We start from the raw sequence: 214785 nt of genomic DNA, 5'->3' as shown, positions 1-214785 counted from the left end.
CATATGCTGATGAGCAGCCTCAGGTTCGAATCCTAACTTTGCCTCTTTACCTGATGCCTGGGGGGGGGGGGGGGGCATCAATGGAGAGCTCAGCCATCCTAATGGGAGGAAAGTGCAAGCCATAGCTCTGTCCAAGGTGCTGAAGATGCAAATATGCATTTGACCCCTCCGTGGGGGGGAAAAAGCTGTAAGCCCCAGACAGCTGTGGTGGGGGCTGAACAGAGGGCACTTAGTAGGATCCCTGAATTCTGCCTTTGAGGCTCAGATGAGCCAGGGCATGAGTGGCAGATCACCTGCCTGCGTGCGTACGGAGGCCATCGGGTGGCCGCCTGCATAGCACACAACCCAACCCCTGAAGGGCATCCTCTTTGCTTATCTGGATTAAGCAATTAGGGCTCCCCTCCCCCCATCCCTAGTTCTCTAGAGAAATGCACAGCACAGGTGAGGGGACCAGATGATGTTAGGCTCCTAACATCAAAATGTGTTTACCATAGAATTTTAGACTCACAAGTGCTTTTATTTAATAATAAACAATTTTGTAAGTTACACAAGTATATGGCTAAAAATAAGTATAAAGGGTATTATGTGAAAAGACTTCTCATCACTGGTCCCGTTACTCTTCATAGAGGCTGCCACTTGGTCATTCTTTAAGAGACATTCCACACACAGTGTGCCCCTGCTCCCCATAAATAGTAGCATTGTTCTGCTTGCTACCATTTCTTTAATAATATATATGCACAGAGAGCTAGCTCTTTCTTTTTAAAGGTTACATGGCACACTACACGTTAGTAAGGCACTTAATTAGCCAGGCCTGTCTGGATGGACCTTTCGGCTGTTTTCAATCTTTTATTAATGCAAACAATGCTTCAATGAACATTTTGTTCATCGTCTTTGCACATGGACAAGGGAATTCCTAAAAGCAGGATTGCTGAGTCCAAGGGTATGTGGACTGTAAGTTCTGAGAGCCATTGCAGTTTTATTCATTTTGTTATATGGATGTAACATACAGAGTGGGGCAAAAGTAGGTTTATAGTTGTAAGTACTCGAAACATAGTTTATTCTTGTATTATTATTTATTTTTGTACTAGAGGGCCGGCGCACAAAATTTGTGTGTGGGTACAGTCCATAGGCCTGGCCTGCAATCAGGGCCATTTTCCCCAGCTGCCCACAGCCAGCTCCATCCCCCGCCCCCAACCCTCTCACCCCCAGTTCCCCGTTTGCCATCAGGTGATCGGTGCCTGACGGCCGGGGGAAGGGACCAAGAGGTCAGCTGTTCCCACCCGCTTGCTGGCCCTGCCCCCACTGCGGATGACCATCAGGCGATTGGACCCTGCCAGCCAGGGAAAGGGACCAAGAGGTGGTCAGTGTGCCTCATAGTGACTGGTCCAGCGGTCGTTCTGTTGTTAGGGTCAATTTGCATATCACCCTTTTATTATATAGAATAGAGGCCTGGTGCATGGGTGGGGGGACCCTGCTGGGGGTGGGGCCAGCCTGGGTGAGGGACCGCTGGCAGTTTGCAGGCTGGCTATGCCCCTGGCTTTGTCAGAAAGGACGTCTGGTCTATCTGGTCTAATTAGCATGTTACCCTTTTATTAGTATAGATTATTTTCCAAACAATCAACTGTAAACCTACTTTTTCCCCACCCTGTAGTTCATTTAACCAGACCATCCCTCCTCACTCCCAACACCTTCTGCAGCTTTCTTTTAAATTCCATATTTACTTTTAGGAAATAGTCAACAGTAACATTTATGACTGCTGATGTCCATTCTTCAGTAGAGAATTTCTGAGTTGGGAGATGGGACAGTGTGGGGAGGGTTTCAGCCTCATCTGGGTGCATGTCTAAGTCCTATGATGAGGTTATTTCCTACCTTTTGCTTCCAGTCTCTTGAGGTATTAATGCATAGACTGGGCATTCAATATTTGTGAGTTTCTGTAAAAAACAATGTTGCAGTGAATTGCCCATGTGTGTGATCTTAGTGCATGCGTGCGTACTAAATTCTTAGAGGCAGAATTGCTGGTGGGAAGGCTTGCACATTTAAATTTGATAGTTACTGCCAACTGACCTCTAAGGACCTTGTACCGATTTACACACCCATTTCCCCACATATTTGCCAACACTATAATTCAATCAGATGTTTAAGGGGGTGGAACGTGCTGGGAGACTATTTGTTCAAACCCGTCCCCTAGCAGACAGGGAAACGGGCTGAGGAGGGGGAGGAAGTGCCCAAGGTCATGTGTGAGCCGAGGCGCAGTTTGGTTCCCACACCTGGCTTCCCGGCCTCTTCCAGGGAACTGAGCAGTGTCCTGAGTGAGATGTGTGAGCTAGCACTGGGCGGGTCCATAAGGGGAGACAGGATGCGAAGGTGGGATGAAGGGGAGGTGGGGTACCCTGAGGTCTGTCTACTCTGCACCTCTGCCTTGGGGAATGCAACCTGTTTCACTTCTTTTTAAAAAAATATATATATTTTTATTGATTTCAGAGAAGAAGGGAGAGGGAGAGATAGAAACATCAATGATGACAGAGAATCACTGATCGCCTGCCTCCTGCATGCACCCTACTGGGGATCGAGCCCGCAACCCAGGCATGTGCCCTAGACCAGAATCGAACCTGGGACCCTTCAGTCCACAGGCCCATGCTCTGTCCACTGAGCCAAACTGGCTAGGGCAACATGTTTCATTTCAAGAAGAAAACTTCTGACTCTTCTCCATTACTGGCCCCTCCCCCACCCCCTCCGACATCCTTTCCCTTGGAAACGGCCTCAGAGATTCTGAAAGGTCCTTCCTTTCCTTCCGTCTGAGCCCGCCTGTGTGGGAGGAGGCTGAGGACGTGAGGGTACTGATTGAGAGAGCAGGTTGAGACCCAGGAGCTGTTGTGCAAGAAGAATGGCAAATTATATAAGGAAGGAGACGGGAATGGGGTGGCGGAGGCAGCCATTCATCAGTGCTTTTTAACCCTTTCCGGCCCCTGAGGCTGCCGTGAGAGACGTTTTCATAAATGGTTTATGCTGAAGGCTTTGAAGGGAGGACACACTGCTCCCTCCTGCCCTTTGCAGACGGGCTTTGTACTCTGGGTAAAACTGTCGGAAAAGGTGGAACAGCTCCTAATCTAGGAGATGATTCCTGTGGGAAATCAGGCTGCTTTTCAGGCGTAATTTGAAAAGCTGCTGCCTCCAAACTTCAGAGGTGGGGGGAGCGGGGGCGCAGGGAGAAGAATGCCATTTATAAAGCAATCAGCGCTTCCAGAGTCAGCCGCCACTCAGAATTATTTTCTGAAATTTGGCCTCTTCCTCGCCCTGGAGGAAAGGCAGTGTGGGCACTTTGCTTCCAATCAAGTCCGCCCCAGGCTGGGGTAAGTCACACAAAGGCAGGGCCCCCCCGCGCTGCGCACCACCTGCTGGAGCTGCGAAAAATTATTTCCAGGGCCTCTCCACGCTCCGCCTCGAGCCAGAGGAAGCCTCATCAGAGGTTCCATTCATCTCACTTCTTACTTTTAAACTTTAAAGAACATATTTATGTGCCTCAAGTTGCCCATGAACCACGGCATGTCAAACAGTTTGGGGTTGATGGAAGAGGTACATTTTCTCGTCCTGGGACTTTCGGAAACACATTTCCATCGCCAGTCTCTCTCCCTTCCAATTTCTCCGGTATGCAGTCACGAGATGAATATTCTTAAAACGCGGCTTTCAGTACTTGACTCATCTGCTCAAGAACCTTCCAAGGCCACGCCCTGGTCTCCTCAGGCCGGGACCCCCAGACAGGCAGTTGAGGCCCTCAGTGAATGTGGCCTCTAACCTCTAACACACACCCTCCCAGTCTGCCAGGCCACCTCCCCTGTCTCGCCCCATAAATTTCGGGGGGTGGGTGGGTGCCTGTCATGTTTGCCCCTCCCTACCCTGCATCTCTGTTCCTGGTAACCAAACGCAGCGCTACCTCTTGGGGGAAGCCACTCCCCCACCCAGCTCTTTCTCCTTATGGTTTGGGTGAGCTGACCTGCCCATCTGCCCCCAGGCCAGCCTATGAGAATGCTCTAGATCAGGGGTCCCTCAAAACTAAGGCAAAAAATGCCATCCTGCCCTTAGGCTAAAAATAATTTTTCTTTTTTTAAATATTGGAAAAAAATCAAAGAAGAACATGCCAGACAGACCCTCTGGCCTGCAAAGCCTAAAGTATTCGCCAGCTGGCCGTCTCCGGAGAAAGTGTGCAGGCAGCGCACAACGCTTGGTGCAGGGCGGGCAGAGAACCAGCCGCGCTGCGGAGAGCGGGTCCCGGGACCTGAGCTGGAGCTGTCCGAGGGACGCGCACACCCTCCTCGGTTGTTAACGGAAAGAACAGAAGCCTGGAACCAGGGTGGCCATCTCTGACACTCACAGAGGCAGGCTGGGAGAGGAGACAGCCAATTCTGGGGAAAGCAGAATCAAAAGACGGAGATGGCTGTGGGGCCTGGAGGCTTTGGGGCCTTTTGGTTATGAGGCCAAGACATTTCTTTTTGCTCAAGCCAGTTTGAGTTGGGTCTCTAGTCAGTTGCAACTGAAGCAGTTATGATGAGCACAGATACTGGCAGGTATGCCCGGGGGGCCTCTGGGCATGCTATTTTCCGCGTCTGGAATACCCTATAGCCTATACCTTCTCTGCCTACCGAAGTCTGCTTGTCCTACCGCGATCTCACCTCCTCCTCTGCTGTGCTTCCCCCTCCCCCCCTTTGTTCCTGGGTAGTTTTGAGACTTAATCATCCACTTCCACAGCTGTAACTGTCTGGAGGCGTGTGCATTGCATCCCCAACAAAGCCATGAGCAGTGGGATCGGAGGGAGGAAAAAATACACGTGATCAGAGCCCCAGGCACTTTGCTAGAGACTCTACAGACACCACCGCGCTATTCCTCCCGGGGCAGCCACCACAAGGGGCAGAGGCAGCAACTCCTCTTAAGAGATGGAAAATGAAGTAAAGGGAGTCAGTCGCCCAAGGTCACACCATCAGAAGTCAGCTCCAGTCGGATGAATTCTAGCTCACCTTCCACCACAGGGGGCCTCCTGAGGACCACACCCAGCCCTTCACAGGACGCCTGTACCAGCTCCACTTCCCTGGATCCTCCAGATCCACTGCCTGCGGGTCAGACCTCAACCCCCCAACCCGAAATTCAAGGCCCTTCAGTACCTCTCAATCCCTCACCTATTAACCCTCCTCCGGCCAAACCAAGGCTCGAAAACCTGAGTGAAGGAGAACCCCTCACCGCACCAGCAGGCTTTAACAGGGGGAAGCGACCACTTTGCGAGGCCTCCGTTAACGAGGACGGCGCTGCATCAGCTGGACAGGTTTGAAATTAAAGTTGCCTGAATATAATAACCGGAGAGGCACTCTAATTAGGTTTTTTTAATCAAGTGCAACAATCTGCCTGCAGGAGTCCAAATGCGACTCAGGATGTCTTAACTCCGAGGAAGAGATGGGTTTCTGGAACGGCACGCAAACCCTCCCACGCGGATTCTCTCCTGGAGAGCTTCCTGGCCCAGTGCCACCGAGGCACAGGACGCGTGTGCACGTCCCCTGCCTCTCGGTGCACGTCCCCTGCCTCTCGGTGCACGCCCGCCGCCACACCCAGGCGCCTGGGAAGGCAGCTGCTTTAATCCCATGGGAGCGAAGGCGCCCCCTCTGACCCATCTGCGCATCTGCAAGGATCTAGTGACTGAATGAGCGATCACTGTGGCCCGGGGAATTAGGAACAATGCTGAGGATCCCTTTACAGTCTCAATTAGAGGGCATTTCCCCCTCTTCCAAAGGAAAACACATCCCAGGATTTTGAAACTGGGAGAATGGTCATCTCTCTTTCAGGGGTTCTTAACTTGGGGTCCCCCGGTGTCATTCATGAAGTCTCTGGAATTGTACTAGGGTTTTGTGAGGTCAGCTAAACAGACCCAGGAGATGAGGAGATGGTGCGTGACTGCAGCTCGGGGGATGCGGTGCCCTTCTGGGAGTGACAGGACGAGGAACGTTTCTGCAGAGTGGGTCCTCACATTTCACCAGCTTCCTGGAGGGGCCCAGAATCCCAAAAGATTAATTGGTCTCCCTCGGGTTCAGTTCCTCTTTGCAGGAGGGAGAAGTGAGATGCAAAGAGAGGGAGGGTCCCCCAGACCAGAAGCCGGGCTGCTGCCCCCTGGACCCAAGCTGGACATCCCACTGCCCTAGAAGGAAATGAGGCGGCCTCTCTGGGACTGGCTGGGGATCCTCGCTCCTGTATGTCCCTATGCTAACCCCTTTCTGGGTTTTTAGGGCTGGGGGATTACCCAAGTTACTGGGGAAGTCAGTCAGGCGGTTCCTCACATGCATCTGGTGAGGAAGCATTTATCACCCTGGGACCCTTCAGCACATGTGTGTGCGTGACCTATGTGTTTCAAATCACCCAGGTAGAAACTCAAGTATTTATCCTGCCTTTTTTTACACAAACTCCCTCAAGGTTACGGCTGCTGGAGGAAGGGAAGGTTCCCTTACACAAGCACTCCCTAAAAGCAAGCTGTGGTGGGCGGACTGTGCAATCCCTAAAGAATGCGGGGACCTAGGCGAGGATCACCACGGGCTGCTAATGTCACAGGAAGAGATCAGACATCATATGCCACCTGATGGAAGTGAATCCCACCACCTATGAGGGAGAGGTGCCCAATAGCAAAAACAAAAAACCCAAACCTGATCCAGCCCGCTGCTGTGCTTCACTCACAGGAAATACAGGTGCAGGAGGAGCCTGTGCCGTGCCCCCTACAGGATGCAACAGTAAACCCAGACTGTGGGGATGCTGGGGCTGGAGGACCCTGTTTCCTCACCATCAAACCTCCAAGGAAAGGAAGAGGTGGGGGGGAATCTATGAATGAAGAGCAGTGCATTAGGGGACATTTTAATAACAGCAGCGTACATACCTGATGTGGATCCCGATTCCCTCACACTGGGAAATTGAACACTGGATACACTAAAGGACCACTGCTAATTTTGGTAGGTGTGATAATGCTATGTGATTACATGTTTAAGAAAAGGCTTGGATACGACATCTGGGATTGGCTTGAAAATAATCCAGGGGCTGGTGGGGTGGGAGGTAAATGGGCAGGGAACGCTGAAGCGAGGCTGGCCATGGGGGCAGCTGCGTTATGGGTACCTGGGGCATCAGTATACTAGTATCCACAATCAAAGGTTAAAATAATTAATCTCCTACTTAAAAAAAAAAAAAAAAAGTCGCCCTAACCAGTTTGGCTCAGTGGATGGAGCGTCGGCCTGTGGTGACTCAAGGGTCCCAGGTTCCATTCTGGTCAAGGGCATGTACCTTGGTTGCGGGCACATCCCCAGTAGGGGATGTGCGGGTAGTAGGGGTTGTGCAGGAGGCAGCTGATCGATGTTTCTCTCTCATCGATGTTTCTAACTCTCTATCCCTCTCCCTTCCTCTCTGTAAAAAAAAAAAAAAAAATCAATAAAATATATATATTTTTTAAAAAGTCATGAGCGTTTGCTTTTGGGGAGAAAAACCAGATGACTGGGGAATGGGAGATGACTTTTCACTGTCCCATTTTGTGCTGCTTGGATTTTTATGCCATGGCTCTGGATGATCCATTCAAGAACATTCACCCATTTTTAAAAAATCACCCAATTTAAATAGAAAACTTCAAAGTGAGCTCTTGATCATACTTTTCATCCAACAAGTGTCTTTACTTCATTTTCTTCCAAAGAACAGGTTAGGTGCAGTGAGTTAGTTCCATCTCATTATTCGAGGTGAGGGTGTGTGTCTGTGACACGGGGCTGTGTTCTGAAGACCCCTGGTGAGTGATCCCTCCTCCTGGTCCTCAGACACTCAGAGGACACACAGTGCAGCACGCAGTGCAGGCCTCTGCCCACGTGTCTGTCAGCTCGCCGGTGTGTGTCTGTGTGTGTGTGTGTCTTTGTGTGTGTGTGGGGGGCGGTCTGTGAGGCAGCTGGGGTCTTGGACAGCGTAAGCTAAGGAGTTAAGCCCTTAAGAGCTGCCAGACAATGTCATCGGAAAACAGCAGGTATGAAATATAAGTAACAGTCAGCTACTTTCGTTCAATCCAATTTCTAAGCAGTTGTGTGATCGATCAATTTATAAATCGATCGGCTGTCTAATCCACCTTGCTGTCTTCTCTGCGGCTGCCATGGCCTCCGGCCAGGGTGGGGTCACCCCATCGCAGGCAGGGGGGCGCTCACTGCAGCTCCCGCAGCAGGAGGAGCACGTTGGCCGTGTACGGGTTCTGCTGCCCCGTGGCCCCCCGCAGCTGCACAGGGTGGAGGGCAGGATGGGGGGGTAGGAGCTGCTCAGGGCAGTAAAGTTCGTTCAGGAGGAACCAGGTGCAGTCCGGATCGACCTTCATCAAGTGGAAGAAAACCCTGTGGAGAGAGGGACAGCAGTGAGGGGAATGGTGGCTGGGGCACAGGGGGGGAACCTGCTGGTGTTCTACCAAGAGGCGACTTCCTGGCTATTTGAGAAAACACTGACAAAACAGCAAATCACCTGAATAGCAGGACAAACCACCTCATTCACAAGACAGGGCCACATGGATGGTCTCAAAGACTAACAGAAACAGAGGTAAAGAGTTTCCTATCCCTTGACATACAGAAGAAAAGTAATTAGTCTGAGCAGAACAATATTGACATCAGACAAGATCTTGGCAAAGAAATTGGTTAAGTTCTGACACGCAAAGCAAGACTTTTCAGAAGGAAGAAAATGGACAGGCCCACCCTCATGCCAGGCTCTTCTCGCTCACAGGGCAAGCCCCAGGGCAGGGCTCCCAGTCCTGCCTGCGGAGCTTGGGCAAGCCCTCAGCTTCTGAGTCTGCAGGCCCTCACTCTGGCCCCCAGCTCACTGCTGAGCCCTGAAGCTGGCCCTTTCTGGCCTCGGAGAGCCATGGATTCTTGGTGGGCTGGACAAGCCTATAGGGATCAGATCTTCTCCTGGGATAGGACCGCTGAGCCCTGTCCCATGACCTTTGGCAGAGGCAGGGTACTGGTGTCCCACGCACACACAGACAGCTGAAAAGCCTGGACCAGGTGACACCAGAGGCCCACCAGGTCTGAAAAGGTGTCACAACCCTTTTCTCCTACCTGCTCATATCCCATTCAGTCATGCGCCCAGGGCCACTGCACTGGGCAGTCCAATGTAAACCTCACCCGCTGACTCAGTGATCCAGGGTCTGGCTTTTCCACCCCAGGAAGGATGAGCCCTTCTCTAGCTGGGCAGCTCTCTCGGCCACCTGCCCCTCAGCTCACACATCACCTGCTCAGAGAGGTCGGCTTCCCGGACCATTGTGTCTGGGTGGTCACCCCTTATCTGTTTATTGTTTTACAGGACACCCTTCCCAGCACTTATCAAGTGCTCATCTATGGGCCATCTCCCTTCTTCACAATGGGGGCAGGGAGCATGTCTGCTTGGCTCACTCTGCGCCCCAGACACCTGGTGAACGCAGCCAGCACTGCCTGAACAGGTCCTCACGGTGAACGAGGACTTCCTGGCTTGCACCCCGATGACTGAAGGTGCCGTCTGTTTCTGGAAGGTTTCCGCTCTATAGGAGGTTTCCGTAAAGGAGAGGCCACTGCTCAGCACCAAGGAAGGACGAGAGAGCTTTAGCAGGATTCACGTGGCCATAGACACCACTAGTCAAGTGGCTGTGGAAGATTATTCACCTTGTCTCGGCCTCGGTTTCCTCACGTCTAAGAATGGGGCTGCATTCCCTCAGGCTCTGCAGAGGCCCAGCCACAGAGCACAGCTCCAGCCCACACAGGGCCTCACGGTGGCCCTTCTCTGCCGACGGATGGAATGGATGGGGTCTATTTGATGGACCCTTTTCATTCTTAGCCACCATTTCTAGGAACCTCTCCCTTACAGCTGGGCATCAAATAGGAGTTTAAATGCTTGCTAAACGGAGCTAAATTCTGGTTTTTAATTAGGTTAATCTGAAAAGCCTGTGCACTTTTGCTTTCTTCCTAGGGTTTAATATTCATATGCTAAGGAGGCAAAGGAGATAGGTGGAGGGGGACACTCTGAAAATGTTCTGGCCTGTTTTGTGCCTAAACAATCTAAGTTTTCTTTACTTAGGATAATCTTGTGTTTGTAACCTCAGCAGTAGATGCCGGAGAAGCGATTAGAATATTCCAATTCATCGTTTCCACTTCACTGCAGAAAGGAGATGGGGCCTGCGTGGAAGACAATTTTTGTTTAAAAACAAGTATCTTTAATAATTAGAGTGGCAAGGGAAATTATGAAAAAACACACCAAAAATGGGAAGCAGATTTCTATTTACACGTGACACAGTTGACAGTTTTCCCTGGTGCCAAAGACTGTTAGAATGCAAATGGTTTCACTTGATTTTTTTTCCCTTCCAAGGACTGGAACAATCTCTCACACTGCAGCACAGCACACTCGCAGCTCCAAGGAATATTTCGATCTGGGCAACACCCAGCAAAGTGTCACCACGGCTCAGTTCAGTCACAGCTCTGCTCCGATTTACACGGCACGGAAACGCTGCAATGTTCATTTTCCGAGTCCTTTTAAATGTGCTAAATGCGAATATCGTCTTCGCTGGCAGGAAAGGAAAAGCCACTCTCTTTGCCCGGTGAGATCTCTAAATAAAATGTTAACTGGGAGGCAAAGCAAAAATGTGTACAAAGTTCACCTTTTTATTAAGCAAGAGCCAAACTCTTGGAAGAATGATTTTGGGTCTCATTTCTTAGCGCTTAAAGGCGAGTCTGTAGAGTGACAGGCAGCAACGAGGTTCCTTCTCCCACCTCTGGGGCTCAGAGCAAATTATTTTGCCTCCATAAACCTGTTTCTTCTTTCTCTGACGGAAGATGATCGCACCTGTCCCACCCTTCTCACGGGTTTGTTCAAAGGCTCTAAGGAGATGAGGTGCAGGAAAACACTTTGAAGTGTATAATGAAAACACTGTTCCGTCCAGAGAAAGGGTGCGTGTGCCTCAGGGATAATTATCGCTACCAACCCCAGCTCACTGCCATGCCATGGAAACTTCTCAGACACTCGGAAAAGGGCAAAACATCTGTCTTTTGTTTCACTCATAACGTCCTTCACACTGACTTGGTTGGTGGGGATCCCAATTCTCAGCCAAGTGGGTTATAATTTTGCCTTCAATTTTAAGGAAGAAATGAATGCAATATTCTCTGTCATTCGCAGGCCTGAGGTCAGGAGCAAAGGCCGTGCTGTGCAACCAGGCCTGGTTGCTGCGTAGCTGTGCTCTTGCTTGGCAAAAGGTATGCAACCCGCTGAACTCTAAACACTGACAAATTCTGAACCTGGATTCTCGTTCATTTTAAGCTCCTGGGAGCTGAGCCTGAGACCCAGGAGATCTTATTTGAGTGCTCATGGCCCAGCCTTGCTCCAAACTCTGCTACCACTTGGTCCTGGGCCCAGTCCCTGCCCATCCTGGGCCCCCTGGAGAGTGGAGAGCAGAAAGCTGAAGACCTCAAAAGCCCTTTCTGCATAATCAACAGCCAGAAGACAAAGACAGGACCTCTGCTTTGAACTGATTGCAGCAACTGCCAGGAAAATGTTCCCCGTCCATCTTGAGACACGGCAGAGATGGCTGCTGAACATGCCAAATGGCCAGCTCCATCTTTGTTTCAATCCCAAAGAGAAACACTTTTAAAAAATATGTATGTATACGATCTAACTTCTGAACAAAAATTCCTTTCTCTTTCCCCTGGGCCCAAATCGGTGGCTCCAGGGAGCACAGTTATCAAGAGATTATCTGGTCCCCAGAGTTTGGGGAGGCGCTGAGCTGTGCCTCGTGCCCCCCAGTGTCCTGAGGCGAGTGATTATCTCTCAATAACCTGTAGGGCCGTGTAGCTTAAATGATAACTTGACTTTAAAAAATTTAGAACTCGCTGTTAGGCAGTTTCTAAGCAACCTCTGTTTCCATGGCAAAGAAGCCTGGTGTTTATACTGATTTTTCACTTAAAATGCGGTTTTATTGAATTTCACTTCATGCAGGCAGCCATTTCCCTGCATTTCAGCCCTATCTGCAGCTGACGGCTCTCCGTAAGTACCTAATAAACTCTAGACGCCAAACCAACAGAAGCAGCTCATTCCTGTATGATCAATATCAGGGTACTCGGGATGACAAAGCTAGGGGTGAGGTGGCCTCGGGGGGTAGGAAATGTGCTAACCGGATCTGGTCGGCTGAGTTTGGGTCCCATCTCTTCATGGTTTACCAAGTGTGTCCTAGCACCGGTGTCCGGCCAGGCACTGTGCCAGGCGTGTGCGATACGAAGATGGGTGGATGGACAAAAAGACTCTGGCCTCAGGCTCCCTGACTGCGAGGGAGGGCAGATTAATCACAGAGGCCCCGGTGCGACCTGGAGAGGGCCATGCTGGCAGTCACACGTGGGCTGCAGCCAGGATGGAGGGGAACAGGTGAGTTTCTTTCTTCTCTGTAAAGATGGGGGAGCATCAGATGAGTTCTAAGGCACCCCTAGCTCCAACAGTCCACAGCATGGGCGCTGGATCACAGGCCCTTCCCCCGAAATGTGGCCAAACCGAAAAGAAACTCCTCTGTTGCAGATGCAAATAGCACAGAGCGTGTCCTCACCCTCTCAGTCTAGACAACATCTGCTCACAGGGAGCTCTAGAAAACCACCAGCCAATCACGGCCCCGTAAGCTAAATAAACTGTAACCGAAATTCAGAGCTTCCAGCTCTCCTGGGCGACAGGCTATTCTTTCTCTGTCAATTACTTGCTTGAGGGATCTGCTGCTGCTTGTCTCTCTCTGGATGTATAAAGTGCTCCCATGAGCTGCCTGTGTAAATGCCAGTGGTAAAGAACTTGGGGCTTTGTGATCTATTTGTTTATTTATTTATTAATTTAGGGCTTCTAAAGCCGTTCTTCGGGGGCATCTCCTTAGGAACATGTACAGGCTGTCTCTACATGGGGTGACTAAATGCAATCGGAAAATCAACTCACTTGTTGGAAAGCAAGCAGATTCACAAAGTTTCAGCTTTGGTGTTATTCCTTCTCTGGCAGAACAGCCTCCACCTCTGGCCATTTCTTGTCCTGTGACTCCATACATGATGCTACGCATGAGGCTGCGTGCTTCCTTTTAAACAAATGGATGCTCAGGGTGTCGACATGTCCTAGCCAGTGAGCAGTGGGCCGATGTTTCCATACTCGGTAATTTACTCTAGTGGGTCTTGGTTCATTGGTTAACCAGTATTTCAAGCCTGTCCTTTCTTGCTATTCAATTTAGCTATCTTCCCCTGAATGGAGGTCTTTTTTTGTTTCTAAATGCTGAAAATGGACGATTATGACTTGAAGCAACAATTTACTCTCTAAATAAATATGTACTACCAGTTACCTTTCTAGCTATATATTCTCGTTAGATTTAACTATATCCTGTTTGAGACCATTCATCTTTCAATCTAATTCTAACCCACATACTCATAGCAAGACTGATATTAAAAATATTTAAGTGCAACGGGGACAGGATTTAAAAGCATAAACACCAGTAGAAGCTTATGATGCTAATCGTGCCCCTAAAGTACCACAAGACAAAGTATCATAAATGCAGTGGAATGACTCCACTGCTCTGTGCATATTTAAAAAGACACGGCACTGAGAGGACCAATCTGTCACAGCAACTCAAAAATAAAACAGAACCTAGAAGGGTTTTAAATCCCACTGGGGCAGGATTTAAAAGCAGACCCTTCCATCTGGTCAGCTCTCCTACCCCCAGGCCTCCCGCAGGCCTAGATCCCACAACAACCACAATGCTGCTAGGCAGAGATTTCTCAAAGTGGCCCTGTGCCAAGCACAGAGGCCACTGGCTTGGGCCTTGGCCCCGGCTGGCTGCACTCTCAGGCCACATGCAGAGTTTCCTGTTCCTCCCTGGAAGATTCGTACCCTTGAAGATAAAGACATCTCCGTAGCAGGCTACCTACTTGCCCCCCTTCCCCCTGAACTGCTTCCCTGGAACCCACGCTCTGGCACTAAGCCAGCGGCCTCCGCTGATGGCTGTCGTAAGAAACAGCTCTAGGAAATGTATTGTATTTACTGCAAGGGTGTTAGGGATATTAGTCACAACAACACTCAGTGCTGCTCTAAGACGACCTAGGGAGAAATTTTCTTAGGGTTCAGTACCAAGGAGAGCTATGCTTCTTTCTGAAAAGCTTTCTCTTCTTATCCAGTAATGACCAGAACTGCACAACAGACGCAGTTCCCTCTTTGCTCTGTCTGGTAGGAAGCTCAGAGCCACACTGAAGGCTCATCTCTACTAAGGGGTACAGAGCTCCAAGCCTGCATTTTCTATATGAACCTCAACCCTGATTCCACCCTCTTTTCCTTTTAAGAAATCTGTTCACTTCCTATTTTTCTTGTTGCATACACTTAATTTGTAAGATGTCCTAGATTTCTTTGGGAATAAGGAGGAAGTTTAAGTAATGATAACTACTACTTATTGACTTTTCACTCTGTGCTGATGTTTTGTGCTAAAGAATAATCTATATAACTTTACCGAATCCTTGTAGTAACTGTATGAGGTGGAAAATAATACATGTGCTTATTCTAGTTTTGTCGATGAGGAAACAGACTTTGAGAAGTAAATTAACTTGCCCAAGGTTACACTGCAACTGAGCAGCAAGGTGAGACCAACTCCAACCTGGCATTCATCTTTGAAATCTTTCAGCTCTCAACACCGTACCTGGCTCACCCCCCAAAAGCTTTTAAATAAACACACGTCATGAGACAATCGAGGCCAGTTTCCTGACTGCTTTACTAGGTCCTGAGATCATCACATTCACTCTCAGGTGTTCAGGACACACTGCAGGCCCTGCGGTGATGACATGGCTACCCGTGGTCTGCCACACCTTGTGCTACCCGAAGTCCACCTTGTGCAGGCGGTCCAGCTACCAGGAGCACCAAGAACACCCTTGTTCTTGACCCAGCACGGTACGTACACGCACATGCACATGCACATGCACATGCACATGCACATGCACAGCCCAGGTCTGCCTTTCCCACTTTGTGGTGAAATGGTCAGCCCTGGCAGACTATCTATCACATGGCAACGCCGAGGAAGCAGGGAAAGGGTGGGTAGCATCTGATTTAAGTAGCACAGAGGCCCCTGCCTTCAGATCTGAAACCCAGCAACCCGCTTTGTTTGTCATCTGCATGGCAGATGTCTCTTATCTCTGACACCAGGAAATCATGCCTATATATGCACAGTGAACAGCTTCAGATCTGAGTGTATTTTTAGAACAATGAGCCTGGAAAAGAAAAGCAACAATGCCTGTCAAAAGATGGATAATGGGAAAGCTAACTACTTGGGTCTGGATTTGTCAACTATTAATCAAATGTCGAAAGGAAAAATATTAGGAGCGCCCGCATTTCCATGTTGGGTACAGTCCAAGGGGGAAGCGGCTCTGCAGCCCAAGCTCAAACACACTGCCCACACCATTTACGGGGATGAGCTACTAATTTCAAGCTCAGCTGAACTAACGGATCACCTCCGTGGCTCCTGATCCGTTCAAATATAATAGGCCCAGGTGTGCGTAGAGAGAGGCACTGGGGCTCTGACAGGGATGAAATGAACGAGCCTGTGCCAGTCTGTTCGTCCAGAGTTTGAAGGCACCGGCTGGTTCTTTGATGGGCTGAATCCTACTGCTAGAAAGAAAGTAGGGAAGTCAGTCAGTAAATGAACCTTCAAATCTGGTCCAGATTTCTCAAAAAATGGGCGGTAGGGAGAGGCGGCACAATTAACATGAAAAAGATCATTCCGAGTCAAAAACTGGTTCCGATTTCAGTCAAGATGAAGCAACAAAAAATAGCATGGCCAAGTGTATATGCCTGTGTGTATATACATCATCCATCTTATATTTGGAAAATTTATAGATATATTTCCCACAAAGGTGTGTATACACACATAAATATATGCCTGAAACATAAGCACCGTAGGGCAGGGCCGCCTCTCTCTTGCTCCCTGCCATTTTCAGTGCCTAGAACAGTGCCTGACACAGCAACAACTCAGCTAATCAGGAGAATGAATGAATGCTGGGTGAACTCCCTCCCATATTCATGCAATTCATCTCCACAGTGACTCTAGGAGAAAGGTTACCACCACCCCAAGTTTACAGAGGAAGGAAATGAGGGGAAAGGCAACTAAGTCATTTGCTCAAGGTCACAGAGCCAGTAAGATTTGAACTGAGATTTCTCCACCTCCAAGCCTGGTGCCCTTTGCCCTCATATACAATGGCCAGGCAGAGGATGCTCTGAGGGCACCCCCACTACCCGGCACAACCAGAGGGTGATCCGCTGGTCACTACTTGCTAGCACCTTGCCTCCCCACTGGCAGAGGTGGGATTGGGGTGAAGACCAAGTGGCCTAAAAGCATTGTTCCTTCAACATGAGTCTTGTTGGGCATGAACTTTATCTTTTAAAAATAGGTACTGCCCTGTTTATTCCTTATAGCCCTGAGGTGGACGACTCATTCAGTGGTTCTCAACCTTCTGGCCCTTTAAATACAGTTCCTCATGTTGTGACCCAACCATAAAATTATTTTCGTTGCTACTTCATAACTGTAATGTTGCTACTGTTATGAATCGTAATGTAAATATCTGATATGCAAGATGGTCTTAGGCGACCCCTGTGAAAGGGTCGTTCGACCGCCAAAGGGGTCGCGACCCACAGGCTGAGAACCGCTGCATTAGATGATTTAAGACCCCACTGCAAAAGACAGGGAGCCCCAGAGGAGTATGGCTTTAACGGAGCTGAATTGAACCAGGCTGAGAGCATGTACTGGCTTGAAGGAAAAACACAGAAATCTGGGGTATGTGCTCACATCTCAAATTCCTTTCATGTTTGGGAAGGAAACGCTCTATGGCCAGAAAGGCACTGCACTGTGGAGGCCCACTGCATGCTGGGAGATAACTCAGAGGCTTCCGGGGCCACTTGGGAATTTAAATCAGCTAAGTTAGCCTATGCCCAGGTTGAGAAGGTGGCGCGACTGATATGACCTGTTATTCTGCAATCCAATGCTTACCCTCAGGGACGCTGCCTTATTTACAGCTTGTGGTATGCTGACCCCTCCTCCCCACCCCAAGCATGATTTCCTCATTTGTCATCCATTGAAGTTATTTAACTAGATGTACTTTGGGGGAGCTGGTATTTTTCTTGCACAGCCAGTTAACAGTGACACCTGGTGGTAACAGACAGCAAGGCTATACCCTGCCCTCTATCCCCTTCCCTCTCCCAAGTTGCAAGATTTATGCTCCTCCTCACAAGGCACATTCGCTAGATAAAAGCATTAAACTGGAATGGCATCTCCGTTCTTAGCATTTACAGCCTTGGTTATATCAACCACCCCCTGATCAATTTCCATTTCTAGAATTTACAGCCTGGTGTAAAAGCCTGCCACAAAGGCTATATTTAATACGACAAATTAAAAAAGCAAATACAGGCTTGGTCATTCTTTGGAGCCCGGAAAAGCAAACAGAAGGAAGGAAAAACCCAAGTGTAATGCACACAAACAGGAATTTTTATGGAGCTGCCGAGTTTGCCTCCATTTCCACTCCAAGGAGGCTGCTCCTCAGAGGTCCCGACAGTCCCACGCAGACCCACCTCCTTTCAGAGCAGCCGCCCCTCACAGGTTTTTTACCAGCCCTGCCAGACAGACACAGCGGCTACTTCCAAAGCAAGCGGGTCACCTGCCCGGTGCAGAAGCTCACTGCCCCTGAGGGAGCGGGCTTCTGACAGCTCTGGCTACACTGGTTCTGAGCACTGAGCGGAGACTGGTTTGCACCCTCTGGCTACAGGGCTCCCCACGGGGCCCTGGCACCCAGCACAACAGCCTTCTCTTCTCCCATGAGTGGGCGGGGGCGTCCCAGACGGCTGTGTGGGGAGGCGAGGGGGAAGCAGGGGGCCGGGAAGGCTTCTGCAGTCTTTCAGGTAAGAGATGAGGGTGGCCTGGCCTGACCTGGAGGCTGGGAGGTAAAGAGAAGCCGACAGTTTGAAAGGAGATTCTGTAAGTTCGGTAGACAGGCTTTCACTTTCGAATGGATGTGGGGTGTGAAGGAAAGAAGAATAAGGACAAAGAATGGATGGATGGTGCGGCCATTTGCCGACCTTGCTCCTCAGTCCCTGTAGCTAGGGCTGTTTCGGTGCTAATCGGCCCGCCCACCTCCCTCACCACATGGTAATGAGCTCACAAAGCAACCAAGCTTCCCATTGTCTCAGGCTTCCTCTCCCTTTAGAGAGCTTATTAATTTTTGAATCAGGATGCCAAATCAGCTCCGGATCGAGGCCACACTGACGTTTTCTCCCGACTTCAAAATAAGTGTGCAGATGATGTATTTGTGAAGCAATCAACCCTGCACTTCCTCCCTGCCCAGCACGGCCAGAGGGAGGTCATCTGGCTCAACCCCGAAAAGAATGAGCGCCAAGGAGCAAACAAAGGCTCTGCACTCAAGTGGTCTGGCTGCATTCCCCTCCTCCCAGGCACCTTGAACACCAACTCCAGATGCAGCAAGGCCCAATTCTGGGTTTAACTGGTTTTCATGGCAAAAAAGAAAAAAAGGAAAACAGAAAGATAATGAATTTTGAATATTAGTTTGTTTGATGGGTCTAGTATGGATGGGTGTAGGAAAAGGAGAATGGGACAGGGGCTGTGAAAATCAGATCTTTGTAACTCTTGGTTGTAACAGGCACACAAAAGCATTTACTCCGTTATCTTCTTGAACTGTACTCTAAATCATAGTACGTCGGCGTCAGGGACACTGCCCAGGGGAGGACCATTTTCACCCTAAGTCGGTTCTTTAAGGAACAGAATGACTGGGGATGAGAAGCTGGCTAGGAGGCACCCGTGCTGGAGAAAGCATGACTGATGCTGGCCCTAGGGGATGTGATGGGAAAGAGACAGAAAGAAAAAAGGGAACTGGAGAAATCATGAGCAAAAAATTGCAAAGGACAATAAATCAATTCAAAAAGGTCTTTCCATCACTCCCAGGGAGTGCAAGGTTTGTAAGGGAGCAAGTAGGCTTTCCCATTTCACAGTCAGAGCGGCCTTCAGCCCCCCGGGGACCGAGACTACTCCTACCCCACCCAGGAAGACCAGGGACAGGATTCCAGAAGCCCTGGGAGTGGGAGGGGCAGTTTCTTTGCCCCAGCATATGGAGCTGCAGGGACAGTGTGCCAGGCCACACAGCCAGCTTTTGCCCCAGCAGCTGGCATCCCGGGGATGGCAGTCCCAGGGCGCAGGCTGCTCCCAGCTGAGAGGAAAGCTGGAGAAAGGGGGCCAGAGTGCATTTTGGATCCCAAGTCTGGGGAACGCTGCTGTGCTCAGAGTTTTAGCTTTTGAGAAAAACCCTTTAGGACTCCAGGAACCAGATATAGCTTCCTCCATCAGAGGTGGCACAGCTATTCTCGAGGAAGCAAAACTTTTGGAAATGAGAGTCACGCAATTTCAGAGTTGGGAAAAGCCCTTTAAGCCATTAACCCAGTGGCTCTTAACATGTCTTGGTTCACAGACTCCAACAGTAAGGACACCATCTGGAGCAGTGGTTCTCAGCCTTGGCTGCACATTAGAATCACCTGGGAATCTTTTTAAAATCCTGGTTTCTGGGCCTCATCCTCCGGAAATTCTGTTTCTTTGTTACTAATGTTGTGGCCCCACCCCATAACAAAGAGACAGAATTTCCGGAGGATGAGGCCCAAAAATCAGGATTTTAAAAAGAGTCCCAGTGATTCTAATGTGCAGCCAAGGTTGAGAACCACTGATCTAGAGAAAGACTGGTACATGTCTGCTTGCACACACCCAATTTTGCGTATAATTTGTGAGGATTTATGACACCTGATGCCCATTAAGATGCGCCCTGGAGTCAAATTATGCCAGATCAGTAACCCATCCTTTCACTTTGTAGATGAGGGAGCTGAGGCCCAGAGAGGTGCCAGGGTCACCTGATCACAGACAAGCAGGCCTAGAAGCAGATCTCCCTCCAGCCAGGAGAGCTCTGCCCCTCCAGCACACCACCTTCCTGCTCTCCACCCTGCAGCACTGGCGCTGACGCTGCAGCAGAGGTAAAGGTTACTTGCAGAGAGGAATGCGTCTAGTAAAAATACCATCTCTAGAGGTGGCACAGCTGAAGAAATCACCTTCACCTACAAGCAGACAGAAGAGGAAAGCGCAGAGATGCCTCCACTCTGCTTGCCATTAGCAAATCATATATAATTTAGGACAAACGTAAAGAGATGCGGATGATCAAGCAGACGTACCTCCTGGCAGCCTCTTGTAATTTCACGGGCTGTTTGGCGCTGAGGTAAATCAGGCAGGCATCAGCCACTTTATTCAGGTCACCCTCACCTGCAGAGAGGAAAAACAAAACAAGTGCTGGCCCTCGGACTTCATTTGGGACAAGCAGTAACCAACTGCTGTCTGGGGAAACTGGGAAAGCGGGCCAAGAGGATATGGGCTCTTTACCTCACAAACGAAAAACAACATCAGAGTAAGTGGACAAATGAGGTCAAAGTGAGATCGAAGCATGTACACATGAAGGGAGAGGAGGGGAGTATGGTCAAGTGGACAGTGCAAGGGTGGGTGTGGGACAGAATGCAGTGTGTCCAGGTGAGCCTGGCTGGTACCTACCTAGGTCTAGTCTCTCGCAGAGAGGGCCCAGGCCCTGCAAAACGGCCAGCTGCAACTTGAAGGCCAGTGTGTGGGTGTAAACTGGTCCAGCCCTGGCACTGACAGGAGCCTGGGCGACTAAGGAGCCAGCCAGCTTTGGTAGGACATCTTTGCAGAACCGGCTTCGGAGAAAATCACCACACTTGCCTCCCAGGGTACGCAAAACCTGCAGAAACAGCCCCCAAGCTGGTGTCTGAACATCGCCAGGGCAGCAAGAGAGCTAAAGAGTGCTCTCTCAGTTTCATCTAGGTCTATGCTTGGGGGGAAGGAATTACTGCTGTTAATTCCTTGCCCATGGTTTGTGATTCTGACAGTTACGAATTCAGAGGTCTCTGCTCCCAAGGTATGGCTGCTTCTATTCATAAATACAGATTACACAGAGAGTATTTTATAGGAATCTTGGGTTGGATGAATATGATTAATCCCTTGATTTTCCTCCCTCTTTTGTTAAAGAAAGAAAAAGAAGAAAGAAAAAAGAAGGCCGTTATCATACATCATCCCTTGAATCTTCCTAACATCTCTGGAGAAAAGACTTGTGTCTTTAACTGTAACTGGCTGAACAAATACAAACACCGAGGCTAGCTGCTGCCATGTGTGGGCATCAGGAGGGCAGTGGCTGGCTGAGGGTCCTCTGGTGAGTAAGGTCAGAGTCCCAGAGGTCAGAGCTGAGTTGGAGTTCCTTCTGTTCCACAGCATAATCTCTTATGTACATCACCCTCATTCCATCTTTCACAACAGGCAGTTTCTCTGCATGTCTCATTTTAAACTTTCCCTAGCAGAACATATTGAAACGTTTTGCCCTGCTGCACAAGACTGAGTATACAGGATAACAGGCATTTCTTTAAAAATTGGTAAGCAAGGCATAACCAGCACAGAGAGTGTTTGCCGACTTTGCAGAGAATAAGGTGCTATTTCAGGTCCCTCGGCTGGGCTGCACAAGGCCTGACAGACCTCGGGTATCATCGGCGTGTCTGGCAGTGGAAAAGCAGCCTCTGTTACAGCACACAGGTCTTTATGTTTTTTCATTTTTCTACCCTTGCTGTCATTTCAGATAACCTATTAATTTTCATAAAGGAAAGCAGCACACCTGAATCAGATTTAGCAAGCTCTCCCCGCCCCTTGCTTTCTCTTGCTCTCTCTCTCTACACACACACACACGTCATTTCGTGTTTTATTTTTGAAAAAAATATTAGCAATTTTATATGTTTTAAATGTAGGCTTGGGTTTGATCTGGCATATGCTAAAGCATCTTACAGAAAGCCAAATTACCTTTGCCAAGTATCTTAGTTGTGTTCCTGGCTTCATTTTTATATCCCTTGTCTTGCTCACCTACCTCTAATTTATATTACCTTGCCATGGTAAATGTATCTCTGTAGGTTGCCTTAAGTGCTTTTTAGAACAAGAAAGAATATACATAAATCAGCTAAAATATGTGAGCTAATGCAAGTCACACTAAGTCAGGGAGAACAATACCTTACATATATGTAGGGCTTTAAATTTTTCAAAGCATTTCACCCAGCAGCCCCATTTTATCCTTGACAATAGCACTATGAGGAAGACGGGACAGGTGTTCCTAAGCCCAACCTGAAAATGGGTGGTCACTGGCTTTGCCAAAGTCACTCGGCTGGCAGAGGATGCCCATTACTAGAACTAGATCCCTTCATCTTGACTCTTGTGCAGTGCAAAGAACATGGGCGTGAACTCAAAGGTTTGGGTTCTAGCACTTACTAGCTGTGTGACCTTGAGAAAATTTCTTAGCTTCTCTGAGCTTGTTTCCTCCTCTGTCAAACATGGGGATGATAATATCTACATTACAAGGTTGTTATAAGGAGATGAGCTCATATATGGGCAAGTACCAAGCACACTCTATGACACACAGTAGGTGCTCAATAAATATTGGTGGCCCTATCATCCACTAGTTCCTCCTGTTTCAAATTCAGAAGGAAACTGACTTTTATTTTCTTCTTTGTGCTTTTATGGTTTCTTTATGTTTTCTTCCAGGGATATTACACTGCAATCAGATACAAAGAGAACCAATCCCAAAAGACACTGGTGAGCTCTGTGCTTACTCCCCTCTGTCCCCACGACAACAGGGGGCCACCAGGGTAGTACCTTGAAGGCTCTGAGCACTGCCAGCGGGTCATCGTTTGTGAGTCGGCGTACGAGCGGGGGCCAGGCCCGGTGAGCCAAAGGGAGGAGCTGGTTCTGGTGGGACTGCAGAACGACCACACACAGATCCAGCACATCTAGGACCTGGAAGGAAAGAGGGCATGGCTTCAGGAGGGAGGACAGGCTTGAAACCAGGGCAATCAAGTCCCCATTTTAAAAGAATAACATTTAGAACTCATTAATTGGATAAATATTTACTGAGTCCTAATAGTATGCCAAACATGGCTAGGTACTGGGTGGGGACACTCAGGGACAAAATACGTATGCTTTCGTGGGGCCTTGGTCCACTGCAGAAAGATAACACCCAAGTAAAGGGTGATCACCAACTGCGACAAGTGTGAGGAACAAACTCGTAAAAGGAGACACACAGGATGAGTAGCAGTTAGTCACGTGCACAGAGTGCACCAGTGTTCCTAGAACCGGAAATAGTGACGAGGGAGACCCTGAGGTGGGGGAGCTTGCGGAGCGTAGGAGCTGAGGCAGCGCAGGGTGGAGCACAAGAGGACGGGTAAGATGGGGATGGATAACCTATTAATGACACAGGTGTCATGTTAAGAATTTTTCATTTTGTACTAAGGGCAGTGGGGAGCCATCAGAATGCCTTAAGCAGGAAAGGGGCATGATACAATTCATGTTTTAAAAAGGTCATTCTGGCTGCTGGGTTGAGAAGGGACTTGAAGTGGGAGAGAGAAGTAAGGAGGCCCGTGAGGAACCATGGCACATGTCACGAGAGGAGGAAAGTGAGGTGGCCATGTAATAGTGGCTGCAAACTTATCTGTTTTGGAGATGAATGGTTTAAATTGCTGGAAGACCCGATACTGGGGAGATGAAGAGAGGGATCGAAGAGCTGTTTGGGTTCAGACTTAGCAACTGAAGAGATGCAAGTGCTGCTTAATGAGACAGGAACAGTGGAGGAGTGAAATTGAGAGGTGAGGCGAGATCAAGGCCTGTTATTCCTAATGGAGAGGTCAAGCAGGCAGCGGAGATACAGTCAATCTTAGAAGAAAGGTTTGGGGGAGCCTAGATGTAAATCGCATTTTTCACCTTCCTGATCTCTCATCTCTCCCAGCTCACTGAAAGCAGGCGGTCAGCTTCAGTCCCATGGGAGTGGTCAGCCCACAGGGCGGGGCCGCCTCCACAGGGCCGGTGAGCGTGCATGTCTGAGTCAGAAAGACAGTGTTGATGCTCTGAGTAACGATGGTGTGTACACAACTGTTACAATGTCTCCCGGAAGGGGAAGATGGCTGGATCAAGCAGACAACGCCTTGCATGCAGCGGACACTGGAAAAGCGCCTCCTGAACAGAACAACAGATGCATGCTAGGAAGTGCCTCTGGGAAGACTCCACAGATTCCACAAAACGCGGAGGCCGAGGTTTGAGAGAACCCGTGGAGCAGGGTTCCCAGCCCACACCCCTGCGCAGGGCACGTGCTCTCATCACTCCCAGTAATTCATCGAGGCGGCTGCTTCTCACTCCTGCTGTGGGTGGGGAGGAGTGGGCCAGGCTGTGTTGTTTTCCTTTAGATATTGAGATCTTCCCTCAAATGACTCTGAAAGCTCTGTCCCCAGTGCCCACCCCTCTGCACCCCACTGTGCTGTTGTTGGAGTCACAACCGCACAGTTTAAGTCCTTGCTGACGCGACGCTGCTTGGGAAGCTGCCAGCAAAGGAAGATGTAAGATTAAGAACAGCGTTGGTGTTTTTCCTGGGATGAAAATAGAAACAGAATAGAGATAAGGGCTAGTGTCAGGCTTGGAAGAATGACCATTACTTTAAAGTTCTGAAACCTACATCTTTCATGAAGTCAGCTCAGAAAATGACATCTTTTCCAAAGCATATGCCTTTCTTCCCCTTGGAAATTCAATGACTCTCCAAAACTTTGTGGTTTTTAATTCCACAAAGGGGACTTAGCTCCTTTTGGCATCTGAGCCGATACAGAAAGCTAAGAATGTCATCCCACAGATACATTCCTCTTGATGGCTTCTCTTGGCCACCACACATGGACCAGGAGATAAGGGCAGCTACTTGCTCATCCCTATAGTCGATGCCAACCACACCGCTTTACTGACCTTCAAGCGGATTTTCAGGTTTTTATCTGACAACAAGTGGATGCAGCGCTCCATCACGTCTGTGGCTATTTGGATCTGCAATGGCAGTGGGGGCTCCACGTGGGGACCGGTGTCATTCTCGTCCACTTTGGGAGGGTCTGACTGCTCCTCTGGAAAAAGACAGTATTTTTATGAGCAATGCCCAACTTACCTTGATCTCCCAACCTCAGATCAGGAACAGGACTTAGGAGGGAAAATGTCTAGAAACTGATCCTAAGGAAACCATGTTAACTTTGGGTCAAGACATGAGTTAAGATATTCACCAAAGCATTAACTGTAACAGCTAAAAACGGGGGAAATACTCCATGTCCACGCAGGGAGGATGGCTTTATAAATCCTGGGACAGCCAGAGAATAACATGTTATGAAGGCCCTAAAATTGGTGTTTACCAAGGGCTTTAAAGACAAAGGAAAGTGCTTATGAAATAACATTGTGTTAAAAAGAGAAAAGCAGGATACAAAATTGCACACATTGTGAGCACTGTTACAGAAATTTTTATATAAAGTTGGAAGTACAACAAAATATGAACAGAGATGGGTCATGAGATCATAGATGAGCTTTATTTTTTCCTATACCTCTGGTCTTCTCTAAATTTCCACAAGTAAATATTTATAGCAAAAACCTAAGAGAGCAAGGCTCTGATATGGAGCCCCTAGGCTGCACCATTCCCTGGGTGGCCTTTGGTCCTTTCCTCTTGGTTCGTCCTTTGACCAAAGCGGGTATATGTCTGTCTTCGCCACCAGCCTTTAAAATCCTTTGATCTTCTCAACAAAAAGACTCAAGAGCTTCCTGAAAACCTGGTCAAAATCCCTACCCTGAAAAAGTTTCCTGTTTACTTACAGCCTCCAGCCTCCCCCCCATGACCAGCTGTGCTCATCTCCATTAAAGCTGAGCATGGCTCTCTTTACTTTTCCCCATTTTAGTTTCCTCTACTGGAAAACAGAAGCGTATCGTAGAGGCCACACCTGTCTCTAACAGATGCTGAAGAGATCAATGAAAATGCATCTGTACAATGCATGGAGTTCTTGGAGAAAGGGACCTCAGAAACACACGGTGCTTTTATTGTGGTTAAAACAAAAAACGCATGTCAAACCGCCACAAGCCAAACATTCTTCACGATGCCAAGTGTGTGGTGTGTCCTTGATGAATGATAATTATAAGGACGATAAGGCTGTGCTTTTCTTCCCAGAGTAGGCTTTGTTGTTTGAAATTCACCGATTGCAGAATGTTACTGGAGGGATGCGAATGTTTCTGTTACTGGAAGGAAGGTTTGATTCATTCAGTGTATTCCTAGTGAACATCAACTAGACCCAGAAGATCCTAATCATGAAAGAATGGATTCACTGACACTGCTAGGATTTAAAACAAGAATGGCAAATCCAAATTACGAGGGATCAAGCTGCCTCCCCTTCTTCGGGTTTGAGCGAGGGGTGCAGTTCAGGGAAAGAAGGATTGGGTTGGCTCAAGAAACAAAACTGAGAAGAAAAACTGATAGATTTCTGATTAGAAAACTCTGTCCTTGGGGAAGCCAATGACTCAACTCTGCATAAATCATTACTTGGGCCCTGTGATGCTGCCCTGTTATTTAGTAGGAATTTGTTGCTGGCTTCAGTTCATCAGAGCCTCAGAGTAGAAATCGCAAAAAAAGAAAGAAATCTGCTTGATTCCACCCTAACAAACTATTTGGGACTCAGCTCGATTTAGGATAGTTCTGAGACCACCAAGCTCATTATAACTTGGCATTTTATAGTTGCAGAGGAGATTCTAATAATTTATTAATCCTTTTGTGACCTGAAGCTCCAGATTGGGCTTGTGAATAAAACAACAGGCCAGAGCTTCAGCTAGCCTAAACTCCGTTCTTTATCATATAAATTGGTAAGAAAAACATTGAACCTTCCTCCCGCCAATAAATAAATGGACAAGCATATAAATAGACAATTTATAAGTAAAAGAAAAGAAATTGTCAGGAAAGAAGCATAGAGAAAGATGTTCAACCTTTCCACTAATCAGAGAATGCAAAGTAAAATAACAAGAACCATTTTAATTTAGCAAGAAGTAAAACTGGTGCTAGCCAATGTTGGCAAGGTTGTGGTGAAACCGGTATTAATACTGCACTGCTGAAGGGAAGGTGTAAATTGATACAACCTTTCTGGAAGGCAATTTGGCAAGCATAAAATGATGTTCATATCCTTGACCCAGAAATCCCACTTCTGGGATTTACAAAGAAATTTGCAAAAGGAAGGAAAAGGTCACATGCACAGAATCATCTGCTGTAGCCCTATTTATTAGAGTGAAAAGCTAGAAGCAGCCTAAACTTCCCACAGGGAAATGGATACTTGGTGGCAGCTATTAAAATATTAATTATTAAAACTCTACAGCAACATGGAGACTTCCTTATTATAAAACTAAATGCAAAAAGGGCATACTGCATTTAAACAGGCTGCAACCATATAAAAATGGGTTTGCAACAAAAAAGAATGGAAAAAGATTACACAAAAAGCAAGAAAGCCTACGTTAGCATGGTGGTGTTATGAGTGATTTTTTTTTTCTTCCAAACCTTCTATAATGACCTTTCACTGTTTTCACAATAATCTGCTTCAAACAGAAAAGTAACAGCTGAGCCCAAATAAATTATACTTACCTTCCTCATCAAACTCTGAGACATTTCCATCTGCCACATCCTTTTCCTTGAGGTAGTTCAGCAAAAACTGTTCAATATCTTCGGCTGTGGTGATGTTCTCAAGTCTGTCCTGAAGAGTTGTTGATCTTTGGCTCAAATGACTTCCCTCCTCCCCTATAATTTGTTCTTGGAGTTGCCCAAGATCACTTGTGTCCGGGAACCACTGGGCTGTAAATAAAGTGTTAGAATGATCACCTTGGTCATTGACAATAGTCATTAATACTTATAAGGAGGACTAGAGGCCCCGTGCACGAATTCGTGCATGGGTGGTGTCCAGCCGGCCCATCCTGATTGGGGCCGATGGGGCTGGAGGGAGGGGATGCAGGAGGTTGGCCAATTGGCCCTGCCCCCGTGTCGAACTCTCGGTTGAGGGGACAATTTGCATATTAGCCTTTTATTATATAGGATAAGCTCTTTGCCATGGTCTGCATGGCCCCTGCATGATCCAGGCCCTACCCTGTCTCTCTAACCTCATCTTCTAACCACTCCCAGTTGCTGTACCATCTTCCAGTTCTCCAATGTGCCATGTGTTTTCCTATCTTAGGACTTTTGAATATACTGTTCTTGCTGTCTGGAATATTTCGCTCCCATGCCAACTCACTTTTCATGTTTTGATACAAATATAACTTGGCCACAAACGCCATCCCTTGACCCCCACAATCTAACGTAGGTCCCCTCTATGTTGTCTTATGTAGCACCATGTTCTTTGCTTTCAAATCAATTCATCATGATTTATAATTATATTTATATTTATTTGTGTGTACTGTTAATACCTGAATCTCCCATTAGACTCTATGACCCATTGATCACAAATGGAAACCCAACCTGCCCAGCATAGAATGGGTACTCGAAAATATATGCTGAATGAATAAATACACTAGATTGGTGAACATGTACAAGTGACAAAATTCTGAGTACAGGAGACACCACTCATTAGCAAAAGACAGGCTCTATGGAGCCTTGCGAATGAATACAGGCTCACATCTGTATTTCTGACATAAAATGCTTCCAAAGGCTGCCATTTCTTTCTACAGCTTTTCCTTCTTCAGTGATGCTTCCATACTTCTGATGTGTCATCAGAGAATAAGCCTTAAACATCACTGAACCAGTGATTTTCAAACTGTGCTCTGCATACATATCTCTGGGTCACAACAGGGAGGTCAAGAGATAGCAGGCTAACCAGGGTGGGCCCAGGGTTTCTAGCCCTTCTTTAACCAGAGCAACTCAAATTTCAACCCTGGGACTTCATTTCAAAAAGGCTCTTAATACTTACTAGTAAAGAGTGAAAGAACAACTAAGAAAAGCCTTTAGCCTGAATTTTCACTGTCCTTGTGCAAGCAGCAGGGAAGAAGTCTCTGATAACCTTTAGCACTTGCTAATCTGCTCTCCATCAAGGAGCATCTGCACAGAGCAGAGCAAACAGCAGGTGGAGGTGCCAGGTCAGGCAACTGGGAGGAGCAGAGAGCAAATGCTGGAGATGAGAGCCTTCGATCTGTAGGTCCCTATATGCAGGGGCCAATCACGACATTTCTTCAATGTCTCATCCCCAGGCACAAACCAGGCCCATGATGTACCCTAGGGGATTGCATTCCCAACGAGTTAAGCCCCAGCATTCACAATGCTAAAAGCAGACCGGCTATGAAGATTATTTCCTCGATTTAAGTCGAGTGCCAGACATTAAAAAGTCTTTGCTCACAAATGGCTTTTCAACATATGAAATGAAACTCAACCTCACTCTTAATGCAAAGTGAACTATAATAAGGTGCTATTTTTCTCCTATTAGATTAGCAAAGATCAAAAAGCTGGGTAATATATAGTGTGGGTGAGGGCGTGGAAAGTTGGCACTCATACATCGCTGATGGGTTTAAATTTGCAGGAACTCTTTGGAGAGTAATTTGATACTCTATTCAAAATTTAAATGTAATACTCTAAGCCAGCATTTGTCTTAGGAAGCTCACCCTACTGATATACTTACCCATGTTCAAACATGACCTATGAAGATATTCATTGCAGCATTTTTTTTGTGGAGGCAAAAGATTGGAAACAACCAAAATGTACACCAAGAAAGAATGCTTAAATAATGGCGCAGCCATCCAACAGAATACCATGCAACCGTCAGAACAGCGCGGCAGCTCTGCATGTACAGATGTGGCAGATCTCCAAGTGCTGAGGCATGTGACCTGGATGCTTTCACAGCCTTGTTTTGTTACGAATAAAGAACCAGCCAACCAATAGCTGGTGCTCAGGAGCAGTTTAACTGATGACGGATCTTGCTCTCCCTGTGGTACCTAATGCTTTTTTTAGTTGATGCTTATGAAACACTGTGTTTATGGTAACTCAGTTTCCTAAAAAATGTCCTTGTTTCTTTTAGGACCTTTTGGAAGTTCCTTGCGACCGCACTTCCACTCCCATCTTAAAAGAGTACCCATCGGTTAGACAACTGAATGACAACACAGAAATGCCAGCATCTAGTGCTACTCTGATATGTGTGTGACTGATCAATTCCACCTCAGTACTGCTTACTGTTCAGAATGCAAGTGTACTCTGGGTTATCTCAAAAGTTTCAGAAAGGCTAGCCCCAATTGTGATTCTTTTACTAAGATGCTCTCAAGTCAACCTTACCTACACTGATTTTCCTCTCTGCAATGGAGACCCCCTCCTCCTCTAGTTCAATTAAAAAAAAAAATTGCTATACAGAATTCCTCCCTGAGATGACCAAAGACATTAGCACTCCAAGGCAATTCCACTTTCAAGGTCCAAATTGAGATAGCTCCTGAGAGGATAGATTTAATAGGTCTTTTCTTAATATATTTTTTAAATCTCAAATTAATATGTAGTAGAGTTCCCCAAAGTACTAACGGGTGAAGTCTGAAGTGTATTTGGACCATGGAAGTCAGCCACAGTCTAAAATGTACAAGCAGTTGGCTAGTCTTCGTAGTTTCCAGGAGGGCAGGGACTAGGTTCTTCTTGGTCACTACTGGCAGCCCAGGGACTAGTCCAGTACACAGGCTTTCGAGTGGATGCAAAATAAAATCTCAACTCCTTCCCTGGGTCCACAAGGCCCTACAGGATTTGTCCTTGCCCACCTTTCTAATTTCACCTTCTCAGTCTCTCCACCATGACCTCTTCTAGTCTCCAAAGATTCCAAACCCTTTCTTCTTTCCAGGCCTTTCCACCCGCTGTTCCCTTTGCCTGAATATTCTTAAAAACAATAAAAAACATGTACTGGTGGGTCCTTCTCAGTCTTCAGGTCTCAGCTTTAGTGTCACTTCCTCAGAGAGGCCCTCTTTGAACACTTACTTTTACCCAAAGAGCATTTATCTACGTAAAGTAGCCCGTCCCTGTTTCTCTCTTGATTTAAGTTGTCTGTTTCTTCACAGGGCTTATAAGATTTTAAACGAGTTTAGTGATCTGTTTACTTGTTTATCATCTCTCCTGAAGCAGGAGGAAAGCTCCACGAGTTTATTCATCTTGTTCACTGCTGTATCCTGATTACTTAGCACAGTGCCTGACATATGGCAGACATTCCTTACTGAATGAATGAATAAAAGAACATTTACACTACATATGAATGTTCATGAATGAATGAATGAACATTGGAAATGGTATTAGCTTTAGGCCAGAGGACTGTCCTTATTTCCCTCACCTTCTGGGAGAAACTTTCTTACATGGTCTTGACTTTCTCAGCTGATGAGGTCAGTGACCTTTCCATCTACTTTGGAGGCTATTAGCAGTGCTGAATTAAACACTGGAGCCATGCTCTTTGGATAAAAGGGACTCAGGTATATGGCTCATTTTTAAAAAAATTTGTTTCTCATTCAAAGATGGACTATTCAGTTGAGGAATTCTTTTTTTCGTATAATCCAAACACTTTACCATTTTAATTATGGCTAACACCTCTGGTAGACAACCAACAGGATCAAAGGGAAGGAGAGAATCTCAAACCACCTCGTACAATTAAAATGTCAAAAGAAAGTTTCTAGACCTCCTCTGTCCAATATGGCAGTCATTAGCTACATGTGGCTATTGCATAGATACTGCTCACTCTTAAGTATTGCTAGGAGCAGCTTGGTATATTGAAAAGAAAAAAAAAATCACAAATCCTAACTTTTCTCATTATTAACTGTGTGACCCTGGCTAAGTAGGATCTCACTGAGCCTTAGCTCTTATCTGCAAAACAAAAATAATATTTACATTTAGTCTGCAGGGTTCATGTCCCCGGCACAGAGCAGGAGCTCAATAGAAGGTAGAGATTATTAAAAGTATGTGACCATAACATGTGAAACTGGGCAAATTCAAATAATACTTAAATAATGTCCTCCACAGCATAACAACAAAGAAAACAATAAGGTTAAGCAAATAAGGATTCCAGTTCCCCCCAACCACCTCCTCCCCCCCCCCCCCCCAAAAAAAAAAAAACAGCATTAAAAAGGGCTCTCGCCCTGACCAGACTGGCTCAGTAGATAGAGCGTCAACCTGCGGACTGAAGGGTCCCAGATTAGATTCTGGTCAAGGGCACAAAAAAAAAAAAAAAAAAAAAGGGCTCTCAATGTACCTAATGCTGCCAGCAAGGCGTGCAGAACACTGACAAAGGACGTAGCCCTCTTATCATAAAATTGGTCCAGGGTGGCCAAGACATCTTGAACCACATCTGCCACCAAAGGAAGCAGGCTAGCATCAGAGTTCCTCAGCATGACTTCCAAGACCTTTGGGGTATGGGGGTGCAGAGACAGATGACGCAGATTTAAAGAGATCCCATTCACCAAATAGTCTGAATTTTGGTTGATCAGTTGCTGTAGGGAGTCGTAGCCACAAGCATGGCAAATGTCCATCATGGCACTGGTAGCGGCCTGACTAATGAGCAGGGTTTGGTCTCCAGCCTTCTCCAGGACTGGATAGAGGGCTGACATCAAGAGCAAACGGAAGTCTGTTCCTAGTGCATATGCAAAGTGGCCGATCCCTTCCAACTGGATGCATATTTGCCAGATGTTGCTGTTCATGGAGCAGATAGTGGGACCTGGCTTTGAGAAGGCTGGAAAAGATGGAACTTGGCAGGTGTGTGCACCAGATGTGATGGCCTGGAGGCCTGACTGCTTCATAGTTAGCTCCTCTCCCATTTCTTCAGCTTCAATACAAGTGGCCAAATACCAGTTTTCTTGGCTCGTGTATTCGTCAAGGAGAGATGTCACGATCTCTCTCAGTTCCTCTGGGCTTGTTTTAATATGCTTTTCATGAAGATTTTCCACTTCCAGCCCAGCAGCTCCTGCAACCAGTTCATTAAGGATCATGGCAGCTTGCTTTCGGTAAACCACGGACTCATGGTACAGGTCCATAAAGTGATCCACAAGCAAATGGAGGTTCCCATAAAAACCAAGAAGCTGACAGACCTGCTGCAGGAGCAGGAAAATCCTCTCATCGGTAAAGAAGCGGAAGTATCTCCTCTGAGTTTGACTCCACGGCCGTGTGGCTGTCTTTGGAGAAGCACTCAGGTGATCAGAATTCCAACGCCGCTCTTCAACAATTTTGATGTCAGCCACGTCTAATTCTAGAACTTGGATAAGTGCTTTGGAAAGGCGCTGGAGGTGGGCCACAGAGTTGAGGACAAAGTTCACTTTGGGGCCCAAGAGTTTCAGATAACCGAGAAGTAAGGAGAGAGTAGAGAATTTGCCCTGATCATCTTGGGAGTTCATTAGGCGGGGAAGAGAGGTGGCAAGGGAATGAAGGTTTTCTGACAAGATGTCAGCAAAGGCTCTGCTGCCCACCACTACTTTCTGATCTGCAAAATGTCTCAGAACTTTATTGCACTGGGCTTGGACTTCAGGACTCTCATCATTTAAAAGACCCACCAAAGCCTTCAGAAGGGGTCCAGCCGATTCGACCAGTGACTGACTACACTTCCGAAGAAGGGCCTCAACAAGTTCTATCAGCTCCAGCCTCACCTTCCAGTGTGGGTGAACTGAAGCACACTCAATTATCTTCTTAATAAGGATAGTCAACTTGTCGCCAGTATTTTTTATCCAATCGGCTTCCCTGTGAACCATCAGCTTTGCTACTCTGTGCTCCACCATAGGCTTTGCTTGGACCTCTGAGGTTCTTCTGAGCTGTTCGTCAGCCATGATAAAGCCCACTGTCTTGTAAAAGATCTTTAGGGAAGATACGACAATGCTGTGCCCTTGTTTAAAGTCTCCTGTGATAACCCTGGTCAGTGCCGTTGAGATTCCAGGTAAAAAGGAAGCAAACAAGTCTCCCAGCTGCTTTTGCTCAAGCTCACCCAAGGACCTCGGATGGTCATCACAATCACACTGCAAGAGTAGAACCTGCAAACATTTTAAGGCAGCGATTTTAATTTGCTTTGACTTCTCCTGTTCTGCTAGGCCTAACAGCAAAGATACAGCAAATCCTAAACGAGGCAGAATGGAGGGCTCATAAAAGGTCAGAATGATGTCCCCATAGGCCGAGTGCATTAATGTGCTGAGGCCCTGGATCACAGCCAATTTCAACTCCTCTGACACAGCGGCGGGTTTTTGGGAGCTGGGGGAATAGAGACAAGTGGAGAGCTCTGAAAAGAGTTCCTGGAGAAGGTCCTGTTCCTTCACACATGTTGAGGAGAGGACAAAGGTGAGGCACTCCACCACGCTTTGGATCAAGCGCTCCCTTTTGGGACCTGGGGTCTTCAGGGTAAACCGCAAAGGGAAGAGGATGTACTGCTGAAGCTGCTGGAGGGCCGAGTCACCCACAGTCCGTAACTGTGCCTGCAGCTGCTCCACGTGCTCCACCGTCTGGGTCTTTGTCAGCTGAACACAGAGGGGACGTAAGATGCCAAAGGCCTCCTCGGGAGAATCAAAAACTGCCATCGTGCACTTTCTCTCACAGAGGCAGCATTCTGCAGGCTGGAGGAAGGAAGCAAATACAAAGTAAGCTTGCATTCATTCACTCAGCAGACGGGTAGGGGAGTCTACTAGTATGTGCCCATCGCTACACAGGCACTAGGGGAACAGTGGAACTGAAGAGACGGTTCCTATTTTTAGGGAGCCCCCAGCCTAGTGAGGGAAGTAGATGGGCAGTTACAACACAGTCTGTTAAGAATTAGGATAGGCCTATGCTGACAGCCCTAAGTGAATGCGGAAGACCCATGTGTCATAACCCTGGGGAAGTCAGGATGGGGTTCACAGGAAGATGCTTGAGCCAAGAGTTGAGGAAGGAATGAAAAAAAAAAAATCTGTGGGCTAGTCTAAGGAGTTTGGATTTTAACCTGTCATCATAATGGAGAACCACTGAAAGTTTGTGTGTGTGTTTAACTTGAGGCATAACATACACAGAGTACAATACTCTAGTCTTAATGTACAGCTCAGTGAATGTTTATGTATGTAGAGACCCATGTAACCACTACCCAAAACAAGATATAGACTATTTCCAGCACCCCAGAAAGCTCCCATTTCCCATTTCCCCTGCTCAGAGCTACCACTATTCTGACTTCTATCACTATGGATTAGTTTTGCCTATTCTTGTCACAGCGAGGTTTTAAGGAGGGGGTGATATGATCAACTTCATGCAGTGAAAAGATGCCCTGGCAGCCAGCAGTAATTTGGGAGAAGAATCAGAATTAGGTGAGACTGAACACAAAAGCAAAATGAAAGAGTGGCCAGAGAAAAGGAAAAACCAGGAGTGCACATGATCACAGAAGTCATGGGAGAAAGAGGCTCAAGCAGGATGGAAAGATGGACGGCAGGCAGGCAGGCAGGCAGGCAATGAAAGGAGGCAGGCTTAAGAGTGAGCGGAGGGAGCTGAGCAACTTAATATGAGAGTCTCTTTTCTCTGTGAGGAGAAATTCAAAGTCATGGGCTGACAGTGACCGAGAAGGAGGGTAAGCAGAGGGCTTGAGGAGAGAAATAAAAGTCTCAAATATTCCCTTTGGGGAAGCAGAGCATGCTGGGAAGACATAAAAGTGTGGCCTAAGGGTACTGAGGACTGAGCTGAAACTGGAGACCATAAATGCGTAGAACTGTAAAATGCTGGCATTGGACGAAAGCTTAGAGACCATCTAGTCTGGTGGTGTCTCTCTCACTCTTTATTTACTTATCTATTTTTTGGGTCTACTTGCTAGGGGGTTCTGAACAGATGATGACAATAAAGTGTCTCTGCTGCCTCTCCCCATCTCCAATCCTGTGAACTCTATTGAGCTCCAGTGACTAGGACTGACAGGCAAGTGATGCTTAGTGGCTGTGGGCAAGACCTGCTCAGCCCAGAGAGCTGGTGCTGAACTGTCCCCCTGGGTCAGGAGAGGGCTCCAAGGCAACAATCAGGCTTTAATACCCTGGAGAGAGCATGGTCCACAGAGCTCCATGGACCCCTGGGAGGAAGGGTGATGCTGGTCTCTGCGAGGCTTCTTGGGAGTATATCTTCTGGTCTCTGTGACCCACCAACAAGCCAGGGGAGGGAAGAAGCTGATATATTCCCTATCCCAGGCTAGGAAAATGCCAGATGTGGATGCCAGAAAGCTTGGCCAGGGACTACAGACATCTCATTGGCACCGGCTCACAGACTGATGACCCAGAGGCTGTTCTGTCCTTCCCTGCCTGAAACATGGGTAGTTGAAATAGTAGAAGAAAAGGAAGATAACCACTTAATGGGATCTGTCAGAAGTAGGAAAAGGAAATAATAGCACCCTGAGGTGGTGAATCTCAGATTAACTGAACCACTAAAGGAGACAGACAAAAATTTGAAAAATAATAAGACCAAAAAGGAAGTTCAATTACAAGACAAAAGATAATTCTTAGAGTTTCCAAAACATGATTTTACACACTACACACACACACACACACACACCGCAATTGATGTGGGAAATAAAAAAGATGGCTAATTGCTGAGACCCAATTAGTGGCCAGGAAGATCAAGCAGTTATCTTAAAACTCTGAGCAGAAATACGTAGAGATGAAAATTGTGAGACCTAGAAAACAGATCTGGGAGAACTAACATGTAAATAGCTGGGAATTCTGGAAGGGAACAAAGGAACAGATGGAGGAGCTAAAACAAACAAATAATAGAAACATTTCTCTGAGCTACAAAAAAAAAAAAAAAAAAGATTTATATGGAGACGGAAAAGACAGAAGGATAAACACCTAGTCACATTCTGGTAAAATTCCTGTACACTAAAAAATAAAAGAAAATAATATATGCTTCCAGGAGGAAACAACAAATAGCATGGGCTTTGAATTTCTCATTTACATCAATGGACACTAGAAGACAGTAGAACTGCAAATGAAGGATTGTGCCCCTCCCTCACCCCCATAAACAGGCAAGATATTCACCAGGGAAGGTGAAAGAACAATATGTAAGGGTTGAGAGAGGATTATCACCTGTATACCGACAGAGGAAGAGACCTAAAATGGGAAGATGAATGAAAAAGGGAATATTGCTCAAAAACTTTTTTTCTTTTGGCATAGGAAACTTTCTTCAAATAAAATGTTTAAATGGAAGCTCAGCATGTAAAACAGATAAAATCAGAGGGTCTAGTTAAAGCAGGGTGAAGGCAATGGCCTGGGCTCTGCATCGCTCCTATTCATCTCAGGAGTTTCAAGAAGATAACCTTGGGTGCCCTGAATTATGTTCTTGGATTATATGACAAAAACTGTAAAAGTGCTACTGGAGTGGGAACACACAATATGTTTAAAACTACTGCTCTTTCTCCTGTATTCTCTTTATGATTGATGGTCCTCACCTGAGCTAGAAACCTTAGGCTTTCTGCTTTCTTAATTCCACTATTCCCTTAAGTTTCATCAATTCTACCCTTTCAACATCCTTCAAATCTCTTGATGATCATCATTTATTTAATGTTGGACTACCATAGTGGTTTCCTTTCTGGCTCCCTGCCTTGCGTGCCTCTCTTTCTTGAGCCCACATTTCATGATGACATGTAAGTAATCATTCTAAACAAAAATCTGATCACCTTTCTCCATGCTTAAAATTCTTCAACTGCTCTCCGTAGCCTGCCAAAAGTAAAAACACTTATTTACCATGGCACACAGGTCCCTACCTATCTCACTGACTCCATCTCTATTGCTTCACCCATTAAATTTGAAACTGTAACCATGTAAAATTATAAAACTTGCAATTTCCCACACATTTGCCTCCTTTGTTCTAACACTGTAAGCACCGTTATTATAGTATAGCATGCTGTATTATTCTCTATATGTCTGTCTTACCTACTTTAGACTGGACAAACCTATACCTACAGCCTAGAAGGAAATCTGGCACCTGACAAGCATTCAAGAAGAACTGTACATATTCTGCACTCAAACAGGAGATATTAGGAAGTGGCAGGCCAATATTCCTGTTGACAACTAGAAAAAATGCCAGATAAATTCCAAAAATCATTTCCTAAAGCATCAAATAGTTGTGGAAGCAACATGATGGACTAATACTCTAGTTGAGGGAAATGTTCGGAGTCAGTCAATAATCAGGAGCTACTCCCCTCCACCCCCCACCCCACATGGTGCATTTGCTGATCCTGGACATGAGCTCAGGATTATGGCGTGGCTCAGTGGAGGGACAAAACTGCAGTCTTCAGGGATCTCAAAATATATGACTTCTAGGGGAAAGCTGGGGGAGAAATGACTGAGAAACGTTAAAACAAATGAAAGAGATCAACCCACAGATTCAAGAAGCTCAGCAAACCTCAAGTTGATAATACAATGAGAAAGAAATACACATAGCTACCTCACAGTCAAAATGCTGAAAACCAAAAATAAAGAGAAAACTCTTAAAAGTAATGGAGCAATAAATCAACAGACAACTTCTCAACAGAAATAATAAAATCCAAAAGACAATGGAATGACATCTTTAAAGTGCTGAAATAACTACAAACCTTGAGTTTTATATCCTATAAAACATCGTTCAAAACTGAAAAAGATGTTTTAGACAAAAATGTAGTGAATTCTTGTTATCAGGTCCACACTAAAGGAAAAGTTAAGGGAGAAAATGAGCCTAAAGAGAAATATGGATATGTAGGAGGGAATGAAGAACAATATAATAGATCGATATAAGAGAATATTTACTGTATGAAACAGTAATTATTATGTCTTTTGTAATATATCTATTTATATAAAAGCCTAAGTGACCTGCCAACCGTCTGGTAGCTATGATGTGCACTGACCACCAGGGGGAAGATGCTCAACACAGGAGCTGCCGAGTGACAGCAACTTTGCAGGGCGCCCTCTCACACTCCAGGACTCCTTGGGGGGATGTCAGACTGCCGGTTTTGGCCCAATCCCTGCAGGCCAGGCCAAGGGACCCCACTGGTGCATGAATCTGTGCACTGGGATACTAGTGTGTGTGTGTGTGTGTGTGTGTGTGTGTGTGTATACATATATCTATCTACCTATCTCCCAAATGCAAGACAATAATGCACAAAAGGGGTATGGGGAGTATATAAGAAATTAAGCCTATTAAGAATCTAGCAGTATCAGGAAGTGGTAAAATAATTTGTATTAGACTATAACGTGTCAGAAATGCATGATAAAATCTGTAGAATAAGCTCCAAAAAAAACCCCAAACCTGTAAAATATATGCCTAGCAACCTAAGAGATCAGTAAAAATGAGTTAAACAAATACTATTAATTTATCCCCACCAAAAAGGGTAAAAAAAAAAAAAACCCACCAAAAAACCAAACAGAAGCAAAACTAGTGGGTCAAACAGAAAACAAGTAGTAAGATGGTAGGCAGGAACTCTAACGAAACAGTGATATTAATTCAATTTCTCCACAGAGGCACTATTGAATTGACATTTGGGGATGGATAATTATTTGTTGGTGGAGGGTTGTCCTATCCATTGGCCTCTGTCCCTCCAGGGGTGACATCCAAAAATGTCTCCAGACACTGCCAAATGTCCTATGGAGGGCAAAAGTCACCCCTGGATGAGAATCATTGGTGTAGAGCAAGCATGTCAAACTCAAAGGCTAACACAGGCCAAATAAACAAGGTTTAAGTTTATGTGGGCCACAAAAAAAACAAAAGCTTCAATTTTCATAGAAACGTAGGTTTATTTCGATAGAGACATGCTGAATACAAAGGGCTGAAATAAATGAGTAATTGTTAACATAAAATAATAGAACATTTTAATAAAAATTAATATTTTTTCTTGAACATTAACTTAGCAGATACTGAATAACTGCACAAATTAATAAGTGTAAAGCAAATAAACCTATTTTTCTTGTTCTCCAGAAAGAGAAATATTTCCTGTTGTGCACACCAAACAAGTCAGTCCAAGACTAATGACGTGGCAATAGGCTGCTAAAATATTTGCTGCTAGTATTAGTGGAGAGAAATTAGTGATGCGCCTGCACGTAAGGGAAATGAATGCAACAGGATTATAGTAATCAGTCATTAGTGAACGATGTAGTTCATTATTAACAATTATGCATAACAGGATATTGTAAAAATTAAGCTACGAAATTTTTATTAAAACGTTTCTTACATACAGTTATATTGCCTAGGCCGCAAAAATATTCATTGTGGGCCACATGTGGCCTGTGGGCTGCGAGTTAGACATGCTTGGTGTAGAATCAACATAACTCCAATCAAAAGCCCAGCAGGATTTTTGTACAAAATAACCAGGTGATTCTCAAATTTATATGGGAATGCAAAGCATCTAAAATAGCAATGGCAATCTTGAAAAAAAAAAAAAAAGAATTAAATTGGTAAGCTGTGGTAGTGTAAGTTCTGATACCATCTGACTTCAAGATTTACTGTAAAGGTATACAATAATTAAAGACAGTATAGTGCAGCCGTGGGCAAACTACGGCCCGCGGGCCGGATCCGGCCCATTTGAAATGAATAAAACAAAACAAAACAAAACAAAAAGACTGTACCCTTTTATGTAATGATGTTTACTTTGAATTTATAGTTCACACAAACACTCCCATCCATGCTTTTGTTCCGGCCCTCTGGTCCAGTTTAAGAACCCATTGTGGCCCTCGAGTCAAAAAGTTTGCCCACCCCTGGTATAGTGTGTTATTGGCATAAAGAAAGACAAACAGATTAGTTGAACAGAAAAGGGTCCAGAAATAGCCCCCAAATATAAACTAGAGTCCATATATTCACATACCTGATGCAGATGATACTAAAATGAAGTGGGGGAAAATAATGGTCTTTTAAATTAAAGGTGCTGTGTCACTTGGCGGTCCACATGAAAAAATATATTATGTCTTGATTTCATCTCACACCAAATTTAAATGTAAAATATAAAACAATAAAGCTTTCCAAAGAAAACAGAAAAAATATCTTTGTGATCTTGGAGTAGGCAAAGATTTTTTAAACAGGATACAGAAAAGTGCTGACCCTTAAAAAAAAAAAGGATAAATTTGACTACATTAAAATTAAGAACTCGTGTTCATCAAAAGACACCAAGAGAGGGAAAAGACCCATACAGAGAGTCAAGATATTTCCTAGATTTCTGACAAAACATTCATATTTATAATATAAAATATTTTTTCTAAATATATAATATTTAAAAAATAAATCATTACGAAAAAGGGCATCCAGTGCTTTCTTCCCCTTCTCTTAAAAACCTCCCCACCACCCCCAACACACACACACACCCACACCAAAAACCAAACAAAAAAAGAAAGAAGAAAAAGACAGTCCAACATGGAAAAGGACTTGAACCAACCTATCACAAAAGAGGATATTCAAAATGGCAAATGAAACATATGAAAAGACATTCAACATCATTAGTTGGAAAACACAATTTAAAACCACAATAAAATACCATTATATACCTGCCAGAAGGGCTAAGCAAAAAAAAAAAAAAAAAAACGGGGGTGGGGGTGGGGGTGTGGGCGGATAAAAAGAAAAAGAAAATACACCCAGAACACTCATTCAGTACTGGTAGGAGGGTATCTGTTCTTCTAAAGGAACATATGTAAGCTCTATGATCTAGTAATTCCAGTTACTCACATATACCCAATAGAAATGCATGCATACATGTATCAAAAGATATGTCCTGGAATACACTACCCACAACTACCCAAATGCTAATCTATGATGGATAAATTGTGGATGTAGTAGATAAATTGTGGTATATTTTCTCAATGGAACACTATACAGATGAAGATTTACCACAACCGAAAATCTTCAAAAGAACGGATTACAGGCTCGGAAATATATAAAAGAGATTTCTGTGAGGAAGACAGTATAACAAATTGCTACTTTGACATGACTATAAAAGGCAATCATATACCTTTATGGGATGGCCATGAAATCACACTTGTGTGACAATATGTCAATTACAGAAGGTATTGTTTAGAGATTTAAAGCCTTAGGAGTCCTAGACTCTATTCCTATAAAATACAGCTCTGATTATTCAAAGTGGTACTGCAAAGTTTGATGCTGATATAACTGACAGCAACAGGGGCAGTCTGGCCCAGAAAGTGATAGTGAGATGAGGCATTCAGAATAAGCTGATTCTCCAGGAGAGCAGAGAAAACAAACCAGAGCCTGAACACACAGTTCTTAATTGCTGGTGGCCATCGAAACCTTTCCTAGTTTAGTGTTCTAGTGTGGTCGTGGAAAGTAGTCCCAGGAGAGGTGAGGGAATCATAGAGCATGAGTGAAACCATTCCCCCTGGCGGCCTTATCCCCTCCTCCCCTCTTTCTGCCTCTTCGCAGGGATTGGCTATGTAAGATCCCTGAGCCGCGGTGCTGGTGGGGAAGACAAATGGGGCAATGTGTACAGATTGCTATCTTTACAGGCACTTAGAGGATAGCATGGTAGATCACAAGATACTTATTATATCATACAATCAAGACGTTTAAAAGGGAGGGAAAAAAAGAATTTGGATAAGAGAATCTGTGTTGGGGTTGGGAGACTAAACACTCAGGGCTGTATGGGAAGACTGCTCAAGGTAAAATACCTGTCAGAAGCAAAGGCCAGAAGGAAGAAAAGTCCTAGCACCTAATAAGCCAAAGAGACAAACAGAGGTGCCATCATGGCAAATGAGCCACAACTCACCCAGGAGTGACGGCTGATCACTTGCTCTGGGCCTTTGCTCAAATGTGAATTCTGAGCAAAACCTTCTCTGATCACCCTTATTTAAAACGGCAACCTACCCTCACTCCTCCCCACTCTGACACTTCCTATCTCCTTTCCCTGCCCTTAAAATTTTCTCCATAGCACTTAATACCATCCGTCAAAACAGATGATCTACCAATTTATTTATTGTCTCTCGTCCCTCACTAGAATACAGGCTCTATGAAAGCAGTGATGTTTGACAGGTCTGTTTATTGCTTCTGGCACATAGCAGGTATTCAGTAAATGCTTGTTGAACCAATAGCCATAGTTTAAGGTCTGATTCTCTCATTGGTAGAGCTTTAATATCAGCTATGTCTGAACCAGATTCTGGGTAAAAATATTCTGCACTCTTTTTCTGTTGGATTCCATAGGTAGTTGATCTGATCCACTATGGGAAGATCTTACTAGATGCATTCTCAGAGGGGCAATAGCTCTAGATTTTGGCTATACCCAGCCCACTCCTAGGCTGTCTCCAGGACAGGGAGGGAATGAGTATAAGAAAACGAATCTGATGATCTGGGTTCTAGTCCTCACTCTTTTAGTGCCTGGCTGTGTGATTTTTATCAATTTTAGTTTCTCCATCTTAAAATAAACTTGGTGGAGAAGTTGATCTCCAAACCTTCTAGCTTTGATTAACTAGCATATGGATGGGAAGGCTGGGTTTAGATCTCAGAGACAGGAGTTCAGATATGAGAATCTCCAATATAAGTTCTTGAGTAGAAGGAAGAAAATTAATACTTGTTGAAAACACCCACCATATGCCATGCAATGCACATAAAATCTTATGTATTTTTTACACACGTAATTTTTTTGTATGTAAATTCCTCACCCACAAATTGAGTAACAGAAGACTCAGGGAGGCTAAGTGATGCCCATAAGCACACAATAAGCAGTGTCAGACCTGGAATTCAATTCAAGCCTGTGTGATGCCAAAGGCTGTGTGCACTCTTTCCACAATACCAGAAGCTCCCACTCCAACTGTTTATCAGAATCAAGGGGGAACAATGTACAGATTCCTGAGCCTTACACCAGATCTCCTGAATCAGAATCTATACTGGGGCTGAGGGTGAGGGTGGTGGCTGGCAAGTATGTTTGGGAATCTATTTTAAAAGTTCAGGTCAATCTGATGATCAACCAGGTGTGTGAAGTCTGCACTGTATACATTCTACACATACTGGGTGTCTTCAAAGAACAGAAGTGATGACAGAGGTACTTGTGCAATAATCCATCTGGCAGGAGTGCTCATTGTACACTGGAGGACTACTGCCTTGGGTTAAAATGATTGGCTTATTTGTGTGCCTCTCCAACAGGATGGTATGCTTTTTTAGTGTTGCGGCTTTACTATGGTTTTCCCAGCATCTGGTGTAATGCCTGCCAAGCAGTTCCGACTCACTGTTTGTTTAATAAATGAGTGAAAGCTAGATAAACATTAAATCTCTAGCATACCCTGAAGTTTTGTAGCTTCTTACCCATCCTTCCTTCTACCTAGAAATACTTCCTTAGCATACACTACATGCCATACACTGTGCTAAGCTCTTGAAGAGGGAACGAAGACACAAAGTTAACTGGAGGGTCTAGCCCTGCCATGGGGGAGGGGATGTACTGCAGAACATTAAGTACATGCCTGGCTGATGCGGCTCATTGGTTGAGCATAGACCTATGAATCAGGAGGTCATGGTTTGATTCCCAGCCAGGGCACAGGCCCAGGTTGTGGGCTCAATCCCCAGTGAGGGGTGTGCAGGAGGCAGCTGATTGATGATGTTTCTCTTTCATTGATGTTTCTGTCTCTCTCTCCCTTCCTTTCTCTCTAAAAATCAATAAAAACATATTTTAAAAATAACAACCATAAGTACACAAAATAGAAGGTGGAAGAGGGGAATCAAGGAGCCTTCCCATAAATCCTTCCACAAATTACTCCAGACTCACTTAGTACTTTGTTTATAGATGTTCTCTACAGAACACCTGTGAAACAGTGCCCCGTGTTAGACTAATAATATGTGCAAAGCAAAAACGGGTAAGACTGAAAGTATAGGTGATCACAAGTATAGGTGATGACTTCAACTTTCTTCTCTCAACAATGAGACAGAAAATCAGCAAGGATAACAACTCAATACTATCAACATTTACGGGATACTTCAACCCACAACAGCAGAATACATATTCTTTTCAAGTGCCCACAGAACATATATCAAGATAGATCATATTCTGGACCATAAAACATACCTCAACAAATTTAAAAGAATTAAAATCATACCAAGTATGTTCTCTAACCATGATGGAATCAAATGAGAAATCACTACCAGGGAGATAACAGGAAAATGTCCGAACACTTGGAAACAAAATAATACATGTCTAAATAATCCATGAATCAAAAAGGAAATCTTAAGGAAATAAAAACAACAACATAGAAACCAATGACAATGAAAATACAACATATCAAAATTTGTGGGGCACAACTATACCCAGGGGCAGAGGGAAATTTATAGTACTAAATACATATATTATAAAAGTGGAAAGGTCTCAAATCAATAATCTAAACGTTCACCTCAAGAACCTGGAAGAAAACAAGCAAGATAAAACCAAAGCAAGCAAAAGAAAGTGATAAAAATCGAAACAGAAATCAATGAAATTGAAAACAGAAAACAATAGATGAAAACTCAATGATATGAGGAATAGCATCGCCACAAGCAGCCCACTCCCATTCAAGGAGCAGTTGCCGCCCGAGCAGCCTCCCCAAGTCCGAGGGGCAGCAGCCACACGAGCAGATCACCCACGTCTGAGGAGCAGCAGCCCTGTGCAGTCCACAGTGGTCCGAGGAGCAGCAGACACACGCAACCTGCACCTGTCCGACGAGCAGCAGCTGGGAGAGCGGCCTGCCCCCATCCGAGGAGCAGCAGACACACGTGCAGCTCGCTCCCACCAGAAGAGAAGCAGCCACGCAAGTAGCCCATCCCCCATCTGAGGAGCAGCAGCTACGCAAGCAGACAGCCCCTGTACGAGAAGCAGCAGCCGCACGTGCAGCTTGCCCCTGTATGAGGAGTAGCAGTCACACGAACAGATAGACCGACCACATCTGAGGAGTGGCAGCCCTGCGCAGCCCACACTGGTCCAAGGAGCAGCAGCCTCACGCAGCCTGCACCTGTCCGACGAGCAACAGCTGGGTGAGCATCCCGCCCCCATCTGAGGAGCAGCAGCCACACGCGCAGCTCACTCCCGCCCAAGGAGCAGTAGCCACGCAAGCAGCCCGTCCCCCATCTGAGGAGCAGCAGCTGCATGAGCAGCCCGCACCCGTACGAGGAGCAGTAGCCCTGTAAGCAACCTGCCCCTGTCCAAAAAGCGGCAGCCTCACGAGCAGCCCGCCCCATCTGGGGAACAGCAGCAGCGTGCATCCAGCCCGATCCAAGGAGCAGCAGCCACGTGAGCAGTCTGCGCCCAACCAAGGAGCAGAAGCCATGTGAACGGCCCGCTCCTCTCCAAGGAGCAGCAGCTGCACTCAGCCCACCCCCACCTGAAGAGCAGCAGCCTCATGATCAGCCCACCCCTGTCCAAGGAACAGCAGTGGGGTGAGCAGCCTCACCTACCAGCCAGAGGAGACAACACTGCTGCAAACAGCACCCACCAGAGGAGCCGCTGCCAACTGAGGAGCAGCCACTACTGCGACCACTTGAGGGGAAACTGCAGCCCGAGGAACAACTACCATTCAAGGAGCAGCCCCTGCACAACTCGACATCTAGATCAGTTGGTGAGACTAAAAATGGGTAGACAAAAAAAAAAAACAACCCCAAAGGAAAGAAAAGGATGAATAGCCAGAAAAGCGGCTAAGTGAAACAGTGGCATGCAATATGTCAGAAAAAGAATTCAGAATACGGGTCCTAGAGTGTATAAACCGGATGAAGGAAAAAATCAACAACTTCTGCAAGAATCAAGAAGAAATGAAGAGTGATATAGCTGCAATAAAAAACACCATGGAAAGTTTCAAAAGTAGACTAGGAGAAGCGGAGGACCGGATTAGCGAATTAGAAGACAGGGAAGCAAAACACACCCAAACTGAACTGCAATTGGAGAAAAAATTAAAAGACAGGAGGAAAGCCTAAGGGAGCTATGGAACAACATGAAACGAAGCACCATACAAATGTGCCAGAACAACAGGAAGAGGAACAAGGATTAGAAAACCTATTTGAAGAAATATTGTCCGAAAACTTCCCTGCTGTGGGGAAGAAAAAAGTCACACAAGCACAGAGAGTCCCAAACAAGATGAACCCGAAAAGACCCACGCCAAGACACATCATAATTACGATGGCAAATGTTCAGGACAAAGAGAGAATCTTAAAGGCTGCAAGAGAGAGATGGAAAGTTACATACAAGGGATCTCCCATTAGATTATCAAATGATTTCTCAACAGAAACACATCAGGTCAGAAAAGAATGGATGGAAATTTACAAAGTGATGCAAAGCAAGGGACTGAATCCAAGAATACTCTATCCAGCAAGGCTATTATTCAAAATTGAAGGGGAAATAAGAAGCTTAACAGACAAAAGAAGGCTTAGGGAGTTTATCACCACCAAGTCAGCAATGCAAGAAATGCTAAAGGGACTGGTGTAAAGAGAAGAAATAAAAAGCTAAGAAAGAGCACAGGCACAAAAAATAAAAGTGGCTACAAACAAGTACTTTTCAATAATAACTTTAAACATAAATGGACTAAATGCTCCAATCAAAAGACATCGAGTGGCTGAGTGAATAAAAAAACATGACCCATACATTTGCTGTCTACAAGAGACCCACCTCAGAAGAAGGGACTCACACAGACTGAAAGTGAAGGGATGGAAAAATATCTTTCAGGCAAATGGAAATGAAAAAAAAAGCTGGGGTAGCAATACTTATATCTGACAAAACAGACCTCAAAGTGAAGGCCATAACAAGAGATAAGGAAGGCCACTTCATAGTATTAAAGGGATAGATACAACAAGAGGATATAACCCTAATAAACATATATGCACCCAATGTAGGAGCACCCAAATACATAAAAAAAACCTGGAAGATATCAAGGGAGAGATCGACAACAATACAATCATAGTAGGGGACTTTAATACACCACTGACATCACTGGATAAATCCTCTAGACAAAAAAATCAGCAAAGAAACAGCAATCCTAAATGACTCACTAGATCAGATGGACTTAATTGACATCTTCAGAACATTTCACCTCAAAGCCGCAGAATATACGTTCTTCTCAAATGCACATGGACATTTTCAAAAATAGACCACATATTGGGTCACAAGCAAAGTCCCCCCAAATTCAAGAAGATTGAAATCATACCAAGAATCTTCTCAGACCACAATGGCATAATATTAGAAATAAACTACAATAAAAACAATCCAAAACACTCAAACACTTGGAAGCTGAATAGCATGTTATTAAATATTGATTTGGTTACCAATGCGATCAAAGAAGAAATTAAAAACATCCTGGAAACTAATGACAATGAAAACACAACAATCCAAAACCTATGGGACACAATGAAAGCAGTCCTGAGAGGGAAGTTTATAGCTCTACAGGCCTACCTCAAAAGGCAAGAAAAAGTGGTAGTAAATCATCTAACTCTACAACTCAAAGAATTAGAAAGAGAGCAACAAGAAAAGCCCAGAGTGAGCAGAAGGAAGGAGATAATAAAGATCAGAGCAGAAATAAATGACATAGAGACCAAAAAGAAATAATACATAAGATCAATGAAACCAAGAGCTGGTTCTTTGAAAGGATAAACAAGATTGACAAACCTCTAGCCAGGCTCACTAAGAAGCAAAGAGAGAGGACCCAAATAAACAAAATCAGAAATGATAGAGACGAAATAACAACAGACCCCACAGAAATACAAATGATTGTTAAAAAATACTATGGACAGCTCTACTCCAACACACTAGACAACCTGGAGGAAATGGACAAATTCCTAGAAAAATACAACATTCCAACACTCAATCAGGAAGAATCTAAAAATCTCAACAGGCCAATAACTATGGAAGAAATTGAAGCAGTCATCAAAAAGCTTCCAGCAAACAAAAGCCCAGGGCCAGACGGCTTCACAGGGGAGTTTTACCAAACATTCAAGGAAGAACTAAAACCTATCCTCCTCAGACTTTTCAAAAAAATTCAAGAGGAAGGAACACTTCCAAGCTCATTCTATGAAGCCAGCATCACCCTAATACCAAAACCAGGTAAAGACAACACAATGAAAGAGAATTACAGGCCAATATTTCGCATGAACATAGATGCCAAAATCCTCAACAAAATCTTAGCAAATCAGATCCAGCAGCACATCAGAAAGATCATACACCATGACCAAGTAGGATTTATCCCAGGGATGCAAGGATGGTACAGTATCTGCAAATCAATAAAGTGATACATCACATAAACAAGTTGAGAGAAAAAACCCACATAGTCATATCAATTGATGCAGAAAAAGCATTTGACAAAATCCAACACCCATTTTTGATAAAAACTCTCAGCAAGGTGGGAATAGAAGGATCATACCTCAACATAATAAAAGCCATATATGACAAACCCACAGCCAACATCATACTCGATGGGCAAAAACTAAAACCATTTCCCTTAAGAACAGGAACAAGACAGGGATGTCCACTCTCACACTCCTGTTCAACATAGTACTGGAAGTATTAGCCATTGCAATTAGACAAGAAGAAGAAATAAAAGGCATCCAAATTGGAAAAGAAGAAGTGAAACTGTCCTTATTTGCAGATGACATGATATTGTACATAAAAAACCCTAAAGACTCCATCAAAAAACTATTAGACTTGATAAATGAATTTGGCAATGTAGCAGGATACAAAATTAACACCAAGAAATCTATGGCATTTCTATACACCAATAGTGAACTTACAGAAAAAGAGACTTAAAAAGCAATCCCATTTACCATCACACCAAAAAAAATTAAGATATCTAGGAATAAACTTAACTAAAGAGGCAAAAGACCTCTACTCAGAAAACTACAGGACGTTGAAAAAAGAGATAGAGGAAGACATAAACAGATGGAAGAACACACCATGTTCATGGATTGGTAGAATCAACATCATTAAAATGTCCATACTATCCAAAGCAATCTATAAATTCAACTCACTTCCCATTAAAATACCAACGGCATATTTCACAGACCTAGAACGAACGCTCCAAAAATTCATCTGGAATAAAAAAAGACCCCGAATAGCTGCAGCGATCTTGAGAAAGAAGAACAAAGTAGATGGGATCTCAATACCAGATATCAAGCTGTATTACAAAGCCACTGTTCTCAAAACTGCCTGGTACTGGCACAAGAACAGACATATAGATCAATGGAATAGAATAGAGAACTCAGAAATCGACCCGAACCAATATGCTCAATTAATATTTGACAAGGGAGGCAAGAACATACAATGGAGTCAAGACAGTCTCTTCAATAAATGGTGTTGGGAAAATTGGACAGATACATGCAAAAAAATTAAACTAGACCACCAACTTACACCATACACAAAAATAAACTCAAAATGGATAAAGGACTTAAATGTAAGATGGGAAATCACAAAAATACTAGAAGAATCCAAAGGCAACAAAATCTCAGACATATGCCGAAGCAATTTCTTCACTGATACTGCTCCCAGGGCAATGAAAACTAAAGAGAAAATAAACAAGTGGGACTACATCAAAATAAAAAACTTCTGCACAGCAAAAGAAACCATTAACAAAACAACAAGAAAGCCCACTGCATGGGAGAACATATTTGCCAATGTTATCACCGATAAGGGTTTAATCTCCAACATTTATAGGGAACTCATACAACTTAACAAAAGGAAGATAAACAATTCAATCAAAAAATGGGCAAAGGACCTAAATAGACACTTTTCAAAAGAGGACATTCAGAAAGCCAAGAGACATATGAAAACATGCTCAAAGTCACTAATCATCCGAGAAATGCAAATCAAAACAACAATGAGGTACCATCTCACACCTGTCAGAATGGCTATCATCAACAAATCAACAAACGACAAGTGCTGGAGAGGATGCGGAGAAAAGGGAACACTCGTGCACTGCTGGTGGGAATGCAGACTGGTGCAGCCACTATGGAAGACAGTATGGAGTCGCCTCAAAAAGTTAAAAATGGAACTCCCATTTGACCCAGTGACCCCACTTCTAGGAATATATCCCAAGAAACCAGAAACACCAATCAGAAAGGATATATGCACCCCTATGTTCATAGCAGCACAATTTACCATAACGAAGATCTGGAAACAGCCTAAGTGCCCATCAGCAGATGAATGGATTAGAAAACTGTGGTACATCTACACAATGGAATACTATGCTGCTGTGAAAAAGAAGGGGTTCTTACCATTTGCAACAGCATGGATGGAACTGGAGAGCATTATGCTAAGTGAAATAAGCCAGTCAATGAAAGAAAAATACCACATGATCTCACTCATTTATGGATAATAAAGACCATTATAAACTGATGAACAAAAATAGATACAGGGGTAGAGCAGCATCGAACAGACTGTCAAACTACAGCGGGAAGGCTGGGGAGGGTTGGGGGACAGGAGGAGGGGGTAAGAGATCAACCGAAGGACTTATATGCATACATATAAGCATATCTAATGGACATAAGACACTGGGGGATAGGGGAGGCCGGGGAATGTCAAGAAGGGGAAAAAAAGGAGACATATATAATACTCTGTGTAATACTTTAAGCAATAAAACAAAATTTAAAATAAATAAATAATGAAAGTAAAAAACCAAAAAAAACTCAATGAAACAAATAACTGGTTCTTTGAAAAGATCAATTAAATTGACAAACTTCTGGAAAGATGTGTGAGAGAGACTAGCATTATCAATAATAAAATGAGACAGCACTACAAACCTTGTAGACATCAAAGAATAACACAAGACTACCACAAATAACTTTACACTCAAAATTTAATTTGTTATTTACAAACTAAAAAAAAAGAAGAGAGGAAAAAAAAGAAAAAGAAATCTCCAGATTTAGATGGTTTCACTGGGAACTTCTACCAATCATTTAAAGAATTAACAGTAATGTTAATGTAAAAAAATTCATATGTAATACTTTAAGCAAACAAATAAAAAAATTCAAACCTGTAAAGAATTTGTTTAAATATATATATACATATATATATATTTATTGATTTCAGAGAGGAAGAGGGAGAGAGAGATAGAAACATCAATGATGAGAGAGAATCATTGATCGGTTGCCTCCTGCATGCCCCCTACTGGGGATCAAGGCTGCAACCCAGGCACGTGCCCTTGCCTGTAATCGAACCCAGGACCTTTAAGTCCGCAGGCCGATGCTCTATCCACTGAGCCAAACTGGCTAGGGTGTGTAAAGAATTTTTTGAGTTTATTTGAGCCAAACTGTCAACAATTGCCCGGGAGCAGTATCTTAAGGGAGTGTGGTGGGTTTTCCTCTATTTTTATACATTGCAATCAAAGGAGGGACATAGGTGGGTTACATGAAATCCATTGGTGCTAGATTAGAGAGGTAGGAGAAAGCAAAGCTCGGGGGAGAGGGGAACCTCTGGGATTGGATAACAAGTAAAATGAAAGACACATGCTTAGGTGGGTGCAGGAGAGTGAACAGTCAACAATTAACATGATAACAATAACAATGGAGGAATTTGTGCTATCTGTCCTGGCGCCCAGGCACATTAGGTTGTGTCCCAAGGGGTCCGGAAAAAGAGAAGTTACAACTTACCCAGGCATTTCAAAGATATGTTATTATAGATGCAACAAACAAACAAACAAACAAAACCCCAGATAGGCTCAGTTAAGGTAAAGGTTGACCTTGTCAGTGAAGATACCAGCCTAGGATGTAACTACCCATCATAACTGCTTATAGTTAAAGTTTAATTTCAGACCATCCTTTGTGGTTACTTTAGGTCTTTGAGTTTGCAAGACTGCCATGCAGGCCTTTCCTGAGCTTGTCAGGTTAGCATGTGGCCCCTTTTGTCCACACTAACATCCAGTCAAGATGGAGGTGCAGGTAAACGTAGTACTCAAATCCTCCCACAACCACATCAAGATTATAACTAAACTACAGAACAATCACCATCCAGAACCGCCTGAAATCTTGCTGATTCCCTACAACCAGGGAATTCAAGAAGCCACACTGAAACTGGTAGGAGGAGCAGAGATGCAAAACATGCTGGTCCCACACCCAATGTGGCAGATAAAAATCGGGAGGAATATCTTGCTTCAGAGGTTAGCCCTGAGGAGCAAGAGGTCCCAGCTCCATACCAGGCCTCCAGCCAGGGTTGCAGTGACAGGAAGAGAAGTCCCCATAACTTTTGGCTATAAAAACCAGATTGTGGCTGAGTGACACAAAGGCTGCTGGAATTCCTTTTTTTTTTTTTTTTTTGTTAATCCTCACCCAAGGCTATTTTTTCACTGATTTTTAGAGAGAGTGGAAGAGAGGGAAAGACAGAAACATCAATGTGAGAGAAACACAATGATTGGTTGCCTCCTGCACGACCAGGGTCTGGGCCGAGGAGGAGCCTGCAACCAAGGTAAGTGCCCTTGACCAGGAACCGAACCTGGGACCCTTTGGTTTGCAGGCTGACACTCTATTCACTGAGCCAAACCGGCTAGGGTCCAGGCATTTCCTCTTTAAGAGTCCAAGCATTGACTTACTCCAAAACTTACTCGGACTCCCTCCCTTTGAGCTCCAGTGCTGGGGCAGCAGCTTGAAAGGAACCAGGGACATATGGGGATAACAGAATTGTCTGGAATGAGCATGAGAGCTGGGGGAGAGAAGGGAGGTGGGCAGCTTCCTCCCAGACAGCAGTGTTGGCAGAAGCCATTGTTCCTTCCTGAGACCACCTTGCCCCACACACACTACGGGAGGTTGGGGAGGTGGTGGTGGTGATGGGGTGCACCATATCTGAGTCTAAATCAACAAATTCTGTTACCTCCTCTCAAATAGCCCCAGAATCGAACCCTTTTTACTACCTCCACCCTAGTCTGAGTCATCCTTTCACCTGGGTTATTACAACAGCTGCCAAACTGGTCTTCCTGCATCTACCCTGGACCCCTTACTATTTTCTATTGAACAGCCACAATGCTTCTCTTTTTACTCGAAACCACCCAATGGACTCTCATTTCACTCAGAGTAATATCCAAAGTCATTAATTTGCTTTAAGTCCCCATGCTATGGGGTCCCAGGCTAATTTTCTGAGCTTGTTTCCAGCCTTCTGCTTCATATCACTTCAGCCACTCTGTCCTCCTTGCTGTCTCTTAAAAATGCCCAAAGTGGTGTAACCTCAGGACTTTGTACTTGGTCTTCTCTCTGGAGCAACATTCCACCACATAGTATATGGCTTGTTCTCCCATTTTTTTTTTCAGGGCTCTGATCAAATGTTACTGTCTCAGTGAGGCCTTCTCTGACCAGCATATATAATAGCCTCCTATCCACCCACACATACACTCCTCATCCCCCTTACCCTCCTTGATTTTTATTTAAAGCACTCATCACTTTCTGACTCATTTTATACTTGCATGTTTATCTGCCTTTCCCTATAGAAGTTAAGCTTCCACAATAATGGATTCTGTTACCCTAGACTAGTGCTTTAGACATAGATACTCAAAATTATTCACTGAATGAATGAGAACCACTGGCTCAGGAGTGAAGAATTTGGGATCTGACATCAGATAACCTTGATTTGACTCCTGGCTCTGTTATTTCCTATGTCCAAGTGACATTGGGTACTCACCCATATTTTATGTTTTCTCATTTATCCAATAGTGATAATAATGTCCACTCCATAGGACTATTGTAATGATTAAATAAAAGAATGTATGTAATGTGCTTAATAAAAGTGGTTTGGGCCCTAGGTGGTTTGGCTCAGAGGACAGAGCATCAGCCTGCAGACTAAAAGGTACCAGGTTCGATTCTAGTCAAGGGCACATACCTGGGTTTCGGGCTAGATCCCCACTGGGGTGTGTGCAGGAGGCAGTCGATCAATGATTCTCTCTCATCATTGATGTTTCTATCTCTCTCTCCCTCTCCCTTCCTCTCTGAAATCAATAAAAATATATTTTTAAAAAAAGTGGTTCAGTATAAAAGTGCTCAGTATATGAGTGTTACTTAATACACAAAGATAGATACACTAGATTTGGACTCAAAGACCCTAGGTTATAATTATAATTAGAATAGAGGCCCGGTGCATGAAATTCGTGCACAGGTAGGGTCCCTAGGCCTGGCCAGTGATCAGGGCAGGCCAGGGCCTACCTTCATTCTGCGCCGCCCCCTGGTGGTCAGTGCATGTCATAGCAAGCGAGCGAACTCCTGGTCTCCAGGTAGAACTCCCGAGGGGACAACTTGCATATATAGATAGATAGATAGATAGATAGATAGTGTGATTTTAGGCTATTCACCTCTTTTATAGTAATTTACTTAATCAGCTATGAATCAGCTATTGGGGTAAAAAAAATAAGATGCAGTTCCTTCCCTCAAATTCAGTTATGTGGTCTTGGGTAAGGTTACCTAATCTCTCTCAGCCTGTTTCCTCATTTGCCAAAGGGGAATTACACAATGCGTACCTCACAATTTGTCTTAAGGACTGAATGAGTTACTAGATGAAAATATTGTTAACTGGATCATAGCAACTGCTCACTATGTTGGCCATGATTATGATTCTAGTCTGGAGGAGAAGCACCTAAGCAAATAACTACAATACAGTGAGTTAAAAGCAAAAACAGGCATCAACTAGAAGACTGTCTCCTAGCTGGAGTCCACCCACAACTGATAAGTTCCATGATGATCAGGAAATCCTAAAATTCCATATGTCTACAAAAACTAACTTCCTACCACTATTCCCAGAGCAGAAAGGCAAATTTCTCTGATTTGATAACTGGAATTTAAAACTTTTTGAAAACAGTAAAGGGTTTCAATGTCTGAAACAGCGTTTCTTAAAGGAGGTCAATGGACCCATTCATTTCTCTGCCTCCAACTCCAAAGTTAACATTACTTATATTTGAGGAACAGTAAAATGGACCCCCAGAGACAGCATGTATTTTCCCAAATAAAGCCGCCAATTAAGAGCCAAGAGCAGCCTTGTATGTTTTATGACATAAGGACTGGACATTAAAGGGTGGACCTGGAGCCGAATGGGAGTCCATCAGGTGAGACGTAGCGGCGTCACCTTTGGAGAAAGAACAGTAAGAGCTACCGTATGGAGGCGGGAAAGGGCACGTGGGTGGCTTGGCAGAGCAAAAAGCTTTGGGGGGTGGGCAGCCAGGGAGCAGTGTTTACAGAGGAAGAATGCGGCTCAGATTTTGTCAGGTGAGAAAGCCTCCCTCCATTCCCAGGTCACGGTCTCAGCCTCAGTGTCCCCTCGGGATCCTCCTCTAAGGGCCACCAGTTGTTGATCTCCCTCCGGCTCCCGCCACTCTTCCCTTACCTCGTCTTCCAGCCTTTCCCTTACTGTCCCGCCTCCTCCGCCCCGCCGGAAGTGACGCGCAACCAGCGCGCCGCGCCGCGCCGCGCCGCGCCGCGCCGCGCCGCGCCAGATAAGTTCTGCGGGAGCGGGAGAAAGGGTTCCGGAGAGACACACTGCGCCGGCGTGCGGGCGCGAGCGGCGAAAGCATCTTCCGGAGGCCGCCGCCGAACTGCGTTCCTTTCCCCTCCGAAGTGCCCTGAACGAGGTTCAGAGAGGCCGCCGCCGCCACTGGAGGAGCGGATCTACAGCCCTGAGACCTCCCGGCGTCCAGCTCCTCCGGCCCTTGCCCTTTGACCCTGCTCCCACGGCGGGGTGAGAGGTCGGTGGCCATCTTGTGGCGGCGGCGCCGGCGGCTGTTACTGCGGAGACCCATCCCCCTCCCCCTTGCTCGCCTGGCTGCCTGTCAGTGAGTCAAGAGTCTCGCGGGCGGTCTGGTGAGGCCCCGGCCTCCTGCCGTCGCTCTTCCCGCCGCACTGGGCGGCCCAGGCCGCTCCCTGCCGGGCCTCGCCGCCGCCACCATGTCCTCCTTCTCGGAATCCGCGTTGGAGAAGAAGCTCTCGGAGCTGAGCAACTCGCAGCAGAGCGTGCAGACCCTGTCTCTGTGGCTCATCCACCACCGCAAGCACGCGGGACCCATCGTCTCGGTGTGGCACCGCGAGCTGCGCAAAGGTAAACACCCTCCCCCCGCCCTCCGCAGCCCTCCCGGGGCCGTCCTCTACTCCACCCCCTGCAGCGGCCCCTCGAGCTTCTTCCAGGAGCGTTGCTTTCCAGGCCCGGGCTCTGATCGCGCTTCTGAGGCTGGAGACAGTGTTATCCCCATTTCTCGGAAAAGGGAAATGAGGCCCGGGAAGGTTTCAGGTACTTGTCGAGGGGTTCCACCACCCAGGGCGCCAGTGCTCGGACTCCCAGTCCAGCCGGCCGCTTTCCCTCCGGGTTCCTCCTGACACTTGTCACTGTTTTTACCTGGGCCGTGCTCAGCGCCCTGTGGAGGTTACTGGCCGAGCCTGTCGTGTGCCAGGCGCTTGACTGGGCATTTGGAGCGAGAGCCAGCAGATTGTGGAGTAAGACTGCCGCGATGAGTCCTGGCTCAGCCACTCAGCTATCGGGGCGATATTGGGCGAGTTTCTCCGTCCGCGTGCCGCTTGTTTTCTCATCTGCAAAATGAGGACGAGGATAGCTGCCGCTTGCAGAGCCCTTATTCGGTGCCAGCCATTATGCCAGGACGGGTGCATGTATGCTCCCACTCAGTCCCCAGCACAGCCCGGGGAAGTGGGTTCCGTGACTCCCAGTGCGGAGAGGTTCAAGGGCCACATCGCCTAGGCTCCTCTTCCCACGCAACTTTCATTGATTCCGGACCCCGCTCACCATCGAGCTGGATCTCAGCCGATTATGTGCCAGGCGCTAGGTTGGGTGCTTGAAAGCATGTTGGCTCCAGAGGCCAACTCTCTGGAATTGCAGCCTGACTTTGACATTTACACACCCCAGCAGCTGAGCCTCTTTGGTCCTCTGTTTCCTTACCTATAAAATGGAGATGATGATATTTACTGTGCCGTTTTATCATGTCCCAGGCCCAGGACTGATACCTTTACATACATTGTCATTTTTTAAGTTTTCAGAGTCTTGTGAAGTAGAAACTTTGCAGACAAGAAAAATCTGAGGCTGTAGTCAAGAGAATAATCTAAATGGTGTCAGACACAGTGCTGGCATTCGATAAATAATAGTGAGATGGGGTTACTGATTGCTCAAGGTGAGGCGGGGTCTTCACCTTCATGTTGCTTACAGTCTGGTGGGGAAAGATGGTCACCTACGCAGCTATCTGCTATCCTGATGAGTCCCTAGCACAGTGGTTCTCAACCTTCTGGCCTTTTAAATACAGTTCCTCATGTTGTGACCCAACCATAAAATTATTTTCGTTGCTACTTCATACTGTAATGTTGCTACTGTTATGAATCGTAATGTAAATATCTGATATGCGGGATGGTCTTAGGCGACCCCTGTGAAAGGGTCGTTCGACCACCAAAGGGGTCGCGACCCACAGGTTGAGAACCGCTGCAAAGCTGTGGACACAGAGCCTATATGTGATAGGCCCTTTAAGAAACAACTTACCTGTGTTCTCTACCATTAGTGAGATGGGGATTCTACCCTGTTTTACGGATGAGGAAACTGAAGTGGCTAAGTGGTATTTTTAAGGCCTTGCAACTGGTGAAGCTCAGACTACAGCAGGTGGCAGACACCAAAATTCAGGATTCTTTTTTTTTTTTTAAAATATATTTTATTGATTTTTTACAGAGAGAAAGGAAGAGAGATAGAGAGTTAGAAACATCGATGAGAGAGAAACATCGATCAGCTGCCTCCTGCACATCTCCCACTGGGGATATGCCCGCAACCCAAGCACATGCCCCTGACCGGAATCGAACCCGGGACCCTTCAGTCCGCAGGCCGACGCTCCATCCACTGAGCCAAACTGGTTTCGGCTCAAAATTCAGGATTCTTTCAGGAGAGTCAGTTCTAGTCCTCTAGCAGAGACCCACCTCCAAATATGTACTATGCTAAGATAGAGGTCCCTTCAGCCTTCTGGGAAGTTGGGGAATAGAGCCTACAGGTCCCAGAACCTCCTTCATATACCTCACTGTGCCATTCAAATACAGTATTTCTAACGTCTGAGATGTGAAAAAATGTGAATTGCCTCTATAGGATCCTATCTGGTAAGCTCTGAGTCAGGTTAGAGAGTCCATCTCAAATATCACATCTTTTCGGAAGCCTTCTTGATTCCCCACCTCACCCTACTTGAGTTATTGGGGTGATGATGGGGGAACCATTTAGAAAGTGCATTCATTCATGAAGCTCCTTTAACCCTAATCTCACATGATGGAAAGTTATGGCCAGCATTGTTATCCCTATTTTATGGATAAGAAGATAAAGGTATGGGAAGATTAAGTGCTTTGTTTCGGGTCACACAGCTGGGACCTGAGCCCAGAGCTCTCTGACACCAAAACTTGTGCTTCCAAGTACCCAGTGCCTCAGTGCAATTACGTGCAATAAGTGAACGTGATCATAACCTTCCAACCAAACCTGTAGCGCTTTTATTAGAATTAATCACTACCTCCCATCCCACACCAATTTAACATTTATAGTTGGCCTTCTGTATCCATAGGTTCTGCATCCAACCATGGATTGAAAATATTCAAAAGAAAATGTTATGGTGTTGCTGATGTGTACTGTGTAGTTAGGTCTAGGATGGTGGCATCTGTACTGAACATGTCATTATTTTCTCTTGTCATTATTCCCTGAACAATACAATGTAGCAACTACTTACATAGTGTTTATATTTTATTAGGTATTATAAGTAATCTAGAGATGATTGAAAATATATAGGAGGATTTGCTTAGGATATGCAAATGCTATATATCATCTATAATAATAAAAGCATAATATTCAAATCGACCCGACAGCTGAACAGAACGACAACCACGCTATGACACACTGGGGCCAGGCCAGCCAAGGCGGGTGCGATGCAATTGGTCTGGGGAGGGCTCTGTGTTCGCCCCGCAGAGGGAGGCCCAGGACACCCTCTGCGGGGTGATTGATCCGGGGGCTCTGCAGAACCTGGGAACCGGTGGGATATGTGGCAGTGGATGCGGGCAGCGCTAGACCAAGGCGGGTGGGGGTGGGGGGGAATGAGGCCGCAAAGCTGGCAGCCAGGGGAAGGAAGGCCTACCCTTACACAAATTTCGTGCATTGGGCCTCTAGTTTTATATAAGGGACTTGAGCATCTGTAGATATTGGTATTAGGGTTAGGAGGATGAGGAGGTCTTGGAACCAACCCCCCAACCCCCTCGTAGATAATACTGAGAGACTTCTGTATTTCATTCTTTCTAGTTACCTCTTTTTTCACTAGGTTGTGTTTTGAGGAAGAAACTAGACCTTTTGTTTCTTTGTAACACCTACAGTATTTAGCATGGTACCTGTTACCCAGTTAAAAAGTTGCTTAGTAGGAGTTAAATTGTGGTCTCTGACATTTTGAATAAACAGCACTAATACAACTTTCCGTGATGATAGAAATGTTTTATATCTGTGCTGTCCAACAAGGTAGCCACTTGCCACAGGTGGCTATTGAGCACTTGAAATATGTGATTAAGCAATGAAAATTTTAAATAAATACAATAAAAAATTTAGTTCCTGAGTTTTGCTAGTCATACTTCAAGTGTCCATTCATGTGGCTAGTGGCTACCATATTGGACAGTGCAAAGCTAGAGGATACGCTTCCAAGTATCAGGATACAGCTTCCTAATATCCAGGCTTCATGAACTGAAAATGCCCCTACACTAAAGTGGAAAATAGTTTGTGCCCTAATGTTCAAATTGACCACCCTTTAGGTTCTAGCCAACCCTGGTCTTTTAAGTGGACAGTTTTATCTATGGTCAAGCCATTTTCCCTAAGATGTTCACAAACTGTCTCTGAGTTGCCTTCAAAAAATATTTACCACATTTAAAAAAATTACTTTTTCTTAATGTAAGTACTACGTCTATTGCTGATGTATTATTTTCTTCTATTGCTGATGTATTGTTTTCTTTTCTAAGACTGATTCTTAATTTATCTCTTTTTGCTCTATTCTCCCTATCTTTATGAAACTGGTATAAAATACTCTTAGATGAATATTTTTTAATGTTTTTTTTTTTTTTTTTTTTTTTTAAATTTGGCCTGAATGCAAATAAAAAAGCCTTTTTTACAAACTTACTTTTCTAGATGTCAAAACCAGCCAAACAGTGAACATTTTGGTCAACTAGTTATTTATACTTTGCTCAATAACTATTTCAACCAGTTTGGAATGTGCATCAGTAGAGTGTGAAAAGATCTATTTTGTCATATTGGAAAGATATCTGAACAGGTGAGCTGTCACCTGGAGCTGGAGTGGAGGGTGTGTGTGTTGTGTGCATTATGACTGTATGTTAAAGTGCTCTAGGACTTTGTCATATCACCTTTACACACATGGTGCTTATATTGACTGTTCAGGATGCTGGATGTGGAGGGATAAAGTTTTATCCTAAATAAGTACTCATTGCTAAATTTAAGGATGATGAAAAATAATTGGTATTGTAGATAGTGAAAACCTTGACTCTCTGGCCTCTTAGCTATCATATTTGTAATACTGAAAAATATATCAAATCTTTCTTGAATGTCCATAGCATTTTATAATATGAATTCTGAGTTTTTTAACATTAAGCATATGGAATTTGTAAAGCTTTGCTTTTGTGAAGTCAAATTTGCTTTATTGAAGTTCTGTTTTACTTTTGAATCTGTTAACTTTCATGGAATTATAGACTTGGTAGTTTTACTTGTTGCAACACCCCAGAACAAGGTTTGTTTTTTCCCCTTAAAAACAAAAACAACAAAAAAACACTTTGCCATAATCATACCTTTGTAGCAGCATAGCTCCAGGTTTTCAATATTTCTCACCAGTTGGCCATCAAAATTAGGTTGTTACCAGAAGGTTTATACAATTCAGTATATTCATACTTAATTTTTTGAGCACTTCAAGTCATCAGTTTAAACTGTAATATGTTCTAAAAATCTTGTTTTTAACTTGGGTTATTCTTCTGTGGCTACACTTGAAAGTGTCAATGTCTGCTAAGTCAGAATTTATACATGCTGTGTCATTTCAAAAGAAACGTTTCTGAGAGAAGCGGAGTAAGGACTAGGTGTGTGTAAAGGTTAACATAGAGCTTGCTTGAATTTTTCAGGTACTTTGGCATTGTGGTTTAAGAAAATTTAGTGTTTTGAACTGTCTGATTATGTTCTTATTTATTTCTTTTAAAAGAAAACTGGGATCAAAAATTGTAACTATGTAACTTTATGGTTGAGAAGTTATGTACATAATAGCCAGGAAATTCAGTAATGTTCCCCCAAGCAACTGTAACTCAGACATATTGCCTGAAGTTTTTATGGTTTAATATATGATACCTAGTATAGAGTAATAGAAAATACTACATAGAGTATGTATAAGAGAAAAATTATGGTTTTTGTGGAACCCATAACTTTGCATATCCAGATTTCAGACATGTTTAAGTTTTCATTAAAAATGTAGCAATGTATATTTGTATTTGAGATATAATATCCATTGGTGCATCTAGAGATTGCTCTGGATTTTAGAATTGATGTAATTGACTGATGATGGGTATTAGAATGTTCAAAGAGAATTCTCAGTCTAGGAGCATAAATTACAAGAACCCACCTCAGTCTTTCATTTTGCAGTATTTGACAATAATAGTGAGTTAGAAAAGTTCATTTTTAAAATAGAGTAAATGAAAACCTTGGCTTTAACATGTCTTCTGGAGAATGAATATTGACTGCTTATCCTTTAGGAATTTTCTTCAGATTATCTTCATTTTTACTGCTCATTAATTACCCTGGTTAAAATAACACAGAAATGAAGACGGTCCATTTTTGTTTTGTTTTTACAAAAATTGTATTCTCAAACCTCTTTTGTTGGAGTTTTGTTAGGAGTTCCTTAGTTGGTTTTTCAAACACGTAGCAGTCTTGACCTCAAGTAGATAATGCTTGTTTTAATATATAACTTAGGAGTAGCTTAGGGCAAAGAATTGTGAATTGAGAATTTCCTTAATGTAAGTTAAATTATCTTTTCTTTTTTTCCAGCCAAATCAAATAGAAAGCTTACTTTTCTATATTTAGCAAATGATGTCATCCAAAACAGTAAAAGGAAAGGACCTGAATTCACTAGAGAATTTGAATCTGTCCTTGTGGATGCTTTTTCTCATGTTGCCAGGTATGTTGTCTCTTTTTTTTGTTTTATTTTAAAATATATCACCTTTCCTTTTTGTTCTTTCCTTTTTCAAGGTAACTTTTGTAAATGGATAACTTGTACTTTACATAGATGTGCTTCACAGAGTGATGTGAAGGCTAAGTTATGGTTTTATATTTTGCTGGGCCCTTAAAAACTACCTCAGCCATATAAACATTTTGATGCATTAAGGAATTCAGTCTAGCACTTGAATCATCCTTTTCCCTAGATGTAGTCATTTATTGAATTCATTTCTTGAGTATGGTATTTTTCTTTGTTTGGCTGAATTGTCTCTAGCTTATGGTCTAAAACATAAAGCCAAATAGTACAAGGGAACCTTCCAGTAACAAAACCTTATTAGCAAGAAATTAGTTACTTAGCCTTTATTTTTACTTACTTCCTTCTGGATGTCTGGTTTACTAGAAATAGTGGTCATTACTGTCGCTGCAAAGGTAATTACTAGTGTGGAAAGTAGATATTTGCTCTGGCTATATCATATGAAGTCTTTGCACTGTTGTGTTTTATAACAGAGAGGACTGGAGCATAAAGCACACATATACCTAGTATCACAGAGAACATCCATTTGATTAAAAGTTTTATAAATTGTTCTTATTCATTTAAAAACAAGTCGTTTTTCTATACACACAAGTTAGTTGCATAGGAAGAGCAGAGAAAAACAATTTTGCACTAACTTATTATTCAGTAAACATAAAAAAATAAATGTCTTTGCAAAAGAAAATTGGGACGTACACAAAGGAGACTAGTGGGTTAAATAAAAATTGTTCTAGGGTCTAAAGTGTAAGTGAAAAGTCTTAAATGTGAAAATAAGTCTGTACTCCATGAAAGATTTAAAACATTTAAAGGAATAAAATGAGAAATCCAAAAGAAAGAAATTACATCTAGATTTCTAGAGGTGGAAAAAAAAGACTTGTTTATCCACTACATAGCTGGTTCGCTCTTCTGGTGAACATGGGCACTGAAGAAAATGTGTTATGAAATTGAATAAATTGATGAACAAAGAAAATGTGTTATGAACTTGTCTCCTTATAGCAGAGTAAACTTAGAACAAACTACTAGAGTAGCTGTTGGAAACTGGAGATAGGTTTTTTCTTGTTTTGAGGAGATTTAGTTCTGTTTCTTAGACATTGGCTGTAGCTCTGCCTCCAACACTGAGTGACTATATGTGATACTTAGCTTTTTGAGCCCAAGTTTCCTAATTAGAGTTGTGAGGCTAAAGTAAAACAGTATGGTCACCCTGGCTGGGCAGTTCAGTTGGTTAGAGCCTCGTCCCAACATGCCAAGGTTGTGGGTTCCATCCTGGATAGGGCACATATAAGAAATGATGAATGCATAAGTAAGTGGAACAACAAATCCAGTCTAGCACTTGAAACATCCTTTCTTTCTCCCCTACTCCCCCCCCCCCCCCCCTTCCTCTCTCTCAAATCAATAGGAAAAAAAATGCTCTGGCAGGGCAGCTCACTTGGTTAGAGCCTTGTCCTGATACACCAAGGTTGCAGGCTCAATCCCCAGTCAGGGCATATGCAAGAAAAAAAAAAGCAAAGCAGTATGTTTGAAAGTACATAGTACATTGACTCATCCAAGGTCTTTGCTGCTTCATAGGAATGCGCTTAGTGAAGTGTCTGGCACAGAGCTGCTGGGTTATGTAGCTTTAAGGGGATACCATTTATGTAGCCTTGCTGTGAATGCTGGTGTCCTAGGAGCTGGGCAACATTGTGGACTGCCCTGGCACAGAGAGGGATTCAGTAAATATTTAATGAGTTAGTTAATTAATTTAGGGTATAGGAAATTGACTAAAATAGTTTTCTGTAGCATTATTAAATATAACATTTTTATTTAAAAATTGAACAGTAATCGTTAGCTGCCCCAAATTCAGAAAAGGGTAAATAGAAGGAGTTGGCAGAAGGAGAATGAACAATAAATATCAGGATAGAAAATCCCTTTTCGGGCCTAATCACCAAAATTTATAGGGAACTCATACAGCTAACAAAAGGAAGATAAACAATCCAATCAAAAAATTGGCAAAGGACCTAAATAGACACCTTTCAAAAGAGGACATTCAGAAAGCCAAGAGACATATGAAAACTTGCTCAAAGTCACTAATCATCCGAGAAATGCAAATCAAAACAACAATGAGGTACCATCTCACACCTGTCAGAATGGCTATCTATCATCAACAAATCCACAAACGACAAGTGCTGGAGAGGATGTGGAGAGAAAGGAACACTCGTGCACTGCTGGTGGGAATGCAGACTGGTGGGAATGCAGCCACTATGGAAGACAGTATGGAGTTTCCTCAGAAAACTAAAAATGAAACTCCCATTTGACCCTGTGATCTCACTTTTAGGAATATACCCAAGAAACCAGAAACGCCAATCAGAAAGGATATATACACCCATATGTTCATAGCAGCACAATTCACCATAGCTAAGATCTGGAAACAGCCTAAGTGCCCATCAGTAGATGAATGGATTAGAAAACTGTGGTACATCTACACGATGGAATACTATGCTGCTGTAAAAAAGAAGGAACTCTTACCATTTGCAACGGCATGGATGGAACTGGAGAGCATTATGCTAAGTGAAATAAGCCAGTCAATGAAGGAAAATCACCACATGATCTCACTCACTCATGGATAATAAAGACCATTATAAACTTATGAACAAAAATAGATACAGAGGCAGAGCTGCCTTGAACAGACTGTCAAACTACAGCGGGAAAGCCGGGGAGGGTTGAGGGGCGGGAGGGGGGCGCGGTAAGAGATCAACCGAAGGACTTGTATGCATGCATATAAGCATAACCAATGGACATAAGACACTGGGGGGTAGGGGAGGCCGGGGGATTGTTAAGAGCAGGAAAAAAAGGAGACACATGTAATACTCTTTGTAATACTTTAAGCAATAAAACAATAAAATAAAAAAATTAAAAAAAAGAAAATTCCTTTTCTACTTGGTAACATCTTAAGACCTATCTAGGAGGAACTGTGGCATTGTGAGGAAGGAAACATGGTCCTTTTTAATAATAAAAAAAATAATCCCCAAGTTATTTATTTTATTATTAGTAGTAGTATTATTTGCATTCTTCTAGTTCTTTTAGTGTTGTATTTGGGTATTATATTTGGGATCCCCATGTTTCCAAGCCCCTCCCCCTACCATTGTTAGAACAGAAAGGCCAGCCATTCCATTTCAATAGTAATGTACCTTATCTATAGTTAGAAATGCTCTCTGTATGGTTTTCCTTTGGCCAATTGATGAACAAAGATAATTTACCTATTACTATCGACCAAAATTGATGAGGAATCCTATATAATAAAAGGGTAATATGCAAATCGATTGAATGGCAGAACGACTGGTTGCTATACGTGCACTGACCACGAGGGGGCAGACCCTCAACACAGGAGCTTCCCCCTGGTGGTCAGTGTGCTCCCACAGGGGGAGCGCTGGTCAGCCAAAAGCCGGGCTCCCAGATTGCGAGAAGGTGCAGGCCGTGCTGAGGGACTCCCCCCGCGCCCACCCCCCACCCCCCCTTAGTACACGAATTTCATGCACCGGGCTTCTAGTCTATGATACTTTTCTACCTCTTCCCTCACCCCCAAACTTACTAAATGAACCCTTTCAAGTCAGAAAGCTGCAAAACTCATGGGGTAGATTTAATTTGAGTAGCGGTTTGATTAACCAGACTTTGGACTTTTCCCCCACACAGATGACTTCTTGTTTTCTTCTCAGTTTGGAGATGGTTGTGCACCTTAGTTTTCTTTCATTCAACATGTATTTGAGTGCCTTGTATGCACCAAAAACTGATCCAGACAATGGAGAGCAGCCATGAATAAGGACAAATAAATGAACAAGATACTTTCAGAGAGTGATAATGTGGACATAATAGAATAAATGGCATTCTAGAGGGGGATCTTTTCTAGTGTGAAGGAAAGCCTCTCTCAGGAAATGATATTTGAGGTAATCATGTGAAGTAGGAACTTGAGGTAGAAATAATTTTGGCATGTCAAGAGGATCAGAAAGAAGGCCAGTGTGGTTAGAACACAGCGAGCAAAGGGAATAGTGGCATCAGATGATAACAGAGAGGTAGGCAGGTGCCAGTCACATATGCCTTGAAAGTGTTGGGAGATCACTGAAAGGTTTGTTGTTGTTTTTTGTTTTTTGGGGGTTTCTTTTGTCACTGAAAGGTTTTATACAGGGGAAAAATATATTCCATTACATTGTTAAAGATCCCTTTGGCTTAGCTTTGGAGAATGGGTTATAAGGGCCAAGTGAGGGGCAGGGACATTAGTTTGGAGAGGGTATTGCTCTAGTAAGGACTAGAGGCAACATCAGCTAGGACTCAGGAACAGTGAGAAGATTAATAATAGCTTCTGTTTATTGATTGTTTACTTTGTGGATGGGTTTGCTCTCCTCGCCCCCCCAAATGTAAACTGGTAGGATTTGTGGGAGTGGAGTATGAGTTGGTAGTGAGGGAAAAGAGAAATCAAAGATTATTTTGGGGTTTTGATGTAAGTGGCACCCTTACGGAGATGAGGTTTGGGAAAACAATATGGTAGAGGAAATCAAGAGTTTTGTTTTGGCCATGTTACTTTTTATGGTAGATATTCCAAGGGGCAGTGCCAGATAGGCAGATGGATAAAATACAGGCATACCTTGTTTTATTGTGCTTTGCGTTATTGCACTTCACAGATGCGTTTTTTTACAAATTGAAGGCAAGGCCCTCCACCAGCAAAAAGAATACAACTTGCTTTATTGAGACGATTCCTTTATTGTAGTGGTCTGGAACCAAAAAAGCAATATTTCAAAGGTATGCCTGTCATCTAAATCTCAGTAGGGAATTAATTTTTGGAGACAAATTTGGAGTTAGCACTGTATACATATTGATTTACCACTGTGTCACAAGTCCCAAAGACCACTCCTAGGTTTGGTGATTTCAGGTAGAAAGGATACAAAGTAAAATCAGTAAAGGGAAAAGGTGCATGGGATGAAGTCCAGAGGAGACTAAGTGTAAGCTTCCAAGAGTCCTTTCACGTCAGAGCAGTGATTTCTAGCCCGTGTGCCACAAGAATTTTTAAAACATGCAATATCTAACTAGTCAAGGACACTGACCTCTTTTCCTTTAGATTGTCAGATTAAAAAGTAACAATAGCCAACACAACGATAGTCGCTGGTGTGAATGAATCAAAATTATACCTTTTTTTTTTTAAGTCCTCACCCAAGGATATGCTTTTATTGATTTAGGGGGAAGAGAGAGAAACATCACATCAGCTGCCTCCCATAGGTACCTCAGCCAGGGATCACATACAAAACCTAGGTGTGTGCCCTGACCAGGAATTGAACATGCAACCTTTTGGTATATGGGACAACACTCCAACCAGCTGTGCCACCTGGCCAGAGCTATGCCTATATTTTTGTCAGATCGGCAAAAATATAATTTTTGGTGTGCCACAGAAGTTTAGTAATTAGTTTATGTGTGCTATGAGATGAAAAAGGCTGAAAATCACTGCAGTGAGTCACAGGACACATACTTAACTCCTCCTGCATTGAATTATGGCAACATATGTGAAATGTGTACCTGGGAAACTCATTAGAGACTCAGTGCCCAGGATTTTTATTGTGGTTGGCCACAGGCATCCTCTGCCAATATTTCAGAAAGAATGCAGGTGTTCAGCATAAACCATATTGTTTGCACAAATAATTTAATCACAGTAAACCACCCTTACTAGTTAGGAAATGGCAGGAACACTTCTGAAATCCAAGTTCCCAGATGCCTGTTAAGGGCCAACCTTGTAAGCAGGCCTTTCTGAGGGTAGCAGTCTCAGGCTTGCTGTGTTAACTCTTTTCTGTACAGTTGCAGAGGAACATTTCTGCTCCAATTATAAATGAGGTGCTATTGGAAGTGTTGGGATACTTTGAAAAAATTCTTGCCCTTCGTAGGCTACCATAGGCCTACTATACATGGGGTAAGACAGAAATACAGAAATTAGAGTAGTTGTACCAAGGAAGTGCCATTAAAACTGCAAAGGAAGAAAGGGCCCCCAAGCTGGTTTGATACTTCAAGCAGCAATCCTATGTGTGTATAATACACACTTTTTACTGTTTAGATCAATTTTACAGTGATTCAGTTTATAATCAGAATTAAAATATATACTAAGTTGTGTTCAACATACTAAGTTTTGTATATAATTATCGCTTTCCAGTTTATTCATTGGTTAGTGGCAATTATTTTTTTGGTGTTTCTTTACTTAAAGATTTATCAATTTAGAACCAAGTTAGTGCAACATGAGAAGATAACTTCTTCCATTATAAAAACTACTTTATTGCTTTAGTTGTATTCAGTTCTAGGTGCTAAAGTGCGGGCATGCACGTACAGTGCGATTGAAACTTCATGGCCCATGCGCAGAAGTCGGTATTTTGTGGAAGAGCCACACTCAAGGGGCCAAAGAGCCACATGTGGCTCGCGAGCCGCAGTTTGCCGACCATTGGGTTATACTAATTGTAATGACTATTTTTCTAAACCATACATTTGATCAAATCAGGGACTTCCCTTTGCCTTCAGGATAAAGGCTACAATATGGCATTCGGGACCCTCTATAATCTAATTCTATTCTAATCCTCTAGATTCTTCTGCTATTTCTTCACACTCCCCATATACTTAAGCCACCTGAATCACTCACAACTTCTCCCTCATCTTGTTTAATACTTTAAGGGTTCCATTCAAAGGAGAGGAGATAGCATGAGCAAAGGCACATGTACAAGAGAGAGCAAATTCTGAGTAGAAAATACATATGGTCCAGTGTTGCTAGAATGTGAAGCCCAGGTACGGTATGGAAAGGTGAAAGGCTATTGGGTTGAGCCCTAGAGGTCAGGCCCTAGGCCTAATTCTTTGTATTCCAAGCACAGTATTTCATAAACCTCAATGAATGAGCAGGTGAGTGCTTAGTTGATATCTGATGTTGGCATGAATGACCTTGAAGTAGTAGGATTGTTGCTTTAAGTTAACTGATTGTATGGCTTACTGAAACCTATCTAAATTTTTAAAAAAAGATTACAATTAGACAAATATTTGTTGAGCTTGTTCTAGGATAGAGATAGCAAAGGGGTGGGGTAGAACAGACCCCTGCTCTTAAATTCAAATGGAAAGAGTGCAAACAACAAGTAAGTTGTATAGCATATCAGAAGATAAGTAATATGGAGAAGAATTAAGTAGGGGTAGGGAGTGTAATTTTAAATAGGGGCATTAGGGAAGGACTCACTATAAAGTTGCTATGTGAGTAAATCCACACCTAGAGAGGGAGAGCAAATGAGCCATGCCACCCTGAGGGAATGTGGTTCCAGGCAAAATGAACTTTTAAGTGCAAAGGCCCTGAGGCAGGAGAGGAGGACAGAGGTGAGGCCAGATAAATAACGGGCTTTGTAGTTTTTATAAGGATTTCCACTTTTATTCAGAGGGAGAACAAACAGGAAGTTTTGAGCTAGAGTGACCTCATCTGCCTTATCACAGCAGCTAGAATTCTATTTTTTAAACTTGATAATAGATTGTAGGAGGACAAGGATGGAATCTGGGACAGCAGTAATGAGGTTATATTGTAGTAATCAGGCAAGAGATGATAGTGGCTTCCACCAAGTTGATAGCTGAGGAAGTGGTGAGAGGTAATGTGTTTCTAGATATATTTTGAAGATGGAGTAAGTGTTTTATACAAATATCAAGTAATTAGTTCATGTCTTTAAGTTTTATAAACTACAAGAGGCCTGGTGCATGAAATTCGTGCACTGGTGTGATCCTTAGGCCTGGCTGGCGATCAGGGCCGATCAGGTTCCCTGCATTCCTGCCTCCCCCCCTCCTTCCCTCACTGCCCACATCTGGTGCCACCCATCCCCAGTTCCCCGCCCCAGCCTGGGGCCTGGCCGGGGGGAGGGACTGGGAGGTTGGCCAGCAGGCCCTGATTGGGCTCTTGGGGCCTGCTGACTGGGGGGAGAGGGGTAGGGACCCAGGGGGTTGGCTGCTGGCCCCAAGGAGGGAGCTGGCCCTTGGCCCTCCTAGGAAAGGGACCACCTCCACTGCCACCCTCCCCTCGTTCCCCATCCCAGCCTGGGGACCCGGCCCCGATCAGGTGATCAGCGCCTGTGGGCTGAGGGCAGCTCCTGCGTTGAGCGTCTGCCCCCTGGTGGTCAGTGCGCATCTTAGCGACCAGTTGTTTCATCGTAAAGATCGTGTAGGCTTTTACATATATAGATTAGTGGAATTTTTTTCTCACTCACCTCTGACTAAAAGAAAAAGATTTGCCCTAGCTGAATTGGCTCAGTGGATAGAGCGTTGGTCCTCGGACTGAGGGTCCCAGGTTTGATTCCAGTGACGGGCATGTACCTCGGTTGCAGTCTCTATCCCCAGCCCTGTGAGGTCGTGTGTGGGAGGCAACCAATCGATGTGTCTTTCTCACATGGATGTTTCTCTCTGTCTCTCCCCCTCCCTTCCACTCTCTCTAAATCAATGGGAAAATATCATCGGGTAAGGCTTAACAAAAAAAGAAAAAGGTTTAACAACAACAACAAACTACTTTGTGTGTACCCTGATTTAGTATTTTAACCCCAATTCAGTGAAATTTGACACTAATAATTCTTAACTAATATAGTCTGACTAGATAAGGCTGAAAGATAAGGCATGAGTATTAACATAAGTTTGAGAAAAGTGCTGTCAGGGCTCAGGGTGGATGAAATTGTCATCTTGATTTGGGATGAAGTTCCTATTAAATTAAAGATACTGATTTATGAAGATGTCAGGGTATCCCTTCTTGTTTGAAGTCATTCAGTGTAAGATCATTAACATCCAGACAGCTCTGCAGACCAGAAAAATTCATAATTACAGGTGGATGATGAGGGAATTTGTTTCCTTTCAGAAAGTCTTCCCCCACTCTTCCACTTGCTGTCTCACATTTTAGGTAAGCCACTGGTTCACACTGAATGTTAGTTACAGCCACCTCATTGAAAAACCGTCTGTTTCAAGAGTGTAATATATCAGGAAAAAGTGTCTAAATTACTAAGGATTGTATTATGCTCAGTGTGTTTTAAGATTATCTTTGTGTGAACATGGAATACAGACCTACCCCAGAATTAAGATAATTATGAAGCAGTTAATTTAAAGTTGAGACCAGTGTATATGATTGTATTTATACATGTAGAGGTGTGCTAGCATTGATGAGTAGTAGTGAATTTATTCCCCATTTTAAACATTTTTATTTTTTTAATCTTTTATTTTCTTTCCTTAAAAGTTTTGGTCCCCTTTAGTTTCCAGTAGAATGTCTGGCACTAGATTTCAGTTAATGTCTTCTTAAAAAGCGAGCTGTCATGATTGATAGGGAGACCAGTAATGAGGCTATAGGCACTTAGGCAGCAATCGGACAAATCTGATTGATAGTATCAAATTTTGATAATTCTGTCTGTAAAAATCAGCCATTGACTTTTTGTCCTACTTGCCCATCTTTTAAAGGGGATAAAAGACACATTACTTTTACCATATAATCTCTCTCATTCCGCCACAGGAAGAATGTAGTTTTCTGGTCAAGTTTTAGGTATCCACTTATCACAATATATAACTTACTCTTCCTACTGTTTTAAAATGTGTGAATATTTTAGTCAGTTGTTGATTTTTTTAAAAGTACATCTATCTTAATTAAAAACAAAATCATAAGCTTATATATATATCTTTTCATCTTTTCTGGGCAGAGAGGCAGATGAAGGCTGTAAAAAACCTTTAGAAAGATTGCTGAACATCTGGCAAGAAAGAAGTGTGTATGGCGGCGAGTTCATACAGCAGCTGAAGCTGTCTATGGAGGACTCCAAGAGCCCTCCCCCCAAAGGTAGAAACATCACCACATGTTTACAGCTCTTGGTCTTTGCCTACTTTCGAATCAGATATGAAAAGCTGCAGTGGGGGTTGCTGTGAACCACCAGCGATTATATGATTCTTCAAAGAGATGATCATAAATGATGGTGAGAATTTATGTAGTGCTCGCAGCGTGTAAGCCTGGTTCTAGTATTCATGCTATTCATCTCACACCCTAACTTTTCCTCTGTGTCCTCTTTGGCTCTCCTGCCTTTCAGAGACTTTCTGTGCACCAGGGAAAGGAACAACAAAGTTTTTTAGAGTTGTGGGGAACTAGGAAGTACCCTGGACGAAGATTCTGTACTAGCTCTGGCACTAAATACTATAGGATCGTGGATAAGTCCCTTAGCCCTTTTAGAACTTGGTTTAATTAAATATTGATGTGGGTTTGGACCATGCTTTTGATGATTGTCAGCTTTCTGTCTAAAATTGATTTTGGTCTTTACTGAACTCAGGATATCCTTGGGAAGTGTGTACATGTATGTGAGTTTTGCCAAGTCCTTAAGAGCTTATGTTTATTATCTTTAAAGATAAGTAAGAACAAACATTATTTGGTTCTTTGACTTCTATTTAGTTGTTTAACTCTAGTTGGCATGACATGTTTCTAAGCTACGACCTGATCTGTACACATACCCATTGTCTGGAGGATCAAGTCCAAGTACTAATACATTATTTAGGACCCTTTAGAATCTGAACTAGTTTACTTTTCCAGATTCTTCTGTCATTCCCTTATATGTACCATATTCTTTTGGCCACACCAAACAATTTTCCCTCTGGGTGCTCTCCTGGTGCCTCTTCCTTTGCATTTGTTGTTACCTCTGCCTGAAATGTCCTACCCCTTTCTCTGTGTGGTGAACTCATTCTTCAAGAATTGCCACCCTCATCCTTACATCTTCCCCAGCTCTTCTGGCACTTAGAGCCATTCCCCCTGTGTCCCTCTGGTACTTCTTACATGCCTCTGCTGTAGAACACAACCACGGTGATAGCATTCATTCGGCAACCCGTTATTATGTACCTTTTCTGATCTCTTCCAGGTCTGAGTTTTTATGTATTTTAAGGGAGGGGAGGGTAGCTTTCCTGTGAAACCAGAGGTTAGAGGCTCCCTAAAAATGATATAAATGTTTTCAGACTGAAAGTCGTTGTTTTACTTGGAGTTGATAAAAATAAAACAAAAACAATTTTGGGGTCACTCTGCGGAGTAGGTTCTAAGAAGGAAGATGCTTCCTACCTCAGAATCTGGTGATGTTTGTATTGCGTCCTTTGGTGGTACAGTATTCTGCACAGTGTTGAGGAATTATTTAGCAATCTTTACTCTGCCTCAGAGTTCATTGGCAAACAGTGCAAATTTTTTAAAATACCTTTGGGCAAGTGGGAGAGCTCTGAAATACAATGTTTGAAGCTAAGTGTTGAATTTCAAGTCAAGAAGAAGCACTTGCCAAACAGGTGCTTTGAGTAAACAGTTATGCTATAGGAAGGAGAGAAGAGGGAGAAATAGTTCTGCACTTAGAGAGCAGCCAGACAAATGGGGGAATTTGTGGCCCTGGTAGGTTTGAAAATAGCTTCGTTGGGTTTCTCAGTTTTTTGAACATCTGGATATTAACAATAAGGGAGGCAGTATTCCTCTGTGTGGAGAATAATGCTAATCTAAAGATAATTTCTCCTCTATTCTGTAAAGACGAAGGTTCCAACATGTGTATTAGTCCCAGTTAACCACTCTGTCTTCTCACTGTCTTCTTTGGACCTGAGTTATCAGAATATTTTACCACAATCCTTTCAAAATATGGATGCTTTCTCCAGTAGTTTGTTTTTAAATTTAAATAGCCTTTTTATATTTCAGCTTTAATTCATGGGCAATTCTTTATTTTTAGACAACTTTAGAATTTATCTTTGAAATAAAATTTTTTCTGTGGAACATTGACAGTTCTAACATTGGAGAATGCATGAGATTAGTAATTTTGTTTTAGAACTAGAGATTTCTTGAGTTATATACCAGTCTCCCCATGGGCAAGACCCAGGTGTTCTTAGGTTGCCTCTCTTTTTGGGAATACTCACGCTTTTGCTTGACTGAATGGGTCATACATGAACCACACAGTATTGTATAGTTATAGAAGGATTTAGAAAGGAAAAGCAGATACAAAGGAAATAGTATTTATTGAGCATATATTTAGTTAGCAGCCTCTGCTCACTGCTTTTCATAGTAATTTATTTTAGCTCCTTACAACTACTCTTTTAATTGAATTAGATCATAACTTTACAGGCAGATGACTACATTTTATAATGTGATTTGAGAACCTTCATGCTATTTTCATATTTCAGATGAGTGTACTAAGGCTCACAAGGGTATAGTAATGTTGTCCAAATAGATATAATTGATAATAGAGAATTCAAATCCAGATCTATATGACTTCAAAGCCTGTGTTTTTTATACCATGCTTCATTCTGAAAGCACAGTAGACTTGAATTAGGGTATGAATTCATGAGCAGGCCACCTAACTTTCCTGGGTCATAGTGTGGTTAGCTTAGCTAGTCAGAGTAGGGGTTTGACATCAGACTTCCAGAGTATGAATGCCAACTTTGTCATTTTCAAGTTTTGTGACCTTGGGCACAGCATTTGACCTGTCTGGGCCTCAGGTTCTTCACTGTACTTTAATGGCTGTTAGTAGTAATACCTTACAGGGTTGTTGTGAGCATTAATTGAGATAATGTAGATAAGATGTTATTAACCAAGTGATGATAATAGCTTTTATTTGTCCCCCCCATCCTAATCCTCCTATATAATAAAAACGTAGTATGCAAATTGTCCCCTCAACTTGGAGTTGTCTGGGAGTTTGACCAGAGGGTGGGTCTGGGGCCGGCCAGGGGGAAGGGAGGGAGAGCCCCTGCTGGCGGTGGCAGGTGGCCAGGGGAAGGGAGGGAGGCCCCGGCCAGCAACCAGCAGCCGCTAGGGACCCTACCAGTGCATGAATTTTGTGCACTTGGCCTCTAGTAATCTAATATTCTGAGTTTCTAAATACTGTATGAACTGTAGCAAAAATAGGAAACTTAATTAGTATTTTTAGTTTCTCAGATTTTGTGCAAGACTATATGAAAGCATAATGGTTAAAAGCACAAGTCCTAAGCCCAGCTTTCCTGTGTTTAAATCTGGACCTGGCTGCTCAGTTCAGTGAGACGATCTGGGTAAAGTGCTTTCAGAACTGCCTGAAATATCAGCCCTTTGTTTGTTGCAGATTTTTTTCCTGTATTTTGCAAGGAGAGAACAAAGAATGAGGAAGCTGTTGTAAACAATATTTCCTGGTTCTTTTCTCATTATAAAAGAAATATAAAATTTGTGGGTTTTTCTTTGCCCCAGAAAATTTCAAGTGCATTCTTCAGGAGATCCAGGTTTTTAGGCAGATGACTACATATTGTGATGTGATTTGAGAATCTTTATGCTAACTTTTTGACTTAAAATTAGTGTCATGGTCTGCCATAATGTCTAAAAATCTACCAAAATGCAGGCCTCTAAGAGGCATATCATAAACACTTAGGTAACCAGGATTACTTGAAAGTTAGCTGAGTACAAGTTCCCCTGGAGACAGAGGGACAGGTTGGAGGATAGAAGAGAAGGAGTGCAGTATGAAGGCAGAAGGATTTGGGTCACTTGTAGAGTCTATTTGCCTTGCCTGTAACAGTGTTTGAGTGAATAAAAAGGGAATATAAAAACTGTGATCAGAAGCCAAATTGATAGGGGAAAGGTGCCTTATCTAGATTTAGATGTAGGAAGGGGACTGACAGATTTCCTAGGTTATTTTTAATGGTTGTCTGACTAGATTGAGAATACTGGGCATTATGACTGCTAACTTTGTACACATGAGTCAGGGTAGTTACCAAAGCAGGCTGTCCTGTTTGTGTAGAGAAACACAGTGATAGTAATTTCTGCCACTCCACTAGCGTTTTCCGAGCTCTGTGTGTCCTCTGCCTTCAACGAGCTTCAAGCTCAGTGTGTTGACACTTGCCTAGGTATTATAGGTATGGAAAATAATAAGACACTTAATGTTTCTATCAGAGGTAAGGTCAGTGTCTGCCAGTGGCCATGCAAAGTAGCAGTGGCCAAGTGCTGTGGGAGTTAGAGGGAGATGATGCCTGAGAGAGAGAGGGAGTACTTAAGGTGATATTACCGTTAACATGAGTAAGGAAGCTTTGCACTTAGGTAGCCAGCCATTTCAGGTTTTTCAATAGAAGCATGATGGGGTGAGAGCTCAGCTTTAGGAATGTTAATCTATAATAATAAAAGTGTAATATGCAAATTGACCGAATGGCTGAACAGTGGGACGACCATCCGGACGACCACGCTATGACACCCACTGGCGCCAGGCCAGCCAAGGTGGGTGCCATGTGATTGGTCGGGGGCCTGGCCATTGCCCCATGATCGCCTACAGAGGGAGGCCCAGGCCACCGGCTGGCGGGGTGATCAATCGGGGGAGCTCCACGATCGCCCCAAAGCGGGAGGCCCAGGCCACGGACTGGCCGGGCTGCAGCAGGTGGGCAGGGCCTCCCTCTGCGGTGGCGATTGATCGCGGGGCTCCTGGACTGTGAGAGGGCACAGGCTGGGCTGAGGGACCTCCTCCACTCCAGTGCATGAATTTCGTGCACTGGGCCTCTAGTTTAACATAAGAATATGGTCTAAGTTGGACAAAGAACTGCTAGAGTTAGGGAGACCAGTTGGGATAGCGGTCTGGACAAGACCTGGTATGAGGCAGATTGCTGGTAAGAAGCTATGGGAAGGAGCAGAAGAGATATGTAAGATACCCCTCAGAGCTGTGGAATCTGCTAAAAGTTGGGACTTTGGGAGAGATTCTGGTGGTTCCAAGGTGTTGTATTTAGAAGATGAGGCTAGTGGAAGTGTTCATAATAGAAATAAGTAACTCAGGAAAAGAGGAATCCTATGGGGGAAATGATGAATAATTCATTTCCAGTAGGTCCTCCAAGTGGAGATAGGTGAGAACTGGAAAAGTAGGATGATAATTGTTACCTGCTATTACTGCACCCTCTTCCATCAGAATGGCAAAGGACAGAAATGGTCCTAAAATTATTTGCATTAGTTTGATTTCAGTGTGTGAGTGAGTGGCCGCATAAAGTGGTAGAAGGAACTCCAGCCTAGCAAGAGTGGCTCACTTGGTAGAGTATCATCCTGTGCACTGAAAGGTTGCCAGTTCGATTCCTGGTTAGGGCACATACTTGGGCTGCAGGTTCAATAACAGGTTGGGGCACGTGCAGAAGGCAACCAGTCGATGTTTCTCTGTCATATTGATGTTTCTCTCTCCCTTCCTTCCTCTTGCTAAGCGTGTCCTCAAGTGAGAATTAGATTAATTTTTCTTTTGAAGGAGCTCCAAATTAGGAGGCAAATGACTTGACTGTAGGACCCAGACCAATGAGCTCTCTGACTTTGGACATTTGGACAAACCACGGCCTGTGGGCCTTGATAGTCTCATGAAAAATAAGATGGGAAGAATAAAGACATGGGTTTATCTAAGGCAGGGGTAGGGAATGTCTGGCCCTAGAGCTCTATAAGGCCTGCGAAATCATTTGGTCTGGCCCTGTCAAGGCAGTAAGGGTGAGTTAATTAAATGTTTTTATTGCTTTCAGAGAGGAAGGGAAAGGGAGAGAGAATCATTGATCAACTGTTGCCTCCTGCACACCCCAAACTGGGGATTAAGCCTGCAACCCGGACATGTACCCTCACCAGGAATCGAACCATGATCTCCTGGTTCATAGGCCGATGCTCAACCACTGAGCCATGCCAGCCGGGCAGGCAGGCTAATTTTTAATTTGACAATTTTGTATGGCCCTCGAATCCTATATAATAAAAGCCTAATATGCTAAGTATCTGGTCAACTGTTCAACCAATCAAAGTGTAATATGCTAATGATATGCTAAGGCCCCTCAACCGCTCGCTATGACGTGCACTGACCACAGGGGGCAGACAGTTGACTGGTCGACCAGTCGCTGTGACGTACACTGACCACCAGGGGGCGGACACTCCGACTGGTAGGTTAGCTTGCTGCTGGGGTCCAGCCGATTGGGACTGAGCGAGATGGGCTGGGCATACCCTGGAGCCCTCTTGTGGTCCTTCCCCAGCCCCGATTGTGCACCGGTGGGGTCCCTCGGTCTGGCCTGCACCCTCTTGCAATCTGGGACACCTTACGGGATGTTGGAGAGCCAGTTTCAGTCCAATCCCACAGGCCACTCCCCTCAGGAGGGCGCCAGACGCAGGGCTCACGGCTGGTGAGTGCTGCAGCGGTGGTGCGAGCCTCTCCTGATAGGGACTGATTGGGCGCAAGCCCACACCAGGCACAGTGGGGCCAAGATGAATGGGAGCAGCAGGTAGGAGCTGCAGGTGGCGCTGGACTGTGGGTTTCTGCCCAATCCCTGCAGGCCACCCAGAGGGACCCCACCTATGCATGAATTTGTGCACTGGGCCTCTAGTAATCTTATAAATATCCAAATGGCCCCTGGCACAAAAAAGCTTCCCCACCCCTGATCGAAGGCCTGCCAGTGCTCAATTCAGTGATTCTGAGTGTCCTGAAGTATTTAGTGATGTATGGTTTTTATATATAAACTAGAGGCCCTATGCACAAAATTCATGCAAGAGTAGGCCTTCCTTCCTGCGGCTGCTGGCACCAGCTTCCCTCTGGCACCCGAGACCCAGGCTTCCCTCCGGCCGCCAGCAGACACCCGGGACCTGGGTTTCCCTCGCAGCCCTGGCTTCATCTGGAAGGGTGTCCAGTCTAATTAGCATATTATGCTTTTATTATTTATAGAAATTTTTGTATGAGAGTTTGAAAACTGAAGGATTCAAGTTTTATAATTATTTTTACTTTAGTTAATATATTTAACAATTATTTATTGAGCACTCTTCTAGGTATTTGGAAGTGAACAAAATAATACAAGTTTTCCCTTTTTTTGCTGTTATGCTTAAATTCTAAGTGTAGTGGTTAAATCTCTGTGGGTCATACCACACACTATCCATTAATCAGATAGCTACTATGTGCAAATTACTGCTAGATATTTCAGTGCAAAGTATATCCTAAAAGATTTTCTGTTTTAAAAATACAGCAGTCCTTGCATTGCACAGTAGTGCAGCAGTTTAAAAGTGACCATGTAAGCTGAAACCATGCAAAGTGATTTTAATAATCAATAAAGTTATGATTGTTCTGTAACTTTTAAGATTTTTTTTAAAATTTTGTTTTATTGCTTGAAGTATTACAAAGAGTATTACATATGTAAGATTTTTTGTTAAAGAATTAAAATCTCACTGTTGATTATAATTGTATATGGAAGCAATAGGTAGTAAAATTAATATTTAGCATGCTATAACAAAAAATTGGAAGCATTGAGAATTAAAGTGTTTTATTTCTTTGTAGCAAGCTTGTAACAAGTGATTCAAATAGAGCTTGCTTACTTGTACAGTTTATGATACAGAACAAGTATCTTTTCTGTCTTAATGAATTGTCATACTCCTAAGTTTGGTTCAGCTTCCAACATTTTATTCTTTGTTTTCAATGTCATGAAAATATCTCTGAGAGTTCCTTTAATATGAAGTTCTTTGTCAGCATCACTTCCCCTGGGACATTGTCATTTTCATCACAACCACTTTCTTCATTGATTTGATAAGTTGGCTCACTAAGTTCCTCTGGCTTTGAATCCAGAGTCTCTAGATGCCTGTGGCAGTGCCAACATTCCTACAGCTAGCTGTTTCTGCTATAGCTCCATTGACGGTCCCTTCAGATTTCACTTATATAGTATTAGTTTTAGTTTTAATTTCTTTGCTGCTCTTTCATCATTGTCAGTCAGTTCTCTGTTTTGATTATTCATTTTTATAAAATGTCTTATGGATTTTATCATTGGGGGATCACATAACCTACAGTCTGTGTCTGAACTGAATAACAGATGTGCAGTGACCAGTCACTGACCTTGAAGAAGTGATATGGTCACTGATCATGATGCACTTCTGTTATTTACTTAGTGATTTGTGGACTGCAGTTAGTAGTGAAGCTTGCTCTTTATGCAATTACTCATAGTTAATAGGCCATGGTAGATGAAATTTGGACCATGTTGTTGAGGAACTTGCGCTGTTTAAACCATGATAACAAATCTGTGCATACTAGAATTGTGCAAAGTGAGGACTGCCTGTATTGCAGATGTTTCTTTTTTTAGTACAACAGCCAAAAACATTAAGAAAAATAAAGTTCATGTTATTAACTTGGCTTTCGTATCAAACATAGCTTGGCCAATTAATGTGTAAGGTAGAAAACAGGAACTACATCCTTGATTCTAGAAGAACATGTTCAGTTAAGCAAGAAGAATATGTTCTGTTTATAACTTACAGAGTTCTGAGGCAGGTGCATGGTGACCCCTCATTTAATAGATGAGAGGATAATTGTGTGACTGCCTTGAAAAGAGCACAGATTTTGTACTCATACCTTTAAATGTGTTACTTAATCTCTCTGAGTCTTCATTTTCTCACCTGTAAAATGGAAATATTACATCTTAGAATTGTTGGAAAGATTACATGTAAAGTAACTATTATAATGCCTGGCACATATTAGGAGTTCAGTAGTTTCTTTTTATTTTATTTTATTGATTTCAGAGAGGAAGGGAAAGGGAGAGAGATAGAAACATCAATGATGGGAGAGAATCATTGATTGGCTGCCTCCTGCACACCCCTTCCTGGGTATCGAGCCCGCAACCTGGGTATGTTCCCTGACTGGGAATCAAACTGTGACCTCCTGGTTCACAGGTTGATGCTCAACCACTGAGCCACACTGGCAGGGCATCCAATAGTTTCTTTACTTTCCAAACCTAAATTTATCATTTAGATTTATGTCCCATAATTGTCTGGCATTTATTTTGTATTGTACAATTTGGTGTAAAATGAATGATCTTGGAATTAATACATATATCATAACAAGATAAAAGCACACAGTACAGATAATTAAAAATGTAAACTGTTAGCTTCAAAATTGGTTAATTTTTAAATGGAAACTTAAGTAATTTTTCCCAGTAATATCAATCATATTTGTCATAGTTATTTTTAAGATAGGATTGTTTTGTTTTTAAAAGGATTAAGGATATTTATGTTTAGAAGTTCCGACACAATTTTGTTGGGTTTCTCTCTACTGTTTATTTTCTGAACTTATCCCAGAAAGCGTAACAAATCTTGTTTTATATGCAGCATATTCTCTATAAACTCTTGTACACATCGGCTTGCTTCATTATATTTTTTGATGGATTTCTTACCATTTTACTTCTGTTAACTTTGTTTTTTAAGATAATGAGTTTTTAAATGAAATGTGTTAGTTTAGTAAGTTTAACATGATTTTAGATGTTTGTTTTGAGTAGTATTTTTCCAGTGAGTCAATCTGAGATGATAGACTAAGTCCATTTTGACTCTATTCAGTAAAGTAGAACTACCACCAATTTAAAATAACTCATAAGAGGTTAATGTTAAGCTATCCCTGAAAATGACCCCTCCTGCCCCTTTTACATGTGACCCATTATGCATAACATTTAACTCTTATCTTTGCAGGCTTTGGTGACTCAAATTTGTCACTTCTTTCTTTCCTGTAGCAACAGAGGAGAAGAAATCTCTGAAGCGAACTTTTCAACAGATACAAGAGGAGGAGGATGATGACTACCCTGGAAGCTACTCTCCCCAAGATCCTTCTGCAGGACCCCTCTTGGTATGTCTTCATCCCCAGAGGATAGGGCAGAGTGACTTGGTGAAGTGACCTCTGGTTGGAGATTATGACCACAAGGTGGCGCAGGTGACCAATACTATGGAATCACCAAAGGGTAGTTCTCAGGGCACTGGGTACAAAATCCACCCAGTGAAGCTTGCAAGACAGCCGGCTTGACTTTGTCTTTGCGTGGCAGGACTTTGGCATGGATTTATGTTTTAAAGTGTATTTGGATTTAGCATTTTTTCACTCCTAGAAATTGAGAATATTCTTTAAAAATAGATTTTTGTGAAAGGATATAAAATTATCTAGAATTTTACTCATGTTCTGCCATGGGCAGACATGATCATTTTTAGAATTTGCCTCCACCTCATTTAACTCCAACTAATTATTTTTATACCCCATGTGTTAACGGATAGTGTTGTTTGTGTTTTATTGTATAGACTGAGGAACTAATCAAAGCTTTGCAGGACCTGGAAAATGCTGCATCAGGGGATGCTACTGTCCGACAGAAAATTGCTTCTTTGCCCCAGGAAGTGCAAGATGTTTCTCTGTTGGAAAAAATAACAGGTGAGAAGGAAGAATTTGGTTGAAAGATGAGGGAAGAAGGACATATCTCTAATTCATCAAACTCAATGGCATACTTATGTCTGTAGGTGTAGACTATCCATTTGGTATTAGGTGCTCTGCCATCCTGGGATGTAGAAACATAACTGACATGCCAAACAATGAAGCTGCTGGAATAGTCCAAGCTTGAATAGAGATTCTAGGAATTATTGCAAATATGCTGGCATGCCATACATCTTTGTGGCATTGTAAGTAAGATCTGTTGAAAACATAGTGGAAATTGTGTGGGCTGGGGACTGAGGGGGGAAGGCATTAAATTCATGACTCTCTTATTTAAAAAATATATATATATTTCAGTGCTGTGTGATTTATACATTGCACACTGACACTCCCCATAGATGATAGTGCCTTCAATGCCAAGAACTCTAGATGTGTATTGTTAGTTGTGTCAGTTTGCCCTATTGATGATCACCCCCAATTAAACAGGGAGGGACAGTTGACATTAATCTCCCTTTATGCATGAGAAATTGAAGGGAAGGAATGAAGCATGAACTAATATTTATAGAACATGCTCTGTGCCATATACTTCTACTCTTCGTGTTATTAATCTTTTGAGACAACTGAATATAAATCCTCATATTACATAGGAGGAAATTCAGGCTTTGAGATGTTAGGGGTCTTGCCCAAGATCTTGGGTTTTCAAGATGGGCTGCAAAGCCTATTTTCTTTCCATTAGAAAAGTTCAGACCTTTCATTCCGCTCTTTTCTGAGGGCCACTATTTTTTCCATTCCAGTTCCTTGACTTGGCTGCTTCATTAACTTCCTCCATATCCATTTAAAGGAAATCAAGGTGGCTCATGAAACATTTCCTTCATTCAACAAATATTTGAGGCACACTGTGTAGCAGATGCTCTTGGTGTACTACCACATCTCCTCATGGCTTAAGTGCCAAAAAGAAAAATAAAGCAGGGGTGTGATGGTGGACATAATTGAAGGAGGTACTACTATTTTTAAAGTGATCAGGGAAGGCTTTTCTGGTGAGATGATCTTCAATCAGAGGTCCCCCAAGTTAGGAAGCAGGCCATGATGTTATCTGAGGGGAAGACATGCTGCCAGGCAGAGGGAACAGTACATGGAAAGACCTTCAGGAAGGAATGTACTTAGCTGAGAACACAACAAGGAGGCCTTCTAAATCATACAAAAATTATTTCAGCTCACTTCCTGCTAGATTTCACAGTCTATTGATCCTTCCATCTTTTCCCAATCTTCACTCCCCTTATGTCCTCATTTTTTTCTTAGTTTAGGATCTTTATAATCTTAAGAGTACAGTTCAGAACTATTAAGTACATTTACATTGTTGTGCAACCAAATATCAGAACTCTTTTTATCTTATAAAACTGGAACTCTATACCCATTAAATAACAGCTTACCATCCCATCCTCTCCTCACTCCTCCCACCCCCACCCCCTGGCATCCCCCATTCTTAAATCCAGCTTTTCACCTATTTCTGTCCTGGATCTGCACAGCTGTATGAGTCTGAGGAAAACAAAGCACACATTGGCTGACTTTTCTTCCTCTTTCTGTGGATGACATGCTGTTTTCCAGACCAGTCCCTCTGCTTGTTTGTTAGAACTGTTCCTTCTCACCTACTCAAGGACATTGCTCCAACAGAACTCTACTTTTCTCTTGGATCTTCCAATTTTTTCCTCTACTGGATCATTCTTCAGAGCATAAAAACATGTTTTTTCCCACGTGGGAAAATTTTTCTTGACCCGTATCTTCCTAGCTACCACCTTATTTCTCTGTTCTTTATAGCAAAATAGCTTAAATTGCCTATGCTCACCTGGCCCTGTTTCTCCTTCTCTTGTTCTTTTTTGATTCTACTTTACCGAAACTTATTGCTGATGACCTCTCTGTTGCTAAATTCAGTGGTGAATATTTTGCCCATTCTTAACTTGAGATCATCTTAACCTCAGTAACATTTGGCCCAGTTGATTGTGTCTCTTTCCTGAAAATAATTTCTCACTTGGTGTGGTGTGATCCCCTTAAAATGTCTATGTCCTAAATCCTGGAACCTATGAACATATTATCTTACATGGCAGGAGGGACTTTGAAATGTGATTAAATTAAGGATCTTGAGATGGGAACATTGTCCTGGACTATTCAGGTGGGTCTGATGTAATCATGTGGTCATAAGAAGGAGGTAGGAGGGCAAGAGTCAGAAGGAGATAGGATTGTAACAGCAGAAGTCAGGGTGATACACTTGAAGATGGAAGAACGGTCCACAATAATAAATACTATGATAATCTGTTTGTGTTGTTTTAAGCCACTAAGTTTGTGGTGATTTGTTACAGCAGCAGTAGCAAACAAGGACCTGTATTTCCCTAGGTTTCCTCTTCTCTCTCTGGCTGTGTCTTTTCTGTTTTCTTTGCTGGTTTCTTCACTTCTCTTTGACCTCATAATATAAAGTACTTAGCCCTCTTCTCTTGGGTTCACTGACAATTCAGCTCATCCAGTCTGGTTACTTTAACAGGTTTTTCTTTTGTTTTGTTTTGTTTGCTAGTGATCCCTAATTTATCTCTCTAGTGTTAACCTCTTGACCTTGAGACCTAGACATCCAACCTCCTATTTAGTATTTCTAGTTGGCTATCTCAATAGATATTTCAAACTTAACCTGCCCCAAACCAAATCTCTGATATTCCCTCCAAACCTTGTTTCTCTCACGGTCGTCCCCATCTTAGTAAACGGCTCCCTCATTATTCTGTTGATTGGGACCACAACCAGTATCTGACACCTTGTCACCACCTCCACTGCCACTACCTGGTGGGAGTCACCACCATCTTCATTTGAATTAGCAATCTCCTATCTGGTCTCTCTGCTTCCTCCTTGTCCCCCATCCGAAACCATCATTCTTTTCTCAACACAGTAATCGGAATGATCTGTTAAAATGGGAGTTAGATCAAGTCTCCCTGTGTTCCCCCAGCCCCTAGAGTAAAAACCAGTCTTTCAGCGGCATCCACAGTTTGGCCCCTATTACCACATAGACTTTCACTACTTTCTCCTTGCTCGCTGCTCAGTCATATGGACTTCCTGCCAGTCACTCTCTCCTCCTAGGGCCTTTGTTCTTGCTGTTCCCTTTGTTTGGAATAGTCTTCCCCAGATAGTTCTGTAACTTCCTTTAGGCCTTGGTTTACATATCATCTTGGTGAAGTCTACCCAGACCACCTATTTAAAATTACAATTCTCCCTTCCAATGCCTTGTTCTTTCTCTTCTGCCTAATTTTTCTCCAGAGTTCTTATCTTCAATTGATAAATAAGTCAATTATAGTGTATTGTTTCTCTTTCTACCTGAGAATGTGAACTTGGGAGGCACAGAAGTTTTGTCTTTGCCCCCCAAGTTCAGTTTGTCTCAGAGCCTAGAACGGTGCTGGGCACGCAGTAGGAGCCCAAATATTTGCTAAGCTAAGTGGAAGGTTTTGAACAGAGGATTGATAGGTATAAAAGTCTAATTGGAGTGGGTTTATTGACCGTGGGAGAAGAAAAGTTGAGTACCAGGAGTATAGGCAGCTCCCTTGAGGAGTGCTGTAAAGGGTGCAGGGAAACAGACCAGTAATTGGAGTGAAATGCGGGCCAAAGGTCGAGTAGCGTGTTTGTGTGCTGCTGGTGGTGCTTCAGGAGAGGAAGAGAGAAACGGGTGCGGCATGGGGAAATGGGACCTATGCAGAAACAGTCTTGGAGGAAGCAAGGGGGAATGTGATGCTCGTGCACAAGTGGAGGCTGGCTGAAAGCCACACAGCCTTTCATCTGTGTCACAGGGAGGCAGAGCACCTGAGGACCACCGCAGGTAAGTACCGTGTAGTGAACATCTCGCTGCATTGTTTTCTATAGCTTATAAAACTATTACAAGTTATTTTTCCGGGTTGTAATTATTTGTGTGAATGCATTATCTCCCTTGTACCAAGTTCTTAGAGAGTGAGAATTGATATTTTAAAAATCTTAAATAGTTGTGTTTTTTGTGTCATTTTTTTGCCATAGAGTGCTTAAACATCTTAATGAATTAACCATTTTATAAAAACCATATAGTTAAAGGTAAAAGCAGTCTAACTACTCCAGTAGCTTATTCTCAGACTCAGCCACCAATATAGAAGAATAAGTTTCACTGTCTTCTTTACCCTCTATGACTGAGATTGTCTCTCCTTTGTGTTCTGTCTGGCTCACTCCTCCTTCACCAAGAACATCTTTTTGTTTTCCTATCCCTGAGGGGATAGAAGTGCCTGATCGTTGGCATCAGAATTAATTCGGAGTCCCTCAACTGTTCATCTCCCAATATTCATATTAAGAAGGTACCTATGCCCTGGCTGGTGCTGTTCAGTGGTTAGTGCATTGACCTGCACACCCAAGGATCAAGGTTCGATTTCTGGTCAAGGGCATGTACCTGGGATGCAGATTTGATCCCTGGCCCTGGTTAGGGTGCATGCTGGAGGCAACCAATTGATGTGTGTCTGTCTCTGTCTCTCTCTCTTTCTCCCTCTCCCTTCCCCTCCCCTACCCCCATCCCTCTCTCTTACTCTCCCTCCCTTCCACTCTCTCTCAAAATCAATGGAAAAAATATCCTCAGATGAGGATTAACAAAAAAAAATAAATAAAAGGGGGGGAAGGCACCTAAAAGCCAAAGAGCAGTTTGCCAGAGAAACTGTTGGGAATTCTTAATTCCCAATTACCTATGAGTATGCTGAGGTCTTTCACCTCTGATAACTTGTAATAAAGTCCAACTCACTTTTAGTCTCATAGAACTAGAGTCCTTAGTGCTCTTTGCTTCAAAATACCTATCTACTCTTTTGATCTTCAAAGGCCTTTTAAAAATGAGATATACATATTTGAAGGTCTAACCTCACCACTACCCATGTGTAGTTAATTTTATTTGTTCTTTTAAATATAAATCATCCTTTGTCTCTTCCTCTCATTTCCTAATGTTGAAGCATTTTCATCATTTCTAAGAATAACCTTTCTTATACTTTGATACTTCATCACAGTTTTTTTTCCAAACAATGAGTTGTAACCCATTAATTGGACATGAAATCAGTCTGGTAGGTAATGACTAGCATTTATTTTTTAATAGAATAGAAGATAGAGCACTTTGCACATAGTAAGGATAAGTGTTGTTTTATGAAACTTTTGTTTCTTTTATTTTTATGTGTTTATATAAAGTACATTGCTTACTGTGGGTCATGCTCAGAAGCATTTGAAAGCCTCTGTTTTATCAGACCTGATATTTTGCTGAATGGAGGAAGAAAACTCAGACCCAGTTTCAAGGCTTGTATAGTTTAAGATGTAGAGTCCTGTAGGTCCGTTTTAGAGACCTGGTTTTGAGTCCCAATTCCTTAGCTGACTTGATATCACACCTGTTATGTAGTGTTTTATTTTTTCTTACAATTTCCACACCCAAGTAGTGAGTGCTAGCTTTTGTATTATTGCATACAGTGCCTTATAGTGCTTGTATTTTGTATTTCAGAGGACTGTTCAAAGCATACTTCACAAAATAATATGAAAGTCATTTTGAATTCTCAGAGACATGGAAAAATTATTTCATGTATGACATTAAATATTTCTTTCTGTTTATTTTATTTGTAGAGCTTTTGCAGGAGTAGACACTTAGAAATGTTTGTTTGCCAGATTCCCCTCCTTGTACAATTGCCTCACTTCAAGTAATTCAGAAGTGTCCTGTCTTGTTGACAGGAGTGAGTGCCTTTGGGTTTCTCCATCAGCCATTCCATTTTTTATCCACAGATTCTGGCTTATGCTTGGACTCTGTACTTTTGGAGAGAAACTGTTAACCTCCCCTAGAAATGTTTGCAATGGTGCCTATGTGATTTGTATATTGTCTCTATTTTTTGGTCTTATTTGTACTTAGACAAAGAGGCAGCTGAACGTCTTTCAAAAACAGTAGATGAAGCATGTCTGTTACTAGCAGAATATAACGGGCGCCTGGCGGCGGAACTGGAAGACCGGCGCCAGCTGGCTCGGATGTTGGTGGAGTACACCCAGAACCAGAAAGATGTTTTGTCAGAAAAGGAGAAAAAACTAGAAGTGAGTACATTGCAAGGCAGACCTAGACTTCCCAAGTTTCCTTTCCTGTAGCCCACTTTAGGAGGTTTTCATGATGCCTTCATTAGCACTTTTGTTTTCATTTTGTCGTATAAAAATGGATGAGATGAGAACATCTTTCAGGTATTGCAATTATTTGAACCTAATTGAAAATTGAAATCACATTTTTATATATCCAAGAAAGAACAAATATGAATGTAGCAAACACACGATGAATTCTTAAATCACAACATTTAGGATCTTAATGTTATTTTAGTTTGAACTCAGATTTTTAAAAAATTGTAGATTGAGGTACAAAAAGGAGTCAGCTACATCAAAGACTTTATTTGGTGGTATTTTGGAAATGCTTAAAGTTTTTCTTTTGGGTTATACTGAGATTTATTTCTGACTTGTATCATGTAAAGCCAATAAGTAGTCTGCCTCCAAGCTCTGTCTGCAGTCAGTTCTGAAGTTCCAGTCATGTTTATGGAGCCCGGTTCTCAAACTGTTAGAAGGAACTACTTTTTATCCCGAGTTGGCATTAGTTTGAATGCCTTTGGGAAGGTGCTTAAGAACTAGTTCTTCACCATCCATTTGTTTGGCTTCTTAATTACGAATGTGGTGCTTAGTCCCTTGGGATAACACAGCCACCACTGTGGACATTTGGGAATGTTTGCTTGCCCCAGGCTTCCTTTTCTGTAGTGTCTGTTTCTCTTTTTTTGAAGAGACATGGAGACATTGCAGCCAGTGGCTTGGGACGAGGACAGTTTTGAGCTGGAGCAGCACTTCTCAACCTGTGGGTCACGACCCCTTTGGTGGTCGAACGACCCTTTCACAGGGGTCACCTAAGACCATCCTGCATATCAGATACTTATATTATGATTCATAACAGTAGCAACATTACAATTAGGAAGTAGCAACGAAAATAATTTTATGGTTGGGTCACAATATGAGGAACTGTATTAAAGGGCCAGAAGGTTGAGAACCACTGAGTTGGAGAATCAATCCCATATTATAAGAAATGTGAGCGTAGATAAGGGAGGGGATAGTCCCCATGTCCCACCCTGCACTCAGGAAACACTATTCTCTGGTACCAAGGGAGGGAAAATTGAGCTAGTCCAGTGGCTGAGATTGTGTTTGCCTTTGAACACAGTCACCTGACTTGAGGGGGGAAATGAATGATGGGCACTTTTAATCAGATGCTTACCTGCAGTGATTATGGAGTGATGATGAGAGGTGGTACTGGGAACTTCATATTCCTAGCCAGCCTGAAAGTGGAAGGTAGGAAACGGCTGTAAAAATAGTATGGCTTAGATTTAAAAATCAGCACTGACCAAAAGTCCTAAAGGGAGCTTCGCAGGCAGTACCAGACGGTCATTTATCTGAAATGCTCGTCTTTCACTGAAAAAGCATTTTCAGCGCTGTGCCCCCGGGACTAATAAGAGTGTGTAATTAATGATTCTGGTTGTAAGTCACCATGCCATCTGTTGAACTGCCCCTTGGCGACACATTAAGGGCTTTCTCTGATCTGTCAGACATTGATTATCATGAGCAGCTGTTGTTGGGTGGCAAGCAACCATAGAGGACAGTCTTTGAGAAAGAGATTGGGTTGGTAGAGTAGATTAATTCTGTTCATTTCCCTTCCTCACAATTGTACTTTTCTCCATATATGGGGCGGTGTTGGGTGGGGGGAGGGGGATCATTCCAGTGATTCCAGTGTCTATACAACCAGTGGTTTGCTAGATGCCGTGAGGGGTCATTAGGGCAGAGAGAGGATCAACGATTTGGGTCTGTTCTGTAACTTTCCAGCCCGAATTTCTCTACTTATCTGGGCATTGGAATTCTTTCTTAAGAATCAGAGCAAGAAAGACCCACCACTGGAAAGTACAGATTCTGTACTATCCCAAACCGCCTTTCAGCCATTTGAGCAAAATCATTTTTTGTAAAAATGGAGCTATATTTGCTGCATTTGAAGAAGTAGACAACTAGATACAATGTAAGATGATGGGAAAGGTTTCAGTTCTATCTTTATTCTTGCTAAAAATATGAATAGTCTGCTCTCTAGAATCTCAGAGTTTTCTCTCATATTCCATAATAGACTGGTCCTATTTCGTTATCCTCATGGTGGTAGTAAAACTTGCTAATATATGCCACTGGAAAGATGCAGTATTACTATGCATTCTTCCAAAAGTCTCTTACTGATGAGGATAGTACATAAAGCACATCTATCTTTTTTAACATTCACTTTTTAACACTGCCCATCCTTGTTTTAAAACTACCATATCAGAGTGCTAATGAAAGCTTTTATTTTTTAATTTTTTCATTGCCTTCAGTGTATAAATACATGGAATTCTTAGAACTTTGAGAATGTAATTATTTGTTTGAGAGTCTGTTTTCTTCCCAAAGTTCTAATTTCTTAACTAATATTTTCTTTTAAGTTTATAAATATTTGTTCTGTGAGTGGAATTCAGCACTTGATATAATATTTTTCTGTGTAGAAGAGATTTTCTTTAAAGTTGCTTGAAAAGTGGTTTATCTGCAGATATTTTTTCATTGATAAACTTACAGAACATTAAAAGAACCATTTTATAGTCCATAACATTGCACATTTCATTACATCAAAAGAGAACCTCATACCTATTAACCAGTCATACCCTATACCCTCTCCTTCAAGCCCCTGGCAACCCCACCAACCTGCTTTCTGTCTGTATGGATTTGCCTATACTGGATACCTCATACTGTTGTGTTTGGTTTTTTCACTTACCATAATGATTTTGAGATTCATCCACATTTTAGCATGTATCAATACTTCATTCTTTTTTATGGCTAAATTGTTCATTGTGTGGATATGCAACAGTTTGTCCATTCATCTGTTGTACATTTGGGTTGTTTCTTTCTTTTGGCCAATTCTACCTTTATGGCTATAAACACTATTGTACAAGTTTTTATTTCTCTTGGGTATAGTATGCGTAGGAATAGAATTGGAGTCATTCGGTCTTCAACTTTTTGGGGAACCACAAAACTTTCCCACAGCAGGTGCACTATTTACATTCCCACTAGCAATGCATGGGAGTTCCAGTTTCTCCATATCCTTGTTACTGTCCTTTTTTTTTTTTTTTTTAATCCTAGCCTATATGAAGTGGTAACTCATTGTGATTTTTATTTGCATTTTCCTAGTGACTAATGATTGAGCATCTTTGCCTGTGCTTGTTGGCAATTTGTATGTCTTTCCCCCTCCACCCCCAGATGTCTATTCAAGTTCTTTGCCCATTTTTGAATTGGGTTTTTATTTTATTGTTGATGTATTGCAAGAGTTCTTTATACATTTTAGGTAATAGACTCATCAGCTATATGATTTGCAAATATTTTCTCCCATTCTGTGTCTTAATCACTTTCTTGATAATGCCCTTTGAAACACGTAAGTTTTTAATTTTGATGAGTTCCAATATCTGTTGTTGTTGTTGTTGCTCGTGTTTTGGTGTCATGTTTAAGAATCTGCCCTAGCTGTTTTGGCTCAGTGGATAGAGCGCCGGCCTGTGGACTGAAGGGTCCTGGGTTCAGTTCCAGTCAAGGGCACGTACCTTGGTTGCAGGCTCCTCCCTGGCCCAGGCCCTCATCAGGGTGAGTGCAGGAGGCAACCAATCGATGTTTCTCTCTGTCTTTCCCTCTCTTCCACTCTCTCTAAAATTAATGGAGTAATATCCTTAGATGAGAATTAAAAAAAAAAAAAAATTAAAAAGAATCTATTGCCAAATCCTAGGACATGAAAATTTACTCATAGATTTTCTTCTATGAGTTTTATAGTTTTAACTTTTACATTTAGGTCACTGGTACATTTTGAGTTAATTTTTTTTATATATGGCATGATGTGTAGGGACCAACTTCATTCTTTGCATGTAGACATCTAATTGTCCCAGCATCATTTGTTGAAGAGACAATTCTTTTCCTTTATGAATGAATGCTTGGCACTTTTGTCAAAACTCAATTGGCCAGAGATAATATGGGTTTATTTCGGACTCTCTATGTTATTCCACTGATCTACATATGTATCCTATGCTAGTGTCACACTGTTTCGATCACTATAGTTTCATAGTAGGATCCAAAAATGTGAGTCCTCAAACTTTGTTCTTCTCTCTCAATATTATTTTGGCTATCAGGGGCCTCTTGCAATTCCATATGAATTTGAGGACAAGTTTTTCCGTTTCTGCAACAAAGTGTATTGGCATTTTAATAGGGATTGCATTGAATCTGTAGATGGTTTTGGGGACTCTCACCATCTTTACAATCTTAAGTCTTCCAATCCATGAGCATGAGATTTCTTTACAATTTTTTAGATCATCTTTAATTTCTGCTGCAGAATTTTTAAAAACATGGTAGGGTACCAGTTGCTGATGCATTTGATATTACAAAAGCCCTCTTTAGGTGCCATAGGTATTGGGGACCATCGTAGAAGTCAATAGTGCGTGTTGCCTTCCAGTAGGCTGTGTTTACCCCCACCTTTAGAAGGTAATGAGTAGACATGCATGTGTGCTCAACAAAGTTACTAGGGCAAGTCATGACAGCCAACTTTACTCTGCAAAGTAAAGTGGCGCATGGAGGCCTGAATGTCTGTGTGAAGTCTAACAGGATTTTTGAGCTGGATGGGACTAAAGATCATATACCAGGTGTACCAGTTAATAATGCGGATTTTGTAATAATAAAAAAACACACAGTAATTTCAAGAGAAACATCAAAAGTGCTTTATTCAAAGTAATGTCAATCGCTAGCTACACATTTCCCCCATCTTTCAGGTAATTTGTGGATACCGTCCCAATAGAACTTTCTTGTTTTGAGGCAAACCATTCAGAGACCCAATTTTCCACTTCTTCGTACCTTTTGAAGTGCTGCTCAGAAAGTTCGTGTGCCATCTATCGGAACAAGTGGTAATCTGAAGGAGCAAGGTCTGGTAAATACGACGGGTGTGTTAATACTTCCCAGGCAAGAGCTTTTAACATGTCTTTAACTGGTTTTGAAGTGTGTAATGGTGCGTCATCATGAAGCAAAATTACTTTGTTGTGTCTTCTGGCACAGTCTGGTTGTTTTATGATCAAAGCGTGGTTCAAATTGATTATTTGTTGTTGGTAGCGATCAGTATTAACGGTTTCACCTGGTTTTAGAAGCTCATAATAAAAACACCATACCTTCCTGATCCCACCAAATGCAAAGCATTGTCTTCTTTCTGAAGCAATTTGGCCTTGCAGTCGATGTTGATGGTTGACCTGGATCAACCCATGATTTTGTGCATTTGGGATTCTCAAAATAAATCCACTTTTCATCACCAGTCATAATTCGATGCAAAAAAGACTTTCTTTTGTGCCGTTGAAGCAGCATTTTACTGATGACTTTTCGGTCTTCCATTTGTCTTTCGTTCAGTTGATGTGGCATCCATTTTCCTTCCTTTAAAATCTTTCCCATTGCTTGTAAACGATCGGAAATTGTTTGCTGAGGAATGTTTAGTTTTTCTGCATGTTGTTTCTGAGTTTGACACACATCTTCATCCAGTAATGCTTGTAATTGTTGGTCTTCAAACTTTTTCAGTTGACCTGGACGTTCTTTGTCTTTCACATCGAAATCCTCACTTTTAAAGCGTTTAAACCAGCGTTCACAAGTATTTTGAGATGGAACATGTTCACCATAAGCTTCCCGAAGTATATGATAACTTTTTCTTCAAAATAAAGTAATGAATTAAAACTTCCGGCAAATGCTCTTTTTGGGCACAAAATTGGACATTTTTAAGTGTAAAAATATCTATGATGTTAACACCTTCAGCAAATTTGACATGAAGTTTTGAAGCTTGCTGTCAGTACAACAAAATAGCATACATATCAAATCGCATATATATCAACATATATATAACTCCATCTATTAAAAAAAGTTTCCACATTATTAACCAGTACACCTGGTAGTCTGACTTCCGAATTGGTGAAGAAATTCAAGGCCCAGAGAAGGGAATTAGCCACAGACCAGGAATAGAATCCAAGGCAAACATCTTGGTAACATTCCATCAGGTTTGTGCTATTTGGGTTTTTTTGTTTGTTTCTTCTGAATTTGATACCATAAGGTCAACAGCCGGAAGATATCCTACACCAGTGGTTCTCAACCTTCCTAATGCCACGACCCTTTAATGCAGTTCCTCATGTTGTGGTGACCCCCAATTTCATTGTTACAAATTGAACATAATTAAAGCATAGTGATTAATCACAAAAACAATATGTAATTACATATGTGTTTTCCGATGGTCTTAGGCGACCCCTGTGAGAGGGTCGTTCAACCCTCAAAGGGGCCACGACCCCAAGGGTTAAGAACTGCTGTGACCTACACAGAAGAGTAGCTAATGTTGAATCATTTCAACAATTCCCAAGAACCTTGTTTTAGAGAAATGTCATCTTATGTAGAGGGATTAAAATGGTTGTATCATGCATTCCAAAGTAGCCTCCAATATATACCTTTCTAAAGCTTGAGGGTACCCACTCTGCTACCAGGGTTCTAAATACCCAGTCCTCCCTTTGCATGTTCTTGCTCTGAGGGAGGTGGAAGGAAGGATTGGCTCATTGAACTTGAAACCACTGCTGTTTTCCCCAGCTTGGTGCCTCCCCCTTGGCTGTAATGAATACTCAGGAGTAGAGCCTTCTACTCCAGACAACACTGTTGGGAAAGGGGAAATGGCCCAAATGCCCTGTGATTCTTCATATTTCTGTTTGTAATTTGCTTATAACAACTTGAGAAATTCTTTGGCTATAGCTGCGGGAGTACTAAACCAAACTGATGGCCATCTGTTGTTTTTGGCAGCATCCCTCACCTTCCTTCAGGGTACAGATGGTTAGAAGTATTCATTGCAATAATGGGTTAGGCAATAGGTGGAGACAGAGAGTCAACTTTGGAGTAAATTCTCCCCATTTCCCATGATGATCAAAGCCACTATCTCATTGTCCATTAAAAAGAGATGGGACCTGGTGATCTAATCCTCATTTTAAATGAAGAAACAATGCTCAGGGCTTCTATGAGCAGTTTAAGGTCACAGAAAATCACAAGGACCAGAACCCCGATCTCCTGACTCCTGACTCTAGGAAGGAACTGAGAGGCTTTGCCTACAGCTGCCTCTCACAGCTCTGTGTAGCCTAGCCCCACCTGTCCACCAGTCCTTTGCACTCACTGCCCTTCTTCGCATATAATTCTTTCCTCCCAACACTAGCAGTGCTATCAGCGCCATGTGCTGTTGGAACAGTTGTTGAAAAGGTCAGTCTGCTTATACTGGTCAAGTGGTCATGGGGTCTTATAGTCATTCTTCCCTACATAGCAGGCCATGATTTGCTCACTGCTTTTTCATCCCTGCTTTGATATGGGAGCCACCCCCCCCCCCCCCCCCGCCTCCAGATTTTCCTCCAGTAGGTGGAAACTTTTCTTGAGTTGTGTGTTTCTGTGAGTAATATGGAGTTCAGAGGCTGTACTAGTATGCTGGGTCCTTGGGTTCCTTTCATTTATGTCGGTCATCACTGACCCTATAGCTCAGGCCAGACTTGCAGCTAGAACATCAAGGTGCATGTGCGTGTGCATTCTTTCTATATCACAATGTTTAGTTATCTCTTTTCACTCCAGGGGAAAAAATACCTCATTATAATAATTAGAATGTACTTTGCCTATTGGGCAACCTAAGGGAATGAGACTTCCCATAGAAAAAGTGACATGATTGCAAAGCTCTCACCTAGCATTCCGTACTTTTAGCTGTAAATTGTTTTCATACGTATAGTCCAACTTTTGGTGATTTCTCCTACTTTCTGGAACAGCTCCACTGAGTTTTACCTGGTGTATGTAGTACTAGTTTTTTGTATTTATAAAGTACATATATACACGTTCAGTCAAAGCATCATCTTGGTCCCTTGTCACCGGGCTCATCTGCCAGAACAGTAATTCCTAATCAGCTAATTCTGTCGGTTCTTTCTTTATTTCTTTTCTGATGATCTTAAAAGAAACTCATCATAGGAAACTTGAGGTGAAAATCATACCTCACTATCCAGAGATAACTACTTTTAATTTTTCGATAGTTCCTTTATTATTATTTTTTTTTAGTTTTAAAATTTAAATGATCATAATGTGTGGGCAGTTTTCTGTCATGCCTCGTTTTCCCACTTGATCATTTTCCCTTATGAATAAAAATTTTAAAAGCATTTTAAGTGACTGCTTGAATACCTATGGTTGGGTATTCAGTAATTGTTTTTATTGAGCATTTATGTTTCTTTTTAAAATTAACTTTGGGCTACCTTTCATTATTTGTATTTTTTTCCCTGTAAGTTTTTAAATATGAATTCTAGATGTATTGCAACTATCTGCCTGTCTTATAGTATGCTGAAAGTAACACACATTTCATGGTCTTTGCCACCAGTATGCATTCCTGCCTTAGTTGTTCTTGGTTGTTTTTTTTCAAAGCATCTTAAGCACTCTAGAATTTCATTGAGTCTTATAAACAGACAAGATGTGTGTGTGTACATACATATGTATGTATATATCCATAAGTTAAAGACTAATCTTTGTTTTATGAAGGAAAGAACATTGAGTAGTTTAATTAGACAAATGGGCCTCTCTTCTGAGTTTTAAATTATCTGGTTACATTTGAACAGCTGTGGGGAAATAGCAGATACTTATTATAACATTGACTTCAGTTAGCATGACTTTGAGAACAGAGTTCAAAATACAGAAATTTGAGCTTGTGTCTTAGTGTCATTTTACCTAATGAGTACGTGTTATTTTGAGCAAATCTAATTTTAGTCTTTATGAGTATCCCTACTACAGGCATACCTTGTTTTATTGTGCTTCACTTTATTACACTTTACAGATGTGATTTTTACAAACTGAAAGCAAGACCTTCCACCAGCAAAAAGATTACAACTCACTTTATTGTGATCTGCAACTGAACTCACAATATCTACAAGGTATGCCTGTGCTGTTAAGGTGGTCCTTCTATTCCCACTTGAAGTTGTGATCTTTGAAGAAAGTCAATTTGGATTGTAGTGTACTTTGCAAACTTGAAAATTATATCTCTGACTTCATTTTTCTTTCTATGACACGTGGGACTTGAAATAAGTCAGAAAGTGTCTTTCTCCGTGATGAGGGCAAAAATATTCATTATTATAACCAGGAGTCAACACAAAACCTTTGCAAATGAAGTCCATGCGCTCCTAAGGTGTGGCACACTTCCTGTGAAGAAGTAATGGTACCAGTTGGCTGTCATTAGGACTTTACAGATCTCCTTATTTGTTTTCCATATTCAGATCCTGTAAGCATCTTTAGGAAAAAGTATGGACAGTTCTCTTGCCATTAGATACTTTGAGAATTTTAAGCAGAATAACTTTGCAAATTTAAACTCAACAAAAATTTACCAGCAGCTTTCTAAGCATTCTTAGAATTTGGATAGTGATTTTGAATGGACATATCCCACTTTTTCTTCATGATGTCCAGTATGATGTATTTGGTGCTTTTTCAAGTTCTATTTTGTCTACAGTGTTTTTATTCTGGGGCATAGACTTACTAGGAGTTATTTCCATAAAGCTACTGTTTATCCCAGTTATGATTCAGTGATAAGGATCTGCAATTCCCATTCCAGGCTCTTTTTGCTTTCTCTGTGAGGCCAGTGATCCTCGTAGCCTTTATCTTTGGTGTGTTTTTTTATTTATAAAGTAACAATTTTACCCTCACTTGAGACAAACAGGTTCCAACACTTGTTTGACTTGAAGTTGTTAGTATCTGCTGTTCCTTATCATGCAGAGTCTTTAAGGCCCGTTTATTTTCCTTTCTGCAGAAGTCTCCAGTAGATTGGCTGAAGGTGTCCTGCTCAGCAGGCAGCATGCTTTGCCTCACTAATGTATACATATATTTTAAAATCTCATTCACATAAGCACACCCCGCACATTACCACTATCCCTTTTTTTAACTATGACAATATCTTGTTTTCCCTTGCTAACTCTACTTTTGAACCCATTGCGTCTTGGCATGCATATCTACATTCCTCTGAAGGGGCTGTCTTCAAAATCCCCTCACCTGTGGTAATCTCAGAAACCAAAAGATAATTTTCAGTCTGTCTCTGCTCGCTTTCTCCTCTTGGCCCATTCTATAGCATTTAATACTATTACCATTTATTGTTTTTCCTTCTCCAGTTTCTTATACCCACTCTCTGCTGGTTCTAATTTTGTTTTTCCTTTAATAAGCTTTTCTTCATCCTTGGTCTGTAAATTCCTTTAGGCTTTTTCTCATTCTGGAGCTTTTTCTTGAGTAGCATGCTTAAAGTATGCTGGTGGCTTAAATACAGATCTCTAATATAGACGCTTCCTTGTAGTTTAGACCAATATATCTTACTTCCCCAGACAACTCAAACTTGATATGGCCAAAACAGACCATCTCCTTCCTTGTAAACTTTCTTTTTCTTCTCTTTCACTACCTTAGAGAATGGTATCGCTGTTCATCAAAATCAGACACTAGGCCTCATCCGGTATTTCTCCCCCTGTTTTTCTCACCTCCCAAATTGGTCAGTTCAGCCTTCTCTTGTCCCAGATTCTCTCTCAGTTCCTCTGCCATATGACCTCTCGGTGTGGGTTTTCCATATTGGAGTCATCGCCAAGCCATTGTGATTTTTATCTCCTCAGTTTTTCTTGAATCTGTCCACCTCGTCTTCCTCTCTGTCTCTACTTCTATACCACCTTGGTCCAAACTGTCATTGTCTCATCTGGTCCCCTGCAGTAGCCTCTTTACTGCTGTGCATTTGTTCTTATGTCCTACAATCCATTCTTCATATGGCAACGTTGTGATGTTTTCAAAATGCAGCTCTGGCCTTTTTTGTCTCTGGCTTTACATGTGCTAATCCCTCTTTCTAGAACACTCTGTCCCTTTACTTCCCACCAGTTACCCTTATCTAGTTGATTCCCATTAATCTTTTATATCCCAAGTCCAACAGTATTTCCCTGACAGTCCTCTCCCATCTCTACCTCATAAAGCCATGTCTTCCCTGCCCCCTCCCTTTCCCCATATATACTGTCATAGCTCTCTATCTTTTTCCTTCAGAGCACCATGTAGTTTGTCATTCTGTTTATGGGTTATTTGGTTATTTTCTGACTAGATCATAAAATCCTCTCTGTATTGTCAATCTTTCATCACCAATCCTACCCCAGTAGCGGTGTCATGATCTCAGGTAGCAGCTCAGTTCATCTCTAGGCTAGGTCAGAGTACAGTTGACCCATGAACAACACAGAGTTGGACTGTGCAGGTCCATTTCAATAAGTATGCAGTTGACCCTTCATATGCTAGGATTTTGCATTCACAAATTCAGCCAAATGTAGGATCAGCTAACAATATTGTTGATCCATAGTTGGGAATCCATGGATGTGGGGGACTCACTTTATGCATTGTTCTATGCCATGTATAACAGGGGTCCTCAAACTACGGCCCGTGGGCCACATGCAAATACAAATATTGTATTTGTTCCCGTTTTATTTTTTTACTTCAAAATAAGATATGTGCAGTGTGCATAGGAATTTGTTCATAGTTTTTTTTTTAAACTATAGTCCAGCCCTCCAACGGTCTGAGGGACAGTGAGCTGGCCCCCTGTTTAAAAAGTTTGAGGACCCCTGATCTATAATAATAAAAGCATAATATGCTAATTAGACCAGACGTCCTTTTGGACGACCTTCCAGACGAAGCTACAGCTGTGGAGGCAGAGGCAGCCGCTGCTGTGGTAGGGGCCGAGCCCCTTGCACGAATTTCGTGCATCGGGCCTCTAGTTTTATAAAGGGACTTGAACAATTTGGGGGGAATAAAAAGCTATATGCAGGTTTTAGCTGTTCAGGGAGTTGGCACTCCTAACCCCAAGTTGTTCAATAGTCACCTGTATACCTTTAAAAAAAAAATCTTTATTGTTAAGAATATTTTAGATGTCACACTCTTCTTCCACCATTGCTCCCCTCCACCCAGATCCCACCCCACCTCAGGCCTTCACCACTCTATTGTCTGTGTCCATGGGTTATGCATATATGCATATTAAATTCTTTGGTTAATCTTTTCCCTTCCCTTCTTCCCCCTTCCTTCTAGGATTCTTTAGTCTGTTCCATGTTTCCATGTCTCTGGTTCTATTTTATTCATCAGTTTATTTTGTTCATTAGATTCCTTGTTCATTTATTTTGATTTTTAGATTCAATTGTTGATAGATGGGTATTTATTACCATTTTATTGTTCATATTTTTATCTTCCCTCCTCCTCTACTTCTTCTTTTCCTCCTCCTCCTCCTTATTCTCCTTCCTCCTCCTCTTCCTCTTCTTCTTCTTAAAGAATACCCTTCAACATTTCATGTAATACTGGTTTGGTGATCAGGAACTCCTTTAGCTTTTTCTTGTCTGTGAAGCTCTTTATCTGACCTTCAATTCTAAATGATAGATTTGTTGGGTAGAGTAATCTTGGTTGTAGGTCCTTTTTATCACTTTGACTATTTCTTGCTTCTCCCTTCTGGCCTGTAAAGTTTCTGTTGAGAAATCAGTTTGTAGTCACATGAGTGCTAGGTAGCTAACTGCTTTTCTCTTGCTGCTTTTAAGATTTCTTTTTATCTTTAATCTTTGGCATTTTAAGTATGATGTGTCTTGGTGTGGGCCTCTTTGGGTTCCTCTTGTTTGGGGATTGTCTGTACTCCTGGACTTGTATGTCTATTTCTTTCACCAGGTAGGGGAAGTTTTCTATCATTATTTTTTCAAATAGGTTTTCAATTTCTTGCTCCCTCTCTTCTCCTTCCAGCAGCCCTGTGATGCGAATGGTGGTATGCTTGAAGTTGTCCCAGAGGCTCCTTACACTATCTTCATATTTTTTGATTCGTTTTTCTTTTTGTTGTTCTGATTGGTTGTTTTGCTTCCTTATATTCCAAATCACTGATTTGATTCTCAGTGTCCTCTACTCTACTGTTGATTCTCTGTAAATTATTCTTTATTTCAGTTAGTGTATGTGTCATTTCTGATTGGTCCTTTTTTATGTCATTGATGTTCTCTCTAAGTTCCTTGCTGTTGTCAAAAGGTCCTTGAAGTTATCACTAAGTTCCTTGGGCATCCTTATAACCATTATTTTGAACTGTGCATCTGTTAGTTTGCCTGCTTCCATTTCATTTAGTTCTTTTTTTTTTTTTTTTTTTTTGCAATTTCTTCTTTTCATTTGTGACATGTTTCTTTGTCTCCACATTTTGGCTTTTCCCCTGTGTTTGTTTCTATGTATTAGGAAGAGCTGCTATGTCTCCTGGAATTAGTAGAGTGGCCTTGTGTATTAGGTGTCCATAGGGCCCAGTGGCTCAGCCTTCCTAGTCGCCTGAGCTGAACATTCTAGATGTGCCCCTGTGTGGGCTGTGTGCACTGCCTTCTTGTAGTTGAGCCTGGATTGCTTTTGGCGTCACTGGGAGGGATTGACGCGCGCGCGCCCCCCCCCCCCCCAGCCAATTGGCTGTTCGGACCAGCTGTGTCTACAGCATAAAAACTGCTGTGCAGGAGATGCCCCTATGGAGCAGGACTTGCTTCAGTGGGATTATGGTACTCTCTGAGTCTGCCCCTTGAATGTGTCACTCATGGATGTGCTAGGGTTGTAATCTGGCGTGATCTGAAGCTGACCACTGGATGTGTGGAGGCTCCCAGGAGGTGCAAAGTCAGCTGCTGTCTATGCCCTCCTGGGGCCATCAGGCACAAGCTACAGAGCAATCTGTAGGTGGCTGCTACTTGAATTGGGGTTAGAGCTGCCCAGGAGAGGCCAGGCTGTGAACCAAGGCTGGCTGCTGCTAGTGCCAGGCCTGGGGCCTCTTATTGAGAGGTATGGGGCATACTGAGGCCAACTGCTGCTTGTTTGAGAAATTTTAGAAAAGTTGAAGCCTGAGCCAGGACAGGCTATTTGTATGGAAAAGCCACTGCAAACAGTTTGCATGGGGCTGCAAATTGGGTGGGGCAGGGTTTCAGGGAGTCCCCAGGGTCATATCAACAGTGCGACCCAGGTTGATAGAAACTCAGATATGGCACCTGCCAGTCCTCATTGTGGTGGGGGTGGTCTCAGCATAGGAACAATGACCTCTATCAACAATTTTGTCTGGGAGACAGCTGCCCCCCCCAGTTCTTATCCTGATGTCAGACAATTTAGTTCCTCTCCGTATGTCCATGGATCCTTTCAAGCTGCTGCCCCAGCACTAGAGCTCAGAGGGAGTGAGTCCAAGTAAGTATATGCGCCAGCCCTTTTAGAGGAACGCCTGGGATGTGTCACTCAGCCACAATTCCCGCTATCTTTACAGCCTGAAGTTACAGAGACTTCTCTTTCCAGCATGGGGACTCCTTGCTTCTCACAGAAGGCCTCTGCAGCCAAGATATCCCTCCCAATTAAAAAAAACAAGGCACACGTGGGTATCAGATCATCCCGTTCCATGCCTCCACCCCTCCTACCAGTCTCAATGTGGTTTCTTTCTCTAGTTGTAGGACTTCCATTCAGCCAGGCTTCAGGCAGCTCTGAATGATGGTTCTGTGGTTTGGTTGTAATTTTGACGTGGTTGTGAGCGGATGTGAGTGCTGCATTTACCTACACTGCCATCTTGACCAGAAGTCCACCTGTATACCTTGGATGGGAACTCCTTCCACGTTGAGAATGTTCCCACGAGATCTAGGCTTTTTACTCCGTAGACAAATTCCTTCCCCTCTCTTGGCCTTAGATTGATAGGATTGGACTATGGTGCCACCTAATTATAAAATTGCCTGACTTTTCCCCCGTCTTGGAGATCAAACCCTTTTATTTTCACAAGCCAGCTTCTAGTAAAGGTGCTAAAATTTCAGGACATACTCAAATGGTTGGAGAGAGGAAGGATTTTAGGCCTCATCAATAATTCTCTTTTTCTTCAATTCTAACATGTAAATCAAAAACTTTAAGTATTGCTTATAAAATAATAAACATAGGAGGGTGCTCTTTCCCCCTTCAGATCTGCTAATTCAAATTGAACAGTTTAGCAAGGGCCTGGTCTCATTCAAGCCATCCATGGTGTAGACATTATTTCCATTCCTGTCTTATATGTAAGGACACTTAAGTCCAGCACGGTGAATTCATGTCACACTGCAGGCAAGTGGTAGCACAGGACTTAAACTTGGATTTTTCTGACTGGATTTTTTTTCTCCTGTTTTATCCTAGCAACCTCCCTCCTTTTTTAGTTGCTTGTGGAAAGGAATTGAAGTATTGAAGAGAGACTGTATTCAAATGCAGTTCAGTAACCTACAGACTGCCTTGGCCCTGGCAGACCTTCTAGTACCTAAAATTGTAGTAAATGTTGCTCAAAATCCTTTTGTGTGAAAAAGAGTCCCTTTCCTTTCTACCCTTTGCTTCTCAGCTGCCCTCCAGGAATGCTTGACTACCAGTATTTGGCTCAAAAGGAGAAACAGTTGAAAGATTTACACCCTTCATGTTTGTCTGAACAGCATCAATAACCTGATTTTCCATTGAAGTGGTCCCTAAGGAAATCCGTTTGTAGGGCTTTGTTACTTGCATAAAACAGTTTTTGACAGTTAACTTTTAAAAAAAGAGAGAACTAATTATAAATAGTAAACAGTTTTTCTTACGCTTTTAGTATTTGGTCTTACATAATGAGGGACCCATTACATAAATAATGTAAACATTTTTTAAAGGCTCCCATGTCCTTTTTCTAATAAGTCGCTTTTAAAGCATAGTGGACATGTGTTTAAATGGTGTTTATCTTTATAATTTGTAAGTGTTTATAATTACATTTGCCAAATCCTAAAATTGATTTTATTTTTATTATTTTAGTTATGTGTAAATACTAACTCTGTCCTTCCCTTGCTTTTGCAAATCCCTGTCAGAGGGGGTTTTGTGGTGGCAGCAGAAGCTTCCTGTAAACCTTGTGTAAAGGGTCCTCTGGAGAGAAAGAAGTGCCCTAAAAATCCTTGGTTTGTGGTATGACTGTAAGCCTAAGACACCCATTTCCATTTGATTCCTCCAGTGGGTGGCTGGATTGCTCTGAGAACGCTTCTCTCATTATAGCCATTTTGTTACTTTCCTTCTGGGAAAACTTCATGTGTACCTTTATTACTGGTTTTGGTAATGGAGCTGAAAGACCCCACACTGGAATTGGAGCCACAACTTCCTCTTTCCTTGTATCTTCCCCAGCAACTTACTCAGCAGCTCCAGTCTTGCTGTGACACCCAGAATGTATCATTTTGAAATGTCCCAGCTGCCACTAAGTCACATGGGAGCATGGAGCTGGCTGGGAGAAAGGTGCAGGTCAGTGATGGTTTTTTATTCCCACATAGATCCTTGAAGAGAAATTAGAAGTGGCATTTTTATTTTCAGTCCAAAGATTTATATGTTGTATTTTCCTTTAAAACAAATGAAAGAGAAAGGAAGAAAGAAAAAATTAAGTTGTGGTTTAAGCAGAAGCTGTGATTTCTAAGTGTAGGTCCTTGTGAGCCTTAGTCCCCCCTCCCCCCCCTCCCCCCGCTCCTGCAGGATGAGGGGGGCTGAGTGGGCATTTTAAATAATAGTAGGGTGAAGGCCAGCTTCCCCTTTCTGCTTGGCTCTCCCAACCTTCATGTGATGAAGCAGTTCTTTGACTTAAACTCAGTGTGGCAGGTCACCTTTAAAACAGGTCTTTTATAAACTGCTTCATGCATAATGACCCTTTATGACTCTTAATTGGGATTAGTCGTGCAGTAGGTAATTTTTATATGCCTATGTCCTATAGCACAACAGGGCAAGATAAAGGAAAACGTGAGTCTTATACTGGGAATTTTGTTTCATCAAGTCAAGCCCCTGCCTGTGGTGGTGTTGTTTCTAACACAATTTTTCTTACGTAAATACTTCCTAGCAAGAAAAATATAGGCTTGACAATGTTTACATTTTGCTCAGCATTTCTTACATGAGTTGCTAGAGGAAATGCTTATAATTTTGTTTTGGAAGTGAAATTCCTGCAGAAAGGTCATTGCAATGTCAGCCCTTGTCATTTTTAACCCTCTTATCCCAGAGCCGATCTGCAGCATGTCAGGCCTGGCTTACTGCTCTAACCAAAAAAGGCAAAGAATGTGTGAGCGTTGCTCCTTTCAGCCAATTGTCTTGGTGCTCCATAATGGGCTGTGTTCACACGGTGTCAGCTGGACCTGCTGGAAACGGGGATGTTGGAGACGCATTTTCCTGCAACTTTGGAGAGTCTGTGAGCCGAGATTCCAGAGTTTTGCCAAGAGCATAAATCCTAGGCATTATCTCAAAACTACACATTGGGCCGTTACCCTCTTCGTTTTAAACATTTCTAGGCAGTCAGATAAACCCAGACAGTTTATCACAGATGCCCACTTTCCCCTCCACCTCCTCTTCAAAGATCCCGAAACAAGGGTAGCAACAGAAGTCTGATAGAACTCTTACCTGTTTCACAGCTCCTCTTGGCCTCTCTGGGGTGAGGTAGAATTTGTTGCCGTAGGTGCATGTAGCCAGATGGAGGATTCAGCTTAACCACTCACCTCTACCACCACCCCAATATAAATTATGCATGAACAGGAAAGAAAAAGCAACAGGACTGCTTGTGTTTACCTTGTCTTCTCTTGCTTAAGATTGGTAATGTAGGAAAGGCAAGTGTCTGAAGACAGGCATACAAAAAAGAGATGTGAGCTGTGGTTGAGATGAATCAGTGGGTAGGGAGAGAAGAGTGATGAGCAGGAGTCCTGCAGCGGTGTCATCCTGCTGATACAAATAGTGCAGGTCTTGATCTCTCGAATTCCTGTACCAGACAGGTAGCATGAGTGTTAGATTAAAGGCTTAGTGCTCTATCACACAAAAAACGTAAGGTAATTTACACAAGGTGCATGTAACCACCTTGCCACATCATTTCTCTACCTGAGTGGTGCTTGTGTGCTAAAGAGATTGTGGGATGCAGCACACTTAAGGGAGTCAGAAAAATTCGAATGGGTCTCATCAGTGAAGTTGGTTTTATTATCATGAGAAGCAGCCTGGATTCTTATGAGAGCAGGAGTTGCTGAGGGCAGTTTGGAACCTTGTGGCAGCAGAGCTTGTGGATCACACTTTTGTCCAGAAGGTAGGCTGGTAGGTTGAGAAAAAAGATGCTCTGATTTTCCTGAGGTCTGTCTCCTTAACCTGTCCAGAACCAGAGAGAATAACTGGAAAGGCAGCTATTAAGAGAGTGCCCTGACCCGACCAAGGGGAAGAATTGGGAGGTGATTCACTCTTTTTAAAAAAACAATATATCTTTTTATTGACTTCAGAGAGAGGAAGAGAGAGATAAAAAACATCTGTGATGAGAGAGAATCTCGCTGGGCTGCCTCCTGCACAGCCCCTACTGGGATTAAAGCCTGCAACCCAGGCATGTGCCCTGACTGGAAATCGAACCATAACCTCTTGGTTCATGGGTTGATGCTCAACCACTGAGCAACACCAGCCAGACTGGATTCACTCTTAATTGTTTTGTTGGTCTATGGCAACATTTATAGATGACTTTATTTGGAAAAAGACTAACTCTATTTTAAAAAAATGGGAGAGGTGGGAGAGATCACAGTTACTACTGAATTTAGGGACTATAAACTTACTATAGCTTCCCTTTGACCTAGTCAGAGCTGGCTGTGAATTCTAACCTGCTCATCTCTCCTCAAGGCCATTAAGTTGGGTCATTCAACTGTCCCAGTTAAACAGGTAACATGTTTTAATAGTTTTAAAGGCAAACTTTACCTGTATTTGGATATTCAAGTATATACCTACACACCCTTGCTGATGTATTTAAACCTTTTGGCCCAAGAGTGTTTTTTTGGGTTTTTTTAAGGCTATTTTTTTAGAGCAGTGTTAGCTTCACAACGACATTAAGAGGAGTGTACATAGATTTCCATACTCCCTACCCCCACACATTTATAGTCTCCCCCACCGTCAGCATCTCCCACTAGAGTGGCACATCTGTCACCCTTAATCTATATTGACACATTATAATGACCCAAAGTCCATAGTTTACATTGGTGTACATTCTACACATTTGGACATACCCATCATTACAGTATATTCACTACCCTAAAAATTCTCTGTGCTCTGTCTATTCTTCCGTACCCACTCCAGCTCCTCTTGCCATAGTTTTGCCTTTTTCAGAATGTCATGTAGTTGGACTCTTAACCTTTTCAGGTTGGCTTCTTTCACTTAGTCTTGTGTTTTTAAGGTTCTTCCATGTCTTTTCATGGCTTGATAGCTCATTTCTTTTTAGTGTTGAATAATATTCTGTTGTTTGGATATACCAAAATTTGTTTATTCATTCACCTACTGGAGGACATCTTGTTTGCTTTTAACAGTTATGAGTAATGCTGCTATAAATATATTCATGTGCAGTTTTTTGTGTGGACATAAGTTTTCAGGTCCTTTGCATAAATACCAATGAGTGTAATTGCTGGATCCTATGGTAAGTGTATGTTTAGTTTTGTGAGAGACTGCCAGACTGGTCTTCCAAAGTAGCTGTACTATTTTGCATTCTCACCAGCAACATAATGGAGTTCCTGTCGCTCCACATCCTTATCAGCATTTGCTGTTATTAGTATTCTGGATTTTGGCAATTCTAATAGGTATGTGGTAATATCTCATTGTTGTTTTAATTTGCATTTCCCTAATGTCTTTTGCAAACATTTTCATTCTCTTGACAGTGTCTTTCATAGAGCAGGAATTTTTTTTCATTTTAATGAAGTCCAGTTTATTAGTTCTTTCATGGGTCCTGCCTGTGGTGTTGTATCTAAAAGTCTTCACCAAATTAAAGATCATCTAGATTTTCTCCTGTGTTATCTTCTAGGAGTTTTATAGTTTTGTGCTTTTACATTTTAATCTGTAATCCATTTTGAATGAATATTTATAAAGGATGTAAAACTCATGTCTAGATTTGTTTTGTTTTTTTTGCATGGTTCCAGCACCATTTCTTAAGAATACTGTCTTTTTTTCACTGTATTGTTTCTGTTTCTTTGTCAAAGATCAGTTGACTATATGGGCCTGTTTCTGGGCTCTCCATTCTGTTGCATTAATCTATTTGGTTTTTTTGCCAGTACCACATTGTCTTGATTACTGTATCTTTATAGTAAGTCTTGGAGTCAGGTAGGTCTGACTTTGTTCTTTTCAATCTTGTTTTGGCTATTCTGAAACTTTCCCCTTTCCAAATTAACTTTAGAATCAGTTTGTCTATCTCCACAAAAGAACTTGCTGTGATTTTGATTGGGATTGCATTGATTTGATTGGATCTATAGATAAAGTTGGGAAGAACTCACATCATAACAGTATTGAGTCTTCCTGCTGTAGGCAGCAGGAATGGCACCAGGTTCACCAATGGGCCTGGGTTCAGCAACCTCGGTACTTGAGTTCTGGCTAGGAAAGAATTCAGAGTCAAGACCCTGCAGCTTTTATTTGTCAAACTATAAGAGAACATGTATTTATAAAATCACAGGGGTAGAAAAAGTAATTCCTAGAAGAAATGGGCTTAGGAAACAAGTTATAGAGGAAAGAGAAGGGCCCTTGGAGCTTGGAGTGAGGGAAGTAATGCTAACGTGCCTGGGGTGGGTAAGGGAAAGTCCTAATGGTTTTAAGGGTGAAGATTTTAGGGGAGGTCCCAGGTGAAGATCTCATTATAATATTCAGCAGCTTTCCAGGTGTCTTCTTTCAGGGTCTGGGTCTCCACTGATTTCTTGGTCAGTGCCAGGGCAGAAGGTCATTAGTCAGTGCAGCTGGTCTGAGGTCAGCCATAGCGTCGCTTGTTTGGTTTTGCTGCTCCTTTGGGCCTGGAGCCCAACTACAACTGAGACTTAGATGTTATCTCTAGGGAGGAAAGGTCAGGGGTCTCAAATCACATGACCAGGGATATGCTAGGGGAGGAAAGGTCACCCTGGGGGGGCAAGGTTCCACCATACAGTTGTCCCTAGCTAGGCATCTGGGACTTTACACCTAAATGACCTTCTGTACTGGCCCTTTGTCATTGCTCTCCTCATGTCTGTCTGTCTACCACATTTCTAGCCATAAACATAGAATTCCTCTTCAATTACTTAGTTCTTTGTTTGTTCATCAGAGTTTTGTATTTTTCTCAGAAAATCTTGTACATATTTTATTAGATTTATAACTAAGTTTTTCATTGTTTTGGGTGCTAATAAATACTGTGTTTTAATTTCAAATTTCACTTGTTTATTGCTGGTATATAGTAAAGCGATAGACTTTTGTATATTAACCTTGTTTCTTGCAGTTCTGTATTTTTCAATCCCATTCTTTTCTAGTAATGCCCTATTCCTAGGCTCATGCATCTGCTCTAAAGTAGAAATCACTAGGGGAAGAATAACTGGTAGCATGAGGAGGTATGGGCAGGATCCATCAGCTTTCAGAGTGGCCTAACGAGAGGACTTTAATGTGGAACATGTTTCTTTTTATTAAAATGAAGGTGTTTTTTTTTATGATATCTAGGATATAGTAGCATCTAATTATAACACTCCACCCCAAAAAGGAGCAAATGATATTTTTGTTTGTTTTAAAGATTGCCTGGGAGAGAGTTATTTGAACTTAAGGTGGTACCTGATCAGATCAACTGTCTTTCCTTTTAACCTCAGATGGATTTGCTAAATCAGTCTGAGGATCACCCAAGAGTGAGGAGTCTTGGATTCTAGTCCCAGCTTAGCTCACTAGAGACTCAGTGACATTCAACTGTTCTTGAGGAATTCCTTCAAATGAAGTGCTCTATAGCTGCCAGGAGTTCATGGCTTCAAATCGAAGCGGCTTTTATTTGTCAGCTTTGGTCAGAGGATTTGAGCAGGGAGTAAGTATTTTACCCTTTTTCTACCTAGAATTCAGGAGAAGTTAATTAAATGAATCCATGTCCAGTAATAGAGTGGATCTTCTATTGATTTCCTTTGAAGTATGTAAAACCAATGAAGAAAAATGTTTGTAGAGGCAAGGACGGGGAACTTGACATTTTAGATCCTCACATTTGAAATTAGTCTTTAGTTTCAAGACTTAAAGCTGATTAATATTGTGTACTTGCTCATAATATTATGTTTTATATACCATTATTTCTTTGGGCAATGGTGTCGCACACCTACCGTTCAGAGTCCTGCTGGGCATGGTGGATGCTGGGAGAAAGCAGATGCATCTGGTTCTTGCCTCCTGAAGCTTACAAGTTTGATGAGGGGCTCATTATTAAGTATTTATGTGTCGTGGTTATAGTTGTATTAATTCTACAAAAAAAAAAAAAAAAGTGCCAAGAGCGCTTACTTTCTTTCCCAGTCTCTCCATTTGATGGCCTGTGTGAGAACCGTTATTTCAGGGGAAGGCTGACTGCCTATGGGAATGTGGGGGCAGACCCTCCCTGCCTGCATCCCTGATTCCCCTCTTCCACTCCTTGCTTGGACTTCATTTTTACAACTTGAACTAAGTGTCCTTCTTTCAACTTATTTCCTGTCTTATCACTCTTCCCAAGCGTGCTTATGCCCTCAAACCCTCTGCCTCTCCAAGTGTTCATGAGGTGTTGGCATGAAGGGATCTAGAACTTGAAGAAAGATCTGTGGGTGGTCCAGTTCTTTCATTTTCAGATAAGAAAGGTGAGGATGAAGGAAGAGAGGAAACTTGTCCCCAGTCACATAGATAGTTAGAGTCAGAGGCAAAACTAAACCCAGGTCTCTGAGTCTTAGCCCAGTGCTTTCTCTTGTGTTCCTGCAGGAGAGGCATTAGTCAGCAAAGACCCAGTCTCAGAAACATCCTTGTCCTTGCAGAAACACTAAGGAGGCTGGCACAACTAGAGGAAAAAAGACAAGCCCTAAGGGGGCTGTAAACCACAGACCTCACATGACCTGGTGGGTTATTCCATACAGATTTACCAAGAGAACCTTTAACTGGGAGCTGAGGAGGCAAAGTGGTATACTCAGTTCCCATTATCAAGGGAGTCGTCATTTAGAGCAGTGGTCGCCAACTTTTCAGACCTCACGGACCACCAGTGGTCCACGGGCCACCAATTGGCTACTGTTGGTTTAGAGGAACATGGAAGTCTAACATGAATGGAGAGAGTGCCTAAGAGCAGGCTGTTAAGGGGCCTAGATGCATGCTCTGTGCACAGGAGGGTTCCAGAGCAGGCAGAGGTGCAGACCAGTCTCCTGGATGAGGAGGAAAGATTTCCCTAGAGAGGTGGAACTCAGCAGGTAGACAGAGGAGTGGAGGCTGGGCCTTGCTGGGACCAGGAGAAGAAAGATCCGTGTCTAGATTGTGTTCCCCTCTAGGCTTGAGTAGAATCCTGAACAAATGGCCATACAGGCAGTGGCGTGTGCCTAGGGCAGTGGTTGGCAAACTGCGGCTCGCGAGCCACATGAGGCTCTTTGGCCCCTTGAGTGTGGCCACGAAGTTTCAATCGCACTGTATGTGCCCGCCCGCACGTGGTATTTTGTGGAAGAGCCACACTCAAGGGGCTGCAATTTGCCGACCACTGGCCTAGGGGGTTGGGAAGTTGTAAGAAATACAGTTGGCAGGAGCTCATTTTAGAAGACCTTGAGCTCTGAGAGTCGTGGAAACAGTGTGGTGCCGTGCTTCATTTTCTCAGAGGGGTGACTTGATGAAAGCTAGGCTTTTGGAGGATAAGTCTGGCCTATTTAGACTAGAAACCTCATCAGGGACTTGTTCAGTTACTTGGGAATGGAATAAGCACAGGTAGTGGCATTGGGTATTTTGAGTTTGTGTAGTCATTGTCTGCAAAAATGATAAATCTGGTTTAATGTCCAACTTTAACGCACAAAGTATAGTTTTATAGTGATTTTTCTGTCCATGTCTAGGTATAGCCTTCAAAATAATTGTAAATCCTAAGCATCTGTATTTTATAAGGCATTTTGAAATAGCTAAGAACCAAATAAAAGACACTGTAAATACAAAAATGTCACTTCTTTTTACTTTCAAATCTCAAGTGCTAAGTGATACCATTTCATGTTGTTGCCAGTATTGAATTCTGCTTTCCTTTTTTATATAAAGTTTTATAGAGTTTGAAAACCTAGCATTGTCCTTTAGCTGAATAGGGCAGGGGCGATCTGGTGGGGAGAATGTAGGAAAAGAGGGTGAGAGTATCTGTATTGGGTCCTTAAACTTGGCCGCCAGCACGCAAAGACTTACTGCATTGTCTTCTCTTTGTTTCCTTAGGAATATAAACAGAAGCTTGCTCGGGTAACCCAGGTCCGCAAGGAACTGAAGTCCCATATTCAGAGTTTGCCAGACCTCTCATTGCTGCCCAATGTCACAGGGGGCTTGGCCCCCCTGCCCTCTGCTGGTGACCTCTTTTCTACTGACTAGGGCAGGTGCCATGCCCCAGATTCCCATCTCTACCAGCAGAAAGAAGAGGGCAAGTCATGGTTGGAAATAACCTTGTAGCCCCTGGTTCTATCCCTCCTTCCGCCTGGCCCCCAGCCTCCAGAAAGAACCACAACTCTGGTTCTCCTCTCCAGCCTCTCCTGTTGAGCACAATTCAGAACAGTGGTGAGTGGAATCCAGTTTAGATTGATATTTGGAAAGAATACAAACTCTCCCACTTTGTGTTTTTATGCCCCTGTTAGTTTTCCATTCTTAGCTCTCACTTTATACTGAAGAAGTTATGAAAATCATGTGTACTTCTGGAAGCTTTCAGAAGAATCTTGTCCTTGATGATAGCATTGTGTCATGAAAGCAGCTTCGGTCTGAGCTGGGCTCGTTCAAGTTCAGTACAGGCTTCCACTGAGGAATTCAACCTGGAGTCATTGGCTTTCCTGACTCTGTCAACCCCAAAGGGAGGCACAACTGTCGAGCAGCTTTGCCATAAGGAGTTTGCTAAATCTCTGATTCTCCCCTACTATTACTTCTGGCGATGTATAGTCAATGGTTGGGTGCATTTGTTTTGTAAGCAGACTAGAGAATCTAGCAAGAAGATTAGGAGCTGATCTGGGACATAAAATCATAGTTCAGAGACAGAGTGACAGGAATTACAAGGATGAGTTTAAAATAAGTACTTTGCTTCAGGTTCCTACAAACAGGCTGCCCTTTTCAAGGATCTACCCAGCGTCATAGAACTCCTTCCTAAAACAGCCTTCTGACCCCAGTTGACTGTGAAGGTGCTTGTTAGCAATGGCAGTGGTGGGCCGGAAAGCTAAAGGCATGCTGAGAGCCTGGGTTCTGTGTGGGTGCTGCTTTGACCCTTTCTTTTGGGGAGTAGGGCACACACTAACAATTCACTGTGTGGGCATATATCCTCAGGATGGTGACTGCACTTGCTTATCTCCCTTGCAAATATGACACCGTACATGCTCATCTGTCCGTCAGCCACATCATTGCACGTGTCCCTGTGCCCAGGAGTACTTTGTGTCAGATGTTACTGAATAGCTCATCTTGGGCAGGGGAAGGGGGAAAGTTTGGGATATTAATTTTGGGTTTTAATTCTATTATCATGCCATCTGACATTACTTGCTTTTTAGTAAAGATTAGGCCTGTTAACTATAAATCATTCTGTTTTGGCAGGCTTATTTTAGACATTGGAAAGGGCAGAAAACAATTTGCCCCAATAGTGTAATAGGAATTATAGCCCAGAGGTTGAAATCCCAAAGCTATAAAATGGGATCCAGTGGAGGGGGTTTCAGATTCTCCATTATTCTGAGGATTACCAAAAAGCCAATTACATGTAATTTTACATGTTAAAATATAACCTATGTTTTTAAAGTATAGCAGGTTTTTCTTAAAGGAGCCCTCCTGCCTGCCAAAAGTGAAAACAGTGAAAAGTCATAGCAGGCTTTCAGTTTAACTCTGTGTAGAACCTAGTAGCATTTAAGCTATTTTCAGATTAGAATATGGACTGTGTTGAACACTGCCTGTTGTCCTGTCAAGATTAAATAATGAGTCTATATATAAAATTTTCTCCCAGAGGCCGTAGGGCAGTGGGTGACTTTACTAAAATTGCAAGGTGAATTCGAGTCTTTGCTCTTTCTGCACATATGCCTCTCCCCATGTGGTGTGCTGCTTTAGTTCTACCTAAGAGCATGTTTCTGAACAGATCCTTGGACATTCTGTATGTTTTCATCAAGGAAGGAAAATTTTACTAGCCACAAATCAACCCAGAAAAAGGGTATGGTAGATATTTGCTCTGATCAGCTAGATGAAATGTTATAACAGAATGAATCTTGCCCACTGTGATGTTTTATCTGATTGCATCTAACCAGCCATTGGTGCATAATTATTGCAGCAAGAGCAAGAAATGAAACTAGCAATTATGTAAATGAATATGATGGCCTCTTAACACCTGTTACTACTAGTGGACTTCCTGTGAGGAAGTTAGTTTTGGTATTTTTTGTTGTTGTTTTAATGAAATGCTTTTGTTTTTTTTAAATCTAATTCTCCCATATCCTCCCCAAGTGTGCTTTACTTCATTTGTTTAATTTAAGGATCTGGCAGGGTGGGGTGGGTAGTTTGTGTTTTGTGTTTTTTCTTCTTTACTTAGGGCATCCATAGACCTTAAAGGACCTTTCCTTTAGGTCATATTCCTCAGAAAGTTTTTGTTCTCCCCCCCCCCCTTTTTTCTTAAAGAATATTTTTAAAGCTTAAATTTGTATATTAATTTAGGACTTTATTTAGAAGTATAGGCTGTCTTTGGTGGCAGCAGTATATTCTGAAATGTCTCATAGATATATATTTTTGAATAAAGATGGTGTTGTTGAATGACATTGTGTGCTGTTTCCTTTCCCTACCCTTTTGCAGAACACAGGGCTCTCTTTGTAAGCAGTGGGTAATTAGTAATCACCAATAGAGATTGTGCTGTCTGCACAGAATCTTGTCCCTGTGGAGTTTTTGTGGGTCTTAGTGGCACATAAATACCCAGCACTTACATAGTATTTTCCAGGGGCTTAATTAGCTTTAATTAGCCAACCCACACAGTACCCAGGAGAGGTACCTCCACAGTTTTATCCTCATTGCACAGACGTGGGAACTGATGGAGAGAAGTTAAGTGACTTTCTCCCCAGTACCATAGTCTCTGACAGATTAAAACTTGCAAATTCTTTGATTTCAGCGCTTTTGTTTGCACCACTAGGCCTCCTGAGAGATATATTTGATTTTGGCAATACAGTGAAAGCCATTCTGAACAGCGAGAGGAAAAAGTCAAGATAATTCAAACCTGAGTGGTATGCCTTTAAAAACATCTTTGTGGGTTTCCTTTCTCCTTTTCACTTTTAAATTCAGTGAAGCGTGTTGACTAAGTATTATTGTTAAAACTCAAAATAATAGAAAAATATTTTGAAATCATTCCTTTTGAAGTGATTGGTGTTGGGAAAGATGGTTTTAACCTTTCCACTGGGTGAGGGCAGCATTTGCCTGAAGGAGTAGGGTTACTCATTTATCTCATGATACAGAAAACTGCAATAGCTGGTCCTTCAAGACTAAATGCAACTCAAGCCGAGGTCCCGAATCAGGAGAGTTGAGGCTGCATTACCCACCTTCTGTCTTAAAATACAAACGTTCAATGTAATATGTGGATCTCAGGAGACAAGAACTCCTTCTGTGTCCCAGGTTTCATGGCCTACGTAATGTCTTCACTCCTTCCTATAAATAGTAAGTCCATAATTCCTCTGGTTTAATTAGCACTTCACGCTACAAAATGTGACTCTGAAGTCCACAGAGCTGAAGGTGGGACTACCCAAGAGTTCATGTATCTGTCAAAATGCTTAACTTTTGTGATTAGAGCCATTAACTGTGTGACCTTCCCGGGACAGGTGTTTCTTTCTCTGGGCCTCAGTTTTCTTATCTTTGAATGTGGTATTGGACTCAGTTATTTCTAGGCTCCCTGCCAACCCTAAAAGCTTGATTGTTGGGTTGCATGAGAAGAATGCAACGCTGAATGGCATGTCTTAGGTTCCCATATTTGTTAAAAGAATACTGTCACCATAGTGCTAATGTATGGAAAGAGGATTTATGAAACCCTGGAGATCATCAGCTAAAAGGATCCGAACACAAACACCTGCCAAGACTGGGAGGATGGCGTAATCAGTGTCTGAGCACAAACAATCTGCATTTGGTTTCCTTCAGATCTTTAAGAAAAAGCTATTTTCCGGCCTGGTTTGCTATCTTACTTTCTCTTGGACTCAACTCATTCGCATCACCACCTCCACAGGATTTTCCATTTAAAAATTACTCTCCCACTCTAAGGCACAGATTCAATTAAGAATCCATTCTCCCGTATAGTAAATTGGGATTCATACAGCTCTATGTGGTGTTGGAAGCCCAGTTTGTTCAATTTTTTAGACTCTGAAATAGTTTGCATTAAAAATTCATTTCTACCACTGGTTTGAAAAATATTAAAATTAACAGTATAAATCAGAATTTAATATGTTTTTATGAATAAGAGGCAGCTGTGGCTAGTGATAACCCACGTCTCATCTCACTGTGATGACCGTGGGCAGTCCCTCAATTCAAGCCTTTCGGGACCTCTGCAGCTTCTTAAGGAAATGAATGAGGTTGACAAAACAACCTCGGGAGCGCTTTCCAGATCTGAAGTTCTATGACTAGGCTTTCAGAATAATTTTTCCTACTGAAAATCTTATTAACATGCACTCCACAGATTTTTTTTTTAAATATATTTTATTGATTTTTTACAGAGAAGAAGGGAGAGAGATAGAGAGTCAGAAACATCGATGAGAGAGAAACATCGATCAGCTGCCTCCTGCACACCTCCTACTGGGGATGTGCCCGCAACCCAGGTACATGCCCTTGACTGGAATCGAACCTGGGACCCTTCAGTCCGCAGGCCGATGCTCTATCCACTGAGCCAAACCGGCCTCGGCCACGCCACAGATTTTTAAATGCCAGTTATCAATCCTCAGTTATGAAAATGATAAAATAGTTAACAAACAATATACCTATAAACTTTAAATGAGATGTTTGTAAAAAGGGCCTAGTGCCATGGCCAGGGACAAGTTAGGGACTCAGTGGTAGCTGTTATACATTCAACAATGAATGTAGGTATTTTTAAAAATACATTTTTATTTCAGAGAGAGAGGGAGAGAAAGAAACATCAATAATGACAGGGAATTGTTGATCGGCTGCCTTCAGTACGCCCTCTCTACTGGGGATTGAGCCCACAACCCAGACATGTGCCCTGATCAGGAATTGAACTGAGACCTCCTGGCTCATAGGTTGACACTCAACTTTTGAGCCATGCCGGCCGGGCTTGGTAATAAAGTTAAAATCTATGTTTTTTGGAAGATACCACAATACCTATACCGTATGCTGTTTTTATAATGGAGATGGTAAAAAACCTGTAACAGCCCTAAACTTGTCATCCACATTAAGGGTATAAAAGAGGAGTTAGAGTTGAAAGAAGAGGGTTTTTGGTGGGGATTTCTTTGAAGTGATCCATTTGTGTGTTTTGAGTCTCTTAAGGGAGAGCAGTAGATGCCCCTGCCTCTTACCTCAAGGCTAGGGAAGGGGCCTCCATGGAGGCTACTGTGTGTCCCTTGTAGGGTGGTGATCAGGTGGACTAGACCCCGTGCCTGGGAAAATCTAAAGAATGAAATGCCAGTGGCTGGCTAGGTGCTTTGACGATGGAGCCATGGAAAGGTGGCTGAGTTGGACGCAGCCTCTGTTCCTATTCCTAGAGTTTGTCGGGGCAGGGGATGTATGCTTGCCTCCCATGGACCAGTTGTGAGCTGCATGCAGGAGAACCATCATGGGTCATCTCAGAGTGACCAAGAGACGGGTCTGGCTCCTCAAGGAGGTGGACTTCTGACATGCAGTGCTGAGGAAGAAGCAGGAAATAAAGAGTCGGGGTAAGTACCACCCCTGAGAGACGCCTGGGAGAGAATGAGCTGCTCAGGATGCTGGAGAGCCTACATGAGAAAGTAATGAAAGTCTTGCCCAGCCAGTGCCCAGTCACCACAACACCTCAAGTAAGGATTTTCTCTTGCTTCTCCTTCCTTTCCTCACTCCCACTGCCCTGAATCTTAAACAATGCTGGCTTCCTGCCTGCAGCAGCCCCCAAGAAAGCCTTAACTTCAAATGATAAATTCTTTTGATTATAACATGGGATTGGACATTTAAATTTCTGAATTGAAACTGTTTTGCACCTTTAGGGTGACTATGGGACTTTATTAGTAGTGGTGTTACTATTACTATTATCTATGCTAATAAAAGGGTAATATGCTAATTAGACCAGGAGACCTTCCGGACATCCTTCTGGACAAAGTCATGGTGGTGGGGCTGAGGCAGTGGCGGTTAGGGGCGATCAGGCCGGCGGGGGGGTGAGGGGTGGGGGGTGGGGGCGCAGTTAGAGCAATCAGACTTGCAGTGGGGGATAGTTGGGGGTGATCAGGCTAGCGGGGCGAGCAGGCCGGCAAGGGTGGGGGGCAGCTGGGGGTGAGCAGGCTGGCGAAGGGGGCCAGTTGGGGGTGAGCAGGCTGGCGAAGGGGGGAAAGTTCAGGGCAATCAGGCCGGCGGAGGGGGGGCAGTTGGGGGCAAGAAGGCCAGCAAGGGGGGGGCAGTTGGGGGCGAGCAGGCCAGCAGGCAGAGTGGTTAGGGGCGATCAAGCCGGCAGGCAGGTGAGCAGTTAGGAGCCAGTGGTCCCAAATTGGAGAGGGTGCAGGCTGGGCTGAGGGACATCCCCCCCCCCCCGCCCCCGAGTTCGTGCACTGGGGCACTAGTCCTATATTATAAAAGCCTAATATGCTGCTATGATGTGCACTGACCACAAGGGGGCAGTCAACCAGTCGCTGTGATGTGCACTGACCACCAGGGGGCAGATGCTTCGACCCATAGGTTAGCTTGGTGCTGGGGTCCAGCCAGTCGGGACTGAGCAAGATAGGTTGGACACACCCTAGAGCAGCAGTTCTCAACTTGTGGGTCGAAACCCCTTTGGGGGTCAAACGACCCTTTCACAGGGGTCACCTAAGACCATCAGAAAACACACATATAGTTACATATTGTTTTTGTATTAATCACTATGCTTTAATTATGTTCAATTTTTAACAATGAAATTAGGGGTCACCACAGCATGAGGAACTGTATTAAAGGGTCATGGCATTAGGAAGGTTGAGAACCACTGCCCTAGAGTCTTCCCACAGTCCCTCCAGCTGGCCAACCTCCTGCATCCCTCCCAGGCCCTGATCATGCACCGGTGGGGTCCCTCGGCCTGGCCTGCGCCCTCTCACAATCCAGGACCCCTCAGGGGATGTTGGAGAGCCCGTTTTGGCCCAACAGCGGAATGACTGGTTGCTATGATGTGCACTGACCACCAGGGGGAAGGCGCTCAATGCAGGAGCTGCCCCCTGGTGGTTGGTGGGCTCCCACAGGGGGAGCCCTGCTCAGCCAGAAGCCAGGCTCACGGCTGGTGAGCGCGGTGGTGGCGGTGGTGGCAGGAGCCTCTCTCGCCTCCGTGGCAGCACTAAGGATGTCCAACTGCTGGCTTAGACCCACTCCCCATGTCCCCAGGGCTCCCGGACTGCGAGAGTCCTCCCCAAGTGTACGAACATCATACACTGGGCTTCTAGTTATTAAATAAAATTGACGAGAGAAGTTGTGGAGACCTGAGTTTTCTTCTATAGTTAGCAAATGCACTAGTCCCACAAAGTGGATTTCAAGGGACAGTTGGGGACAAAAATAAAATTTCTTTGTGAATTGAGTTCTATAATCCTGCTTACTTATTGCAACGGTTACACACATGATTCATTTTAGGACCTTTAATTCTCGCTTCACTGTTCTATTTTTGTTAACAAGAAGTTCCTTTTTTGTTAATTAGTGACTCATGAATTAGTCTTTTGTGTGTACTTGAAACACATGTTTTTTTGTGTATGTGGTAAAATACACATAACATAAATTTACCATTTTAGCCATTTAAAAGTGTGCAATTCAGTGGCATTTAGTACATTTGTGATATGCAACCATCACCACAATCTAGTTCCAGAACATTTCCATCCTCTCAAAAGGAAATCCCACACTCATTAAGCAGTCACTCTCGTTGTACCCCTTTACCCCCTCACCCCAGCCACCCACTAATCTGCTTTTTGTCTTTATGAAGTTGCCTGTGCTGAATATTTAATATAAATGAAATCTATAATATGTGACCTTTTGAATCTGGCTTCTTTCACTCAGCATAGTGTTTTCAAGGTTCATTCATTTTGTAGTATTTGTCAGAATTGTATTCCTTTTATGGTTGAACTAGAGGCCCGGTGCATGAAATTTGTGTGTGTGTGTGTGTGTGGGGGGGTGTCCCTCAATCCAGCCTGCACCCTCTCCAGGTCTACTGGCTCCCACCCACTCACCTGCCTGCCTGCCTCTAACCACTTCTGCCTGCCAGCCTGATCACCCCCTAACCACTCACCTGCCAGCCTGATCGACGCCTAACTGTTCCCATGCCAGCCCGATTGCCCCTAACTGCCCTCCCCTGCTGGCCCGGTCACCCCTAACTGCCCTCCCCTGCTGGCCTGGTCACCCCTAACTGCCCTCCCCTGCTGACCTGATTGCCCACATCTGCCCTCCCCTGCCGGCCATCTTGTGTGTTGGAATGATGGTCAATTTGCATATTACCTCTTTATTATATAGGATATTTCATTATATGGATATGCCACATTTATTTATCCATCAGTTGATGGATATTTGGATTGTTTCTACCTTTTGGGTATTGTCAGTAGTGCTACTATGAACATTCTTGTACACATTTTTGTTTGAACACCTGTTTTCAGTTCTTGTAGAGATATGCCTAGTACATCATATGGTAACTCTGTTTAACTCATTAAGGAATCACCAAATGATTTTCCACAGTGGCTGCACCATTTTTATTTCTACCAGCAATGTATGAAGGTTCCAATTTCTCCACATCCTTGCTGTATTAGAGTGCTTCAGAGAATTAGTACCAACAGGGTGTGCATATAAAGAGACAGATTTATTTTAAGGAATTGGCTTATACAACTGCAGAAGCTTGGTAAGTCCAAAGTCTGCAGGGGAGGGCCAGCAGCTAGAGGCCTAGGGAAGAGTTGCAGTTCAAGTCCAAAGGCAGCCTACTGGCAGCAATTCCTTGTTGCTCAAGGGAATGTCAGTCTTTGTATTAAGATCTTTGACTGACTAGATGAGAAACATCCAACAGTAATGTCACCCAAAAAACATGTTCACAGAAACATCCAGAATGTTTGACCAAATATCTGGGCACCATGGCCCTACCAAGTTGCCACATAAAGTTAACCATCCCATTTGCCAACATTTGTTATTTCCATTTTAAAAATTATACCGATATCAGTGCTCTAGGGCTCTGTAATAAAGTACCACAAACTGGGTGGCTTAAAACAACAAATTTCTTATCTCAGTTCTGGAGGCTAGAAATCTAAAATCAAGGCATTTGCAAAACCCTGCTCCCTCCAAAGCCTAGGGGAGGGTCCTTTGTGCCTCTTCCAACTTCTTGGAGCCCAGGCATTCCCTGGCCTGTGGCAAAATAACTAACTTCTGCCTCCGTCTTCACATGGTCATCTTCCTTCTGTGTTTTTATCCACATTTCCCTCCTTTTTGTAAGTACACCAGTCATATTGGATTAAGATCCACCTTAATAACCTCATCTTAACTTGGTTAAATCTGCAAAGGCCTAATTTCCACATAAGGTCACAGTTACAGATACTGGTTCAACATATCTTTTGGGGAGGGAACACGATTCAATCCATAACAATAACCCTCTTAGTGGAGATGATGTGATATCTCCTTGTAGTTTTGATTTGCATTTCCCTCATGACTAAGGACATTGGGCATCTTATGTGCTTGTTGACCGTTTGTATATCTTCTTTGAAGAGATGTCTATTCAAATTCTTTGCCCATTTTTTTAAGTGGGTTGTTGTTGAGTTGTAAGGGTTCTATATGTGTCCTGGATAACAGGCCCTTATCACATACATGATTCGCAAATATTTTCACTCACCTGTGGGTGTCTTTTCACTTTGTGATAGTATCCTTTGATGAATTCAAAATTAATTTTTAATTAAATTTTCTTTTGTTGCTTATGCTTTTGGCCTCACATCTAAGTAAACATTGCCAAATCCAAGGTCATGAAGATTTACTCCTGTATTTTCTTTTAGGATTTTATACTTTTAGCTCTTATATTTAGGTGTTTGGTCCATTTTGAGTTAACCTTTGTATATGGTATAAGATTAGAGTTCAACTTTATTCTTGCATGTGAATATTTAGTTGTCTCAGCACAATTTTTTGAAGAGATTATTATTATTATTTCCCTTGAAATGGTCTTGCCACTTTGGTAAAAATTTTGAACACTTTTAAAGTGAAATTAAGAAATTAACTTAAGTACAGGTGTGCTAGGGAGATATTGTGGATTTGGTTCCAGACTACCACAATAAAATGAATATGGCAATAAAATGAGTCACAAAGTTTTTGGTTTCTGGTGCATATAAAAGTTATATTTACACTATACTGTAGTCTATTAAAGTGTGCAATAGCATTATGTCTAAAAAAAAAAAAGCAATGTACATACCTGATTAAAAAATACTCTATTGCTAAAAAATGCTAAGCATCATCTGAGCCTGTTGGAAAAATGGTGCCACTAGACTTGCTCAACTCAGGGTTGCCACATACCTTCCTTCAGCTTGTAAAAATTGCAATATCTGTGAAGTACAATAAAGTGAAATGCAATAAACCAAGGTATGCCTATAATAAATTAATTTTTGATTAATAGGGTTAGCCTTGAAGATCATTTCCTAGCTCAACATTTTATAACAATCTTGAGAGAGCCTGGATTTCTGGTAGAATTGTAAAACAGAAATATTAATGAACTAACTCCAAACACAATTTTCTTAAAGGTCTCTAACAATCTTTAATGAATCACCATCTATTAGTTAAATGATATTTTAAAACATAAACCAATAACGAAAAGAACTAGTGTAAAGTTCAACCCATTAAGGATTGAGTGCTATGGGAATTTCCCGCCACCATAAACAACTAAAAAAGCAGATAAGATCTATAAAACAAATGTTTTCAGACACTGGACATCAGGAAGCAGAGAACTGTGAGCCCTGACAGAAGAGGGGATTACCCATCTTCCTCACTGAAGGTGCCCCCAACCTGCAGCACAGAGATGGGAGCCTGAGGCCCACTGTGTCACTGAATTGAGGAGACAGAGATCAGAGTTCAGGAAGGCTGATGTGGTTAGAATTTGCAGGGAGAAGTAACAAAGAAGAGGTAGCTGCACAGAGATAGAGCTCTGAAAATCTTGATCCTTAAGTGAGTTCTGATTAGGACATGTGTGGGATGAAACTCCATCAGACCAGGGAAAGAACCAACGAAAGCAGTAGGCCAAATAATTCCCAGAGCTCACTACCTCTGGGAATAGAGTTTCTGTTAGCTAGAGTGGAGAGGCATGAAGTAGAATTGTTGGGGAGCACACGAGACTTGGAAAATTGTAAGGAGGACATTCTGAGAAAAGGGAAGTGTGTGGAAGACTGCCTGCCCTGTTTATCAGAAACCAGACTTAGAGGGGATTTAGGGGAGCGTCAAATTATTCCTTGACTTTTCAAACAAGCCTGTGCATATGCAGACTCCCCCCCTTCCCCCCACCCCGGGTGTTTACTGGAATCTTTATGCTTAACCTCTGGATGCCCTTGCCTAGAAGACAATGTAAACACATGTGTCCTCCCAAGATAACTCACTCTACTGATTGTATCTAAAGATAAAAATTCGAATAAAAGCCTAACTAAACAGGCAATCAAGGCTGCCTGGCTGCTATCAGCCAGGCGGCCCCTTAGCCCTCTCTTTCACAGTGAAACTGTGGGAGTGATCTGTTCATCTGTCGTTCAGGGGCTGCTGGTCAGCCCCGGCATAGAATCCTCAAAAAGGTCATGTCTTTGTAGTGGGGCTACATTACCACTAGAGTAAAGGCTACTCTCAATCTGCCAGTAAAAAATAATTAGCCTCAATCTGATCTGCAAATAATTTTTTGGTGGAATAAAATCCAAAACTGTTCGAAGAAACACAGCAAAACCCAGGGTTCAACAATGTAAAATTTACTATGTTCGACATTCAACAAATAATCGGCAGGTGTGCAAATAAAAGAATGACTAGAGCCAGGAGAAAAAAATAAATCAATAGGTCCTAAATGATACAATATAAAATTAACCAACAAAGACAAACAGCTATTATTCATATAAAAAATAATCAAGGATATAAAGGAGAACAAACATAATAAGGAAAGACATAGGATACATATATATATATATTTTTAAAATCAAAATTAAATTTTTAGAAATGAAAATACAATATCTGAAATTAAAATAAACAGTGGGATTAACAGCATATTGGATGCTGCAGAAGAAAAGATCAGTGCAATTAAAGGAGTAAATAGGAACCCGAGGGGATAATACCAAGTGTCAAAAATATATGCTATGAAAGGAAAGAGGGGAAAGAGATAGAAAACATTTGAAGAGCCTAGCTTATTGGCTCAGTGGTTGAGCATCATGGTTCCATTCCTAGTAAGGGCACATACGTGGGTTGCAGGCTTGATCCCCAGTAGGCGGGGGTGGGGCATGCAGGAGGCAGTTACTCATTGATTCTCTCCATTGATGTTTCTTTCTCTCTCCCCTTCTCCCTTCCTCTCTGAAATCAATGAAAATGTAATTTTAAAAATATGTATTTGAAGAAATAATGTTAATTTCCAAAATATGATGAAAACTATAAATTCATAGATCCAACAAACTCAGTAAACCCCAGGAAGAATACATTTAAAAAAACCTACACATGCTAAGACACATCATATTCAAATTGCTGAACCAGTGATAAAGACTAAAAAGAAACATATACAGAAGAACAAACATCAGAATGGCAGCAGACTTCTCGTCAGAAATTATGCAAGCCAAAAAAGAATGGCATGATATCTTTAAATCCTGTCAATCTAGGGTTTTGTATTTAGCAAAAAAAAAACAAAAACAACAACAAAAACAAAAATGTCTTTCAAAAATGAAAGCAAAATAAACTTTTCAAAGCAACAAAAGCTGAAAAAATTTGTCACCATTAGACCTGAACAATAAGAAATGTTAAAGGGCCCTAACCGGTTTGGCTCAGTGGATGGAGTGTCAGCCTGTGGACTCAGGGGTCTCGGGTTCGTTTCCGGTCAAGTGCATGTACCTTGGTTGCAGGCACATCCCCAGTAGGGAGTGTGCAGGAGGCAGCTGATTGATGTTTCTAACTCTCTATCCCTCTCCCTTTTCTCTCTTTAAAAAATCAATAAAATATATATATTTTTAAAAAAGAAATGTTAAAGGGCCCTGGCTGGTGTGGCTCAGTTGGTTGGAGCATCGTTCTTTACACCAAAAAGTGGCGGGTTCAGTCCCAGTCAGGAAATATACCCAGTTTACAGGTTCAATCCTCGGTCAGGGCGTGTGTGGGAGGCAACTGATTGATGTTCCTCTCACACATTGATGTTTCTCTCTCTTTCCCTCTCTCTGCTGGGAACAGATGCAGCAGTAGGGTTGGCCTGGTGCCATCTGATGCACATGCTTATGCAGAGCAAAGCAGTACCCATCCAGCCTGCTAGTGGGGGAAAAAATACTTCCAAACAAGGTGATACACCAGCACAGGCAGTGAGAGCTCCTCACCTGTAAGGAAATGTTTCAGGTCCCAGGTACACTCTTTTGCAATTGTTCAAAGGTCATCAGGCGTGTATGGTTGCCTTTCCCAACATATTTACTACCTGGCCCTTTATAAGAAAGAGTTTGCCCACATTTGGATTAATGATGACTTTTAGATTACTGGGCTATGAATTAATGAGGTGTCCATGTATTTCCTAACATGTTCCTAAAATAAACTTTTGTTTATTTTATTTTGGGGGCCTCAATCAGAAGGACTTGGGTCCCCCATGAGTAGTGCTGGGGAATGGGTCTTCTGACGTGTGCACTTTTAAAGTATCAGATACCTACAGAAAGAATGTGAGCACCCTTATGTGCATAGCAGCACAATTTACAATAGCTAGGAGTGGATAAACATGCTGTGGTACATTTACACCATGGAATACTATGCAGCAGTGAAAAAGAAGAATCTCTTAACCCTCTGAGACAGCATGGAGGGACCTGGAGAGTATCATGTTAAATGAAATAAGTCAGCCAGAGAAAGACAAGTATCACAAGATCTCACTCATATGTGGGATCTAATTAAAAAACTGATGAACGGAGTGGATCCAGAGACATGGAAGCATGGAACAGAGTGTGGAATCTCAGAGGGAAGGCGGGGAGGGTGGCTGGGTGGGAGGTAATCAACCAAAGACCTTGTATGCATAACCCATGGCCACAGACAATAGGGTGGTGAAGGCCTGGGGTGGGAAAAGGAGAGGGTGGGGGCGGGCTGGTGGGGGGGGGGGTGGCGCGATGGGGCAAAAAGGGGGATGCATGTAATACTTTCAACAGTAAAGATTTATAAAAAATAAAAAATAAATATCAGATGCCTAGGTTGGGTAGTTCTCTCCTTGGCCCAGGAACCCGCTGGGTAATTGTGTCCTGTCAGATATGCATGTGGAATCCAAGCCAGCAATTCCTCTGAATAGGATCTGGTGATACTGCTACCCTGGGGAATTCCACTTCAGTTAAATCAGATTAGTCCACTCAGCATGCTCTAGGCCAGAGCAAAGAGCCCTGAATTTGGAACTCAAGTGAAGTCCCAGCTCCATCACTGCAGAGAAGTCAGGGTGGGGCTGACTTATCAGGAAGACTGGGTATTTCCTGGTCTCCCTGGAGGCCTTCATCCCCATGTCCAACACTGACCACGACAAGGACAGGTAACGAGCACCAGCTCCAGACTCCAGTGATCTGCACCCAAGTCCACATGTCCTCACTTAACTGGCACTTTGGCCGAGTGGCTTCACCTCGCTTGTCTTGGTTTTAGCATCAGTACACTGGGGATGAGAATAATGGACTCTCTCTTAGAAGGTCATGGGGATTTAATGAATCATATCGCTAAAGTAAGCTAAGCCAACTAAGTATTTGTTAAATAAATAAAATCTGTTTGCTGATATGAGACAATCTGTGAAACACTGGGCATGTGAGCCTAGGATGTGGCACAGCTGGGCTCAGCCTTACTTCCTTGTAGGTCCTGGAGCAAGAACTATGTCCTCTTAAGTTACAACTGTTGTACAGGTGCTGAAGAGGGACACTGGCTAATTGCAGGAGGGTGGCCAGGCTCAAATTTAAATTCAAGGCCCCCCAGGAAGGAATAGATGTCCCGGAGTGGATTGTCTGCAGGCAAGGGGAGGGCAAGTCTGGGGGTGCTCATGGGCTGTAGGTGAAGGTGAGCATGGCTTTTGCTCTGAGGGCAGGAGATGGAAGTGTTAGCAGGGAGGGCTTCTGACTCATCAGGAAGACTTGTTGCTCTGCAGGGCTGGCCTACCCTTCTTGTCTAGGGTGCTATAGGGAGCTTCTCGACGAAGGTAGAGAGTTGGACAAGATAAAACACATGGGTTCCTCTCAGAGCTAATAGTCCTGGCCTCTAATGATTCTGTTGGCATGAAGATATGGTTACTGATAAGTGTGGTGGGAACAAAGCCATCGCTATTTTAAAGTTCCTGTGTGATGCTTGCCAAGAACTCGATTAAGAGTATCTGCCCTGATTCTGCCTCTTGATGAAGTGCTCAGCGGCCTCACATTGCTAGAAGGCCCCCCCCGCCTCACTCCTCCCATAGATTATGAAACATGGGTGGTGGTGACAGCTCCTGGCAAGGTCACAAAGGCAATTTGAGAGCTGTCATTGCTCAAGAATCCAAAGGTGGACCTGCAACCCCTTTTTTGATATCAGCGGCAGCTGGCCTTGCAACTTCAAAAGGGCTATCCAGACCTAGCCCCTGGTTTGCCCTGAATGCAATGGCATCTGGACTTCATTTCGATGGACTAGAAGTCTGTGAAGTCATTCCCAAGAGTGGCTTTAGTACCTGCCTCAGCCAAAACAAGCATAGAGAGACCTGGTTATGAGGCAATTAAAGTTTATTAGGCTCTGGAATTACATTCTGGCATGACCTGTTATTCATGGATTCAGATACACCGTGATTCAAATCCAGCTCTCCCTCCCCACCATCTCCTTGACCAGCCTTGGAGCAGACTGGCATTGAGCTCCCTGTCCCTGGAGACATCAAATGGAACCTATGGGACCACTTCTCCAGGGAGCCTCAAATCCAGTAGAATAGATGCCACAAACTCTAATGCCTCGTGGCCTGGGAAGGCAACGGAAAGGAGGGAGTTTGGGCAGCTGTGGGCAGGTGAGTGTGTGACAACTGCTATGCAGTTCAGCCAAGTGTCCGCATGACAGGAGGCAGAGCAAGTGTTGCCAGATTGTCGGATTTTTCTTTGAGAAGGCGGAAACCTGGATTTGTATGTAAAAATCTCTCATTTTTTTCAATACTGGCACGTCATTTGAATACCAGGTGGGCATTTTTTCAATACCACTTTGTTTTTGCAATACCAGTTTGTTCGCAGTATCAGTGCATTTGCTTGTTTGCTTTGAATCGCCAGGTTGCCACTTTTGCAAGTCAAAAGTTACTCTCCGCAGAGGATCTAAGACTCTGCAAAGCTGACCATAGTCTGAGGAAGGACCCATTTCCAAGGAGGGTCTGTTAGTCTCGGATCAGAGTTTGCAGGTGCCTTCAAGTTAATCCCGTCCCCTACTTGCCGCCGGCTGTAGAGACAGGAGCGCTGGCATGAGAAGGGGAGCCTGGGATCTAGTCCCTGTCCTGCCACTGATTTTGTGTGTGACCTTGGGAAAGCCTCTGGCCTTCTCTGGCCCCAGTTTCTTCTGCAATTGGTCACATTACCTCACGTCCTGGCCCGCTCAAATGGTTAGGGCTCCATGTGGGAGGAACCCAAAATGTTGACTTTTCAAAAGCTGGGCTGGTTCTTGATTTGGGGTGAAAAGACTGTTTTCAGGACCAGTCATGCATTTTAAGGAGTTACAAAACTAAGAAAAGAATTTACCAGAAAGGAGGTTTTGCCAAAGGTTTCCAGGGTCTCTGTGCCCAGGCCTTAAGGCTAATGGAGGTGATCGCTGGCATCTGCCAAGTGCCAGCAGGAAGTTCAGGTGGTGATAGGCAAATGGGGCTTATGGCAGATGGACAATGTCAGGTGAGGGGTCATCAGAGGCTGGCTTCTCCTCTCTGTTCCCACTCACCCTGCAGCCCGGGAAATCCTTCCCTGTCCCTGGGCCTGTTTCCTCTTCCAAAAACAAGGAAAGGTTTCTGAGCCCCCTTTGAGCCCTGGAGGTCTGTGATTGTAATGAATTCATGTTTTTAAAGTTGTGGTTTTATCACAAGAATTTTAATTTTTTAAAAATTCAACAGATGTGCCCTGGAGGGTGGCTCAGTTGGTTGGAGTGTCGACCCATACACCAAAAGGTTGTGGGTTTGATTCCCGATCAGGACACATACCAAGGTGGTGGGTTTGATCCCTGCTTGGGGCGTGTATGGGAGGCAACTGATCAATGTAACTCTCACATCAATATTTCTCTCCCATCCTCTCTCTCTAAAATTAATTTTTAAAAAGCATACCCTTGGGTGAGGATTTTTTTTTTAATTTTCAATGGGTGTTTCTTAAGCACCCACTGGTGATAGGCACTAGGGATGCAGCTGGCAAAACCATATACAGTCCCTGCCCTCGTGGCACTTACAGTGTTGGTGAGGGGACACAGACAGGGACCAATCAGATAGAGAACAGTGTGCCTAGCAAAGTGCTATGACATGAGGTCAAGTTTTCAATAGGAGACTGAGCCAAGTCAGGGCTGGATGGGGACAGCTTGTGCAAGGAAGCAACTCTTGAGCCAAGATCCAGAGGGTGATGAGGGGTCACCTAAGTGAACGGGACAAGAAAAACATTCCTGGGAGAAGAGCAGTATGCGCCAAGTCTGTGCCAGGAGGGCACAAAGCATGTTCAAGGCACTGAAAGAAGACAGTGTTGCGAGGTGAGGCTGCCGAGGTTCAGGTGAGCCAGACCTCGCAGAGTCTTGTTGTCTATGGAGAGAACGTGGGTCTTCGTGCTGAGAATGTGGGAAGCCTCAGAAGGGTTTTCAGCAAGGAAAGACATGGTCCAATCGGAAAAGACTCCGCTGACTGTTATTAGGAAGACTCAGATGACGGTGATAGGGAGGGGTGGTGATTGAAGGGAGCAGAATACATGCAGGGGGACAGGTGCAGAAGTGGTGACATGGTGGCCACACCCAGGTGCAATACAACGGGGGCCTGGCTGGAGCCGTGACAGTCAAGAGAGAGCAAGTGCAGACTTGAGAGCTATTTAGGTTATTGAACCAACAAGGCTTGGCAATAGGTGGGATGAGGAGTTCAGACCAATTCCTGGCTCTCTTGGCAGGAGCACCTAGAGGTGAGCCGGACTTAGGTCTGTGTGTGTCCCAGGAGCAGCCCCCGAGGCAGCAGCCTCTGAGATGACCCAATGGTCCCCTACTCCTGTTTTTCACACCCTGTGTCATTCCCTCCTGAGTGTGGATTGGACTCAGTGACTTGCAGTGAACAAACACAGTATGTCAGCGGTGATGGATGAAGAGGCTGGGTTATAAAGGGACCGTGCCTTCCATGGTGGGTGCCCCTCTTGCTCTCTCTTCATTGCTGGCGTGCGGGGAGGCCAGCTTTCTTGACAAGAAGAGGTGGCCCTGTGGGGAGGCCTGTGTGACCGCTCTTGGGAATAGCTATTGGGGAGGAAGGACTGCCAACAGCTATGTGAGTTTGGAATCAGATCCCCCCGCCCCCCGTCAAGCCTTGAGAAATGACTGCCACCAAGGCCAACACCTTAATTGCAACCTCGTGAAAAACCTTGAGTCAGAACCACCCAGGGAAGCCACTTTCAAATTACCACCACACAGAAGCTGCGAGCTAATGTTCGTTACTCCCAGCTGCTAGGTTTGGGGGTAATCTCTTAGGTGGCAATAGATAATCAATACAATAGATAATCAATCCTTCACACAAGCTGTGCTCTCAGCTCCCCTGGGGCTGGGAAGAAAGGGGTTAACCCCAGAGCCTAGGCCTGGGGGGCAGGGGTTGGGGGGAGCAAGGTTAATGCCTCCAGCTCCAGAGACAGTTCATTACAGATTATCTAGGGGCTCAGCCAACACTTGGGTCTGCTGCCAGCTACCCTCCCCCATCCCCCATCCCCCATCCTGTGGTGCCTGTCAGAGCAGGGGCCCGCAGCGGGGCATCCTGGAAACCGACAGATTTATTAACAGCCTCGCCTCTCTGCATCTGTCCACAGTGCGCCAGCTGCAAGTAGTGCCGGTTTGGCCATGGCCGTTCCCCTGGCAGGATCAGGCTGCCTCAGCTCCGGAGTTGCAGCATCTTCCCAAGCTCATGGCTCCAGCTCCGCTGTGGTGAGAGTCCAGACCCCAGAAACTGCCAATAACCACAACCAACATGACTGGAGCACCCTGTGTGATGAGCCCTTACATTCACCATCTCATTCATTGATAACCCTTCTCAATGACCCTGAGAAGCAGAAATGCCTCTGAGCCCCATTCTGCACTTGAGAAAACCGAGGTCCAAGGTCATGTGGCTGGAAAGTGCAAGGCTGCCTGACTCCAAAGAAAGCAGCTCTACTGCTGCGTATTGTTCCAACCAGGTAGCGTGGGGTTTCAGAACGTGTGGTCTGAATTGACAATGTTCCAGTCCCAAGTCCCACTTACTGTGGGACCCAGGGAGCTTAGTAATAGACCCACCTCCTGGGATGGATGGGTGACTTGGAGAAGTCAAACGCAGACAGCCCTTAGCACAACACTGGGCACCTAGGAAGTGCTCCATGTGTGCAAGGATTTGCCTCTGTAAACGGGGTCTGTGGTGTTGAAGACACAGGACTCTTAGCAGTAGGGAGCCTATGAACAAAGTGAGCTTTACCCTTTGTGCTTATGGAGAAGCCCCCAGCCCAACACCCACCACCCTCGGGGAGCTGTGCGCCCCCAGAGAACCGGGACTAGGAAGTAAGTCTGCTGGGGCCGGGGCAGGGGAAAGGGGAAGAGAAATAACCGTTGTGGGTTTTCTCTGAAAGCAGAGCCTGGGAGAGGGGAGTCGACCCCGATAAGATTAAGACTTGTTACAAACATTTCCTGGCGTTATAAATCCTGGCGCGTTTTGCGGGTTTACCAGAAGGATTAAGTTGACTTTGAGAGGAGCCAAAGAGAGGAGAAAGGCCACTCCGGGGGCTGAGTGTAAGAAGAGCTGAGGTCCAGCCTGGGGAGGGCCAGCCTCTCACTCGAGCCCAGGTTCTTTCCCAGCACCCCTGGACGCAGCCCATCCTGTCCCTGCTTGAACCCTTCCGGTGACGGGGAGCTCACTCACACAAGGAAGGGCCTGTTTCCACAGGTTCCTCTCTGAATGTTAAGAACAGCTTCTCGCCCCCAAGTGCAAAACCTGCCCTCAGCGGCTTCATCCAATAACTCAGTGGGTTGTTGTATGGAAACATATTTTTAATATATTTATTTTGTCTCTAATACAAACACTAAATCTTCCTGTTCATTTGGATAACATCGTGGTCGACTATTTTGAGGTTTCTCTATACATAATTATACCACCTTTGTTGTCATAAGGAACTTATAGATAATTTTTATGAGTTTATTTGAGCCCAAACTGACAATTGCCAGGAAGCCAGATCTCAAATGCTCAGGAGAGTGACAGTTTTGCAGCTTCTTCTTTAAAAAAAAAAAAAAAAAAAAAAAAAAAGTTTATTGATTTTTAGAGAGAAAGGAAGAAGAGAGAAACATCATGTGAGAACACAACATTGATCAGCTGCCTCCTGCACAGCCCCCCACCAGGGATGGAGCCTGAAACCTGGCCATGTGCCCAGACCTTTCGGTGTGATGCCCAGCCAACTGAGCCACACCGGCCAGGGCTCCACAGCTGCTTTTATGCATTGGGAGTTAAGGAGGGAATGAAAGGAAGATTACACGAAGGTGGGGGAAAACCAGGCAGGGATTGGATTATGGGATAGTTAGCAAAATTATGTGCTTCCTTGAGGGTGGTTGCTTCCCAGGGGTCTGGAAAGACAATTACTCCGGCATGTTAAAGGTGTTAACCTCCATGCACAAGAACAAGGGACAGGGCTTGCTGAAAGCAAAGATAAACCTTTTACTAAAGCTTTGGGCCTGGGGCAAGAATGCTCACCAGACCTGCCTACTTAGGAATTTATGATCAGATCACCCTGTGAGGTTATTTTCTGTGGAACCCTCTTTTGTCCACACTTTTGAAAAATGACTTTTATTTCTTCTCCAAATCTTACCCCTTTATTTTTTTTTCTCACCTTACTGCACTAGTGAGACCTCCAATAAAATGTTGAAAAAAGTGGGTGCTGTAAACATCCTTGACTTGTCTCTGGTCTCAAAAAGAGAAGCTTGCAATATTTTACCATTAATTGTTAGCTGCAGACATAATCTTTATTAGATTAAAGAAATTGTCTACTATTAATAATTTCCCACATTATTTTTTAATTTTAAAATCATGAATAAATATCAATATTTTATCAAATGGTCTTTTGCATGTTGTTTTTTGTCCTTTAATCAGTTTATGTGCTGAATTACATGAATGGAGCCTCAGCAATCTTGAGAAAGAAGAATGCAGTTGAAGGGATCACAATACTGGATATCAAAGCCATTGTAATCAAAACAGCCGGGTACTGGCACAGGAACAGGCATATAGATCAATGGAACAGAACAGAGACCCCAGAAATTGACCCAAGCCATTATGCTCAATTAATATTGGATGAAGGAGGTAAGAGCACACAATGGAGTCAAGACAGTCTCTTCAATAAATGGTGTTGCGAAAATTGGACAGATACATGGAAAAAAATGAAACTAGACCACCAACTTACACCATACACAAGAATAAACTCAAAATGAATAAAAGACTTAAATGTAAGTCATGAAACCATAAAAATCCTAGAATATACAGGTAGTAAAATCTCAGACATCTCTCATAGCAGTATTTTTGCCAATATGTCTCTTAGGCAAGGGAAACAAAGGGAAAAAATAAACAAACGGGACTACATCAAACTAAAAAGCTTTTACACTGCAAAAGAAACCACTAACAAAAGAAAAAGAGAACGCATTGTATGAGAGAACATTTTTGCCAATGATACATCTGATAAGGGGTTAATTTCCAAAACAGTATATAAAGAACTTATACAACTCAACACCAAAAAGACAAACAATCCAACTAAACCATGAGCAAAGGACCTGAATAGACACTTCTCCAAAGAGGACATACATAGGGCCAATAGATTATGAAAAAATGCTCAACATCACTAATCATCAGAGAGATGCAAATTAAAAGTACAAAGAGGTATCACCTCACACCTGCCAAAATGACTACCATCAATAAATCAACAAAAAACAAGTGCTAGAGAGGATGTGGAGAAAAGGGAACCCCAGTGCCCTGTTGGTGAGAATGCAGACTGGTGCAGCCACTGTGGAGAACAGTAGGGAGTTTTCTCAAAAAATTAAAAATAGAACTGCCTTTTGACCCAGTGATCCCATTTCTGGGACTGTATCCTAAGAATCCCGAAACACCAATCAGAAAAAAGATATGCACCCCTATGTTTATAACCAAGATCTGGAAAGAGCCCAAATGTCCATCAGTAGATGATTGGCTACTAGTAAAAAAGCTGTGGTACATTTACACAATGGAATACTATGCAGCTGTAAAAAGGAAGGAATTCTTACCTTTTGTGACAGCATGGATGGACCTGGAGATGATTATGCTAAGTGAAATAAGCCAGTCAGACAAAGACAAATACCATATGATCTCACTTATATGTGGAATCTAATGAGCAAAATAAATGGATGAACGAATCAGAACACGAGGAATGGATACATGGAATAGGCTGACAAATGTCAGAAGGGAGGTGGGTGGAGTGGATGGAATGGAAGAAGATTGAGAGAACAGCCAAAGAACATACATGCACACAGATAACAATGAGATGAGGGCCAGAGGGAGGGGAGGGTGGGGTTTGGATGGAGGTGGGCAAGGAGGGAAAAGGGGGGGGGGAATGTAATAATGTCTGCCATAAATATAAAATATAATTTTAAAAAATCAACCTTGGGCTCCTGAGATTAGCCCATTTTGGTTGTGGTACTTTTTTATAGATTGATGGATTTTTGTGGTTAACACTTTATTAAGGATATTTCATTCAAGTTTCCGAGCAAAATTGGCCTGTAATTTTTTTCTTTTCTTCCCCCCGCCCCCATATCTTTGTCCTATTCTGGTGTGTAGGTGATGTTAGCCTTAAAAAATGAATTGGGGGTTGTCCCCTCTTTCTCTTTTCTTTGGAAGAGATTGTCAAAGACTAAAATTGTGTCATCTTTGGATGTTGGAACTTGTCAGTGAAGCGATCTAGAGTTGAAGTTTTCTTTTTAGAAAGGGTATTTCAGAATCCTTCACTGATAGAGGATTTCTTAGTTTTTCTGTTTTGTCTTGAGTCAAAATTAATATTTTATGCCTTTCTAGGATGTTCATTTCATTTAAATTTTCAAATGTACTGACTCAAAGTTGTTCAAAACATCCTCTTTTTTCTGTAATGTTGGTAGCGTCTATAGTGACATCCCACTTTTTATTCCTAATATTGTGTGTGTGTGTGCCATTTCTGTTTTTCTCTAGGGAAATTTTATTCAGGAGGTTGTCAATTTTGCTGTCTTTTCAAAGATCTGACTTTTGGCTTTGTTGGATTAACTTTGTTTTAATTTTTGCTTTCTTATTTTATTCATTCCTGTTCTTGCCTTTATTACTTACTTTTTCTTGCTTTCATTATATTTGTTTTAATACTATTTTTCGAACTTCTTGAGGTAAACGTTTATTTTATCAATTTTCAGCTCTTCTCTGACATATGCATTTAAAACTACAAAATTTCCTTCTATGTACTGATTTATCTACACCTATAAATTTTGATACGGATTTTCTTTGTTATCAATTGATTCAAATCTTTTCTGGTTTCCTTTATGAGTTCTTCTTTAATTCATGGGTTATTTAGAAGTATATTTTTAAAATCCTTAGCATATGGAAAATTTTGAATCATCTCATTATTGACTTATACTTCAGTTATAATGAATAGCTGTTTAGATAACATGCTCCATGTGATTTGGATTCTTTAAAATTTCGTAAGACTGGCTTTATAGCCAAGTTATCGTCAAATCTGGCAAATTGTCATATGTGCTTGAAAATAAGGTATTGGATGCAGAGTTATCTATATATGTCCACTAGGCCAAGCTTGTTCATTGTTTTGTTGAAATCCAGTGAATAGAGTCTGCAAATGCTCACTCCTACCTGGTTCTCTTTCTTTTCTAGGGACATTGGCAAACTACATTTCTCAGTACCCTTGGAGCTAGGAGAGACCATGTGACCAGTTCTAGCTTAAGAGATGTAAATGGGCCCTGGCTGAATAGCTTAGTTGGTTAGAGCATCATCCTGATATGCCAAGGTTGTGGATTAAATTCTCAGTTGGGGCACATACAAGAATCAACCAATGTATGCAATCTCTCTCCTTTCCTCTTTCTCTAAAATCAACAAAATATATACATATATAAAAAGAGATGTGAATAGAAGTGAGACATGTAACTTCTGGGCCGAGGCATTTAAAGCTCGTGCTATCTTCCCACTTTCTCTTCTTGAGAAGCATCTGTGGAAACCACAGGATAAATTGGCAGAAACACGTGATGGGAGAGCCTGGATCCCTGGGTCACTGCATGGAGGAGAATAGCCCTGGCAATTGCCTGATTCCACTGGACTCCGTGTGAAATATGAACCTGTGGGGTATTAAGCCACCAAGACTTTGGATCTTTATGTTACTGCAGTATAACTTAGCCAGTAAATACATCTTCTATATCCATACTGACTTTTTGTCTTCATGTTCTGTCAAATACTGAGAGAGATGTAGTGAACCTTCCATAATGATTTGAATTTGTGTATCTCTCCTTAGAGCTCTATCAATTTTTTGTTTTGCACATTTTGAACCTATGTCATTAGGTTACAGAAGATTAAAATAGTTATATGTTCTGGTAAATGAAAACATTTACTCTATACAGTGCCCTTCTTATTTCTAGCAATATTTTTAATGGTGTTCTTTGAAATACAAAAGTTTTAAATGTTTATGAAGTCCACTTTATCAGTCTTCTCTTTTATCACTTGTGCTTTGGGTGCTGTATCAATTGCTCTATTTTTTTTTTCCCCACACGGGTGGGTTCAGTTTGTGGAAACGCTCCAGGTTGTTATAATCTGTACACTTTTATGCATACGTATGTAAGACTTCAATACAAAATTTTTTTAAGGGGCTGATAAGAATTGCAACTTTTCCCACTGGGTCGTTGTGAGGGCTGAATGGGCAGCGGGATGGGTGCACAATGCTGAGCACCGCACCTGGCACCACTTGTTGCTCAATCATGTCTGCCGCTGTCGTTATTATTGTTAAAATCTAGCTCTGCCTCTCATTGGGTGGGTAGTCTTGGCCCCAAGTCACTTCACTGGGTCAGGTCTCACTCTCCTCATTTGTACAACGGGCTAGTACACCCACTTCACGAAGGCTACCGGGCTCTCAGTGACACAAGATACAACATCGTCAAGCTTGAAGTCCGCTGCAAAGGCTTGGGTCAATAAAACAGGAAAGGAGGAAAAGAAAAACCAGGTTCATGACCGGGGGAGACAAAATGCTAGGCTGTAAAGATCTGGGTGGCTGCCAAGCTCTGACTGGGAGCCCCTTAGCGTTTCCATGAGAGGCCGGCCAGCCCTGAGAAGGAATGAAGGGGGAGTTGGCCAAGGGAGCGTTGGCTTCCAGGTGGAGCCGGGCCTGGTGGTGCCAGGGTGACCGACTGGCTGTGGAATAATCAGAGACCACACCTCCCTCTACCCTCTAGGCCCCCACACGAGTTGCCCTTATCTTATTCCAGTTCCCCATCGTTGCCCAATCAACCCTCTCCACCCACCCCTACCTCCTCTATGCCTGCCTTGCCCTTGAGATCCCACCCAGGAAATCTTCTCTGCCCTTCTGCTCACTGGGGCTCTCCATAGCCACGCCCAAGTCCCCACTTTCACCCCGCTACTCCCTCATATCACTTTTCACTCACTTCCCTCCAGCGGAAACCTCTTCACAAGAATAAAACCCAAATCCCGCTCTGACCCCAAGGACAGGTTGGAGAGCATGTGAGATCTTGCTCCTCAGCGTGTGTCATCAGTTAGGCTCTTATAAACATCTTTAAAGGGTGGGGGTGGGGAACGTCAAGGTTTTCAGGGGCTTGAAGCTTATAACATCGAGGAAATTCGCATTAAGGTATAACATGCATATAGAAAAGGCTCACACCGTAAGCGTACACCTCTATGAATTCCCCAAACTGAACACGCCGTGCGAACCAGCACCCCAGCTCAAGAATCAGACCATTACCAGGCGCCAGCTGCTCCCCTGGCTCCCCTTCCGGTTGCTACCCGACCCCTGACGGTAACCACTGACTTCTCACATCATAGAGGAGTTTTTCCTGGCGGTGAACTTCAGAGAAACAAAACCATTCAGTGTGCACCCCTGTCTGGCATCTTCTGTGGAACGTGTTTGTGAGATTCCAGTAATCGTGCACGTAGCTGCAGCTTGTCCTGTCTCCTTCTTATACTGTTATGTTGAATGACTACACTGCAATGTACATACCATTCTGCCAGCTTTGGACGTTCAGGTTGTTTTCAACTCTGGGATATTGTAAGAAAAAGCTGCTATGGACATTCTTGCACATGTTTTCAATGGACACACAGACTCGACATTTCTGTTGGGTAAACATCACGGGAGGAATTGCAGCCTCGTAGGAAATGAACGTTCGTCTGCTGGAGAAGATCCTGCGGATAGCTTTCCAAGGTGGTCCTTCCATCCCCCTCTTCTCCTGACAGTCCCTGGGTCCATGTCTCCACTGAAACTGTGTGTGGGCTCTTTATTTTACCCACTCTGGTGGGAGGACGCTTGGCACCCTGGCTCATGATTGCCATTAAAACACCATGGTTTTCATTTTAATTTGGGGGCACCATCTTTAAGAAAAAGGATATAAAATGATGAATATAAAATTGGGTACAAAAGTGAATATTTGGCTCTGTGGATAGAGCGTCGGCCTACGGACTGAAGAGTCCTGGGTTCGATTCCAGTCAAGGGCATATACCTTGGTTGTAGGCACATCCCCAGTAGGGGGTGTGCAGGAGGCAGCTGATCGATGTTTTTCTCTCATCAGTGTTTCTAATTCTCTATCCCTCTCCCTTCCTCTCTGTAAAAAAATCAATAAAATATATGTATATATTTTTAAAAAGTGAATATTTATTAAGAATGTGAAAAGAAATCACAGCAAATTGCCGGGGATTTTCAAGCTTCAGATTCCTTTCTTCTGAGATCTCCCAGAAGCGCTTACATGGAAATGCTTCCTGATAGCGACCTGGCTCCGGTCCTGCCTGGAGCCGCAGCAGCTGCCTCAGACCCTCCTTTGTGGCCGGCTGTGCAAGTGAGGGTCCCAGAGCTCCACGTCATCGGCTTCGTGGGAAATGGCCTCTGCCTGGCCCTCGCCACCTCTGCTCCCCACCCACCCCACTTTCCTGGCCTCACTCCTCTTCCTTAAGGGATCAGCTTTCTCATTAGCTTCTCAAAGAGGCCTTCTCTGACTTCCTTATCAAAGACCCTCTAATTTCATAAACCCACGTCACGTGACAGAGGACAACAGAGCAGGAGGCGAGGAGCAAACGCTGTGGAGCCAGCCTGCCTGGTTGGTGTCCTGGCTCCACTATTTTCTGGCTGTGTGACCTTGGATATGTCATGTAACCTCTCTGGGCCTCAGCTTCCTCCCTGCGGGGTGGAGGAGGCAATGCCAGCTCCTGCTCACAGTATGTTGTGAGGGCCCAGCAAGTTAGTGCAGGTGATGCCTGGCACCCTGTTCATGACTGCCGTGCTGGTCCCATTGCCCTGAGCCCTGGTCTCTCCTGGCACATCTCACCTCACACTGGCCAACTGCTTTAATGCTATTACCCACCCACCCCCCCAAAAAAAAACACCAAAAAACCCATACCCTAAGCCATTACCCACTCCCAGTCCCTCAATCCCTCCAGCCCCAGGCAATCACCAATCTACTCTCTTCTCTATATACTAGAGGCCCAGTGCACAAAATTCACGCACCGGCAGGGTCCCTAGGCCTGGCTGGCGATCAGGGCCGATCGGGGCCTTCCAGCTGCCTGCTGGGACCTTCCTTCATTCCCAGCCTCTGGTGGTCAGCGCACATCATAGCGAGTGAGCGAACTCCAGGTCTCCCAGTTGAACTCCCGAAGGGACACTTTGCATGTTAGCCTTTTATATATATAGATTTGCCTCTTTGGGACATTTCATATAAATGAAATTATGCAACATGGGGTCTTTTGTGACTGGCTTCTTTCATTGAGTATGTTTTCAAGGTTCATCCATATTGTAGCGTGTACTGGTACTTCACTCATTGTTATTGCTGAATATTTTGTTTTATGGGATATACTACATTTTATTTATACATTCATCAGTTGATGGACTTTTTGGCTACTATGAATAATGCTGCTATGAACATTCCTGTACACATTTTTGTGTGGTCACATGGTTTCATTCCTGCTGGGTGTATACCTAGAGTGGAATTGCTGGGTCATGCGGTAACTGTTCATGAGCCCAGCCTCTAGTCTGGCTTTCTCAGACCCTGGGGTGCTGATGGGGAAAGACTTGCCATGTCCATTGCCCGGGGTCTGGGGGTCAAGTCCTCCCTTCCACTTTCCAGGTCTTTCTGTGAGATGCTGTGGTTGAGAGGGTCAACGGATTCTAAATTCCTGCTCCACCATTGGCTTGCTGGGTGACGTCGAGTGAGCTGCCTGACATCTCTGCACCTTCGTTTCCCCAGTAGGGAAATGGGATGAGCCTCTCTATGGCCTGTTCTGAAGACTGGCTGAGATGACAAAAGCCCAGCTTTATGTTCACTCATTCAACGTGTTCATTGCTGACGGATGTGCCTCACGCTGTTCACAGCAAATGAGACGCACAATCCCTAGCCCTGCGGTCTCATGTTCACATGGTAACATCTTGTTTAAGCCTCACAGTATCCCTGGAGGTGTACCTACTGGGATCCCTCTCCCAGAAGAAGAATGGAGAGAACTCTGCAGCTGAGCCCCTCTCCTCCATCCCCCGTCTGGACTTAAGTTTAGAACCTCCGAAAACCAAATGTTTTGAAACTTTATGGAAGTAGACCAGACATACAAAGAGAGGACCATTATATAACAATACGGTTGGCACATTTTCACAGGCTGAGTGCCTGTTTACCCAGCACCCAGATGAAGAAAATCAAACCATCCCATTCCTGCCTCCCCGCCGCCAGGGAAAACATGGCCCGACTTCTCACACACAGATGAGTTCCGCCTGCTCATGGACTGCATGTGAGCGGAACTCTGTTGATAATAGTCTTTTGTGTCTGTTGAGGTCTGTGAGAGGCACGGTGCTGCGTGTCATTACAGATCCTGTGTGCTCAAGGCTGATACGCCATCATTTTTTGTTGTTGTTGTTGTTAATCCTCACCCCAGGATATTTTTCCATTGATTTTTAGAGAGAGTGGAAAGGAGGGGGAGAGACAGAGAGAGAAACATCGATGTGAGAGAGACACATCAATTGGTTGCCTCCTGCTTCTGCACCCCGACCAGGGCTGGGGATCGAGCCTGAGACCAAAGTACATGCCCTTGACTGGAATCAAACCTGGGACCCTTCAGTCTGCAGGTGGACACTCTATCCACTGAGTCAAGGCTAGGGATGATGCATCATCATTTTTTTTTTACATCTTTTCTGCTTTTAATGGGTCCCTTTGGATTTCGGCTCTTAAAACAGAACACAGGGCTTCACAGTTGCCCAGTTGTGTGTTTCTGCGTCTGTCCCCGGGCCTGTGGGGCAGGGAAGCAGGGAGGCGAGGAGAGCGTGCTGACCCAGTCCCGGCCTCACGGTGCACATGCCTCCAGGGGGCTGCTGCCTGGCCCTTTACTCTCAGCTGCTCCTTATTAGATTCTATCAACATTCTGTTATTCTGGACTTGGCTTGAGGCCAAGGGGTGAGCTGGCAGGCATCCTAGGCAAACAAGAGCAGCTGGAGAGGAGAGGAACTCTGGGGGTGGGAAGTTGGCCCCAATCAGACACCACGATGGCCACCAGGGCTATGTGGAGGCCTCTGCCCACGTGTTGGGAAGGAGAACTCAGTGGAAATTGGGCCTCCTCTGGGCTCGGCTGTGTTCTGGGGACGGGAGGCAGTCTGGGTTCAAATCCAGCTCTGCAGTGAGAGCTATAAAACTGGGGGGAAACATGACTCGGCTGTTTGAGAAGTAAGTGACTCGTGCACATGACGGTTCCTGACCCTGAGAAAAGGTGGGTATTAGGGTTGCAATGTGCCAGGGGCAGCTCTGTTTTCCGTGTACCACTTTCCTGGACCTGCATGTTGGCCATGAAAGCAGACACCATCTCATCCTCACTCAACAGAGGAGGACCAGGAGGCACAGAGAGGCTGAGAACCTGCCTGAAGCCGTGCTGTGAATCCGTGGCATAACCAGGCTTTGATTCTGTGTCTGTTTGACTCCAGAGCCCAGGCGCCTGATGCCAGGGCTGTGAGCTGAGCTTGGAGGGGGCCCAGCAGCACTGAGCTGCCCTGTGGCAGTGCACGTACAGACTGTACTGTAGGGCCCAGACTCGGCCCTCACATCTGGCTTGGCGAGCAGGATCTCAGGTTCATTTTCTCTGTCGACCAGCAGGGCCATTCTCCTTCCTGGGCTCCTGGCTAGTGGGCTCCCGGGGTGGAGCAGGCTTAGGGGCTGCTCAGGAGAGGCCTCTGAATCTGTCTAGCATTGGCAGGCCTGCCTTGTTGGGGGTGGGCAGTCAGAGCTGGGAGCCAGAGTTGGCAGTCCTGAGTCCACTTGGTGGCCCCCTTTCAGGGGTGTGAGCCCTATCCTGCCTTCAGGGTGCTCCAGAATATAGGGCGTACACACACAGCTGTTCTAACAGGCTGCGGAGTGTGGCAATGGACTTTTACAATGTGCTGAGGGGAGCCAGAGGTTGAAGCGCTGGCTGCAGTCCAGGAAGGCTTCACAGAGGAGGAGGGTTTTGAAGACGGAGTAAGAATTCCAAAGTGGAGATCATGGGAGGGTGTTCTTCTCAGAGGAAGCAGCGGTAAGTATCAGCTACTCAACTCCATCCCCTCCTCCATCCCCAGTTGCCTAGCCATCTCTGTTTTCAGGGGGCTGGAGCCTGGAAATAATACTTTCCAGAGTCCCTGGCCAACTAGTTTCTGCATAGGTTCTGCAGTGGGGAGAAGGCAGGAGGACTTGGGCAGGCTTTGTAGACCCCAGCAGTTCTGTCGGTACCAGGGCCGCAGTGACAACCCCTCCAGCAGCGAGGTGGTGCGGACTGACGGGCTCCTGGGCTCCGTCCAGGTGACAGCTCCTTCCCGATTTCTGGGTGACACTCCTCTCTGTGCTCTTACGCCTTTCAGATGCCTCTGCCATCAGTTTCCCCAAAGAACTCGCTCTCTGCCTGAAGTGGCTAGTGGTTTCTGTTTCCAGTAAGTTAGTAACTGGTAAAATGCTCAGCAGTCCAGGCCAGAGCCAGGGTGTAGTGTGCAAGGAACAGAAGGATTCAGCACCTGGATAATGGGATTCATTTTTTTGGATTTATTGTTAGGAGCACGTCATGTCTTTCAACAGGGGTCCCCTGAGGACCAGAGACTGTCTTCTATCATCTAGTCAGCCAACAAACATTAGTGGGGAATGAGGTGAATGACCAAGTCCCCACACTCCTGGAGTCACAGTCTGACATGGCACCATCCACCCATCCACTATGGTAGCCAGTAGCCACCTGTGGCCATGGAGGCTTGAAACGCAGCCAATCTGAACGGAGACAGCTGTCAGTGTGAACTCTGCACCACATTTCAAAGACAGTGTGTGAAAATAAGAATGTAAAGTGTCTCACTAATGAATTTTATATTGGTTACGTGATGAAGTAACAATATTTTGGACATATTAGATAAAGTGTATTTCACCTGTGTCTATTTTTTAAGTATATTTTTATTGCTTTCAGAGAGGAAGGGAGAGGGAGAGATAGAAACATCAATGATGAGAGAGAATCACTGATGCCCGTCCCATACTGGGGATTGAGCCCACAACTTGGGCCTGTGCCCAGCCCGGCAATCAAACCATGACCTCCTGGTTCATAGGCCGATGCTCAACCATTGGGCCACGCTGGCAGGGCTCTTTACTCTTTTTAATGTGGCTTATGTTACATTTCTTTTGGACGGCACTGGTTTTATGAGAGCTGAGTTCAAATACTTTGATTTACCAATTCAGTATTTATTAATGTCTATTTAAGACAGCGGTTCTCAACCTGTGGGTCGCGACCCCTTTGGGGGTCGAACGACCCTTTCACAGGGGTCGCCCAAGACCATCAGAAAACACATATATAATTACATATTGTTTTTGTGATTAATCACTACGCTTTAATTATGTTCAACCCCAACAATGAAATTGGGGTTCACCACAACATGAGGAACTGTATTAAAGGGTCGCGCCATTAGGGAGGTTGAGAACCACTGATTTAAGAGTCTCTGTCCCTGAGAACGTCATATAGAATGGCAAGGGGGACAGATATACCAACATGGAACTAAAACTCACTGAAAAATGTTTGAGTTGGTCCACGTTTCAGGGCTCTGGGGGCCTGAGGAGAAATCTGTGAAGGCCTCACAGAGTTAAGCATTAGGGGATGAGAAGGAGTTCATAAGATGGGCAAGGAAGGGGAAGGACACGAGGTTCAGGGAACTAGACATGCAAAAGCTAAGAAGTGGGCAAGTACACAGGGTTGGGGAGATACAGGAAGTTCATTGTGGCCCAAACATGTTTTGTTTGAGAAAGCGGCTGGAGAGCCTTGAATGCCAGTCAAGTTTGGACCTGGCTGGTCGCAATGTGAATGAGCTCACCCACTCACCCTCCTCAAAAGCATGAAAAGAGCCAGACGGACCTTATTTGAATGTGCAAAATAAACTCTTTTATTTCAGTGCTTGCTCCCTGTGGCTCAAAAGCATATCTACTGCCTGATGAGCACCCCAAAGCGTGTATAAAACATAGAGAAACAGAGCAGTGTATGAAACAGATGTGTCGGCTCATTTTGTGACTCTTCCCCTGTGCAAAGCAGCCAGTTCTAAGTGCATCAGCGTGACTCTCCCCAAAGCCCTCTCTGGGCTTTTGGGGACCCTGTTTGGCTGGGACCCTACTCCAGATGGAGAATGCTCCCTTTTCCCTCCTCCAGCCCTAGGGAGACTTTAGTCCCATGGAGAGTGTGGGGGATTAAGCCAGAGATGACAGCTCGTAGCTCTCTGAGCTGTGTTCCAGGGCCCCGGTCCTGCAAAGAGGGGTTGGCTGAGTGCGGACCCTCTCGGTTAGTGAGCAGCACAGGCAGCTAAGGCTCTTGTGAAGTCTAGACATTGCGGTGGGGAGGCTCATGGGTAGGACAGAGGCTTCTGGGCTCTTTTCCCTTGGGACTGGGGTCTGATGGAAGGAGCCTGGGCACAGCTGTGGGGTCTGGATAGGCTGGGGCAGAGCGGTGGTCCTGGGCATGGTTTCACTCTTAGAAACACGCGGGCACGTGGCCTAAGCCCTGTGCAGCCAGGGAGTAGGACTTGCTGGGTGATACATGGCATCAGGAGAGCTGAGAGGGCCTCGGAGGTGAGGACAGCAAGGCCCAGACAGGGGAAGGCAGCGGCTGGCCGCACCTGGGGCTCTGACCGCTCCCAATCCTTTCCCACTTCCTCACCCCACCTGGGTCCTTTTGGATCAGGGCCCAGATGGCCTCTCTGACACTCTCAGGTCAGGGCTGGTGGCAAGAACAGGGCGCTGGACTCGGAGTCAGAGGCCTGTGCTCCATCCCCAGGCCTTCACATTACCCAGCCTTTGGAATACCCACAAGCCCGCCTATGCGCACGGGCCACCTCCCTTCTCCAAGGCCCTGTCTCCTCCTTGAGAAATCAGCTCCCATTCTGCAGTTTCCCGTGGTGATTGGCAGCCACAAGAGTACCAGCTAGTACAGGAGGCACCTGCACGTAGGGGCTTCACAATCGTGAGGAGGGTGGGGGAGCTGTGGGCCAGAGCTTCTGGGATGTGGGAGGAGCTCAAGCCTGTCCTGCACCTGGGGCCCTCCCCATCCCCACCTGCGCTGGCTCTCCCAAGGACCTCTGGGGCCTGGACACAGTCTGGGGAAGGGGCACAGGACACACTAGGGTGTGGAGTTCCTTGATCCAGCCAACTCTGGAGACTATCTCATCGTCTCATTTTTGCTCCAAGGGGCTGTGGTATAGATCAGACAGTGTGGTGGGTGGTCAGTTGCTTTCCAAATGGCATCTGGGCTGGAGGGGGAGGCGTGGGTCTCTTTTTCTCCATCCCAAGCCCAGTCAACCCCACTGTGGAGGCACAGAGCATCGCGCATGGGTAAGGGGGTGGGAACCAGGCTCAGGGGACAAGATGGGTCTGGGGCCCATTTTCCTCATTAGCTTGGGATAAAGATTGGGGATCAAGTTGGGGGCTGTGGGCTGGCTGAGATGGAGCTGGGTACGGGAGCCCCTTAGGGGGGGCCAATGATGACGTTCCGGTAGCCCTTCACGGCCTTCAGCTTGTTGCTGTCGAAGTTGACCACCAGCTTGTGGAGGCCCACTTGGACAGGCAGCAGGTCCACTCTGACCTTGACTTCCTGCCCCGCCTCCACGGGGTCTGGGCTGTGGAGAGAGAGGAGGAGGCTGAGGAGATGCCAAGCCCAGTGCCCACGAAGGGGTCAGGCCAGAATGACGTGTGGATTCAGAGAACTTAGCACAGAGCCTCCGTACAGCTTAATGCTGACAATAATGACAGTAATAAATGGATCCACTGCTCTCCGGGGCCTGGGCAGCCTGCTTTGTATAGAGGGATGTGTGTGTGTGCGTGTGTGTGCGTGTGTGTGTGTGCACGCGCTCATGCACACATGGAAGTGGATGGTGTGCTTGTGGTAAGAGGGGGTGTGCTCAGGTGACCACATGCGTGAAAATGCATTGAGCTGTACATGTGTGATTTGGGTTCTTTACTGTATGTAAATTACATTACAATAATAAAGTGAAAAATAAGTGTATGTGCTCATGTGTGCATCTGTACACAGATGTGCATCTAGGACACATGTGTAGACACTCAGGGTGCAGATGCCTGTGTTTATGTGAGGGCCTGTGCGTTGGGGGCAGGTGTTCAGTGACGGGATGTGTACTTGTTCCGGTTTGTGAGACACGTGCATGGAACACAGGAGTGTGGGTGTTGAGAGGATGAGAGTGGAGGACTCTGCCCCAAGGGTACTCAGGCAGGGGTGGGTGGGAGTGTGGATGAGAGGAGGGGTTATGGGCCAGAGTGTGGTGCCCCCATCAGCATCTGCCTTCTGCTCCCAGTCCCCAGGCTGGAGTGACTGACACTTACATGTCCACGGTCTTCTGTGTCTCGGTCAGGCCAGCCCCCTCCACAGTGACGGTGCAGCCCTCCAGGGGCTCGGCGAGCGGGTTCTGCAGGGACACCTCGGCCACCAGCTTGCGGTTCTTCTTGGGCTCCCCCAGGATCTGGGGCAGGGCACAGGGCAGAGGTAAGGGGCAGCATTGAGGGAGGGGCCCAGAACCCCTCCAGGGCAGGCAGGGTCCCGGCTGGGCCATCCCGGTCTTTGCTGCAATTTGGCCCACTGTTTGCTGAACACAGCCATGCCCATCCTGCCACTCTCACTCCTGACCTCCGTGCCTCAGTTTCCCCATCTGGAAAACAGGTGATGATCCTGGCCCGGCCTCCTTCATGGAGCTGCAGGGAGGCTCCACACAACCCAAAGGGGCTCTACTCTCCCTTGTTCCAGGGCCTAGAGTGGGAAGATCACAGGCTTTGGAGCCAGCCGATCTCTGCCCCTTCCTCGCTGTGTGACCCCGAAAGTCACTACCCTCTCTGAGCCTTGGTTTCTTCACGGGAGAGAAATGCCTGGCTGCAGGGTTCTCATAAGGATTGCTGAGCGAAAAACGTGCAAGCTCCTAGCAGAGTACCTGGCACACAGTGCTCACTCCCTCACTCTCTGCTCTTCACCATTTATTCGTAACCGCTGCATTTGGGTCCTGAGTGGCTCCTTGAAGTGAATCACTACGATGACGATGATGATGGTGACAACAGTCAGTTTTTATTGGGTGCTTACAATGCACTGGATAGGTTCTATGTGCTTCTTGTGGATGCACATTTAATCCTTATAACACCCACCTTAAGATGAATAAACTGAGGCACGGAGGGCCAGAGAAGTATGCTCAGGGCCACCCAACCACAAAGCCAGGCAGCCAGACTTCAGAGTCTATGCCCTTGACTCCCCCACTCTCTCTGTCCCACCAGGGTCCCAGGCTCTGGGGATCTAGCTTTAGGAGGCTAGCTTTTAAGGGTCCATGACTGGAGATCCCTAAATGCCATGACTCTACCACGCTGAGAGTCTAAGATTCACCCCTAGAGGCTACATGAGGCCCAAATTCTTTTGGCTTCGTGATGCTTTTCATGAGGATCCCTGAGGTGTCAACGAGCTTGAGGGAGCAGGGATGCAGGTGCACGAGGCCTGCCCTCTCCCAGCTCTGGGCTTGCCCTGGGACCCTGCCCAGCCAGCCCCTTACCCGGATCTTGATTTCTGGATTCTCCAGATAGATGTCTCTCTCGGCCAGCAGGTAGGTGTCGGCAGCTGGCTCGATGAGGAGGCCCCGCACCTTGATGAGGTTCGACTCCGTCAGGTAGTCACAGTAATTCTCATAGAGGATTGGAAGGGAGATGCTGTTCTCTGCAGGGGGGAGGTGAGAGCACACTTAATGACCAAGACACAGCCCCACCTCTCCTCTTGCATTTCCACCGGCACAGAGAGGGCAAGGAATGCGCTTGAGCTCACACAGCGGGAGGATGGCTGGGCAGATCCCAGGCCTTTCCCCTGCCTGCCCTGGCTCCAGGGTGCCCAGGGAGGAGGTGGGCAGGGGAAGTAAAACAGCTGGTAGGGGAAGGCCTGGAGCTCTGACAGGCCTGGGTGCTGATCCTGCCTCCCCCCCTTTGCTCACGGGGATGCTGGGCCAGTCAGGACCTCGCTTTCCCCCATGAGGTGGGTAAGATTGTACATTTTATAGATGAAGAAACACTCCTGCCAGTAGGGGCTCAGATCAGGAGACCTGGCCCTGGTTGGCCAATGACGGGCTGTGTGAGCCTGGGAAGATGACCTCCCCTCTCTGTTTTTTCTGTTGCCTCTTGTTTCCCCAGACAATCGGCACCCTTAATGCTGGCAGCGCTAAGACCAGAGGTCCTTTCAGAGCAAAAGCCACACAGCAATGCGGGAGTAAGAGAGAAGGAAGCAGGGTCACCCCTCCCACGGCAGAGAAACCAAGTGTGATTGTCAGCCTATTATTCTGACAAGAACACTGAGGCCTGTAGGAGGCAGGAAAGGGCAGGGAAAAGGACACAGGACTGAGAATACGCAAGCCTGAGCCAGGCCCTGCTTGTCCCATTGGTCACAGGGAGCCTTGGACAGATCCCTGTTTCTTGGGCCTCCCCTGCCACACAGGATCGCTGGAGGGAGGGTCCCTGGGCTCCATCATCACCCAGTGCCTCTCTCCATCGTCCCAGTGCCCTGACAGGAGATGCTAGTGCCTCTTTTTCTGCCATCTGGCCCCTTCCTCCCCCCACTAGACCAGCATTTCCCAGACTCCAGCCATTCACAATTTTTCACACATAGGAGAGTATCCTAATTCTTTGCACACTATTTTTCTTTCAGTCCATTCATTTATATTTTCTAGCCTAGTCTAACCAGGGAAATTTTTCATCATCATTTGCAGCAAACCAGTCTCACTTACCATAAATAGAAGGTAACTGGTAAAAATAAATACAAGCTAAGTCATGCTTATTCAATTCCGGTGAGCTATCTTGTCTGCTAAGAGCTCTCAGTCTGAGACCTGAGCTTACTGTTCAAAAGGGAGATTAGCAAGGGTTGGGATGCTAAGACCCGTCAGCACCCACTGCGACGTCCCCGTGAGGTCATCTGAAGGAGCGTGAAGAGCTGAGGGAGTCACTTTCTCACACTGATGGTCCACATCCCACCCTTTGGAAAATGCTGCCTCCGTGTGCCCAGCCCTCCAGCCATTCATTCCCCGGGTGGATCTGCCCCAACCTCTGATCAGATGACATTAGGGGAAGAAAAGCAAATCTTTCTCCAAAAGGGACAAAAAGGAGTGAAAATTCCTGGTGGGGCAGAGTGGAAAGTCTGACCAACTCCACAGGAAAGAAAGGGAACATTGTCATCCAGGAGCTTCGAGGACACGGCCCAACTGTTGACTTTTCCAGGAGGCTGAACCGGGTGGGGTTGGACCTTCGAGAACTGCCTTCTGCCGCAGGGACCACGGCAGGGACCACAGCCATGGCCTTGGGCCAGGTGCTGGCCGAGAGAAGGAAACTTGTCCGGTGGTTTCAGTCATTCCTTAATGATTTGCCTGTTCTGGAGGGTGCTGTGGGCAGGCGTGATCACCAGTTGGCTGCATTCCCGGTGACCACCGGGAGGGGTGAGGGAGGAGAGAGAGAGACAGGGAGGGGCAGGAAGGAGATGGAGAGAAGCAGCAGGGCAAGGAGGCAGGGGTGGGGGCGACTGGATTCTGTTCTGCTGTCCTAGGCCCAGCTTCCTGTCCATTAGCACATGGAAATCCCCCAGATCTTATCATCTGAGAATAATGTGCAACTCAGCCAAAGTGTGGGGTTTTCAAGATTCACAGACCCTGCCTCAGGTTGAGCTTGGCACTGGAGGCCCCACGGGGTACCTGGACTAGCTCCGCCTCGCAGCCTGAGGATACCGTCCTCTGCCCCCTCCTGCAGGCTGTGCCCTTGCGGGTCCATGACCCCCTGTTGTGAACACATCCCCAGGATGAGGAGAAACAGCAACAGGCTTGGCGGGAGCCTCTCCGGAACAGTGCTCGTGGGCCCGATGGCATCTGAGCGGCAAAGAGGCCCGGGAGGAAATCATTATCCCTGGTCCAGGCTGAAGTTCACGTCTTGCCACACATTCCAGGAAGGACACTTCCTCCCTTTGAAGTGGTCCCAAGCCCAAGAAGGAAATGACATGAATGCATCCTAACAAGTGGGCCGAAGGGCTCTACAAAGAAGAATCAGACTTTGTCCAAACGGGGAACCTGAGGCCTGGGATGGAGGATAGAAACACCCCGGCACCCACAGCCCGTCAGCAGAATTGGGTGTTCTGACCACCCCACACACCTGACACGTAGGGCCCGGATGCTTAGGGCCAAGCTGGGTCCTTGCGGTGCCATCCAGGGCTGCAGGGCTCAGGCCCCACTGCGCCCAGCACGGAGACCACTACCTGGCACAGCAGGTGATCAGGAAAGGCCCGGGGGCTTCTCGCCTCCCACGCCTGTTTGCACTTCGCTCGTCCAGGAGTGAAGGCCCCCCACGCCCGGCACCACTTTACACGTCCCATCCAGCTCCTGAGCACCTGAGCACACGTCCTCACAGGGGCCCGTTAGGTGGGCATGTTGTTGCTCCAATTAGTGGGTGAGTATGGGTTGCGGCTCAGGCAGTGTGGCCACCTGCCCAAGGCCATACAGTTAGGAGGTGGTAGTGGGCACATGCAAAGCCAGTCTGACTGGCCTCAGAATGCATCTTTCAACAGTGTAAGTGTTGGGACCCCAGCCCTAGTGCCAAGTGACTCTGTTCTGAGGGCTTGGCCCTGCTCAGGGACCCTGACCGACCATCTGCTCTGGACATGAGGCTCCAGGAGTGCCCAAGTGGTTCCCAAGACAAAACCAGGAGGTGGCACTGTCAGTCCCATAGACCCCGGGCCTGAAACACAGGCAGGCCTCCTTAGCACCTGGATGGCTGTGCCCCACACGCCAGCCCACGGGGCCAAGGGCCGAAGGAGAGGAAACGTGCAGGCTGACAGGCAAGAGGAGAGGGAGGGCCCCCTGCATAAACACAGAGCACTCCTGCCCTGGGCCTCACGCAGCTCTGCCTACTAGCATAGTCCCAGGTATGAAGTGGCTACGGTGTGCTCGCCTCTTCCTGGCCAGACAGTCCCACAGTATCAGGTCATGACTCTCCTGTCTCTGAGGGGAATACGAAAGTTCAGCCAGAAGGACCCTCAGAGGACCGTCAGTGTCTCATTCCACTGGCCCCAGGTCCTCTCCCAGCTCCATGACCCCTCTGCCCGTCTCATGCCTCTGGGTCCTAACGCAAAAGACAGGACTGGGCTCCTGGGTGGCAGGAGGAGGGCTCCGTGCTGCCTTACCAAGTGACCTCAGCAGCGGCCACAACCCCTCTCAGGGTCTCAAGCTTATTTGCCCATTTTCCAAAGTGAACTCCTATGCATCCCTCAAGGCCCAGCCCCAGATGACCCCTTCTTAAGGAAGACAACCCGGCAACAAAAAGGACCAAGGAGATGACCGTGCAGGCAGAGGCTCTGCCCAGGGCTGAGGGCTGGGTCATCTACTGACATTATTTTACCCCAAAAGAGGGGAGACAGGGAACTAAGGAGGGACGGGAAGGGGGTCTGCCTTATAGGGTGGACGGGACAGGCGCTAGGGCGGTTTATGAGGAGACAATCAGGGCCAGGAGGAAACCCTTCTCTCTGCAGCGGACTGGACCGTGTCTCCTGTCACCACGACAGCTTCACTGTCCAATGTGGCAGCTCTGGCCACACGTGGCTGTTTACAAAGTGAAATGGAAACTTCAGTTCCGCAATTGCGCCAGTGGCTTGTCAAGTGCTCAGCAGCCACATGGCCTTAGCGCTGGTCTAGCACAGTGGTTCTCAACCTTCTGGCCCTTTAAATACAGTTCCTCTTGTTGTGACCCAACCATAAAATTATTTTTGTTGCTACTTCATAACTGTAATGTTGCTACGGTTATGAATTGTCATGTAAATATCTGATGTGCAGGATGGTCTTAGGCGACCCCTGTGAAAGGGTTGTTCGACTGCCAAAGGGGTCGCGACACACAGGTTGAGAACCGCTGGTCTAGAACCTCTTCTCTCAGGGGCTGGGAACCTCCAGAGGAGAGCAGATCCTGGGTGTGGGAGTTGCTGGAGACAGAGGAAAGAAATTAGCGGGGAGAGAGCAGTGGAGAGTCTGGGAAAGCAGTCGGAGTCCGAGAACATGAGATGGAACAAAGCAGTGTAGCTGCTGACAGCACAGGTTCGGGCCTCAGTCCTGCCACATCCCGACTGTGTGGTCTTGAGAAAGTTACTTAACCACTCTGTGCTCAGTCTTCTCCCCTGGAAAATGGGGAGGCAAACTGCACACGCTCAGGGCACAGGCCCTTCCTAGCACGTCAGTCTGTGGTCAATAACTGATCCAGGAACAAAGGGCCTTACCGGAATGGGGCTCCAGGGAAAGATCGAGCAGGTTCTTGGAGCTGCACACCGGCCCCAGCGTCCCGTTGGAGCTGACAGTGCGAGCACAGAGCAGGAGGCGGCAGGCGTGGTTCTCCGCAGTGTTGTTGGTGATGTGGGCAAAGACGTCGAAGTCGCTGCCCATTTTCATGCTTCGGGCCACGCGGATCCTCATGGCCACCCCCGTCTCCTCTTTAGCTGCCAGCTTGTTCAGGTTGTTGGCCTTCCTGAAGGCCTCCCTCTCCTCTGGGGACCCTGTGGGGATAGGCAAGACATTTCTCCTGTCAAACCATCCTCTCTAGACCTTTCAGAGGCCCGGGAACACCTCTTCCTTCTGTGTTATCCTTTCCACCCAGAACACGGCCATGGGACCCCCAGCCCCCAGCCAGCCCTGGAAAGTCAGTGCGGGCCAGATGTGGGCCGGGGTCTGGTTTCCCCGTCATCCCTGTGAGCCCCACTGTGCTGGGCAGATGCTTAGAAACATCAATCGTATTGGATTGGCTGTCAGACGCGCCCGATCCAATTTTAAAAATAATCCACATCCTTCCCCCCACCTCCTCCTACTGATTTAACATTAGCAACAGAAAGAAGTCTTATTTTTGTGCCTGATTGAACCCATCTTATCTTTAAATCTCTCTTGGTCCATTTCTCTTTCATCTCACCCCTCCCCATCCACCATCCTGCACACTTCCCCAGCTGTATGAGAACTACTGCAAAAATAAACACGACTGAGTTCCAGAAACCTCCTCCTGGGCCCCCTGGATTTCCAAGCCTCTCGAGTTGAAAAAGTGTGGAACTGCCCATCTACAGCTGTAGGTCCCACTGCTGGTAAGCGCTGTTAACACACAACATGGACATCATTCATTTTTGGTGTGATGCATGCCTCTCCTATATAACAGACACCCCTTCAGTTTTATTGAGTCAAGCCAACCCCCCAAAAAGTGAGGCTTAAAGACCAAATGGAATCCTTTTGTGGAATATAGAATTATTTTCCTAAACAAATTATCCTCTACCACCGTCTTCCAGTGTGTTTGGTAAGTATAACCTGCTCCTAAGGAATTCTTTGGAACGGAGAGTAACCTACAGGTCATTGTATGCAGACTGCCAAATCACACGCGCACACACACACAAACACACACACACACACACACACACACACACACACACACACGCCGGGCTGGTAAAACCGGAGCTTATCTGCAAGGCAGTGTCGAAGGCTCAGGGCACCTACCCTCTGGGTACTTATAGTTGTGGGTGATGTCCTCCCGCTGGTCACGGCCCACACTCTTAGTGCTGATCTTCTGCCCCACCATCATGGAGTTGTTGATGGACTTGTGCATGGACCCATCCTCCTGCCGGATCCATTCCACCACATCGGCATTGACCTCGGCAAAGACAAAAGGGGCGTCGTACTTGGTGCTCAGGTCGCCTTCCTTGATGGCACGAACTGGAACGGGGCCACAGCAGTATGTCCCTGGTCGGGGGAAGAGGAGGCAGAGATGCACCTGGGATGAGGGTAGGATGGCCCCCTCCAAACCTCCCACAAGTCAACCACACGTGGCAAAACATCTCGAGGCCATAAAGCCCTTTGGCTCAGGGACTCCACTGCTAGGAAAGCATCATAGGTAAGAATTAAGGATCGAGACTTTGGAGCCCAGCTTTTAGGGTTCAAATCATAGCTCTTACTAGCTGTGTGACGTTGAAGTAGTTACTTAACTTCTCGGAGCCTCGGTTTCCTGTTGGGGATGCTATTTATACCTCCCTAATGAGGATTTGCATATACGAGGTGCTATGTAAGTGATAAATAAATAGAAGGATATCCCAAAGCACCCTAAGGAACCGAGGGAGCCACGCAGCTGGCCGTATTTGAGAAGGCAGGGCCTCTGTCTGGTACAACACCCACGCCAATGTTTATCTCAGCGTGGCTTACAGCTGCCTCAAACTGGTCACACATCTGAACGTTGAGGACTGGAGGCTGGGTAACTGTATTATGGTGCGTCCATTTGATGGAACACAGTAACACGAAATTCAAATTCAAATCACAGAAACTGCCTGGTAGAGAAATGCTAACGACTTACGAAAAAGTGACAAACTAGCATGAAAGGCCACATACAGCCAGAGCTCTTAACCCAGAGTCCACGGACCCCCAAGGTGCAACGAATAGAATCCAGGGGTCCGTGAACTTGGATGGGGGAAGATGAGGTCTTTCTCTTCATTGTACTGTGACAGCATTTCCTTCGACTGTGGAAGCAGCAAACCATAATCTTAGCTGCACTTATGACTCATCGCCCATAAAACCACAGATACTTTCATAGCACTTAGTAGTTGTCACAGATAATTGGAGATAACGTTTATGCTCATCCTTGCTACCAAGTTACCTAATGTATTAATTCTACCGCTAGATCTTGTTATATGAAACCTATATGATTACATTACAAATCTATTTTTTTAATTTTTTGATAACTCTATTTCAGTGTAATTGGTTGACTTTGTAAACCCTGGGTATTATGTTCTATGAATTGGCTTCACCAATTTTGCCGTGGTTCTCTCTTCCTCGCCTGCACACACATATGCAAACAAGCATATAATTGGAGGTGACTGTGTGAGAATGTTAACGGTGCTTTGTGCGGAGGGAGAGGACAAGTTGCTATTTGATATTTTCTTTATGCTTCTCCCTACTTTCTGTTTTCCACAGCAGGCAGGGGTGACATTTCATATTGCATCAGTGAGGCCCCCACATTAGATGGACCAGCCAGTGACCTTCGGGGTCAGCCAGACTTGGGTTAGAATGCCAGCCCTGTGCTCTCCAGCGGAGGGACTCTGAGGAGTGCTCTCTGAGCCTCAGTTTCCTCATCTAGGCAATGAGGACACACCTACCCACCTTCACTCTTCTCCTGGGGCGTGGGGTCGAGGGCCTGCCACCCCTCATAGCCCGGCTGCAGGTCGGGCCTGGTCATCCAGGACTCCACCCAGCAGTGGAAGTTCCTGTTGGGAAACGAAGCGGAACGTTGGCCAGGACTCACACTCAGGCTTTCATCCCCTCCCCACAGTCCACACTCGCCTCGTCCTCAGCTGGGCCCACCTGGCCCCCTGACACTCCTCTTTGCTCTTCCCTCTGTGGGCCCTGGCCAGGTGCTCCTGCACTGAGTGTCATTCTCAATGCCTCTCCCACCGCCCGACCCTTTCAGTGGCTCAGCTGAGGTTTCCTCCTAATTTCTCAGCCCCGTCCCTTCTCTTCCAGCCTCTGGAAACAGGCTGTGCCTTGGTTCAGGCCTCATCCCCAGCCGCCTGGACCACACCCCACCTCCGGTCTCCCTCCAGACCTGCTCCAAGGTGGTCAGCCTGTCCCGCTCCCAGTTGGAAGCCTTGGGTGAGGTGACGGCCGCTGCCGCTGAAGGCCCAGGCCCCCTGGCCTCCAGAATCCTGACAACGCTACTCCCTGGGGCCATCCACGCGTCGCGCTGACTTTTCTCCTCTTGGCCTTTGCTCATGCTGTTCCCCCCACCTGGAGAGCCCTCCCCACACCCCGTTTCCCCCTCGTGCAAACTCTGTTCAGATTTGAAACCCAATTCAAATGTGACCTCCTCTGAGAAGCCTTCCCAGATCTCCTCTCCTGGAGACCACAGGGCCCTCCCCCCAACCTGGGCTCCACCTCACCAGATCATCTCGCTCTTGTTACCCTCGAACTCCCCGAACTCGTTGCGGAAGTACTCGATGAGCAGGTTGCTGTTCGAGTCATGGGCCGAGTTGTAGTTGGTCACGACTCGGGTGGGGATCCCCAGGCACCGCAGCACTGGGAGGGGGGACACGGCAGAGAGAGGGGTTAGGGATCGGGCTGAGGACCTGAAGACATGCCCATCTGTACCCCAGTGAAGACTGCACCCACTGTCCAAGTGGTGAGGGTGTGTCATCCCCTCACCCAGACAATGGTGCCCACCTTGCTAGTCGTCCCATGCCCACTCTGTACCCCCAGCTAACAGAAGAAACCTCTAAAATGCAAATCTGACATCAACATGCCTCTGCTAAACCTGCAATGGCTCCCCGTGGCCCTTGAGGTCAAGGCCAGACCTCTGGCTGGGGCCCCCTGGCCTTGCAGGCTCTGGCCCCTGACTGCCTCCTGCACACGTTGCTCCAGCCACATTGGCTTCCTCACTGCTCCCCCAGCACCCACACTCCCACCAGCCACAGGCATTGGCCTGTGCTGTGCTGTCCTCCAGGAAAGCTACCTCGCTGGGTTTAAATTGCCCCATTGTTTGCATTCATACCAAGACTAGGGATTCATCCCCATGGGTGGGCACGTGAGGGGGCCTTTAATTAGTTCTCTGAAGCAGGGAGGGATCTGTCTTATTTCATATCCCCAGAGCCCAGCGTAGGCCTGGCACAGACTATCTTGTCCAATGAGATGAAGGTGTGGGTGAAGTAGAGAGAGGAGGAGGGAGGGAGGAAGGGAGGAATGAAGGACTGATAGAGATTCAGAGTGGGGGGCAAGCAGTGAAACAGGCAGAAGAGGAAGCAGAGGTCAGAAGTCCTTCCATTCAAGCTCTCGCTGCTTCCAGCTGTGTGACCTGGGGCCAGTCCCTTCACCTCTCTGGGCCTTGTCTCCTCTTCTATAAAATAAGGTCAGGGTGCAGGTGCAGTATCATCAGATGTGTTGGGACACAGTCATGGATGAGGAGGGCCCTGTATTTACTCCAAAGCACATGGAGAGGAGAGAGCCCCAGGCATGAGTCTTGCCTGAATGGAGGTAGTGGGTGCTCCTGACAGATGGAATTATGGGGCTTTTACTTCCCCATCTTTCAGGTGCTTTTTAATGTACATTGTAAAAGCAACACACTCTCAGGGTAGGGATAAAGAAAGTAAATAGCTAAAAAAAGAAGAAGAAGTGAAGCAAAAAAGCCCTGCCAACATGACCCACAGGACTCTTGTTTCGGTTTTAGTTTTGACTGAGGTTGAATTGCTAAATCAGGGGAGGGGCAGGGATGTGAACTTTGCCTGCCATCAACTAGGGCCCGGGGTTCTGGCCAGATGCGTGGGCGTTGGGAGGCGGGAAAGGAGCAGCATGAATCCCCACCTCTTGCCTGGTTCCTGTGCCCTGAGGCCTGGGCAGAGGCCAGACTCGCTGCTGCCTCAGTGAAGGCTGGTGGCCCAAACCTAGGCCTTGCCCCGCCATGCCACCAGAATCCTGCCCTCACTGCCCAAGGAGCAAGGTATCATCCCTGTCCCCACGGATGGTGTCTGGGAAGCTTCCATCACAGTCTACGGCCAGGAGGCTTCCCCCAAGTCAAGCACACGTGGTTCCAAGCCCAGCCGTGCCACTCACCACCAGCTGTGTGACCTCGGACAAGACACTTGCCCTCTCTGAGCCTTCATTTCCTCCTCTGAGAGGAGCTAATAATAGTTGCTTGTCTGGATGTTGTGATGACTCAGAGAGGTGCTGGGTATGGGCAGTCCAGTCTGCCAGTGCCCAGGGTGGACCAGCAAAGTGTGTCACGGTGCCCTGCAAATGTCTGTCTGACAGTGTTGGCCAACTCGCAGACACGGAGAAAATGCCCCAGGATCCAGATGAGGAATCACAGCTTCCCCTGACAACCCCCAACCTAAACCTAACCTGAGCCCAAGACAGTGCTAAGGATCCTACAAGCTTCCTGTGAATTGGGTTGGTCACCACTGTCTCCGTTCCACAGGTGAGGAAACTGAGGCTTAGAGACACCAATTCTCATGCCCAAGTCCACCCAGGGGCTGGAGGTGGAGCTGGGATCAAACTAGGCAGTAAGACTCCAGCGCCCATGGACCAACCCACCATTTGGCTTCCTGAAGAAATGCCGGGACCGAGGGAGTCAGACAGCCCCTGGTTTGCCTAAGTTTTCCTGGTTCCATTCCACGCCAGGCCTGGCAGGAGGCTGCGAGGACCCTGACGCAGCCTTGGCCCAGGGGAGAGGACAGTCACGGGCAAGATCTGCAGCTAAACCTGCAGGCGGTCATAGCCCCGCGGGAAGCAGGCACCCACAGGGGAGCGCGGGGGCTCAGACCACCGATGGTGGGGTTTCTTCAGGAAACCCTTGGGGTTCTCTGAGCAGGTGTGTTGTAGGCCCCTCAGAGGAAAGGGGGCAGGTGGGGGAGGTTTCACGAGAAAGGGGAATTCAGAGGTCACGGGGGCAGACAGTCATGGAGGAGGGGAAATGCGGAAGGAAAAGCAGAGGCAGACTCGCTGGGAACCGGCGTCAGGCTGTCCCCACCCAGCCTGCTAGAGTGCAGGAAAGTGCAGGGGCTGCTGGGGACCCTTTTCTGGGCCTGCGCACTGGTCACTTAGAGTCAGAGAAGCTAGGAACCCAAGATCAGCTCTTAGATTTCCTGAGCCCAATAATAATAATAATGATAATGATAATGATAATAATAATAATAATGGTAGTAATGGCAGCAGCACTATGTAAGTATTTGTTGTTATGCATATGAAATAATTTTAAACATTTCACATATGCTAACTCACTTAATCTTTACAACACCCCAGAATAAAGGCACTATTATTACGCCTATTTCAGTTAAGTGATTTACTCTTAAGGACACACATGGTCAGAAGCCCAGCTGGGGTTTGAATTCCACCCTTGACTCCATGTTCCCAACTGGGATGTGATGCTAACCCATTCTCAAAGCACCATCATCAGCTCAGATTTGCCTGGCTCCAAAGTCTATATTCTCAACCCTGAGCCCGTGCTGCCTCCCAAATAACATCCCTCATTGTGGGAAAAAGGAACAGAGAGGGGCAGCCACTGGCTCCAGGCCACACAGTACATCGATGGCATTGGTGGCAGAGGTAGGACGAGACCTTGGGTCTCTTGATTCCCACCCCAGGGCTCTCTGCACCCCACTTCCAGGGCTCATGGAGCTGAGAAAAGGTTCCAGGCCCTGCCACCCCGCAGTGTGCAGCTCACCTGTGCAGGCCACAGCAGCGAAGACCCAGCACTGGCCGTACTTGACCTTCTGGAAGCCGTAGTTCTTCCAGCGCCGCAGGATGTCCACACTGCCGATCCAGAACATGGGGCTGACGCCGTCCGCGTAGTTGTTGTCCCAGCGTCCCAGCAACACACCCTGGTCGTCATTGCAGTTGACCTGCAACCAGCAGGGCATCAGGGGGATCAAGTCTGGGGAGAGGGTGGTGACTGTGCCGGGTTGAGCACAAGTTCAGCACATAGTAAAAGGCAGGGAGTTTCAGGATGAGGGAACAGCAGGTGCGAAGGTACCAAGGTGTGACAGGCTGTGTGGTACAGCAGAGATGGTTGGGGCTGGCAGCCAGGGTGCAGGAAAGAGAAAGGGAAGGCAGGAGGTGGAGAGGGGACGAGGCCATGAGGGCGATGCTGGAGATGTGAATGTGTCTACGGGGTGGCACCCTGTGATCTGAGTACAAAGACCAGTTCTGGCTTCTGCCCAGATTGTGTCATTCCCCAACTCCCTTCCCTTGGGGATAAAATCCAGGCTTCTGCGTGGTCTGGCCCCGGCCTACCTCTGCAGCCCCGCCTGCACCCTGCTCCCCCTTGCTCACTCTGCTCCAACACGCTGGCCTCCCTTCTGTTCTTCAAACCTGCCCAAGTCGGTACCTAACCAGGGTCTTTGCACAAGCTGAGCTCTCTGTCTGAAAGGCTCTTCTCCGCCCAGTTAGTATATCAGCTCAGGGATCGTCACTTACGGAGGCTCCCCCTCCCTCGCTGAGGTTAGGCCTGCGGTCAGACACGCTCACACATCTGGGTTCCTTCAGCGCCTGCATCATTATTTATGACTATGCAACTCATTCACATGACATTTTGGTTAATGTCTGTCTTTGCTCACTCTCCCACTGGAACATAAACTCTATGAAGTTAGAGACCACACATGTCTTAAACCCAGCTGTTTCTCCAGTGCCTGGGACATAGCGGCACTTGATAAATATTTACTGAACGAATGAATTGCTTTGAGAGATCACATGACATTATCCTCATTTGGGTAAATTTTGTCTTTCTAAATACAAGCTCTCTTAGCTGAGACTCACCCGTCCCCTGGGAGCCCCCACTGTGCTCTGTCATGGACCCATAGGGTGGGCCATGCTGCTCACTCACCATGGCGCTCACCACCCGGCCCACATAGACCGGGCTGCTGCGGCGGGAGCAGTCACGGCCACTGTTCTTCAGGTACTTGGGGTTGATGTCCAGGAGCTTCAGGCAGGTATCCAGGATCTCGTCTTCAAACTGTGTCAGAGGAAACAAAAGGAGGATGAGGGGGGTGAGGAATCACCTCCTCCAGGAAGTCTGCCTTGAAGCCCAGCAGCTATAGGACCCCTCAGCCTGCCTTACACAGACTGTGATGCCAGCTTCTCCTGGCTGAGGAGGGACTGGGGTGGGACAAAGACTGAGTGTATGAGAAAGGGAAAGGGGGTGTGCCTCCATCCAGGGTCTGACTGGGGGGTCCTGGGGATTTGGAGTAGAGACCACTGAGTGGGGAGCCCAGTGTCCCTGGGGCTTCTCTACCCTCAGAGTCACCTCAGGCCCTGCCGGTGTCCCTTTGCCCTCTCTGCTCAGCCAAATCTCCTACTTCCCCCAAAACCTGACTCACCCTGCAGAGCGGGTGAGGGCCCCCTCTTCCCCCACCCCGCCCACCCACACTGCTCTGATTGGAACTGATGTAGATTAGAAAGATATAAATCTACTGGTAATCTCGTCACGCCTCTGTTTCTACCATACTCATTGATATCTAGATTTCCCTTGTAGCCTGCAGGGCCCTGCATGATCTGTGGCTGGGGTTCCCCTCTTACTGCAGGGCCTTTGGACTGGCCATTTCCTTGCTTGGATGGAACGCTCTTCCTGCCACTCTCTGTGTGGCTCACACCTTCTCATCCTTGCAACTCAAATGTTATCTTTATCCAAAGGAGGACTCCCTCCTTGTCACACCCATTGGACCACGGATCTGTCATGTTCGAAGGCTCTTCCGTCTGTCCCCTGCTCCACATCTCTATGGTCTTGTCCCAAACCAGGCCTCATCACAGGTCTCCCTCCACGGCTTGAATCCTTTTGTGGCTTCCTATTGCCATCAGCTTGACATTAAGGCCAGTTTCCAACCTGAACACTGCTGACTTCTCCCACTTCAACTCCTGGGGCTCCTTCATAAGTACAATGCTCCTCAGGCTACAAGATACTTCTTAGGCATAAATTGTCCCATCTCCAAGCTCTTGCTCATGCAGTTCCCTTTGCCTAGTAGACATGCACCCACCTCCTTTAAAGCCCAGATCACATGGTGCCTATTTCAGGAACTGCCCTGTCCCCTGTGGGCAATTATTCCCTTCCTTTACATCAGGAGGTTGAGGGGTCAGGGGTGAGATAGTTCTTGCTTCATGAATTTTCTCAGCAGTGTCTCAAGAATTTTTATGGGAGGCTGAATGGTAGAGGAAAACAGCAATGGTTTGGAGAACCAGCCCAGGCTGGCCTGGGAGAATGAGAAACTACATGGAACAGAGATGAGCCATCCAGCTGAGGTCAGACAAGTTCAGCCTAGACAGCCATGCCCTGGCTGACCCAGAGATTTAAGCCTCTTGGGTTTAGGCTTGTTTGTTATTCGGCAGTAGCTAGCTGATATATCCAGACCAACAGTTCCCAGAGTATTGACATTAGATCAGAAGCATCAGCATCACCTGAGAACTTGTTAAACATGCAGAATCTCAGCCCACACCCACATCTACTGAATCTGACACTAGGGGTGGGCCCCATGATGTGTATTTTACACACTTTCCCAGTGATTCTGATGTATATTTAAGCTTGAGGTCCACTGGTGTAGATGAAGGTTTAAAGCCTGCTCTCAGCACATGCTGAGCATACAGTAAGTACTCACCAAGTGCTGCCTATTAATTTGATATATGGCCTTGAATGTTCCCCTTCTCTCTCCTGGAATGACTGCCTGCCCACAACTCCTAAAGGCTCCCCTCATTCTTTCCCACCGTGAATATCTGGGGCTGCTGCTCCCATGGCAGGTAGGGAAACCCTTCGCTGTGTGACTTCAGGCCTGGCCTGGACTGTCTCTGAGCCTCCATTTCAGGGACCTTGAATGCTGACAACATGGGGTGGGCAGCTCTGAGGCCAGATCACACTTTTGCAGCTTGACTGTCTCAGACCCGGAGCCCAGTACACAGTGGGTCTGAGATGGTTGGGAGGGGCAGGGTGAGACCATACCTGCCCAAAGTTCCAAGGGATACCATGGATGTACTTGGCCGAACCCTGGTAGACGAAGCCCTGCTGGGCGAGGACGTACTCCTGCCGCTCTTCCTCGGAGTCCAGGTACACAGCATCCGCTGTGGGTGGGAAGGAGGGGCCTCAGCTCTGGGTCTGGTGAGGCCCAGGGTTCCCGCAGACTTGGCATCGGGGATGACAACTCCCCGGGGCCAGGTTGGCGTCTCAGAAGCCTTTCTAGCATTTAATCTAAAAAACTAATCATTAATACATAATCCCATGTCAATGACAGAGATTGTGTTATCAGTTAGTGACAACAACGGTGGGCTGCCTTTCATCCAACATTTGTCACGTGCCCGGATTGGTGATAAGCATGTGGTATCTAATAACTTGCTTATTCTCCACAAGAGCCCTACGTAGAAGGGATCCATGAAAGCCCCATTTACAGGTGGAAAAAACTGAGCCTCGAGAATACTTTACGAACGGGAAAACTGAGGCTAAAACAAAGGGCAGAGGAGCCTGGGCAGGAGTTGGGAGCCCCTACCTCTGGTCCTCACCTGCTGTGTGGCCCTAGCAGGTCACCTCTCCGGCTCTGCCCACCTCTCGGTGTTCCCTGTGCATACGATGGGTGGCAGATCTGAAAGGTGCTTCGTAAGCTAAAGCCCGAGCCAGTGTGAGGAAGGAGCACTATTCAGGGTGGAGAGAAAGCCAAGGAGGTGTGTCTGCGGCGCTGGGGGGAGGTGGGGTCCCGTCCAGCTCGGGGGTTAGGCACAGCCACCTGGAGCAGGTGGCATCTGATGCCTTACGACATGTAAGCAGGGGACCAGAGACAGCCAAGCTGCAGCGGCTGAAAAATGCAGGGCACTTAGTTCCCTATGACTAGTGAGGACAGACAAGGGGGCGGAGGTAGCCGGGGCCAGAGGGCAGGAGGTCAGATGTCAGGCTGGCCTTTACCATCTCCGTGTCACAGGGGAAGAAATGGAGGAAGGGGAACTCCAGAGCCTCGCTATGCCTTTGGTGGGCCCTGGGCATTTTTGCTTCCATTAAAAAAAATGTATATATTAAAAATGTATTTCATGCCTGCATTAGTATAAGGATGGATATAGTAATATTATATATTAAGACATATTCTCTGGTCTAAACACTTACTGTTTTCTTCTGATTTTAAAACAATTCACATGTTTTTGTGGGCCCCTGAGGAATGGTGGCCCCAGGCTCTGCCTGAGAAAGCACAGTCGGTGCTCCTGGCAAAGCTGGGCTAGAATATAGTGGCCAGGACCCCTCCGGCCCCGGGCTCCACCGGCCCCTCTGCAGTGACCAGCACCCCCACTTGTACTGCATGGAGCAAGGCAGATGTGGCCATGGCTGAGTGTCTATGTATCCTGCTCTTTGGCTCCGGAAATTGTGCAATACAAATTAGCCTTACGATAAGTGAACCATGTGGTTATAAATCAGTTGGCAGTGTGGGAAAAAGAATGAAAGAGAAAGAAATGCCCACAGTGTTTTCCCATCGGAGTGAGCTGGAGTGAGCGTGTCAGCACACTGGGTGACCCCAGCTCAGGTTCCCAGCTCAGGTAAGGGTGGGGCACTGGGGACAGAAGCCTTGCTTGTAACGGGCACTTGATCCTGTCCATGCTGGAGCTCAGGGACAGGGGGTCCCCTGTCACGGGCGGATCCTGCCCTCTGCCCCAGAGGGAGAACAGTGTCCTCGTTCCAGCCCCACCCCACACAGAGCCCAACTTCCTGCTTTCCAATCACCAGGCCCACTGCTTCCTCGAGGCTCTCACCCTGGGATGTGGGTCACTTCTTTAGTCACTGTGCTGCTTGGCTGACCGCCACGCAGCCCGTGGGCAGGGAGGGGACAGTTCCAGAGGAAGGAGGACATCCCCAGAACCTTGCTCCCTGTTCGCTGGACGCTGAACTCGCACAGTGCTGGCTGGGAGGAGGACACTGCATGTTCCTGCTCCACGGGCTGGGCTGCCAACGGGCTGTAAGCTCCGCAGGTTGTCAGAAATCAAAACAAGCACACACGTGCCCGCTCCGGCAGCACATATACTAAAACAAGCACACGGCGGGCTCCAGCAAGGCCGATCCTGTCCCACGTGGCCACGGAAGCAAGGGTGCAACACCCTCCCCATGATGAAACCCTGACGTAGGGGACCAGATGAATGAAAGAGCCACACGGACAGGATGTGGTCACTCAGGAGCTCAAAAAGAATGAGCTGATGGCCCAGCTGGTGTGGCTCAGTGGTTGAGCATCGGCCCATGAACCAGAAAGTCACGGTTTGACTCCCGGTTAGGGCACATGCCCGGGTTGCAGGCTCAATCCCCAGGAGGGGCCGTGCAGGAGGCCGATGATTGATGATTGTCTCTCATCATTGATGTTTCTCTCTCTCTCCCCTTCTCCCTTCCTCTCTCTGACGTCAATAAAAACACATTAAAAAAATGAGTCTAGCCCTGACCGGTTTGGCTCAGTGGATAGAGTGTCGGCCTGCTGACTCAGGGGTCCCGGGTTCGATTCCGGTCAAGGGCATCGGTACCTTGGTTGCGGGCACATCCCCAGTGGGGAGTGTGCAGGAGGCAGCTGATCGATGTTCCTCTTTCATCGATGTTTCTAACTCTCTATCCCTCTCCCTTCCTCTCTGTAAAAAATAAATAAAATATATTTAAAAAAATGAGTCTCTGTGTGCAGATGAATGTGGAAAGATCCTCAAGACATATTGTAGAAGAAAAACAACCCAGTAGGTTGATGTATTTGTGGGATCCTTTTACATTAAAGGAGACAGAGGAGCTCAATGCGGTGATATCTCCAGGCACATGTGCCCAAATCTAAGGAGATGAGCCCCCCATGGTGGCTATGATGGTGTTCCCCAAGGAGGGGTGACAAGGGGTGGCTGTCTCTGCAGTGCTTGAGGTTTTATAAAGAGGACAGTCTCCTGTCTTACTGTTATAATGAGAAATAAAAGCCAAAGTATGTAAAAGAGAAAATAAAACATCTTTCTGCTCAAATATGTTATCAAATACCCCCAAATGGAGAAGAAGAAAAATAAAGCAATGGCCTGTAAGAAGCTGGTTATCTGACGCTGGAGAGACCAGGATTTCTGTCCTGGGCCGAGACTTTGAGGGGAGACACCAGTTCCTGGGCTGAGACCCACCCACAAGGCCTCCCTCTCTGCCTTGCTGTGTAGGAGCAGGAAGGAAACCCAGCTGACTGCCTTGTTAGTCAGATGGGAAAACTGAGGCCCAAGAGGCGTTGTGGCAGCCCCTGCCTCCTCCCATCTGCTCAAGTTGGCCTCGGTCCTCCCGAGTGTCCCCTCCGACTCCCCAGCTTCGTGCAGCCGGGTCCACTTACTTACTGAAGGAGCTGCCAAAAGCCCCCTCACTTCTCTGAGCCTCAGTTCCCTGCCTGTGACATGAGGCCGCTGACCTCTCCCCCTGCGCTGGTTGAGAGGAATAATTGAGAGCGTGTGTGGGGAGACACTTAGATAAAACTGCTCCTGCCCCCCTCTCCTGGCTACCCCACCCCACCACCTCCCTCGGTTTCCCCTCCTCTTGCCGGTCTGGTGAGGTTTAAAACAGAGCCCCATGAAACAGTACCAGGTGGGAGCCATAGGCACCCCATTCCTGAGTGGAGCTTCAGAACCCGGCCACCTCCACGCCCAGCTCACAGGGCCATGGGAACATGCGGACAAGACATGGGCTAAGACCGCTTGGTGGCTGTGAGGCTTTGACAAGTCATTGTGCTTCTGTGAGCCTGTCTCCTCCTCTGTACATGGGAATAAGAGGAGTCCTCACATCACAGGGTCTGGGGGAGCTGAGCACGGAGCTGCAAAGAGTGGGCCTCACTCAGTCTACCTTGATGTCTCTTCTGCCCCATCTTTCACCCTCAGTAGCTCCCATGGGTAGGTCTGGCCCTGCCCACCTCCCACCTGCCCATGGATGGAGTATACCTCACCTGGGCACCAGGGGTTGAAGAGCAGGGTGAAGTTGCCCAGCAGGAAGCTGGAGCCCTGGTAGCCGGTGGAGGCCTCCATGCTGAGGCGGTATAGGCCGATGGGGGCGTGAGCTGGGGCAATGAGCTGCAGCGAGAGTTCACTGTCCTGCTGGTCTAGCACTGAGGCCGTCCAGGCACCCTCCTCCACGGCATCGGACAGCGGGAAGCGGGCCTTGGTCCCCGCCTCCTGGCTGGGTGCTGGGCCTGTGGAAGGAGAAAGCAGGGGCCATGAGCCAGGGGTGGGCAGGGAGGGAGGAAGTCAGGACTGGCAGGGGCCTGGCACATGCCAGGGGTCCTTGGGCCTGGATTCAAGGCCTAGTTATGCCACTAACCATGGAGAGAACTTTGGCAGGAGATTTCATCTCCCCGAACCTTGGTTTTCCCATCTGTAAAATGGGGATCAAACCCCCCGCTTGGAGGGTGGTTTTGTAGGAATGCGCGACAAGCTGTAGACAGATTCCTCCTGGGAGAGGGGTCAGTGCAGCCTGGGGCAGGGTCTGTCACGCTGCTCTGGACTGGCGTGGCTTTGGACAAGCCCATCCCCCTCTCCGTTTGCCCGCCTGCAGCAGGGACAGGAATTGGGTAGGTGGTCCCGGGGGCCCGCCTTTCCTGCCGAGTTCCTTTACCCACTGACGTCCTCCTTCCCTTTCAGGAAAAGAAACCCAGGCTCCGAAGAGGATAGGACAGGGTCCCCGGTGGCCCTCCAGCCTTTGGCCTCTGGATCTCCATGACAGCTCCGAGGAGTGTTCACAGCCGCCTCACCTGTCCATCGCCCTTTGCACTTTATGAAATGCCTGGGCGCTCCCAGCTTCCCCCAGGCTCCCTTGAGGGGGGAAACCGAGGCTACCCCAGGGTCAGAAATCAAAGCAAGTATGCACGTGCCCGCTGTGTGCTTGATTCGGTATCCCTGGGCGGGGTCAGCATCCAAGCCCAGGTTCCTGGGCTCTGGCTGTCCCCTCTGCACCTCTCATTCCCAGAGGATGCTCCCTGGGGTGTGTGTGTGTGTGTGGGGGTGGGGGGGTGGGGCGGGAGGCGGGTCTCGAGGCTCAGGGAGGCAGAGGGGCTGCCTCAAATAGCTGCTTTTTCAGGTGGAGGGGAGGGCCTGGCCCTTGCAGGCAGGACTGAGTCATGGGGAGGGCGAGGGCGGCTGGTCTCCCTTTCTGGACTTGGGTGGCGGAAAAGAGAAACAGAACCTTCTCTGCTGGACTGGGCAGCTGCCCAGGAAGGTTTATTTTTAATCGTCCACCCTCTCCCTGCAGCCCAGCCCACTGCTGCTGACAATACAAGGCCTGCTCACTGAGGGGCTCCCTCCCGACACCCAGCCACCATCCACACCCAGGCCCAAATATAATCATGAACTAACAGGCCTGACACTGGCCTCCGGGACCCTGTCCGGCAGCCCATCAATGATTCTCTCTCATCATTGATGTTTCTCTTTCTCCCTCTCTCCCTTCCTCCCTGAAATCAATATATATATATATATGTATATATACCCCTAGAGTGCCGGGGAGGGCGATTGCGCTCCTCCTGTCTTTCGCCAAAAGTGCCGGGAGCACTACCAAAGCTTCGAAATGGCGTCCAGTTCTAAGTCTGCTTTTATTAGTGATGATGATATTGCTAAATATGTCAATGTAGTAAAGGTTTCCTTAAGTTTTTGAATATGTAACTTCATTTACTTGCGATTCATAATTTTTTTCCTAAACTGCTGTAAAATCAGCAAAAATGCCTTGGCAATTTTAGCATAGTTCTTAGGATATTGGTTGGCACTCAAAGGGTTAAGGGGGACCATTAAAAATCAGCATTCTCAGGCCATATAACATTTTGGAGACTGGAGTAAAATGAAAACTGAGGCAAGAGGGGTAAAGTTGGGGTGACCCCATGTTCCAGTTTGCCGGGACAGTCCCAGTCTTTGCCTGTAGTCCTAGTATAATTATTAATGGCATCCCTTTCACTCTCAGAATTGTCTCTGTTTGGAAGATCAATGATCTGGTCACCACGGTTACAACCTGGGCCAGGTCCCATAGCCACAGTCACTATTGACATACCAGCCCCAGGGAAAGGTCAGGAAACACACTTCCCTTTCTCTCTGTCCCAGGACAACGGAGCACCTAGGCGTGCCCTCCCCCCCCCCCGTACTCCCCCCCCCCGCCCCCTACCCCCCCCCCCACACGGCCCTTTCTTCCAAGGGTCCTGGAGGGGGGGATGAGGACAGGCTGTCCCCTGGCCTCACCGCGGCTCACGTAAACTGGTTTCGAAAGTTCCTGGGTTGCGGTTCCACACTGCACTCTTGTGGGGCCAAAGACACTGCAGGGACCCCCTGGGCCTAAATGGCTCTGGGGACCTGAGGGTCCTGGGCACTACCCCAGACCAGGGTGGCAGGAGGCCAGGTGTGGTGGCTGAGGGGAATCGTCCAGAGCAGAGCCTTCTATTGGCCTCATAAGAGCTCTTTTCACTCCTTCTGGCCGGTCTCACTCCCACCCCACTCACCCTCACGCCCTGGCCCTCCCTTGGAGGGAGCGTGGCTTTAATCTGGTAACAAAGGTGGTGTTTGTCTCCTGTGGTCTGTACCCCATAACAGAGCCTGCCAGGTCTCGGACTGTCTGGGTGGAACACGCAGCCCTCGGGGATGTGTGGGGTCAGGCCACACACTTCATTCTGTGGGTGACTTGGCCAGCGATCTGCCCTCTCTGAGCTTCAGTTTCCCTGAAGAGGTAGGACAGGAAGATCCCAAGCGAGAATGTTCCAACATTCTAGGGTGCCCAGCGGCTGGGCGCTGACACCAGCCAGGCCTGGAGTTGGAGGCCTGGCTTCCTTCTATTGTCCTTCAAGGCTCCCCGGCCCCGGGGAGGGTCTCAGTTGCTCAGACAGGGGAAGCTGTGTACATCCCGAGAGCCTGTGACCTCCGCCCGCGGCCGCCCGCAGGGGCTGTGGAAGTGGCCAGGGCAGGTTGGCTACGGTTTGAGATAATTTGGCCAAGACTGGAGAACAGAGATTAGTTGTTGGGGTGGGAAGGCTGGTTACCTTCAGAACCCTGAACTTGGAACCCTAACTACCTAACACTTAGATAATTGAGGAGAAAGAAAGGGGACACCTTGAAAAAGAAAGAAGAAAAAAAGGAAGGGGGAAGTCACAGGCTGCCAGGCTGGTAGTTGTCTACCGTTCCATTTCACAGAGGAATACACTGAGGCCTGGCAGGCACTTGAAGGTAACTGCTATGGGGTCACAGTGATGAGAAACTTCAACTCTAGGGTCGGGTTTGAGTTTTCTTTTCTCACAGACACCATGTGACCCGTGCACGTAATGTGACCTTTCTGAGCCTCAGTGTTCCCATCTGTAAAATGGGGCTCCTTATGCTTCCGAGATGGGGGGATTTAGAATGGGCATGCAAACAGTAGGTGCTCCATAGATGTGATTTTCATCATCCTATACTTGACTCTTCTCAGAGCACCACTGTCACGTACTCCAACCTGCTACTTTACAGAAGGGGAACTGAAGCTAGAAAGATCAGAGACTAGCTGGAGGCCCCTTTGTTAGAAAGGGCCCCATAGGTGCTGGGTGTGTGGGGGTGACTTTGGGTAGTGGGTGTGCTCCTGCCCAAAGCGGAAGGGGAGGGAGGAAAGGGATGAAGGGGATATCCGTGGCCAGCCTGCAGGCGCTGTGATAAGCCTTATCAAACAGCCTCCCAGGTAAATAAATACAGGCCTCAGCCAGGTGGGTGCAGCTAGTTCCTGCCCGCTGCTCTGCCTGCCCTCAGTGACCGCAGAAAGAGCTGCCCGTTCCCACCCTTGGGCCAGAGTCCCAACCAGGTGGCCCCTCGATGACCTCAAAGGAGTGGTTCCCACTGGAAACCAAAGCAGCAGATTCGGCATTCAAAGCCACTTTCCCAGGAATGGGCATGGGCATCTGGGGAATGGGGTGGCTGGGGTCTCGATGTCCCTTTACCCATCACTGGAGACCCTGGAGCAAGATCAGCAACAGCCACTAATGTCAACAGGGCACTCCCCCAAGTAAGGCCCTTCTCACTTAAACACCCTTCACCATGACTGCTTTTCACACGATAACTCAGGCTCAGAGAGGCTAAGCAACTCACCCCAGGTCACACAGCAGGTAGGCAGCCCCGTCTGCACCAGAACCCAGGTCTGTCCGTGCAGCCCTGAGCCTGAGCCAGCCTCCCTAGGGCTGGAGCCAGCTGGGTTCTTTCCAGCACCCAGACCTCATTTGGGCCTCATTTGGGTCTGATCCCAGAGGCCTGGCCGGGTTGCGTGGATTTTGGGAAGCAGCTATTGATAAGAGCTGGAAAGTTGTTTTGATGTGGGAATGAGCACAAAAGATCTTGACCCCAACCCTGATGATAACAGGTGTTTAGGAACCAAGGTGTCCAGAAGCACAGACTTGTTTACAAAGTTGCGTGTCCTTGGGTGAAGTCTCTCAACTTTCTGCACCTCAGTTCCCTCATCTGGGAAACGGGGCTAGTGACTGCTGGGGATTTTCCAGGGGGGCAAAGAGGAATGGAGTCACCTGCTCCATTGTCTGTCAGGGGACAAGCGAATCACAGAACAGGACAAGTTCAGGCTGTAGGGGGTGTGAAGGTACTTACCAGTTGAGACACTGAAGGTGAGGCGGTCCACACTGGCCTCATAGCTTCTGCCCTGAAAATGCAGCGTTAGCCGAAAGTACTGGCCCCGCCGTACCACCAGCCTCTCCCGGCACAGGTCTGCCGTGTGGTGGTCACGGCCATTGGCCTCCAGCTCCAGGTCCCATTTCTCCACATTCAGATCTACGGAGACAATGAGGGGCATGAGTCCGGGCGGCATCCCCGGGCCAGCTACCACCCCCTACCATGCTCCTTCGCTTAGTACAGTGTCTGGTGCATAGTAAATGATTAGTAAACTCCAGCTATTCTATCATTATTGGGTGTTTTTGTTGTTGTTGTTGGAGTGTGTCTGTGTGTGTGTGTGTGTTTTGTTGTTAAAGCAAGGGCAGTATTTGGGATAGGTTAATTACACAGGCTTGCCTTTTAGTTTCAATTTTCAATTTATGGGAAATACAGAGGACTGAGGAAGTTTTTAAACAAAGAACCAGGACACAACATTCACACTGAGGGAAACAAAAGGCAAAGTCCTTGGTTTCTTTAACAAATAAAAATGGGGGTGAGTTAAAAGGAGAACCTATAGATTATGAGGAATTTAAGAGACATTCCAACCGTTGTGCTATCAGATTAAAAAAACACACAACTACTTAAAACAGTTATTACATGTATGAGACAACTGGAAATTTGAATACTAATGGAATAATGGTGATGTTAAGGAATTTTTGTTCATTTGTTTACATCTAAAAAAAGAGGCCTTATCCTTTAGAGACATATATTGAAATATTTACAAATGAAACGATGCTTCCAAATAACGGGGAGGCGGCCAGAAAAGGGTGCAGGAGGCAGAAGCAATTATAGGCTAGTGGCAGTTGAGACTGATGAGAACAAGCACATTTATTATGCCATTCTCTCCACTTAAAAAAATGTTTTTATTGATTTCAGAGAGAGGAAGGGAGAAGGAGAGAGATAGAAATGTCAGTAATGAGAGAGAATCATCAATCCATCAGCTGCCTCCTGCACGCCCCCTACTGGGAATTGAGTCTGAAACCTCCTCGGCACGTGCCCTGACCTGGACTCGAATTGTGACCTTCTGGTTCATAGGTTGACGTTCAACCACTAAGCCACACCAGCAGGGATCTCTATACTTTTATGTTTGCTCAATATGCTCCATAATACAAGGTTTTTAAAATGATGGGGATTTTGGAGTCTTCTGGGTCTAGGTTTCAGTTCTGTTGTGCAGCTGTGTGACCCTGGACAGGTGTCTCTCCCTCTCTGTGCCCTCTTCACTCAAGCCTCAAAGGGCTGCAGTGAGTTCTAGCAGAGGATGTTGGGGATGTTGGGACACCCTTTCCCCAGGGCTTAGCTCAGGACAGGAGCTGACGACCAGGCAGGGGTAGGGGTGCTGGGATGGGTGGGGGTCTGAGGGAAGCACAAACTTCATAAACCTTGGCAAGCTCAAGGTCAAGATTGGGAAGCCCACCGGGTCGGGGAAGAGCGCAAGACAGACTCTCAGAGTTGTGGGGCCCTTGGGAAGTATGTGGCCAACTGAGGCCCAAGGGTGGGGATTTGCCCAAAGTCACCCTGCAAGTCAGTCCTTCCACTGGGACACCAATTCAGGTCTCCTGCCTCCTGCCATGGAATATCCCGAAAGTGAGGTGCGAAGTGCCCAGCGACGGCAGAGGTAGGCATTATGTGGCCCCAGGTCCCACGGCAAATGGCAGCGTTGGGATTTGAGTCCAGGGCTGTAGATTCTGAAGCCTGCACTAGTAGCCACCTCGCTCACAGCTCAGGGTTTGTTCTCCATCTTCCCGCCTCTCCCCCCTTCCCCTCTTCCACTGTGTCCTGTGTTATTCTCCCGCCAGGGAGGGGACACCGGGAGGCCCAGCCCCTGCAATCACTGCGGTAGAGACCTCCACCAGGAGCAGAACTTCCGCTGGCCTGCTTAGCGGGAGAGAGAGCACTGCTGTCCCCCTCTGGGAGGTGGCCAGTCCCTGCTCTGAGGCTATTGTCTGGAGAAGGATTTCCAAAAGTCATGCCCAGCTTAAAGGGGTAGAAACCCGAGGGTCTGAAATCACAGGATGTCTGCACGGAGGAAGGACCCGAGGCCTTCCAGCCCGGGGGACTCCTGTAAGAAGTGGCCCCTGGGGCATCGGGGTGGGAGGCTCATCATAACTGTCATCTCCAAGGCCACCGAGCCCCACTCTTGGGGATGAGGGTACGGAGCTGCACTAGGGACAAGGGTCACCTTAGCCACATGCCACAGCCGGTCCTGAGTTGGTTTTCCTTCCCACACCCTGGGAACTGCGTCCCGGAGAAGGACCTGAGATCTCACAGCAGGTCAGGCAGGTTCATGGTTCCTCCCACTCATCTCTGCCCCAAATGGCCCCTGGCCCTGTCCACATTCCCCTCCCCCAGCTCCTTCCCAGACTGCAGTGTGCAGGGGTCATTTCAAATGGAGACCCGACCCAAGGGCCCGTCGGGATGCTGGGTCCAGCAGCATTACTGCAGGGACCTCCTTCACTGTAGAAATCCCCTCCCCTGGCATGTGGCATGGTAGCACTGCGTGTGTGTGTGTGTGTGTGTGTGTGTGTGTGTGTGTAGGCAGGTGGGAAATTAATTGAGCCTCTTTTCCACTCCTCTCAGCCCTCATAGATGTACCAAGGGCTGGCATTACACCCATAGTTTACAGAAAGGAGCCCTGGCCGGTAGCTCCATTGGTTAGAGCATTGTCCCAATACGCCAAGGTTGCGGGTTCAATTACTGGTCAGGGCACATGTAAGAATCAACCAATGAAGGTATCAATAAGTGGAGCAACAAATCCAGGCCTCTCTCTCTCTCTCTCTCTCTCTCTCTCTCTCTCTTTCTCTCTCTCTCTCATAAATTTTTTTAAAAGAACAGTTTCTAGAAGGGGAAACTGAGACTCAACAAGTGGCCGAAGATTAGGGTTACAGAACTTGAGAGCCAGAGGGACCTAAGGCCATCCTGCTCTCAGCCCACTCCCCACAGGATGCTGGAGCCTCCTCTCTGGCCCCAGCCAGGGTCGGCTTGCACGCCGCCTGGGCCAGCAGGCACGCCTCCTCGCAGCTGGCAGGGACTACCCAAAGCTAAGTGTTCTGAGGCCAGGCCAACAGCCCCTGCACAGCCTTATGCCACTTGACACACAGCAGGACCCAGCCCAAATAACTGACTGAGGACAGGAACAATGCCCACTACACAGCACTTTACAGGTCACACACGCCTTCATGTTCCATTGCCTCATCTGGCCCAGGAAGCCAGGGGTCAATGACTGTGCCCTGGGGATGGGGAAACTGAGGCCCCAAGCCCAGCCAGGACTGGGAGCCAGGCAGCCCTCACCCAGCCCAGACCTCATGTTGCTCTCCAAGATTTGAGCCCCAGCCTGTCCTGACCCCGGCTGCACTGGCTTAGCACCGAGACCAGGGAGCGACAGCCGGGCACAGGGCTCCTGGGGAGCGGCAGCCCTGACCCTAATACTCACCCTCGGCCATGGTCAAGGTGGCAGTGTCTCCTGGGACTGGTGGCAGGACCCTCCGGTGTGGACCACTGGCAGCCGCTGTGGAGGAGGCTGAGCGCAGGGAACTTATAGCCCGCTCGGGGCCGGGCCGGGGGCGGGGCCGAGGGGGAAGGCGGGGACCTGGTGAGGCTGCTATTGCCCAGTCTGGGCCCACGCTCTGCGCTGGCCAGCGGTGCAGGAGCCCTAGAGGGAGGAGGGAATGGTGGCCAGGCAAGGGCTCCCCCTGGGGGAGCAGACAGTGCAGGGCTGGGACAGCAAAGACACACAATTAAATCAGGACACAGACATATCTGGACCCACAGTGACAGACCTTGGGTAGCAGACACCTGGACAGAAAAATACACATATACAGATACAGACTCATGTGGAGCCCACACAGTCACAGACACACTCCTACACATACAACAGACAAACCTGGACATGCAGTGACATGGACACAAAATCAGGTTAAAAGCATGGAGACATGCCAGGACAGAGACACGGGCAGACACACGGGTACCCACCAGGAGCCACATACAAATACACAGGTGTCCAGATGCACCCAGCTCACAGACACACACAGACACCAACATGCCATTAGATATGGACACAAAAGCAGATTGGGGCATCCGCGGGTATGCAGTTGCTCAGAGACGGTCACACATGCAGACACAGCCTTGGGTACAGATGCAGACATACCCACAGAGACAGGCACGCCTCTTCCTGGAGCAAAACCCAGGTAATCTGCCCATCTCACCCATCCCTCAGATGATAGATCTAATCTATCCACCCATCCATTGCCCACCCATTTATCTAGCCATCCACTCACCCAGCCGTCCACTCACCCCTACCTGCTTCCCATCCTCCCTTCATTCCCATTCACTATCATCCCTGCAGACCCACCGGGTGCCAGAAGGAAACAAAGAAAACTTTCCAGGAACTCAACCTCGGACCCTTCCCACTAGCATCCAGGGCAGGGGGGTGGGGCATCGCTCCTCCTGGGCCCTCTAGTCCTCCAGACTCCTATGCTTCTTACCCACCCTGAGGTCTGAGCAAGGCGGGTCCCTGGAGATGCAGGGGCCTGGGGCCTCCCCCAGCCCTTTTTCTAGAATAACTTCCATATCTCTTGAGGGATTTCAGCTTCAAAACTGGTCCCAGTTTCCAATCCCGTGGGACAAAGAGCAGGAAACAAGCCTGTATTGTTTTAGTGGATGTTTGTCCCTGGGTCAAATGGGCCCTGCCTGGGTCTTGGTGAACAGACTCATGACACAGCGTTGAGTCCTGCTGACCTGTAAAATGAGTGAAACTGCCCAGTTTTACAGATACTGTTACAGAAATTGTCCCCTGCAGCTGGCGAGAGCTCAGAGGAAGGAGCAGGATGAGTGAACATCAGTCAAGAAGCCAGTGCCCACTCTGCCCTGACCAGCTGTGTGGCCACGGGCAGGTATTTCAGCTCTCCATACCTCAGTTTCCCCCTCTGCAAAATGGGGGCAAGAATTCGTTCCTCTCAGGCCTGGAGTAAGGCTCAATCAAAATGACCGAGGCCGGGACCTAGTATATAGTGCACACTTGATAACCAGGTCCCTGATTTTTGGAGCAAAAATGCCAAGTGGCCCTGAGGGACAACAAAGGCTCCGGTGGCCAGGGGGCCCTTGCCCTGCTCTGGGCCTCAGTTTTTCTATCTGTTCAGGGGGACTGGGAAACCCTGCCTTGTCTTACGTAATTGCACAAGTAATGATTCAAAACTTACTGAGGGGAAAACTGAGGCCCAGGGAGGGTGGTCATGGACTCAAGGTTCCCCTTCAGAACAGATAGGGGCCTTCATCATTTTGTGCAAGGGAAGTGCTGTACAATGGTTAGAGCGGGCTGTGTTACTCTGTGCAAATTCCTAGACGTGTCTGAACCTCAGTTTCCTTCTCTATAAAATGGGTGTAATAAGAGTCCCCACCTCTGGGGTTTAGAGACAGTATCTGTTCAGTACTGAGCATATGGTAGATGCTCAATAAATGGTACCCAAAACATTTTATGTGCAAGTTAAGATCAGGAGTCCCTTTCCTGCACAAAAGTGAGGTTCTTATGTGTGGGTGGAGCAGGTGGCAAGCAATATAGACTGTTTGTGGGGTGCTCAGAAGAACGCCCTGCTTCCCAAATAAGTCTTATACCCAGGGTCACGGATGCAGGGGCCCCACCGTTAGAGAGGCACCCCTTCACTTCCTTAAGGGTTTCCAGGCCTTGAGGTAGAGATAAAGGTGGCATTTTAGAACTTTTGAATAACCCATTACCAGCCAGATGTCCCACTTAAATCTCACAATACGATTTTTGTCATTTGTTAAATGAGGAAACTGGGGCTCAGGGAGGTGAAGTGACTTGCCCAAGGCCACAGAGTGAGGACGTGGAGGATAGAGTCTGGCCTTGGTTCAGACGCCGACGCTGACTCTTCCATGGCGCAGGGATCAGCCCTATATCCTGCCACGCCCACCCTGCTTCTGATCCATGGTGTCTGGTGGGCAGTGGACATTCAATACATGTTTTTGGCATGAGAGAGAAAGATGAGTCAGAGAGAACTGAAGGGAAACTACAAGGAAGGAGAGGAAGAAAAAGAAAAAGATAAAGATTCAGACAGGTTGGGGAAACTGCCCGAGGTCACACCGCACAACTGGGCTCCCAGGCCCTGGCTCAGCTGAGCCGTCCCCCAAGGACGAGGGGTCCCTATGCCGAGATGGCCCTGGACGGCTGAGCTGAGGGGAGAGGGAGACGGGACAGTGTAGGTGGGACTGTGATAGGCATTGGAGGCCTCCGTTTTCCTACCAACTGGTGACTAATGGCAGATGAGCAGCGTCTGGCATGAGCCAGTCCAGGGAGGGAAGGACCAGACTCCCTGAGGAGGGATGGGCTGAGGTAGGGGTGAGAACAGGAGACTTGGAGAAAAGGTCAAGAGGTAGGTGTGACTTTTCATGCCCTCTGAAAGGGAGCATGGCTGGTGGCCTGTGGAGGCAAGATCTCTGTGCCCCTGGGGGTGGGGAGCAGAGAACAGTGCCCTTGACCCGGGTGGCCCTCCCAGTGTGTCCATTTTTAAAATGAAAAAACTGACTTGCTCATGGTGTCCTGGGCTCCACTGTCATACCGCATCCTTCTCCCGCTGCCCCTGTCCCCTGTGTAGGGTCTCAGGCCCAACTATGCCACTGTAAAAGCAGAATCAACCCAGCCAGTGTGGCTCAGTGGTTGAGCGTGGACCAGGAAGTCATGCTTTGATGCCTAGTCAGAGCACATGCCCAGTTGCAGGCTCGATCCCCAGTAGGGGGCGTATAGGAGGCAGCCATCGATGATTCTCTTTCATCATTGATGTTTCTGTCTCTCCTTCTCCCTTCCTCTCTCTGAAAATCAACAAAGACATATTTAAAAAATAAGTAAATAAAAGCAGAACCCCAGCCCAGCCCCCAGCACCACAGGACTGTCACAGCCCGCCTTGTCTAAGGACAGTGTGTGGGCCTCTGTCTCCCTCCACCCCCCTGGCTTTAGTGGCTGCTCAACAAATGTTTGTTGAATAAATAAGTGACCTGTGGCAGAGAGGGAGAGGGGGAGAGGGAGAGAGAGAGAGAGACTTGTCCAGCCTGAGGCCAAGCTCTGGAGGTTAGCCAAGCTCAGAGCCTTGGTTGGCGAGATCTGTGGTGCCAGCTGTCCATGGCAGAACCAGGCGCCAGGGTGTGGTGCTGGTGCCTCTAACAAGCCTTGGTGCTTCCATCAGAGATAAGCGGTCTGAGCCCAACGTCCTCTCCAGTCACATCAGTCACAACCCCGGGTAGAAGGCCCTCTGCTGAGCCTCAGAGGCCTCAGGCCGACAATCTTCCCGGTCCCACAGCAAGTCAGGGCAGAGTCAGGTGCTCCAGACCCTGCAGAAAAGCCAGACTGGCCCTGCACCTCCACCCTCGCTTTTGGACATTTAGAAAGCTGCTTTTACTCCATTTGCCAATAGGAACTGCATTGTAATGGGAGTGGGATGGAACACGCAGCTCGCCTGGTGTCATCAATGCTGAATTGGCGTGACAAGGACCAACATGGAGTTTGAAAGCTCCACGCTCCACCCCAGGGCCCCCTCTCATTGGCTGTCTCCAAGGAAAAGAACTCAAAACGCTTGGCCCACTGGGCTCAGAGAAGGAGATGCTAAGAAGTGAAAGCCCCTTCCAAGGAGAACAAGTTGAGTCTAGTATTGTTGTCACCATTAAGTGCTTCCATTTCTTAACTGTGCAGACACCCCAGGGAATGGGGAGTGTTAGGATTTTTGGAGAGCGGAGTCCTGCCCATTACAGGCAGTAAAATGTGCTTTACTCATAGGAAAACCCGCTTCAGACCCTTACTCACAACCAATTATCACTTACTTGGCGTACAATTTTAATCAAAATGCAACATCCTAACCTGATCTAGCAGTCCCCAAAGATGAGGTGTTAAGACATTGGGATTGCGGAGAAGAAATACCGGATGTGGGAGGTGCCCAGGGAGGGAGATGTCGGAAAAGACTCACAAGAGGAACCAGGACCTCTGACGTTGGTAACATCTGGGGCCACTGGGAGTTGAGCAAACTGTCCTGCTCGCTAGGCCCAGCCTCACAGGGCAATCAGCAGCAGTCATGACAGTGACCTAGAGCAGTGGCCGGCAAAGTCATTAGTCAACAGAGCCAAATATCAACAGTACAACGATTGAAATTTCTTTTGAGAGCCAAATTTTTTAAACTTAACCTATATAGGTAGGTACATTGTTATTAACTTAATTAGGATACTCCTAAGGAAGAGCCACACTCAAGGGTCCAAAGAGCCGCATGTGGCTCTCGAGCTGCAGTTTGCCGAACACGGACCTAGAGGCATCCTATGAATAGAGGCTTTGTGATGAGCACGTCGGGCCTATGAAACACGTTTCACTCCCTTCCTGCTTCTAGTTCAGCTCTGCAACTCCCTTTCCTGTGCAACCATGGATAAGTTACAGCACTCTCTGAGCCCAGTTTCCTCATCTGTACGATGGGGACAAAGTAGTGCCTACTTTATAGGTTTTCTGTGAGGATTAACACCATGCCTGGTAGAGAGTTGGCACTCAAAAAGAATGGTTGATTATCCTAGCTAATAAAAGAGCAATATGTAAATTAACTATCACTCTGCAACAAAGATGGCAGCACCCATAGTGGCTGCGGTGGGACGCTGGTGGCGGCGCCCTGGCAATGCGAGCCCAGTGTCCGTGCCCTGGCCATGTGGAGGGAGGGAAGGGGCCTTGGATTGGAGGCCAGGGTGAGGGACACTGGCATTGTTGTAGGCTGGGCTGAGGGACACCCCTCCCCCATGCATGAATTTTGTGTACCGGGCCTCTACTTTAATAATAATAATAATAATAATAATAATAATAATAGTACTGATCCATGCTACAACATGTGGAAACTTCAAAACTATTATGCTCAGTGAAGGCAGCCAGTCACAGAAGATCACATATTATGTGATTCCATTTATATAAAATGCCCAGAATAGGCAAATCCACAGAGACAGCAAGCAGCTGAATGGATGTCAGGAACTACAGGGATGGGACATGAGGAGTGAGTGCTCATGGGAACGGGGTTTCTTTTGAGGGGGGGCGGTGAAGAAAATGTTCTAAAATTAGATTGTGGGAATGGTTGCACTAATCTGTGAATATACTAAAAACCATTGAATTGCACAATGTAAACAAGTGCATTTTATGAGATATGAGTTACATCTTAATAATATGGGCGTTTTTTTAATGGTGGTTGGGGGAAAAAAGCCAATCATAAAGCTCTAGAAGCCTTTGCAAATATTGTCCCATTCTCCAATTAAACCCCACAGGAAGCACTTCCGCCTGTGCCCCAGGGGTGTGTACAGGCGGGAGTCCCTACAGCTTTATATGCTATGGCAAAAACTGGCTGCAACCTAAGTGCCCAGCAAAGGGGGAAGGTACATAAATTATGCCTTGGAATATTCCACAGCAGTTAAAGAACAGAAGAGGTAGTCCTCTGTGCACGGACATGGAAACAATTGCAAGTCATAATTCTTAGGAGGGGGAAAGAGCAAATGGGGGAACATTATGCGGGGGGTGATTCCACAAGACGGTCTATTTTTCTATGAGAACAAAAGCACAAGTACATATTAGATATGTAAATGTAAAGATATAGAAGAAAGTTTGGAAAAACACTCCAAATTGCTGCCGGGGGTGGGAGGGGCACGGGCACCCTGCCTGGGAGCCAGTGGTGGTGATTAAAGCTGGTTTCAGATCCCCTGGGAGGTGAGAAACGTAAGTGGGGGACTATTTGTATGTACCACTTTGGAAGTTAAAGGTTAGCTTTCAAAAGAAAAGAATAACCTGTTTTACATTTAGAATTGAGCGTTCATAAAAATGGAAAGACTCCAAAATAAAGAAATGCTGGCAAAGGACTAGTAGGTAGAAAAAATATAGAGATATAAAAGAAAATTAATGTGCCCCCCCCCCCAAATTCCACCACCAGCTCATTTAAAAAACTTTGTCAATATTGGCACAATCTTATGAAACCAAAACCCACAAGTACAGCACATGAATAAAGAGGAAATTCATCATCCCCTATGCTGGTGAGAGTTCCCACATCTGAAGTTCAGAATTTCGAAGACAGTACACCGAGTTTTGGTTTATGTAGCAACCCTATTTATATCTTACTATGCTTTTGGAGCACGCCCCCCCCCCCCCCCCCGACACACACACACACTTAAAATCAAAGAAAGTGCTTGAAAAATCTTTTACTTTGTTGAAAGGAGAGTCAGAGAGGTGAAATGACCTGCCCAAGGTCACACCGTTTGGAAGGGGCCAAGTGAGTGCTCCAAAGTCCATGCTTGTAACTGATTCTGCTAAGATGTCATGCAAGGGTAGTTAAGCCTTGGGGCTAGTTTCTGGCCAAGATCCCATGGCCATTTGGGGCGGCCAGAGAGAGACAGGGAATGAACCACCGATTGTGCGGCCTCTCCCCACCTTAGGCTGAGTCACTGGTTGTGTCTGCCTCACACACCCATTTCAGTCAATAAGAGTCGAACACACGTTCTTTCATGGAAATAAATGACGCTCTAGGCTGAACACTTGTTTAGATGAACTGACCACTTGTGTCTCCTGCCTGTTTGATGAGCCACTTGAGTGACTATCTGCCTGAACTGAATGCTGGTAGGACTGAAGCCACCCTCAGCTTGACTCAGTTCATCTGAAACCCGACTCTCACATCCAAGGGGGACCTGCCGTCCCCCATGTCCCAATGTCTCAGAGATGGGGAGTTTGGTCTTATTTTTGGAAGGGCAGGCATCAATGTCCAGGACAATAAACCCCAAGGCCTACAGGCCTCTGCAATGGATGGGGTCCTCTGCACGATGTACATTTTTGCTTCTGAGTAAGGACCCTTTTCTACAGGCTTGGTGGGGTTGTCAATCCAGCGACCCTGCTCAACTCTAGTGAGAGGCGAGCCTGAGACCCAAACTCAGCCAATCTGATTCCCTCCTGGGACTTTAGATCTTACAGCTCTGACACAAGTTCTAAATAGAGGCATACTTCATCCTACTGTGCTTCGCTTATGCTGGGCACATATTGCATTCTTTACAAATAGGTTTGTAGACGTGCATCTAGCAAGTCTGTCAGTGCTGTTTTTCAAACAGGCTCAGGTGATGGTTGGCATTTCTTAGCAATAAAGTATTTTTAATTAAGATACATACATTTTTTAGACACAATACTATTGCACACTTAATTGACTACAGTATAGTGTAAACATAACTATTCTACACGCTGGGAAACCCAAAAACTGGGTGGCTCACTTTACTGCGATGTTCACGCGATTGCAGTGGTCTGGAACCAAACCTCCGAGCAGTATCTCCGAGGTCTGCCCGCGATGGTTCAAGTTCACGGCTTCATTCCTAGGACCATGTCATGTCTTGTCTTTTCTGAAGCTAGGTTTGTTAGCTTGTTGTTTTATTTTATTCATGTTGGATTTATTGAGTTACAATTTACATACAATTCATCCTTTTCAGGTGTATAGCTCAATGAGTTGACAAACATGTCCAGTCGTGTTACTCCATCAAAATGGTGATAGAGAACATTTTCATCCCTTCCCCCCCCCCGCCCCCCCCCCCCCCCCACCAGTTTTCCTCCTGCTCTTTTGCAGGTGATTCTCTCCCTTCCGCCCTCTGTCTCTGACAACCATTGATCTGGTTACTGTTCTTATTATTTTGTCTTTTCCAGAATGTCATAAAAATGATATCCTACAGTACATAGGATAGCCTTGAATGTGGCTTCCCTTACTTTGCACAATGCATTTGATATTCATTCATGTTGTTGTATGTCTGCAGTTTGGTCCTTTTTATAGCTGAGCAGCATTCCATTGAATTGATGTACCACCGTTTATTTATGCATTAACCAGTCGAAGAACATTTGGGTTGTTTCGGGCAGTTGTGAATAGAGCTGCTGTAAAAGTACAGGCACAGCTCTTTGTGTGTAGTATGGTTTTGTTTTTGGATAAACACATGTGAGTCATCCCCATGTCCTTCCAATTGATTTTTTGGATGTTGTTAAGCTGCCTTGAATCTGTGCCTGTTCGTGCAAACAAAGAGCTTAATAGAGACCCTTATAGTTCCCTGATTTGACTTTTCCAACAACTATGGAGTTTAAGGTTATTCTCATTTTATAGAGAAAACCGAGGCTCAGAGAACCTAAATAACCTTCCCTAGACCACGCAGCGGGGACGTAAATCCAAACTGAAGTCATAAAGATTGCCCGGCTGCCTTTCTATATCCCTGGTCACCTTGGCAGGAGGTGACCAGCTTCATCACGTGGGTTCTAATCAATGTTTATTGACTGACAGTTGATCAAATGAGTGCTTCACTCCTTTTCCCTGGGCCTCAGTGTGCCCATTTGAGAAATGAGAAGGTTAAACCAAGTAATGAATTTCTGATGTGCTAAGTTCTCTGATTTCAACTTGCTGTGACTGTGAGAGGGGAGTAAGCAAGGCCTCATCTTCTGATAAACAATCACAGGAAACTGAGCAAGTGGGGGATGGGAGCCCATCCCTCATCCCACTGCTCCGCCACAGAAGGCCTCCTGAGCTTGCACCCCAGCTGGTTGACCCCCAGAAGAGCAATTCTCAGTCTCTGCCTTTCTGGCCTAGGAAAAAGAATCCCCTTGTCACATTGGATTAGCATCATTCCCATGACGCAGCCCCCTTTCCTCATCAATATTTTCAGAATGTTCAGGTTTCTAAATGAGACCTGACAGGTGAGGGTGTTCTGCTTCTTCTTCTTCTTTTTTAAGCTTTTAAAAAATAAAATGAATCACCCTATGCATGTCCTGGAGGTTCAAATTAGATTAACCCTGTCCTTTCCTAAGCAACAGTGGGCTGTTGGCTTGCTGCGGGGTGGAGAGGTGGGAAGAGGGAAGTGACTGATTCCTCATCTCAGATCAGGACAAGTTCTACGTCAGGACCCACCTTCTTCTCAGGTCACCATCCTCTCTGGGTGCTCAGGATGGTCTCCAGATGTATCAGGAGATCTGGAGGCAGAGCTGATGAAGGCCTCCCAGCTGTGTGACCTGATACAAACACCTTACCATCCCTGCAACTCAGTTTTCTCATCCCAATAATGGGGATAAGGAGAGTACTGACCTCCCAAATTCAAGAAGAAATGAGTAATTGTGAGGCAGAACATTGGGCACTGGGTAAAGCTGCACAAATGTTGGCTATTTTCATGACTCTTATTATTTCCAAGGGCTTCAAGGCCCTCGTTTCCATTTGCTCCCTCACGTCAGCTCTGGGGCCTGGGTGAGAGGGGATGCTAGTGTTGCCGTGCACCTACTGTGTGCCAGCTCTGTGTGAAAAAGATTTATGCAGGGTATGGCCTTTTCTTGGTTTGTTTTCCTCCTCATCTGGCCACACAAGACCCTAAGTTGTCATTCTCTTGAGTAGTTCTCTGTCTGCATGATGAATGGCTCCATCACCCAATTTCCAGATGAGAAGAGTGAGGTTGAGAAAGAGCAGGAGCTTGTCCGAGGTCACTGGGTGACACTTCTGGAGCTGGGACAAGCCCTGGGTCTGTCGAGATGGGTTCATGCTCTGTCTGTCCCTTCCCTGAGCGTCCCAGTCCCAGGTTCTGACACATCCCGCCAGCTGAATCCAACAGGCCACCTCCATTCCCCAACCCCCACTGCTACCCCATAGCCATCAAGTAGCCCTGGGAAAAGTGCATCTCTCTAGACCAGCAGCTCTAAGACACCCACAGGATGGCCTTGCTGGAGCTCAGGTAGGACATCCACTGCGATACCCCAGGGCAGAGGCGGCCTGGACTCCGGCCTTCATTAATCCCCCGTCCCAGGTTCACAGTGAGCAGCAAACCCCAGCTCAGCCACCTCCAATGGCTTTTGTGAAAGCCTTTTATACGTGGGGAAACTGACACACCTGCGTAGGACTGGGTGTGCCCAGCTCCCAAACCATGCTTTTTGCAAAATGCCTTTCTCCTGTGCGGGGCCAGTTGTTACGGGGGTGGGAGAAGGGACACTGTAGAGCAGAAAGGAGGCTGGTGTCAGTGTCCCAGCAGGAGAGGATGGAGGCCGGGGCTGGGGAGGCGGTGCGGCCGGGTTCACACCTCGGTGCTTCTGCCTGCACTGCTCCTTGTGCTTGTCTATCCTTCACAGCTTAACCCGAGTCACCTGTCCCAATGACAGCCTGTGTGGCCACCGTACGCTAAGCGCTTACTGTATGCAGGGACCTGTGTTTTCCACCCATCATCTCCTTCGGTCCCCACACCAACCCCAGGGGGAGTCAGCCAGCCTGCGACCTTTGTGCCACATACCAAAGCTGACAAGCTCAGGGGAGGCCTGCAAGGTGACCTTACACACTCAGAGACCTACCGTAAGCACATGGGTCCCTCTGAAATTAAAACTCCAGAACTGAAAGTGAGTCACGATGAGTAGTCACGTCCTAGGCTGGAATCTCCCTCGATAAAGATCAGTCTTTACCTTAGTCTTTTTGTGTAGGTAGCATAGCTTTGAAATGTAATCCCTTTCTCCAGATTCCTCAGGGCTCAATCTCTGTAAGACCACAGAACTTTCTGTTGTTTTCTTGTTCTCCTGATACCACATACCGCCTCTATGTGCTGTCAATGGTCCTTGTTAACTATCCTATACCCACCAATGTAAACGAAGTATGTGTCTATTCATTTTACTCTTAATCCAATCCCAGAGATCCCCCCGCCCCCAGCCCCCGGCCCCCGGCTTTGCTTTCTCCCACCTCCCTAATCTACCACCAATGAATTTCCTATCCCCCTACTTATGCCTCCCCCTTTAATTGAAATGTAGAAAATAAGGTATAAAACTGTCATTCTCTGGAGCATTTTCTCAATCTGTTGAGACACTGCCTCCTGGAAAAGTTTGGCCCAAATAAACTCACAAAAATTCATACAGGTTTGGGATGTTTCTTACGTTGATACCTTAGACCAGTGATGGCGAACCTATGACAAGCGTGTCAGAGGTGACACGCAAACTCATTTTTTTGGTTGATTTTTCTTTGTTAAATGGCGTTTAAATATATAAATATCAAAAATATTTACTATGTTTTACTATGGTTGCAAATATCAAAAAATTTCTATATGTGACATGGCACCAGAGTTAAGTTAGGGTTTTTCAAAATGTTGACACGCCGAGCTCAAAAGGTTTGCCATCACTGCCTTAGACACTATCTGTATAGGGATGACACACATGTTTGCATCTTCAGCCCTGTCCTCACTCCTAGATTCCAGACCCAGCTTTCCCATCACCTCCTCCATTCCCCTGGTCTCCACCCCCAGCCTGGTTCTCCCAGTCGGCCCCTCTCCGTGGATGGCAACGCTACCACTCCTTCTGCCCAGGCCCCAGACCTTGGAGTCAACATTGACTCTCTCTCCCCGCCCCCCTCAATTCAGGCCCCACCCCCAATATGTCCTGATGGCTCTACCTTTAAAATATCTCCAGAACCCAACCCTTTCTCACAACCTTTGCTGCCACCTCGCTAGTCCAAGGCCCTGCTGTCTTTCATCTGGAGTACGTCTCCCTGCTTCTTCCCTTGTCCCTCCGCGTCATCCCCATCCACACAGCAGCCAGAGGGATCCCTTGAATGTAAGTCGGGTCATGCCACTATTTTATGCTCAAGAAATTGCAATGGCTCCCGTTTCACTCCAATTAAAACCCAGGTTCTCATCAGGCCGCCAATAATGCTATGGTCTGACCCTGCTGCTCTTTGACCTCCTTCCCTGCTCGCTCAGCTCCCACCATTCTGGCCTCCTTGCCATCCCCTGGCATGCCAGCCTTGCTCCCAGCTCAGAGCTTTGGCACAGCTGTTCCCCCTGCCTGAGAGCTCTGCTCTGTCCTGGTGAGGGGACCTGGGCATGGCATGGGTTCCCGAGAAGTGTTTGCCACATCTGGGGAAGTATGTGACCTTAAAGGAAACTCAATCGTGGGTGAAGATGTGGCCCACACATATTAGGTGCTGTGTGACCTTGGAGGTGGCTTAACTTTTCTGTGTCTCAATTTCCTCTTTCGCTGAACGGGCTTTAGAGTAACCCGATAGCATCATTGGGGTCTGTTTTGTCACGGCTGTGGGGGGAGAGAGGTCATGCCCTCAGAGGCCAGCTGGTTCAGCCTTGCCATGTTATATCTAGAGACACTAAGGCTCAGACAGGGCTCAGTCTAGAGACCCCGAAAGAGCTAGAGACAGAGCTGTGAGAGTGCTTTTTGAAGAGATGACTTTACTTATTGGATAACTTATTGATTGAACACCTACTGTGGACTGAGTCATGAGTAATACACAGTTCCTACTGTCAAGGAACTCTCAGGTCAGTGGAGGAAATAGGTTACAAGGTGCTCGCTATTATCCACTAATTCCCATAAACGGTGTTCAGGGTTGTGTTGATGGAAAGCTTGGGGCCTGAGGAAGCCCAAATGGGAGAGAAACTCTGTGGGGGCAGATCAGGGCAGGCTTCATGGAGGAGGCAACACTGAGTCTGGGTTTTACAGTATGAATATGAGTTAGGCAGGCAGATCAGGCAAAGGGGAGCATTTGATGCAATGGAGTCTATCTGTGCATATAGGGGCAAAGTGTCAAAGGTGAGGCAGAGTATGGAGAATTTATAGGAAGGGATATCAAATAGTGTGGCTGGAGTTTAGGGGTACTTGCAAGGAATTAAACCTGGGAATCTTAGTGGGGCCCAGATCACAAAGAGCCTTGTATGCCAGGTTCAGGTTAGGTCATAGGGAGCCATGAGAAAGCTTTTCTATGGGGGAGTGACATGGTTTGGAATGAGTTTGGGGACAATAATGATGTAATCATTAACCATGACATTTTAGAGCCTGAATTTAGTGATTATCATAATTGCAGGGCCCTATTTAAAAGACAAGCAAATTAAGGCCAAAAAGGGAAATGGTGCGCAGCTGGCCAGGGGCGGAAGCATTTTCTCCCACATGGTCTCTTGAGGTTGGACTGAGCCTGAGGCTGGGGTTGTTTGCAGGTCCTGTGAGGAAAGCTGTTCCCAAAAGACCAGTTCCCATCCTTCTGTGACGCCCCTCTCTCTGTTTCTCCCGCTGGTCCTGCCCTGGAGTCTCTGAAAAGCATGGTTGATCTCGGAGACCTTTCAGTACACGTTCCTTTTCTGGTTGTGTGAACTTGACCATGTCCCCTCCCCTCAGTTTTCCCATCTGACTAATGGGTGTGATAAATGAAGTGGTGGCTGGTGCTATCAAACATGCTGGGGCCTCACTAAGGCCCCAAGGAGGGTGAAGGCCAGCTATTACCAGGTCTCTGAAAGTGCGAGTTAAAAGCTGGCTCTTGGTGAGATGGGGAAACCAAGGCCAATACTCTACCTCAGAGATTTTCAACCTTTTTCACCTCGTGGCACACATACAGTAATTACTAAAATTCTGCAGCACACCAAAAAAATGTATTTTTTCCAATATGACAAAAAATAGGTATAATTTTCATTCATTCACATCGGATGGCTGTTATGTTGACTGTTGTCATTTTTTTTTTTTTTTTCAGAGAGGAAGGGTGAGAGAGAGATAGAAACATTAATGATGAGAAAGAATCATTGATCAACTGTCTCCTGTATGCCTCACATTGGGGATCCAACCCACAACCTGGACATGTTCCCTGGCCGGGAATAGAACCGTGACCTCCTGGTTCATAGGTTGATGCTCAACCACCGAGCCACGCCGGCCAGGGGACAGTTTTCATTATTTAACTTGACAATCTAAGGGAAAAGAGGTCACTGGCCCTGACTAAATACTCAGGTAATGCATGTTTTAAAACATGCTAGTGGCACAGCCGGTGAAAATCACTGCTCTACTATCCCAAGTGGGACACTGGGTGGCAATTGGAATTCTCACTTTTCTCATCCTGGTCTCTACACGCTTCTCAATGGGACCTACAACCTCAATAGCTGTGTATGTGAAAGTGGTGAAACCACCCACAGAAGGACTCCTCACAATAACAAGGGACAGCCCTAGAGGAGGACAGACACCCCCCAACCCCCAACGCCCCCACTGTGCCTTTGCCTGGCTGAGCCCAGCTGGGAGCAGTGAGGTCAGGCCTGCTGGCTGCGTTGGGAGCAATGTCCCCAGGGCCTGACGGGGGTACAGGAGGCGCTGAATCATCCATCTCCTCTTAAGGAATCTTGAGCATGACCTCACCTGGCACAGCCTGTGCAGGCACTGGAGACTGGAACTTGGAAAAGGTCGCATGGCTTTGGCACTTGGCCAGTTTTCTGTGGAAGAAGCACCACTGCATTAGAGTCAGGACTACTTTAGAAGCTTAATTCCACCCTCAGGCTCCTTGAGAGTGACCTCAAAATCACACAGGTAGCAAGTGGAGATACACGCACTTGGTCGCCAAGCATGAATTGGGGCGCACTCTGGGCTCAGCCCTGTGTCAGGACCGGTGGGAGACAGAGAAATGAGGCAGGCATGTTTTCTTTCCGTGGCTTTAACAGAACATCTGTGGGTTTTTCCTAATTGACTTTAATGAACGTTCACTGTTCAAAATTTGTAAAATACAGAAGACCCAAAAGAGGGAAGTAAAAGTCACTCCAAATATCACCACCAAAGAGAACAACTGTTAACATTTTGTTGTATTTCTTTCAGTGTTGCTATATCATATTTAAATTATGTGTACATGTAAATGGTTTTTAATTGAATTTATCGGGGCGGCATTGGTTAATAAACTCAGGTTTCAGGTGTACAATTCTATAAAACATCATTTGTATATTGCATTGTGTGTTCACCACCCCAAGTCAAGTCTCCTCCTATCACCATTTACTCCCTTTTACTCTCTTTTACCTCCTCCTACCCGACTTTCTCTTTGGTTATAAAGGATTTTAATTTCTAAAAATGAAATCACTTTTAATCATCCAACAAATGTTTATTGAGCATCTACTCTGTGTCAAGCATGTGCCAGGCACTGGGATACACAGGATAAGACAGAGGTGGTTCCTGTTCTCATGAAAGTTGCCTGTAAGTATTATTTGATCACCTGCCCTTTTTCAGTGTGTGTCTAACATTTTTCAAGTCACAACATGTATTTCTACAACATAAATTTATTCATTGTCTAGGATTTCATCAAATACATGAAGCCTAATTTATCAAACACCTTCTGTTGCACAGTTAGGTTGTTTTCTGTGGTTTCATTATTGCAAGCAGTGGTCATCCTTGCAGCCATTGGTGATGGTGGGTTGGCTTATTCAACATTCATTTCCATCTCTTTCTATGTACCTTCCTGTACTGCAGGGCCTGGAAGGGTGAAGATTGCATTTCCCAGACTCCCTTGCAGCTAGGGTTTAGAGACCAATTAGATCATGACCATTAAGTGCACATGTGTGAGATGTGCAGCTTTGGCTGTTCCTGCTGGTTATGAAGGTATTGAGATTTCTGCAGCTGTGGTCTCAGTGTTCAGTCGCCAACTCATGGGTGTCCAGAGATGGTCAGGGTATATTTGTGAAGAAGTGTGTGTGTGGGGGGAGGGGGGGGCGTGGAGATCAGTAGCATCTGATCCCTAAAAGCTACAATGACGAATTCCTGAACGCAACAGTTCCCAAGCTTTTGGGCTGTGACATAGGCAGCAGCTCCCATGAGTAAGCAGTATAGTGATGATGTTCTGAGTCATTCCTAGAGGCCCAGCCCACTCTCAAGGTTTTTAAAAATAATTTTGAAATAACTCAACTTCCTGTATTAAATTTCTTTCGGCTTAAAGTATTACTAGTAAATGTGGTACATTTCTAATAATGAAATCAAGGATTTACCCTTTGTTGGTTTAAATAGTTTTATTGAGATATAATTAATGTACCATAAAATTTATCCATTTAAAGTGTACAGTTTAATGGTTTTTAATATATTCAGAATTGTGGGTCCATCAATACAATATAATATTAGGACTTTTTCTTCCACTTCAAAGAGAAACAATAACCATGAACAATTACTCTACACCCTCCTCTTCCAACCACTAATCTATCTTACTAGAGGCCTTGTGCATGAAATTCTTGCCCTGGTCGGGGGGCTTGGGGGGGACCCCTCAGGGGACGTCTGCTTTAGGATTGAGCCTAAGCCAGCAGGCGGATATCCCTCTCACAGTCAGGGACCCCTCACTCCTTACTGCCTGCCTGCTCCTGACCGCTGGGATCACTGCTCCTTAGCGCTGCCAAGGAGGCAGGAGAGGCTCCCACTGTGCTTGCCAGCCATGAGCCTGGCTTCTGGCTGAGCCGTGCTCCCTATGGGAGCGCACTGACCACCAGGGGGCAGCTCCTGCATTGAGCGTCTGCCCCCTGGTTGTCAGTATGCATCATAGCAACTGGTCGTTCTGGTTGGTCTGCTGTAATGGTCGCTTAGGCTTTTATTATATAGACTAGAGTCCCGGGCACAAAAATTTGTGCACTCGGGGTGGAGGGGGGGTCCCTCAGCCCAGCCTGTGCCCTCTCGCAGTCTGGGACCCCTCAGGGGATGACCACCTGCTGGCTTAGTCCTGCTCCCCGGGGGATTGGGCCTAAGATGGCAATCAGACATCCCTCTGGCAGCCCGGCAGCCCTCGGGGGATGCCCACTTGCCAGCCGGGAGCAGGCCTAAACTGCAGTCGGACATCCTTAGTGCTGCTGAGGAGGCAGGAGAGGCTCCCACCACCACCGCTGTACTGGCAGCCATCAGCCTGGCTTGTGGCTGAGCAGAGCTCCTCCCATGTGAGAGCGCCCTGACCACCAGAGGGCAGCTCCTGCATTGAGTGTCTGCCCCCTGGTGGTCAGTGTGTGTCATAGTGACCAGTCATTCCCAGTCCTTCTGCTGTTAGGGTCAGTTTGCATATTACCCGTTTACTATATAGGATAGAGGCCTGGTGCACCGATGGAGGCCCGCTGGTTTGCCCTGAAGGGTGATCCGGATCAGGGTGGGGATCCCGCTTGGGTGCCTGGCCAGCCTGGATGAGGGGATGATGGCTGTTTGCAGCTGGTCACACCCCCTTCAGGGTGGGGGTCCCCACTGCGGTGTCTGGCCAGTCTGGGCGAGGGGCTGAGGGCCATTTTCAAGCTGGTGGGTGGCTGAAGCTCCCAACCTCTCCTTTTTTTTTTCTTTTTTTATTTATTCTGGGATTTATTTACCTTTTATGGCTGTCACTGGAACTGAGAGCTGGCTTTAGCTCTGAGGCTCTGCTCCAGCTCTGAGGCCTCGGCTGCTGAAAGCAGGTATCTGGGTTTGTTTGGGTTCTATAATTGAAACACTGTTGCAACTCTAGCTCTGAGGCCCGGCTGGCTGAAAGCAGGTTTCTGGGGTTTGTTTAGCTTCTATATTTGCAACATAGTTGCTTAGAGTGCAAGCTCAGAGGCCGGCAGTGGCAGGCAGGGAACCTTGGCTTCCTCCTTCACTGGAGCAAGCAAGCCTCCTGTTCACTTCAGCTGCCTGGCTGTCGGCTGCCATCTTGGTTGGCAGTTAATTTGCATATCTCGCTGATTAGCCAATGGGAAGGGTAGCGACATTACAGTTAATTACCATGTTTCTCTATTATTAGATAGGATGTCTCTATGGATTTGCCCATTCTGGACATTTCATAAAAATAGAATCATATAATATGTGTTTTTTTGAGACTGTCTTCTTTCACTGGGCATAATGATTTATTTCAAGGTTGGTCCATGTTGTAGCATATATCTATATCAGAATTTCATTCCTTTTTATTGCCAGATAAAATTCCATTATATAGATATACCACATTTTATTTATCCATTCCTCAGTTAATGCACATTTAGGTTGTATCTATTTTTAAACTGTTGTGAATAATGCAACTCGGAATATTTGTGTACATGTTTTTGGGTGAATATATATTTTAATTTCTCTTGAGCCCTAGCCAGTTTTCTCAGTGGTTAGAGCATCAGCCCACAGATTGAAGGGTCATGGGTTTGATTCTAGCCTGGGGCACATACCTCTGCTGCAGGCTTGATCCCTGCTCCTGTAGGGGTGCATGGGAGAGGCAACCAATCTATGTCTCTCTCACATTGATGTTTCTCTCTCTCTCTCTGTGTCTCCCCCTCCCTTCCACTTTCTCTAAAAAAAAAAAAATGAAAAAAAATATCTTCAGATGAAGATTAACAAAAAAATTTTTCTCTTGGGTATATACCTAGAAATGGAATTGCTGGATTGTATGGTAACTCTGTGTTATTCTTGAGACACTGCCAAACTGTTTTCCAAAGTTGTTATACTATTTTACATTCACATTAGCAATGTACACATTTATATTTTCTCCACATCCTCTACAACATTTAATTTTAAAAGTCTCTCTTTTTTATTATAGCCATTCTAGTGGGTGTGAAGTGGTATCCTATTATGGATTTAATTTACACTCCCATAATGACTAACAATGCTGACATCTTTTCATGTGCTTATTGGCTACTGTGTATCTTCTTTCGAGAAATGTCTCTTTTGATCCTTAGCCCATTTTAAAATTGAGCTGTCTTTTTATTATTTATATGAGTTGTTAGGGTTCATTATGTATTCTGGGCACAAATCTTTTATTAGATAGGCAATTTGCAAATATTTTCTCCCATTCAGTGGGTTTTCTTTTCATTTTCTTAATGGCACAAAAGTTTTTAATTGTGATGAAAACCAATTTATTTATTTTTCTTTTGCCTCTTGTGTTTTTGACATTATATCTAAGAAGGCTTTGTGTAACCCAAGATCACAAAGGTTTACTCCTATGTTTTCTTCCAAGAGTTTTATAATTTTAACTCTTACATTTAGGTTTTTTGAGTTGGTTTTTGCATATGGTGTGCATGTGGCTATTCAGCTGTTGTTGCATCATTTGTTGGAAAACTTCTTTTCTGGCCTGGCCGGTGTAACTCAGTTGGTTGGGCATTGTTCTGTGCACCAAAAGGTTGTTGGTTCCATTCCCAGTATGGGGCATGCAGGAGGTAGCTGATCGATGTTTCATTTTCACATCGATGTTACTCTCTCTCTCTCTCTCTCTCTCTCCCTCTCCCTTTGCCTTTCTCTAAAGAAAAGAAAGACTTCTTTCCTCAATTGAATGGCCTTGGCATCCTTGTTGAAAATCAATTGACTATAAATTCTCAATTCTATTCCCTTAATTTCTATGTCTATCCTTAATGCCAACCCACATTATCTTGATGACTATAGCTCTGTAATTAGTTTTGAAATTGAAAAGTGTGAATCCTCCAACTTAGTCCTTCTTTTTCAAGATTCTCACTATTACAATTCCATATATTTTTAAAATATATTTTTTATTGATTTCAGAGAGAAAGGGAGAGGGAGAGAGAGATAGAAACATCAATGATGAGAGAGAATCGTTGATTGGCTGCCTCCTGTACACCCACTATTGGGGATCGAGCCCGCAACCCTATTATGTGCTCTTCACCAGAATTGAACCTGGAACCTTTCAGTCCCCAGGCTGACGCTCTATCCATTGAGTCAAACCAGCTAAGGCTGCAATTCCATATTAATTTTAGGGTCATCTTATCAATTTCTGCAAAAAAAAAAAAAAAGCTAGCTGAAATTTTGATAGAAATTGCATCATTTTTTAAATCCTCACCCAAGGATATGTTTTTCATTTATGTGAGAAAGAGAGGAAGGGAGAGAGAAACATCAATTCGTTGCCTCACACAAGTGCCCTGACTAGAGATTGAACCCACAACCTGATTATGTGCCCTGACCAGGAATCCAACCCAAGACCCTTCGGTGCACAGGACGATGCTCCAACCACCGAGCCACACCAGCCAGAGCAATGCATTGAATCTCTAGATCAAGAGATTTAGAGCCAACTTAGCAATATTAAGTCTTCTGATCCATAAACATGGAATGTCTGTTTATTTATTTAGATCTTCTTTTATTTCTTTCAATAATGTATTGTAGCTTTCAATAGACAAGTTTTGCACACTTTTGTTAAATTCACCCTTAAGTATTTTAACTTTTTCAATATTATTGTGAATGAAACTTTTCTTAATTTTATTTCAGATTGTTCATTATTAATATATGAAAATACAATTGATTCTTGTATATTGATTTTATACCATGCAGCCTTGCTGAACTTGTTTATTAGTTCTAATAATTTTCTAGTTGGTTCCGTAAGATTTTCTATATACAAAATTGTGTTCATCTACAAATAGAGGTAGTTTTGCTTCTTTCTAATTTGGATACCTTTTCTTTTATTTTCTTAACTGATTGCTTCGGTTTGAACCTCCAGTCCATTGTTGAGTAGAAGTGGCAAGAGCATGTCTTGTTCCTGCTCTTAGGAGAAAACATCTAGTCTTTTGCCAGTAAGTATGATGTTAGCTGTGGATTTTTCAGAGATGCATTTATCAGGTAGATGACTCACCCATTTTTTAAGGCTTTCGCTTTGCTGTGTGAATCATTCCCTTTTTACATGCCAATCATCCTTTGGGAATTCTCTTGGAAACATCTCCCTGTGGCAACTTGGGTCATTATGAAAGTGTAGCCTCCAGAAATAAACCTCTCCAGGTGAGTATTGCTCAGCTGGCGGAGGCGTAGGGGCATGAGATATCTAGTTACAATATTGCTACTCATGCAACTTAACCTGGCTCTGTAATGACTATAATCATACTGTACACTCCTAAATGACTGGTTTTTAACCTTGTCAGTCCAAAGACTCCCACCTCCCAACAATTTTTTATTGAGGTAAAGCATTGTGTCAACTTGGCTGGGCCACACAGAGGGATGTGTTTTAGGTGGGATTAATATTTAACTTCCCATTGCAGGCTTTGAGAAGAGCAGATTACTCTCCAAGATATGCATGGGTCTTTAACCAGTTGAAGGCCTAAGAGACAACTGACCTTTCCTAAGGGAGAACTCCACCAGCAAATGGCCTCAGATTCCAACTGCAGCATCAGCTCATCTCTGGGTCTCTAGCCTGCTGGTCTACCTGGCAGATTTGGGGACTTGCCAGCCTCCATAATTGTATGAGCCAATTCCTTAAAACACCCCCTCACACACACACACATACACACACCTCCACTGCCCTGGCTTAGTTGGTTGGCGTGCCATTCCGTGCACCAAAAGGTGGCAGGTTTGATTCCACTTCAGGGCACGTACCCAGTTTTCAGGTTTGATCCCTAGTCTTGGAGTGTGCAGGAGGCAACGGATCCATGTTTCTCTCTCACATCGATATTTTTTCTCCCCCTGCCTTCTTCTCTAAAATCAATGTTTAAAATTATTTAAAAAAAAATACCACCCATGGCCAAAACCGGTTTGGCTCAGGTGGATAGAGCGTCGGCCTGCAGACTGAAGGGTCCCAGGTTCGATTCGGGTCAAGGGCATGTACCTTGGTTGCAGGCACATCCCCAGTAGGAGGTGTGCAGGAAGCAACTGGTCAATGTTTCTCTCTCATTGATGTTTCTAACTCTCTATCCCTCTCCCTTCCTCTCTGTAAAAAATCAATAAAAATATTTTTAAAAAATACCACCCATGTACATAGATATCTCGATATCTCTCTGTGAATATATATGTATATCCTATCAGTTCTGTTTCTCTGAAGAACTCTAATACAAGCATATACTCAGAAAGGTGCAATAAATGTAAAGCTTGATGAGTTTTCACAAGCTAAACATGACAGATCAAGAAAAAGGACATGACCATCGCCCCAGGAGTCCTTCCTCTGCCTCCATCCAATCACCAACCCTTGAGAGGTAACTGCTAGCCTGACTTCCAACAGCATAGTTTTAAAACCCTATAAAAATGGCATCATTCAGAGAGGCTAGATTAGCACCTCCTTAGATCCAAGAGCCAGTGTACCCAGTGGTCAGAGTGGGACCATCCAATTACAACTCCGCAGATCCATAAGGGACACATTCAGGGGGCAGACTCAGTGAGCACCAAAGCCCCACTGAAGCAAGTCTTGCCCCAGAAGGGTGTCTTCAGCACAGAAGTTCTCCCACCGTAGACACAGCTGATTCTCACAGCCAATTGGCCTGGAGGTCAAATCCTCCCAGTGTTATCTACAACAATCGAGGCTTAACTACAACAAGACTGTGCACAAAGCCCACAAGGGGGTGCACCAATAGTGTCTACCTCAGGTAATTGGGGAGGCTGAGCCACTGGGCCCTATAGGACACTTAGCACAGAAAGCCACTCTATCGACACAGTGAAGCATAAAAAATGCCGAGACAAAGAAACAGGACACAAATGACAGAAATGGAGGAAAGCAAACTCCTGGATATGGAGTTCAAACCCACACTTTTTAGGTTTTTCAAGAATTTTCTAGAAACCGCCGATAAACTTAATGAGACCCTCAATAAATCTAATGAGACCCTCGATGTTATGATAAAGGACCAACTAGAAATTAAGCATACACTGACTGAAATAAAGAATATTATACAGGCTCCCAACAGCAAACCAGAGGATCACAAGAATCAAGTCAAAGATTTGAAATACGAAGAAGCAAAAAACACCCAACTGGAAAAGCAAAATGAAAAAAGAATCCAAAAATACGAAGATAGTGTAAGGAGCCTCTGGGACAACTTCAAGCGTACCAACATCCGAATTATAGGGGTGCCAGAAGAAGAGAGAGAGCAAGATATTGAAAACCTATTTGAAGAAATAATGACAGAAAACTTCCCCTACCTGGTGAAAGAAATAGACTTACAAGTCCAGGAAGCGCAGAGAACCCCAAACAAAAGGAATCCAAAGAGGACCACACCAAGACACATCATAATTAAAATGCCAAGAGCAAAAGACAAAGAGAGAATCTTAAAAGCAGCAAGAGAAAGAAAGTCAGTTACCTACAAGGGAATACCCATACGACTGTCAGCTGATTTCTCAACAGAAACTTTGCAGGCCAGAAGGGAGTGGCAAGAAATATTCAAAGTGATGAATACCAAGAACCTACAACCAAGATTACTTTATCCAGCAAAGCTATCATTCAGAATTGAAGGTTAGATAAAGAGCTTCACAGATAAGGAAAAGCTAAAGGAGTTCATTACCACCAAATCAGTATTATATGAAATGCTGAAAGGTATCCTTTAAGAAGAGGAAAAAGAAGAAAAAGGTAAAGATACAAATTATGAACAACAAATACACATCTATCAACAAGTGAATCTAAAAATCAAGTGAATAAATAATCTGATGAACAGAATGAACTGGTGATTATAATAGAATCAGGGACATAGAAAGGGAATGGACTGACTATTCTTGGGGGGGGGAAAGGGATGTGGGAGATGCGGGAAGAGACTGGCCAAAAATCGTGCACCTATGGATGAGGACAGCGGGTGGGGAGTGAGGGCGGAGGGTGGGGTGGGAACTGGGTGGAGGGGAGTTATGGGGGGAAAAAAGAGGAACAAATGTAATAATCTGAACAATAAAGATTTAATAAAAAATAAATAAATAAAAATGGCATCATTCAACACGTACTCTTTTGTGTCTGGCTTCTTTCACTCAACTGCACGTGGGGTAAGATTCCCTGCATTGGTGCCTGTCGTAAAGAGCTCATTCTTCTTGCTGTGGAGTATTCTGTTGTGCGGCTCACCTCAGTTCACGGTCCATTCAGCTTTGATGGATATCCCACTGTCCCCAGTGCAGGACGGTCGCAAATGTGCTGCTGTCAGCATCCTTGCACATGTGTCTTAGGGAACATGAGAAACATCCTATTTGGGGGTGAACCCCAAAATGTAATTGTCAGAGCAGCCTTTTAATAGCAAATATTTTATGCTTCCTTTTATTTTAATTTTCTGAAATGAAATTCATGGATGATAATCTACCCACACACACATGTATGTCATTATCTTGCCCAGTCTGCAATATAAAGGAGATATAAATAAGATTCAATTTATAATAAAATCCTGTGTGTTTCAATATGTGTGTGTTCAATTCTGTGTGTGTTCTCAGGCACAACTGCTCAAATTATAGTAACCAGTATCTCCTCATAATGAATAATTTTGAATTCCAGAGACATAAACAGAGCAGACCTTCTAATACACAAGTAGTGCAGGAAAATGATGGGGAGAAGGTGCAGGTGGAGAGTAAAATCAAAACAGGCCCGAGTTATCTGTGTGTGAAAAGAGAAAGAGAGCAGGAAGCTTTCCTGGGGCAGGGAGCATACAACACCCTTGCAGCCTGTCAAGGGCGAGAATAAGGAAACGGAGCCTCTGCGTGTAATGAGAATTCCCAGTTTATGACGCTGGGCAGGGCAATGATGTGGTCACAGAGGAAACTCATCTTCCTTAGAATCCCCCTGCTCAACAGAGCGGCACATTTTGCCTTCAGAGGTAAAGGCGACCGCATCCTTCATTACCCAGAGGTGAAGGTGACGGGGATGAATCACAAAGGAAGCTTTCCATCCATGCCAGGAAGAAACCACGTGTGCATCTATGAGGACAGTTACTGAGTAAAGTTGAGAAACAGCAGGCAACCCGCAAATAAATCATCTCAACATGTAATTTCCCAACATGGATTCAAAACAGTTATCCCTAAGGAAATTCGGTGAGATTTCTAGCATCTCTAATTTACTAATATTTGACTCTAATCCTATACAAGTGGAGTTCCATATCTCCTCTATTAAATATTTACAGGTGGTTTCTCTGTTTTTCATTAACTGCATTCATGCTCTGAAACCCTTTCCCTCTAAATGTGTAGTTGGTGCTGGCCCAGTACGTTGACTAGATAGGCAGGGTAGAGAGAAACGTATTCAGTAACTGAGTTTCTATCCTTATTGCATTTTTGCTTCCCTGTCAATTACAACCTTTGCTTAAGTTACGTTTTTTATAGAACTTCTTGTAACAAAAACCTTTGAGTTTTGTGATGCACTAAAGCCCAACCTATTCATATTTGTTGTGAGTTTTCATCAAGTGGACACTTGAAAGTTGTGAGGGTTGTAGGGCAACTTTCAACAGTGCGAGACTGTCTGTGCATTGTGGGATGCCCAGCACGCTTGGTCCTTGACCTCTAAATGTCGCGAGAGCCCCCCAGTTGTAGTGAGAGCCAATAAAGACCCCACGAGTTTGTAAAATGACCCCTAGGGAACTCCTGACTTAAACCTGCTTCATCTCAAGCCGGTCTTCCTCATCCCAAACTCAGTTGGTGGCATTTGGGTTCAAGTACAGGCGTTGACATTCACTTTTAATATAGTCCATCTTCTTATATTAGGCCCATTGGCCCTGTCTCTTTAGGTCTTTGGACATCCTGGTTCTGATATCCAATGTCTTATTGCCCTCCTGGCCACACTGTAAAAGGCCATCTATCCCCCTTAAAGTGATGAATAGATGTATTGAACAGGATGGGGTTGGGGACAGAATCCCATGACATTCCAACCTAGACCTTTGCTCGGCCAGCAGTGAGCTGATTCTGGCATCGTCTGGCTTCTGGTTATTTATTTATTTTTTTGACATCGTAGGATGCAGCTCTAGTTTCATTGACTTGTTCTTGGAATGCTTAAATGTTAGAACTCCATTGGAGTGGAATGAGTGAAACTCTGAACAGAGAAGTGACTTGTCCAAGGAAACTTGGCAAATGAGAGTGAGAGCAGGCTGCCCTGGGGCTGACCCACCCCAGGCCCCAGGAGATTTAAATTCCTCTGATGGCTACTCAGAAGCCAGAGTGGACTGTGCACTGCTCTGATCTGGCCTAAAAAGGGGTGGAATCCAAGGGCCGTTTCCAGCCAAGCCCACAGTGTCCACAAGCCCATTTCAGCATCTGGCTTGTCTCTGGAGAGTGGGCAGGGATCCAGTGCTCTGTGGAGAGGGTGGGGTGAGCAGTCCCATCTGATTAGACACCAGCAGCTGCCTGCTGAGGCATCTGGGACAGAGTGGTGGACAGAGCCCTGGAATGGGTGCCCTGCACTCCATCCAACACCATGCACAAGCTCTCCATGCTCCAGCCCTCAGTTTCCCTAGCTGTAAAGTGAGCCAAAAGAAGAACCAGGCTGCTTTCTAGAATATTCCAAAGACATTGTCTTTTACCCTAAGATGAGAGTCACGGAAGGTGTTTGAGCAGAGGAGACAAGCCATCTCACTTAGGTTGTAATAGAATGTTCTGGATTCTATGTGGGGTATCAGTTAGACCGATGGGGGAGGCTCAGAGCCAATGGACAAGTGAAGGGGTCACTGCAATAATCCAGGCAGGAGATGATGTATTTCAATGTGGTGATGATGGTGATAGCAGGGGAGGTGGTGAGAAAGGGTCAGGTTCTGGATCTAGCCTGTAGGTAGCACAGTCGGATGTGCTAACTTATTGAATGTAAGTATGAGGAAGACACCCAAGATGATGGTGAGGGTTTTGCCCTAAGAAAGGAGGAACTTGTCATTTTCTGGGCAGGATGGCTGTGGGAGGAGCTGGTTTGATGAGCGAGAACAGAAGTTTAGCTCAGGGCCTACAAAGTTAGAGTTGCCTCAAACGTCCAACTGGGAATGTCAAGTGGAACATCATTAAATAAATAAACCCTGCTGCCTCTCTCCAAGGAGCACATGACTTCCACGGCACGCCCTGGACTTTCTGATGGTAGCCTGGTCAAAAATCGCTGTCCGCCCCGGGAGCGCCTAGCCCTCCACCACTCCTCCTCTCCCACCGGCCTCTCCTTGTGCCTCAGTTTCAGCCACACTAAATGGTAGGTGCTTTCTCCCTGAGATGCTCTGAGTAGACCTGGAAACCCCAAAATTCTGAGCACTCAAGGCTGACTACATTTAAAGTGAGACCATCCTGGCATGTAAAAATCCATTCAGTTATGTTTGCATGATGTGGTAACAAACAGTCTATTTTATTTAAGTGGATTCTTATGCTTACAGAGGGCTCCAGAACCCATCCCTATGGCGAAAGGAAAGGGATTATTACTGAGCCGCTTAGTCTCTGATCCTGTTTCTTCATCTGTGAAATGGGCATAAGGTCTTTGCCTGGGTCGAAGGGAAGAAATAGAGTGAGGTTCAGAGCTGTCTTCCTGCCACTGGCTCTGAGTTTGACAGGCTCCTGGGTCAGTTTTCTGGGGTCCGGCCCCAACCACTGATTGTGTTGGAAGCAACTCCTCAAAACCAGATGGCTCTGGTCCTGGCCTCCAAGAAACCAAGGGCTAGAAATGGGCAGTGGCTTTCCTGGGTCACAGAGCAATGCAGGTCTGAGCTGGGGCTGGGACCCAGGCTTTCCTGGCCCCAGTCCAGGGCATTGTCTTCACCCCTTCCAACCCCAACCACATGCTCACACTCTCTGGAGCTATTGACCTAAAGCAGTCCAGTCAGAGAAATAACACATCTACCTACCCCATGTTCTACCTGCCCAGAGCCTCCCTCTCTTCTCCTTCCTCCCTCCCTGGACACTCTCCCTGTCTGTCCTGCTGCCCATGTGTTTGGCATTACATCAGAGAAGGGTCTGGACCTCTGGTTTCCCTCAGGTCCATGGACCTAAGTGCAAACTTATTATAGAGCATTGGCTGTGTTCAAGTAATCTCATATCCAATCCTCTTAGCAACCCCAAGAGGTAGACACTATTATCTGTCCCATTTTACAGATGAGTAAACTGAGGCCCCAAAAAGTTTAAAGGCAAAACTGGGATTAAAAAGTGACCATCAGGCACTTCACCACCATGCTATGCTGACCAGAATTCTCGCCCTGGTCAGCATAGCATGGTGGTGAAGTGCCTGATGGTCACTGTTCCAGGCAGCCCCCTCAGCCCTAACCACTGCTAGTCCCTGGTCCAGGAGAGCCAGGCCCCTATAGGTGGCTTGCAGGAAAAATATGTCCTTGCTTTTTAAAGCAGGGAATGCCAAAGTGGGGCCAGGTCAGCAGCAGGGCAAGAGACTGGGGCCAGGCCAGTCGTTCCCTGGTACCTTCAATCCCAGGCTGAAGCCTGGCTGTGCCAGGGGCTGGGCTGAGTCCTACAAGCCAAGGAGGGGCTGCCCCCAGGGAAGGCCAGGCCCTGCAAAACAAGCCTCCTCCCTCTGCCAGCTCAGCCTGCCCAGCCCTGCTGGGGGCCTCGGTGGCAGAGCCATCCTCCTGGGACCCAGGCTGGGCTTCTCAGGACATTCAGCCCTAAGCGTGTGAGGCCCCCAGCTCTGCCCCCCAGCTCCAGCCTTCTCTCCTGAAAGACACCCCTGTTCTCTCCTGACACATCTCTTGGCCCGTTATTTGTCCCAGGAGCAAGAGATTGAGAAAGGATCCCCAGAATGCCTGCAGGGACTTCAAATTGTTCCCTTAACAACTGGGGAAACTGAGGCAGCAAGCAGGGACGTGACTTTCCCAAGGTCAGCTAGCTAGTAAAGTGACAGGCCTAAGACTCCAACTCAGATCTGCCTGACTCCGTCCAGCTCTCCACACACGCAGGGCCTCAGAGAGAAGGTGGGAGGAGGTGGCAGGGCACAGCATGTGCTGGAGAAGGGGAGGGTGTCAGCAGCTCCCCAGCCCCTGCCAGACGTTCCTGTGATGTCAGGGCCTACACATTCCTGATAAGGACAGAGTTAGGAGAGGGCTCTTCAGGACTCAAATTATTTCCTTAGAGAATGGGGGATGCGGGGGGAGGGGGGATGAAACATAACCAGACAAGCCAAGGTGAACAGTTGCACCCATTCCCACCTTACTCCCAACACGTGAGCTAAAAACTTAGATGGGAAATCTGGGGTGTGTTCATCCATCCATCCATCCATGCATGCATCCATCCATCCATCCATCCATCCATCCATCCATCCATCCATCCATTTACCAAACATGTATAGGACCAGCTACTCTGTTCTAGGCCTAGTGCTGAGTGTTTCAGGCTCAATTGTGAGCAAACCAGTCCCAGTTCTCCTGGAGACAGACAAGTCAAGAAAAAGTAACAAAAATGCAGAAACATGGCCAGGTCTGTGTTGGGGCAAGGACAGGAGACATGGGTGCCCAGAGAAAGCACTAAATCCCATCTGAGGAGGAAGCCTGGTCTCAGAAGGCTTCCAGGAGGAGGTGTTAGGTCGAAGCTGAGCTTTGAAGGATGTGTAGGAGGGAGCCAGGCATGTGCAAAGGCCTAGAGGAGCTGGAGAGTAGAACTCCCAAAGCAAGACTTAGGGGAAGACGAAGCATGGGCCAGCCCACGGAGATCCTCCAGGGCCACCACGCTCTGATGTCCGTGCTCCTGAGTTCTCTGGGACCTGCTCTGACCCAGACAAGTGTCAGGAAGATGCCAGGAGGTGCTGGGGACTGGGCCAAGGACACTCAGCAGGGATGGAATGCTGAAGGCCAGGCAGTTTCTTTGGAACTTTCTAGAATAGACCCCTGAGCTCTGGGTGAGGATTAATAAAAAACAAAACAAAACAAAAAATGCTGGTGACAGAGATGAATACTTAACCTCAGGGAAACCCGCCGTGGGCCTGGCCTGGATCAGACCTTCACAGGTACCATTTCTACCTCTCATCGCACCCTCTCGCAGAGGTGGCTGGGGAGGTCGATGAAACTGCCGAGAGCCACACACCCGGTCAGAAGCAGAGTTGGTGTGAGACCCACGTATGTGTCTGACTCGAGCTTCAGCCAGGTGTGACAGGCCTGAGTGAGATGACTGAGATGGGGCCTCAGAAGCAGACCCTGAGACAGGATTTGTGCAAAAGTGGCTTATTAGGGAGCGTCTCCAGAAAAGACCAGGAGACCAGGGGAGAAATGAGACAGGGCAGGGCAGGAGGTCAAGCAAGGGCCTTATCAGCCAGGTAGGTCCCCTGCTGTGTAGAATGTACAGAGACTGGGGTCTCCCTAGTACCCTATACCCAGCCGACCTTGGTGAGGGCCAGGGGTGCAACCCCCAGGAGTGGGCAGGGGCATCAGTTCCTAGGCACTTTTCGCACCCCTGGGGCATAGGCTTAGGGGCTTCTGACGGCCTGAGCAGCCACCACAGGTGTGCAGGTGCAGGCTGCTAGAAATGAGTGCATCTCAGGAGCTGGTGTGCAGGAAGCCGGCAAGAGACCCGAGGTAAGGACAGAGCACAGCCTGGGCGCTTCTGCTTCAGGCACGGGGAAGCCAAGCTGCCGTCCAGTCCCCAGGCCAGTCCCTGAGGCGCCTCATCCACTGCATCAGCCCACCTCTGCGCGTTTGTACAGGTTCATTCAACCAATAGCCACCAAGACTCAGCCATGACCCCACCACGGGCTAGGCTCTGGGAACAGGGTGCTGAATGGAACAGCCTTGCGTGGTCCCTGTCCTCATGCAGCTAAGAGCCCGGCTGTGGACACAGATGCCAGATCATCACTACGAAGAGAGATGGGCTCTGAAGGGAAAGAATGATTCTCTGCGAAGAGAGGAACTTGACCTAAACCCAGAGTGTCAGGGCAGCTTCCCGGAGGCAGTGACGTCTGAGTGGGTGCAGAGAGGAAGAGGCTCATGCAGAGAGTGGGAACAGCCACGGAGGCTTCCTGGACTAGGCAGGTCTCAGCCCAGGAGCTACAGTGAGAGGCGGGCCCTGCTCAGGACAGGCGGACAAGCCAACTCCCTGGGCTGAGCCGCAGTTTCCTCATCTGTACGATGGTGCGGAAGAGGCTTGGACTTCCAGCTCTGACCTTCGGCTCCAAACATCCTCTGAGAAGTGGGAACCGCAGCCATCTCAGAACTCTCAGTGACCTCTGTCCCCATGACCCAGACCTTCCTGTCTGGGCCCTCCGTAGCCAGCCAGTGACCTCAGGGCTTATCAGGGCCCTAACATATGACAAGCATGACGAGTATGACGTCTGTGTTGCAAAACAACTGCCTGTTCCCTAGAAGTCTGTCAGTTCAGTGCCCTCGGTCAGACAGCTCTTCTTACCTGCCCAGGAAATGTCAGGCCTCGGGGAAGCTGAGCTGGGCCTTTTCAGAAACAGCTCTATTTCTAGAAAAGCTTGACCTCACTTTGGTAGCAAACCTGCGTCCTGGGTTCAGAGCTGACAGTGCCTTAGATAAGTCCTTGGGCAGCCTGTGACCTTATGGCCATCCTATCTAATCCTTCTGGGGCCTTTGATTCTTCAATGCAAGCAAGTTCATTGATTCGATAAATATTTACTGAGGGCCTACTATGTGCCAGGCACTGTTCTAGGCACTAGGAGAGAGCAGTAGAAAAACACAAGCCCAAACCATCCTACCCTTGTGGAGCTTACGTTCTGCTAAGGGAGTTGACAATGGACAAATAGACAAACGCACTACAGTGTCAGGTAGTGAAAAGTGTTTGCAAAAAAAAATGCAGAAGGATAGAAGCTCCTAAATAAGACAGGGAGGTCAAGGAAGTATTCTTTGAAGAGGTGATGTTTCAGTAAAGACCTGAAGGAAGTAAGAGAGGAAACTATGTGGTTGTCTGGAGCAAAGGTATACCAAGCAGAAGAACAGCAAGCACAAAGGTCCTGAGGCAGGAATGTGCTTAATGTGTGAGAAATGGCAAGAAGGTCACAGATGGGAGATGGAGAGTGTGTTTGGCAGTGGAGTTGCATTCAGGAGTGCTGTGTGTGTGTGTGTGTGTGTGTGAGAGAGAGAGAGAGAGAGAGAGACCTGAAGATTCATAGTCTTTCTTTTACTTCCCTCTCCCCATCTTGGCATCATCAAAATTAAGAGAGGAAAACTCACGGATGAGTAAATGGTTTAAATGGACAAGTAAAATAATACCTCAGCGAGCACATCATGTGCATCTATTCAATTAACACTGGAAACGAGGTGAAGCCCTAGGGCCTGGGAACTAATTTCTCTGGGGGCTCTAGCTCCGTTCTTGTCCTCCCCGCAGGCCAGAGGCTTCTCTGGGTGGAAGGGGGAGGAAGACGGACACTCACAGGGGTGAGTCAGAGCTTGTGCAGAGGGGCTTTCTCTGTTTACATCCTCCATCCTCCGGGCACCTGTCACAGGCAGGCATAGTTATTGTCCTATTTTGCAGAAAAGGGAGAACTGGAAAGGAGAAGATTTGAATCCTGGGTCTAGTTGGGTCTCCTTACATCAAACTTAGAGTTTTTTGCTAAAAATGTTCCCATGTTCACTTTCTGTAAAAGGCCAGGTAGTGACAAGGCAGGCCTGACAAGCTCAGTGACCAAAAGCGATCACACAGGATGAACTGATCACAAATTCCTCACTGGGCAGGTGACTGTGGGTGGTCACGTCCCAGGCTCACCTCTTCCTTAGCAAAGGTCAAGCCTTACCGTAAGTGAGCTCTGCCTCAGGATGCATACCTTTGAAATGTCAGTCATTTTCTTTTCCTGCCCTTAAAAGGCATAACCACCGGCACCAGGGCCCGAAACCACCAGAGCACGAAACCTTTAAGCCCTCATTGCTATCTTATTCTCCCGCATACCATCTCTACGTGCTGTAACTGTTCATGTAAACTCGCCTCTCCTCACCAATGTAAAAGAAGTATGTGTTTCAACGTTTTCTTTACACCCAACCCTAGAGATATCCCCACTTTGCTTTCTCCCGCCTCCTTAATCTACCACCACGGGGTTTCATCTTCTCCTTTGATTCTTATCTTGTATAAGATAAGCTGCAGAACTGTCATTATTTGGAGCATTTGAGATCTTGCTCTTCGGCATATCTTGTCGGTTTGGCTCAAATACATTCATAAAAATTCTCTACAAGTTTGGACATTTCTTTCGTTTGAGGTTTTGTGGGCCATACTCAACTATGCCCTTGGAGTGGGAAAGCAGGTGACATGTAAATGATGGTGTGACTGTATTGTGACGGGGAAAGTTGGTGTCATCTTCCCCACTGAGCGCTGGGGGTGGAGTCCTTATGATATTTCCAGAAAAAGAGTTTTCTGAGACTCACTCGGGAGGATGAGTTATTTTTATTCGTGTGAAATTACACCCTGGGTTTCCAAAATCCCATTTCCCTTCGTCCAGTCATAGAAGAAGTGTAGCGGGGGTTTCGGTAGAGCTAGAAGCGAAGCCAGGGTCCAGAGTTGCAGCCGGGTCCCGTCCAGCATCAGGCTGGTTACGGTCCGTTCGTCCATTGTGTGTGGGGTCCACTCGTGGGTGAATGCCAGGAAGCGGAAGCATGAGAGCCCACAAGCCAGGAGCCAAGCACAGCACGCGAAGAGGAACCAAGAGCACAAGAGGAGCTAGTTCCTTTGTTTAGGGAACTAAGTCTCCCAAGTTCCTGTGTGCTTGCTGTGGCCACATGCATTCTGGCCAATGACCTGTTCCCGAGTATGACCGACAGACAAGTACCTTCCCAATGTCATCCCAAATTTGCTGCCCATGCGCCCACCCTCCTCCCTTCCCCGTTGCCCCTTTTCTGTTATTAGTAACTAGGTTAATTACAATGGTATCACAAAAGCAGGCAGCGGGCCCACCAGGCGGCTGTCTTGCTGATTGCTAGGGGACCTGGTTTCATCAGAGCTTCCCCTGAAACCTGGCAGCTAGTCATTAAAGGCCGTGGGACCCTGGGCACGTCCCTGGTCCCTCTGAACCTGTGTCCGCACCTGAACAATGAGGGGATATTCTGGGTGAGGTTCAGTGATGAGAGGGCATGCGATTGACAATGGTGAGGGAGGGTCAGAACTGCCGGTGGGGCAGCCCCCAGTAAGGCACACTGTTCTGGTTCCATCTCTGAGTCACAAACAGCCAAGAACTTTGTGGTGTACAACGACCATTTTGTAATGGGCCCAGATCCTTCAGGTCAGGAATTCGGATCCAGAACAATTTGGGACAGTTTGTCCCGATCCATGATGTCAGTTGGGACTACTGGAAGGGTGACTCAGTGTCTGGAGGCTGCAAGCATCCTCACTTGTGGGTCTGGAGGCTGATGCTGGCTGTCTGAGGGGCTGTCGCCAGAACACGCCCATGTGATCCCAAGGGGTCCCTCTCCGTGTGGGCTAGATGGGCTTCCTTAAAGCACGGTGGCTGGGTTCTAAGAGAGCAAAGTGGAAGCGCATTTTTACGTCCTACCTTTGGAAGCCACACAACGTCACTTAAGCCAGGCTCTGTTGGTCAAAGCAGTCATAGAGGAGGAGGAACATAGACCCCACTGCTCAGTAGATGGAGACTTAGGGTCACATCGTAAGAAAAGCATGTGAATTTATTCCTTAGGTATTTTATCCTTTCTGTTGCAATTGTGAGAGGAATTGCTTTTTCCTGAAATTTCATTGTTAGTATATAGGAATGCATTGGGGTTTTGTACATAATTTTGTATCCTGCAACTTTACTGTATTTGTTTATTGTTTCTGATCATTTTTTGGTGGCGTTTTTAGGGTTTTCTATCTATAGAACCATGTCATCTGCAAAAAGTGACGCTTTTACTTCTTCATTCCCAATTTGGATTCTTTTTAGTTTTCTCTCTTGCCTGACTGCTCTGGCTAAAATTTCCTGGACTATGTTGAATAAAAGTGGTAAGAGTGGACATCTTCTCTTATTCCTGATTTTATAGGAAAAGCTTTCAGTTTTTCACCAGTGAATATGATGTTAGCTGAGGGTTTGGCATATATGGCCTTTATCATGTTGAGGTACTTTGCTTCTATACCGGTTTTATTGAGTGTTTTAATCATAAATGGATGTTGTATCTTATCAAATGCATTTTCTGCATCTGTTGATAAGAGCATATGATTTACATCCTTTGTTTTGTTAATGTGGTGTATTACATTGATCAATTTGCATATGTTGAACCATCCTTGTGCCCCTGGAATGAACACTTGATCCTGATGTATTATTTTTAAATTTATTGTTGTATCTGATTTGCTAGTATTTTGTTGAAAATTTTTGCATCTGTATTCATCAGAGATATTGGTCTGTAGTTTTCTTTTTTGTGTTATCCTTGCCAGATTTTGGTACCAGGTTTGGCTCATAAAATATGTTAAGAAGTATTGCCTTTTCTTTAATTTTTCAGAAGAGTTGGAGAAGGATAGGTATCAAATTTTCTGTTTGGTAGAATTCACTGGTGAAGCCATCAAAACTTGGACTTTTGTTTCAATTTCCTCACTGCTTATTGTTTTTTTGTTTTTTGTTTTCAATTTTCTAATTCTTCAGTCTAAAAAGGTTACATATCCAGCAACTTATCCATTTCTTCTAGGTTATTGAATTTGGTGGCATATAGTCTTTCATATATTTTAGTATGCTTTTTTTTTTGTATTTCTGTGATGCCTGTGGTAACTTTTCCTCTTTCATTTCTGATTTTGTTTATATGAGTCCTTTTTCCTTAGTGAGTCTAGTGAGGGGTTTGTCAATTAATCTTCTCAAAGAACCAACTTTTTGTTGTTTTCTATTCCATTCGATTCTGCTCTAATTATTATTATTTTTTCTTCTTCTACTTACTTTGGGTTGTTTTTGTTCTTCTTTTTCCAGTTCTTTAAGGTGTAATGTTATATTGTTTACTTGGGAGTCCTCTTGTTTCTTGAGATAGGCCTGTAATGACATAAACTTCCCTTTTCTTATTGCTTTTGGTGCACTCCAGAAGTTTTAATGTCATATTGTCATTCTTATTTGTCTCTATATATCTTTTGATCTCACCTTTTATTTCTTCTTTGACCCAGTCATTTTTTAGTAGAAATAAACTTAACAAAGGATATGAAGGACCTATATACTGAAATCTACAAAGCATTATTAAAACAGATTGAAAAAGACACAATGAAATGAAAAGATATTCCATGTTCATGAATGGGAAAAATCAACATAGTTAAAATGTCCATTTTACCTACAGCAATATAAAGATGTAATGGAATCCCCATAAAAATCCCCAATGTCATTATTTACAAAAATAGAACAAAAATGATCAGATTTATATTGAACCACAAAAGACTATGAATACCCAAAGCAATCCTGAGAAAGAAGAACAAAGACCTAGGTATCACACTACCTGACTTCAAATTATACTCTCTACGGAGCAAGCTCACCCCTTCCTCCATTCTCTTCCCCCAGGAGAGCTTTCCTCGCCTCTTCTTTCCTGAGCTCCAAAGGCCCTTTGTTTGCCTCTGTAACTTGTTTCCTGAGCCCATTTCTTTTATGGCTCACTTATTCTATCTCTGTGACTTTCAATCTTTTTCTTCTGTCACTTTCTAAATAAACGTTCTTTTATAGTTTGTGTCTTAGCTCTGAATTCTTTCTTAGCTAGAACTCAAGTACCGAGGTTGCTGAACTGAAGTCTGGTCTAACTTCACTCATCATTAATGCCTGGTTTTTCCACCGCGAACACAACTAAGATGACCGAGATGATGATCCTGTGATACTTCTAAATTAATTTTTTGCGTGCACTGTTAGAAAAAGCTGGCTATGAAATTAGGCAAAATAAATGGGAAACACATTTGATTGGCCTCTTGAAACTTCAAAGAGAAGATTTAGATAAATAGATCCTTCTATGATGTCATTTAGGTGTCAGTCCAATTCTTTGAAGCATTTAAAATAATGGCTGTCCTTATTTTACAAGGGCGAAGGTCATTTGGAATTTGACTTGTCAAGGACAAATATAAACTGTAAATGCCTCAGGACAAACATTGGATCTAATTGTTCTTTTATAAACCTGCGAGCTCTTCTCATGGCTACAAGGTTTCTGTGGCTGTCTGTATGTGTATCTATATATCTGTATGCCGTACATGTGAGATAGCTTTCTGCCTCCTGATGGCTTTGTTAAAATTAATTTAAAGGCAAATGCCTGCTTGTAAGAATTAGATATTCTAAAATTATCAGTAATTTTAGCAACCAACCTAAATGTTTTTTCAAGTTCATGTGATCTAAGATTAATCTTTCGTAATAAAAGCTAGCTTAAGTTTGTTGGTTCAAGTAAAACAGACATGTCTTTATTTTGTCTGGGTTTACAAAAGCAAGTTTATGTTAACAATTGACTTTTATGTTTCTAGAGGTTATAAAATATCCACACTAAAGTATGCTACTTGACTTCTTAGCTTTCAGTAGACTTTGAAGTTTTAAGGGTTAAAATCTTAATATATGTAGGAATGAATAACTTTGTAGTGTTTCAGAAGTGGAACACCTCAAAAGACTCAAAATTTCATGGGAAGCATTGTAAAACAAGTGATGCAAACTTCTAGGGTATATTGTGTGGATAAACAATGGTTGTAAATTAAGTGAAGAGTCGGGGCTACAGAAACCCAAGACAGCCACTTGGTTCTTCCCTGCTCCCTGCCTCCCTATTTTTCAGTTTTTGCATTCTTTCATGCATCACAGTGCATTTAAGCTGGACTTAGATGAAGAACCATATGAACCAACATTATTTTTGTTGTTGTTGTTAATCCTCACCTGAGGATATTTTTCCATTCATTTTTAGGGAGAGTAGGAGGGAGCGGGAGAGATAGAGAGAAAAACATGGATGTGAGAGACACATCGATTGGTTGCCTCTCGCACATGCCCTGACAGGGGCCAGGGATGGAGCCTGCAACTGAGGTAAGTGCTCTTGACCAGAATTGAGCTTAGGACCCTTCAGTCCGCGGGTGGGCACTCTATCCACAGAG

At 45.6% G+C, this 214785-nt stretch overlaps 3 protein-coding genes across 14 annotated transcripts; 1 reads left to right on the top strand and 2 right to left on the bottom strand.

Annotated features, from left to right (window-relative positions):
• Window positions 1-7413: 7413 nt before the first annotated feature.
• On the bottom strand, window positions 7414-56222 carry TTI1 (TELO2 interacting protein 1). 5 transcript variants are annotated; one of them, XM_036320930.1, is made up of 8 exons: window positions 56131-56218; window positions 32170-34504; window positions 27576-27782; window positions 24896-25044; window positions 22772-22912; window positions 20621-20879; window positions 20251-20338; window positions 7414-8372 (listed from the first exon to the last, which is right to left on the bottom strand). In XM_036320930.1, the coding sequence occupies exons 2-8, from the start codon at window positions 34466-34468 to the stop codon at window positions 8189-8191; spliced, it is 3327 nt and encodes a 1108-aa protein (XP_036176823.1). In that variant the 5' UTR covers window positions 34469-34504; window positions 56131-56218; the 3' UTR covers window positions 7414-8188. The 5 variants fall into 5 exon arrangements, 4 of the variants coding, with proteins under 4 accessions (XP_036176823.1, XP_036176824.1, XP_036176825.1 ...); XM_036320931.1 differs by having other exon boundaries at window positions 20621-20825; window positions 56131-56214; XR_004969762.1 differs by lacking the exon at window positions 20621-20879 and having other exon boundaries at window positions 8240-8372; window positions 56131-56219.
• Window positions 56223-56381: 159 nt separating this feature from the next.
• Window positions 56382-133968, top strand: RPRD1B (regulation of nuclear pre-mRNA domain containing 1B). 8 transcript variants are annotated; one of them, XR_004969763.1, is made up of 8 exons: window positions 56383-56838; window positions 62824-62953; window positions 72706-72839; window positions 82475-82587; window positions 83028-83154; window positions 89063-89238; window positions 110868-111073; window positions 113431-113568. XR_004969763.1 is itself a non-coding variant. In XM_036320934.1 (7 exons), exons 1-7 carry the CDS (start codon window positions 56688-56690, stop codon window positions 113578-113580), a joined length of 981 nt encoding a protein of 326 aa, XP_036176827.1. In that variant the 5' UTR covers window positions 56382-56687; the 3' UTR covers window positions 113581-115970. The 8 variants fall into 8 exon arrangements, 4 of the variants coding, with proteins under 4 accessions (XP_036176827.1, XP_036176828.1, XP_036176830.1 ...); XR_004969765.1 differs by lacking the exon at window positions 110868-111073 and adding an exon at window positions 105430-105543; XR_004969764.1 differs by lacking the exon at window positions 113431-113568 and adding an exon at window positions 105430-105543 and having other exon boundaries at window positions 110868-110882.
• A 12302-nt stretch (window positions 133969-146270) lies between these two features.
• Window positions 146271-177067, bottom strand: TGM2 (transglutaminase 2). The gene is made up of 13 exons (XM_036322946.1): window positions 176947-177067; window positions 173457-173636; window positions 168821-169063; window positions 164869-164987; window positions 162769-162897; window positions 161611-161788; window positions 158339-158474; window positions 157563-157666; window positions 155913-156155; window positions 154664-154936; window positions 149937-150097; window positions 148735-148871; window positions 146271-148016 (listed from the first exon to the last, which is right to left on the bottom strand). The coding sequence occupies exons 1-13, from the start codon at window positions 176954-176956 to the stop codon at window positions 147866-147868; spliced, it is 2064 nt and encodes a 687-aa protein (XP_036178839.1). The 5' UTR covers window positions 176957-177067; the 3' UTR covers window positions 146271-147865.
• Window positions 177068-214785: the final 37718 nt, after the last annotated feature.

Source organism: Myotis myotis, unplaced genomic scaffold (assembly GCF_014108235.1).
Source record: "Myotis myotis isolate mMyoMyo1 unplaced genomic scaffold, mMyoMyo1.p scaffold_m19_p_9, whole genome shotgun sequence".
Taxonomy (NCBI): Eukaryota; Metazoa; Chordata; class Mammalia; order Chiroptera; family Vespertilionidae; genus Myotis; species Myotis myotis.
The sequence above is the reverse complement of the archived record's forward strand: the minus strand, read 5'-3'. Positions and strand labels throughout refer to the sequence as shown.

Excerpts from the sequence above, each read along its gene's own strand:
- TTI1 (XM_036320930.1), bottom strand. The coding sequence starts at position 34,468 with ATGGCAGTTTTTGATTCTCCCGAGGAGGCCTTTGGCATCTTACGTCCC. Across the intron at positions 20,880-22,771 it reads CAGTGCTCAGAGCCTTCAAG|CTCTCTTGCTGCCCTGGCGA; the intron begins GTACTACCCTGG and ends AGCACTCTTTAG. Across the intron at positions 8,373-20,250 it reads TTACAAGAGGCTGCCAGGAG|GGTTTTCTTCCACTTGATGA; the intron begins GTACGTCTGCTT and ends CTCTCTCCACAG.
- RPRD1B (XM_036320934.1), top strand. The coding sequence starts at position 56,688 with ATGTCCTCCTTCTCGGAATCCGCGTTGGAGAAGAAGCTCTCGGAGCTG. Across the intron at positions 56,839-62,823 it reads GCACCGCGAGCTGCGCAAAG|CCAAATCAAATAGAAAGCTT; the intron begins GTAAACACCCTC and ends CTTTTTTTCCAG. Across the intron at positions 62,954-72,705 it reads GCTTTTTCTCATGTTGCCAG|AGAGGCAGATGAAGGCTGTA; the intron begins GTATGTTGTCTC and ends TTTTCTGGGCAG.
- TGM2 (XM_036322946.1), bottom strand. Across the intron at positions 164,988-168,820 it reads CTTCAACCCCTGGTGCCCAG|CGGATGCTGTGTACCTGGAC; the intron begins GTGAGGTATACT and ends TCCCACCCACAG. Across the intron at positions 148,017-148,734 it reads ACACAGAAGACCGTGGACAT|CCCAGACCCCGTGGAGGCGG; the intron begins GTAAGTGTCAGT and ends CTCTCTCCACAG.